Source organism: Mesoplodon mirus, assembly GCF_964341445.2.
Source record: "Mesoplodon mirus genome assembly, chromosome: 4".
NCBI classification, from domain to species: Eukaryota; Metazoa; Chordata; class Mammalia; order Artiodactyla; family Ziphiidae; genus Mesoplodon; species Mesoplodon mirus.
In genome coordinates this window covers 20,172,848-20,461,205 of record NC_138979.1, presented here as the reverse complement: position 1 = coordinate 20,461,205, position 288,358 = coordinate 20,172,848, and the positions used below count along the sequence as shown (strand labels likewise).

The window sequence follows — 288,358 nt, the reverse complement described above, 5'->3', positions numbered from 1 at the left end:
TTAGGAAGTAAAGAGGCAAAACCATTGCTACCACAGTGGCCTGAGTCCCAGTACCTGAACGGCCTGGGACATTATGACGTACAGCCCGGAAAATCTGGGGCGCCTTCTGGCATCTCTGTTTGGCCCCCAAAGAGAGGGGCCAAAAGGCTGGCCTTAGCCTGACACCCAGCTCCAGGTCCGAGTAGGGATGTCAACTGAAAGACCAAACATAGCCAGAAACCCAGGCTCCATCCCCCGCCCCCCAGCAAACTTGCCTTAAAATTCACCCCAGACCACAGGGTGATTACCTGGTCCCACAGTCATGGCCTGGTCTGGGGAGCCAGGATGGGTGGAGCGGAGGCTACTTGGCCCCAAATGAAGAAGTCCTTTCATAAATGGAGCTGGCATGACCGGACATGAGGGAACAGAGGCCCCGCTGGCGCTGGGAGCGAGGAGGGAACATCTGTGCTCCAGGCGCCCCCCGTCCAGCCGTCTGAGGGGCCACCTCTCTACCCGGCGTCCCCACCCCTGCCCCTCAGAGCAGCGCTGGCCCAGCGCCAGAGACCGGTAGGGGCCAAAGGAAAAGGCTTCCCAGGGCCTTGACCTAAGCACCTCCACAGCAGACATGCCCTCTCTCCTTTTTGACACAGAAGAGGCATTGGGCTTCCCTGGTGGCACAGTGGTTGAGCGTCCGCCTGCTGATGCAGGGGGCGCGGGTTCATGCCCCGGTCCTGGAAGATCCCACATGCCGCAGAGCGGCTGGGCCCGTGAGCCATGGCCGCTGAGCCTGCGCGTCCGGAGCCTGTGCTCCACAACGGGAGAGGCCACAACGGTGAGAGGCCCGCGTACCGCAAAAAAAAAAAAAAAAAAAAAGAAGAGGCATCAAGGCCTCCGCCTGACACAGCACATCCAACCTCAGAGAGAGAGCGCGCAAGGAGGTGGGAAAGGATGGCCAGATAAGAGAAAGAATGCTAAGAAGAGCTTTCGTTTTCTCCCACTGGCTGGGAAAGGGGTGGTTGGAACCAACAAATGGTGACTGGGGGGCAACGCTAATAGGTTGAGAGGTTGTTTTACAGGAATTACTGCTTATCCTTTGGTTGGAATGTGTGGTGATTTTGTTGCTGCTGTATTTGTGAGTTGTTTATTCTTAGTAGGGTAGGATGTGGGGAAAGGAGAGGCTGTGAAAGCCACCAGGTTGTCCAAGATTGAAGACTCAGAAGGGGCTGGGTTTGGGCCACTGTGTCCCCTTGGTGGCCACTGGGCAAGACCCTGGCCCCCCATGAGTAAGGGGTGGGCATGCTCACTGCCCATCACCCTGGAAGCAGCCCAGAAGGAGGGAGGGAGAGCTGGAGAAACAGCTTCCTCCTTCGGGTCCCTTGAAGGAGAAAGCTGGGCCCAGACCAGGGGCTCAGGATTGGTTCAAGGGTAGGTTGGATTCTGCCTCACAGGCTGTGAGCATAATTCATTTATTCCACCAATATCTACTCAGCGCCCTGTGCCTGTCACCATCCCGATATTACTCTCTGTGTTATACTCTCTTAAAAATAGAGTCTTGCCGAGGGACTTCCGGGTAAGATGGCGGAAGAGTAAGACGCGGAGATCACCTTCCTCCCCACGGATACACCAGAAATACAGCTACACGTGGAACAACTCCTACAGAACACCTACTGAACGCTGGCAGAAGACCCCAGACCTCCCAAAAGGCAAGAAACTCCCCACATACCTGGGAAGGGCAAAGCGGAGAGATTCCCGCACAGAGGATCGGTGCCGAGCGGCACTCACCAGCCCGAGAGGCTTGTCTGCTCGCCCGCCGGGGCACGCAGTGCTGGAAGCTGAGGCTCGGGCTTCGGTCAGAGCGCAGGGAGAGGACTGGGGCTGGTGGCGAGAACTCAGCCTGAAGGGGGCTAATGTGCCACAGCTAGCCGGGAGGGAGTCCGGGAAAACTCTAGAGCTGCCGAAGAGGCAAGAGACTTTTTCTTCCCTCTTGGTTTCCTGGTGCGCGAGGAGAGGGGATTAAGAGCGCTGCTTAAAGGGGCTCCACGGACGGGCGCGAGTCGCGACTGAAAGCGCGGAGCCCAGTGACAGGCGTGGGACGCTGGGGCTGCTGCTGCCGCCGCCAAGAAGCCTGTGTGCGAGCGCAGGTCACTGCCCACACCGCCCTTCCGGGAGCCTGTGCAGCCCGCCACTGCCGGAGTCCCGGGATCCAGGGGCGGCTTCCCTGGGAGAACGCACGGCGCGCCTCGGGCTGGTGCAACGTCACGCCGACCTCTGCCGCTGCAGGCTCGCCCCGCACTCCGTGCCCCTCCCTCCCTCCTGGCCTGAGTGAGCCAGAGTCCCCGAAGAGGCTGCTCCTTTAACCCTGTCCTATCTGAGCGAAGAACAGACGCCCTCCGGCGACCTACACGCAGAGGCGGGGCCAAATCCAAAGCTGAGACCTAGGAGCTGTGAGAACAAAGAAGAGAAAGGGAAACCTCTCCCAGCAGCCTCAGAAGCAGCGGATTAAAGCTCCACAATCAACTTGATGTACCCTGCATCTGCGGAATACATGAATAGACAATACATCATCCCAAATTGAGGAGCCCGGAGTCAGTGCTGTGCCTCTGAGGTGGGAGAGCCAACTTCAGGACACTGGTCCACAAGAGACCTCCCAGCTCCACATAATATCAAACGGCGAAAATCTTCCAGAGATCTCCATCTCAACACCAGCACCCAGCTTCACTCAACGACCAGCAGGCTACAGTGCTGGACACCCTAAGTCAAACAACTAGCAAGACAGGAACACAACGCCACCCATTAGCAGAGAGGTGGCCTAAAATCATAAAAAGTCCACAGACACCCCAAAACACACCACCAGACGTGGACCTGCCCACCAGAAAGACAAGATCCAGCCTCATCCACCAGAACACAGGCACTAGTCCCCTCCACCAGGAAGCCTACACAACCCACTAAACCAACCTTAGCCACTGGGGACAGACACCAAAAACAACAGGAACTACGAACCTGCAGCCTGCAAAAAGGAGACCCCAAACACAGTAACATAAGCAAAATGAGAAGACAGAAAAACACACAGCAGGAGAAGGAGCAAGATAAAAACCCACCAGACCTAACAAATGAAGAGGTAATAGGCACTCTACCTGAAAAAGAATTCAGAATAATGATGGTAAAGATGATCCAAGATTCTATTTCCCAGATCCAAAATCTTGGAAATAGAATAGACAAAATGCAAGAAACAGTTAACAAGGACCTAGAAGAACTAAAGATGAATCAAGCATCGATTAAAAACACAATACATGAAATAAAAAATACTCTAGATGGGATCAATAGCAGAATAACTGAGGCAGAAGAACGGATAAGTGAGGTGGAAGATAAAATAGTGGAAATAACTGCTGCAGAGCAAAATAAAGAAAAAAGAATGAAAAGAACAGAGGACAGTCTCAGAGACCTCTGGGACAACATTAAACGCACCAACATTCGAATTATAGGGGTTCCAGAAGAAGAAGAGAAAAAGAAAGGGACTGAGAAAATATTTGAAGAGATTATAGTTGAAAACTTCCCTAATATGGGAAAGGAAATAGTTAATCAAGTCCAGGAGGCACAGAGAGTCCCATACAGAATAAATCCAAGGAGAAATACGCCAAGACACATATTAATCAAACTGTCAAAAATTAAACACAAAGAAATCATATTAAAAGCAGCAAGGCAAAAACAACAAATAACACACAAGGGAATCCCCATCAGGATAACAGCTGATCTCTCAGCAGAAACTCTACAAGCCAGAAGGGAGTGGCAGGACATACTTAAAGTGATGAAAGAGAAAAACCTGCAACCAAGATTACTCTACCCAGCAAGGATCTCATTCAGATTTGATGGAGAAATTAAAACGTTTACAGACAAGCAAAAGCTGAGAGAGTTCAGCACCACCAAACCAGCTTTACAACAAATGCTAAAGGAACTTCTCTAGGCAAGAAACACAACAGAAGGAAAAGACCTACAATAATGAACCCAAAACAATTAAGAAAATGGGAATAGGAACATACATATCGATAATTACCTTAAATGTAAATGGACTAAATGCTCCCACCAAAAGACACAGAGTAGCTGAATGGATACAAAAACAAGACCCATCTATATGCTGTCTACAAGAGACCCACTTCAGACCTAGAGACACATACAGACTGAAAGTAAGGGGATGGAAAAAGATATTCCATGCAAATGGAAACCAAAAGAAAGCTGGAGTAGCAATTCTCATATCAGACAAAATAGACTTTAAAATAAAGACTACTAGAAGAGATAAAGAAGGACACTACATAATGATCAAGGGATCGATCCAAGAAGAAGATATAACAATTGTAAATATTTATGCACCCAACATAGGAGCACCTCAATACATAAGGCAAATACTAACAGCCATAAAAGGAGAAATCGACAGTAACACACTCATAGTAGGGGACTTTAACACCCCACTTTCACCAATGGACAGATCATCCAAAATGAAAATAAATAAGGAAACACAAGCTTTAAATGATACATTACACAAGATGGACTTAATTGATATTTATAGGACATTCCATCCAAAAACAACAGAATACACATTTTTCTCAAGTGCTCATGGAACATTCTCCAGGATAGATCATATCTTGGGTCACAAATCAAGCCTTGGTAAATTTAAGAAAATTGAAATTGTATCAAGTATCTTTTCCGACCACAATGCTATGAGACTAGATATCAATTACAGGAAAAGAGCTGTAAAAAATACAAACACATGGAGGCTAAACAATACACTACTTAATAACGAAGTGATCACTGAAGAAATCAAAGAGAAAATTAAAAAATACCTAGAAACAAATGACAATGGAGACACGACGACCCAAAACCTATGGGATGCAGCAAAAGCAGTGCTAAGAGGGAAGTTTATAGCAATACAATCCTACCTTAAGAAACAAGAAACAATTCAAATAAACAACCTAACCTTACACCTAAAGCAATTAGAGAAAGAAGAACAAAAACATCCCAAAGTTAGCAGAAGGAAAGAAATCATAAAGATCAGATCAGAAATAAAAAGAAATGAAGGAAACGATAGCAAAGATCAATAAAACTAAAAGCTGGTTCTTTGAGAAGATAAACAAAATTGATAAACCATTAGCCAGACTCATCAAGAAAAAAAGGGAGAAGACTCAAATCAATAGAATTAGAAATGAAAAAGGAGAAGTAACAACTGACACTACAGAAATACAAAAGATCATGAGAGATTACTATAAGCAACTCTATGCCAATAAAATGGACAACCTGGAAGAAATGGACAAATTCTTAGAAATGCACAACCTGCCGAGACTGAATCAGGAAGAAATAGAAAATATGAACAGACCAATCACAAGCACTGAAATTGAAACTGTGATAAAAAATCTTCCAACAAACAAAAGCCCAGGACCAGATGGCTTCATAGGCGAATTCTATCAAGCATTTAGAGAAGAGCTAACACCTGTCCTTCTGAAACTCTTCCAAAATATAGCAGAGGGAGGAACACTCCCAAACTCATTCTACGAGGCCACCATCACCTTGATACCAAAACCAGGCAAGGATGTCACAAAGAAAGAAAACTACAGGCCAATATCACTGATGAACATAGATGCAAAAATCCTCAACAAAATCCTAGCAAACAGAATCCAACAGCACATTAAAAGGATCATACACCATGATCAAGTGGGGTTTATTCCAGGAATGCAAGGATTCTTCAATATACGCAAATCAATCAACGTGATACACCATATTAACAAACTGAAGGAGAAAAACCATATGATCATCTCAATAGATGCAGAGAAAGCTTTCGACAAAATTCAACACCCATTTATGATAAAAACCCTGCAGAAAGTAGGCATAGAGGGAACTTTCCTCAACATAATAAAGGCCATATATGACAAACCCACAGCCAGCATCGTCCTCAATGGTGAAAAACTGAAACCATTTCCACTAAGATCAGGAACTAGACAAGGTTGCCCACTTTCACCACTCTTATTCAACCTAGTTTTGGAAGTTTTAGCCACAGCAATCAGAGAAGAAAAGGAAATAAAAGGAATCCAAATTGGAAAAGAAGAAGTAAAGCTGTCACTGTTTGCAGATGACATGATACTATACATAGAGAATCCTAAAGATGCTACCAGAAAACTACTAGAGTTAATCAATGAATTTGGTAAAGTTGCAGGATACAAAATTAATGCACAGAAATCTCTGGCATTCCTATATACTGATGATGAAAAATCTGAAAGAGAAATCAAGGAAACACTCCCATTTACCATTGCAACAAAAAGAATAAAATATCTAGGAATAAACCTACCTAAGGAGACAAAAGACCTGTATGCAGAAAATTATAAGACACTGATGAAAGAAATTAAAGATGATACAAATAGATGGAGAGATGTACCATGTTCTTGGATTGGAAGAATCAACATTGTGAAAATGACTCTACTACCCAAAGCAATCTACAGGTTCAATGCAATCCCTATCAAACTACCACTGGCATTTTTCACAGAACTAGAACAAAAAATTTCACAATTTGTATGGAAACACAAAAGACCCCGAATAGCCAAAGCAATCTTGAGAACGAAAAATGGAGCTGGAGGAATCAGGCTCCCTGACTTCAGACTATACTACAAAGCTACAGTAATCAAGACAGTATGGTACTGGCACAAAAACAGAAAGATAGATCAATGGAACAGGATAGAAAGCCCAGAGTTAAACCCACGGACATATGGTCACCTTATCTTTGATAAAGGAGGCAGGAATGTACAGTGGAGAAAGGACAGTCTCTTCAATAAGTGGTGCTGGGAAAACTGGATAGGGACATGTAAAACTATGAGATTAGATCATTCCCTAACACCATACACAAAAATAAGCTCAAAATGGATTAAAGACCTAAATGTAAGGCCAGACACTATCAAACTCTTAGAGGAAAACATAGGCAGAACACTCTATGACATAAATCACAGCAAGATCCTTTTTGACCCACCTCCTAGAGAAATGGAAATAAAGACAAAAATAAACACATGGGACCTAATGAAACTTAAAAGCTTTTGCACAGCAAAGGAAACCATAAACAAGACCAAAAGACAACCCTCAGAATGGGAGAAAATATTTGCCAATGAAGCAACTGACAAAGGATTAATCTCCAAAATTTATAAGCAGCTCATGCAGCTCAATAACAAAAAAACAAACAACCCAATCCAAAAATGGGCAGAAGACCTAAATAGACATTTCTCCACAGAAGATATACAGACTGCCAACAAACACATGAAAGGATGCTCAACATCTTTACTCATTAGAGAAATGCAAATCAAAACTACAATGAGATATCATCTCACACCAGTCAGAATGGCCATCATCAAAAAATCTAGAAACAATAAATGCTGGAGAGGGTGTGGAAAAAAGGGAACACTCTTGCACTGCTGGTGGGAATGTGAATTGGTACAGCCGCTATGGAGAACGGTATGGAGGTTCCTTAAAAAACTACAAATAGAACTACCATATGACCCAGCAATCCCACTACTGGGCATATACCCTGAGAAAACCATAATTCAAAAAGAGACATGTTCCAAAATGTTCATAGCAGCCCTATTTACAATAGCCCGGAGATGGAAACAACCTAAGTGTCCATCATCGGATGAATGGATAAAGAAGATGTGGCACATATATACAATGGAATATTACTCAGCCATAAAAAGAAATGAAATTGAGCTATTTGTAATGAGGTGGATAGACCTAGAGTCTGTCATACAGAGTGAAGTAAGTCAGAAAGAGAAAGACAAATACTGTATGCTAACACATATATATGGAATTTAAGAAAAAAAAATGTCATGAAGAACATAGGGGTAAGACAGGAATAAAGACACAGACCTACTAGAGAATGGACTTGAGGATATGGGGAGGGGGAAGGGTAAGCTGTGACAAAGTGAAAGAGCGGCATGGACATATATACACTACCAAACGTGAGGTAAATAGCTAGTGGGAAGCAGCCGCATAGCACAGGGAGATCAGCTTGGTACTTTGTGACCGCCTGGAGGGGTGGGATAGGGAGGGTGGGAGGGAGACGCAAAAGGGAGGGGATATGGAAACATATGTATATGTATAACTGATTAAATTTGTTATAAAGCAAAAAAAAAAAAAAAAAAAAAAAAAACTTTTTTGAAACTAGTCATGTTACATATAAATCAGCTAATTAAATGACACAAATAACTTGGATTCATTTTTGTACTATTATTTTCTGTACTACTGTACAATAAATTTATATTTTCTATGTTAGAATTAAAAAAAAAAAAAAAAAAAAAAATAGAGTCTTGCCAAAGTGACAACCTGACTTGAGCTGTCACTTTGGCGGAGGGGGGCAAGGGAAGAGTTTGTGCCCACCTTGGGTGGAAGCCGGAGGGAATTCCTTGTTCTAGAAACCCACACAGGAAGAGGAGGCAACCGTGGTGGCAGTGGCTGGGACCCACCTCAGAGTCCTGAACGAGGTCCGGGGAGGTGGGCAAGCCAGCACAGATCCAAGGACATGTCAGTGTCTGGAAAGGCCCAGAAATGCTCAGGGGGAAACCCTAGGAAAGAAGTTCTTCTAGAAAAGCAAGATAAAAGCACAGCCATACTGCTGTATAAGCATGAATGTGTATGAGGCTGACCCTTTGGTGACGTTTGGGGCATACCGGTTGCAATAAAACATTCAAACGTAATCTTTAAAAAATGTGCTACACTCTGACAAAAGTTCACGAAATCTAAAACTTTCTATCAGGATCAATCACACACAGTAACAACTCTTGGACCCTGTAAAATAGGAAAGGGTTCTGTACCCATGGGTGACTCAAATGATAACTCACATTGGGCCCCTTTTTACCAGTCACCTCTACTGAGGAAGTTCGTCTGGGTAAGACCACACGAAGGAAAGGATGTGACAGATACCATTACAGTCAAGGCCAGATGGCTGAGAGCTCTGGGGCAAATCCAGCCACAGTCCTATTTTTTCCTGGCATATGTTCTGTTTTGTTCTGGATTGTGTGTTTTAGGATCATGACCTCAAATGTGGAAGGATGTGCTTTCTATATGTTTCTATAACATCATTTCTATAACATCATTTCTGTCTTCATAGTGGAAATTGATCTAGTCAATTCCAGGCAACCTGAGTCAATTCAATGACTTCCCAGTCACTCTGAGTCAGTCACATCGGGGTTTTCCTTCTCCTGCTTCTCTCCACAGGGGAGGTCCTTAGGCCAGAAGATGTAGGGGGATAGAGAAGGGGCCACCTTCTGTCCTATGAGCCTCTGCAGAGATGTCACTTGCTTTAGTAAAGGTGACTTCTCTCCAAGGCTTGTAGCCTCCTTGGGCTTTTCTAGAAAATCAAGACACAAGCCCTTTCTGACTGAGATCTTCCCAAACTTATCTTGGTTTTTTTTTTATCACATATGTTGAATTTTTTCTTAAGTTGTGCTGAAATACATGTAACATAAAACTGACTATCTTAAACCATTTCTAAGTGTGCAGTCCAGTGGCATTAAGTACCATCATATTGTTGTGACACCATCACCACCATCCATCTCCAGAACTCTTTTCATCTTGCAAAATTGAAACTTGACACCCTTTAAACAACAACTTTCCATTCACCCCCCCTTCCCCAAGCCCTTGGTAACCCTCATTCTACTTTCTGTCTCTATGAATTTGACTATTCTTGGTACCTCATGTAAGTGGAATTGTGCAGTATCTGTCTTCTAGGCACTGGCTTATTTCACTTTGCATAATGTCCTCAAAGTTCATCCATATTGTACCATGTGTCAGGATTTTTGTTCCTTTTTAAGTCTGAATAATATTACACCATGTGTATACATCACATTTTGCTTATCCATTCATCTGTCAATGGACACTTGGTTTGTTACCACCTTTTGGCTATTGTGAATAATGCTGCTATGAACATGGTGTACAAATATCTCTTCAAGACTCTGCTCATAATTCTTTTGGCTGTATTCCCAGAAGTCCAATTGCTGAATCACAGGGTAGTTCTATTTTTAACTTTTTGAGGAACCGCCATACTGTTTTCCACACTGACTGCACCATTTTACATTCCCACCAACAGTCCACAAGGGTTCCAATTTCTCCACAACCTCATCAACACTTGTTATTTTATGTTTTTTTTTTTAGTAGCCACCTGAATGGGTGTGAGGTGGTGCCCCCAACTCCCCACCTCCCTGTGGTCCTATCCTGAATTTTAAAAAATTTACTTCCAGTCCCCTCAAGACTCCCCCAGGGAAAGCCCTGTTCAGGGTATCCACATCAGAGTCTCACTCTATTCTTTGCTGTCTAGATGTTATTTTTATGTCTTTTTTTTAAATGGGAAATGTCACCGTCACATCACTGTGATTGTCCCCAACTCTTGTTTATCTGGCAGAGCTTCCTGATGGTGGGCTGTAACCAGGATGGGTGTGTTGACTGAGAGAAAAATGTGCAATGTAAAAGTGGTGAGTTAAGTTTTGTTTGGGGACCTTAAACTGAGGACTATAGCCCTGGGGACAGCCTCTCAGACAGCTCTGAGGAGCTGCTTTGAGGAGGTAGAGGAGGAGCCAGGACATGTACACATTTTTTTGGCTGGAAATACATATAGTCAAACATACATCTTGGTAAAAGGTTCCTGCTAATCACACACAAAAAACCCCAGATACCTCAAGTTAATGATTTTAGTGCTTTTCTATATTCAGGAAGACACAACAATCCAAGGGCATCAAAAATTTTCCTTAGATATGCATCTTAACTATCTAGGGGCCATGTCACCAAAGCACAGAATGCTTCCTGGGTTTCTCCATCCTGAAATCCTCCCAGGGCGCATTGCAGTAGCTAATGGCTTGATCCTTGTAGAACTGGAATGGCAGGCAACATTCTTTTCTTTACAGGTGGGACACATGTTGATCCCTTCTGCCTCTCGGTGGCCAGGTGGAGCTCGAGGTGGACTGTCACCCTGAGTTGGCAGCCAGTTGCATTGCCCAGTGTACTCTACAAACATGGTATTATATAGTTTTCTATGTGTGCCACAAAATGGAAACATTTAGGAAGCTCTTATGGTATAACCCTTGTTCTTTGAGTTCTTTGGGCTTTGCCTCTTCATTAAAAGTTAAACTTTTGGAACTCTAGAATCCTTTCCCTTTAAAAACAAAACAAAACAAAAACTCAGCTCTTGCAAATGAAATGGGCCTGGGCTTTCAAGTCATGAATGATGATGATGAGTTTAAATGTTATTTGAGACTCAGTCAACAGCTAGGTTGTCTCCAGGTTATTCCATGATGTCCTTGTGCTGAAGCCCATGACTGTCCCCATGGCAATGAAAGATGAGGTCAGGGTGGGGCAACGTGGCCAAACCCCATTGACCGTCTCCTCCTTTTACTCAGCCACACAGGAGAGGTGTCATCGCTCTCCCAGAGCTCTAGAAGGTGCGTCTTTCAGCTCTGAGTCCCGCCTTTCAAGCCCAGAGGCTGCCTCCTTGGCCACTGTGGCCAAACTGTGATTGGCTGGTTTCCCAGTGGAAGAAAATAAAAAGAGAGAAGCACTCCAGGTTCCATCAAGAGAAAAGAGAAATGAGTCTCTCCACAGCAGGGTGGCATTTGGCAGGAAGGGAACTGGTTTGGGGAAGTGCCAGCCCTGATTCGCTCACCCTCCACCCCGAGAAACAATCCGTGCTATTTGAGGTCAGTTGTTCATCCCTTCTGTGTCCCAGTTTCCTCTTCTGCAGAACAGGCGCTAAATCATACTACAGCACACGCTGTGGAAATGGATGAATAATCAGGGCCTCCCGCAGAGGACGGATGCCCTAAAATGCAAGTCAGGAGCAGCAATGAACACTCATCCCTGGGAAGCGAGAGGGTTTCGGTGCTGGCTGTGTAAATGTGCTTCAGAAGGGTCTGTCCCTGATGCGTGTGACAGAAGGAAGGGGCACACTGAGCATCGTGAGTTTCTGTAATTCATAAAAAAGCCTCTCTCCCTTTCACGCAAAGTTCCCTGGGATGTCTGTTAGGAAGAAAAGTAAGTACTTAGCTTGCTGGAGGCTGACTCCAAATCCTCAAATGATGTGTCTGGAAGGGTCTTCACACATCTTCTAGTTTAATGCTCTTCATTCTACTGACTTAATTAAGGAACTGTGGCTAGAGCCCAGCATATCACACAGGTACGATTGGAACTGCGGGGCTGGATGAGAGGCTAGGGCTGTCTGCTCCGGCCTTCAGCTCCACCCTCTTGCAATCCACAGTCCCAAGGTCTCTCCTCAGAACCCCTGGGGCTTCTCAAGACAGTTTGAAAAAACATCCGGACAAAGACCTCTCCTTGCTCAAACTCTACCCAGGCTCCCCTGAGCTTTTCCAGGCTTCAACTTTAGGACATCCATCTTCATCTCTGCATTGTCCAGTTTTAGCAAGAATCCTGCTAATTTGGTTTAGCTAGAATCCCCCGCCCTCCATATCGGATCACCCTCAATATCTGACCAGGATCCTCATCCTTCACCACCCCCCAGGCAATATCTGATGACCCCGGCCTGCCCTTGGCAAGAATCCTGTTAGGGTGGGTTAGCCAGAATCCACACCCCCACCAAACCCTGATGTTTTTTCTTAGGAATCTTCCATCCACCAACCCACACCCACTCCTGGGCTGTAAATTCCCACTTGCTCACGCTGGACTTGGAATTGAGCCTGGTTCTGCACTCAGGTCTTTTTTCCCTGTTGCAATAGTCCTCAAAAAAATGTGGTTTTGCTGCTTTAACCACATTCAGTCTAGCTCTGGATTTTCTTTAACAATCTCAATTAGCTTCACGCTCCCGTTTGATAGATGAATAGACAAGTATCACTAGAACCTGGAGGTCTTGATTCCAGACTCAGTTCGTTTCCTTTTATCAATACACCGGGCTGAGAATGGTGAGAGCCATTGCTATTGGGGTGATGGCAGTGGTGACGGCAGGGAGTCATCACGGGGAAGCGGGAAGGACAGAATGCAACAGATGGGTGTGAGCAACGCTTTTACAAAAAAGAAAAAAAGCAAGGGGGCATATCTGACTGCAGGAGGTCAGAGGCATTTCCTTCGTATATAAAAGACAGTGCAGACAAAGGGAAAGAGACCCCTTTCCCATGAGTTGAGGACAGAGGAGAGGATGCTACGTGGGCAGGAGGACCACACGGCCTGTGTTCCAAAGGGGTGTAACTTACTGAGATTCCCTACTTACTGAAATAGGCATTTTGTAAACTTGTTTCTTAAATCAATGATAATCTAACCTCAAAGTTTTAACATTTGGGTCTTTCTCTGGAGTTTTTGCGAATCAACCTGTGAACTGTCTGGAATCATTAAACGATATAGTAAAGTTACAGTGATTCTAAGATCTCCCAGGCACCCTCTGCCTATCCCCATCTCAGCCACATTTCCCTTCGTTGTGATGAATGCAGAGGAGGTCTTTAAAATACCTGAAAAACTGTTCAACCCACGAGGCTGGATGTACCTGTACAAGGTAGGGCATCCAGTGGGTATTTTTATCTCTGCGGAGCAAATGAACTATATCAGTAGGTGATTACCAAGTCTGATCCTATAGGTCAAATACATTTTCTCTTTAAAAAACTTGAGACCAGGGCTTCCCTGGAGGCGCAGTGGTTGGGAGTCCGCCTGCCGATGCAGGGGACACGGGTTCGTGCCCCCGTCCAGGAGGATCCCACATGCCGCAGAGAGGCTGGGCCCATGAGCCATGGCCACTGAGCCTGCGCACCCGGAGCCTGTGCTCCACAATGGGAGAGGCCACAACAGTGAGAGGCCTGCATACCACACACACACAAAAAAAAGCAACTTGAGACCAGAAGAACCATGCTTCTGGAGGACCATTTTGCAACAAGTACCAGAGGCCATCAAATACATTCTTATCCTTTGATCCAGCAACTCTGCTTCTAGGAATTCATCCTAGAGAAACACCAGAGATGTGCAGAGAGATTTATGCAAAAGGTTGCTCACTGTGGTATTACTTTCATACTAAAAATTAGGAACAATTTAAATGTCTGTCAAGAGCGATTGGTTAAATAAGTTACAGTAAAGCGGTATTATAAAATAGCATGCTGCTATTCAAGTCATTTGTAGAATATTCAGTGTCATGGAAGTATTTATCATTTATTGGGGAAAAAGCAGGTTTTAAAATATTACACTGTATTATTCTAAGTTTATATTACATGTTATAAAATACATTCATTTAGAAAAGATCTGTGACTTAGCTATAAACTGGGCCCTCTTTACTTCTTAAGATCTAGTGATAATCTGTTCAGTACCCCCTCACCAACTCTATGCATGCGGAAGTTCAACGCGTTCCCTGAGGTTCCTGCCTTTTCCAAGGAGGAGGATGAGGAAGAAGACGCTTATGTTATCACAGCTACACTATGTTGACCCAGATGTGAAACTCAGCCCCATCTGTATGCAGAGTATGATTATACACAGACACCCACACATAGAGAGGCAGGACGGCCCATTTGGGAAGGTGGATGGAGCTGGGAGGAGGGCTGGAGGATGGAAGGGAGGAGTTTCTATTTCAGCTTGTAAACCACCTTGTTTGTTTGTTTGTTTGTTTGTTGGCCGCACCTCGCAGCATGCAGAACTTCCCCAACCAGGGATCGAACCCGTGTCCCCTGCATTAGAAGCGTGAAGTCTTAAATACTGGACCACCAGGGAAGTCCGTAAACCACCTTAATTTTAAATTGCACCTCTGAATTCTACCAATATATTCAGCTTATTCAAATTCAGTTTATCCAAATAAATAAACATGCAAATTAAAAAGTGTAAAGGCCTTACAGTAGCACAGGATAGTGAGGAGGGATAGGGAAAGCGATGGTTGGACACAGGTAAATCCAGGCATGCCAAAGTGTCCCAGGTAGCAATTTCTATGGCTATTGTTGTATAGACATCCCTGGATTAATTATAATTAATGCTTTGCACATTTAGACCAATAGTGAAAAACAAGTCAATTTAGCCCAGGCGACAGAGCTCTCGGAGCCCATTTCCCACATAATGTCCCAACATTAAGAATGGAAAGGATGACATTCAAAACTAGAACTAAAATTCTGGTCCAAACAAACTAATGAAAGAGATTTGCCACCAACACGCCCATTATGAAAGAAAAAGCTAACGGTGCTCCTTTATTACACGTATGATAGGTCTTCAAAACACCACGTATACTTTAAGAAAACAAAATCAGAAGATCTGATAGGGGATTGAAATCCCGTTGTTTATTCCTGATTTATGTTTCAGCATTTTCTTATCTAAATATCGATCTTTCCTTGACAGCAAAGAGGGTTTCAAAGGCAGCCCCTCCCATTCACACAGCCCATCTGAATCAGCTCGGGATGCCCAACAAAAGTCTAGAGACTGGGTGCTTTAAACAACAGAGACTTATTTTCTTACGGTTCTTGAGGCTGGAAGTTGGAGATCAGGGTGCCAGCATGGCCAGGGTTTGGGGGAGGGCCCTCTCCCTGGCTTGTAGACAGCCACCTTCTCACTGTGTCCAGACATGGCAGAGAGACAGCTGTGGTCTCTCTTCTTATAAGAACACTAATCCCACCATGGGCCCCCTCCCTCATGACCTCACGTAAACCTAAGCACCTCCAAAGTCCCCATTTCCAAATACCACCCCCATTGGGGGTTAGGGCTTCAACATATGAATTTTGAGAGGGCACAATTCGTTCCATGACACAGCCCCCGGCCTTTCTTTATTTGGAGGCCCATGATATCAATATTATATCCATAGTCTGTGATCACAGGGCCCCTCATTCAGAGAAAGCAGGCGTTGTGTTTCGCCTTGTCTCTCTGACCAGATGCAATCTTTGTTTTTAATTTATTAACTCTCTTGCTTTACCCGCTAAATCATCTCTTACATTTCTTTCCTGTCATCCACAGTTGGTCAATATGATGACCAGTGAGACAGAATTCAGAAGGGACCCCATCATCTTTAAAATAGTTTAGTGGGGAGGGTGGGAGGGAGGGAGATGCATGAGGGAAGGGATGTGGGAACAGATGTATATGTATGACTGATTCACTTTGTTATAAAGCAGAAACTAATAAAAAAAAATAAATAAATAAATAATAAAAATAAAAAAAAATTTAAAAAAAGATAAAAAAAATAAAATAAAATAGTTTAGAAATGCAGACTCATGGATATAGAGAACAGACTTGTGGTTATCAAGAGGTGGGGGGTGGGGGAGGGGTGGATTGGGAGTTTGGGATTAGCAGATGCGAACTATTATATACAGGATGGATAAATAAGGTCCTACTGTATAGCACAGGGAACTATATTCAATATCCTGTGATAAACCATAATGGAAAAGAATATTTTAAAAAAGAATGTATATACATATATGTATAACTGAATCACTTTGCTCTACAGCAGAAATTAACACAACCTTGTAAATCAACAATACTTAAATTTAAAAATAAATATTTAAAAATAAATATAAAATAGTTTAGAAACGAATCCACCTAGAGCAGTCCGTGTCGTTTCGCTTGGTTAGGGCACCTCCATGTGTCTCTAGAGGGAACTACCATTTAAGTGCTTTGAAACATCGTAATCACTTTGAATCAATAACCCGTGATAATTTTTTTTACCTCACTTACGCTGAAGCATCACCCGGCGACATATACAGAGGTGATGAGAACATGGATCGTGCCCTCAAGAAACTCGTGGTTTCGTAGAGAAAATCAGACACGCAGAAAGAAACGTGAAAAAAAGAGGTAAAACGTGACAAATGCCTTCAGTGGTTACAGAGAAAGTGCTATGAAGGCCAGAGAGCGGGCGAAATTAATTCCAGCTGGGGCTATCGTTTACGCTTCATGGCAGGTACGCCCCATTTGATACGGGCCTTGAAGACTGGGTATGATTTAGGACCAGTCCTTCATTCCTTCGTTTACGAAATATTTTAAGTAGTGGCATAATAAAACCTTCAAGGCAGAAAAGGGCAGGACCTGTGGGAAGAAGAGCAAGGAGTTTTGCATTCCTGGAGCACGGATGTGTGAAGAGTAAGGATGGGAATTAAGGTCCAACAAACTTGGACTTCCCTGGGTGATACAGTGGAGCCAGAGAAGGGACGCTCGTTTATTCCTTGATCTACTCAACGGTCTTGTTCAACAGCTATCAGCGTGCCTGTCTGTGCCTGGCACACGGCTTTGGGAAAAACACACACAGGCCCAGCTCTTACAGAGCTTATAGAGGGGAGAGGTGATAAAGAAGAATTCATACATATAAATACCTGATTAAAGGTGATGATAAGGCAGATGAAGAACAGGGTCCTATAAAGAATAATGAGGGGCTGGGGACTTCACTGAGTTTGGGGGTCAGAGACGTGCCCTTTGAGACAACGACCTTAGAACTGAAGGAGAGGTGGGTGACGGCCAGGTGAAGCTTCAGAAAATGAACCTTCCATGCTTGTGTGACGGCTCTAAAGAAAAAATGATTTTGCTGAGCTCAAGAGGCCAGACAAAAGGCTGATGTGGTTGAAAGACTGGGGCAAGGGAGGCGGGTGGCCAGAGATGGCATAGAGAGAATGGACACCCGTCCATGCTGGCCTTACAGGTCACGGCAGTGAGCCTGCACTTTAAGTGCCAAGGAGAGTTGGGGGGAATGTGACCACACATACAGCTGATAAACATCACTTGGGTCCAGTGTGAAGAGTGCACTAGGAGGGGGTATGGGCAGGTCAGAGACACCAGTTGCGAGGTTTCTGCAATTGCCAGGTGAGATAGTGGGGACAGCACTGAGGCAGGTGTCAGTGGGGATGGAGAGAAGGGCTCCAGGAAGCCTAATCTGCCTCCAGGATGGATTTCAAGGGGAAAGGCTAGAGGCCGGGAGGCCAGACTCAGAGGCCATTGCAATTGTCTTAATGGGGGTATAGGAGCGAACCACGAGAGGGAAAGGTGGTCAGGATGTAGTTTGGGGTGGGGCACCCTCAGTCTAGGGAGCAAGCAAGGAGGCACTCCAGGCCTTCAAGGAGACATGAAAGCTTTGAGTCTGCGTAGGAACAAAAGGAAGAAGTGTGATCGAGTGAGGGCAGAGCATGAGTTTGGACTGGGGCCTATCAGCTTTGGGAAGCAAGGGTGATACCCATTGGAAACGTCCAGGAAGGAGTGAGAAAGAGGCCAGAAGCTGTGGGTTTATGACAGACTGTGATTCTCTAACCTCTGACCAAGCTGTCTCACTTGGGGAATGGGAGAGATGGAGATGATGCCTTTATTTGGGGGTGGGGGGCAAGTCACATCCTGCCACTCACTCCCCTGCTTAAACCTCCTGTGGGTGGGGACCTTGCTCAGCGTGAAAAAGCCAAGAGCTTGCTGCCACCTAAATAAAAGGCCGGTATCCGCTGGCCCCGCCACCTCTCCTACCCACACTCTGCTCCTGCAGCCACCACCTGGAAGCCCTCCTGCCCCAGCACCCCGCTGGGCTTTCTCCACACTTCCAGTTCTCTGCTCCAACACCATCTTATCAAACATGCCCTGACCCCACCCCACCCTTACAACGGAATAACACCCCTCCCTCTGCTTTACCCTTCTCCAGGGTGTCCATCACCATCCGACACACTTCCCACGAATCAATTTGCCACTTCCCTCCCTAGAACCCAAGCCCTCTGTGAGTAAAGACATAGTTGTGAGCACTTCTGTCTCCCCAGTGTCTACAGCAATACCTGGCACGTGACGTGCTCAAGGAATGGATTATGCAAATTATTTAAATTATTCCCCCCATTTTACAGATGAGGGAACAAGGCTCAGAGGTCACTGGCTGAGGTCATCAATTAGTAATCTAGTAACTACAAGAGCTAAATCTTCCCCCTCCCTCCTTCCCAGCAACCAAGTAGGAAATCACCTCCCACTTCTGGTCAAGCAAACCCCCGTCGTTCCTTCCTCCCCTCCAACACTCCTTAACTCCCTGCTGCTGAGGCTATCTGGAATATTCCGGCAGTAGACCACATTGCATGGTGGAATGTTCCATTTGGCTGAAGGTTAACCTGTTCCATGCCAGGATGCCCATTGCTTTTCCTTTCTTTTTAAAGTACTGACCTCGTGACTTCCCTGGTGGCGCAGTGGTTAAGAATCTGCCTGCCAATGCAAGGGACACGGGTTCGAGCCCTGGTCTGGGAAGATCCCACATGCTGCGGAGCAACTAAGTCTGTGCGCCACAACTACTGAGCCTGTGCTCTAGAGCCTGTAGGCCACAACTGCTGAAGCCTGTGTGCCACAACTACTGAAGCCCGCATGCCTAGACCCCGTGCTCTGCAACAAGAGAAGCCACCGCAATGAGAAGCCCGCACACTGCAACAAAGAGTAGCCCCCTGGGCTTCCCTGGTGGCGCAGTGGTTGAGAGTCCGCCTGCCGATGCAGGGGATGTGGGTTCGTGCCCCGGTCCGGGAAGATCCCACGTGCCGCGGAGCGGCTGGGCCCGTGAGCCATGGCCGCTGGGCCTGCGCATCCAGAGCCTGTGCTCCTCAACGGGAGAGGCCACAACAGTGGGAGGCCCTCGTACCACAAAAAAGAAAAAAAGAGTAGCCCCCGTTCGCCACAGCTAGAGCCCGTGCGCAGCAACAAAGACCCAAAGCAGCCAAAAATAAGTAAATAAATGAATTTTAAAATAAATAAGTAAATAAATAAAGTACTGGCCTCCTCTTAACCTCCTCTGCTGTTGCAGGATTATAATCATGGTGAGGTGTGATGCAGCCGCAGGAGGTGGGAAAGACAGGAACCAGTGGGTTCCCGTCCCTGCGGTGCTCTGTTCAGAGACCATGGACAGCGTTGAGCTGCATGGCTGTCTTTGTCTTGCACCATTTAATGGGTCAAACATTCAACACGCCTCTCCTGAATGACCTCTTGCCCTCCAAAAGTCTATCAACTCCACTAACAGGACCCTTTAACTTTGCAAGCTCATTCAAAACATTGTCCATACACACCCCTAGTCATCTGTTTGTACCACTTTTCCATATCCTTTACCTGATGTTACTGAATTCATTGGGTTTAAGGCATATGAGCAAACTCAAGAATTTGTGCTAAGTGGGGATAAAGGAAGTTCATTTTATCCATGCACCCTGCTGCCCACCCCATTTCGTTTCTAAATTAATTTTCACCCACCTTGAGGCATGGGTCTTTCTGAAGAAGTTTTAGGTTCGCAAAAGGCATTTGGATAATGACTGGTGGATTATAAATAAAATACAAAATAAAACTGGGGCATTGAACAGCATCTGCAGCTGTGTAAAACAATGAACGTCTGAAACGTTCTGGTGTGTAGGCGCTGATCCTCCTATGACTTTTCTGGGGGTGGCGGTGGTGGGGAGAAGGGACAGACGTGGGGAGAATGAGGGTGGAAAGCTAGAACAGGACAATCAGCCGGATGCCAGAGGAATCTCTGCCGAAACTAAGCCCCCAGATCTTTCACATTGAACCGTGTCATTACGTGCCTGTCTTCGAAGGGCCCGAAATCAATAAAAAGAAGTTCAAAAACTGCTCCATGAGCAGCTGAAAATCTGTCCTTCGCTTTTCTTTCTCTGCACCCTGAGGAGTTCTAAAGCTTCCTTCATTCCAACATCAAGCCTGAGATGCCAGGCTCCCTAGAACTGTCTTTTATTCTGCATTATTTCTGCAACGTCCTGCCAAGCATCGGTGGGTCTTTAAAGAAACTGAGAAAAGGTAGCGAAGACACATCCATATGGCAAAGACATGAGGCCCAGGGAAGGCGCACATAAATCAAAGCCAGAGAGAAGCCTGCTAGCAACCTGGAAATCAAATTGTGTCGGGGCTTACGTGGAAAAAATAGATTAGAAGGGCACTGAACAAGAGAGAAGAAAGACAAGCAGCCTCTACCAAAATTAATGAGAGGCAGAGGAGGCCTGGAGAAACAGCCCGAATGAAAAGACTCTCGCACTGCTTAAGGATGGATGAGCGTTTCAGCAAGCGATATCAACTCCCGCCTGGATACCGCGATGGCTGTCCATCTCCACTTCCGTCCTTGTGTGTTTCTCCACTCTCAAACCAGGGCTAGAGGCACAGAAAGATATGAGGGGAGGAAGGAGACATGAAAGGGATGGGAGAGCAAGTGTAGGAATTTAGATGAGCATGGAAACTTCCATCGCAGCCCATCCTTCAGGTGACCCCCAGCGCCCAGTCCCAACTGTGTAACTGCTGTGCTGAGCGCGAGTGGAGTTGGCGAAGCCTCTCTGAACTAGGTCACTGGTACCTGTCTCACAAGTTATCCTGAGCTGGCATAAGTAATGCGCTAAGTGCAGGCACTGCCACAGAGTGGGGGTCTTCATAAAGAGCGACTGTTATTAAATTTTAAAAAAGTGTTTACAATTTTCAAAGTGCGTTTTTTAAAAATTGAAGTATAGTTGATTTACAGTGTTGTGTTAGTTTCCGGTGTATGGCCAAGTGATTCCATTATACACATAGGTACCTATTCTTTTTCAGATTCTTTTCCCTTTTAGGTTATTACAAAATACTGAGTATAGTTCCCTATTAAATAAAGCTTAGAAGCAGGGGGAAGTTGTCTCTGAAACCTTCCATTTTCATCTGTGACGTTCACGCACCGAGCGCCCTCCTCGTTCCTTCTCTCAAAACCCTCTACTGCAGCTTCTATGCTGGGAGGGAGCAGTCTCTATCTCTTCCCAGTCAAACCTCCCGTCCTGCCAATGACACTTCATCTTGGTAAGAAGGTGGAAAAGGTCCTCCAGTGGTGGACTTTGGCCACCGTCAATGATGGTGATCACTTTGGTCAGAGTTCTTGATCCTGCATGACTCACAGCCTCAGGGAACATGTCCTGTCTCTTCTGCAGCACTTGGCATGACTGGGGGGATGGACACAAATCCCAGTGTGCAAACTCTAGTGTTCTAAGGATTTAACTTCCTTTTATTTCTCAGCTTATTTCTATTTCAAATCTCCATTCTGCCTGGTGGCAGAAACTAAGCCAATTTGGAATTCTATTCCCGATCCCTGAGTAATAAGCATCTGTTCATTTATAACACCAAGGCTCTGTGCTTGGGCAGTTGAGGTCATCATTAAGCAATCATTGCTCAGAAAGACTTGCTTCTTCCAAACACATGGGAGGGCTGTACTTTCCTGCACATCTGAAGGTAAGTGTGGTGGTGTGACTTGCTTTGGCAAATGAATCATGAGACCAAGTGCCAGTTCATGCTTCTCCCATCCATTCCTTTTTTTTTTAAATTTTATAAATGTATTTATTTATTTATTTATTTTTGGCTGCATTGGGTCTTCGTTGCTGCGCGCAGGCTTTCTCTACTTGCGGCGAGCAGGGGCTACTCTTTGTTGTGGTGCGCGGGCTTCTCATTGCCGTGGCTTCTCTTGCTGTGGAGCACAGGCTCTAGGCACACAGGCTTCAGTAGTTGTGGCACATGGGCTTAGTTGCTCCATAGCATGTGGGATCTTCCCAGACCAGGGCTCAAACCCGTGTACCCTGCATTGGCAGGTGGATTCTTAACCACTGTGCCACCAAGGAAGTTCTCTCCCATCTTTTCTTTTTCCTCTGCCCCAGAGAGTTGCAACTTTCCATATAGAGGCTGCTCCATTGGGTCCCGAGGCAAAGACAGGGCTGACTCAGCACAGAGTTTTCAGCTGATCTGCAGTAGAACAGTAGTGTGAGTGAGAAATGAGGCTTGGTTGTTTGGGGCACATAGACTTGTTTTTGTTGTAGTTGTTTTTGTCACCTCAGCATATTCCAGTCTACCAGAAGGGTACAGGTGACAGCATCCACCCGAGATGTCCTCGTCCCCACCTTGCCTTCAACTTGTCAGTCCAGACCTGCTGAGTCATCTCTGTTCCCCACCTCAGGGCCTCCTCAAGTCCAGACCTCTCTCAGCTGTTTCCAATCCCCTCTCAGAGGACAGGGACAAGTTTGTTGACCATGGGAAATTCTATGAGGTGTTTAGGTCCATCTGCCCAGACATTCTGTGCCACCCAGAGTCTCAGGAGTGACCTGGAGTTCTACCAAGGAAAGGAGCAATCCTTCCCACTATTCCCACTACTCCCACTTCTCCTCCAGGAGGCTTTGGCACACCCTTTTTCCCGAATCCCACTCTCTTTTGGCTTTTCCTGTAGTCCTACTTGCCCTATCCTTGCCCTCAAACCTGGGGGACCTTAATCTGGCCTCAGGTTAGAGGCCTTGTTCCTATTCATCAGCTGCTCCCCAGATCTATTATGTCTGCATGGTGTTCTTTCCAATCCCAAGGCTGGGCTTTTACAGATTGAAAGCCAGGAATTGCCCCTGTGTGTCTCAGAGTTCTGCCTCAACTGCCTGAATGGAACAAGGACCAAGGAAATGGAGTGAGTGGTGGTGTTGGTAGAGATGCCAATTGATATTTCAAAATATTATTCTGTACATAAGTGATCTGTCCAATTATGAAGCTGAGAATTAAAGGGGGCCTCACTCAAAGGAATCCAGTGTGTGACTATTTTAAGCCACTGTGCCACCTCAACTGCCCCGCCTGTGGATGCCTTCGTATAATTGTTATCCTTGCAAAATTTCTCAGTGTCAAAGCCCGAGGAGGGTCCTGGGCATGGTGTCAACCCTACAGACTGGAAGATCCTTGAGGGCCCAGACCCTTCCTTCCAAGTATCCTGCAAGTCTCCAGACTTTAGGAAGTTAACGAATACAGGAAGCAGTTAACCAGCAAATGACAATGAGGATATTCTCATCACACTTCAGCTCTCAGCCGCAGGATGTGCCCTGTCTCGTGCCAGCCACTTAGATCCTGAAAAGGGCCTCCCTTTCCCTCCTTGGTGCATTGGGAAAACGCAAGATATAAACGTAGATCCCACGGGTTCTCGATAAGAGAAGACACAAAGCATTCAAAAGCCAATACCTGAGTGGGATACAGCTCAAGTAGTGATCTGGGATCACATGCGAGGCCTGGGATAGGATGGGAAGGATAAAGCAATTTGTAAAAAGGTGGCGTCCCTAGCTCACATCATTCGCTACCTGCCGACACTTCATTTTTCTCCTCATCTAGGCAAACCACTATGTTCTTGGTGTTGTAAAAAAAGGAGCAAGCTACACCGCTCCTCGCCTCCTTTAAACCCTTTCATCTGGCCTTGCAAGGGAAAAAACCCTCAGAGCGCGCCTGCAGGTTTAGAGTCGTTCACCCCAGAACCAAGCCCTCAACTCCTCCCAGGAAGGGCGCAAAGGACCCAATCCGCTGTGGCGGATCCCGGGGGCGGGGCGGCGCGGGGGGAGGGATCAGAGGCGGTGTAGGGATATCGGGGGCGGGGCTCAGGGTGGAGCAAGGGTGGGCGGGGCGCCAGGGGAGGGGTTACGGGGGGCGGAGCGTCGGGGCAGGGCCGGAAGACTGGGGGGCCCGGGCGGTGGGGCGGGGCGGCAGGGACCCGGGGACGGGGTGACGGGGGTGGGGCGGCGGGGGCTGGGTCCGGCCTGGGAGAAGAGTCCGGTCGAAGCCTGGGCCTGCGATCCCCGACTCGGTTTTGCCCGCTGCCCAGAGCAGTCGAAGCGCAGCGGCCCGGCTCGCCCCCGCGCCCCTCGGAGCGCCCACAGCCCGCGGTCCTTGGCATCCAGCTCAGCGGCGTCCGACCCCGGCGCGTCTCTGGCCGCCATGGCCGCCGCCGCGGGCCTGCAGGCCTTGGGGGCGAAGGGGTCGGGCTGGCTCCGGCGCGGCCCATGGCCTCCGCTCACCGCCGGCTTCCGCAGCGGGGGACCGGCCGGGGTCGGGCGGCCGGAGCCGGGGTCGCGACCCACCAGCACGCGGCAGCGGGACGGCATCAGGTCAGCGGCCCGCGGGCGTGCGGGGCTGTTCCCAGGGAGGGTGGCCGGCGGGACCCGGGAAGAGAGAGGGGCGGAGGAGGCCGGGCCGCCGGCCGCGCCACCCCACGCGGAGTACAGCGAGGCTCGGTCAGTGGTCAGCTCCGCCCGCCACGGAGCCCAGTTTATCCATCACAACGGATCGGTCCGGCGGAGAAGTCCGACGCGGAGGGAATCCGCGGATGCTGCGTTTACAGACGTCCCTTGCCTGGGCCCAGTGACCTTCGAGACCCTGCAGGACGCACACTTAGGATTTAAGTGGGGCTACCTGGGAGGGCTCCAGCATTGCCTCTAAACCCAGGCCAAGTCGACAGTGCAGTTGGGCTCAGCGTGGGCAGCCTTGTGGGAGGCTCCACCGCTGCTGTACCTTTGAGAAAGCCCTTCAGTAAGGCTTCTGTGCCTCACAAACTTGACCTGGCTCCGAGGCGAGGTCAGGCATAGCCGAGCTGCTCCTTGGCCGTCATCCAGAAGTGCCCACGTGAGGGCAGGCAAATAAATAGGCTGAAGGACACAGGGTACTGAGCTCTGCCCTTTGGCTCAAGAAGCCTAAAACCCTTTTACAAAAACATACCAGGGCACAAACTTGAAAGTGGACGGTGGCGTGATAAAGGCAGAAGGCCCCAGCCCCATCCAGGCCTCACTCTGACGTTTGCCTGGCCAAGGCAAGAGTGCAGAGGGAGGCCTAGGTGGCATGTCTGAGTATTCAGACCTTACAAATCAAGCTGGGAAATATGTTTTCTTCTCCTCCCCTCACAAGTAGGCCGTCATAAGACCTGGAAGGCTGTGTTGGAATTTACAATCCCCAGGCTCCTAGGAACTCCCCCAAAGCAGGGGAGAGCCTGCAGCTTTGTTCTTTTCTTCCCACCCTGTGCTGCCTGCCTGCCCCACCTCTCCACCGCTCCCTCCTGCTGCTTTGCCAGGGGCTTGGCACCCAGGTCTGCAGACATCCCGTGCAGCATGCCCACAATCTGTCTAATCCTTCACCCCCTACAGACAACTGCTCACAGCCACCCTCTGGGCCTAATGGTGCCCACTGCAGAGCCAGGGAATCCCAGGGTTTCAGGTGACTGGGGCGGGGTGTGGAAGAGGGTGGTGATTTCCAGGTGGGCACATCCCACCTTCCCAGTGGACTCCTTGCTCACCTGGAGGGGCACCGCTAGAAGAGGGCCCGGGCAGGGGCCCTTCTTGCGCATTTTCAAGGGCACTTCTGTTTTTGCAAATCTGGCCCATTTGGCACGTCAGCCAGGCAACAGAAGATCTCACTGATTCTCCAGAGTTAAATATGAATCAGAAGGGGGGATGGTGGGAACAATCTCTCATACATGCTGGGAACGGTTTAGTAGCAAGGAAGCCCGGAGGCCAGCGCTAAAGCAGAACAATGTCAGGCACTAAGTGGGTGATCTGGAGCAACTCACTCAAGTGTCCCTTTTCAAAGCTGCTTCTCTCAGTGACAGTACTGCCGTGTAGTGAGGGCCAGCTCAGAGTCGGGTCCTGTGCTCGGTGCTACACACTATTTATCGCAGCCCTTACTACAGCCCACTAGGTAGATAACGTTATCCCCACTTGACAGGGTTCAGAGAGGTAACAGCCTGTTGGAGCTCACGTGGCCAGGAGCTAGGGTTGCCAGGAGTCAGGGAAAGGCCCATCCGCCTCCAAACGCGCCCTCACTCTTGCTGTGCCATCTCAGGGTACTTGCCACTTAGTTTAAAAGAGATGCCAAAAACCTAGACGAGGTGAAAATCCACAGCAGTTGGTGGAACTGGCCGTGAAAAACAGAAATGCTCTTTTTGTTCATGAATTCAGTCAACAGATACATGTTGAGTGTCTCCCCTGTGTGGGACTCTGGCAGTGTCTTGCCTCCTGGACCTTCTGGTGGTTTACGCCGATAGGATGGCCTTCCGACAGCTCACTGCGGCATCTACAGGGACCATCTCTTGCCCCATGAATGGAAAGTTTACACTTTTTTAAAATAAATTTATTTTTTGGCTGCGTTGGGTCTTCGTTGCTGCGCATGGGCTTTCTCTAGTTGCGGCGAGTGGGGGCTACTCTTTGTTGTGGTGCGCGGGCTTCTCAATGCAGTGGCTTCTCTTGTTGCGGAGCACGGGCTGTAGGTGTGCAGGCTTCAGTAGTTGTGGCACTGAAGTTGTGGCTCAGTAGCTGTGGCTCGCGGGCTCTAGAGCACAGGCTCAGTAGTTGTGGTGCACGGGCTTTGTTGCTCCGCAGCATGTGGGATCTTCCCGGACCAGGGCTCGAATCCATGTCCCCTGCATTGGCAGGCAGATTCTTAACCACTGCGCCACCCGGGAAGCCCCGGAAAGTTTACACTTTTATCACCTGCCCTGGTGGTGACCTCACTCTTAAAGAGATCCTCTCTCAAGAGGGGTGGTGTTAAAGCTCCAGGTGCAAGACATCCCATGTTCTGAACCAAGGTAGCCACTGGGGGAATTCAGACGGATGAGATTCTGAGGAGGTATTATCCACTGGGTTTGATATCCTGTGGAATGAGGAACGGAGCCATTGGGCAATCCAGGATGGCTTTCTGAGATAAGCGAAGGGGGAGGAGCCGCTTAGGTTACTGGGGGAAGACGCCCAAGGGGCGCCTCGGTGGAGGAGTCCAAGAAGCGGGCCCGTGAACTTGTGGGTCTGGAGCTCAGAGAAAGGTTTGAAGTGGGGCAAAGACTGGGCGTGGTCAGCACAGAGGTGGTAGCTGATGCCAAGGCCACGGTGAAGTTGCCCGAGAGGAGTGTATGGAACAAGAAGAGGGCAAAAGAGGGGACTCTGAGGGTCGTGACATTTGGGGCTGAGAAGAAGGCTAGGAGCCCATCACAGAAGTAGAGAAGGAGCAGCAAGAGAAGCACCAGGAAAACGGGGGAGGAGGGACGTGTTTCCAGAAGGCAAGCAGGACCACAGCGGCCACTGGGTTTGGTTCTGGCAATCGGGAGAGTCTTGGCAGCAACAGCTTTAGTGGAGTGGCAGGCACAGAAGCCTGGTGACCCGGGGTTGAAGAGTGAACTTGCAATTCAGAGTCCTCTGACGGCACTTGGGCCAAAGGACACACGACAAATCAAGGGCATTTGAGGGCTGGCATCTTTTTACACAATTTTGCCTTAGGCCTTAGAATTTAATTTAAGCATATGTCACCGATGGGATGGCAGCTTTTTAGGTTTGTTAGAGCGAGCACACTCATTATTTTATTGGAAGACTTATCAGCAGTCTCTCTCCACCACCCCCAAAATATGGTTTCTGGGGCTATAAGCATATCAGCTACCAATCACTTTTGTACTTGGGAGAGAACATGTTTATGAGAAACCAAACAACAACTATCACAGCCACCTGAAGATGGCAGCAAAACTGAAGTGGCATTCCAAAGAAAATGGTTATTCTTAATAACGCAGTGAAATAAATTCAGTCATCAAAGTGGTTTCCCAAAAAACAATGGCACAGAGGCTATTTACTGAGGATCCAAGTTGACACACAGCAGTGGAAATATCAGATTCAAAAAAGAATGAGGGACTTCCCCGGTGGCACAGTGGTTAAGAATCTGCCTGCCAATGAAGGGGACACGGGTTCAAGCCCTGGTCGGGGAAGAACCCACATGCTGCGGAGTAACTAAGTGCGTGCGCCACAACTACTAAGCACATGTGCCACAACTACTGAAGCCCGTGCGCCTAGAGCCCGTGCCCTGCAACGAGAAGCCACCGCAGTGAGAAGCCCGCGCACTGCAATGAAGAGTAGCCCCTGCTCGCCGCAACTAGAGAAAGCCCGTGCACAGCAATGAAGACCCAACACAGTCAAAAATAAATAAATAAATAAATAGGGCTTCCCTGGTGGCGCAGTGGTTGACAGTCCGCCTGCCGATGCAGGGGACACGGGTTCGTGCCCTGGTCCGGGAGGATCCCACATGCTGCGGAGCAGCTGGGCCCGTGAGCCATGGCCGCTGAGCCTGCGCGTCCGGAGCCTGTGCTCTGCAACGGGAGAGGCCACAACAGTGAGAGGCCCGCGTACCACAAAAAAAAAAAAAAAAAAAGTAATAGATACTTCTTATAGAAAATTTGGAAAATCTAGAAGAACAAAAGGAAGAAAAATTACTGATACTACACCCATGATCATACCACCCAGAGAGAACTGTAATTAATATTTTGCTGTATTTCTTTTTCATCCTTTCCCATGTGTACCCATTTGTTTGAATGATCATACATGGGTGTGATTATACAGTATAATTGTATATAATATCATCGTAGCATTGAATGCTTACTATGTGCCAGGTGATATGTTGAGAACTTTAGACATGTTAATTTACATAATCTTCCTGTTCTGTAAGGTTGTTACTATAATTATACCCATTTTACAGATGTGAAGGCTGAGGGACAGGCAGAAAGTAAGTGATAGCTGGGGTGTCAGCCCCCAGCACCCTCACTGCAGACCACCATGCTGATATTTCTCTCAGAAAATTTCATTGTAATGAGAATGTAGCATTCCATTGCATTGGAATATATTTCAGTTTATATAGCCATTTACTTATTTTTGTATATTTATATTATTTATAGTTTTTACTATTATAAAATAATGATTTGGTGAACATCTTGGTCCAGAAAGCTTTTTGCCCTATTTCAGATTATTTCTTAGAATTCCTAGATCGAGGGTAGGATATTTTTAATGTTGGTGATCTACTGGATTGCCTAAGTATTTCCCACCAGCTTGTGTGGAATCTCAGCCCTTCCTAGACGACAGGCAGGAGACAGACTGTGCCACCCAAGTCACAGCCAACTGACTCTTCATACCTTCAGTTGATCAGGTGACGGATGACACTCAGAGCTGAAACAGTCTTTTCTGTCTCTGCAGCCAGACCTTAGACGCTCTTGTGCAGCCTGCTTGCTACTGTATCCACTGAGAAGCAGCACTGCCCCTCACCTTCCCCATCCTCACGTATGTGCACGAACCCCCTATACCCACCACAGTTCGGGGTGCTGGTACATATATGTGCATTCCTCTGGAGGAGGGTCATTAGCTACCAGATTCTCAAAAGGCGAACCCCCAAAGTCAGGAATATGATATCATATCCCTAAATATATAATTGGTCATTTTATATAATAAAGCTGACAAGTACCAAATGTTCATGAACACAAAAGGTAAGTTCCTTAGGCAAAACCTTGGAATCCGTGAAGGTCATTTTCCTTGGAGCGGCTGCGTGGGAAGCAAGGCCAGGTCCCCGCCTCCCCTCCCTCCTGCCGGGGTCGAAGGGCAAATATTTATACGCTGAAGTCACCATAGTAACACAATCTGTTTAGAGTGTCATGGAAAAAAATGGAGAAATTAGCCAAGTTACTTCATAAGCTGCAAAACTAAGTTAAAGTTCTGGAGATTTTGGTGGGGAGGGGTCTCACCTGAGCCAGTTTCCAGCTCCCCTCTCTGTGCCAATGCATTTTGGAATTTTGTTTATTTTATTTTATTTATTTATTTATTTTGCGGCACGCAGGCCTCTCACTGCTGTGGCCTCTCCCGTTGCGGAGCACAGGCTCCAGACGCGCAGGCTCAGCGGCCATGGCTCATGGGCCCAGCCGCTCCGCGGCATGTGGGATCCTCCCAGACCGGGGCACGAACCCGTGTCCCCTGCATCAGCAGGCAGACTCTCAACCACTGCGCCACCAGGGAAGTCCTGGAATTTTGTTCATTTTGATGACAGCGGGGTGTTCCCCACTATCTTAATAGAATTGAGAGAGTATCATGGTGGTAATTGGAGAAGTAATTACTAAGGAAATTACCTCCCAGGCCCTTTCCCACCTGTTTCAGACTTTTAACACAAGAGCTCCACGCAGGCACCTTTGGGACAGAACTGCTTGTTCCCTAGAGGTCAAAGTCAGCCCTCTTCTGCAGCGGGGTTGCTAGGGGAGCGGTTGAGGGGACAGCATCCTCACAGAAGTCATGCTTAGGGACAGACCAGGGGCCTGGAGTCAGACAGAGGCGGCTCAGACCCCATAGCCCCCCTCGCAGATCTGGTGGCCTTAGGGGGTTACTTCCCCCGTGAGCCTTGGTGTCCTGGTTCCTTCCTCCTGGATCTCAGGAAGACCAAATCACTCAGTCTGGCTCACCGTCAATATTTAATGAAAGTTATTCTCTTTGTGACTTCCCCTACCCTTTTGTCATAGACTCTGATACACTGATAGCATATGAAAAGGGCTCTGAAAACAGCAAAGTCACACAATATCCGAAGTGTTACTGTCGCACCTCACTGTTGGTTGGAAGCGAAGCAGGTGTGTTTGCTCTTCAGGTCATGATGCTGATCCAGACCCACCCGGTCCCCATCATCGCCATGGTGAACGGCCTGGCCACTGCCGCCGGGTGTCAGCTGGTTGCCAGCTGTGACACTGCTGTAGCGAGTGACAAGTCCTCCTTTGCCACGCCGGGCGTGAACATCGGGCTCTTCTGCTCAGCCCCGGGGTGGCCTTGGGGAGAGCGGTGCCGAGAAAGGTCACTGAACTCCCTGCACCCACTTGCTAGCTGTGATCCTCCAGTGCCTGTGAGGGTGAGTTCCAGAACTTTCCTGTTGCAAGTACCGTTTGATTCAGGACATTCTGCCCAAAGCAGAGCTGGCTGAATGTACTAATGTCTCGTGTTGGGAGGTTATCCCAGGGGTGGTCAGTTTGTAAATCACTGCTTTTCATTCTTGCCTACCCCTCAATACAGCTGGTTAGGTTTTTAGATACGCTTTGTTTTCATAAAGGTGAACATTTTTTGCACTCTTATTTGAAATGCAATTCAGACACAGTTTTGTTGCATGGAAAGGTTGCCCATGAGCTATAATAACATGGTGACATATGCCAGTATAAGAGGCTAGGACACTTTGTCGCTGGCTTCCTGTTTGCCAGCAATCTGTCTCCTTCCAGAACGGACTGAAAGTAGCTGATACACGGAGTGTGTCAGGTTTGCAGTGGTTGCAGGAATGTCCTGTACATGGTGTGTCGAATCTGCCCCAGAAGGAGCTGCAGTGCCAGAGTTGTTCTGTCGTTGCTAACCCGAGTGAAGTCTACTTTCTTCACAAAGCTTTCCTCCATCCTATAACGTCATAAAGAATGTTTACTGAACAGCTCTTAAGTGGAAACAGGTGGTTTCCTTGTTCTAGAAAAATACATCCTCATTCTCAACTGGAAATCTGTTTTTAAATGGGGTGCCAGAGTCATAGCAAGAAGGGAAACTAAATTGCTTTCTAGAATATATTAACCATTTTAGCATCAACTAGGAAAATTAGCAGTTGCTCATATGGCAGGGGCACAAAAGAAATGAGCCCCCGCAGGACCAAGAGGTTCAGGGGAGCACACCTGCCTTTCATGCACCTCCTCATTAGCTTTTACAGAAATGTGTGTTTGTGAGAAAATTCTGGTGACAGATACCTACAAACACACACACTTATGAAAACCAGCTGGACATGGGTTCCACATTGGAAAAGGTGACCCTCAGAACACAACAGCTTGCTCCAGTGTCCTTAGACTTAGGGGGGTGTCTGGATCCCACCAGGATACACATTTACCTTAAATGTTATATATTAATTCAATAAATACTTCTTAAGTCCCTGCTTGGTGCCAGCACATTAAATTAAAATGCATCACAAAGTTATCGTCAGAGCTTATGAACGAAGTATTTTATAATTGTGCAAATCAAATCTCCAGGCCTTTTGCACATTAAAGGTGATTGCTTGGCCAACCTGCTGCTGTTCAGGCCTACTTTCCAGATAAGAATCTATTCTTTCTCAAAACAAACTTTAGGACTTCCCTGGTGGCACAGTGGTTAAGAATCTGCCTGCCAATGCAGAGGAGTGCGTTCAAGCCCTGGTCAGGGAAGATCCCACATGCCACAGAGCAACTAAGCCCGTGCGCCATTACTACTGAGCCTGCGCTCTAAGAGCCCGTGCTCCGCAACAAGAGAAGCCGCCGTAAAGAGAAGCCCGAGCACCACAACGAAGGGTAGTCCCCGCTCGCCGCAACTAGAGAAAGCCCGCGCGCAGCAACAAAGACCCAACACAGACAAAAATTAAAAATAAATTCTCATTTAAAAAAATCTTAAAAACAAACTTTAAAAATCAAGGCTTATACTTGAGTCCCAGAAACTTAAAAATTGATCATATGTGTCAAATTTTAAATTCGTTTTTGAGAAGAAAGAAGGGAAAAAAATTTTGTCAAAAACAGGCCTTAAATTCCCAGGAAGCCCAGTTCTCAGAACCATGTTGCATAAATCTCACCTGCGTGGCCCCCCCAGGAGGAAAACTAGGGATTCACAAACATCTAAAACCGACCAAAACACACCTGCCTGTCGTCAGTGCTTGGCTGCACCCACAGGGACGCATCCATACACGGGCCGCCACCTGCGTGGGTGACAGGCCAGCGTCCCCTTGCACATCCGCCAGGAAACAAAACTAGCAGGTGCCTTTGCAAAGTGGCCGGGTCGGGAGGCTCCACCCCTTTAAACACGGCTGAGGCGGCAGGTGTGGGTCGCCAGTGCCCTCTGCTGGTCATCCTAGGGAACTGCCCAGCGTGCGGAGGACTCTGCCTTTTGTCCTGCAGAAACCGTGGCGAGGAGCCCTCGGGTTCCAGCCAGACTGAGCCTGGGCGTGAATCATTTACCACGTGTGCAAAGTGTCCCCCTCCCCCGGCTTGAGTTAAATATGCATCTTCGTTGCACGTATGGACGGCCTGCCTGGTGCAGCTGCTCCCTCCCCCAGTCAGAGCTGGTCTCGCCCAGCCCCTAAAGCAGTGGGTACCACGGGCAGGGGGAGCACGTGAAAGACCAGAGCCCCGGTTTCCAAACCAGTCAGGTCTCCGCGGGAGCAGTTGCTTCCCCCAGTTTACCCACAGTAACTCTGTGCATCTGCGGGACCTGAATTCCTAATTGTCTGGTTAGATCAGAGTAGAACTTGCAAGATGCAGAGGATGTTAAGTGAAAGCCTTGCTACCCAGCCCGCGTGCAGATCACCAGAGAGCCTGGGAGCCGGGGGTCTCAGGCCCGTCCCCCCAGACCCACCGCGTCAGAATCTGCATGTGAACGGTGACGCTGTGGCCACCACAGGCGTATGTTCAACAGCCCACCTCACGGAAGGACTGGGGTCTCAGTGACTCACCGGAGGTCTCCTGGCTGATGAAGTTAACCCGTGATCCCGTCAGGTCCTTCCCTTCCGGTCCTGCGGAATCGCAGCCCTAATGCTGACGCACCACCAGCTAGTTCTTCTCCTACACGTGCCTTGAGGAACCCCAGAGACCCCTCTGCTTTAAATAATCAGGGGCCTTGATACCTGAAGCCAACATTGGAGATTCATACAAATTTACAGGAGGAAGAAGCCTGTTAATAACAGGCACTGCATTTACTCGGGGCCTCCTGGGTGCCCTGCACTGTAGTATAAGTTTTACACAGCTTTCTCCAATCTTCACAATTCTGCAGGAGAATGGGAATCTTTACTCCCATTTTTTCAGAGGAGGAGACAGACTCAGAGGGTTAAACTGCCCCCTTAAGTTCGTGTGGTTGGTAAGTGGGATTGGAACTTGGGGACATCAGACACCAGGGGTCAGCCTTGAAGACCAGCCTTGGTTTCAAGCTCTTTCTGTTGCTTTTAATACAGATACTCTGGGAAGAGGAAGTATAAAATCACCACCTTGTTCGGGGGACCCTAACAAGGGTTGATTACAGAAAAGGGTGAGAGGAAGTATTTTCTTCTTTCATCTGAAGTTTCAGGGGAAACAGTAAGTAAAGATTATGCTAATTCGCCATAAAATAGGCTTTCTTTTTCTCAGGGAATGCCACTCTATTATCTAATCCGTGTGGGTACAACCCCTATAACTCAATGTGGTGCTAAATAGCGTTACCCCACCAGGCAGGTAAGGACACTGATGCCAGAGAGGGCCATGAACCAGGTAGGACCAGGTAGGAAGCTGAAGGCAGGTCAGGAACATGAGTGCCCGGGGCAGGGGGTGACTCTCATGTTCTCTTGCTCCTTCCCCAGGTCGGACCCCCTGGGTCCCTTCACTGGGACTCGCTGGGAGTCTTCAGAGGCGTCTTACTTAGCAGCCCTGGATCAGCAGCACCGGTTTTTAGCTCCACATTCAAACAGGCACTTCAAACGTGCTTTGCAGTGACAATGCTGTTCCTCTTCAACTATGAAAGAGTCTCTGTAGCTCCTGCTGCCTCCAACATGTCATCGTGAAATTTCCAAAATTGGACAACATTGGGATTTAGTCCTCTCCCCTAACTGCAGAGGAGAAAATGGGGCCAACATCGTCTCGTCCCTGGTGGCCAGTCCAGTCCACTGTGTGCTCCATCTGTACCTATGATGGCATCTGTACCCGCCTTCTGGCCTCTCCTCTTCCACCAAAGCCCAATCCCTCCATGATACCATCTAGTCTCATGATTCAAAAAACCACCTTAATCGGTGGTTCTAAACTGGGAGCAATATTGGCACCAGGGGCCATCTGGCAGTGCCTTGATTGTCACAAGTTGGGACAGGGGTACTACTGCCCGGTAGATAGAGGCCAGGGATGCCAGAAACATCCTACAATGCCCAAGACAGCCCCACACAACAATAAAATTATCTGGTCCAAAACATAAAATAGCCCTGAGGTTGAAAAACATGACCTAAGTGCTGATGATACCGCAAGCTAGTCCAATGATCTATAACAAACCACCCTCAACTCAGTGGCTCCAAACAATAGTAATTTGTTTAGCTCGTGAATCTGCAACTTGGACAGGGCTCAGAGAGGAAGGCTTATCTCTGCACCACAATGTCCGTGGCCTCAGCTGGGAAGATTTGAAAGGGGAGCATGACAGCTGGGGGCAGTGGTCTGAGGGCCCACCCGCTCCCACATCTGGCTGTTGAGGCTGCCTCTCAGCTGAGACCTCAGCTGGGCTGGTGAGGGGCACACACAGCACAGCCTCAGTGTGGCTTGGGCTTCCTCACGGCGTGGCAGCTGGGCTCCAAGGCTGAACAGCTGGAGAGAAAGAACCAGTGGAAGCCGTGTCACCTTCTGACCTGGCCTCTGCAGGACTGTGGCATCACCTCTCCTGTACTGTGTTTGCCTCCATCCATCCACTCCTTAAATCACTCACCAATAAATATCCTGAAGGCTGCCTACTATGTGCAAGGTACTCTTCTGGTGCTGGCAATACAGAAATAAACAGAACAGTAAAAAAAGAAAAAAAAAGTCTCTGACCCTAGTGAAGTTTATGTGCCAACAAAGGAGATAATACAATAAACAAAATTAATGTGTAACATATATAATAAATGGTGAAAGTGCAAAGGAAGACAATGCAGCCAGAAGGGGGGATGGTGCTGGGGTGTAAGCTGTGATTTCAATAGAGTGGTGACACGTGACCTGAAGGAAATGAGGAGTGTCCCCCCGTCTCCTGGGTGCTCATGGATCCCATCCCTGGCAGGAGTCTGGGGATGGAAGACCTCAGGGGTGATGGGGGACATGGTGTTTGAGGAGCAGGTAACTGGGCCAAGCGTCACGGTACAAACAGTCTCTGCAGAGTGAAGTGGGGCGGGTGGGGCCTGGGCGGCACTGGGTCGCAGGATGACCAGTGCCTAAGTAATGGCCCCTGTCCCCTCCCACAGGTGGCCTTGGAGGTGCTCTTCACCGGGGAGCCTGTTTCTACGCGGGAGGCCCTGTTCCACGGGCTGCTGAGCAGGGTGGTGCCGGAGGACGAGACCACGCGGATGGCGAGGAAGGTGGCCTCGCCGGGCCGGCCTGTGCTGTCGCTGGGCAAAGCCACCTTCTACAGGCAGCTGGCTCGGGACCTCAGGACCGCCTGCCACCTCACCTCCCAGACCATGGTGGACAACCTGGGCCTGCCGGATGGCCAGGAGGGGGTCAAGGCCTTCCTCCAGAAGAGGAAGCCCGTCTGGTCACACTGAGCGGCCTCATCAGAGGAACCGGGGGCCGTGAGCCCAGTGGGCAGCGCTCAGGGTCCCCCCTCCACCGGCCCCACCCGTGACCTTCCGACCCCTAGACAACACCGCTGCCTCGTGACTGTAGCAGAGCCAGCCTGCTTTTCCAGCATCAGTCACGTCTCAGTGCATGGGGTCTGGGTTACGAGTCGGCACTCCCTAGGGAAGGGGTGACCTGGAGAGTCGGGTGCTAACGTGAGCAGAAGGGCTGTGAGCACACAAGAAAGCCCATGTGTGACGCTCCTTCCCAGGACCTTAGGTGAGGGGATGCCCCCCACCACCCCATGGGAGAAGGTGAAGATAAAACTGAGGCGAGAAGGAAGGATTTCAGCCCGACTCTGTGACCGGAAAGGGCCCCCAAGGTGGAGGTGGTGCCAGGTGCCCACGACAGAAACATTGCAGATCTTCACAAGATGCTCTCCCCTCTGAAAATCTTCCTGATTCTATTGAGAAATAATCATGCCTCTGGCTTTGGGATAATCTTATGGGGTCTTTTAAAGATTACCTACTTAGAGAGACTGGTAATTTTAACTTCCCAACCAGACTGTAAGCTGGTTGAGAGAAGAAAATCAATGAACTCTGTCTTTGATGCCTGTGCTGATGGACGTCTAGTAGGTGCCTGGTGCTTCTGTAATGAAGGTCCCTGCCACCAGGATACTGGGAACACGGACCCTGGGCTAAACCTGAGGATGAAAGCATCAGGGAGAGAAAGGAGGGACACAGAACACACATTCTCCCCATGAAGGATCGCCTCCTCTGGAAGCATTTCCAAACTCTGCTCAGCTTCTGGTAAAGAATCCAGACTAGCCTCAAGCATTTGAGTTCCCCAAAGGTGGGTTAGGACCTAAACGTCTTACTTTCTGGCTTCTGGTCCAGTTAGGCCCCAGAAATGTCCCAGACCTCTCCTCCGCCAGCTCACACCCGGGGCTGATCATGTTTTTTAAGGCCAATGTTTTTTTTTTTTTACCTATGATTAGAGTGGCCGTAAATGTAATTAGTACCAAAGACAGAGACCTGTGAGGCTCTACCCGGTGGTTCTCATTCTAATCACGGGGGCAAGCAGCCCCTGGAAGGGAGGTCCCCTAGTGGGTTTCTATTGAGATTGGCCTTTTTTTTTTTCTTTGCCAGAGTTTAGAAAGGTGAAAAAGTGTCCCCTTGGAGGGCTTCCCTGGTGGTGCAGTGGTTAAGAATCCACCTGCCAGTGCAGGGGACACAGGTTTGAGCTCTGGTCGGGGAAGATCCCCACATGCCACAGAGCAACTAAGCCCGTGCACCATAACTGCTGAGCCTGTGCTCTAGAGCCTGCGAGCCACAACTACTGAAGCCCGTGCGCCTAGAGCCCATGCTCCACAACAAAGAGAAGGCACTGCAATAAGAAGCCCGCGCACTGCAATGAAGAGCAGCCCCTGCTCGCCGCAACTAGAAAAAGCCCGCACGCAGCAACGAAGACCCAATGCAGCCAAAAATAAATAAAATAAATGTAAAAAAGAATGTTTTCTTGGAAAGGAGGAGCTTGTTACTGAGAATGTTCCTCAGAAGAAGAAAGATCATCAGAGCCACCAGTCCCTGGAGCCCAGTACACACCAGCACCCCCTGTACATCCTCATTCAGTCACCACCAGAATCCAGCAGAGTGGGGCCACCATCACCTCCAGCTTACAGATGGGTGGTGGAGACCGGGGAGAGGGAGGGTCCCAGACTCTGCTGATAAAGCCGTGGATGCCCTCCTCCCAACCCCCCCGCCGGCTGCCCACCTTGTCGGGGAGCCTGGGCTGGAGGGAGGCCGGCCTGAAAACCTGACCCCTGCCCCTCAGCTTTCCGGAACCCAGGGCTGGACTAAGCGCGCCCCCTGGAGGACTTTGCCGGTGCACCGGGGACGTGGGATTTGACTATTGGCAAATCACCAGTGGAGTTTTACTACGAATCTGATAAACAACTGTCTGAAATTTCAACCCAGGCTGTGAAGGACTGGCCGTCATGATCTGCTCAAAAATAATCTGCCAGTGGGGCCCCTGCGGGTTGCCCCCCGTGGGAGTTGCTGTGTGGCTGTTGATAGATCCCACAGTGAGGAGAGGGTGTTATAAACTCCGGGCTTTGGAGAAAGTTAGCAAAGCCTTCTCACACGTTCCAAGGAAAACCAAGTTGCCTTTCCAGTTTCTGTATGAGCAGCACTATAGCCTCCAACCAGGAAATCCTCTGGCCTCTGGGCTGGCTTCCCAACCTGTGAGCTGAGGTGCCTCAGGGACTCGCTATAAATCTCAATAATCACCGGAGCAGAAAATAATCCAGAAGGAAAATCTGCTACCCAAACACCAGTGTCATATAATTCACCCCCAAGGCAAATACAAATTGGGGGTTAATTTGCATCTCTGCTTCCTTCCACATGAATGAAAACTTTCTGATCACCACCACAGATGACTGCTTTTGGAAAGCCTCGTGTGTTCATCTTTCCCTCTGTACCATTTACTGCTCAGGGAGCTTTGCTGAGCTCAGCCCAGAAGATCCCACACCAGCAGATTCAGGGGCTAGAAAGTCAGCGAAAGGGGCCTTTGATTCTGCATGGCCTGGGGGAGAGAGCATTCCCAAGGCCGGACTCAGCCCCCAAAAAAACAAACAGATGGCGCGAATAAATGACTAATTTTACACCAACAAATGGGGGGCCTGCCAGGAGATTTATTGAGCCGAAACTCTTGCCAGGCAGCCCTCAGAAGGAGCTCTCTCTGCTCCCCTGGTATGTGCAAGGCTCAGAGTAGTTAAGGCATTGGCCACAGTTGAGCCAGCATCTATATGACTCTGAATCCCATGCCTCTGACACCACACCGCAGTCCTCCCAGTGTACCAAAAAGATCACAGTTTCAACCTGGAGAGACGGGCAACCAATGCACTTAAAGGAAACCAATCAGAAATGGCAGAGCCAAGGCAACACAGCTTTGCTTACCGAGGGGATGCAGGAGAAGCACAGATTCAACCTCGAAGAACACCGAGTTCAAGTCCGAGGACTGCCACCATCTAGCTGTGTGACGGTGCAGGTGACGGAGCCTCTTTCAGCGCCCAGGTCCCCTTCTGGGACCCTCGTGTCCTCCCGGTTCTGACACTGCAGATTCTACAGCAACGGAAACTTGCTGTGAAACCTGAAACAGGTAGCTTTGCTCAGAGAAAATGCTCTTTTACAAAAGGAGATGGGCCTCTTTCCCTAGAAGTGATGAACAGTGAAAACACCTGATTACATTGGAGAACGAGAAATCCATTATGGAGCCTCAGAGCCTGGGGGCCACACCTGAACCTTTTTAAAATGTCCGGCTGGGAAGCACCTAGAGAGTGAAATCGGCAATCATCCTAATTTTGTCTAGGGGCCCCCCTTCCTCTCTCCGTCCTCTGAAAACCCACTGCACTAAGCTTTTAAATGGTTTTAAAATATTTGACCGATGAATGATTATGCTTTCCTGGCAGTCATCAAGAGGCCAGAGTTCAAATCAGCTTTATTGAAGCTCACCTGTTACTGTTAATAAACATGAAATTTCAGTCTTGCAAGGGTTTCTCTTTCATGTTCTGGAGGCCAGAATGTATTTTTCAGGTCCCAAACAGAGCCCCCCCCCACCCCGCCCCGAGAAGCTGGCAGGCCGTCCTGGGCCTGCAGGATGGGAGGACCCAGCCCCCTCTGGCTCCCTGGGGGAGGGGAGGCCGCTGTCCCACAGGAAAGGGGGAGGGAAGGCTGGGGGCCGGGTGAGTCCAGTGTTGTGGGGTTTATGCTCCTCTGACGTCCTCGCTGATTTTCACAACGATGTTTCCTTCCAAGCTGCCTTTCCTGCCCGGGAATGTCTCAGCTCTGACCCAATTTGCAAGTATTTGTTCACAGATTTAAGAAATCTTTCCCTTTTCTGTTGTATGTTTTCAATATTTACCTTACCTAACTCTGTATTGAGATGGTACTGGCCACGTTTAGAAATTTCTAGGAATCTAGAAACAGGAAAAAAAATGTGTTTATCAAAGTGGAGTGTGATTTAAAGCTTATCAATGCTTCGACTGATGTAGTGATTGCTCTGTGCCAGGCACTGTTTAAGCATTTTCTGGATGTTAATACATGAATCCTCATAAAGTCTCTATGCACTAGGCTTTATGAACCCCATTCTACAGAAAAGAAACTAAAACACAGATACTAAGTGACTTGCCTGTCATCACACAGCCGGTAGGGGGCAGGGCTAGGTCTGAAATCCAGGGGGTCGGGTTCTGAGCACGGACTCTACCCCAGGCCACCTTGCTGCCCCTCTTACTGGCTTTGAGGTGACGGCGACATTCCATCACTTTGTAGACACTTCTGTTGTGCAGGAAGCACACTGAATTATTCTTTTTTTTTTTTTGCGGTACACGGGCCTCTCACTGTTGTGGCCTCTCCCGCTGCGGAGCACACACTCTGGACGTGCAGGCTCAGCGGCCATGGCTCATGGGCCCAGCCGCTCCGCCGCATGTGGGATCTTCCCGGACCGGGGCACGAACCCGTGTCCCCTGCATCGGCAGGCGGACCCTCAACCACTGCGCCACCAGAGAAGCCCTGAATTATTCTTTTAAATCACAGTCTAGTGAATCACACTCCCTGCCCCCAAACAAGAGTGTGCATTCCTACCGGGCCACATCAGTCCTCTGTTGTTTATTTCTCAGCGCCTGGACACTGCCCGGCACAGCGTAGATCTCCCATGAGACCTTCCGGGTCCAGTTGAATGCAGCCAGGGTGCAGTTTCCCCACACACCCTCACCCCGTACAGGCCTGTGACACAGACATGAGAAATTTCTTAAAATTCTCAGACCACATTTTCTAAATCAGTTTTGCAAAGTTGAATAGCTCAGCAAAACGTGAATTAAATCCATGTTTTCTCTGTAGGTCCATGGAAGTTGATGGTGTCTCTGTGTAGGTCGGTATTCAGGAGTTACTTTGGATGAAATCAGATCCAGGGTTCCAAAAAGCCCATTTTCTTTCTTTAAAGCACAGCTGAAGCATGTTTTGGCCTCCAAATGCTTACACTTCTGGTGATAGAACAGAGAGAAAATATATGGTTGGTTGGCAAGGGGAGAAGACAGCTAATAGATTTGCTCTTGACGGACTCTACTGAAATGGTTAATATGCCTATTTAAACCAAAATTGGCTCATTTGGTACTGCTGTCAAAGTTATTATTCTGATCCTTTGATAATTATCCCTTAAGTTACCCAGTCAGTCTGTCTAGTTTTCACACATGAAGTTTCTTCAAGCCCCTAATCCCATATCAGCAACCCCGCCCGGTCCCTAAAGGAGGATGGACAGTTGCCAGGGTCACTCACTGTGCCCCTCACCCCACCCAGCCCCCCCACCCCAGGGACCCGTCACACCTGTCCTCCTGCCAGCCTAGTGGTGAACCCCCCACACACAAGTTACCATGTTCCCATGAAAGCAGATTTAATTTCCTTTATTTCAGTTGCATGGATTTTTTTTCCCCTGGGTCTATGTCCAAAAGAAACAGTTGAAAGGATTTTAAAACATCACTGCCATGTACTGATTGAGTCTAAACTGCAGAGCGCTGTGCGAGGCATCACGCGATGGTTTTTTTAAGACAATTCCGACCCTCCAGGAACTTAGTCTAGTAGATAAGTCATGACCACGTTAAAACTCAAATACAAAATAGCTGTCATGCATGGGAGTCAGGTAGTTGGGCTGCCTCTGTGCCCATGCCCTGTGACTTGCTGTGTGATGTGGGGGCTAGTCGTCTCACCTCTTCGAGCCTCAGGTTCCTCATGGTTAGAAGGGGGATGATAGTGATACCTGGCTCCTAAGTGGTTGGAGGATTAACGTAGATGAGACTTGATGACCGCCTCCCATGTCCCCGTGACCCACCTCCATACCACGTGCAGCTGTGGTGGGCACTTTCCACAGATAACAGCTTCCCCTGTTATGAAATGAGCTGTGTTCCCACAAAGTTCATATGTTGAACCACCCCTGTCCCCAATGGGACTGTATCTGGAACTAGGGCCTATAAGGAGGTAGTAAGGTTAAATGAGGTCATAAGGATGGATCCCTAATCTAGAAGGATTAGTGTCCTTATAAGCAGAAGGAGAGACACCAGGGATATTTATGCACAGAGGAAAGGCTGTCCACAAGCCAAGGAAAGAGGCCTCGGGAGAAACCAAACCTGCCCACACCTTGACCTTGGACTTCCAGCCTCCAGAGCTGGGAGAAAATACATTTGTTTTTAAGTCCTCCAGTCCTCCAGGTGTTCTGTTACAGCGAGCAGACTAAGACCCGCACCCAAGCACTTTGTCTCCGCCTCTGCGGTGGTGCTGGCCCTCCAGTAACGGGCTCAGCCTTCAACACAAACTTCAAAGTGGCAGGGAGGTAAGGCCTCCAGGGACACCCCTCAACACAGCAGGTGGGGTGTGTGGATAACCACCCCGGACCCTGGCCGTCAGAGGGAGAAGCTCTCAGGTGCGGGGCTGTGTCTTCTCAGGCAGGACCAGCAGGGCTGAGCCCACCACCCATAGCGCTGACCTGCTCGTTAACACAAACTTCGTCTGCTTTTCTCCTTCCTGCCTCACCTGGTCCCACGCCCTCACCTGTGCTTCCTAGGATGACCTTCCAGATAAACCGCCTTCACACGGGCCCTTGATTCGGGGTCCGCCTTTGGGGAACCCAAACTAAGTCAAGGGATAGATTCACATCAGTCACTCAGGGAACACCCCCCATCCCTCACAAAAAAGTGGAAACAAGATTTAGCCACGGAAGGCACGTTACAGTGGAACCACCTGACTGGTGGCTAAATGAACTCCACAGGAAATAAGTATTACAGGAACCAAGAGGAAAAATCAATTCTGGCTCATTCGTGAGCAGATGGAATCTTCTACGTGAAGCTTTAGCTTTTCAAGCCGGAAGGGATCTCAGGGCCCAGTTACCTTACAAACTGTGACATCACACAGACAAGGTCTAGATGACTAAAAAGATACAGACCTAGCCAGCCCTGGTATTCAACGCAGGATGTTCTGACCAGAAGCTGGGGTGCCCTTCCTGGTGACATCCCCTCGAGACTGTCAGGGTGAGCAGCCCCATAAACAATCCAAGCTTTCCGGAAGTTTCCTTAGCAACGTTCAGGAAAAAGGCTGAGCAAGTGCGTGGTCCCCTAACTCCCCTCCAGTAGCCCCTGGAGAAGGAATTTGTGAGTTGCTGCATCTCTAGTCCCTTCCTTGACATTTATTGGCTTTTTGATGAAGGTTAGAGCAATTTTTCTGTCAACAGCTTCTTATTAGGGGCCTGGTGATGTTCTTTGTGACCATTATTTTACTCGGCATCATGCCTGGTCACTGTGAGAAGAGGTTCCACTTAGAAAGCATCCGTCTTTGCAGCAGCAAAGAGCTCAGGTAATCCCACTGAAATATTCCTCCGTGCTGACAGCGCCCCGAGGCTTGTGTACTGAACTCAGACAACAAGGCAGCCTTGCGTGAACCGCTCAGCTTCTGGCGTGGTGCCTCCCCATCTCTTTTTAAAGACATATTTCAGGTTTAATTCTGTTTCTTTTAAAAATGAATTATGGAGAACTTGTTGGTGAAATAATCAGTAGGACTTACTTCTCAGAGACCACAGGTTCTCACCATGAATGACAAGTCTGCCTTGGAAAAGCCTGGAACCAGCAGGTGTTGGAGGAAGGTGTCCGGTTCCCCTGATGGACTGTTTATCTCACCCCTGAAATGCACTGTCTGCACACAGTGATGCTTTAAGAAAGCATCTGGAGACGTCTGAGGCTCCTGTCATTCATCCTTCATACACCCTCCTCTGCCTTCCCTACAACCATGAATCTAGCCTGGAATGGCTATTTTTCCAAAAAAAGGTTTTTTATTATGAACAATTTCAAACACAGGGAAAAGACGAGAGAATGTGGTAATAAACTACAATGTACTCGTGGCCCAGCTTTCACAATCAGTGGATAGTTTATCAATCTTGTGTCACCTGTCCCATTCCCACTCCCCTCCGGTCCCCACCCAGACTCTTCTGAAGTGGATCCCAGAGTCACCTCCTCAGAACAGAAAGACACTGCTCTCACCCAGGAAATTCCAAGGGATTTGGGAGCTCTGTGTAGGAAACCACGGTCAAGGAGCAAATATTAGGACAAAAGATGCTCCTGGTGTGCTTATCACTCAGGAAATGACAAGGGTCTCAGGAGCCCTGCGCCAGGACCTGGGGACAGAGACCAGCATATACATGTTCTCTTATCTCACAACAACCCCTTGGATGTCTTTCCCTCCTGTTCCCAGGGATCATTTTCCAAAATAACTACCTCCATGCAGACCTGGGGCTCAGGCTCTGCTTTCCAGGGGAAACCCAGGCTGAGATGCCAACCAGGGGAGGGGCCAAGGGAGTTCCAAGAATGCCAGCAAAGGGAGTCCCAGGGTGACCACCAGGCACCAGACCCTTGTTCAATTAGAATCTCTGGTTCTCAGCGCTTGAAGCTGCAGTTCCAAGCTTTTCCAGCAGAGGGCAGTAGTAGCTTAGCTCTAGATGGACATCTCCACGGCCTAACTGTTGCCAGGTTACCTGGACTGGAAAATCACATTTGCTTTTTAGTCCTGAGAATAAAAGAAACATATTTAGCAGAGTCAATACTAGTAAAGTTAGTTAGATGTCAGTTCATCTGAGGCAGTGGAGAGGAAGAAGCTCATAAATATAATTGTTTGCTTTTCTTTTTTTTTAAAATAATAGAGTCAGCTCACCTCATAAGTGTGCTATAAAGATTGCTCCCTGCATTTTTATTCCTGGGTGGTCATCAGAGAAAAGGCTCCATATCAGGGTTTCTCAAGCTCAGCACCGTGGACATTTGGGGCCAGACAATCCTTTGTTGTGGGGTTGTCCGGGCATTGCAGGATGTTTAGCAGCATCCCTGGCTTCTTTCTACCCATGAGATGCCAATATACCCTCCCCCCACCCCTTGTGACAACCAAAATTGTCTCCAGATTTTGCCAACTGTCCCCAGGGGGGTGGAGGGACAAAATCACCCCAGTTGAGAACCACTGCCCTGGATGATTATCTGGGCCAGTTAGTTTATCAGCGAAACAAAGTATTGATGCTGCAAAATGAGGCCAGAACCATGTTTTCAAGCCTGCCTTGGGCTGTTAATATCAAAGGGCAGCGTTTACTGAGAGCTTTTTGGGCCCTGGGCTAAGAGCTTCTGTTCTAGACCCAGGCCCACCTCGGAGCAGAACTCAGCAGCCCCCACTCTCCCCAAATAGATTCAACTCTCAGAAAGCATTAAAGGAAAATGGGGATATTCCTGAAGTGACCTGAGAAGACAAAGACAAGCCTCTTCCTAAGACTCTTCCTTTGATGTTTCGGTCCTTGACCCCAAAATTCCTCTGCCAGGCCTGGTGGGTAGAGGAAAATTCTTCTGTCTTCAGCTCCAGCTCACCCTGCACCCCCTCACAAAACCATTACTCCTCCAGCACACCCCATCCCAAGACTCTTGTCAAAGTATCCCCCCATCAAAGAAGTTTCTTGCTAACATGGAAGATTTTTCTCCATATTGTTACACCTTCATTCACCTCATTTTTATAGATGAGGATGCCGAGGGATTGCCCCCAAAATCATAGAGCCAAAAAGTGATGGAAGCAGGACTTGGACTCCAGACAGAGAAGGAACATCTGTCAGGGCGCATGATACTTTCATGGGCTCAGAAAAGTGTTTTCGTGTTCATTTCTTTTAAAATCAGAAGAATATCATTATAAAATATAATTTAAAATTTTTTCATGGAGGAAGGAGCGCATCAAGGCAAAAGTGCCTGGGGTCCCGTAATGTTATTCTGCACCCCGACATTGTGCTCCATTTTTGGTGAGGGTGTAGCTGACACACACCTGCTTGATACAGAGCCAGTCTTGGTCCAACATAAGACTGACCTCAATATTGGGGGAAAAATGTAAAAGTACAGGTCTTAGCTATTATGGGGTCAGTGGTATCATTTTCATAGATTCATTTATTCACTCAACAAACATTTCATATGGCCTGCTATAAATGAAAAAATTAAAATTTTAAATATTAGTGAACTTTTGCTTTAAATACTATTCAATACATTAGTTCTAAGTTATGAAAAATAGAGATTTTTTTTATTTGACACTAAATCCTGAGGGACCGTGATCTCATTGGATATTTTTCCAACACTAGACTTGGGGATGGGGGGAGTCATGATCTTTCACTCATTTGACTGCACCATCTCTGTGCCAGCTAGAGGTGGGGTGATGTCTTAGTTTGCTTGGGCAGCCATGGGCTGGGCAACTTAAACAACAGAAATTAATTTTCTTACAGTTCTGGAGGCTGGAAGTCCAAGACCATGCCAGTCAAGGTGCTGGCATGGTCCCGTCCTGGTGAGGGCTCTTCTTCCTAACTTGCAGATGGCTGCCTTATCAATGGGTCCTCACATGGCAGAGAGAGATCTCTGGTATGTCTTCCTCTTCTTATAAGGGCACCAGTCCCATCGGATCAGGGCGCCATCCTTCTGACCTCGGGTAACCTCAACCACCACCTTGAAGGCCCCCATCTCCAATTCAGTCACATGAGGGGGTTGGGACTTTGACATATGAATTTGGGAGTGACAGTCCAGTCCACAGCTGGTGAGTTGGTCAAACAATTTATAGCTGGTATATTTTTAGTATTTAATTGCAAGGCTGCTCTAAACAATCAAGGAGGAAGGGTGTAGTTCTTTGAGCATTCTTCCTCAAAACCTCACCTCTTCTCTGCTCCTTTGCTCCAATTAAAGCGGAATATAATGACATCATACCCTGATGGCAATCTCTTCTTTCATGGCTGGAGCTGGTGGGTAATAGGGGTTATTTCTGTTTGGGATGAGGTGGGATGTTTTGGGTTAGGTTTGGGTTTCTTCTTCTTTTCTACTCTGAGAATAAGAAAAGGCAGGATTCCTGCCTAGGAAGGGTGGCAAATTACTGTGGAAAGAAATTCTATCAGAATTGACCATTCCATTCAGCAGCTAACATTTTTCAGTAGTCTCTGTTTTCTGCTAAGCTCCACTTCTCCACAGTTGACTCTGATTCTGAATAGTCCATTTTAATGGATATACGAAAAAGAGAAATAAGATTTTTTGAAAATGTATTTAGTGGGGGCACAAAATTATACCATTAATTGCGTTTTGTTTGGTCTGATCTTACATTCCCTGAGCACATAGTCCTGCTTGGCTGAATGCCCCTCTTTCTATTTGCATAATAATTTCTTGACATTCAGATGATTCTCAGATGTTTAATCTTCCCTAACCACCCAATCTAGAGTCCTCTGGTCACGCTATCCACCACCTCCCTTTAATTCCCTTCTCAGTGCCTACAACTCTGATTTTCTTTCTTTTCTCTTTTCTTTTCCCTCCCTCTCTTGTTTATTTTTTTTGCACAAGAATATAAGCTGCATGAGGGCAGGGACCCTGACTGTCTTCTTCATCTCTGTACCTCTCATTTCAAGGACATGCCTGGCATAAATTAGGCACTCAACCATTATTTGTGGAATGCACAAATGAATGAGTGAATGAATGAATAAGATCTCAGCAAGGAGGAGAAGGCTTTTTATCTTGGTTCAGCAGTTTCTAGCTTTGCTTGGAGAGCTCTTTACAACCACTGAGAGGATTACAAAAGGAATCAAGGCCAAGGAGAAAGAATTCTTAACAGTGAAAGAGAGAGAATATAGAAGCAAAGAAGCAAGAATGAAGCATGGGAAATCAAGAATTCCCCTCAAAGGTGAAAAACCTGTACCATGAAAACTATAAGACACTGGTAAAAGAAACTGAAGATGGTACAAATAAATGGAAGGATATTCCATGCTCATGGATTAGAAGAATTAATATTGTTAATATGGCCATACTACCCAAAGCCACCTTGAGATTCAGTGCAATCCCTATCAAAATTCCAATGGCATTTTTCACAGAAATAGAACAAATAATCCTAAAATCTGTGTGGAACCACAAAAGACCCCGAATAGCCAAAGTAATCTTGAGAAAGAAGAACAAAGCTGGGGACATCATGCTTCTTAATTTCAAACTTTACTACAAGCTACAGCAATCAAAACAAGATGGTACTGGCATAAAAACAGACACTTAGATCAATGGAACAGAATAGAGAGCCCAGAAATAAATCCATGCATATATGGTCCATTTACAACAGAGGAGCCAACAATATACAATGGGGAGAAGACAGTCTCTTCAATAAATGGTGCTGGGAAAACTAGACTGCTATATGCAAAAGGTATTGGGTTACAATATGTTTAGAGCTGGCATTATATAACATAATGCCGTATAACAAAGATAATGTTTTTTTATTAGAGAACTACTATGCAGTCACCCAAAATTTTTGTAGAAAGAGGCACTGCAGGAAATAAAAAGAAGTATACACAAGGGTCCTACTTGTTCGAGTTTCCAAGAGTGGACTTAAAGCTATCTTCACTTTGGTAGCTCAGACGCAATTGTCAATGATTGATTGCCATAATTTCCTCCTAAGGCCATGCATGTTAGAACCACCTGGAATGTTTCATGCCAGACCTGTTGAAGCAGAATCTCTGGGTTTGGAAGAATGCAGGTATTTGCAATTTTAACAAGTTCCTCTGTTGATCCTTATACATTATATCAAGAGGAAGAGAGAAAGACCAAGTAGAAAATTTTCCTGTACAGAACACACAAGTTCACATTTAATAACCCTCCTCCACTCCTGTGTTTGTTTTGTCTAGTCCTAAAGTTGCTTTTATTAAGGGAGTTGAGATACTCGCCCATGAAGCTTATTTGTTTGTTTTTTAAATGCTGCTTTGATTTCTCAGTCGGGCTGGGTTTACCTTGCCCTTGGCATCCTCCCAGAGAATCTTAGGGCCATTGAGGAAATGAGTCTGCTGCCCCCTTTACTTATCCCTTCCACTTTTTGAGCATGATGTCGTAGGAGGTCCCCAACTTTAGACATTTGAAACTCAGAGTCGCGTATAGAGGCACGAGTGTGGACCCTGGCTAGACTTCAAGAGCAACAGAAAAAAAGCAAAAGGAAAACTCCAGGGAGAGTGGACCTTCCCCAAGGGCACTGAGGATGCTGGCAGGCTGCCAAAGTCAATTTCAATAACAGTGAAAAAATAGTTTTGTTGCAGTTGCGGTTTTTTCCAGATGATGTGTTGTATTAATGGCCATTACCTCCCTGCTTAAACTCCTGAACAGGCAGGGATTTGAAATGAGGATCTTGCAAGAAATGGACATACCTTGAAGATGAGGTCTATTCTTATAAGTTGTATAGAGCACCCCAAATAAGATACGTGTATAAAACCTCATTAATAACAACAGTAGGGACTTCCCTGGTGGTGCAGTGGTTAAGAATCCGCCTGCCGATGCAGGAGACACGGGTTCGATCCCTGGTCCCACATGCCTCGGAGCAACTAAGCCAGTGCGCCACAACTACTGAACCCACACGCTGCAACTACTGAGCCCGTGCTCCACAAGAGAAGCCACCGCAATGAGAAGTCCACACACTGCAATGAAGAGTAGCCCCGCTCACTGCAACTAGAGAAAGCCCGCATGCAGCAATGAAGACCCAATACAGCCTAAAATAAATAAATTTATTTTAAAAAATTAAATAAAAAGTAATAAATAAATAAAGGTCATAGCATTAAAAAAAAATAACAACAGTAGTTTAAGTTCTACTCAGTTCCAATGAGTTTTTGGTGTGTGTCAGAAGTTGTCAACCAATCAAGTACACAAGTGCCCACCTCCCCCCCAGAGGGAAAGTCAATAACAAGAGACACGCTGAGGGCCCACCTCCAACTCTGCCAGCGCCTTCTGACTACTCAGCACTGCCCAGCAGGTCCCAAAGCACCAAAGAAGCTCCACTCTCACCTGCTTGACACTGGGCTTCTGCACATGATTTCAACTAATAAAACCATCCTGCTCCTTTAAATTTTCTAGTAAATGTTTGAAAACGATTGTGTATCACACTCCCTAATGTAAAGAACTTGAGGTCAAAAAAGAGGAATTACCCACCCGAGAGTCAAGTAGCTCCATTAATGGCAGGTGTAGGATGTATTCATTTCTTCTCGCTGCTGTAACAAGCGACCACAAACTTAGAGGCTTAAAACAACTCAAATATATTACCTCACTGTTTTGCAGGTCAGAAGTCCAGAATGGCTTTCAGTGGACTAAGACCAGGGTGTCAGCAGGATCGCGTTGCTCCTGGAAGCTCTGGACAGAACCCGTTTCCTTGTCTTTCCCAGCTTCTACAGGCTGCCCACGTTCTCTGTCTCGTGACTCCCACCAGCGATCACATCACCCCAACCCCTACTCCTGGTCTTACATCTTCTCTGGCTCTGACCCACCCGCCTCCCTGTTTTTTTTTGTTGTTGTTGTTGTTTGTTTGTTTGTTTTTTGCGGTACACGGGCCTCTCACTGCTGTGGCCCCTCCCGTTGTGGAGCACAGGCTCCGGATGCGCAGGCTCAGCGGCCATGGCTCACGGGCCCAGCCACTCTGCGGCATATGGGATCTTCCCGGACCGGGGCACGAACCCGTGTCCCCTGCATCGGCAGGCATATTCTCAACCACTGCGCCACCAGGGAAGCCCCTGCCTCCCTGTTTTAAAGAGGCTTGTGATTATATTGGACCCACCTGATAGTCCAGGAATCTCTACCCACCTCACAATCCTTAACTTCATCACATATGCAAAGTCCCTTTTGCCACATAAGGTAACATATTCACTGGTTTAGGACACGGACATTTGGGGGACCATTATTCTGCCTGCTACAGAGGACCGGAACCCAGGTTCCTTGACTCCCAGCCCAGGTATCCCTATGGCTCTCAGGCCCTCACTACCCCTTGGGCTCCTCAGAGTTCAAGGTCATCTCTGAGGTTCAGAGACAGAAGCTGGGTTGCACAGCAGCAGAGGATTTCCTCTTACAGTGGCAGTTTACCATTGTGCACACCCCGTATACCCCTGCTACCCCATAACCACCGCTACATTACATCACTCCTCAGAAGGATGGGGCTGGCCCCTTAGGTTCAGGAAGCATCTTGGTGGCTCACTGAAAAGAGCTGGGGGTATAAAGATAGTGCTGCTGACTATCCTGGGGGTACCTCTCAGGAACCTGAGTGTGGTAGGATGAAGCACCCTGATATCTGCAAGGCCCTGGGAGCAACCTGAGGGCTGGTACAAATGCCCACCAGCCATGCTGATGAGAAGCCAGCAAAGAAGGGAATCAGGATGAGGAGAGTAGGGAAGAGAGAAGCAGGCTGAGCCGTGGTGTCAGTAGGTCTGTGTGAGGCCAGGACAAAGGAGCCTGTGCTCAGGGGAACGGCGAAGGGCTGGCCACCCAGCACTGCCAGCTGAGTCACCTCCACCAACCACTCAGAACCCCCTCAGCCAAGAAAGGTTGGCTGGAGAAGAAACAGAAGAGGACTCCGCCCGGAAAACATGCACCAGCAATCCTGCCAGCCTCAGTGCCATGGAAATGATAAAATTCCAAAGGTGTTCCCACTTTTCTACCACCACAGGCAGAGTCCGGGAAGGCTGGGGGCCTCAGAGAGGAGGAGCCGGGTGGGAGGAGAGTGACAGAGGGGTGTCAGCTATGACCAGGGAACCAAGCCCCATCCGCCTCCCCAGTGCTGAGCAGACTAACAGGAATACCTGGAGCCAGAGGCGGGTTTTCCTTTCTCGTGGGAAAGCCAGATGAGAATGCGTCCATGGTAACTAGGGATGAGGGATGGAGAGTCTGCAAGTGAAGACAAAGTATCAGCTGCTCATCTGGAGAGGGATAATAATTAACCAGGAGGGTCCCCTTCGGTCCAATGACCCCAGGAGACAAGTGGCAGGGTCAGAGGGTCGGCCTCACGTGTGTGTGACCTGGGCAGCCCCCCAGGGCCCCCACCCAGAAGGATCTCATGGTTGGGTTCAAGCTCGGCTGTCACCATCTTAAACTTATTCATCATCTTGAAACCGAACAGGACCCTGCGAGACTTTCCCCGGGGCAGACCCCTATGTCCCCCACCTCTTTTTTTTTTTTTTTTTTTTGTGGTACGTGGGCCTCTCCTGTTGTGGAGCACAGGCTCCAGACATTCAGGCTCAGCGGCCATGGCTCACAGGCCCAGCCGCTCCGCGGCATGTGGGATCTTCCCAGACCGGGTCACGAACCCGTGTCCCCTGCATCGGCAGGCAGACTCTCAACCACTGCACCACCAGGGAAGCCCCCCCACCTCTTTTTTGTAGAAAAGCTTTAGCTTCCTAGACCTTCCCCAAGTTCCAGAGAGCAAATTTTATCAGAAAAGTGAGAAAATGCAGAAACAAGGGAAAGCAGTCGAGCAAGACAAAATAATAATAGTTTAGCCATAAAACAAAGTCAAGCACCCTTAGCTCCTCCTCAGGAGCTACAGATAACATCCTGAGCCATGTCCTTGAGTTGTTTTGCAGATGCCAAAACTTCCACCAGGTGGAAACTGCTGACCAGGTAGACCCCAGACTGGTTGGAACCAGAAGGTTGATGATGTTAACTCCCGAAATACCACCCTGTTACGTCACCACCAACCAATCAGAAGGACATACACAAGCTGATCATGCACCTGGGGACCCTCTCCCTCACGTTGCCCTTAAAATCCCTTCCCCTAAAGCCATGGGGGAGTTCGGGCCTTTTGAGCATGAGCTGCCTGGACTCCCTGCTTGGAGCCTGAAATAAACGCTGCACTCTCCTTCCCCACAGCCCGGTGTCAGTGGGTTGGCTTTGCTGCGCGTCAGGCAAACGGATCCAAGTTTAGTTCAGCAACAATTTTTGAACAAGAGACCCCCTCATTTTCATTTTGCACTGGCCCCCTCAAACCATGTAGCTGGTGTCCGGGTGTATCATGTAGGATACGTTGTGTCTGTGTAGGACAAAGGGTGAAGAAGGAATAAAATGCTCAGCGTCTCATTTAAGAGGTAGATCTCTTATCTATTCATTCAGTCAGACAAAATTCAGCAGAAAATTCTCTCCCACCCTCCTCCCAACCCCCCCACAAAGGTACACACATGTACAACCCCAGGCTTACCCCTCACACAACTGACCACACCAAACTGCAGTCCCCTGATGTCCAGGTGGGATCAGGCCAGCGTTTAGGGATGCTGAAGGGTATTTCATTGCTTTTCAGGGAAATAATCTAATGCTCAGCTGATAGGCTCATATACATTTCTGCCAGGGCTCAGAGGATCCAAGAGAAGAGCTGAACGTCAAAACGAGTTTGAACATTTGGAATTTAAGTTTTTTCACAGATTCAACCACCACCATCAGAATAAGATTTTAAAAACAAAGATGAGGGCTTCCCTGGTGGCACAGTGGTTGAGAGTCTGCCTGCCGATGCAGGGGACACGGGTTCTTGTCCCGGTCCAGGAGGATCCCACATGCAGTGGAGCAGCTGGGCCCGTGAGCCATGGCCGCTGAGCTTGTGCGTCTGGAGCCTGTGCTCCACAATGGGAGAGGCCACAACAGTGAGAGGCCCACGTACAGCAAAAAAAAAAAAAAAAAAAAAAACAAAGATGAAAGGAAGGTAACACTATTTTCTAAAAGGTGAAGAATAGGGCTTCCCTAGTGGCGCAGTGGTTGAGAGTCCGCCTGCCGATACAAGGGACACGGGTTCGTGCCCTGGTCCGGGAGGATCCCACATGCCGTGGAGCGGCTGGGCCCGTGAGCCATGGCCGCTGAGCCTGCACGTCCGGAGCCTGTGCTCCGCAACGGGAGAGGCCATGACAGTGAGAGGCCCGCGTACCGCAAAAAAAAAAGGTGAAGAATAATTTCCTTATAAGATGGTTGCAAAATTTCATTAACTGCACCTAGGATATTGCCTGTGTATGTAGAGGCTAAATAAACAAATGTTAATTCCCTTATTCCCTTCAAAGCCCCTCTTTGTACACTCTTTCTTCTTTTCTTCCAATCTTGCTGAGTAAGTTACAGCCTCAAGCTGCCCCTGCCCCTGCCCCTGCCCCTCGGTTACCTAACATGATGGGCTGAATCATAACAAAACTCCTATGCTGCAGACCTACCCTCAGTACCTCGGAATGTGACTGTATTTGGCGTTGAGCCTTTAAGGAGGTGATTATGATAAAGTGAGGCTGTATAGGTGGGCCTTAATCCAACAGGACTGGCATCCTGACATAAGAGGAGATGAGGACACAGACAGGTACAGAGGGACGACCACGTGAGGACACAGGGAGGAGACGGCCGTCCACAAGCCAAGGAGAGAGGCCTCAGGAGAAGCCAACCCTGCCCACACCTTGATCTGGGACACTGAGTCTACACATGTGAGAAGATAAAAGTCCATTGTTTAAGCCACCCGGCCTGTGGTGCTTTGTTGTGGCAGCCTGAGCTGACTAATACACCTAACATCATCGGAGTTATGGTTCTTGGAAAGGAGCAAGCCTACACTGCCAAGAATGATGAAGACTCTCTTATCAGGCAACACCTTGAACAAGGGAGCCCTGCTCTTCAGGAATCTAGCTGGGTGCTTTCCACCAGACACCGCTGGGTGTCTCTTCTCCTGGGAGTTCATTGCCTCCTTGTAAATAGAAGCCACTGTCCCCTGAGGAGGGAAGTGGGGGGTGTATTTGGGGTCATCACTCACTCATGCCAGCCCAACGTACCCGAACGTTCACATACTCCTGGGCCCTGTTCCAACCTCAAGAGAATCCCTTTCCTGGTCTTACAAGCCCTGAGCAGCAAAGCACACATGGAGCCAGTCTTCTGCCCAAGGACCAGGCTGAATTAGCCCCCAAATTCTGAATAAACTTCTGGTCTAATGGGCTTTACTTGTGTTCCCTAAGGAAGTTACAGACCAAGAGTTGGAAATGGGGGCGGTGTCTTAACATTTGGGTCTTTTTTTTTTTTTTTTTTTTTTTTGCGGTACACAGCCCTCTCACTGTTGTGGCCTCTCCCGTTGCAGAGCACAGGCTTCGGACACGCAGGCTCAGCGACCATGGCTCACGGGCCCAGCTGCTCCGCGGCATGTGGGATCTTCCCGGACTGGGGCACAAACCCGTGTCCCCTGCATCGGCAGGCAGACTCTCAACCATTGCGCCACCAGGGAAGCCCAACATTTGGGTCTTTATCATTCCTGGCAAAATTATATGGAGCCATGAAATCTGGATCAAGGAGGAATGTCCAGAAGACCTTATTATAACATTCCTAAAAACAAACACTTCCCCTGAGTTTTCTCATTACCAACACTGTGTTAAGCACTTTACATACACTTTTTTCTCCTAAGCAAGATTTCAACACAAAGGAGCCAGCCTGCATTTAGAAAAGTACCAAGAGTCAGGCCTGTGTATTTAGGGTGTCAGGGAAAGAGCTTTTCCAGGGGAGCAAATGCTTTGTCCATTACCATGTCCATTGCTTTCCCCTGGATTTGCTCGCATGTATCTGGATTCTCAGGTATTTAATGGCTCCTTTCTCCTGAGCCCTCTCCCAACATATATTATTTAATAATAATATTAGTTTTTAATTAATGTGTTTACTTATACCCTGTCTTGTTCTGAAAAGCACTTAAGGCAACTCATAGACAGATATACCGCATGTGGCAGCTAGCATTCATCGATTCAACATAAACGGAGCACTTCCCATATTCCAGGCACTGTGCTAGGTCCTGGAGAAACAGCATTCACGTTCTCCCGGGCTCTCCTGGGTCTCTCCTGCACATGTGCATAGTTGCCCAGCCAGCAGGGATGTGTGGAGAGCCCATCTCAACCCTTTGGCTCCCCCATTCCAAGATTTTCTGTTAAATATGTAGTTGGTTCACCACTTACCCCAATCAGGAGCACATTCTCGAACTTGCAGAGATGTGAGTTTTCCCCATTTGTTTCCTGCCAAGTGCTCTGTTGCCGCCAGTGCTGTAGCTTTTCACCCTCTGCTCAAAATTGATTTGACCCCATTGGCAGTAAACTTGGTATTTCTTTCTGGTCAGCCCCTTGTTGATAGAACCGTGGACAAAACTGGGAAGAGGGCTGGGATGGAAACAGACCAGACAAAAAGGCTGCAGACCCAGTTCTTGCCTGAAGCTCTATCCACTTTTCTTGAGTAAATGCTTCTCAATTTGTTATCTGCCTTTGACCAATTTCCAAAGCACAGAAATGGTTGGTTCTGACAATATTGTCCAGTTTCATACTGTCTGGGGAGGAGAGGATTTACTGACCTTTTCATGTCACGATAGCTGGAAGTTTGCCCTCTGAAGTTTGTTTGTTTTTTTAATTTTTAATTTTGATGGGGCACGAATTTCCCAGTTTTCTGCTGTTTCCACTGTCCCTATGGCCCTACACTTGTTCTGCTTCATTACCTGCCACACCCTTGAAGGCACTGAGCTTAGGAATTATGATCCACAGTGGTGACACCTAGACAATGTCCTAAAAGTGCAATGGAATGTACAAATGGTGCTCGGGCCTGAGTGCTAGATTCTCTGGAATATAAAAGCATTCAAGAGAAGGTCCTTGTCTTCAAGGCCCCGAAAATCCCGGGGGAGATGGGGAGCATGGATACAAAGAGATAACTAACAATGCAATGGCTGGAGTCCACGACACGCACAGGGATGGACTTCCCTGGGGGTCCAGTGGTTAAGATTCTGCGCTTCCACTGCAGGGGGCGGGGTTTCCATCCCTGGTCGGGGAACTAAGATCCTGTATGCCACATGGTGTGGCCAAAAAAAAAAAAAAGCACAGGGATGTCCTCTGTAGGCTGGGAAGGACAAGAAATGATTTCTCCAGTTTATGACATACAGACCCTTTATAGGATTTGTCAGGTTTCTTGTCAATTACTAAATATTACTTTGGTACTTGGAATGAAATTGTTTTCATTGGAGGGAATAAACTAGTGTACCTTAATAAAGAGAGAAGAGTTTGGGAAGTGGAATACTAGGGAGTGCTAGATGTCACCTTGCTGCTGGTGGAACGTGGATAGTAAACAGAATACCACGTCCCAGCTCTGCCACTCCCGTGCTGTGAGATTGGAGAAATTCATTTCTGCATCTGTGCAGTGAAGTAGGGGTGGGGAAGTGGTAATCATTTTTGGTTCAAATGCCCTGTGTTTCTAAGAGAGGAGAGAACCTTTTTCCTACAATCTCTAGAAGATATGATTATGTTTGTTCCCATGTATCACAAGGATTAGTCACTAGATTTGCCCAAAGCAATGATCCCCAGAATGGTTAAGCAGGGTTTCTGAATGTTTTAAAATTTATTTTTGGGGCTTCCCTGGTGGCGCAGTGGTTCAGAATCTGCCTGCTAATGCAGGGGACACGGGTTCGAGCCCTGGTCTGGGAAGATCCCACATGTCGCGGAGCAACTAGGCCCGTGAGCCACAACTACTGAGCCTGCGCGTCTGGAGCCTGTACTCCACAACAAGAGAGGCCACGATAGTGAGAGGCCCGCGCACCACGATGAAGAGTGGCCCCCACTTGCCACAACTGGAGAAAGCCCTCGCACAGAAATGAAGAACCAACACAGCAAAAATAAATTAATTAATTAATTTAAAATGCAAACATTAAAAAAAAAAAAGAGTGCTACTCCAGAGAACACATGAATGATAAAGTGAAACAGCCTTAGGAAAAAAAAAATTTATTTTAGTAAGAATATTTTGAAAACCTGATGAAGTTATGACATCTTTTCTAGGCGAAATAAACCACATCTTTCTAAACATACAAAACGTTGCCTAGAATCACAGGGAACTGACACCCTCAGGTTAAGAACTCTTGAGAGAAAACAATGATAAAGAGACCATGATGAGCTTCGAAGCCCTGGATTCAGCTCTGGCTGTTGTAGGCTTCTCATTCTTTTTAAAATAGTCAAAGAAAAACCAAAGTGAAGGTCTGAATTAAAAACTAACCTAGAGGGGCTTCCCTGGTGGCGCAGTGGTTGAGAGTCCGCCTGCCGATGCAGGGGACACGGGTTCGTGCCCCGATCCCGGAGGATCCCACATGCCGCGGAGCGGCTGGGCCCGCGAGCCATGGCCGCGGAGCCTGTGTGTCCGGAGCCTGTGCTCCGCAACGGGAGAGGCCACAGCAGTGAGAGGCCCGCGTACAGCAAAAAAAAAAAAAAAAAAAAAAAAAAAAAAAACTAACCTAGGAAGATCTGTTGTAGAAAATGAAAATTGTTCATCGCTGAGAAAGGCAGCCTAAAGAACAAGAAAATCTCACTCTTCACAGAATCCCAGGCTGAAGGGAGGAATGAAAAATTAAAGGCATTAATATTTATCACAGCCAGAGAAGGAAAACCTGCAGGAAATGATGAGCAAGGCTGCAGCAGCAATTATAACCAAAGACAGGAAACTAAAACAGGGGGCTTATCTCATTAGTTAATTTCAATGCCACACTACAGGGGGGTATTTTGGCCGGATGCCTCAAAAGAGCCCTTAATCCTTCCACAGAAGGAGTATTCAGAGATCATCTGGAGAGTTATTCATGCCCTCTCAACCTCTTCTCTTTGCCCTCTCCCATTTGGAAAGTAGAGGAATCTAGCTAGGTTAAGCGAGCATTTTTTTTTTTGGCCATGCTGCGCAGCATGTGGGATCTTAGTTCCCCGACTAGGGATCAAACCCATGCCCTCCGCAGTGGAAGCTTAGAGTCCTAACCACTGGACCGCCAGGGAAGTCTCTAAGTGAGCGTTTTTAATTTTAACTCCTAGAACATTACGTTGTGTTCATTTTGAAATCATCTTACAGAGAACGAGCCCATGGGCTAAGGTATAGATGTGTCTGACAGAAGAGAAGAAGCAGAGTCCAGGGTTCCAGCAGGGCCATAGGTTTCAGACTCACTGCTGCTTCTGCTGCCCAGGGCTGCCTCCCAGGTCAGAGGTCAGAGGTTAGAGGTTATCAAACAGCCAGGGCAGGGACTCTCACGTTCTGCAAAGTCATAGGCACCACTGTCATCATCTGCTCCCAGTACTCCGGCTGTATTTACAGGCTCCCTAGTCACTCAGGGAGAACGGCATCCCGCAGAAGGACAGACCCCACAGTGCCGAAGGACTCTGGGGGCAAAAATAAAATGCAATAACTTGTGCGTTGTCTGCTTTCAGGTCAGTGCTTTTTTGCTATTTAGAACTCTGCTGAGAGACACCCCTGGCAGTCCAGTGGTTAGGACTCCCCGCTTCCACTCCAGGGGGCAGAGGTTCGATCCCTGGTCGGGGAACTAGTATCCCACAAGCCGCTCTGCACAGCCAAAAAAAAAAGAAATAGAAGTCTGCTGAAGCAAGCAACATCAAAGCACGCCATGTCCTTAGTCTCTACAGACTGTTCTCCGCACCCAACAGCGATTTTTTGAATACTGAGTCAGATCCTAATATGCCTTCAAAATCCTCCAGACAGACCCCACCTTTCTCTGAAGGTAATCAGAGTCCCTGACATTGTATATGAGGCTGTGCTCCTGGCTGTCTTTCTGACACCCACTCCCCCAGTCCCTGCACTCCAGACCACTGGCCTCCGTGCTATGTCCAGAGCGCTCCAAGCCCACTCATACCTCAGGACCTCTGCACACACTGTTCTGGAGAGCTCCTTCTGAATCCCTCAATATCTGCAAGGCTCACCCTCACTTCTTTCAGGTCTCTGCTCATATGTCACCTCATCAGAGAGGCTTCCCCGCCATGCTGCCTAAAATAACAGCCCTTGTTCACCCCTCCCTTAACCTTCTTCACTCTTCCCATAGCACACATCGTTACCTGGCATGCCTATAGATCCTCTGTGCTTTTCAACTGTATCCTTTTGAATGGGGATTTTTTTTCTTGTTCCCCAACTATATCCCTAAGACCCAGAATGTGTCTGACAAATAATAGACATTCAATAAATATTTTTGAATGAATGCTATTGGTTATTCTGCCTAGATGGGTGTATAATGGTATTAACTATTTTCATTTTTTTTTTTTTTTGCGGTACGCGGGCCTCTCACTATTGTGGCCTCTCCTGCCGCGGAACACTGGCTCCGGACGTGCAGGCTCAGCGGCCATGGCTCACGGGCCCAGCCGCTCCGTGGCATGTGGGATCCTCCCGGACCGGGGCACGAACCCGTGTCTCCTGCATTGGCAGGCGGACTCCCAACCACTGCGCCACCAGGGAAGCCCTATTTTCTTTTTAATAGTGAAATATCATAATACAACAGTGCATACAATGCGTATGTACGCTTTAAAGAATAAGTGCGCACCCATGTATTACCACAAAGTGTACCAATGATATATTCTGAGGTACCAAAATAGATCTTCTATCAAGTCCAAGTACTAAATTATTTCCCATTATCAGTCAGTTAGAACTCTCTTTGATGTAGATAGCAGAAAAGCTGACTCAAAGTGGCTTACACAATAAGGAAATTTATCATATAAAGTCTCATTTTAAAAATCCATAGGCAGATACATGCACCCCATGTTCATGGCAGCACTACTCACAATAGCCAAGACATGGATCAACCTAAATGTCCATCGACAGATGAATGGATAAAGAAGATGTGGTACATATATACAATGGAATACTACTCAGCCATAAAAAAAGAACGAAATAATGCCATTTGCAGCAACATGGATGGACCTAGAGATTATCATACTAAGTGAAGTAAGTCAGAAAGAGAAAGACAAATACCACACGATATCACTTATATGTGGAATCTAAAATAGACACAAATGAAGCTATCTACAAAGTAGAAACAAACAGACATAGAAAACAGACTTGTGGTTGCCAAAGGGCAGTGAGGTGGGGAGGGATGGACTGGGAGTTTGGGGTTAATAGATGCAAACTATTACATATAGAATGGATGGACAAAAAGGTTCTACTGCATAGGGCACAAGGAACTATATTCAATGTCCTGAGATAAACCATAATGGAAAAGAATATAAAAAAGAATATATATATGTAACTGAGTCACTTTGCTGTACAGCAGAAATTAACACAACACTGTAAATCAACTATACTTCAATTTAAAAACATTCGTAAGTAGAAGGAGCTTTAAGCAATGGTTGCTTCAGGGGTTAGGGGGTGTCACCAAAGTATTGTTTTGATTCTTCTCTCCATTCTGCCTTCCTTGGTATCAGCCTCGTGCTAAAGCTGACTCCCTAATGGTGGCAAGATGACGGCCCATAGATGCAGTCTGTATGCTTCGTCTTTCATGTCCAAGAAAGAGCATCATGAGCTAAAGATGATGAGAGCACTCCGATTAGACTTGCGTGGGTCCATTGCTCACCTCTGGGCCAACCACATGCCTAGGGGAATGAAATGTGCTCATTGGCTTAGCTGAGCTCAAGTGCTCCAACCTTGGATCCCCAGGTAGAAACACACGAATCCCTGAATAGAAACCAGGGACTGTCGGGCATAGAGAACAGACTCGTGGTTGCCAAGGGGGAGGGGGGTGAGGGAGGGATGGATTGGGAGTTTGGGATTAGCAGATGCAAACTATTATATACAGAATGGATAAACAACAAGGTCATACCATAATAGCACAGGGAACTATATTCAATATCCTGTGATAAACCATAATGGAAAAGAATATGAAAAAGAATATATATACGTACACTGAATCACTTTGCTATACAGTGAAAATTAACACAACATTGTAAATCAACTATACTTCAATAAAATAAGTTAAAAAAAAAAGAAATCAGGGACGATTGGAAAGGTGTAATGCAAGCTGGGATGGCATTCACAAATGTCCACTGTACCTTTTTTCACCAAAGAGTAGTTCAGAGCCGATTTTATGCAGCTATAGACATATTCTAGCAAGCTTTATATCTGCTCTCCCAGCCCACAGCAAGTGAATAGCACTCAAAGCAGATAGATTGACAAAAACAGGCAATGGCACCAAGTAGACACAAGATTCCTAAAAACATGATCATTCAGCCACAGGGCAAAAAGACCAACACAGCAGCTCGGTGATGACGCCCTCATTACACTTCAGTGTGACAGGAATGGTATGATGACCCTGAGGAATATAACCTTTAAGCTGTATCCAGTGGACAATGTTTAGGAAGATAAAAGGATGTTTAATGGATTTTGAAGAGATTCTATCAAAACGTTAACTATTACAATGAAGACACTCCAAGAAATGTTTCGGTTCTCCCAAATGATGCCAACTAAATGAATGGCTGTTAGCTATAATTACCAAAATTATAGTGAGAGGAGAAGCCATACTTTCCACAATTTGGGGGAATTTCTACCTGTTACAGACCTATTATTAAAAAGAAAATTATAACAATTTAATGAGCAAAATGAATGGGGTTTTTTTTTCATAAAAAGCAATAAGTAGTTCCCTCCAACCTCAAAAGTTAAAAAGGGGAACTTAAGTCTCAGGTCACTGTAGTTCCCACTTCTAGTAAGTATGTTGGAGCTGGCAATTTAACAAATACTTACTGAGAACCTGAATATTGTTTTCAACTTGAATGTTCCTGATGGTTTTTTGAGCAAGGAGGCAATGGCTAGCACAACCCCCAGTTTTGCACATGGAAAAGCAAGACTCTAAGTAGTGAAATAACTCACTTTTGGGGGAGCATTAAGTCCACTCAACAGGAGACCTTCCAATATTGTCCCTGTGTTGGGCCACTGATTGTATTAAGGTACTAAAAACAAAAACGAGAGGAATCAAGATCCGAGATTGAGTAAGACACAGGGCTCCGTCTGGGGACGCCACACTGAAGATTTTGTTCAATTTTTCAACTCAGTTTTGCATCCCACGGTCCATAATTTTTTCTTTTCAATCTTTTCCTCTTTAACCAGGGAAGCCTTAAGAGCAGAAATGGCCAGCAGTCCCCAAAGTGATATAATCTGAGTGGCAGCATTAGCCCAGATCTTTGATGGGGGCCACCCCTCCGGCTTTCTATTTCACGTTTCATTACCTGGGTTGCATACCTTTCAAAGAATGGCCTTTAGTCAGGGTTTGCAGCTCTTTGCCCCCCAGGCTGTAGGAATGGCATCATTCTGAGGCCCCTCATGAAAAGCAACTCCAGGTCTTTCAGCCCTTCCTTTCTGGGCTGTGTGACTCCACCTGATTCTGGAAAAGAGTCTCGCATCCCTGCATCCTGACCCCACGCCTCATCCCACCACCCTCGCTGCTGGGGTGGTCTCAGAGTCCAGAGAGCAGGAGGTAAGTTCTATACATAGTGACATCACTTTTTTTTTTTTTTCTTTTTTTATTTTTTTATTTTTATTTAAATTTTTCTTTATTTTTTATTTTTATTTTTTGCTTTATAACAAATTTAATCAGTTATACATATACATATGTTCCCATATCCCCTCCCTTTTGCGTCTCCCTCCCTCCCACCCTCCCTATCCCACCCCTCCAGGCGGTCACAAAGCACCGAGCTGATCTCCCTGTGCTATGAGGCTGCTTCCCACTAGCTATCTACCTTACATTTGGTAGTGTATATATGTCCATGCCACTTTCTTACTTTGTCACAGCTTAAACTTTATACAACTGAAAAACAAACCAAAAAAAAGGTTTTGTACTTCTATCATGTAGGTTCTAAATTGTCTACAACAACAGACAAACTTTCATGGACTTAATATTAGGACTCAAGGTATAGTTATAACTGGGGATCCTACTGCATTTAAACAAGGTACCCTCTACATGGAGATTTGACTAAATTTAAATAAAAGTCTCCCTGTACTCTTAGGGGAGTTACCAAATATAAAATAGAGGAAAATTAGGTATTCCTCATCTTAACCATCAGAACTATTGCCTTGCTTAAATTTCCCATGGTTATATAGCGTCCTTGTCCTAAAATATCTCCTAGTGGGCGTGGATACTCTGGCCCAATAAGTAATAAATTAAATTAAATTAAAGCTATGGCACTTGGCTTGCAAAAATAACCCCTCACACCTAGTTAAAATAGTTGATACAGCACTATATAAATTAGAATAGGGCTTTTAAGGATTGAAACCCATTATACAAGACCTATTTAAAAAAGGGATGATAATCTCCACTGTCTATCCATTTAAGCTCTTTGTCAGGCAATTTGCATATCTCCATTTCTTTGAGGTTTGTTACTGGAAAACTATGTTCCTTTGGTAGTGTCATGTTTTCTTGATTTTTTTTTTTTTTTTTTTTTTTTGGCGGTACGCGGGCCTCTCACTGTTGTGGCCTCTCCCACTGCGGAGCACAGGCTCCGGACGTGCAGGCTCAGCGGCCAGGAGCAGCATGTGGGATCCTCCCGGACCGGGGCACAAACCCATGTCCCCTGCACCAGCAGGCAGACTCTCAACCACTGCGCCACCAGGGAAGCCCATGTTTTCTTGATTTTAATGTTTCTCAAAGTCTCGTATTGCTTTCCCATATTAGGGAAGTTTTCAACTATAATCTCTTCAAATATTTTCTCAGTCCCTTTCTTTTTCTCTTCTTCTTCTGGAACCCCTATAATTCGAATGTTGGTGTGTTTAATGTTGTCCCAGAGGTCTCTGAGACTGTCCTCTGTTCTTTTCATTCTTTTTTCTTTATTTTGCTCTGCAGCAGTTATTTCCACTATTTTATCTTCCACCTCACTTATCCGTTCTTCTGCCTCAGTTATTCTGCTATTGATCCCATCTAGAGTATTTTTTATTTCATTTATTGTGTTTTTAATCGATGCTTGATTCATCTTTAGTTCTTCTAGGTCCTTGTTAACTGTTTCTTGCATTTTGTCTATTCTATTTCCAAGATTTTGGATCTGGGAAATAGAATCTTGGATCATCTTTACCATCATTATTCTGAATTCTTTTTCAGGTAGACTGCCTATCACCTCTTCATTTGTTAGGTCTGGTGGGTTTTTATCTTGCTCCTTCTCCTGCTGTGTGTTCTTCTGTCTTCTCATTTTGCTTATGTTACTGTGTTTGGGGTCTCCTTTTTGCAGGCTGCAGGTTCGTAGTTCCCGTTGTTTTTGGTGTCTGTCCCCAGTGGCTAAGGTTGGTTTAGTGGGTTGTGTAGGCTTCCTGGTGGAGGGGACTAGTGCCTGTGTTCTGGTGGGTGAGGCTGGATCTTGTCTTTCTGGTGGGCAGATCCACGTCTGGTGGTGTGTTTTGGGGTGTCTGCAGACTTTTTATGATTTTAGGCCACCTCTCTGCTAATGGGTGGCGTTGTGTTCCTATCTTGCTAGTTGTTTGGCATAGGGTGTCCAGCACTGTAGCTTGCTGGTCGTTGAGTGAAGGTGGGTGCTCGTGTTGAGATGGAGATCTCTGGAAGATTTTCGCCGTTTGATATTATGTGGAGCTGGGAGGTCTCTTGTGGACCAGTGTCCTGAAGTTGGCTCTCCCACCTCAGAGGCACAGCACTGACTCCTGGCTCCTCAATTTGGGATGATGTGTGTGACATCACTTCTATACGTAGTGACATCACTCAGTGGCTCCAGCAAACGGTAGTGTCCCCTCCACTTCCCAACTCCCGGAGCATCCAGGACCAGACAGCAGCCTGACACACCCTCCTTGAATCAGGACCTCACAAAACACTATCCAGGCAGCCTCGAGACGTTCACAGACACGGCCTCAGTGAACCCAGGAAAGAAAGCTTCCCGTGCTCTTTCCATTCCCTGCAAAAGAAGGGAGCGGAATCCCCTCTCCTGGGAATCCTTAAAAATAGGTGAGAGGTTCATCTGTTGTAGCTGGAGGATGCGTGAGGCCGAGTGGAATGTCTCCTGCGGCCTGGGGGATCCTCTGATCCAGAACCCAGCCGTGTGGTTTAAACAGCCCTGGTCACCTCCACAGGGAACCCCCGGGATGGACCATGAACCGTCTCCTCTGTCGTGATTGCCCTGGACGCTGTGATCTTTCCCCTCCTCAGCACCTGCACTCTTACCGTTCAGCTATTCCAAGAACACTGACCGTGCATTTTGTTTGTTATAGTGCATTCCCTGAAGGCGTGATGCTCTGAGAGGCTAGCGCTCTGGCCATTCCCCAAGCTCCTGTGAGCCCTCGTGAAGAGCAACACGCATCAGTGACACAGGACTTAGCCCGTCTCTCTCTGCAACCTCCCACTGCATGCTCTCCTCACACTGGGTCCATCACACTTGCTGACAAGCAGCACTCAACCCTGCTGCCCTCTGAGCAGTCATCTTATTGCTTCCTGCCTTTGGCCACCAACCTTCTGCCTCCGCCTCTTGACCCCTTGTCTCTTCCTTAACCCCCTTCAATTCGGTTTCCATCTACTCCAAATAAGTGTAATTTTCAAAATGGTGTGTTCCATGCACCAGGGGCTCAGGGGGAAGAAGGCATGGGCCTGGCTCCTAAGAGATCAAAGATCTTCCGACCCACTGGTGGATGCTCAGTTAGATGGGGGTAGAGACAACCACGCTACCAGGCAGAATGTTTCAAGTGCTATAGAAAGAGAAAGAAAGATGGAGCTTCCTTAAAAATACTAAAAATAGAGCTACCATATGATCCAGCAATCCCACTCCTGGGCAAATATCTAGAAAAGATGGAAATTCTAATTTGAAAAGATACATGCACCCCAATGTTCACAGTAGCATTATGTACAATAGCCAAAACATGGAAACCACCTGTGTCCACTGACAGGTGAATGGATAAAGAAGATGTGATATACATACACAATGGAATATTACTCAGCCATAAAAAAGAATGAAATAATGCATTTGCAGCAACATGGATGGACCCAGAGATTATCATACTAAGTGAAGTAAGTCAGACAAAGACAAATATCATATGATATGACTTACATATGGAATCTAAAATATGATACAAATGAACTTATTTACAACACAGAAACAGACTCACAGACATAGAAAATAAACTGATGGCTACCAAAGAGGAAAGGGGGGCGGGGGATAAATTAGGAGGTTGGGATTAACATACACACACTACTATATATAAAATAGGTAAACAAGGACCTATTGTATAGCACAGGGAACTATGTTCAATATCTTGTAATAACCTATAATGTAAAAGAATCTGAAAAATATGTATACGCACACACACACACACACATATATAAAACTGAATCAGTTTGCTGTACACCAGAAACTACCACAATATTGTAAATCAACTATACTTTGATTTAAAAAAAAAGAAATATATATTTACGGCAAAAAAAAAAGAGAGAGAAAGGAGTAGGTGGGGATTTCAGGGGGACGTGCAAGAAATCTCCATGAAGGAGCCACACTCAAGCTGAGCTTCAAGGACCAGCAAGATCTTTAAGGGTCCAGAATGAGAGCAACTCTGGCAGATTAGGGTGCAGGTTCAGGAAGCATTCAGGCCACAGAGGCAACAAGGGTCTGAGTGAGGAGGGAATTTGGGGGCCAAACAGAGGAATGCAGCGCTGAGGAGTCTGGGCTGAGCTTGGCGTGTGTGAGCAGGCCTCTGCTTGAGGGGCCTTTAGTGGGCAGCGTTCACACATCACAAACTGGGGCTTCGCTGCAACTTGTCCACTTATTAGCAACAAAGGAATTGAGTCATTATTACAATAGATCCCCAGGTTCTGTTATGCCACGCCTCATGGTCCTGTCCCACTTGTGAAAAAACAAAAGGAGAGAGTTCAATGGCCTAATAGTGAGTAATTGACTTCAGCATCTTAACAAGAGCAGGGTCAGAAGTCTCCATTCTGAGAGTGGGATTGACATATATACACTAATATGTATAAAATGGATAACTAGTAAGAACCTGCTGTATAAAAAAATAAATAAAATTTAAAAAAAAAGAAAAGAAGTCTCCATTCTGATCTCCCACGAAAGATGTACCGGCTTGTGCCCAAGTGAGCAAAGCCTGGGGAGAGGGGCGGGTCTCTGAAGCTCAGGGGCTGCTCCAGCAGGATTGGAGGAGCCCCGTGCCTTCCTACCTCCACCCGACATCCACGGTTTCCTCCCAGTTTGTCTCCTAAGAGAACTGGGTCATCACTTCACAATCTGGAAATGGCTGCCAAGAAGGCTCTGTCCCCAGAGGACAGTATTCACTGGTGAAATGGAAGGCCTTCAGAGAGCAGACAGTGCCCAGGAGATAGTGATCAGACCCCAGGGCGGTGGTCAGCCCACAGCTGGCACTGACATACCACACAGCCTTGGCTCCGCGGATGCTACAGTTCTTGTTACTAGATACTTTTTCACTTATTTAAAGATGTCCGGCCAATGCCACCCTACAGGTATGTCTTCGCTGGGCCAGAGGACAAAGGCTATATATTTTAAAAATATATTTAAATAGCTTTTTATTTCCCTAATCCAATGTTTATGGCTTTCTTCAATTGTCTGAAAACTATTTTGCTAAAAATTACAGTGTGTTATTCTATTACCACCTTATTGTAATAATACCCTCCTTTTATAACCACTCCACCTGTTGGGCAGTGTCCTTGAATTTGCAAAGGCCTTTTACTGAAGAAAGCCACAGATGGGGGAGCAAGAACCATGTCCTTCTTCAGGTTCTCTTGGAACCTCAGTTTCTCCTCCTGAAAATGGGATATATAATGTCATCTAGTTAATGAATTAGTATCTGAAAAATATTTTGACATTGAGGTGTGAAAACTGCTATAGGACCAGAGCTATAGATGTAGCTTTTAAGCCACAGAAGTGGTCTTGTGTGTAATCTGAATATTCTTAACGCACAAAAGGAGCTTACAACTTAAAGGCATCTTTTAGTAAATGCATTTATGAAATGAAAAATTATGTGGCCCTCTTAGAAATGGCTCCAACATTTGGAATTTCTTAACACAACATTTTAACGCAATGTTAAGTCAGGATGGCTTGTTATTCGTTCTGCCCTCTGCTGATTAGATCAGATGAATTTAGCTCTAGAGTCAGACCTCAATGGCTTCAACTATTCAATTTATGAATCTAAGCAGGCCTGTTCCTCTTCAGTGCTCATAAGCACTTCTTCCCAGGAGAGGAAGGGGAAGGGAAAGCCAATGAAAATTAATTAATTTTGCTATTTTTAGTAAATGTGGGAAATGGGCTGATGGGAGACAAAACTCAAAACCTATTATGGAGCTGTTTGGATATCAATTACCCCTATTCCCCTCAAATAGATGCTGGAAAATGGACATATTTAGATACCCTGTTGGGCGTAATTATTCTCCCACCATAATACAGGTTTTGCAGGGATGGGCCATCTGTCCTGCCCAGGAGAGTCAGCGTGAAGCAGACTGCGTCCCTTCCCCAGCCAGCTCTGCCCCTCACCTGCAGGGTCTTGAATCTATTTTTGTCACCTCTGTCAGCCTGGCTAAGGGGTTCCAAATAAAACCAAAGGAAGACGTGAAGATGGCCAAAAAAATGAAGTCTGGGCAGCATGAGCCTGTAGCCTTATCTTTTTGTAGCTTCTGTGGCCTTGCCTGAATGAAGGACTTTACTCTGTGTTGGAGGAGGTGATGCTTTAGGTAGGTTAGCCTTACTCGTGGAATTATTGTTTGGATTTCTTTGGTACGTGGAAGCACAGAATCTTTTCTCAAGTTAATAATAGTACTTTGCATTTGGCATTCTTTTTTTTTTTTTTTTTTTTTTTTGGCGATATGCGGCCCTCTCACTGCCGTGGCCTCTCCCATTGCGGAGCACAGGCTCCGGACGTGCAGGCTCAGCGGCCATGGTTCACGGGCCCAGCCGCTCCGCGGCATGTGGGATCTTCCCGGACCGGGGCACGAACCCGTATCCCCTGCATCGGCAGGCGGACTCTCAACCACTGCGCCACCAGGGAAGCCCCAGTAATTCTTTATGGAACACTTCGGGAAAATGTTGTGGCACGTTCCATCGAAATAATGGATTTTTATGTCGTTCTCAACCTTTAGCTGAGACACAGCTTCTATTTTGTTGTCATCCCTGTAGCCTTCCCTCTCAGTAACTCCTCAGCTGACTCCACTCAGATGAATATTTTATAAGACAAGATTTCCACATTTCTCGTGTTTATGACTATTCCTAAAACTCTCATAAAGTTTGTACTTTCCCCCAATACTAATTTAATAACCTTGAAAATAGTCAACAGTATGAGCACAAATTCCTTAATTGGCTTTACAGAGAGAAAATGCATGAAATAGTACTGCTACACCCGGTCAACACAGACACAGGAACGGCAGCTCTGGTCAAAAGCAGAGAGCAGTGGATTAGAACAACCACTTTGTCACTTACTACACAAGTGAGATTGAGCAAAGTCACTGAACACTTCTGAACCTCAGTTTCATCTGTAAAACGGGAATAATCACTGTCAAGAGGATTAAATGTGTGTGAATATGTTTTGTCAACCATGAAATGGTATAAAGATAAGGGTTGTTATTATTTATACCCCTGAAATGTGAGCAAGAGGGGCTCCAGGCCTTTTTTTTGGCCATGCCATGCAGCTTGCGGGATCTTAGTTCCCGGGCCCCTGGCAGTGGAAGCGTAGAGTCCTAACCACTGGAAATTCCCTCCAGGCCTTGAAAAGAGCTTAAGAAAGAAGGTCGGGATCTGAGAGAGAAGATTATGAGCCCAAAAGATGAGGGCCAAACACTTAACATGAAAAACACATGTCACTGGTCCCATAAGGATGTTAACATGTATGAAGAACAGGCACCTGGTGCCCCAGGTCAAGTCTTGTTCGTGAAGATTCTATAATCCAGGCAACTCCCTGGCCTCCAACTTCCTGAGGTCACTGTTTCAATTAATAACAAAATGAAATGCAGTCATTAACAGCTGAATCTAGAATACTCTCATCTACTTCTCTAACATATCCAAGAACACATGGGTTTGCCTTCTCATCCACACTGTCACCGATTTCCCTGCTTTCCTCTGACTCCAAACCATTACTCCCAGCCCCGCTTTAACTGTCCTTGCTTTCCTGAAATCATGGGATATGACCCTTTCCGTTCCCCCAAAGCACTGCCGGCGTTACATGGTTTGGGAGCAGCAGGGAGAATTACCACACGGTGTGCAAACACTTCAAATCCAACATCAGACATCGCTGCGCTCTCCAAGTCCCATCGCTTTCGACACAGAGAATGTTTTATATCCTCATCTCTCCACAGGCCCTGGTTTTCTTCCATGCTTCTAGCTAGCCCTCCCCACCCCCATTCCTCTAGACTCTTCCATTTCCTTCTTCAGGATCCCGACCCCCTTCTTGAGATACCCGTGGATTACTCCTGTTTCTGTATCATGCAGAATGGTTTAACTTTTTTGTGTGTGTGTCTATACTTCTCTCAACTCAAGCATCCTAAGCAGACAGCCTCACCTTTCACAACCCAATAGGGATGATGGATGGATGAATGAATTTAAATTTAATGAGATGCCCAGCAGACAATTCAAAACAAGGTTCCTGACCACAGTGAGGATAGGCACTCAGCTTGTTAAATGAAATGAACAATGCCCAGAGGTGAAGATTGTTCAGGTCATGGTCATAGAAGTCATATTTGAGAGCAGGGTGATGAATGTCTTTGCCCAAGGAGAGCAGAGTGAACTCTGCTAAAGACTCAACTTTGGGAATTAAATACTATTTAATGGACAGTCCAAGCTCCTAGATGCCTGTAAGCTGGGACGAGAACTCAGAGAAGACAGCTTCAAAAGAGTCGTGGGAGTAGAACCCGGACAGCCAGGGTTTAGGAAGTGAATGGAGGTGGAATGAAGAAGGCAGTAAATGTATTTAGGTTGCTGCGCTCTTACGTGAATCATTTTCAAAGCTAGTAAGCATTTTAAGAAAAAGAACTCTATTCCTGTAACTGGTTTACAGAGGATTCTCACCTTGCTGGGGATGTAAGCACGGGATGGTTTCATTGCTGTCAGCAGCTGCTCTCTGCTGAATCCCCATTTCCCACCAGCGATCAGACTGGCCAGATTTAATAATCTGCCTAAGATTTTGGGTTATTAGACCAGTCTCATTTTTGTATTTAAGATTCAATTCTAATCATTAAATGACGACAACAAAGAAAATAGCAAGTGTTGATGAAGATGTGGAGAAATTGGAACCCGCATACAGGTGTTGCAGGTGGGGTGCAGCCACTGTGGTAACAGTATGGTGGGTCCTCAAAAAGGTAAACATGGAATCACCATACGATTCAGCAATTCTACTGCTGGGTATGCACCCAAAATCCCTGAAAGCAGGGACTTGAACAGATTTTTGTGCACCCACATTCACTGCAGCATTATTCACAATAGCCAAAACATGGAAACAACATAAGGGTCCACCACAGAAGAATGGATTTAAAAAGCATGGTCTATACATAAAAAGGATTATTACTGAACTATAAAAACGATGGAAATTCTAATACATATTATGACATGGATGAACTTGAAAACATACTAAGTGAAAGACGTCGTCCCAAAAGGACAGATACTGTGTGATTCCGTTTATAGGAGGTCCATAGAGTCGTCGAAATCGTAGAGACAGAAAGCAGAACGGTGGCGCCAGGGGTGTGGGCTGGGGAAGGGAGTGAGGATTTAGTGGGGACAGAGGTTCAGTTTGGGATAATGGAAAAGTACTGCAGATGGATAATGCCGATGGTTGTACAGCACTGTGAATGCACTTAATAGCACTGAACCGTACACTTAAACATGGTTAAAATGGCACATTTTATGCTATGTACATTTTACCACAATTAACAAAAGGTTTTTTAAAGGCTCAGTCCTAGGCATTCCATCTCAAACTCAGTCGCCTGGCCCATCGGCCCCCCAGCAGCTTGCTGGTTCTGCCCTTGGGGTAATGTACGTTCCCGCACATAGAGCCCCAAGAACTGGAAGGTCCCCTTCCACACGCTTGGACGGACTTGGAGAGTGGGGTGGGTGGAGCTGCCCCATCTTCCCTCCAGGCTCACTGAGCTTGCAGCCCTTCAAGCCCGAGGGAAGGGACCGCTCTGAAATCTCCAGCCTGGCAGGTCACAAGCCTTTCAAGTCTGTCCCCAAACCTCAGTGGGAAGGACACACTGTGCCATGCTCCTTGGCCCCCAGAATGCTCACTGTGACCTTCTTACCCTGCTCAGCTCCTCGTGGCCTGGGGGTAACTACGAGGTCACCCTAGCAAGAGTCTAATTCCCCGTTTTGCTGAGCCCCAATCTTTATGAGTGATTGTCTTAGGACTCTCGCCCTGACTTGGCTGTGGGGATTAAAGGAACCCCTTCCCCTCTGTGGCAGGCAGAATTCTAAGCTGGTCCCCAAGATTCCAGCCCCCTAAGCGTGAGTGGAGCCTGAAGATATGATGGGATGTCACCTCTGTGATTATGTCACATTATGTGGCAAAAGGGATTCTGTAAATGTAAAGTCCCTAATCAGGGACTTTCCCAGTGGTCCAGCGGTTAAGATTCCACGCTCCCAGTGCAGGGGGCCCGGGTTTCGATCCCTGGTCAGGGAACTAGATCTCGCATGCCACAAGGAAGATCCCTCATGCCACAACTAAGACACGCTGCAGCCAAAATAAATAAATAAATAAATATATATATATATATATATATATTTTTTATTTTTTTTTTTTGCAGTACGCGGGCCTCTCACTGCTGTGGCCTCTCCCGTTGCGGAGCACAGGCTCCGGACGCGCAGGCTCAGCAGCCATGGCTCACGGGCCCAGCCGCTCCGCGGCATGTGGGATCTTCCCGGACCGGGGCACGAACCCGTGTCCCCTGCATCGGCAGGCGGACTCTCAACCACTGCACCACCAGGGAGGCCCAATAAATATTTTAAAACAATAAAATAAAGTCCCTAATCAGTTGACTTGGAGATGGTTAGAAAGGAGATTGTCCTGGGTGGATAGAAAGGGAACACAGCCCAGCTCCAGTCTCCTGTTACAGCCTCCCACCATGAATACTAACTGCATCTCCACAAAGCTTAGGACCTGCAAGCCTCTTCTTAGTTTGGAAATGGGACTGGGGCTGTAGCTGGCAGTAGAGCCAGCTCAGAAGTGTTGACCATCAGGAAGTCCTGAGAAGCTGGTTAGTTCCTGGTGACTTCCTGAATGGGGAATGTAAGAGGTAGGTATTTTGGTCCTCAGAGCAATTTTAGGACAAGAGGGAAAAAAAAATCCCACATTTTATTACTCCCAGTGAACGGTAACATTCGGTGTGATTTCCCTTTTCTTTTCCTATTGTGATTCTCTGTAGGAAGAGGGTTTTTTTTTAAATCCTATTTAACAATCTAGAAGTTGAAATAAAACATTTTAAGCTTATCAAAGAATTGCCGGTTTGATTTTCCCCATCCTTTCCTCCACCAGTATTGCAACTTGAAAATACAGTTGAGACCCACTGTCTGAGCAGCTGGTGGCATCCAGGTGGCACTGACGGGAACAGAGTTATTGAATCTGTAAGCTGGGGACAGACCTGGACTCCACCGTCCCACTAAGTGGTTAACGACCCTGCTCTGTGATTCCTCCATCTCTCTGACTGTAACACTAGGTACATTTTGCTCCCTCAAAATCAGGGAATTAACATCCTTAAGTTCAGGGTCACATCAAAGAAGAATTTATGTCTTGGGTCACAACAGAATTATATAAAAAAAAAGTCAGCCCTCAAATGTAGAAATCTGGCCTAACGAAATCTTTTAACTGAAATGGGTTTAGAAGAATTCAACTTAGCAGAAGGTAACACAAACTACAAATGTTAAGTATTCCAACACACTGTACTCATCTCTCCTTCCAAATGTCTGTGACACAAACAGGACTGGGTCTCATTGGGTCCTGGCTCTTACCTAAGACCCACCTGAGGCCAGTTTCAGCCCATATTCAAATCTCCTAAGAATAAGGTTCACTCCAAAAGCCCTCATGAGGAGTGGAGGCCTTAGTGAAGTTTGTGGGAAGATGGACAGGGTTAAAAGACACTTGCACAGGAAACTTCCCAAGGCTCTCCTGTCCCCGGCTCCCCAGACACTGCAGGTTTCTGGAGCCATTTCCAAGACCCTGTCGGCGTTGCATCCTCCATCTGTAAACCGAAAGCTAGCCAGAGAACAGCGAAAGCGAAGCAAGTTATCCTCAGCCAAATTTCAACCACCCCTGAGTCCTCAGGCTTATCTCTGGGGGGATACGGTTCACCTTACCATTGTTTTATTTACAGAATCACTTCTATTTCATCTGGGGATTAATAGATGGTTGGTGACTAACCAGTTTATCATTTGAGACTTGTCTGCATCCCACCAAGCCCTCCTGGACCATAAATTCCCTTTAGACAGGGAACTTATCCATACTGTTCACTGTTGCATCTCCTGGACCTTACCCCTAGTAACACCTGGCACAGAAGAAACCACAAACAATTTCTGGATGAAAAATGAATGGGTTCCATACATTCTCTCTTCCTGTTTGGACGTCAGTCACTTGGCATGTCCTAAAGCGTGAATGAAAAGCACTTCTTCACCAGGGATCTTTTTAGAACCTAGCTTCTCTTTCAGACTCAGATAAAATTATTTACCATTTTCTTCCACACTTGTTTCTTCCCCATGTATTTCTCCTTCAGAATATCGACCTGGAATACAGACAAGGTAGCATGTTATCTACTTTGCTTTCAGGAAGTATGGAACCACTTTATTATCATCTTTTAAAGTTTTTCTTGAAATTTGTCACCAAAAAACCTCCAGGTTGTAATTTCCTCATTTGTAGAATAATTATTTCTTTTTTAAAATCAAGAAATTTCACTAGCAAGTCATCCTTGAAGTGCATCAATCTCCTTCTCTTCCCTCCATTATCTACCAAATATTTATGGAATGTTTGATATAAGCCAGACTCTATGCTATGCACATTGGCATTTATTGTTTCAAAAAATTCGTATTAGTCTGTATTGATTTATAACAGTAAATATAGAACCACAACAGAAAATTTGGGACATATACAGTACTATAAATAAGAATCACATAATCACAGCCAGAAGGAGTAACTGTCATCCTTTTGATATATTTCCTTCTAGTTTTTGAATATATACATGCATTTTTCCATAGCTGAAACAATAGTTTACACACAATTTTGTAATGTTCTTTTTTCCCCTTTAACAATATATTTAGGTATTTTCTTGTGTTCATGCAAAATACCTCATTTTTAATAGCTGCATAATAGTTCACTTAAACTTCTCCCTAATTTTGGATTTTTTGGTTGTTTCTAATTTTCTGACATTATGAAAAAGGAGACAGTGCACAAATCTTTGTACTCATTTCTGATTATTTCTGTTGAATCCTTAGATATGGAATTGTAGGCCAAAGTATATAAACATTTTTAAGGGTCTTGACATATTTCACAAAATCACTTTCCAGTAAAGTTATATCAACTTATGCTCCCACTATAATATATAAAATTGCCCATTTCATTGCACTCCTGCCAGTACTGAATGTTAGAATTTTAAAATGTTTTTCTAATTTAATAGATGAAAATATTGCTTATTATTTTAATTTTTAATTTTTTCAATTACTGGGTAATCCAAACACTTTAAAATATAATTACATATACACACTAATCGTTTTTATTTTTTCTTTGAGGAAATTTTCTCATTGAGTTATTAGAGTTTTCTTGTCAATGTGTGTGTACTCTTGTATTGAGGATAAAATGAACTGTCAGGGCTTCCCTGGGGGCGCAGTGGTTAAGAATCCGCCTGCCAATGCAGGAGACATGGGTTCGAGCCCTGGTCTGGGAAGATCCCACATGCCGCAGAGCAACTATGCCCGTGCACCACAACTACTGAGCCTGCACTCTAGAGCCCGTAAGCTACAACTACTGAGTCCACGTGCCACAACTACTGAAGCCCGTGTGCCTAGAGCCCGTGCTCTGCAACAAGAGAAGCCACCGCAATGAAGCCTGCGTACCGCAACGAAGAGTAGTCCCCACTCGCCGCTACTAGAGAAAGCCCACGCACAGCAACAAAGACCCAACGCAGCCAAAAATAAACAAAGGAACAAAAAATGAACTGTCAGATTTGTTCTGTTTTCTATTTTGTTCACAATATTTTTAGTTGCCACAATTTTTAAATTCTTATGTAATCTAGTCTACTGGTCATTTCCTTTATGATTTTTCGATTTCTTTTCTTCCCCCATCTTGAGATTACATAAATATTTGCCTAAATTTTCTCCTAGTTTTAAAGTTCTTTAATGTAGCTGAAATTTCTTTTAGCACATAATGAAATGTATGAGCTCAACTTGATTTTTTTTTCAAATTACTAGCTTTCTCAAGTCCATTTATTGAGAATCTGTCCCTTTTTCATTTATTTTAGATGACTCCATCACATATTAAAATCTACAGTATATCAACACTGTCTTTTTCTGGGTTATCCTATTTTATTATCTATATCATTCAATATCTACTAATATTCTATTTTGATACTTTAAATTATTATTTTATACTGTTTAACTAACAGGGAAATTTCCCATCTGTTTCTTCGTTTTCATAATTTTCTTAACCCTTCTTATCTGCTACTTGTTCAAGTAAACTTTAAAATAATTTTGTTTTAGCCTCCCAAGGTAGGTGTTAATAGCTTCATTGTACAGTTGAGGAACTGAGTCTCAAAAAGAATAAATAGCTCAAGATTACACATATTCTAAGTGGAAGAGGCATAAAGCAAAATCATGTCTTTTGACATCTCCTCTTTCAGCTCTAAAATGCTGTAATTTTTAGTAAACTCAGGAAGCTTACTCGCTAACCATTCTTTCTCCTTTCCTGTCTACCTCCCTCTAGTGGTCATTATAAATATTGCAGATTCTCAAGCCAATTTTATTACACAGTAATTATTTTTATACAATAAAAATTATATGTTTAGCTTAAATTTTTAAAGTTTACTTTAAAATTTTTAACTTACACAGAGTTAATAAGAATAACTGTCTAATATTTTGAGCCATGTATCACCGGCATTTTCTTAGCAAAGACCAGCCACAGAAGAATTTAGTAAAAAGTCGAGTGAAAAGAAAGTAAAATTTTGTCAATTTCATGGATTTTTAAAGTAGTAACAACAGCAGGTCCAAAGACCCTCCAGATGTTTCTTCGTTCTTTTCTCTATTGACGTTATCTAAGTACTTTTAGGAATAACAATCTTTAAATTCCCCCTCTAGGCCGTTTCTTGTTTTCTTACCTCACTTTATGTCCTTTCTCACCTTCTAGTGCCTTTGGGTAGGTTCAGTTGGCACAGAGGTGCCTGGGCAGGGGTGCAGGGGGTACTGGAAGGCAGCCTGAGCTCAGGTACTCACGCTGCGCCCTGGCCAGGTCTGCATCGGCCCCGCGGAAGGGCCACCTGTTCGCAATTCCCACAAAGATCGGGTACAAAGCTAGCAGGGCTGGCTTCCTCTCCCTACCGCCTTGGTTGAAACCTCAGTCTCATTTTCTTCCTTGTTCATTTCCTGTCCGCCACACCCTCCCACCCTTTTTTTTTTTTACTTTTTGTGCCTTTTTCTTTTCCCTTTCTTCCTTCCTAATCCCATCATCCTTCAATTTCTTCCTCCCTATCTCCTCTTCACCTGGAAGAAAAGATACCGTGTAAAATTTAATTCGTACACACAAGATAATGTGTACATTAAAAATTTTAAAGCTAAAAAACTAAGCTACACATATGTTTATACATCATAAAAGCTTAACCGAGCGAAAAGAACACTACTAAAAAGGAAAAATAATTCTGGGAAGCACTTATAATGTCTTTTTTTCTTAATCTGAATTTGTGAAAAACAGGGGCTGCCTATGTTACCTCTCACCTGTGGCTATTTAATACTATTTAACTTTTACTAAGCCAATTCACGATACATGCATTAGTGTTTAACTACATGGAACAAAATTTAAGAGAAAAAAGAACATGAACAGAAAGCTTAGGTCCATTATTCAATGAGGATTAAGGACCGACAGAATTGATTCTCTCCTGGATTTGGTTCAGAAAGAGGGGGATAATAATACTTGCCTAATTAACTAGTAAGTGCAGTAGATTAAAGTGCTTTGTAAACATTAATTAAAGATGCAGGGAGTTAGATGAGGCCAATGTGTTATTAGTGAAAAAGTTTTCTTCCCTCTAATCAGGTATCTCCTCCTGGGGAGAGCAAAGAAATGATATAAGGACTAAGGAATTGGAACTCAGCCCCGAGTGCCACCAGTGACTCTGTCATCCTGTGCCACCAACCACTTCCTTAGTTTTCTGTAAAATGAGGATAAGTACCAACAGCACTTTGCAATACAGGTTTTATAATGTCTGCCATTTGAGTATATATCAAACACTATAATTAATAAAACCCTATAACTCTTGTTTTCTCCTTTCCTACAGAGTTGTCCCATCCATGGAAACACCAGTAACATTAACTTCCACCAACTTACAGAAGCCTTCCACAACTAGCTGTTAACCTCAATGGATATTTCCATGGTGATAAAGAAGAAATGGCAGCAAGGAATGGGGTCAAAACCTCTTGGACGAGTTTCTTCTCCTTTCTGAACCTCAGTTTTCCTCCTCTGTAAAATGGGGATAAGAAATTGGGGGTTGTTCTAAGGATTGAATGAAATAATGTGTGTGTGTTAAATGCCTTGTCCAAGGGTAATAAGAATTCGATACGTGGTAGTTATTATTGTCATTAAATGTAAAATAACCTCCCAAAACTGACCAAGGAGGGGAAAAAAATGTCCCGTCTTATTCAGAGCTTCAAATGCAAATCCCTATTTTTCCTCCGAGTGTTTAACTCAGATATGGGGCTGGAGTTTCCTCAGATCGTCCCCAGTTCAAACCTCGCACCAACACCGAGAGGCGGCTGCAGGGCAGCGCCGGCGCGAGGGCCTGTCCCTTTAAATGTCCCGGGCGCGCGCCGTGTGACTTTAGGGAGGGAGCAACCGAGACCCCGTCGGGAGCGCGCGCGGCGGGGCGGCCCGGGAAGGTCTGCGAGGCGCGCGCGGGCGGACAGGCGAACGGGCGGCGCTAGGGCTCGGCTCCCGCTTGCGGTCCGGGTGGGCGCCTGCGGGACTCCTGCGAGGTGAGTGCGGGCTTCTCGATCCCGGACAGGGTCGGAGGGCGGGAGGGCGTCCTGGCAGTCGATCCCCTCGTCCAGCACGTTGGTGAGCGGGGCGACGTTTGCAGCCGGTCGGGGGAGATCGGGGCTCTGGTGGGGTCCAGGGAGGGAAGGGCGATCCCCTTTCCTAGTGAGCCGGCTGCCTGCGCTTCCCGCGCGTCCCTGCGGGTGCCCTCCCGGAGGGGATCTCTTCTGCGCGCTCTCCCGCTCCTCCGCATCGCGTCCCTTGGAAGTTAGGAAGGGCTCTGGCGCCGTCCGAGGGGCCGTCGTCGACCCGGTGGCCTCCCACCCGGGAAACCCGGGGCCTCATTCGGGATTACGGGGGTCCGCGTGCGTCCGGCTCGGGGGCGGTGGGGAGGACGCGAGGCTTTCCGACTCCGAGGCTGTCCTGGCGGCGGGCGAAGGTGGTCCGTGGCACGGTTCTTGCTTTACGCGCAGAGAGGTCCGGGTTGTCCCAACACCCGTGCCCTGTCCCCACCGCCCTCCCCGGAGCCCCACTTGCCGCCGCAACCGTCGAATTCCCAGGGCGCTGTGTCCCATCCCCCGCGGAGAGGAGGGCGGGAGCCTCATATTGGCAGGAGGTGGCCGAAGCCACCTGTTAAACTTGGGCCCTGTGCAAAGTGACCAGTAGATTTTCGTCCCCACCCCCGCTCCCCAACCCCTGACCCCCAACAGGTAACTGAATCACGCGGGAACGTGTAGGATCAGCCGGTGAGCAGGGGCGGGAGGGATTAAAAAAAGAGAAGGCGATGTGGCCGATGTGATGCAAATAAAACAAACTCCAGAATTTCTCCAAAGCTTTGAAAGTTTCCCAGTATTGTTTTACGGAGTCTAAATTTAAGCACCTAGCCTTTTATTTTTTTATCTTTTTTTTTTTTTTCTTAAACCGCAGGAACTAACATCAGAAAACATTTAACTCTTTGCCAGGACCTACTTGGTGCAAAGCGAAAACTTAGAGGAAAGGAAAATGATTTTTGTGTCTTTTCCCCCTAAACACAGTAGAACATTCAGGTCTGTAGCTGGAGACTGTAGAAAGAAGGTTCCTCTGACTCCAATTTTCATGCAGAACAATTTTTTAAAAATCTATACTTCTGAAAGATATAGAAACACCAAATCAGATGTAAGTGTAAACGTGAGGAAAATGCTCACAGGAGAACCTAAGTTTATTAAATATGCTTTTCTACTTTTTGTTTTAAGCACTACATTCTTACTGCTCTAGCATGCACTGAAAAGTCTGCCCTCAAAGCTCAGTGTCTGAATGTTACAGATTGTTTTTCTAGGTGGAGGAGGTATTTTGGTTCATGAGGCCAATGTGGAAATACAAACAAATGCCCTGTTTACTTGGGATTGGGCGGGAAGGGTGGAAGTTGTCTAAAATCTCTCTTGCCAAACTTGACAGTGTATGTATGGAATCTTGTGTATTTTCTTGCTCAGACCAGTAATAGCCATTTTTAAGGGACTGGGTATATGCCTTGGTAACAGCACTTCAGAGATTTTTTTACATTTTGGGGGGGGGGAATGTTGGATGCTGATAATTTAAAAGTAACACATTTTCTCCATTACTAGAAATCAGAAAGCCAAAATCAGATAATTTAGAGAAGGCTGGAAAGAGGGGAGATGCTTTTAAGAAAACATGGCGGGTGTTTGACACCACGGTGGCTCCCTTTGTGGCGGAGGGCAGGATTTGCTTGTTTTCGTGCAGGCCCTGCGTGTTCATTAATTCATTCAGCAGTATTTTCAGGCCTGTTTGACCACCTACAATGTGCTGACTGCTGAACTAGTCATGGGACATACAGACACATCTAGATAACAGCCACACGGCTCAAACAGATTAAAACCAGATAGAGTAAGCCTTCATCAAGAGCTGAAGATACACCTGGCCCTGGTTCCAAAGTTCTCAGACACCTTAGGAGCCTGTGGTTGGCACCCTGTGTTGATTGTCAAGATCATCTCAAGTAACTACAGGAGAGAGAGCTGAGCCTTGAAGCCTGGGGGGAGAGAGGGGAAAGGCTTGGGTGGAGCAGAACTGAGAACAGGGCATCCTCTGGAACAAGAGTTCAAGTGCGTCTTATCCGCTTGGTTGTGGATGGCCGCCAGTAGTGCCGTGGCATCCTAGAAGCATCCCAGAACCTGAGCCGCTGCCATCACTGGTGGAGGGCGGCTTTTCGTTTCAGTTTCCACTGCCCTCTCTGGTGGCAGTGTTAGTGGATTCCCCGCTGCCTGTGTGTTCTCAGGAGGATGGGCTGGGCAGCTCTACCCCTTGGAACGTTGCAGCCTTCCCCTCTTGAATCTGAGTGGGTCCAGCTTCTGTTCACATTGACACAGTGGCGTCAGTACAGTGCAGTCACTGTAGCCACCTCTGTAGAGAACCACCCTGAAGCTGCACTTCTCAGTAACTCCGTTGTGCCCCTCCCAGACCCGCAGCATTAATCTTGAATCCTGTTTTGAGAAAGTAGGTGCTGGGTTTAAAATCCAGGTTTAAAATCCGTGCAGTCGGCATCTGTAGTAGAGGAATGTGTAAGGCAGAACATTCTGCCTTATTGGTTAGGGATGTGATTGCTCCTTATGAACTCGTATCTTCAGACTGGATATTTCCAAAGACCCTACCACTGGAAACACTTGGTTCTCTCTCTATTTTTTTTTCTTGTAGTAAAATACATATAACATTGAATTTATCATTTTAGAGTGTACAAATCAGTGGCATTAAGTATATTCACATTATATGTGTTTGAGAAGAATGTGTTTTCTTTCATTTTGTTCTGTAGAGGTCTACAGATATCCGTTAAATGAACCTTATTAATTGCATCATTCCTCACTAACTTTGTGTCTGCTCAACATGTCAGTAATTGAGGGAGGTATATGAAAGATCCCACTAGAATGGGATCTTTGTCGATATCTCCTTGTATTTGAGGTAAAAAATATTCTGAGACTATTTGTATAAACAGCTTTCTAGTTTAATGTCTAACAGTATGCATTTGTAAATTTATATTGTTAGACATGCAGTGTCTAATAGGAATTGAATTTTTATCATAACATAGTTACTTTTATCACTAGTGAGGATTTTTGCCCTAAAGTCTATTTTGTCTGATGTAGTATAGCCAGAAGTGATCTTTTAATTGTTGCTGTTGTTAATATTTCCTTGATGTGTCTTTTCCCATTTAAAAAATTTTTCTTTCAAATATCTTTACTAAGGTATAATTGACATTCAATAAACTGCACATATTTAAAGCGTAAAAAAGTACATTCACAATGTTTTGCAACCATCACCATTATCCAGTTCCAGAGCTTTTTCATCACCCCAAAGGAAACTCCGTAACCAATAAACAGTCACTCCCTATTTCCCCCCTACTCCAGCCTTGGCAACCACTAATCTGCTTTCTGTCTCTATGGATTTGCCTTTCTGGATATTTCATGTTAATAGAATCATACAACATATGTCTGGCTTCTTTCACTTATGATGCTCTCAGGATTTATCCATGTTGTAGCATGAATCAGTACTTCATTCCTTTTCATGGCTGAGTAATATTCCATTATAGGAATGTATCACAGTTTGCTTATTCATTCATCAGCTCATGGACATTGGGTCATTTCCACCTTTTGGTTATTGTGAGTAGTGAAGTTATGAGGACCCACCGAACTGTTTTCCATGGTAGCTGCACCATTTAACATTCCCACTAGCAATGTTGGAGGTTTCCAGTTTCTCCACATCCTCACCAACACTTGTTATTTTCCATGTTTTTGTTTTTATTGCCACCCCAGTGGGCATGAAGTGGTGTCTCATTGTAGTGTTGATTTGCATTTCCCTAATGACTAATAATGATGAGCATCTTTTCATGGGCTTGTTGGCCACTTCCAGATTTTCTTTGGAGACAGGTCTATTCAAGGACTTGATTCTCTTTTGTATTAGCTTTTATATCATCAGCATCTTGCATGTAAGTATAGTTATTTTTATAGGACTTGGTTTGTATAGTATGTACCTTCTCCAACCCTCATTCTATTGTTTTGGTTTTGTTTCTTTCTTTTTCTCTTTCTCTTTCCGGCTTCTGCAGCTCCTTCCAGGAGACCGGTTGTCTGACTAGTGCTTTTTTTTTTTTTTTTCCGTACGCGGGCCTCTCACTGCTGTGGCCTCTCCCGTTGCGGAGCACAGGCTCCGGATGCGCAGGCTCAGCGGCCATGGCTCACGGGCCCAGCCGCTCCGCGGCATATGGGATCCTCCCAGACCGGGGCACGAACCCGTATCCCCTGCATCGGCAGGCGGACTCTCAACCACTGCGCCACCAGGGAGGCCCTAGTGCTTTTTTAATATTTAATATTCTACCTATTTTAGTTATTGGTCCGAAGGCCTGGGCCGTTCATCTCTTCATTCAGCAGTATTTGTAGGCTGTTGGGCCACCTGCCATGTGCTGATCACTGAGTCGTCATTGGAGATATAAACCTACTACTCCTCATATGCTTCTCTTTTGGATGTTTGCAGGTTATATTTTATTTTTTTTAATTAACTGATTCATAGAGCCTGGCATAGGGAAAAAGAGCAGTACTTAACTCTCTCCACCAGAGGCTTCAATACCAAATAGCTGTGTAACCATCGGGTTCACCACTTTACCTTTGTGGACCTCGGTTTCCTGGTCTGTAAAACTGGGGGCAGGACTAAATGACTTCTCAGGCCCCCTCAGACCTTGAAACTGGAGATTATACATTCATGATTCACCACAGCTCTCCCTTACAAATGAGTGTATGTAAAATAGTTTATTTTGTAAAACTTAAAGGAATTATCTTGTGTGGGGAAAAAAAAAAGATGCCTGTGCTCTTTTATATTAGACAGGTGAGTTTGGTCAGGTGCTGTTTTCCAAAATGGCACATTTGACATTTTCTGTGACGATTAAGGAGCTTTCGTGAACATTTAAGTTCCTTCCGTGCTGGGCACAACTGGGAATATAGAGGTCAATGAGTGTGGTCCCCGCCTTCGAGAATCTTGTGATCTAGTAACAAGAGATATAGGTGTCAAGTGGGAGTCTATCTCAGAGGCCCACAGGTCTTCAGGGAGCGGAGGACAGAGGTACCCTTTCTTTCAGTAGGATGTAACGGAACCGGGCCAAGAAGGGCAGGATAGTGGGATGTCAGAATGGTAGAACCGTGGCTTTGCTCATCATGCCAAAAAGTTTAGCCTTGAGTTTGGCGGCATGAACCACTGACGGGTCACGAGTGGCCTGTGTTCTGCTGTGGACGAGACGTTTGTACACTGAGGCAATAATCTGAGTTGAGCGGGGGGGTTAAGGGTTGAGGGTTGAGAAAGGCAGGATAGAAAGATGAAGGAGATAAGACAGTACAGACAAGGGGATGGCGCTGAAAATGTCCAGTGTTGAATAGAAGTTCTGGTGCAGAAAAAGTCCAAAAAAGCATTCTTCTGGAGTGGAAATCTGAAGCCTAAATCCAACTCTTTCTGACCTCAGTTTCCTCATATAACTTGTCCTCCACACATACTAGAGAACAATGAATTTGTGGTCTGGGCTCCTGCTGATACAGGCAGCTTCACTTCATCAGTCAGATTGTCTGTAAAGTGTGTGTGAGGTGAACCTGTTGTGTATTTTCCCCCCTATTCATTCCTTTGTGATTTCAGAGGTATCATCTGAGGGAAAGCATTTTAGTATCTATGTGTAATAAAGCCACACTGCAACCAAAATTGCATTTCAAGGAACACTTTGCTTTTTTACAATGTTAATTATCAATTCAGTTCCAAAACTGTTAGGTTAACCATAGAAAACTACCTATATTCAACTATTTTTGACCTACGCCGATGGCAGCTTCACACAATTCGATTTACTAACTGCCGGCCAGGGGTCTGACCCTTCCCTTCTCAACCGCTAGAAGAATGTTGCCGGGAACTTGAAAATTCACATAAAAATACAGTGTGTTGGGCTTCCCTGGTGGCGCAGTGGTTGAGAGTCTGCCTGCCGATGCAGGGGACAGGGGTTCGTGCCCCGGTCCGGGAAGATCCCACATGTCGCGGAGCGGCTGGGCCCGTGAGCCATGGCCGCTGAGCCTGCGCGTCCGGAGCCTGTGCTCCGCAATGGGAGAGGCCACAACAGTGAGAGGCCCGCGTACCGCAAAAAAAAAAAAAAAAAAAAAAAAATACAGTGTGTTAAATACTGTATTTCCTACCGAATTCTCATGTCAGTCTTGTTTTTCTTTTCCAAAGTGGTGAGGAGCCAGACAGCTTCAGTAGCCAAGGGGTGTTTGTCAAATTTTGAGTAATTTGAGTAATTATCAAATTCCACTGTTGATTCAATTAAGGTGCTGAGCTTTCTCTCAGAGAGGCTGATAGGCGGCCCTTGAAATGCTGACATCAGTATCATCTTAACTGTTGGTTAGAGTCATCCAGTTTTTTCAACAAACATTCGGTTGTCCACATTTCTTTTCTTTTTGTTTCCAGTTTTTTAAATTGAAATATAGTTGATTTACAAAGTTGTGTTAGTTTCAGGTGTACAGCAAAGTGATTCAGATATATATATATTTATGTATTTTTCAGATTCTTTTCCCTTATAGGTTATTATATAATACTGAGTAGAGATCCCTGTGCTATACAGCAGGTGCTTGTTGATTATCTGTTTTATACTGGTTGTCCCCATTTCTTTTTTTTTTTTTCTGGCCACGCCCCACACCTTGTGGGATCTTAGTTCCCTGACCCACACCCCCTGCATTGGAAGCATGGAGTCTTAACCACTGGACCGCCAGGGAAGTCCCCCATTTCTTGAAAAAGTTCTGAAAGCCCCTTGTCTCTTCCCCTCTATTAAAACTGGGGTAGGAGTTTGCACCCAAGGGCCTGGATTTGCAGGGAGGGAGTTGAGTGCTTTGTTCCTGGGTTGCAGGTGTCCAGGAAGAGGGAGGAGAGAGCCTCTGGAGATGCACGGCTGGCAAAGAGATTGGGGAAGACGGGGTTCAAAGTCTGATGCAGTGGACTGACCCAGCAGGAGGTCTTGCAGGAGCTTTGCCCCACTCAGGTTTGGATTTAAATCTGTTCAGCCTGAGATAAGAAATGTAAATCAGATCTTGGCTTCCAGTCTAACCAGGTGTTGTAAATACCAGCGCAGAATGAACATGCTCTCGGTCAGCTTTATTTTTGCTGTGAGGAGGAATGAAAAACTTAGCTAAGAATTTTTTTGAGCTCCTCAGAAGAAAGAAAAAGCATTATAAAACAATGAGGTATAATTGTTATGACAAGTAAGAAGGTCTACATTTTAGCTCCCCGGAGTAGGGCATAGTGCGTGCTCTGGTGATGTTTGCTGAATAAATAAAGAGAAAGCACACAAGCTTGTTTAACGAAACAAGAACAACTTAAGCTGGGATTTTGCCTTTGATTTTTTTTAATTTGTTAAACAATCCAGAAATGCAGTATGCATATAGAATGTAAATATTTTTAAATGAGCCAAAAATCAAAATTTGAAGTGTCAACCTTTGCAAACATTTCATCAGATGTAACTAGATTTTCCTCCTGTTGATGCTTTTCTGTTTGCTTCTTCCTGGGTCATTACTTTTTGTTATTAGTAACAAAACTCAAATCTGGGCAAGGTTTTTTCAGGTGAGGATTTACGTTGGGAAAATCTGATTTCCGAATCTTCTGTTCAGTGGTAGTACACTGGTGGTGGGAGGCTTCTTCCCTTGGGGCCTGTTAGTTAACCAGCCTACCTGGCTGAGGCCTCTGCTGTGAAAGTGTTTGCTTATGAGTAGGCGAATCAGTTACTTTCACGTGGCATACCACCTTAAGTAAATTAATTACTGCCTCCTATTAACAGTTGAAACTATTCACAATTGAGAAGATCTGAAACCAACCTTGTTTTTTACATTGTTCAGTAAGAGCTTCCTCCCCCCCGCCCCCCCCCAAAAAAAACTTCTAAATGAAAGCATGCTAATTCTTCTGGAGAAGTAAAACTACCAGCCTTTGAAGTGTTTGTCTTTAATACCCTTGAGTGCCAGTTAAGAGTTTAAGGTCCTAAGTTCTTACAGCAGACATCTTCAGAAGTAAGGGAAAAAACCATTCAGAGAAAAAAGCGAAGGAAAAGGAATGCTAAACCATTGACCATGTCAACCGTTGAAAACGCCAGACAAAATTAAGCCTCTGCCCCCAGCTCTCCCAGCAACAACGAGCCTCTACCTGAAAAAGATTTCCCTTTGATGTTCTGTGCTGGGATCCAGTTCTAGTTTGCTAGTTTGCTTAGTGAGTATTTTTTGGAAGCATTCTTTTCTTTCCAAGGCTTTTGTTTTCTGGACATGGAGAAAGAGCCCATACTAAAGAATAGTTACTACTTATTTATTTTACTTCAGCTGTTTATTTGTGTAGAGGCCCATTTTAGAAGTTAATTTTGGTCATGGTTACACCTGTTGATGTATACGTGTGTGCATTCATCCTGATACTTATCACATGTTAATATCGGGAAGCATTACTGGCTTAGTGTGTCCGATGTTATTGGTGCCAAGTTTTTAACAGATCATTATTTGTGTTTAAAGTTACTCCCTCCTGCTCCACATTTGCCCTTGATTGGAATATAAAGGTTGACTGAGAGTAATTTCTCATAAATTTCAAGGCTTTGGTCTCTGAATATGATAGACGGTAAAGGGCAGTTACTGCAACAAGGTTAACGTGTCTGAAACAACTCCTACCTGTTCAAACTTTTCTTCTACATCAAAGGTCTGTTTTAAGGATACTCTCATGGTTTTAGAGTTTTAAAATATAAATTTTGTGTTCATAGCAGCACTATTTACAACAGCCAAGACATGGAAGCAGCCCAAGTGCCCATCAACAGATGACTGGATTAAAAAACCATGGTATAAATGCAATGGAATATTACCCAGCCATAAGAAAGAGTGAAATACTGCCATTTGACGTAGTGTGGATGGACATAGAGAGTATTTGCTTAGTGAAATAAGACAGAGAAAAACTAATACTATATATCACTTATACATGGAATCTAAAAAATAATACAAATGCATGTATATACAAAACAGAAACAGACTCACAGACATAGAAAACAAACATGATCACCAAAGGGGAGAGGGGGGAAGGCAGGGACAAGTTAGAGGTATGGGATAAACAGATACAAACTACTATATATAAAATAGATAAGCAACTAGGATATACTGTATAGCACAGGGAATTATAGCCATTATCTTCCAATAACCTATAATGGAATACAATCTGCAAAAAATACTGAATCACTATGCTGTACACCTGAAGCTAACACAATATTGTAAAGCAACTGTACTTCCATACAAATATTTTCAAAAATAAATAAAACATAAATTTTGGTTAAGTAACAAATACTAAGTCAATATTTTGGGATGAATATTTTCCAAAATCCTGTGGCTATAGTTTTAAAAAAAAGAGAGAGAGAGCTTTGCCTGCAAGTCTAGTCTAACTGAGGAAAAGGAATTACGAGCATAATGAAATCTGACATGATGAGTTGTATCAGAGGGACAAAGGTGGCATCATGTGGTTAAAAAGTGGTGGAAAGTAAGCAGTAGGTACTGGAGGAGCCAGGCGATGGGCAGCCTCCCAAAGGAAGGCTGGATGGGGTTTACCATCGTTCAGGAGCCAGGCTTTGAGGATGGAGAGGAGAGGGACGGGGAAGCAGTCCAAACGTGGCTCACACCCGAGCAGAGCATGGAGACCCGGCTGGATAAAAGGGTTCCTATTGTGGGAATAAGTGTGAAGAGACAAGGTTAGGCCAGATTCCAGACACACTTTAAAGCCCTATGTTCTTACAGCTCCTTGGCAGGATTGGTTAGGAAAACGAAAACGGTGCCCACTTTGATAGGCCTGTGGTCCCAAAAGGAATCCAGGATTTCAGAAAGGTTAATTAGGTCTTTGCAATTCACTGGTGAATGTTGCACTGAATCTTTTTTTTTAATTATTATTATTTTTAAATTTTTTATTTATTTATTTTTTGCTGCGTTGGGTCTTCGTTGCTGTGTGCGGGCTTTCTCTAGTTGCGGCGAGCGGGGGCTACTCTTCATTGCAGTGCGTGGGCTTCTCATTGAGGTGGCTTCTCTCGTTGTGGAGCACGGGCTCTAGGCGCGAGGGCTTCAGTAGTTATGGCACGCGGGCTCAGTAGTTGTGGCTCGCGGGCTCTAGAGTGCAGCCTCAGCAGTTGTGGTGCACGAGCTTAGTTGCTCCGCAGCATATAGGATCTTCCCCGGCCAGGGCTCGAACCCCTACATTGGCAGCAGGCAGATTCTTAACCACTGTGCCACCAGGGAAGCCCTGTTTTATTTTTAACAAAGTTTTTGAGGGCAGAAAACTTGGAAGAAAATGAACTACAGGACCCCAAATGACTTTTACCTGCCTACCAGGTCAGTTCTGTACATTTGTGTCTAAATGTGCATCTTTGGTACTGAGAGGGATGGGAGGGGCCAGAGACTGTCCTTTATGTGTGAAATGGGCGGTGGGACTGAGAGTTGTGTTGCATTATCAGATGTGTTGTCATAACTAGAGCACAATCATTTCTATGGAGTTCACCTATAAATTATGTTTAGGGGGAGAAATGAAATGATTAGTCTAAGAATTTTATTCAAGCCATAATTAAGTTGAATAGTAGAAAAGAAAGAATATCAGGACTCCGTTTCCTTTTAACTTATGGATTAGGTTAATAAAACAGTATAAAAGAGTCTTGGCATCGATTACAGCTTCATCTTCTAGGTAATTTCTCATTATAAAACTCATTTTTGTTAATGCACATCACTCCCATAAAAACAGGAATGAGCAGAGAACCAGACAGGAAACTATAGAAGCTATAGAAAACTCTAAAAGTAGGACCCCTGTCTTCTTTGTTTGTGTAAATCAGAGCAAAGTACATCAGTACATGTTCAGACAAACAAAGGTTGTCAGGAGCTGGCAGCATTAAGGCCAACAATGGCTATTTTGTGTTTTCTGATTATTTCATCTAAGAGTGTGTACATTCCATGAAAAATGGCTCTTTCTTTACTTTCGCCCACTGCTTAACCATAGGGAAAGCCCATGAGTGGTAATGAGCTGTGATGACTCAGAAACAGTTCCCACCGGGAAGCTCCTTCATTTTTTTTTAATGTCCTTGAAGGTCAAGAAGAACATATCTTTTTGAAAGCGGCTTGGCCATTAAATCATCATATTGGGATTTCTCAGGATATAGTCTTCAAGGTAATTTCTGTCCTAAGATTCTTTTTCTAGGTTTGGGAACAAATCTTCCCAACGTTCCTATTAATGGAGAATGAGATGATGAAAGAGTGGGATGTAGGTTTGCACATGGGTCTGGCCCTTGTGGATGGCCCAATTTGGGAAGGGGGTGTTTTTAAAAAGCTCATTTCTCCTCCTTTCCCAGCTAAGCTGTGCTTCTGCTGACTGTGCGGTAGCTGTGGTGGTTCATAGTGGTGTCTAGACAGGAGTCGGGGTCTCTAAGCCTGGATCATAGCCCACGGGGTTCAGAACCCTAAGACCCAACCTTTCTTTTCTTTTGTGAAGCGTTTGCCTTGGCTGTGAGTTGGAGCACGTTCTCTTTTTAAAGTGTAACACAGACATGCTAAGCAAAATTAGTTCCACATCACTTGGTTAAGGAGGATCATTTTCCCCTTCATGTTCAGAACTGCAAAGACAATAATCACCCTTGTGATTTTGTTTAGCATGTCTGCAGGGAATCTAAGTCTCAGAAGACGCGATTCCCTTCCCCCCACCAAGTGGGACAAAGCTTAGTAGTTGAATGTAAGGGAACTTATCTATTTGTTCCAGTTTAGATTCTTAGGTAAATTGGATCTGGTCAACCTTTCCCTGGCTAATTTTGAGCTAAACTATGATCCAAGAAAAGTTTAAATTCAAGGTTTCTCCTTCCTAGTTAAGCCAGACTGCCTTCAGCGTCTCCCTCCTAAATTGCCCCAGGGTTCCTAGATTATGGGTGTCTTCTCTGCTTCTCTCTTTAAATCCAAACTCATATGTCCCGTGTCATCTCCTGAGATCTGGACTTTTCACAGTTTCCCAGGTGATAAAATGATCTGATAAATCATTATTATTCAAACCTGCAGGAAATCTTCCTTATTGTTTTTCGGGCAGTAAGAGGTGTGTAAGAAAACAGTGTGGTGGAGCAGACCAGGTGTAGACTATAGTACAGTCGATGTGTGCCCCGCCCCCCATCCACCCATCCGCACCACTGGGATGTGTCCCTGGTTATGGATGTAAAATACAGGGCTGTGTGTGCTTTAAATGTATACACATGGATTGTGCTGACTCTAATTATAACTTTTCACTCCATACATTTCAAGATCCATCCATGCCATCGTCCAATTGATTGCTTCTGACTGATGAACGGTATTCCATTGTAAAAGGTTTACCTTGTTTTTGCTTAGTCTTGGAGTTCATCTTTTGTTAAATCTTTTCCCAAGTAATATAATGTATATATACATATATGCATCTTTATTTTATGCTATTTTTAATTAATTAATTAATTAATTATGACTGCGTTGGGTCTTCGTTGCTGCACGTGGGCTTTCTCTAGTTACGGTGAGCAGGGGCTACTCTTTGTTGCCGTGCGTGGGCTTCTCATTGCGGCGGCTTCTCTTGCTGCTGAGCACGGGCTTTAGGCACGCGGGCTTCAGTAGTTGTGGCACGTGGGCTCAGTAGTTGTGGCTCCCGGGCTGTAGAGCGCAGGCTCGGTAGTTGTGGCGCACAGGCTTAGTTGCTCTGCGGCATGTGGGATCTTCCTGGACCAGGGATCAAACCTGCGTCCCCTGCATTGGCAGGCAGATTCTTAACCACTGCGCCAACATGGAAGTACAATTTTATGCTATTTTTAATGGTATCTTTTTTAGTTGTTGTTTGTGGCTAGTATATAGAAATTAATTTTTTTTATATTGGCTTATCCCCAGTGACTTTGTTAAACTCTTACTGATTCTAATAATTTGACAGAATTTTGGAGTTTTCTACAATGACTGTAATTATATGTGAATAATAACATCTTCCTTTTAAATCCTTATACATTTTTTTCTTGCCTTATATGTGGGTTATGACTTAATATACAATATAGAATAGAGGATGGGATGGTGGTAATGGGAGTGGTTTTAATATTTTGCCATCAAATATGATGTTTGCTATAATTTTTATGGATATCTTTTATTGGGTTAAAAAGTTCTCTCTTCATAATTTGTGGTTTATTTTTAAATTATGCATAATATTAAATTCGTCTGATGCTTTTTGTCATCTACTGAAATGACTGTATGACATTTCTCCTTTAATCAATTAATGTTGTACTGTATGTTGGAAAATCAACGTTATTCCAACCTTGCATTCTTGGGATTAAGTCATCTTGGTCATTATTTGCTTTCTAGATCCAGCTTACTAATGATTTTGTTTAGGACTTTTTGTATCTGTGTTCATGAATGGCAGCAGCCTGTAATTTTTTCTTCTTTGTACATTCTTGGGTTTTGGCATCAAGGTTTTAATAGCCTCAAAAGGAAATGTTTGTTTCTACTTTTTCTCTTCTCTGCAGAAGTTTGTGTAAACTTAGAGTTATTTGTTTCTTGAATGTTTCATAAAGCTCTGTAGTAAACCTTTCTGGATGTGCTGTTTTCTTTGTTGTAAGATTTTTATATAATGATTCATTTTGTTTAATGATTATATTACTATTCAGATTTTTTCTTTTATTCTTGGTGTTAGTTTTAAGGAGATCTTCTCTTAGGAATTTGTCCATTTCATCTATCTTTTCAAACTTACTGGCATAAAATTGTTTATAATACCCCCCTTTCAATACCTGTGGCATCTGTAGTTATGTTTCCCTTTTCATTCTGATATTGTTTGTCTATTTTTTCTTGATTAGTTCTGCCAAAAGTTTGTCAATTTTATTAGCATTTTCAAAACAATAAATTTTGGGGGCTTCCCTGGTGGCGCAGTGGTTGAGAATCTGCCTGCCAATGCAGGGGACAGGGGTTTGAGCCCTGGTCTGGGAAGATCCCACATGCCGCGGAGCAACTAGCCCCGTGAGCCACAAATACTGAGCCTGCGCGTCTGGAGCCTGTGCTCCGCAACGAGAGGCCGCGATAGTGAGAGGCCCGTGCACCGCGATGAGGAGTGGCCCCCACTTGCCACAACTAGAGAAAGCCCTCACACAGAAACGAAGAGCCAACACAGCCATAAATAAATGAATAAATAAATAAATAATAAATAAATAAATAAAATTTGAAATTTAGTTCTCTATTATATGTTTTTCTATTTATCTAATTTCACATTCTTTTTTTTCCCCTGTCTATTCTGTGTTTATTCTTTTGGTTTTTTTCTAATTTACATGTTACTTGCTTGGTTCATTAAATTCCAGCCTTCTTTTCTAACACTGTAAGCATTTAAGTGATGTTTTAGCTACATCCCACAGGTTTTGATGTGCAGTATTTTTATTATCATGTAGTTCTAAATACTTTCTAATACTATTTCTAAGAGTTACTTAGAAATATAAATTCCTAATGACATGGATTCTTCTGATTATCTTTAGGTCACTGATTTCTAATTTAATTGCCTTGTAGTAAAATAATGTGTTTTCCAATACCACCAGTCTTCTGAAATTTGCTGAGACTTGATTTCTGGCCCAGGATGCCATCAGTTTCCATAAGTATTCTATGTGAACATGAAAAAATATGTATTAAGAAGTTGCTTGGGGCTTCCCTGGTGGCGCAGTGGTTAAGAGTCTGCCTGCTGATGCAGGGGACACGGGTTCGTGCCCCGTTCCGGGAAGATCCCACATGCCGCGGAGTGGCTGGGCCCGTGAGCCATGGCCGCTGAGCCTGTGCGTCCGGAGCCTGTGCTCCGCAACGGGAGAGGCCACAACAGTGAGAGGCCCTCGTATCGCAAAATAAATAAATAAATAAATAAATACGGTGCTTCACTTAGTATGTTGTAAATGTCGCTCAGATCAAACTTGTTAATTGTGTTGTTTAAATCTTCTTTATTCCCAGTCTGCTGGATTTATCTATTGTTAAGAGTGGTGTGCAGAAATCTCCCACTATAATGGTGGGTTTATTAACTCATGTTATTTATATTTGAGGTACATGCAGGTAAATCGAAATTTTTATCATTTTGAAGTAATCCTCTTTGTTTCTAGTATTCACTTTTGCCTTCGTTTCCTTTGTCTGCTCTTACTGTAATGATGCCAGCTACTTCCTATTCATCCATTTCTCCCTCCCCACAGGCAGGCTTTGTTGGAATTTTTCTCGTGTATCCTTCCAGAAAGATTCTATGCACAGCACAGCATAAACACAGATATTTTTCATTTCTTTCCCTATACACGTGGCAGTATACTAGACTCTGTTCTGTCCTTTAGCTCTTTCCACACTCCAGACTGTGTCCCGGAGGGCACTGAGCGGCCTCCTCCTCCTTGTACCTCGCTTGTCCTGATTGCTTTCAGGTTCCCCCTCTGGTGCCGTCACCCCCCAGCTGCTGCCAGCGTCACCGTTCTAACCTATAAATGTGATGCTGCCCCTCCCCAGGGCCCCCCACCACCTGTGGGTGAAGTTCAAGAGTCAAGTCCCTCTTCGCTCGGGTCCACTTCTCCGTGTGCCTCTATTTGCCCTTTCTCCCTTTTCCAGCTCATTCTGTGTTGTGCTTTAGCTCATTTCAGGGCTTCACCCCAGCCACTCACGACGTTTCAAATAGGCCATGTGTTGCTTACTCTCTTTCTGTGTTTGGAATGCCCAGCACGGTTTGTTTAAACCTGAAATCTCAAACCTCTCTTATTGCCGGCCTTTCTGAAAGTCTCTGAGTCCTCCCGGGGAGTATGGGCACCTTCCCCCTGCTCCCAGGTGCCCTATCTTGGCGCTGAACACGGTGATGCGTCCGTCCTCCATTAGAGTTGGTGCCATGTGGCAGAATTACTTGTGGAACTTGATAAAAATGCACATGCTCAGCTGTTACCCCCACAGATGTATTCAGTAGATCTGGTTCTGACCCATTGCTGGATTCAGTTCCTCTGGGAAGGAGATGCCTCTTACCCATCGGTCTTTCTCTAGTACCTGGAATCTGCCCCATATGAAGTAGGAGAACAGTAAACATCAGAAGAACGTGCTAAGACTAGAAAGGAATATAGGGTTCTAAGTGAAGCAAGGATGGATTGATAGGACGAACTTTGATTCTGCAGCCTGTGGGGAGTGGGTTGAGGGTGATTGCTTTTAGGAGAGTGGTGACATCACAGTGGTGTTTCAAGATTAATCCAGCAGAAAAATACAGCAAAAGGATGGCCAAGAGTGGAAAAAGCAAGAACAGTCAGATGTGGTAAAAATGGTCCTGAACTTGGGAGGGGGACCAGAAAGGAAGTGGATCCAACTGACATTGGGCAGGAAAAATCAACAGGGCTGGGCAGCTGGTTGGTTGTGAGTGGCAGGGACAGGGAGGTGTCAAAGATGTCCCCAAAGCTGTTTGTGTGACGAGGCTGAAAGCCACTGTGCCTGAGGACGGGTCTTTGACAAGATGACTCATCTCCGGGGTTTGGTGAATAGTGGAAGGACCTAGCTCCTTGGGCTGCTCTGCAGACCTGACTGTGGCCGTCTGGAACTGTGACGGAGTGGGGTGATAGTGGGAGGAGGGCTGGATGCCTTCCATCCAGGCCATTCCAGGTCTTTCTGGAATGTACAGGGGAGGACGAAGAGGAGGAGCTGCCTTCCTCTCTGGCTCCAGTGCACTCACTTTGGAGGTTCACCGCCCCACCAGCCCCACCAGTTCCACGCCTGACCGGCCACGTTCGGCAGACAGAGGTTTACCAAGACTGTAGAGCACTTGTGACCTTCAACCTTAGCAGAAAAGGGTGTTCCTAGTAAGTACCGAGCAACAAACACAGGAAGCCCAAGAGAATCAACAGAAACACGCACAGGCGGCTCTAGTTTCCCCTCGTGGCGCTAGCTTGTGGCGCCCCCGTAGCGAGCCTGCCCTGCGCCCTCTGGGGGAAGTCGGTTTCTTCATCTATGGAGCCCTCTGAGTCTGACCCTGGCCTCCCTTTTCTAAAGTGCACTGTTAGCAAACACAAAAAGTGAGCCCTTGTTTGGGCAAGGAGACTAGATGCTGTGAGGTGGTCATGACCTCACAGACTCACGGCTCTGGCCGCTCTGTCAGACGGATCTGCTCCTGCTTCTTTACCTCACGCTCTCCCCTTTCCGGTGCAGACCTTGCCCCCACGCTCAGAAATCCACGCCCCACAGTGGCTCACCCATGGAATTCTATATTTTTGGCTCCTGGAGAACTAGGACCAGGGAGCCCCTGGTTCTCAATTCCTTAAGAGATGAAAGAAGATGGACGGCTTGAGCCTGTGAAGGATATTGAACCAAGGTTTCCACTTTCTCCCCAACAGACTCTGCCTTCTGGAGAATTCTGATTAGCTTCCTCACCTTCTTTCAAGGGAATAATTTGTGGAAGTCTAAACACTACAGTTTTACAGCATCAGAATAGCTTTTAAAACGCTAGTAGCACGGGAGAAAGGCGTGCTCTCGGATGGTGTAGTCAGTTACCACCCTCCGCCCCACGGAGGGACCCATGTGCTGTCTCATTGCACAGATCCGGAGCCAAGTTCCAGGTCCTGTCCCACCGAGCACACGGTCCCCTAGGTCCCTCACTGGAGGTGAATCAGTACCTCGCTTCCCGTCTTTCCTCTCACTGTTGTCAGGGGAAGACTCACTGCCCGCCCCCACCCCACCAGATGGCACCTATGGTGGTTTTAGCTCACGTGCCCCTCGGGATTCTTTAGGGGCTCGTAAGGCCACCTGGTGGTGCTTTCAGTCTAGGGAGGGGTGAGCATCTATTTCCTCACTTGCCGTAACATCAGGTCATATGTAATGGACAGGAGGCGTATTCCCTTATTCCCTACTAGCCTTCTTTGGTCTTCTGGAAGGTTTTGTTGAACTCAGTTGTCTGTTGTTCAGGGGCTGAGCTGAATTTCCTGCTGGAACAGTCAGAGGACTGTATGAGACTAGGGCTCGGGGGGGCAGTTTCAGTGTCCTTGTTCCTGAAAGTGGGAACATGAACTTCCCGACGGTATTAACTGATGGGACCTTAACATTTTATGTAGAAACTGCAGTAGTATCATGGCCTCCAAAGAGTCTGGAATTTCGGAGATGTCAACCAAACTTCCATTAGTAATTTGTTAGCTCTTGTCACTTTACCTCAACTCTGAACTGTAACGAGGCTGGAAAAGGAACCATAATGTTGTGGTGTCTGAGGCAGAAAAGAATAGAATTTATAAGGAGTACAGGGAAAGCCTGAGTCTGAGTGTGACGGAGCGTGAAAGCACAGACCCAAAGAGCAGAGGACGGCGCCAGAACATTATTTCATCAAATTTTCAGCACGAAAGAAATTTTTAGTACACCCATCTTTCCTTAAAAATAATTCTTACTACTACTCAACCATAAAAAAGAATGAAATAATGCCAGCAACATGGATGGACCTAGAAATTATCATACAGTCAGACAAAGACAAATATCATATGATATCACCTATATGTGGAATCTAATATATGAACTTATCTGCGAAACAGAAATAGACTCACAGACATAGAGAACAGACTTGTGGTTGCCAAGGAGGAGAAGGGTGGGGGAGGGATGGATTGGGAGCTTGGGGTTAGCAGATGGAAACTATTATATATAGGAGGGATAAACAATAAGGTCCTACTGTACAGCACAGGGAAATATTGATATATTCAATATCCTGTGATAAACCATAATGGAAACGAATATAAAAAGAAATATATGGGCTTCCCTTGTGGCGCAGTGGTTGAGAGTCCGCCTGCCGATGCAGGGGACACGGGTTCGTGCCCCGGTCCAGGTAGATCCCACTTGCCGCGGAGCGGCTGAGCCCGTAAGCCATGGCCACTGAGCCTGCGCGTCCGGAGCCTGTGCTCCGCAACGGGAGAGGCCACAACAGTGAGAGGCCCGCGTACCGCAAAAAAAAAAAAAAAAGAAATATATATGTATGTATAACTGAATCACTTTGCTTGTACAGCAGAACTTAACACAACATTGTAAATCAACTCTACTTCAATAAAAAATAAAATAAAAATAATTCGTACGTCTTCATAATGGAGAAGGAGATAAAGGAGAAATGGAAATGAGCATCACCAAACAAGTTGACTTTGGGGGTCCTAATTATTAGTCCTAACGGTCGAGGCTGTGGACCAGCTGACTGTATCTCGTGACGCCTGCTCGTCCTGGGGGAATGAGGCCTTCGCTGTCTGAGCTCACTAACCCTTGTCACCTTGTGCTTACTCCTCCAGAGGTGACCCACTACTTGGGCATGGGACACCGGCCCCTTCCCCACTTCCTGTGATTGAGCCAGCGGCCGGGGTTACTGTGGAGATGCCTGTCCATCACCAGAAGTCAGACTCTTGGGAGATGGACCCTGACTTGTTGCCCGGCTGCAAGCTTGGTGGCCTGAGCAGAGGGGGCAGTCTGGAGAGTCGGGCCAGCAGCTCTCGTTCCAGAAGTCTCACTCGGGTGAGTCCCTGTTTCTCTGGTGCTGTGTGCTTGAATGTTGGCTGATTTCGCCCCCCTATCAGGAGTATCTTACAACATCCTTTTGGGGTAACTAGCTTGACGTCTTGGAATACTCGCTCTCTGAAGCAGCATTTCAGTGTGAATCGTATTATGTTTTGCACAAAATCTAGAACAGTGATAACTTGGCTGCTAAGACCCAGAGCACGCCGTGCCTGAAGGTGGTCATCAGCCCAGGCCAGGGCACCTGCCTTTCAGATCCAATGACTGGAAGAAGGGAAACACCTCACAGGACAACATCAAATTCACTTTAAAACAGATGTTTAAGTCCTTTACAAATATAAATGCTTTCCTATCCCTTTCTCTCAGCATCCAGACCTTTACATAAGTGTCAACAAGCTTTGGGAACTTTCACAAAAAGTCTGTAAAGTTAAGAGATGATCTTTTGGCCCTCCCCACCCCTCAGGGTATTCACCTTTCAGGATGGAGACCTTCATATTCATAGAGGGAAGGACAGGAGAGAGTCTACCTTGGATCTCAATAAAAATGGTCCATTGTTCATCTCAGCCCATCTTCAATGGGAGCACAAATTTTCTAAAGATACACCAATCCCTAAAATTAACCCCAGCTATGCTGAACATAAGAAAGAAGTGTACAGAGGGCAGTTAATAGTAAAAATATAATTTTATAGGCTCCTACTTGCATATCTTCTTTTTTTCAATCACCATGGTAAGTATGTAATAAATATTATTTGATTCGCCAAAGGAAAAATATATACAAATTACTCTCTGAATATCTGAGAATCTATAAATCCTTAAGAATAGAGAATTTGGGACTAATTTTTTAATTTAAAAACTGTATTTAAAGAATATGTTAAAAGAATAGGTAGAAAGACATACAGATTAATACTCCAGTCATTAGTGGAGTCTGTTCTCCAAAGCACAGTTAGGAAGCAGCTCTGCTGTGACGTAGAGGGTATTTCTAAAACATGGCGTGGATAACTTAGGAACCATAGTCTAAAGGGCTGCCCTGTGTGCGTGGGGAGGGAATAAAGTCGAGAATGGTCGTCAGATGACCTCGGTCTCTGAGGAAATGGGTATAGTGCGTTATGAGTCAGTGCTCGAATTATTTTCTTGCCTTTCGCGTTCATTTTCTTATTGAACTTGAGGCAAATCTCTTAACATCCTTTGCACCATGGCCTCTTTTGATAGAAAGCTGAAGCAGTACCTGTTCTCTGTCTCTTCCTGGGATAGTCCATAACCCCAAGTGTGTCACGTGCGCTGAATTTGGGGCAGGAAATTCGCTACTTTTCTATCTCCACTGTAGTCATACAGGGTCCGTTCTTCACATGCACCAGCTCATACCACCCTCACCACATCCTCTGCAGTGGGTCAAACTCATATACTCCAAAGACAGAAAGGACTTGATTGAGCTCTGCAAACCCGTCCATGGAGGACTGCCTTCCATCTGTTCTATGTAGGTGATTTATCCCTTTGCTCAAATACTGAAGCACTGTTCTCAGAGGTGAGGACAGAGGCGGAGCTTGCAGTCTAGTGGCTGTGGTTCACCCTGACAGAATAGGCTGCAGATTCGCTTCCCCAGGCAGCAGACTCTGAGATGGACAACGTTACAGCACAGGAGGCTTATTAGGGCTGTTCCTGGGCTCAACATCTGGAAGGAAGAGGAAGCAGGGTTTGGGCAGAGAGATAAGCTGGGCTGTGAGGCAGACCCAACACAGGCCTTAGCTGTTCCTCAGGAGGGCCTGGAGCTGCGGGGCCGAGAGTGGAGCCTGGATACCCACTCCGCCATCAGCCCTGGGATGAGGACATCCCTGGGGGGAGGCACGACCTTGACAAGACAGTTCCTTTCAGTTGGAGACAGTCCCCAAAGGGGACTGACAGCTGAGGGCCACCTGCCAGCAGCATTCCCAACAGATGGGGGACGAGGTCCTTCATCCCCAGGGTGACCTGGGGGGCACATCACACTCCCTACCAAGAAGGTGTAGGAGAAAAGAAACAGAGCCTTTTAGAGGGACTGAAGGCACCAGAGCAGCTATAAGGTGTCTGAACTAGAAGAAGCAAGACTGTGAAATGAATTCGGGGAGTTTACAAGAGACCACCATATAAATACAGCTCTTCACAGAGTGTCTGTCTAGGCAGTGGGGTGTTCATTCCATCACCTGGCAGATTTGGAGAATATGCATCGTTTTGACTCTTTGTCAGGACGTCAGACCCAGGAATTCACCTTCAGAGGCAAAAGCTCTTCTTTGAAAGGAGGTCTACTAAGTTTCAGCTCCGGAGTCACAAGGAGAAATGGTTTATTATAAAACTTTTTATCATGGACGTATTTTTTGGTAAGATATGAGAATTATCTTTAGGTTCAAAGACAGAAAAGACCATAAATCTCTTACATTTGTAAATCTCAGGAGGTCAAGATGGGCGAGGTGAGCAGTGTTGTGCCTATGAGCCGCCTGTGCTGGAAGGGCTTTGTGAGCCTTAGTGCCGGGCTAAGTAGGTTCCACAGTGGAGCCGAGTACAGATCAGAAGGATGTTCCTCAAGATATAATTTCTCTTAAGTCCTCCCAGAAATCCGTATGCATTTTTCAAGTTGCTTTCTTTACTGATACTAATCAGTATCCTGAAAATCGGCTCAGAATAGTAATAAACACAGGATACTGGAGACATGCCCGGGTTCAAATTCAAATGTGCCTCCCTCTGGAACCTGGGAAAAGTAACTTAATCACTTTCTTCATTAGTTATTTTCTTCATTAGTTTAAAAGGGGGGGGGGGAGTGGGATAATAATTCTTTCTCAAGGGTTACCCATAGAGATGAAATGCCCAGCATCTAATCAGTGCTTCCTAATTACTGGTACAAGCTCCTGTGCGTGCCCTGTTAGCCCCAGGTGGAGAATAACTCCACTTCATCCTGCCCCGTCATCCTGTTTGGATCTGTGCTTTCCCATCTACCCATCTCTTATCAGTAGCCTTCTGAATTTCTTTCTTTGACCAGTAAAGATGGGATGGTAAAAGGGAGTCTAAATTTGGGGAGGGTCTATATGTTTCTATTCTAAATCCTCAGCCTTTTTATGACTTGTCTCTTTAGAACGACAGTCAACTGTAGTAGTTTCCCCACTCCCTGTTCTTTATTCCCTGACCTCATAAAAGGTTTGTCAGTAACAGTGTTTTTAGGCCTCCAGATTGTATGGGATTAAATAAATGCACCCCTTGGAGGGCTCTTTAAGTAAAAGATAGTTCCAATTTATAGAAGTGTGTATTTCTTTTAAGCAATGGTTATTTTTAAAAAGAAGATAAAACATTAATGCCTAAAGTTAAATGAGAGTATTGTAAAGTTTTTAAACACTAGTTGAAGTGTGGCCTGGAAGATGACAGATCTTTGCTCTTTAGAAACCTTTCTCCTGAGCCAGTACAAGTTAAAAATTAAAATAGCTGCTTAGGTAGGATTGTTGTGGCTATCCACATGGCTGCCATCATGACCCAGGCTGTTCTAGGAGGGTGAAGTATGTGAACTTTTTATCGCTCAAGAGGCTAGTTGTGGTTGTGTACATGTATTGTTTTTCTTGTAAGGAATTCTTCCTCTGAACATTTTCTAGCAAAATGTATAGCTAGAACTAGAACAAACTGGCCAGGACTTCTCTGGTGGTGTAGTGGTTAAGAATCCACCTGCCAATGTAGGGGACACGGGTTCGATCCCTGGTCCGGGAAGATCCACATGCCTCAGAGCAACTAAGCCTGTGTGCCACAACTACTGAGCCTGTGCTCTAGAGCCCATGAGCCACACCTACTGAGCCCACACACCACACACATGCCGCAACTACTGAGCCCACGTGCCTAGAGCCCATGCTCCGCAACAAGAGATGCCACCACAATGAGAAGCCTGTGTGCCGCGATGAAAAGTAGCCCCCGCTCACTGCAACTAGAGAAAGCCCACACGCAGCAATGAAGACCCAACACAGCCATAAATAAATAAATAAATAAAATTTTTAAAAAAGCGCAAACTGGCCAAATCCTTGTATACTTGACTAAGAGGGTCTCTTTTTCCTTTGAACTGCAAGAAGGACATCGTCAGTACGGTACAGTTGGTAGTGTAGCTCTGGAACTTACCACCTCGAGAGGTGATGGGGATTCAAAATAGAAGGTTCAGGAAGGGTTTAGAGACATTCATAAATGATAGCTCTTTAAGGTGACAAAGGAAGCTCTGGGTATAAGGTGACATATTCTTAAGCTCTTAAGGCCAATATCTCAGACACACATCTCATCAAACATCCGGGGTGCACTGCCAGGGACCAGTACTGCCTCATGCCAGGATCCTTAGGTTCTTCTTCTGCACATGCTCTGAAGCCTGCTCTGCCCGGCAGGCACCCTGAAGCTTCCTCCAGAAAAGAATATGATTTAACTAGCTGAAAAGAGGGGATGCTCTTAATACCCATAGGAATTGAGGAATTTCATAATGTGTGTGCCACTTTGAGGGTGGATTGGAAACAGCCCAAGTCCCCAAGCGTACTTCCTATTCATTTTTGTCTCTAACTTGGGCAAAACCAATGATCCAAATTCATTGTTTTTGGAGATTTGATATTCAGTGAACTGTCTTGAAACCCTGCCTGGTCCCTTAGCAGACAAATCTTATAGCCCTCAAGCCACATAATAAGCCTGTGATCAGACAGCGGTCGTCAGCTCCTGATCACCCCTTCCTTCTCCAAAGCCTCTGAGGTCGTTTGGCCTCATCCGTCCATCGTGGAAGAAGAAGGTAAAGCAAGCGGGGGCGAAGCCGTCTCCATGGCTGGCTCCGCCTGAAGTCTAAGCAGGACACTAGGAATCTGACATGCTTGTCGCCAGACAGTTTCAAGGAGAAGACAAAGAACAGAGGCGTGGGAAGGAGAAGCAGACTGGTCAGTAGTAACCACATTGTCCTTTCAGCTCTGGCTCCTTCCCCAGATTGAACCCAAAACTTCCTGGACAGAGCAGCTATTTTAAAACAAAGCTAAACTGCTTTGAGGAGAGTTCAATTCAGTAAACATGCAGTAAATGCCTCCTACATACCAGATTGGATAGGTGATGGAATAAAACTCGGTTTTAATCTTTTCGGGAACTCACAGTTAAGTGACACGACAGCCACGCGGAGCTCTGGGACATGTGACAAGCTTATGTGGGGTCTCACGCATGACACCACGCGCTTAAGGCGTTTCCCTCTCAGTCGGGACCGCTTTATGACGTCAGTTCAGGGAAGTTTAAGGCGGCCAGGGAGCCCAGCGTTGTCCTCCCAAGCCATGATTCTTTCCATCTGTAATCAAAACTGCTCACATATCTCATCCCCCGCGGGCTTGTCTGTGTCTCTTTCCGGCCACAAGTAGAGGTTTACGTTAACCATAGTGAAAAATTACAACAGGGACTAGTTAGAAATAACCCTAATTAAGCCCTTGTAATGAAACCGTGGGAAAGGCCACATGCACTTATGGTCTTTCTTATGAGGTTGCCAAAGTAAAGCGTGGCATTCACAGGGGGGTCGGAAGCACAGAAGACGCTGATTCCTATTTTCTTCTCGCTGCCCCTACGTTGTGTTTCAGCTCCTGGGGGGCGTCTCTTATCACCTTGGGTTTTTAAGCCAATAAAGCCTTACTCAAGTGTCAGGGAGATCATTTCGGTGTTTGTAGAAAGAGAATGTGACCATCAACTCACCTTCTGCCCGAACAAATACCCAAGGCCACCTACCTGGGAGAGTTGGGGGTTAAGATATCTTGACTCATCTCAAGAAATTATTTTAGCCATCATAATCTTTCTTAAATTTTCTTTCTGGGCTTCCCTGGTGGCACAGTGGTTGAGAATCCACCTGCCAATGCAGGGGACACAGGTTCGAGCCCTGGTCCGGGAAGATCCCACATGCCGTGGGGCACCTAAGCCCCTGCATCACAGCTACTGAGCCTATGCTCTAGAGCCACGAGCCACAACTACTGAGCCTGTGTGCTGCAACTACTGAAGCCCGTGTGCCTGGAGCCCGTGCTCTGCAACAAGAAAAGCCACCACAATGAGAAGCCCGAAGAGTACTCTCTGCAACGAAGAGTAGCCCCTGCTTGCCACAATTAGAGAAAGCCCGTGAGCAGCAATGAAGACGCAACACAGCCAAAAATAAATAAATAAATAAAATAAATTTATTAAAAAAATTTTTTTTTCTTTCTTTTTTTTGGTTGAAGATACAGATAAGTTCTGCTGGTTCTTTTTTTTTTTTTTCCTCCTTCACAAGGAGTTACCACTGTTATCTTAATCTGCCATTAAATCCAATTTCTTTGTTTAAAAGAAAAGCAAAACAAAAGGAAAAAATGCCTAAGAACTGAATTAATTCAGTGGCTTTTTTAGGTGGGGGTTATTTTATTATGAGTGTTTTAAGCCTTCTCGACATTTTTGTTCAGCCAAACAAACAAAGGTTTTTTCCTCTCTGCCATTTGCCTAAAAACAAACCTCCTGTACCACATTTGTACTCCCATAGGTATGTCTAGGATCGCTGACTTTTATCACTGCTGGTCGCATTTGTCGTAAGAGTTGGTCATCCAGCCAGGACCATGTTCCTCTCAGAGCTCCACCGGGACTAGAGGGACAATTTTGCTGTCATCTTTGCAGGCGAGGATAGATGGCACCAGTCCGGGACTCTGTCCTCCTCCTCATGGGAGACTTGTTCAGCGTGCGTGCCAGTTACGGCAGTAGATTTGGCGTCTTGAATTTTCTGGTTTGAATACATTAGAAATTATTTCTTCACCATCATAATACATACATTAGGGTAGAAATGTATGTACTCCCAAGTTCTTGAAGCAAAAGTGTTTCCCTAAGAGGCTTGTAGACATCACCTGCAGTCAGCATGGTAGGTGGGGTAGCACAGGTGAGGGATGGTTTTCTAGACCGTTCTTTTAGCTTCAGGAGATTTGTAGCCTTAAAGAACTTCCCTTTATTCCACATCCCAAATTGGCACATTAAAAACTTCATTGATAGAAAGGAATTAAAAATTTTTTTTCTGCTGTCAGCCTACTACCTTCCAAATAATAGGGACAAGTGTTCGTTCTCTTCCATTCACCCCTTTCCAAGAAAGCTGCTATGTTTTCTTATCCTCATTTCCTCTCTACTTAGTTCTTTGGGAACTTAGTTAGCAAATCTCTCATCCAATAGCACCAGTGGTCAAGCAGGGACCACCCCGGCCAGGGCACCAGCTCTCTTCCCTCCTCACGTGGGGCCACTGGGCCACTGCCTTGCTTTTTTTTCTTAAATGTATTGTAACAGCTTTATGAGATGTAATTCACATACCCTGTGGCTCACCCATTACAGTATGCCATTCAGTGGTTTTTAGTAGATTCACAGAGATGTGCAACCATCATCACAACCAAATTTAGAATATCTTCATCACCCAAAAGAAACCCGTGCCCACTAGCAGTCACTCCCCGCTTCCCTCCAACTGCCCTAGGCCCTGGGCAACCTCTCATCTGCTTGCTGGCTCCATAGACGTGCCTGTGCTCGCTGCCTTGCCCTTCAGGCCCTGCCGCTTCCCCGAGGCCCACGTCTTCCTCTTTATCGTCCCTGCCTGAGAGAGGCAGCGGCAGCATCTCCTGGGAATAGAGGTGTAGACAGAACTCTCTCAGCCAAGGGCCACGTGCCCCTTTTCTGGCCCTGAATTCCTGGCTCACCAGCCCTTGGCACTGCAGCTTTTCTCTGTTTCTGCTTCCTTTTCTCTCCTAGGTACAGGCAGAGTCTGGGTTCATTTGGAGGGCAGCTTCTTGTTTGGGGAATTAGGCAACAGAGTCCACGGCGTGTTTAGCCCTGCCCCTTAGGTCAAGACTCAAGGCCAGGCTGATCACGAACAAGTCACCCAGCCTGTCCTCCAGCCTCTAACGCTCGAGAGACACCTTGGATAGTTGACGATGCAAGAATCTGAGTCTGCCAGGACCTGGGGCTCTGATCGCTGACCAGCCTGGTTAAAACTGATTTATGGGGGGCTTCCCTGGTGGCGCAGTGGTTGAGAGTCTGCCTACTGATGCAGGGGACACGGGTTCGTGCCCCAGTCCAGGAGGTTCCCACATGCCGCGGAGCGGCTGGGCCTGTGAGCCATGGCCGCTGAGCCTGCGCGTCTGGAGCCTGTGCTCCGCAACGGGAGAGGCCACAACAGTGAGAGGCCCACGTACCGCAAAAACAAAACAAAACAAAACTGATTTATGGGGACTTCCCTGGTGGAGCAGTGGTTAAGAATCCGTTGGCCAATGCAGAGGACATGGGTTCAAGCCCTGGCCTGGGAAGATCCCACATGCCGCAGAGCAACTAAGCCCATGCATCACAACTACTGAGCCCATGTGCCACAACTACTGAAGCCTGAGCGCCTAGAGCCCGTGCTCCACAACAAGAGGAGCCACCGCAATGAGAAGCCCACGCACCGCAACGAAGAGTAGAAGCCCCTGCTCACTGCAACTAGAGAAAGCCCATGCGCAGCAATGAAGACCCAATGCAGACAAAAATAAATAAATAAATTTATAAAAAGAAAGGGAAATAAGTAGAACAGAACAGAAAGCAAGCAGAGAACTGGTTCTGGCCTTGGCCGCTCTACAAAATAGTTGTGCGACCCTTGGAAAGTCATTACATTGCCTCTGCACCCGGTTTTCACACCTTCAGGTGAAGGAGCTGGACTGACTAATCTCCTCGTTGCATCTGTGAGCCCGTGAGTCCTGCAGTTTGTTGCACAACATAAAATGGTTGAATAGGAGCTTCCCTTTCTAAGCTTATTTTCCAAGTGAAATCTTATGTTGGGACTCCTTGCTTTGAGGTTGGATTGGACGTGCGGGGTTTATATACCCCATTCTCACTTTTGCCGCTCACTTAATTGGGAAATGGGAGTGTGTCTTAAGCTGACGGTGTGTTACAGGTCAGTTGCCTATTTAATTCTACTGTCTGTCTAACCAAAGAGAAATCATTATACCCAGCCAAAGTATCAACAGATTATCTAAAATCTTGGAAATACCCCTATTGAAACACTGAGTTGGGAATGTCAAAGTAGGAGGAAAAGGGTAGAGAGCATTAATTTATTTCCCCAAGACGTTTAATTCAACAAATAGTTGGGGCTAAGACTTTTTTGGTTCCGGTTGTTACCATTATCACGTCACCCTAACAACATTCGTGGTGGTTGTAATTATTAACTAGGGGGATCTTTGTCATGCTAAGAGCCCTACTCATTTTAGACTTGCAGGGTTTTTGTCGTGATGGTGGTTGAATCACCGAGCTGAACTTCTCTGCACAGAGAGAAGAAAAATGCGAAATGTCTTAGGGTGACTCTGGGAGGAGCAGGGTTGGTGTGGTGTGTGCTGAATGATGGGCGTGGGGTAATCTAGCAAGACTCAGGCTAGATTAAGAGGAAAGAGGAGGAGAGAGGAGGCAGGATGCTCTGCGCCACCCGCCAACCCGCAATAAGTCTAGAAAAATCACAAAACGAGTAGCATCGCTGGATTTTTTATGAAAGTTTCGTGTTCTGGTGGCCAGAGGGCCAAGACAGACCTACGTGGGGAGGAGGCAGCTGACACTGAGGTTACAGTGACTGCATCCTGGACATGAGACAAATTGTCAGCTCTGTGCAGAGTTCACAGATGCCTCAGACATGGCTCTTTCCTCTACATATAAAGTCCAGCAAAGGTGAAATGCATGAGTGATGAACAAGTACAGTAAAAAATAGAATTTTATACAAAGAGTCGATTCTTCCTGTTAAATAACCCTCAACTCCATCTGCTTCTCTCTGTTCCCATCACCATGGCTCTACTTTAGGTGACTTAACTTTTGTCTAAATTGTTTCCATATTCAGTTGTCCATACTGTTTCCTATTTTCCACACTATAGCCAATGTGATCTCTCCAAAATACATATCTAACTACCCCTGGTCCCTTTTTGTTTAACTCTCGCCCACTTCTTTCATACTATGTTTCATAGTATGTTTCATACTATGTTTCTCTAACTCGCCATAGTCACCTTGTCATAGCCATTTTGTCTACTTTCTTGTCTGAAGCCCTCATTAGATGGGCTAAACCAGACAGCAAGAACATTATTTACACCCTCGTATATACATTGCCCGATGCTTACTAGATGCTCAAATATTTGAATGCATGATTCAGTGGGTGCTATGGGGGTAGGCTGGAGGTGTGGTGACCAGGAAGGACAGGTGAGATGTGGCTGTGCAGTCATGGGCATTGCTGACAGAGAAACAGGTCTAGGAAATAGCAAGTGATTTGATTTGATTATAGGGCAAGAATTAGCAAACCCCACTCTGGACTAAATGTGGCCCCCCGCCTGATTTGTAAATAAAGTTTTATTGTAACAAAGCTAATAAGCTCATTCATTTATATATCACCTGTAACTTTCACACTGCGTTGACAGAGTTGAATAGTTGCCACCATTAAGACTGCAAAGCCCCAAATATTTACTATCTGGCCCTTTACAGAAAAAGTTTACCAGCCCTGCTATAGAGTATAAAGGGGAGAGGAGTAGGAGTGACATTTAAAAGGTAAGTAGGGTGGCCCCCGCTTGCCGCAACTAGAGAAAGCCTGTGCACAGCAACGAGGACCCAACACAGCCAAAAGTAAGTAAATAAATAAATAAATTTAAAAGGTAGGTAGGGCCAGTCCTGGAATTCTCAGAATAAAGTGTAAACGCATTAGTCATATATTCTGTAGACATGAAGGATTTACAAGATTTTAACCCTGGTTCTTTTGTTAAAACCTATTCCTCTCTTCTTTGGTTCAGTGCTCAATAAAAAGTATTAAATAAGGAACGCCTTGTGCCCATTTTCCCCTGTAGTATCCTGCTACTCTTCTAATGTGCCTTCACACGGATCCTCTTATTAGAGGGAAACATTGAAGTTCTTATGGGCTACACAAATGCTAGATACGTAAACTGATAAACTTACAGAGATCTAGTTAATACGAAACTGTTACAATTTGAACTGGAGAAAAATTTTCCTTAAAATCACTCTGTTCCCCCCGCCAGCCCCACCCAATCTCAAAAGAAGTGGAACAGAAAGATAGGCCATGAACTAAAATCTAAGGGCACACTGTTTCCTAAGTTCAAACTTAAAAAAGGAAATCCATACAAAATCTGATTATAATGAAAGGAAAATTATAATCTGTCTTGTGGATATATATGCAAAAATTCTAAACAAAATGTTAGCAAATCAGATTCAGTGTTGTATAAAAAGGCTAATAACATCACAACCAAGTTGGACTTATTCCAAGAATGCAAGGTTGGTTTAATAGTTGAAAATCAATCACCTTACTTCAGTACATTAACAGAATAAATGAGAAAATTGTGACAACTAAAATTGTCTCCAGACATTGTCAAATGCCCCAGGGAGGGTAAAATCATCCTCAGCTGAGAACCACTGCAATAAATGAAGAAAAAGCCTTTGACAGAGTTCAAAACCCATTCATTATTTTAAAGACAAACACACTTAGCAAACTAGGAATAGAAGAGAGCTTTCTTAATCTGATGAAGATCATCTTTTAAAAACCTATAGCAAACACTGTACTTAATGGTGGAATATTGAAAGCTTTCTCCCCAACATTGGGAACAAGATGAAGATGCCACTTCTGTTCAGCTAACTGGAGGACCCTGGTGGTACGATAAGGCAGAATGAAGAAAATGAAAGGCATGAGGAATGGAAAGGAGGAAATAAAAACCTCTCATTTATAGACACCACTGTTTATATAGAAGACTGAAAAGCACCTACAGATAAACTGTTAGTACTGTGCAGCAAATTTGTTAAAGTTGCTTATTTCAAGGTCAGTATATCTTTTTTTTTTTTTTTTTTGCTGTACGCGGGCCTCTCACTGCTGTGGCCTCTCCCGTTGCGGAGCACAGGCTCCGGACACACAGGCTCCGCGGCCATGGCTCGCGGGCCCAGCCGCTCCGCGGCATGTGGGATCTTCCGGGATCGGGGCACGAACCCGTGTCCCCTGCATCGGCAGGCGGACTCTCAACCACTGCGCCACCAGGGAAGCCCTCTTCTTTTTTTTTTTTTTTTTTTTGCAGTATGCGGGCCTCTCACTGTCGTGGCCTCTCCCGTTGCGGAGCACAGGCTCCGGATGCGCAGGCTCAGCGGCCATGGCTCACAGGCCCAGCCGCTCCGCGGCATATGGGACCCTCCCAGACCGGGGCACGAACCCGTATCCCCTGCATCGGCAGGCGGACTCTCAACCACTGCGCCACCAGGGAGGCCCAAGGTCAGTATATCTTGTATTTCTATAGACCGGAAACATTTAGAAAATGTTCAAAGTGATGCCATTTCTAATAGCACCACAAAACATCAAATACCTAAGAGGAGAGAGAACAAAATCTGTAAAAATCTCTACACTGGAAATTACAAGATATTATTGAGAGAAAATAAAGAACCGGATCAAGGCATATCAAACGTTAGTTAATCAGTATTACACAGAGGGTCTGTTGAAAGAGATCGAAGGCCCAACCCCTTAAGGTTTCTGATTCAGTAGATCTGAGGTGGGGCCCAGGGATTTGTATTTCTAACACGTTCGCGGGTGCTGCGGCCACTGCTGGGTGAAGGACCGCACTTTAAGAGCCACTAATCTAAATAAGTACACCATACGGATAGAAAAAATATTGTAAGGCATCAGTTCTACTCAATTTGAAGAACTTCCATGAAGTCCAATCAAAATCCCAGCATGGGGGCTTCCCTGGTGGCGCAGTGGTTGAGAATCTGCCTGCCAATGCAGGGGACACGGGTTCGAGCCCTGGTCTGGGAAGATCCCACATGCCACGGAGCAACTGGACCCGTAAGCCACAACTACTGAGCCTGTGCGTCTGGAGCCTGTGCTCCGCAACAGGAGAGGCCGCGATAGTGAGAGGCCCGCGAACCGTGATGAAGAGTGGCCCCTGCTCGCCGCAACTAGAGAAAGCCCTCGCAAAGAAACGAAGACCCAACACAGCCAAAAATAATAAATAAATAAATAAATAAATAATTAAAAAAAAAATCCCAGCATGGGTGTGTGTGTATATTTATGTGTATATGGAAACTGACCAGCTGATACTGGAAATAAAAAGGGCCAGCACAAACTTAAACAAGAACAGCAAAACAGGAGGGCTTCAAACTCGAGACAAACTATAATGTTATAATTAAAACAGTATTTTATCATTGTACAAACAGACAAGTAGACAAATGAACAGAAAAGAGAATCTAGAAACAGATGGACTCATGACCTGTCACCTGATTTACAACCAAGGGGACCTGCAGTGGGGAAACGATAGTCTTTTTTTTTTTTCTTTTTTTAATTTATTTGGCTGCATTGGGTCTTCATTGCTGCGCATGGGCTTTTCTCTAGTTGCGGTGAGCAGGAGCTACTCTTCATTGTGGTGTGCGGGCTTCTCATTGCGGTGGCTTCTCTTGTTGCAGAGCATGGGCTCTAGGCGTGTGGGCTTCAGTAGTTGTGGCACATGGACTCAGTAGTTGTGGTTCGTGGGCTCTAGAGCGCAGGCTCAGTAGTTGCGGCGCACAGGCTTAGTTGCTCCGAGGCATGTGGGATCTTCCTGGACCAGGGCTTGAACCTGTCTCCCCTGCATTAACAGGCAGATCCTTAACCACTGCGCCACCAGGGAAGTCCCGAAACAATAGTCTTTTCAAGCGGTTTTGCTGGAACAGTTGGGTATCGGTGTAGGAAACAGCGAATTGTGACCTCACACCATACACAAAAGTTCATTCCGATGAATTGTAGCACAAATATGGAAGTTTAAAAACAACCATGCTTTTAGAATAAATAAAAGCAGGTGAACGTCTTCATGACCATGGAGTAGGTAGTGGTGTCTTAAATAGGACACAAAAAGCTCTAAAGAAAAGACTGATACATTGTACTACACTAAAATTGAGGACTAGTCACCAGAAGACCCCCATTAACAGAGAGAGAAAGCAAGCCACTGGAGAGGAAAAAATATTTGCAATAAATACACCCACAAAGGATTTGTATCAAGTATGCATAAAAGAACTCCTACAAATTATTTCTTTAAAGACAACTTGATAGAAAAATAGGCAAAAGACTTGAACAGGCACTTCATAAGAGGATCTCCAAACAGCCAGTTAAGTATTATGAGGAAAAAAATCTCAACACTGCTGTCTTCTTGGGAATGTACTGAATATCAGAAGGAGATGCTACCACATGCAGGGCCATGCACCAACCAGTGTGTGTTGGTCCAGCCGCTTGGGAGAACTGTTAGGCTATGTCTACCAAAGCAGACACGTATCTTATGACCCAGCAGTTGTATATAGGTATATATTGCTTCTCTTCCCAGCAGTGTTCTGTTTTGCTACCTAAGTCATGCTGTAGGTATCTCTCCCCAGCAATATTCTGTTATTCCTGTTTACTGAACCCATGCCATGGACAGTCCCCTTTTCCTGAGTGGACTTCCTTTAGGATTCAGCTAACATGGCCAAGCTAGTTTGAGAAATTTGCATGTGTTCTTGTGCTAATCATCCCCCAAACAAGTATATACTGTGCCTGAAACTGAAGAAAAGTCTCTAAACCTCTGGACACTGCAGGCTCTGTGATGGGCCTGGATAGGTGGGCATTTGAAGACCTCTCAGATCACGGTATGAAGTGCATTATTCTATACCACATGGACCAACTCTTAGTCACCTTTGCTTCCACTATATTTTTTCCTGTCGTTTTATCAAAATTTATTTTCATCATAAAGACTCAAATACTTTTATAAGGTTTATAAAAAGCATTAGTCTTACTTGTACCCCTCCCCCCATTTCCAACTCACTGGAGGCAACAACTTTTAACTCATTCCTGTTTGTTATTTACCTTCATTTTCCCCCACTATTGACATTTTATCCTTTCAGTACTTTTTGTATTTGTGGATATATGAAGTATGCATATATTGATATTTAAATTGAGGCAATCTTGCTTATCTGCATTTTTTTTCACTTAACATTATATTCTTTTGAAAAAACCATTTAAAATGGCTGTATAATATTCCATCTGTGAATGTGCCCTGATTTGTTCAACCATACCTTTATTGTTGGACATTTTAGGTGGTTTCTCATTTTCTTGCTACCATAAATACTGGTATAATTAGTATACCTGTGGGTGTGTGTGTGTGTGTTGCTATAGAGGAACTGACTCACAGATACATGCTTTGTCTCATAACTTTAGTTTTTCCTGTGGTTGATAATTGCTTTGGTTTTATTTGCTTGCTTTGTTCATGTTCTGTGTGGCCCCATGACTTGCTCTGAACTAGGCTGGTTGTTCACTGCACAGCTGACATCATGGGGACAGCACTGTTATCCTGGGGTTCCCTCTGCTTTCTCTCATTCTCTCCTATATTCTGGCTCCCAGGTTTTTCTTCTTGGTTCCTCCCTTGTCTAGGGGAACAGCCCTACCTCCACCCCCCCTGCAGTAGCTTCCTGAGAAAGGCACGCATGGGAGATCTGCTGGTTAGACCTTGTGTGTCTTAAAAACACCATTATTGGGACTTCCCTGGTGGTGCAGTGGTTAAGAATCCACCTGCCAATGCAGGGGACACAAGTTCGAGCCCTGGTCCAGGAAGATCCCAATGCCACAGAGCAACTGAGCCCGTGCGCCACAACTACTGAAGCCCGCGCGCCTAGAGCCCGTGCTCTGCAACAAGAGAAACCACTGTAATGAGAAGACCACACACTGCGACGAAGAGTAGGCCCCACTCGCCACAACTAGAGAAAGCAGCAACGAGGACCCAACGCAGACAAAAATAAATAAATTAAATAAATAAAATTTAAAAAACACACACCATTATTCTACTCTAACTTTAACTTGATTATGTACAAATTCTAGTTCTGAATTCATCTGGAATTTTAAAGGAATCACAACATTGTCTTCTGGCTTCCAAAGCTGCTGCTGAGAAGTCTGTTGCTGTTCTGACTCCTGATGTTTTGTTATGTGACCCGTTTTCCACTCTGGGAAGCTTTTAGTATCTCGCCTCGTCTCCCATGGCTGAAATTTCAATTGATGGGCCCTGGCATAGGTCTGTTTTATTCCTGTTCATCAGGTTATTCTCACAACCCTTTGATCTGGAAGCTCACATCCTTCTGTTTAAGGACATTTCCTTGAATAATTTTACTTGTTTACTTTGATCATTTCTTCTCCTCTATTTTTCCTCATTCCTCTTTCTGGAACACATTATTCAGATGTTGGCCCTCCCACTCGTATTCTCTAGTTTTCTGCTTAAAAATATTTTTTGACTTTTTGTTGTACTTTTCCGGTTTCTCTACTTTATCTCTAGGCTTCTATTTCATTTTTTTTTTCTGTCATAGTTTTAATTTCTAAGAGCTCTTTTCTGTCTTCTAGTTTTTAAAAATAGCATCAGATTCTTGTTTATGGTTTCAGTCTCTCTGATCCCTCTGAGGATGTTCATGATCATCTTTTTGGAATTTTTACCATTCTGCATAGTTTGTTTCTTGTAAGTTGCCTTTTTTTCCTTCTTGTTTTGATGTGTCTTTCATGTTAAAGGTTTTTCTCAGCTGCTTGGTGATCATTAGCTATATGAACACACTTAAGAGTAGAATGTTAAGAAACTGATTAAGAATTCTGTGCTGGGGTTTGTTGACGGTGATTTCACTGGTAGAGTGATCTTGCTGAGCTGTTTCCCTGGGGAGCCCAAGGTGTCCACCTCTTGGCTCTTGGACCATTCACTTCCCCAGAGAAGACCCTTCCAATCCTCTGTCCAGAGGGTCAGTTTGATTCCCTGACTCCCAGTTTTCAGAACGGTTCTTTACCATGAACTTGGCTTGATGCCCCCCGGCTTTACCTTCTTTAAGAATAAACATCTAGGGCTTCCCTGGTGGCGCAGTGGTTGAGAATCTGCCTGCTAATGCAGGGGACACAGGTTCGAGCCCTGGTCTGGGAGGATCCCACATGCCACGGAGCAACTAAGCCCGTGAGCCACAACTACTGAGCCTGCGCGTCTGGAGCCTGTGCTCCGCAACAAGAGGCCGCGATAGTGAGAGGCCCGCGCACTGCGATGAAAAGTGGCCCCCACTTGCCACAACTAGAGAAAGCCCTCGCACAGAAATGAAGACCCAACACAGTCCAAAATAAATAAATAAATAAATAAATAAATTTAAAAAAAACACAAAAAACCACTACTCACCCTTAATATTAAAAAGAAAAAAAAAAAAAGAATAAACATCTAGTTTTCTGCCTGGGTGACCTGATTGCTTCTGAAAGAGACTCTCGTCCAGTTCTGCTCTTTTCAATGTCATCTTAGCCAGACTTCCAGAACTGCCCAGCACCTCCCCGACGCTGTGCTGAGCCTTGTGAGGGCTCTCCACGCCACAGCAGGTCGATTCCGGCCCCACCCCCAGCTGCTGACTAAGATTCACCGTTCTTGGATTCTCTGAGTCAGTCACCACCTGTCCTTCTGCTGTCTACCTTCCCAAATGCTGTTGCTATCACCTCATTTCCTAGGATATTTGTTTTTGTGACTTGTATCTTTAAAAACAGATAAAGCCCATTTTTGTTTTAGTGAGGTTTCTGGAGGGAGAGGAGATAAATACGTGAGTTCACTCCACTGTCTTTAACTAAAGATCCCCCCATTGCTATTATGGGGAAACCAAGCATATCTGTCAGCAGTAAGTTGAAAAGACCTCTTCCAAGGAGATACTGAAGAATTGCTTTCTTGTCATTGACTCACGAGGAACAAAAGTGTCTAAAGGGCCTCCCTGGTGGCGCAGTGGTTGAGAGTCCGCCTGCCGATGCAGGGGACACGGGTTCGTGCCCCGGTCTGGGAGGATCCCATATGCCACGGAGCGGCTGGGCCCGTGAGCCATGGCCGCTGGGCCTGTGCATCCGGAGCCTGTGCTCCGCAACGGGGGAGGCCACAACAGTGAGAGGCCCGCATACCACAAAAAGAAAAAAAAAAAAAAAAAGTGTCTAAGATCCGTAATCTGCTCCACCTTTTGGACAGACTTCTTTCTCATGCAAGTCGAACGGTGAGGGACACACAGGCAGAGGTGCGCCAGCAGGGTTGCCTGGATGGTGCACTCTCCCCAGACGGGAAATTGGATGGTGCCATGAATTCCACCCCAGGCTCTGTATTGATCCCTACATTGTTGTGGGGTGTTTTCCCTTCAGTGAAACCACTGTTGCTTTTATTCCTCATGTCCAAACCTTTTGTACAGGATGATGAAAGCCTGAAGTACCTCACACATGAGGAAAAGGATGTCCTCCTGTTTTTTGAAGAGACGATTGATTCCCTGGAAGACGACTTTGAGGAACAGGTGCTGTGTGATGGTGATGCTCAGTGCCACTCTCCACGGTCTCTGGAAGAGAGCACTTCTGGTCCCTCCGAGCCAGAGGACGTTGTGGACTTAGTGCAGCTGGGCCCTGGAGCCGGGGAACCCGAGAGCCTTCAGGATGTGACGGAGGCAGCAGGTGAGGACCAGAGAACAGGTCCCCCACCTCTGATGTGGCCTGTCATGTGGTACAAGACACTGAGGCCCTCCTTTCTGTCATGTTCTCTGTGTTTCCAGCCAGTATAGTAGCTCGTGGGGCTGATCAGATTGTTGTAGGGTAGAAGCATCCTCTTGGTAGTCTGATTGTCCAACCAAGTAGGTGCTTTCATGGCATATTAGGATGAAAACACATGGAAGGGAAATTTCAAAAGGGCGAGAATAAAGAATGAGACTAATTGGGCAGACAAACATTGCATACATGGATAAAAGAAAAAAGAAAACTGGAAATGGCTTCAGGAAACAATCCCATTCTACAAAGAAAATATACAAAGGACTTGTACTTTAGCCTTTGAGGTTCAATCTCAATTCTTGTGCAAGATTATACCCCTATTCCAAGGTGGGAGTGTTTGAACTGAAAAGTCAGCTGGTTCAGGAAAACAAAAATGATCAGAACAAAAATTCAGCTCAGCATCTGCTTTGTAAAGTTTGCTTGATTCAGGGTGGCATCAGAGGAGAGGTATGCTTTTTGCCCCTTGAGTTCTGTGATAGAACCAGAGGGACATGGACAAGGAGAAAATGTTCTTCCAATTTTTTTTTTCCTGGTTGGAAAAGATACTGGAAATGTGGACAAGAGGATAAGGATTGGAAAAGATGAGGGAAAAATAGGATGGAAAATATCTTTGCTCTGTTGACTACAAAATACTTCCATTTGTCACAAGCCTCTAGAAATATATCCCCACCCCTTTATTTTTTGTAAGCAAGGCTGTGTATTACACAGAATTTCATGTACTATTGGTTATATGTTCCAAATATGGGGCTGAGTTTGCAGCCATCTCTTCAAAGAAGATACTTAATATTAACTTCCCCTTTTTATCACTTCTTCTTTGAAGTTTAGTTCCTAAAATTAATTTGAACCACTGATCCCTTAAAAATGTCAGATCATATAATTGTGCCAAGGAAAACATTTTTTTGAAAGTAAGCCGCTTGCCCATCAATTCTCTAACATGATGTTTTCATAACAACTTTAAGTGCCCACTCTGTGGCAGGCATTGTGTGAGATTCTGAGAATACAAAGATAAATATAATACATAGCTCCCAATTTTGCAGCAGACACGGGTGTATAAATACTAGTGCAGAAAAGTGTTAGGTGATCTGTGATCATGTATGTTAGGATATAGTAAAGAATCATAGGTTGGTGTATTAAACTCTACTGGAGGCTGTCAGGAAACATTTCTGTTTCTAGAGGAAAGTGACACATCCAATTATCCTTCATCTAGAAAGACCTGAGGGAGAGTTGGTGGGTACCACAAACTTCCCAGCCTCCATTTCCCCTCTGTAAAATCCCCCGTAAGGTAAGCTGTTGTTTCCTCCTGTTACATGTCTCAGGATGATGGCTCCTTAGAAACTTGCTTTTACCATATACTTCCCAGGTACTGTTTCTGGCTTGCACATCTTTCACCACTGCTAATTCATTCTTTCTCGTCAGGTGATTATGAGAATCATATACTATGTTTTCTTTCACTAGTCCAGGGGATAGGGTAGAGGGAGTTTAGCTTACAAGAGGTACTGTTGAAATTGGTATTGAATCCCTTTGAGACCTTTGTAAATTCAGTGAAAAGGAAACATGACGCATTTATTTCTGCATATGGTGGTAGCTTATGAGGATCCTTGCTACTTTTCAGGGGCTGGCGCTGTTGGTAAGGAAGACACCCCTGTCCTCAGGAAAGAGGATGCTGAGAAGTCTCCCCCGCCAGACCCCCCAGGTCCTGAGGCCCTTCCCCTGCCGTCTCCCCACCCTGTCCCCGCAGCAGCCCCGGCCCACCCCGGGAGAGAGCCCCCTCCTCCTCCAGCAGAGCACCCCAAACTGGCCCGCTCGGTCCCCACTCCGCTCGTCATCGCCCAGAAGATGTCTGAGAAGCTGGCAGGGAACGAAGGGCTCTCGCCCACATCCCCGTCCAAAGAGGGCAGGCCTGCAGGATGGAGGACGCTGACTAACGTGGCCCCTCGACACGGAGACCACTCGCTGTGGCACAGACACGCCGCACAGCCGGCGCCCAAGATCCACCGCTTCCCGAGCAACATCAGCGTGACCAACAGCGCGGGGAAGGACTTCAATAAGACCATCTCCAAGGCCGCGGTCAACGTGCAGGAGCGCAAAGCCCAGGTCCTGGCCAACATCAATGGGGTCTCCTTCCTCTCCGTGGGGGAGATGGAGGACCGGGCCCAGAGGAGCGAGCCCGCCGAGCAGAGGAGAAGCGTCTCCCCGGAGCAGAGCCAGCCGGGCCCGGCCCGGGAGGCTGTTCCCGTGCGGGCAGGGGTGCACGGTGGTCAGCAGTCCAGAGGCGTGCAGACGGAACAGCCCCTGCCGATGGCCAATGGCTTCCAGAGCCTCCACGACATCCTCAAGAGCCATCCCGGGCCCTTTGTCTCTACAGGGAAGACGGTCACCTTCCGTCCGGACCCGGCCCTCCCCAGCAAACTTGCACCCCGACAGCCGGACTGCGGCCAGGACGCCAGGAAGCGGTCGGGCTCGCTCCCCCGGGCTGTGGGGTTCAGACCCCAGGGCATCACTGTCCAGTTCTCGGGCCGGGGCTCCACGGAGGAGGCCCGTCGGGAGGCCCTGCGGAAGCTCGGCCTCCTGAAGGAGAACTTGTGACGGACAGTGGGCGGCGCTGGGGGAGTTAGGGTGACCAGCTACCTGTGGCCGAACATGGATGTGCGCATGCGCACAGCACAGTAGCAAAGCCCGGACTGCGGGACCCCGTGGAGGACCAGCAATGGGGGCCCTGGAGTCAGCCGACTGTCTGCCCCGCTCTGGCCCGCATCCGAGCTGAAACATCCTTACAAACGAGAGCATCCCTCACCACATCTTCCCGTTTCCAAGAGCTCGGAGAATAACCTTGAACACCTACAGGTTTCAGTGATTTGTAAATGCCATATCATATGTTTTTTGGATCTAGGAGGAGGGGGATTGGGTCTGAATTTTCTGTTATTGCGTCTCTAATCTAACCATTTATCCGAAGTGCATGATACGAAAGCCAGTTTAGATCTCTCATACTCGTTTCTCTAAGAAAGGGACCATCCCCTCCTTTCCAAGAAAATAAAGAAGTGCTTGTTCAATTTTCATAGTGTCTTAAAATACTGTTTTGGTTTTTTGTTTGTTTTTGAAAGGTGAAAGACAGTATGTTAGCCTAAATATGCCTTTGTTTCTTGGTCTAATTTGGTTTTCCCAGGTTTTTTTTTAATTGAAAATTGAAGCCTTTAGAGTATGATTTACTGTAACGTTGAGTTACGGGAGTGGAATGGAAAGGTTGAGTTTGGAAAAGGTGGTAGTTTTAAGAAAGTAAGTCTCATCAGACTACAGAGTCTGTGTTACTGGGAGATACATATATGAGCGTGTACTGTGTATATACATGTACATAATATGTTTATAGGTACATATATGTTATATACAGATATAGATGGTTTGCACACACACATTCATTATTACATATATATAAACTTCTTAAAACCCTATTACATAACTACAGGATGCAAGCACTTCCTATTCTTTTGATACACAAGCCATCTCAGTATTGAGATAATGACATAGGAATTGTTACTTCCTAATAAGGAAGTCTTTTAAGGACACATCTCCATAACTTTTCGGTGAACCAAAGTGCTTTTTCCTGGACGTGTTCTGTTTCCAATTAAAGTAATAGTCCAAATAAGCTTCCAACTAAGCAAGAGAGTTCCTTTGTTAGTGAAGTATGCTTTTAAAGATGTCATTTATCACCTAATTTTCATTTATCACCTAATTTTAGTTTTGCATGTTCCAAGGTGGCTGGTAAACAGAAGGAAACAAAAGATTCTTAACATCCCCCATGTTCTGTGAGCAAGATCTCAGGATTAATTTAAAAGGGAAAAAACAGCGAACTAAGTTACACAGCATGAAAAGAACTGGTTTTGTCCCAGACAATGTCTTACATGCTGAGTTGTAGCCACAAGCATTATTATCAAAACTATTTCAGGCTGGAGTCTAAAACCTCTTAAAATAGACCCGGAAGGACCACACTTGAAAGTCACACCCTTTTGTTGTATGTCTCAGCCACTGTCACAGAATCTGTTTCTTTCCTGTTGAGTATTATTTAAACTCAAACTTCTAAATGTGCTGTGAAGGACGATTTTCATAGTATTAATTTGCCTTGTAAGTTACATAAAATGATTGTAATGTTTTCCTTAGAACGACAGTATTTAGTGTCTCGCCCAGGCCTTGTCCTCCTGAAATAATCTCATAGATTCTTTTTTTTTTTTTTTTTTTTTGTGGTACGTGGGCCTCTCACTGCTGTGGCCTCTCCCGTTGCGGAGCACAGGCTCCGGACGCGCAGGCCCAGCGGCCATGGCTCACGGGCCCAGCCGCTCCGCGGCACGCGGGATCCTCCCGGACTGGGGCACGAACCTGCGTCCCCCGCATCGGCAGGCGGACTCTCAACCACTGCGCCACCAGGGAAGCCCCTCTCATAGATTCTTGATGGTCTTAATTTAAATAGGTGCTTTGATTTTACAGGTTCTTAAAAATAGTCTTTATTTTACTCCTGTTTATGTTGGATTTGTTTAAAGGATTCTTGGGCCCTGTTATTTCCTTTTTATATAGCGAGATGCCATGTTACACAGTGTTTAAAAATAGAGGGTCGGGCTTTCCTGGTGGCGCAGTGGTTGAGAGTCCGTCTGCCGATGCAGGGGACATGGGTTCGTGCCCCGGTCCGGGAAAATCCCACATGCCGCGGAGTGGCTGGGCCCGTGAGCCATGGCCGCTGGGCCTGTGCGTCCAGAGCCTGTGCTCCGCAACGGGAGAGGCCACAGCGGTGGGAGGCCCGCGTACCGCAAAAAAAAAAAAAAAAAAAAAAAAAAAAAAAGAGGGTCTTGATATGGCTAACATTTTAAATATCCCTTATATTTGAGGATTCTTTCTTTTTTCCTTATCCTATGACTTCGTTGTGATTAAGGTGAACTTGACTATATGTTAGAATATCTGTTCTCATAATGGCATTTTTGAAAAATAAATCTAGAGATCTATCTTAAGTATAAGCAACTTTGTTTTTGCATTTTATACTTATTCTCAGGTATTTTCTTTTAAATGGTTATATCCTTCTGTTTATTCATAATCTTTTCTACCTACTGATTCATAATTATACTGACTGTTACTCTGGCCATTTCTTGTGCCCAAAACCCTAGTAATTAAAGCCATATATTTTGTACAAGGTTCAAATTATAGCTGCTAATGAACTAACCTATATTCGTATATATCACCTTAACAAAAACAATTCGTTTTCTGAGGGGCATTTGTTTCCTTGCAATAGCTCTGTGATAGGACGTTCTTAAAGGGTCATCTTCAAGGGAATCTTAAGGACCATATTTCAAAGCAAACTTGTAACGAAAAGGAAAGATGAATCTTAAATGCTCAGTTTGGTTTTTTTTTTTTCAAGTGATGCTTGTAAATCAGTCCATTTTAGTCTCCATTAAGATAAAGATGAAACTCTTTACCTTAATACTTAAAATCAGGAAAAAAAATTCTCCTCTGCTTTTAGGCAGGTATGTTCAAATGGCCAAACCACAGTCTCATCTGCAAAGGGTAATGCCCTGCAGTTACCAGGGTAACAGAGTCTGGTCCAGTGCCCTCCTCCTCCTCCTACTCTATTTGGCTAGCGTGCGTGCTTATCTTCACAAAATTGGTAGAAATGTTGATCTTCGCTTTTCTCTCCCCAGGGTCATTCTCCTCTTATAAGGCTTGTGGGGGAGAAAAGGCAGAGGTGCGGGTGTCCCTCCAGCGTCTCTGAGTCTCTCAAGAGTCTCTCAAGACACAGAGGGCTCCCCCAGAGCTGTGTTCTTGCTCTCTTCCCCCCACCCCCTGACTTCAAAAATACAGGATTCTTTACTCAGAGTTCCTGATGGGTAGCTCCCAGTGTAGGCTCCCCATCTGAAACAAGTTTTCGCGAAAAGCTTCATGGAGTTGATAAGTCAGGCCTTATGGAACCCTGAGGACTGACTGACCTTTTTATTTGTAAAAAAAAAAAAAAAAAAAAAAATCAGAACTGTATTCTCTGAAATAATGCCATTTGCAGCAACATGGATGGACCTAGAGATTATGATACTAAGTGAAGTAAGTCAGACAAAGACATATACCATATGATATCACTTATATGTGGAATCTAAAATATGAAACAAATGAATTCATCTATGAAATAGAAACAGACTCACAGACACAGAGAACAGATTTGTGGTTGCCCGGGGGGAGGTGGGGTAGGGGAGGGATGGATTGGGAGTTTGCAATTAGCAGATGCAAACTAGTATATACGGAATGGATAAACACCAAGATCCTACTGTACAGCACAGGGAACTATATTCAATATCCTGTAATAAACCATAATGGAAAAGAAAAATACAAAGAATGGTATTCTTTTTTTTACTGAATTCCCACAGCTCTGGCTGTGAGGAATTTGACCTTTCAGAGGATTTGATGGTTATGTTTTTTATGCAGATGATCTAAGAAATCAGTTCTTTCTGTTTATTCAAGAGGAATGAAGAGAGAAAAACAAGATAAATATGAAAACAATTTACTCTTATCAAGAAACTTTTTCTGAAACGTTTGTCACCAAGTCACCACGTCCTCTGAAGGAACAGAGGTAGTTTTTCGGCGTTTTCTTCCCCCCACCTGTGATCCAGGAGGAAGGGCAGGCGCGTGGGGAATGCTCACCTGTGAGAGGTTTGTGTTTTCATTGAAATGACAAGTCACCAAACAGGTTTTGTTTCTTCTCTTCACAACAAGGCTCTTTTTCCCTGCTTCAAAGTATGGGGAACAAGTTCCCATATCCTTTCCTAATCTACTCGCTGGACAGGCCCCACTTTCAATATCTGAGAAAAGAGAAGGCAGGGCTGTCAGCTGCCAAGGCCTGGGAAAGTCAGAGCCCTGCTTGGACCCTGCCAGGGAGCGCCCCGTGCCTCCTGCTTGTTGACCACGTCCTGTCCGGCGCCTGCTGGCCCTCCCCGGCCAGAAGCACCCTCTTCTCTAGAAGAAAAAAATGCTGTTGGGGAACAAATCCACCTGTTTGCATAAGAAAAGGCTGGGCGACAGGATGATGGCCAAAGGGCACCTCCCATCCCGCTCTTTTCAGCATAAAAACCTTTGTGAGTGATGGTTGCAGTCCTTCTAAAATGTCTCTTGACTCAAAAAAATATAATAAAACTCTTTGCTACACATTCCAAATTTGTAAGACTTCAGAAATGCCAGTCACTGCCATCACCAGCAGGCTCCCTCTCGCTCCTGCTTATTGTCCTTCTAGCGGGGACACGGATGACCCCCGGAGCCCAGTGAGGCTGCCCCACCAGGTATAAACCTGGCTCTTAATGATGTACTTCAGCCTCGTGTCTTATCCTCTAAACTGCATGAACGTCCTATTCAACAAGGTAAGAGAGGGGTAACGTGGTCGTTTCCAGAAATAACCTGAAGAGCCTGAACGCCAGACAAACCCAGTATTCTCTGACCTAGGTGGGGAGAACCATAAATCGCCCTAAGGAGCAGGGGGTGCCCAGGGAATCCTGCGATCCTGGGATGCCCTCTGCCTCCTGATTCCTTGGCAACCCCCTGGATCTGTCTGCCATAGGCCCCCACCAGCCCTCCTGCTTTGGGGGGCACACTAGGGTCTAGGAAGCCGCCCTGTCTCCTGGTTGAGTTCAGGGTAGGCGTTGCTGATTCTCACTGCTTCTTCAGGGTCCTTGAGGCCAGCTCTTTCCCCAGCTGAGCAGGACTTCTGAAGTTCAGGGAACGTTTTGTAAACCCATCCTCGTTTTGAGGAGCCCCCAGGTTTACTTTCTGGGTGTGGGAGCCCCTAGCTTGGTGGCTTAGGCTCAGGATTCTGTGATGCTCCCCCCACATCTGCCCCACTGCCCACCCCCAGTAAAGGCGGCCATTGTGATGGCCCGACCAGGGCCAGAGGTAAGAATTCACATTTGGAAGCTGAGGTTAATGGAACTTAGTCATTGATAAACAGGTCACATTTCGTAAACTTCAACCTCTGAGTATTTGTGCGTGAAGCAGAGCTGCCAAGGGCAGTAGTAACCTAAGTTCTGGAAATGCCTTCAAGGGGTGGGGCTGAGTCAACAGGGACTCCATGTGTCCAGGGAGCTGGCAGCTCTGAGCACATGTGTGCCCGAGGGCTTCTCAGTGGCTGGCTGGCTTCTGCCCTTGGCATACTCCGACGCTTTTGTGCGGCTAGGCTCCCTTTGAGTATTGGGACATGCCTAAGAGGCTTGCCCTTGTTACTAAAGATGCTTTCGGGCCTCTGTGACCTTTAAAGATATTACATAATTCCTCATGGAACCACATCCCTGACAAGTTGCCGTGATGGCTGTGCTACAAGCGTTTCTTCGGCTTCTAACTAGTTCTACTGTGCAACCGTTTCCTGGACCATTTATTCAGTGTCTAAGCATTTGAATTTGGGGGAAATAACCTGTCTTGTGAAGACAAGTTCAAACAGCAGGAAGGTGCAGGGAGGACTGTCCACGCAGGTAACGCGGTAGCAGCCGAGGTGCCTCACCTTCCCTGGGCTTGGTTTCCAAACCCAGAGCTCAGGCCACACGTGACTGTGCTCTTCCTAGCACACTGTCCATGTGTTTGTGAAACTCTGTAAAGCTCTTTGTTTTGTCAATGCCATCTTAATGGCCAAATGAACTGAATGAACGTGCTTATAAATGTGAAACGAGTTACCTGAAACTCGTTTTCTTTTTTTGTGAAGCTTAGGAGGTGTCCCAAGTGGTACTGAATGTGACAGACGCTGTGGGACGGGCTAAATATCATCACTTAGTCCTCGTGACCACGGGCCCCTCTCCCCTTCACAAGGGCCTCATGGGGGCCACGGGGGCCGCCCCAGTTGTGTGGGCTGCAAACCCCCTGCTTCCCGCACCTTCTGTGAAGCCACCCCAGCTGTGCCGGCCAACGCCGTCCACACGCCCAGCCCCCACCTTCCCTTCTCCGGAACACCGTCCTCTTTCGCTCCTTCAGCGCTTCTCCCCTCACTCCCTGGCCTGCCCTCGTGTGCCCGGCTCTCACGATGCTCATCCTGATTTGTACTCTCATTACGTTTCAGCCCATAGGGCCGGGGCTTGTCTCTGGGGATGAGAGGAGAGATAGGTAAAGCCTGTGTTGTTTGGAAGTCAGGCGTGGTGGAAAGAGCATGCCAGTGGGCTGCGCGGGACTGGAAGGAGGAAAGTAAGGCAGGTGGCGTCCCTGGGCCTCCCGGCCTCCCTGCCAGCCGGGCAGGGGTGCCTTGAATCACCACGTGTGACCTCTGCCTTGGGGGATCAAGTTCAAAGCTGGTCCTTCGGCTGCATCCATCCTCCTTCTCCCTCCCTCGGGACTTGGTTCTGGAGCCCAGAATTGCCAGGGGTGGTTTCCAACACCCCCGGGCGCAAGACTCCCACGCACGCGGCTGAGTGAGTTCACCGGTGAAACCGCCCATCTGCTCCCTGGCAGTCCTTTGAAGTCATGCTTGTTACTGGAAAGGCAACCAGGCTTCAGGGAGAGTCCAGGACCTGGCTCCACGGGGCTCTGGGCAGGGCGGCTGCCCACACCGGCCTTGGCCTCGCCCCCGCAAGAGGCCACCAGCTTGAGTGGGGAAGCCTCGGTGCCGCTGGGGTTGGACTATTTCACCACCGTAAATTCCCAGCCACACTGCAGTTGGGACACAGCTGCAGCGCGAACGGGTGGTCTCTCTCCAATCGTGTCATACGTTATGGCACTTCTGCCAATACTTGCAAATGGCATTCTTGAAGTTTTTGTCTACATTTTACTGGGATGTGCCTGCTCTCAGAGAATTGAGCGTCTCCTTGCCTTGGGAGGATCTACACTTCATCTAATAATGTTGCTATTGTTTATTTTTTTGTAAATTTTTTCTAGGAATGAATCCTTTCAGTGACAGTTTGGGCCAGATTTTATAATTGCTCAATTCGATCTTTTAAACCAAAAGTTTTTCTCATCTCAATCATCCACCTCACAGAGTCTTGATTCCTAAAGACCATTGGCTGTTTCTAGAAATCAGATCCACCTTCAAAGGTATATTTTGCTCTAAGTGTACCATTCAGATTCCACACTGACTCCGGCCATGTTTTACAAGGGGCAGAGACAGCTGACAGGGCTGAGTGTGTCAAACCCGCAAATAGAGGAGACTAGAGAGCCCGTGAGAGTGACCCCAGAAGCTAAGAGCTGTCACAGTAGATAGTTCTGTGTGGCCACAGAGATCACACCACGAGAGATTTCCACTCAACATAGGGAATTCATAGCATTAAGAGCCGACTGAAAACGGAAAGAGTGGTTGGTTCACAGAAGCATGAGCGCCCACCTCCGCGGAGGTGTGCAGACACGGGGCACGTGCCCTGCAGAGGAAAGCGACCAGAACTGCACTCAGCGGCACTCCTTTCAATTCTGAGATTTCATGACGGGTTCACATAGAGCAGGCTTTGTCATTATCCTGACCTGACCCAGCCCTGCAATTGCTGTAAGACTTAACCTCCCTCTCTGAGCCTCACTTTCTTCATCGGAGAAAATAGGGTGAACCGTAATCACCTCATAGGGTTGTTGTAAGGAGTGAATGAGACCACATATGTTAAGTACCACACACCACCATCATCACCATCACCATCACCATCATCATCATCATCACAATCATCACCATCACTATCACCATCACTATCGTCATCACCATCATCACTACCATCATCATCACCATCACTATCGCTATCATCATCATCACCATCACCATCACTATCATCATCATCATCATCATCACCATCATCACCATCACCATCATCATCATCATCACAATCATCACCATCACTATCACCATCACTATCGTCATCACCATCATCACTATCATCATCACCACCATCACCATCATCATCACTATCATCATCATCACCATCACTACCATCATCATCACCATCACTATCGCTATCATCATCATCACCATCACCATCACTATCATCATCATCATCATCATCACCATCATCACCATCAAAACCACCACGACAAAGGCAGAACGGGAATTCCTATAGAGCTTCCAGAATGGCTCTGATCAAGCCCAGCAGCATGGAGGGGTGAGCAGGTCCTGGCCTCACAGCCTGGTTCAGAATCTACCATTCACTATGGTCCCATTCCTACATGCAGTCCAGTGGTTACTTCAGTAAAAGAGCGAGTTTTAGATTTTAATTCCACTGCCTATTGAGAAACAGGGTTTTGCCACTTTCTAAAAATAGGTCTCCAGTTTATTTTCCTTCTCCAGGGCTGGGTAGGTCTGGCTTCCTGCTTAGATACACATGGGAGGACTCCCCATCCAAGTTCACACTTTTCCACGTCTTCTCTCCTCTCCCAGCAGAGCTCCTCTCAGAGCTGGACTCCCCGACCGCACCCCGGGGCCTCCTCCCAGAGGAGGAAGTGCCCAGCCCAGCCCAGCGTGCGAAAGGCTCCAGGGAATACTGGGGGATTGTGCTGCCAGGGCCCCTTGGCTGCCACAAGGCTGCCGAGGAGGAAGTGCTTTTTCTGAGTTGCTGGGCTGACTGGGCTCTCGGACTTTCCGACCTGCCCAGCACACTCCCAGCCAGTCTCCAAGGAGGGCAGTGGCTGCCTCGCCAGCCAGAGCTTCCAGAGAAGCCTCCACAAGGCAGGTGGAATGATCCAGGCCCCAATTAAACCTGCCTCAGGTCAGGAGGCTCCCAGGGTGGCCCCCCTTCCTCTGCAGCATCACCTCCACCCTCCTCCATGTTCTAGGTGGATGGACCCAGTAGCTCTTCCTCAAGCAGCTCTCAGCCCATATTGCTCCCAGTCAGTCTCCTTCCAGAATGGAATGGTAGACCCTCTCTCCCTCCCAGAAATGTCCTCCTGGGGCCTTCCCCTGCAAACTCAACCCCTGCTTCCTCCAGCCAGACCCATCACCACCTTCTCAGGACTCCTAAGGCGGTGGGGATCTTCGGATGCCACCTGGTACCTCTAAGTGAGGGCAGCGTTCCATAGGAAGACCTGGGCTTACGATTTGACTTCAGCTCTCACCAGCTGTATGCACTTAAGGTGCTCGGGTGAGAGATTTTGAAAGACTAAGTGAGATAATGGGTGTGCAAAACGTCCAAAAACTGTAAAAGCAGTATAGTCTAGGGCAGTGGTTCTAAAAGTGTGGTCCCCTGACTGGCAGAATCAACATCACCAGGAAATATGTTAGAAAGGCAAATTAGCAGAGTCACCTCAGATCTACTGAACGAGGAACTCTGGAGGTGGGACCCAGGAGTCCGGTTTGAACAAGGCTTCCATGTGATTCAGAGGCCTGGGCTAGTAAACAGAAAACAGGCTCCATCTTCTAAGGTGCACAGATGGGGGAGTGAGCAGAGATGCAGAAGAGGTGCTGGACTGTGATATCCTGGAGGGTAGGGACCATCCCCAGTGCCTAGTGTGGCATCTGGCACATGGTGGGTGTTCAGTTAACAGCTCTCACACTGAACAGGTTTTTGAACATTAAAAGACCGGAGGAGCTCTGAAGTCTTCCAATGAGTATATGTTACTTTTAAATTTTAGAAAGCAGGTAATCCTGTTTGAGGGAGAGAGACAGAGACAGAGAGAGACAGAAAGAATAGTAGACTTGGGTCACTCTCTTGGCCCTGCCCAGGGCGACCACGAGAGAGATGATCCACAGGAACCCTCACCTAGACAAGGGGCCGGGCCAGGCCACACTTCCTGCATCCTTGCCACGTGGCTTTGGGGTCTCCCTTGAGAGTATCAAGTAGTCACATGTTGGTCGTGATCACCATCCACTGATTCACCCTACGAGTATTTGAGCACCTACTACATGCTGTCCCAGGGGCTGAGGAGACAGCTGTGAGCAGGGCACACCTGGTGCCATCTTCCCCAGCTGGCAGTCCAGGGAGGAGACAGACAAGTAAGCAAGGTAACTGCAAGAAGGCAATGTTGTAAAGTGGAAATCCGGGGGCCAGGGACAGAGGAGAGGGCAGCGGTCAGGGAAGGTGGCCAAGCGGAGACTTGAAGGGCACGCAGGGCTCACGGGACTACAAGGGGAGCAGTGTTCTAGGCCCAGGGTACTGCCGGTGCAAAGACCCAGAGGCAACTTGGGACTAAAGCAGTTAGGCGGGGAGGGCACCGTGAGGGGCTGTGGGTCTCCATCCACAGTGACTGGGATGGAATGTCGTGTGAGGCGGGGCCTCAGAGCAGGGGAGGCAGTCCCTACCCATATGGCCTTGTGGTCTAGCAGTCATTCAACAAACACAGGGCACCGTTCCAGGCACTGGGGACACAACCGCACAGAAACAAAGCACAACACACACCCTGCTCCTGAGGAGACAGAAACCACACAAAGCCAAGGACGGTACTTGGGAGAGAGGTAAGCACAAGGCATGGGCGGAATGCCTAACAAGGAGGATGGGTAGGGCCGAGGAATGTGAAGGCGCTGTCATCACCAGGCAGGATCACTCTCAGCCCTCACATCATCCCAGCCACTCAGGGCTCTGTCTTCAACCAGATGGTTCCAGAATCCTGCTTTGCAATCAGAGAAAGAGGAAATTGCCAAGCCCTCACAGGAGGAACAAGACAAAAAGAGTACTATGCTCTGCTATGCTAATACTCTCCTCTAGAGCACGTATACTACTACACTATCTATACTATACTATACATAGGATGCTATGCCGTAATAATACCATACTAATACTAAACATATTCTATTATACTATAAATGTTATATTATACACACTCACTCTACTATCTAAATAGCCTAATGCCTGACACACAATCCACACTTAATAAATGTTTGTGCTCTTGCACTGCTGGTGGGAATGTGAATTGGTACAGCCACTATGGAGAACAGTATGGAGGTTCCTTAAAAAACTACAAATAGAACTACCATATGACCCAGCAATCCCACTACTGGGCATATACCCTGAGAAAACCATAATTCAAAAAGAGTCATGTACCAAAATGTTCATTGCAGCTCTATTTACAATAGCCTGGAGATGGAAACAACCTAAGTGTCCATCATTGGATGAATGGATAAAGAAGATGTGGCACATATATACAATGGAATATTGCTCAGCCATAAAAAGAAATGAAATTGAGCTATTTGTAATGAGATGGATGGACCTAGAGTCTGTCATACAGAGTGAAGTAAGTCAGAAAGAGAAAGACAAATACCGTACGCTAACACATATATATGGAATTTAAGAAAAAAAAATGTCATGAAGAACCTAGGGGTAAAACAGGAATAAAGATACAGACCTACTTGAGAATGGACTTGAGGATATGGGGAGGGGGAAGGGTAAGCTGGGACAAAGTGAGAGAGAGGCATGGACATATATACATTACCAAACGTAAAATAGATAGCTAGTGGGAAGCAGCCGCATAGCACAGGGAGATCAGATCGGTGCTTTGTTACCGCCTGGAGGGGTGGGATAGGGAGGGAGGGAGGGAGACGCAAGAGGGAAGGGATATGGGAACATATGTATATGTATAACTGATTCACTTTGTTATAAAGCAGAAACTAACACACCATTGTGAAGCAATTATACTCCAACAAAGTTGTATAAATAAATAAATAAATAAATGTTTGTGGAAGCTAACGCCTCTCCAGCTAACAACGGAGAGCCCTGTTTCTTCTGCTTGGCTTTCAGGGACTGTGAGATAAGAAGAAATATATATATTGGTTTCTGCCCCCAATTCCTGGCACAGAGTTCCTAAAACGCTTGGGATGTCCTGGGTGACGGCAGTGTCCTTTGTTCCAATGAGGTAGCTCTGGGTGGGTGCCTGGATGGGGCCGGTCACCAGAAGGACACAGCCATGATTAGAAGCTTGGAATTTCCAGCCCCGCCCTGCAACCCGCTACCCCCCATTCGCCAGGGAGCGGAGAGGGGCTGGAGTTAATAATCGATCATGCCTACGTGAGAAGCCTCCACAAAATCCCACTGGGCGGCTGGTGAGTTTCCAAGCAGATGAGCACAACCACATACTGGGAGGGTGACACACCCCAACTCCACAGGGACAGAAGCTCCTGCGCTCGGGACCCTCCCAGACCTCACCCTCCGTGTCTCCTTATCAGACTGTTCATCTGTATCCTTTATCATAAAATAAACTGGTAGAGTAAGTGTTCCCCTGAGTTCTGTGAGCTGTTCTAGCAAATAATCTAATCCAAGGGGGAAGAGGTCATGGGAATCTCCAGTTTGTAGCCAAATCAGACAGAAGTCGTGGGTAACCTGGGGACCTACTACTTCTGATTGGCATCTATAGAGGAGAGGGGCGTCTCATGGGACTGAGCCCTTACCCTGTGGGATCTGACAACCTCTCCAGGCAGACAGTGTCAGAATTGAGTTAAATTGCAGGACACCCAGCTGGTGTCACAGAGAACTGTCTGGTGGGGGAACCCCCCTGCCACATCTGGTTTCAGAAGTGCTGAGTGTGGTAGCAGTGTGCAAGTAAAGGGGGGAACATAGGACGAAAGAAATGAGGTTTTTCCCAATACAGGGCCCAAGTTCTATGCCCTGAGAAAGCCACTTTTAAAGCTGGTTCTCTCTCCATCCAAGTACCAGATCTGTCCAGATAATTCAGAGGGAAGTGGTAAATCACAGGCCGGGGACAGATGCTTCAGGTGAAACATCAGCCAGGCTAATGACAATGGAGACTGAAGCCCAGATACCAGCCATACAGGTTGATCCTCTAATGAACAAGCAGGCCTGGTGGGCATGCCTGTTGGGCTGGTGGCTGCCTCTGGGGGCCTCACTGTGAGTGGGTCCCAACCAGTCATCCTCTGAAACAGGACTTTGAACAAAACCCACCTCAGATTCACACTATTTCTGAAAAAGCGTTTGGGAGGGGAGAAATGCCTTGCAGGCGGTGGGAACAGTATGTATAGTGAAAATGAAAATGGCGCTTGGCCCAGCCCTGCCACTAACAGGCTACTCAACCCGGCCCGAGTCACCTCCCACGTCTCCATTTCCTCATTGTATTAGTCAGGATAGATCAGGCTGTGCTGTTGTAACAAATAAACCCCATGATCTCAGTGGCTTAACAAAAGTTTCTTTACTCAAAGTCACTTTGTGGGCCAGGCATCCCTCCTTGTCACATGGCTACAAAGTCAGGAACACTTGGTCTCCAGGGGCCCCGAGCAGGGAAGGAAGAGACATCTGGAGGGTCTTGTCTGAAAGTGGCTGACATCACTCCGCCACATCACCGACTGGACTCATCACGGGCCACACCCCACTGCAGAGGTCAGGAATGCAGCCCCTCCCAAGGAGGGGGAAGCACACAGAGGGTGCCTTCACTGCTCAACCATTAAATCCACGGATTCAGTCATCACATTTCGGGAGGGGCCCCTAATATGTGCCAGGCATTGCATCAAGTGTGGAGCTACAGAGATTTTCCTGTCCTTGTGAAGTTCAGAAGGCAAGACGCACAAAAGGATGCAGTGTTACAGTCCCACACACATTACTGTGGGGTAAGCAAAGAGGCACCTGGCCCAGCCTGGGCAAGGGGTGGGCGGCCAGTGCAGGCGAGGGTTCCAGGCCAACTCTGAAAAACCGTGTTTGCTGACATACACATATTTGTGTCTGTTACAAATTTAAGTGATGTAAAGGATGTATTAGCACATGATTTACAAATAATGCTTAAAATACACAATACAGGCTCACCTCGGAGATATCGTGGGTTCGGTTCCAGACCCCCAAAATAAAGCGCATGTGGCAATAAAGTGAGTCACACGATATTTTCGGTTTCCAAAAAATATAGCATATATAAAAGTTATGTTTACACTATACTGTAATCTATTAAGTGTGCAATAGTATTATGTCTTTTTTTTAATTTTTATTATTTTTTTTTGCTTTATAACAAATTTAATCAGTTATACATATGCATATATTCCCATATCCCCTCCCTTTTGCGTCTCCCTCCCACCCTCCCTATCCCACCCCTCCAGGCGGTCACAAAGCACCGAGCTGATCTCCCTGTGCTATGCGGCTGCTTCCCACTAGCTATCTACCTTACGTTTGGTAGTGTATATATGTCCATGCCGCTCTTTCACTTTGTCACAGCTTACCCTTCCCCCTCCCCATATCCTCAAGTCCATTCTCCAGTAGGTCTGTGTCTTTATTCCTGTCTTACCCCTATGTTCTTCATGACATTTTTTTTTCTTAAATTCCATATATATGTGTCAGCATACAGTATTTGTCTTTCTCTTTCTGACTTACTTCACTCTGTATGACAGACTCTAGGTCCATCCACCTCATTACAAATAGCTCAATTTCATTTCTTTTTATGGCTGAGTAATATTCCATTGTATATATGTGCCACATCTTCTTTACCCATTCATCCGATGATGGACACTTAGGTTGTTTCCATCTCCGGGCTATTGTAAATAGGGCTGCTATGAACATTTTGGTACATGTCTCTTTTTGAATTATGGTTTTCTCAGGGTATATGCCCAGTAGTGGGATTGCTGGGTCATATGGTAGTTCTATTTGTAGTTTTTTAAGGAACCTCCATACCGTTCTCCATAGCGGCTGTACCAATTCACATTCCCACCAGCAGTGCAAGAGTGTTCCCTTTTTTCCACACCCTCTCCAGCATTTATTGTTTCTAGATTTTTTGATGATGGCCATTCTGACTGGTGTGAGATGATATCTCATTGTAGTTTTGATTTGCATTTCTCTAATGAGTAAAGATGTTGAGCATCCTTTCATGTGTTTGTTGGCAGTCTGTATATCTTCTGTGGAGAAATGTCTATTTAGGTCTTCTGCCCATTTTTGGATTGGGTTGTTTGTTTTTTTGTTATTGAGCTGCATGAGCTGCTTATAAATTTTGGAGATTAATCCTTTGTCAGTTGCTTCATTGGCAAATATTTTCTCCCATTCTGAGGGTTGTCTTTTGGTCTTGTTTATGGTTTCCTTTGCTGTGCAAAAGCTTTTAAGTTTCATTAGGTCCCATGTGTTTATTTTTGTCTTTATTTCCATTTCTCTAGGAGGTGGGTCAAAAAGGATCTTGCTGTGATTTATGTCATAGAGTGTTCTGCCTATGTTTTCCTCTAAGAGTTTGATAGTGTCTGGCCTTACATTTAGGTCTTTAATCCATTTTGAGCTTATTTTTGTGTATGGTGTTAGGGAGTGATCTAATCTCATACTTTTACATGTCCCTATCCAGTTTTCCCAGCACCACTTATTGAAGAGACTGTCCTTTCTCCACTGTACATTCCTGCCTCCTTTATCAAAGATAAGGTGACCATATGTGCGTGGGTTTATCTCTGGGCTTTCTATCCTGTTCCATTGATCTATCTTTCTGTTTTTGTGCCAGTACCATACTGTCTTGATTACTGTAGCTTTGTAGTATAGTCTGAAGTCAGGGAGCCTGATGCCTCCAGCTCCATTTTTCGTTCTCAAGATTGCTTTGGCTTTGACTTCCCTAGTGGCGCAGTGGTTAAGAATCTGCCTGCATTGGCAGGGGACACAGGTTTGATCCCTGGTCCAGGAAGATCCCACATGCCGTGGAGCAACTAAGCCCGTGTGCCACAACTGAGCCTGTGCTCTAGAGCCCACGAGCCACAACTACCGAGCCCACGTGCCAAGACTATTGAAGCCCGCGCACGTAGAGCCTGTGCTCCACAACAAGAGAAGCCGCTGCAGTGAGAAGCCCGCGCACCACAATGAAGAGTAGCCCCCACTCGCTGCAACTAGAGAAAGCCTGTGCACAGCAACAAAGACCCAACGCAGCCATAAATTAATTAACTAATTAATTTTTTTTAAAAAAGGATGATGACAGGTGACCTGAAAAAATTCCTGAAAATCTAACAGTCAGTCCAGTCATCGAGGAGAAGCTGGCTGTGGCCCACAACCGGAGCAGGTCAGGGAAGACAGGAGGTCTGCCTGAGCTGAGTGAAAGCAAGTGTTGCTGGTATTCCAGGAGGAAAAGGAAGGAAGACCATGCAGGCCTGGGGAGGGCATCAGTTGGGTCAGGGTGGTATGAGGTGACAGCACTGGGGCAGGGTGACTCCACAGCCTCACCCACTGGAACCACACCCTTTTATTTTCAAAAGCATCTCGTGTGGGATGAAAATGATAACAGGTGAAGACCTGTAGCCCTTTCGGTCCCCACGTAACTGAGCAGGACCTTCTGGGGCCTTCCTGGGACAGACACCCCCCCCCACCTGCCACCATGCCTCTTGTTTGTAGAAAAACTTTAGCCTCCTAGGCCTTCCCCAAGTTCCAAAGAATAAATTTAATTAGAGAAGTGAGAAAATGCAGAAATAGAGGAAAAGAGTCAAGCAAGACAAAAAAATAATAGTTTAGCAAACGTCAAGGACTTTTAGTTCTTCCTCAAGGGCTATAGATAATATTCTGAGCCATATCCTTTGAGTAATTTTACAGATACTGAAACCTCCACCAGGTGGAAGAAGTTAAATATATGCTGCCCACAAGCACATAGACCTCAGACCAGATAGAACCAGAAGGCTGATGATGGTGGCTCCTGATAACCTCACCACCAACCACTCAGAAGAACGTCCATGAGCTGATCACACACCTGCAACCCTCTCGCTCACCCTGTCTTCAAAAACTGCTCCCCGAAAGCCATCAGGGAGTTCGGGCCTTTTGAACATTAGCTGCCTGGACTCCTTGCTTGGTGCCTGCAATAAACGCTGCACTCTCCTTCCCCACAACCCGGTGTCAGTAGGTTGGCTTTGCTGCGCATGGGTGACCGGACCCAAGTTTGGTTCAGTAGCACCCAGAACCTCGGTTTGGAGCAGGAGTCAGAAAGGAAGGGCTGGTGGGCAGAGAAGCCAGGCTGGAGAAGGAAGCAGGAGGGAAGGAGATGGTGGTGGGGAGAGTGGAGGGCATGTGCTGGGGGGCTAGTATGACAAGGATGACACTGGGCTGGCACCCAGAGACAGTTTCTGTTTGGGAGGGGCTGAGCCCTGAGGCCCCCGGGGCTGGGCAGGCTGGCCTCCCCCAGGGGAACCCGAGCCTGCGTGCCTGTTACTCACTCTTGGTCTCACCAAGCCGGCTGAGAAAGAAGAATGGTAAATGCAGGTGAAATTCAAGTGTTTGACCCCCAGCTTTCTGACAACAAGAGAGGGGTGGGCAGGACCAGGGGCAAAAGGGGTGAAATGCCCCACATGGTCGATCTCCCGTAGGCAGCTTGGAATTCCCAGGGCAGTGACTCTGAGGTTGCGTTTGCGGTTTTTTCCACAAGCCAGTTCATGTCCACCTCACTTTCTTCCCAGCCAGCAACCCTCCCAAGTGCTGAAAACACTAAGCCCTCCCAGGCCCTGCCGTGCTCTCATTTTCTTCTCCATGGAACAGGGGATGGCTGGCCCTTCCCTGAGGACACAGCCAGGAGGCAGCACAGAGCCCAGGCTGCAGCCTCCTGCTCCCCACCCCCTACTACCCGCCAGCAGTGAGCCCTGCGTGTGGCAGGATGAGGCCAAACTGCTCTCTGGGTGAGCAGTGCAGGACGGATGGTTCCAGAATCGAAATGCTCTGAAACCTTAAGAGTCTTTCAAACCTTCTCTAAATAAGGCAAAGAAGTTAGGGAACAATATTTGGCCTTGAAGCAACAGGGGAGGATCAAGGGCTCTTCAGGCTTTGGGACATGTGACTTGTGACTTTCATGGCAGCATTTTATAAAGAGAGCTTAATGGATGGATAATACATTGGAGTGCTGTTTGGGGACTCTCTCTGTGCCCCTCTCTGTGTAGATAGATGATAGAGTAGACAGATAGACAGATAGATAGATAGATAGATAGATAGTTGTGATGGATGTATGGGATGGATAGATAGAGTTCATAGATAGATAGATAGTTGTGATGGATGATGGACAGATAGATAGGCAGGCAGACAGAGTTCATAGACAGACAGATAGATAGATAGATAGATAGATAGATAGAGTTCATAGACAGATAGTTGTGATGGATGATGGATGGATGGGATGGATATATAGACAGAGTTCATAGATAGATAGGTAGATAGATAGTTGTGATGGATGATGGATGAATGCGATGGATAGATAGATAGAGTTCATAGACAGATAGATAGGTAGATAGATAGATAGATAGATAGGCAGACAGAGTTCATGTATATGGACGAACTTATTTAATCCTCACGTCAGCCCCGTGGGGTGAGGCAGGTACCACTGGAGCACGGCTAGGTAACTTCCGGAATCCCTCAGCTGGTAACTGTCAGAGCTGAGATTCGAGCCCAGGCAGGGTTGTTCTTCATGACACTGACTGCTTTCCCGCCCAGCGTCCTGCGCTGGTCTTTTCTCACCCCCTGGGACTCACAGAAGCTGGAAGTCGTGGTGCATGTGGCCTTGGACCCAGGGCGGGGCAGGTGGTGGGGCCCACAGCTTAGACAATCTGGGGGCCCCTCTTTAAGGCAAAGACTACGAAATGGTGATGACTAATCGCACAGGCTTTGGAAGCGGCCATGCCCGGGAGGGGCCCTGGGTTTTCGGCTCTGTTGGCCTCGTGTAAACGGACCTCTGCCCTGGTGACCTCTGGGGCTGTCAGTCTCTGATTATCTGTGCGAGGGATTCCGAGATTCTTTTTGTCACTGGAACATTGTGTGTCTCTCTTCTGGGAAAGAGAAATGATAGTCCAGGAGGGGGAACCACACGGGGGTCTGAGGGAAACTCCCCAATCACCCGGCACCCCCTCAGCCCACTGCTGAGAGGAGCGCTGGAATCCGGGACCCTGGGTGGGGCCCCGTGTGGGCCGCTCTGAGCCATGCAGGCCCGAAGCTGCTGGCACCGGCCCGCTTTCAAAAAGCATGAATAGCCAAGGGGAAGATGTGGAAAATTTCCTGCCAGACCTGAAGGTGGTGGGATCATTAAAATGTAACCCTCTCAAGGTCACGCGTGTGGCTTGAAGCCCAGAAGGAGGAGAGGACCAGGTTCTCTCCTGAAGGCAGTAAACGACTCTTCCTGTGAAGAGAAACAGACGGGGTCACAGGTGATCCAAGCCAGAAAGCCTCAGTCCCCAGGGAGTCCATGTGAGGGGACATCTTTGGTTTCTAAGTCTCAGAAATTGTCACCCCGGCTAGAATGTTCTGTGCTACCAAAGGCTCTCCCTTCCCTCACAATGTCATCCAAGAGCCACAGGGTGGGGCTGAGCAAGGCTAGGTGTCTGTGCAGGTAGGGGGCACAAAGCTGGCGAGGAGGAGGGCCGCTGTGGGGTAGGTGGTCCAGCACAGGGCCTCAGAGCCTGGGGGAGGTCGGGGAGGGGGTGGCAGCCTCAGGGGGGAGCAGTGTTATGATGAGAGGCTGGTCACATAACGAGAGTGACCGAGGAGGTCGCTATGTTAAGGACAGTGGGAGCCAGCTCTCTCCCCATCTGAGAAGGTGCTGAGAAAACTAGAAGGAATCCTTTGGTGTCAGGTCGGAATTGGAGATACTGGTGTGCCCTTGAGGTATTCAGGTGATGTCGACAGAAGCAGGAATAAACACAGATGTAACTGCTTGCAGATGCACGTGTGTTTACACACACATATGTTCCTGAGCTCAGTCCACGGACGCTGCAGTATCTGCGAGTCCACATGGCGCCCAGGCACCACTGGGAAAGAAAGAATGACTCATGACACTTAGAGATGGGAGGTGAGTCACTCGCTCCTACAGTGGGGGATGATCAGACTCAAGTCCACCTCCAACGAGGACCAGTGGGAGCTTATATCCCAGGAGCCGGGTGGGGGTCAGAGGACGGAACATCACTAAGGGGAAACGTCAGGGGTGTTCAGGCTACATCAGCTCAACACAACTCTTGCTGAAGCCAGGCTGGGTGATAGGAAACCAGGTTAGGGATGAGGAATTTGATCACAGAGTGAGGGTGGCCAGATACCAAGGGGGGCTATTTAGGTAAACTGACCTAGCACGGTTCTTGCTCCAACTGGATTCTCCAAGGACAAAGAGGGAAGCCCAAAGTCGAGCCCCGAGCAGAGGGCTCAGAGGAGCATGATGAAAGTTAGACCAAGGAGAGAGTCTTTGTCACCATTCATTCTTCACTAAAAAGTGTCAGGGCTCCTGGGACGAATGGCCGGTTCCAGAGCTTGGGACCGGAAACCACAAGATGCACCTAGAACATATGCTTGTGCCAGACAGTGAGGAAGTGAGTGCTCAAAGAACAATGGGGACATGTCAAAAAGACACAGAGGTCGGCTTGAATGGGCTCCCGTGGACCAGATCTGGGATGATTTGAGCATCAGGATAAATAATGATAATAATGAGTCATAACCCACTGGATGAAATAGGAAACCACAAGTCCACGTGTATGTTAATTGATTAATTACATTAATGAGTTATATTTACCTGTATATTTAGAATTAATTATTCACCATAATTATTTGATGAGTAACTGGTTAGGTTACATAGTTTTGAAGTATTTCCCCACAAAACACTTAACAATTAGAAACGAAAACTAACATCAGTGGAGAAGCTCGGCAGACAGACCTTAATCAGGGGTCGGTTCCATCAGTGATGGAACAAATGGAAAATCGTGCAGCGATGAGAACAGGTACCACTTCCGTTCCTACCAAGATTTAGACCCTGAATCTAAGCATGAGGCAACACCAGAAAACTCACACTGAGGGACATTCTATAAACAACTGAGTCTGTGATGCTCAAAAGCACTGAGATCATGTAAATCAATCAAAGACTGAGGAACGCTTCCCAGGCAAGGAAATCAAAGAGATGCGACCACTAAATGGGACACAGGATCCTGTACTGGACCCTTTTGCTACAGTGGACATTACTGGGAAGACTGAATGGTAGGAACGGGACAGACTGACTTCTTCATTTGAAGGTGGTGGTGGAGGAGAAGGTCCTTGTGTGTAGAAAATACACACCAAAGTATTCACGGGTATGGCCGCCATGTCAGCGGTTTATTCCCTGATGCTTCTGGAAAAATATCTATATCATACTTGTCACTCCTCTGTAAAAGTGTGAGGTTGTTTCTAATGAATCAGTCTTCACAGAACTGCAGGTCTCAGAGATGGCAGGGAACTCAAGAGATCAGACAGTATGGTCCCTTGCCCGGGGGCTGGAAGGGTTTCTTGCCCCCGTTTCGCAGACAAGATGGTTGCAACAGAGCAGGTAGTGTGATGGGCCTTTGGTCGCTCATTCCATGAGTGGGGCTGGAGGAAGAGAGAGTGGGGAGAACAGCGCGGGGCGGCCACCCCGCACCTTTCCATGGAGCCCCGCTTCCACTCTGACCCTGCATTGCACCCTGGAGTCCTTTTCTGACCAGGAAATTGCCACATGGAAAGCAGAAAAGAAAAAAATAATAGGAGCTAGGCGTGCACTTGATGGTCAGGGCTCAACCCAGACGGCTGGGGAAACTTCTGCCCATTTTCAAGGTCCTCCCAGCAAGAAAAGCTCCCGCTGCAGCCCATGGGGGAGGGCTCAGGGGAGAAGGAATCCCTCAGGAAAAGGCTGCTCCAGGAGACAGGTGGATATTACCTACGAAAGGACAATGAGACAAAGACGTTTATTTCAGGGGAGGCGTCTCTGGAAGAAGCAGGCATGGAGACAGGAGGAGACACACGTGCTGTCCGACGGAGGCTGCCCGCACCGCTCTGGCCCTTGACCATGAGAGACCGTCCTGTCTGTGCCTGGAGGGGTCAGGCCCCATGAGACTGACTTCCCCTCACTGCACCTGGCCCAGACGGAGCTGGACGCCAGAGTGCCGGGCTTGTCCTTCAGAAAGAGAAACAAGAAAAGCTGCTAAGGTCTCGTGGCTGGGATGTGAGAGCACAGGCGGGCTGGCTCCAGAAACACAGATGTGACACCCGGCTGGAGATACTTACAGCATTTTCCCCTAAAGTCAAACTACTTGAGACATCAAATCAGAGAGGGAAGTCATCTTTAGAAAAGACAATCTGCCTTAAGCTTGAATCGAGGTTTCCCAGGCAGATGCCTGGGGACAGCGGGGATACTGCCCTCAGAGGCCAGGCTGAGGGGACAGCTGCACACATGTCTGGCAGCTGCATCCCTGCCTTTGTTTTTTGGCTGAGCCACTTGGAGCATCCTTCTGTACGAGGGAGGCGCCGTGTGGCCTCAGACACTGGGCATTCAGGACCCCTTTGGCAGAGGCCAAAGACGTGGCAACTCGGAGTCCTGTGTTTAAAAGCCCTGTGGCCTGGAGGGCGGTACAGCACGGCGGTGAACTATACGGGCTCTGGAGTCAGGACTCCTAGACTCCAGTCCCGGCTCCAGCGTTTATGAGCTTGGGCCTGTGGTGGGGGGGTTACCTGGTGTCTCTATGTCTGGGTTTCCCATCTATAAAACGGAGATCACCATGCCTACGGGATGGGACGGGAGAGCCACAGTGGGCTGGTCCTTGTGAGCACCAGCCACCCCTATTCCTCCACCTCTCAGGGCCTCCGCTTCCTCATGCGTGTAGGTGAGGAAACCGTTCCCAAGCTGAGCAAGGGACATTGACGGTGAATGTCTTGCATCTCTAGAAGGTTCTGTGTGTATGCCTGTTCTCCTTCGTTTCTCTTCTCTGCTTTCCTGGGTCTGCCTTCTCTACATATAGGAGGGAGACAAACGATTATCCCCACTTGCCCCCCAGAGAATTCACACCAGCTCTCAATCCAGAGATGGGTCTGCGAGGGCCTTACTGGTCCGTGGGGCTTTCCTGCCCTTTATGCTGTGTTGTGGCCAATCGTGACCCACGTGACTGACAGAACGCAGCCAAGGACAGAGGGAGGTGGGAAGGGTGCCTGGTGCACGCTAGAATCAAAGGGTTTGGGTGGGGAGCAATAGCCCGGGGAGCCCTTCAGGCATCACGAGGAATGTCATCACCATCAGTCCTGGAGCCCACGGGTGCCGAAGGGCACTGAACGGAGGCTCGCTGGGACACCAGGGGATTTCAGGAGGAAAGAGGGGGAATTCCAAAGGGTGACGCCAGTGCCCCCAAGGGCGAGGTCCATCCTTGCCCGGGTTCCAGGAAGCAGTCCTTAACAAAACACTACTGTGTCTATTTCCTTATTCACCCATCTCACCATCAGGGTGATTCATCTCATTCCTCCAACATCCACTGACTGATTATAATATTGGGAATCTTCAGAGCAATCTCACTGCAGCAAAAGTCCTCAGAGAGCAAATATAAACTTTGGAAAACAGAAGCAGATTCTCTCAGAAGTCAGCTGCTGTGGCTTTGACTTTGAGAGAGCTGCACTCTAGGGAACTTTCCCCCTTTAGAGATGCGGGGCGTATGTGAGGCAGGTGGTAGAGGCGGGAGGACAGGGTCCGGGCGGCTGCAGAGCTGAGAGCCTTCACGCAGCCCCCCAGCTCTCCCTGTCCAGCTCATCTGTGTGACTTCCTGGTGGTGGCCCTCTTTCCCACTTTCCAAGCTTTCTCCTTTTTCTTTCATATTCTCAAGTCCACCTTCGTGCTCCTTGTACTTTTATTTTGTCCTTGTAGCCTGCGCTCTTCAAGGTTTCATGAACAGTTTTCACCTGTGATTGCTCAGAGCTTTACACCTGGTGCAGTCAGGTTTGTACTTCTTAAAACTTATAAACCTTTAAGTAAACACGTCCTCAGAAACACAGGGCAATCTGGTGGATGCCTTTAAAGCTCTGTGTAAGGGTAACATGGGTTTTACACTTATACGAAGTCTAAACTTCATCTCAAAAATATTCTTTAAATGTACAGAGAGGGCCTCCCTGGTGGCGCAGTGGTTGAGAGTCCGCCTGCCGACGCAGGGGATGCGGGTTCGTGCCCCGGTCTGGGGGGATCCCATGTGCCGCAGAGCGGCTGGGCCCGTGAGCCATGGCCGCTGGGCCTGCGCGTCCGGAGCCTGTGCTCCGCAACGGGAGAGGCCACAACAGTGAGAGGCCCGCATACCGCAAAAAGAAAAAAAAAAAAAAAAAAAAAATGTACAGAGAAACATGTAAGTCTTGTAGAGCAAGACTTATCAACCTGTCGACAAGATGGTAAATGACCGGGAGGGGCTGTCTTGTCATCACCGGATGTTCCCACAGTCCATGGCTAGAATAATCAGGTGGGAACTATGCTCCTCTGAGCATTGAGGAAACAAATTTAACTACTGCATATGGAGAGTAGACTCTGTTTTGTCTTTAAAATCCAGGCAAATTTTTCCTACTCTATAACACACCTATGTTTATTTTCATAGATAATTGTTTTCTCATTGTCGAATAAAATGGATGTTCCAGGGAGGTGCAGCGGGTTATCCTCTGGCTTTGTCTGCCCCCCTGGAACATCACCAGGTATCCCCAGGGATCCATGATCCCAGTTTCAGAAGCCCAAGACTGAGGCCATGTGGAGCTTGTTAAAAGGATAGAGAGAAAGGGGGGTGGCAGTCATTTACACTGTAGTCTAAATGCACTCCCCTTTCCAGAGGAGAAGTTGCAAGGTCAGGAAGGAGGAGAAAGGAAGAGAGGCTCAGGATGTGTAAGGGCAGCAGAAGGTACAAAGAGGAGGGAGGAAAGCTGGGATTAGCAAAGTCAGCCTTCACCTCTACGTCTGGCCCAGGGCCAGCCCTGATCCTCTGACATCAGTGAGCAAGCATTTGTAGCATCTGTCACACACCTGCTGGCCCCAGAACATTCCATTCTGAGGTCCTTGGTCAGGAGAGGGCTGCATGGAAGCCCCAGGGAGACCAAGACCTGCTGGGACCTGGCTGGGAGCTCAGGCCACAGTATTGATCAGCCCGGAAGATCCTTTCAATCTCCAGGCACCTCTGGCTCCACATTAATTCTCAGCTTCTGGGCTGCCCAGGGCCCTGCCCTTGGGGAGCAGGAGGCTCTGATACGGGGTGGCCAGACCCACCCAAAAGGTGACTTCCAGGCCAGGCCAGAAATGACATCATGCTCCCAGCGGTGAGAATTCACACTTAGGGCCCAGAGGACGGGTTGCCGGAATGTTCCCTGCGCTGTCTTCACTTCCGGCTGCTGTACTGGCTGCCAGTTACACACCCAGTTCTCGGGGGTCTCAGGAAGGGGCTCAAACTGAGATTAGAGCAACCTATCCCATGCATCGCCGGGACCCCAGAAGCCCTTTCAGCCGAGAATGACTTTGGGCCTGTTGGGAAGGGAGGGGGCCTCCCTGACACCCCTTGGCTGAGTTTGTGACGGGAGAGGGCACGGGGTCCACTTATTCGAGATGGGTTTATTGTTTAGGGCCAACAAGGATCCCTCGGAGGTAAGACTGTGCCGTAGAGTTTGAGCCTGGACCCCCTCACGTCCAAACGCAGACTCGCTGTCTTCACTGCCAAGTAAGCAGCGGGCATCTCGGCCTCGGGCGTAATTCCACCTCAGGTGGGCTGCGCTCTGACCAATACCCAGCAGGAGCTCCCATGCTAAAGTCTGGACGTGGGTCACCTTAATTCCTTCTTGTGACAAACTTGTGCAGTAGTTCCTTTATTATCTCTGCTGAAGGATGAGGAAGCTGAAGGTTAGAGAGGCCAAGGTCCAAGGTCACAGAGCCAGAAAGTGACCGGGCAACACTGGGCACAAAACCCATCTTCTGCCACCTGCTGCCCCCCACACCCAGTGCCCTGCAGGTGGGATGAGGATGCTCCGGGGACACACAGGCTGGTGAGGTTGCGTCCCCACGTCCGAGGTCAACTGGCCAGGTCAGGGGCACCATGCAAATGTCCTGTCCCCAGCTGGGTACATGTAGGTCCACAGTTTACAAGAGCTCATCAGAAGGGCTTACAGCCTCCATCCCAGCAGCCCTGAGATCTAAGTGACACACAGAACAGGACCTGAGGGCCGAGGCGAGGTCACACCCTGCTCGTAGAGGCACCCTGACCCCAGTTAAAGGAGAGCCCGAGGATGGGAACAGATTCTGCCGCTTCAGCAGGAAGCAGGGCCTTCCTCCATCCACAGAGGCCCCTCTGGTCTTAAATGCACTGATTTCTTTAGCAAACCAGGTGCCAGGGAATGAGGGCTATGTGCCCACTGACTGCTCTTCCCAGATCAACAGTCTCCACCCAGGGCTGCCTCCCAGGGCCGTGGGGCCGAGTGTTTGAAGTCGGAACTGAACCAAAACCTGGGTCCCGCCATCACTGGACGTGACACCCCTCCCTCATCCCCCTCCCCTGCCCACTAAGGGTGGGCACGGCCAAAATAAAGCCAGCCAACCCCACCAGGCCCGGCGGTTCCTCCACTGGCTGGCAGGTCCACAGAGGACGTGGCGGGGGGGTGGAGCATGGGGCGCCACAGAGCATGGCTTTCTCCCAGTGTAGTAACAGGTGCCAAGAGGTGTGCGTTCTAAAAGGCTTGGAACCTCTCTATAGAGAAGATGTGGTTTATGTTAGCTGTGGCTGCACAGGCTTGGGGGCGAGCGGGGACCTCAGCAGCAGACAGCAGCCCCCTCCTCCCCAAGTCCACCCCACCTGACTCTTCTTCTCCAGGGGGCTACGGCTTTACCACACGGAGCCACAAAACACTGCGCACAGGTCACAGCAAGGCTGTACTAAGAGCAGGCCTCTCCAGAGACCGTGTTCTCCCACCGCAAGTCGGGAGTGACAGTGCTCAGAGAGGCAAATGCTCTTTTTGTTACCCGACAGGGCAGGTCTCAGAGTTCCCTATTTTCCTAAAAATGGCACTTGTGGGCCTGAAAGGGATTGCCCATATTCATTTTTCAATGAAGACATCATTTTCTCAAAACAAAAAAAAAAGCCTTTTGGGTCTGGGTCAGTACAGAACGTTGTTGTCAGGGGTGGGTTGTGGAGAGATTAAGAGAGAGAGAGGGAACTGACACAGAGCAAGCAGGCCAGGAGAGCAGAGGGAGCACAGGGAGAGGATGATGGGCCGCTCGGCTGGGCTGCGGCCGCTCCGCCCCTCCCCCAGCCCCAGCCTCAGCCCCTGACCTCGAGCCCAGCTGGCTTCCCACAGCTCCTCGCTGCGCCGGCCTGACCTTGCCCCCCCAAATGCTGGCCCCATCTGCAAACACAAACAAGGCCACTTATCTGCATTGCCTAACCAAGGTAAACAGCCCTGCAAGGGCCCAGGCCCTGCCCTCACCCCCAAGGTCGGGCTGCTGGGCCAAAGGTATGCAGAGGGAGATTTTTTTCCGTGACTATTTCCTCCTGGCAAGACTTTCGGATTCAAGTGGTTCTGGTTGAGTAGTTCCCTAATTGTCATCAAAGAATCCTAAGTCTAGGAGGAGGTTGAAGCCGTTATAAGTCCATTCCCCTGCCCCTCTGCCCGCCTTTCTGCTACTTTCAGAGGAAGAAGCCCCATAACTGCCACTGGCCATACTTGGCAGTGACGCCCCACTTTTTCAAACAGGAAGCCTTTCTGAGGTCTGAGCTAAATCCTTCTGGTTTTGGGTGGGCCTATTCCTCTCTGCTCCTGTCTCACATAAACAGAGGGCTGGTACCGGAGGGCACGCCTCCGCAGGCCTCACCACACACCCTCAACAGCTAGAAGACACTGTCCCTTCCCCCACACATCTGCAAGATGATGGGCCTGACTTCCGGTTCTGGCTATGCTGCCAGCCAACTGTGTGACCTTGAGCAAACCACTTAACCTCTCTGAGCCTCAGTGTCCTCATCGGTTAAAATAAGGGGGCTGGACCAGAGGGTCTCTTAGGCTCTCTTACAAATGATTTATGTCCCCCTAAATTCATGTGTTGAAGCCCCAAATAACCCCCAATGTGACCTTATTTGAAGATAGGGCCTTGAAGGAGGTAACCAAGGTGAAATGAGGTTGTTAGTGTGGGGCCCTGATCCAACAGGGCTGGGATCCCTATAAGGAGAGGAAGAGACACTAGATCACCCTTTCTCACTCCCACAAATGCACACAGGAAAGTCCGTGAGGGTGGCTGACTGCAAGCCGAGGAGAGAGGCCTACCAGGGCCCGGCCCTGCCGACATCTTGACCCTAGACTTCCAGCCTCCAGAACTGTGAGAAATAAATGTCTGCGGGACCTGGTTATGGCAGCCCAGGCAGACAGGCCCTTCCCCTCTGCCATCCTGGAGTCAGTAAGATGGCTGGAACCCCAGTGGGAAACTCAGCAACTCCCAGTCCCTGCCTCTGGGGGTTACGGGGGCTCTGTCTTCGATGTCATCTCTGGCAGTGAGTTTCTGCTTCCACAGCGTTCTTTCAGGAGTAGATCTTTGCCATCTTTCACCTGCCCCCAGACACCACCCCAATCTCTTCACTAGTAAAGGCCTCCAGACCTCAGAGGGCTCCTCAGAGCCCATGAGGAGCTGAAGGGATGGGGTATCAGAGAGAGAGGGGGAGAGAGAGAGAGTGTGTGTGTGTGTCTGTGTAGGGGTGGTGACTCCGTTTGGCAGTGTCCCTCGCCTGGTGCCTTTTCTCTCCCTCATCCCCACCTCCAGGTCACCTCTATGCCGAGCACTATTGCCATGTCTGTTTGGTGAACTCCTTCCCAACCTTGCTGGTTGCGTCTTTTGGCCCAAAGAGGCAACCAAGGCCTTTGGCTAACAGACACCCATCCTCTGGTTACGATCTTAAGTAACACTCCCTTGGTCCACAGCCGGCCACAGTGCTCTAAAGCCAGGCCTCTGGCTCCCGCAGCCCTGAGACCTCTCTGTGAAACTGAGCAGGACCCTGTGGAGCCCTCCCAGGTACAAAAACCCCTCCATGTCCCCGTTTCTTGTTTGTAGAAAAAGGCTTTAGTCTCCTAGGCCTTCCCTGAGTTCCAAAGAGCAAACTCAAGCAGTTACTAATTAGGGAAGTGAGAGAATGCAGAAACAAAGGAAAAGCAGATAAGCAAGAAAAGTAATGACAAGAGTTCAGCTATGAAACAGTCCTAGTTCCTCCTCAAGGGATACACATAACAATCTGATGCACATCGTCAAGTTGTTCTGCAGAAACTAAGACACACCCAGCCACCCCCCCACCCAACACAAACATGCAGACCCCAGACTGGCTGGAACCAGAAGGTTGATGATTAAGATTCCTGAACCATCACTCTGTTACCCCACCGCCAACCAATCAGAAGAAAGTCCACGAGCCACAACCCTCACCCCAAACGTCACCTTTAAAACCCCTCCCCTGAAAGCCATCAGGGAGTTCGGGTCTTCTGAGCATGAGCTGCCTGTTCTCCGTGTTTGGAGTCTTGACATAAAGGCTGTACTTTCCTTCACCACAACCCAGTGGTGAAGACTGGCTCTGCTGCACCCCAGGCAAGTGGACTCAAGTTCGGTTTGGTGCCATCTGGAGCACCTCTCGCATCCCTGGAGCCCGAGCAGCCATAGCAGCATCTCCCCACCTCCTGCAGGCCCCATTTAGCACCCTCTCCTCCACATCCACAGGTTCTCCTCCAGCCCATCGCAGCAACACCCCCAGCACCCCCTCTTCTGCCTCCTGGTGGAGGTCGTGGTCAGCTCCCCACATCACCAGAGCCCCCGGGTGGTCCCCACTGGGCTGGCCCTTCCATTTCCCTCTCCTGCTCAGTGGGTTACAGCTCTGGGCTCTGGAGTGCAGCTGACTTGGCTTCATCCAGGCCCCATTAGCTGGGTGACCTCAGGCAAGCCACCAACCTCTTCAAGCCTTGTTTCCTTGTCCTTACAGAGGGGACCCCTCCCAGGGCTACTGGCCTGTGTAAAGAAAGCACTGAGCACGGTGCCTGGGCACATAAGCATCCACAGACTCCAGTCACGGTTACAGCCTCCGAGAGTGGGCCCTGTGCTGTGGCTGACCACACCCTACCCATTGGGAGACAATCCTCAGAGAGATGGGGAGACACAGCCTGACCTTGGGTACCTGCCTAACCCTAAGCTGGTTCTTCAACCTTCCGATCAATCCTGAGAGCCATCTCAGAACTAGTCCCATCATAACCAAAGCTAGTCCCTATCATTTGGTGGCCAGGGACCCCACTGCACCTCTGGAGCCTCCGCTGGCCGAACACCACACCCCATCAGCCCCAGGCTCACAGCCGTGAAACACAAGCACCACATGCTGCCCGCCTCCGGCTTTTGCGTGAGTGGTTCCCTCTAACCGGAGAGTCCAACTGGACTCTTCTTTACCCAAGTAACTCCCACTGCTCTCCAAAAGCTCTCAAGGGTCCCCTCCTCAGGAAGCCCCTCACCCACCCACTTCTGTGCTCCCACAGCACCTGCACACATAACACAGGTTCGTCAATCTCACTGGGCTCTGGGATCCCTGCAGGGGAAAACTAGGTCTTCTCCATTCCTCCCCAGGGTCTGGAGAATAATATGTATCTAACAAATGTAAGCAGATGGCAGACAGATGTCGGGTAGATGCATAGATGGGTGGATAGATGAACGGGTGGGTGGGTGGATGGATACATGGGTGTATGACAAATCACTGTCCCTCTAGTTGCCCGTGCTCCATCTCTCCACTGAGTAATTTCCGGGCTAATCTGCCTAACAGCCAGCTTGGTTCATTTCATGACCCAAATACCTTCAGAGGTTGTGCACTGCCTGCCAAATACAGTTCAAACTCCTCAGCCTGGAATCTGGCCCCCACCTACTTTTCCAGTTCTGCTCTCCTTCCCTCCCACTGTTCTCCAGCCATATCAGACATTCTCTACACTCTTGCGACTCAGGGTGACCCTCTGACCCGTGCATCAGCCTCACCTGAGAGCTTGTCAGAACTCTCAAGTCTTTTCCCAGACCCATGGAATCAGAATCGGAATTTTAACAAGACCTCAGGTGAGTCATGCGCATATGAGAGTTTTCAGCTCTAGGGTGTCCCCAAAGCTCCTGCCAGTCATCTGTCAAAATCCTTTACATCATTTAGGGCACACACACACACACACACACACACACACACACACACACCCCGTTTCCTTTCTCTGAAAGACCATAGCACTTGTTTATGCCTCTCTCATCCCAGGGATCACATTGTTTCTAAAGTATAAGCATTTGAGACTCATCCCTCTGTTGTAAATTGTCAGTATCTGGTGAATAAGGACCTTGTTCGTCTATTTCATCCCATGCCATGACTCAAAAGATGCCTTGCACCTAGCAGGTATCAGACAAATGCATTAAATAAGTGAATGGATTAATGAAAGTCAGGTTCCTAACATGGGAAGAAGGTCCGCAAGATCCCCACTGGTGGCAGCTGCCCCAAGCATCCTGGGGCAAGAGTTTCAGGTGCTTGGTCCTACCTTTCTTCCCTGGAACATTTGGGAGCCTCTCAGTTTGCCTGCCCCTGCCCGCCTGGAGTGACGGGGAGTGAGATGCAGCCTGTGAGGGCACAGGGCCCTTAGAGGCTGTCTGGCTGTCTCATCCACGGGTGTGGTGGGGAGGGAGAGCAGGTCAGCCTGGTCAGGGAAGCATAGCTAAGCCTGCAACAGCATCAGCAGTACTGAGCCCGTCCTCTTCAGCTGTCAGTTCCCGTACTGGAATGTTGGGACAGACTCACAGACTTCCTGAGCTCGGTGAGCTCATCTTCCTCCCAACCCATCTCCCTGGGAAGCAGATGTCCTCACCCACCCCCACCCCCACTTCTCAGGACCCCGGCACTTGGCTGGTATGTGGTGCTCTCTGTATTATATTATACGGTTAAAGACAGAATGCTTTCTCCTAAGATGAGGAGCAAGGCAAGGATGTCCGCTCCCACCACTTCTACTGGCTACTGTATCGGAGATTCTAGACAGTGCAATCAGGTGAGAAAAAGACAAGACATCCAGATCGGAAAGCAAGAAGTCAAACGGTATTTGCAGGTGACATGATCCTGTATAAGGAAAATCCTAAGGAATCCACTAAACAACTACTAGAACTAATTGGGCCAAACAACATCACAGGTACCAGACCAGTGTAAAAAAAATAGACTGTGTTTCTAGATGTTAGCAATAAACAATCTGAAAACGATATTACGAAAACAATTCTATTCACAGTCGCTCAGAAATAATAACGCCAATTCCTATGGAAATCCCAGCAAGATATTTTTGTAGACAGAGACAAGCTTATTCTAAACTTTATATGCAGAGGAACTAGATTAGCTAACAAGCTTGACAAAGAATAAAGTGGGCAGAAGTCACTCTACCTGATAGCAAGGCTTACCATAGAGCTCACCAAACAGTAATACAGTGTGGTATTAGTGAAGCAACAGACCCAGAGATCAATGGAACAGAACAGAGAACCCAGAAATAGACCCACACAGTAGGTTCTGTGGTTTTCTTGACAAAGGTGCAAAAGCTACCCAATAGAGAATGACAGCCTCTCCAACAAACGGCACTGGAGCAATTGATCATCCATAGGCTAAAAAAAATCCTAAACCTCACACCTTACACCAAAATTAACTCGAAATGGATCATGGACCTAATGTAAAACATACAACTATTAAACTTTTAGGAAAGAAGGACAGCATAAAATCTTTGATATCTAGGGCTAGACGAAGAGTAATCAGACATGATAACAAAAGAAACATTTATGGGGAAAAAAAGATAAGTTGGACTTCATCAAAATTTGAAACTTTTGCTGAGCAAAAGACCCCTTTAGAAGGATGGAAGGCATGCTACAGATTGGGAAAAATTATTTGGAAACCACATATCTGACTTATATCTAGAATCAATAAAAGAATTTAAAGAATTCTCAAAACTCGAAAGCACAAATGCAATAAATACACAAATGTTTGGCCCTGCTTCTAATTAAATTATTAGAAAGGCAGAAGACATGAACAGACATTTCACCAAAGAGGATATACGAATGGCAAACAAGCACATAAAAAGGTGCTTAACATCATTAGCCATTAGGGAAACGCAAATCATAACAAGGAGATACCAGTACACACTGATTATGGCAGGTAAAATAAGAAAAAAAAAACAGCGATAAGACCAAATGCTGGCAGCAGTGTGGAGCACCTGGATCTCCCCTACATTGCTGGTGGGAACGGACAATCGTATAGTCACTCCAGAAAATAGTTTGGCAGTTGTTTCTTAAGAAACTAAACATGCACTTACCACATGATCCAGCAAGTATACACTTAGGCATTTATCCCAGAGAAGTGAAAACTTACATCCATACACAAACCTGTACACATGCTAAATGATACACTTAAAAATGGTCACAGTGGTAAATTTTATGTGTATTTTACCAAAATTTTTTAAAAACTTGTACAGAAATATTCATAGAAGATTTATTCAGAATAGCCTCAAACTGGGAACAACCCAAATGTCCTTCAGTGGGTACTTGGTTAAACTCTGGGACATCCATACATCGGGGTACCATTCATCAATAAGAAGGAACCACATGCACCAACTTGGGTGGATCTCAAGGGCATCATAAATCCATCATTGATCCATACTGTGCAGTTTCATTTACATAACACTCTCAAAATGACAAAACTATACAGATGAAACCAGGTTAGTTATCTCCAGGTATGATGACTAATTTTATGTGTCAACTTGACTGGGCTAAGGGATGCCCAGGTTGTTGGTGAGACATTATTTCTGGGAGTGTCTGTGAGGGTGTCTCCAGAAGAGATGAACACTTGAATCAGTGGACTGAGTAAAGATCCTCCTCATGCATGTGGGTGGGCATCTGCCGGTCCACTGAGGGCGTGAAGAGAACAACAAGGTGGATGAAGGGGCGCCTGCTCTCTCTGCTCAAGCTGGGACGTCCATCTTCTCTTGACCCCAGACATGGGTGCTCCTGGTTCTCGCCTTCTGACTCAGAGTGGGTCTCAGGCCTTCAGACTTGGGATGAACTGAAGAACTGACTTTCCTGCTTCTCCAGTTTGCAGATGGCAGACCGTGAGATATCTTGGCCTCCATAATTACATGAGCCTACTCCTATTATAAAATATTCCCATATACATCTCTTTTTATCCTTTTGGTTCTGTTTCTCTGAAGAACACTAATACACCAGGGGTCAAGGAGTAGCACACAGGAAGGAGTTCCTTTGTGGTGCTGGAACATTTCTGTATCTTGATGGTGGTGGAGTTACACAAATCTACACATGGAATCCCATTCTGTAGAAACACACACACACACACGTGCATGTGTAAAAACTTGTGGAAACTGAATGAGGTCTATAGTCTAGTTACCAGTATTGAACCAATACTGGTTTCCTGGTTTTGATATTGTATTATCATCATATAAGATGTCACCCCTGGGGGAAGCTGGACCCAGGGTTTGCAGGGCTCGACTATTTTTGCAACCTCTGGTGAGTCTGTAATTATTTCTAGATAAAAAGTTTTTAAAAAGTAAAATGGGATTAGGGATTCTGTAGTTATTTTAGAATTCCTCTCCCTGTAACACCCAGGGTGGCCTGGCTTTCATGCACTGGCTCTCTGTGCTTGTTTGCAGGTTAGAGCAGCAGGAACGGAACACCGCGGGAGCTGGTGCAGAAACCCCAGTGGACCATGGAAGGGGCGGGACACCAAAGTCACACGTTGCTGGCTCTAGGGACCTAAATACACAGATCTTCTCTCCCACCCCCTGCTGCTCCCGAGGGAGTGACCAGATGGCTTCCTCCTGAGGGGGGCCGTGTGGGCCAATGGCACTTCCTAGTTCCTGCCGCAGCAGGCAGTGAAGAGGAGGGAAAGAGAGGCCCCAGGTGGGTGAGGTCAGCCTGGTGCTGAGGCTTCGGGAAGCTGGGGGCTTGCAGAAGGAGGCCCGGGCCTCTGGGAGGGCCAAGGGGAGGCTGCGGCGGGGCAGCCCCAGCCTGATCTGGGTGTGCAGCCACCAGCCCCGGTGCCTCGGGTCTCTCTCCAGAGTCTCTCAGAAACATTGCAAAGCAAACAAACAAAAGTCAGATTAAAAGGAAAGGAAAATCCAGGTCAGGCAGAATAGAGAGACATCCGTTTACAGTTGGCCCCGTCCCACCAGTGTGCACGGGGCCGGCGGGAGGGTCCCCTTGCTCCTCACCCGGCCCAGGCCCAGGGCCTGTGCTCCAAAAGCACAGCTGGACAGCACTCCTGGAGAAGAGGCCCCAGGGCCCCCGTCCACTTGCCCAGGGCAATGTCATGGCCTCAGCTCTCTGGCTGAGACCTTTGCCTGCCCACCTGCAGACGAGGTGGTCTCCAGAAACCAGGTCCATTTGGCAGTGGCCATTTTCCCTGGCAGCCTGTGAAAACATCATGCAAACCCTCGCTGGCAGCTCCCGCCCCGTGAATGACAGCCCCTGGGGACGGGCTGCACCCAACCCCTCCCTCCCTCCCTCCCAGCCGCCACCACAACCGTGTAGGCCAGGACATCCTACCCGCTCCCACACCTACCCATCATGCAGCCCTCTCCCCTCTACTTGGGAAATCTGCCCCCTCTTTCTGCCACCACCCCATCGTCTCTTGGCCAGGCCCTGGCCACACCCTGCTCTCAGGTCTCCCCAGTTCTACTTTAGCCCCTACAATCTGACCTCCACTCAGCAGCCAGATGATCCTGTAAAGTCAGAGCAAATCAATCGTATCACACCCAGAAGAAAACCCACGTGTCCCTCTGGCTTAAAAGTCCTCTCTGATACGGGCCCTGCCTCTCAAAGCTCTGCGTCCACCTCTCACTGGGTTTTCCTTCCGTTCCTCAAGCAGGCCATGCTCGTTCCTCCCTCTCTGACCTCTTGTCTGGAATGTGTATCTTCCAGGGGCTGATCCTTGCCATCTGGGGGGGTCAATCTCGAGGGGCCACCAGTCACGGCACCTCTCCCTGCACAGCACTTGGGCTGCAGTCCGGTCTCAGGAAAGCAGAGCCTGGGAAGGAGGTTAGAGCACGCAGTGGTCATCAGGGAGCACACCTGGGACCAACAGCCGTGGGGGGGAGCCGGCAAGACGGGCAGAGGGGCAAGACGGGCAGAGGGGCAAGGCGGCTGTGATGTGGGCTTAACGACAGCTGGACTGGACCTTGGGTTGTCCTGACTTGGGCCGAGGATGCCAGGCCTTCGTGCTCCTGCTGCATTAGCCTTTTCACGTGGGCTTCCGCAGGCCCCCTCCTACGCCTACAGCTAAGCTCATCCCAGAAAAGGGCCTTCGGCATTGCAGTATCCATCTCAGCTTCTCTCATTTTGATATTTTTCTTAGTTTTTCATTCCTATGTGTCTCTCCCTCCAAGAACGGAAACTCCATAGAAGCAGGATTTGCCTTATGTGTCACGGGGACGTCAGCCCAGCACGTGGTAGGTGTTGAGTGAATGCTTTACGTTCACGACCACCCTGGAAAATTCATCATTTGATTCTCATTGCACAAATGACATCAGTGAGGCTTCGGTTAAGAAACTTACCCAAGAAGTGACAGGAGCAGAACCCCGGGTCGCTCTGTGTGGCTCCCCCGCCAGCGCCCCCCACCTCACCAGAATCAAGGTGGGGCAGTGCCATGATGGCCCTGGGCCGACATGGGAGGCTGCACATTCTGTGCGTGGCTTAGATTAGAACAAGATTATACATTACTGGGGGATTTGGGCCATTCCTTACAATCCTTCCTAGACTCGGTGTTCAGTCAGTGGCCCCCATGCACACAGAAGTCATAGTGAACCAGCCCTACGTGCCCTTCTGCTACACACACAGGCAGGTGGTCAACCTGATTAAGCTGAGGACAACTCTGCTTTCTCTTTTCAAATCCGTTGCCTGTTCTGCTCTGTCTGCTTCTTCTCCATTGCCGATGCCCCCTCAAAGAAGCCTGGCAAAAAATCCCACCTTCGAGCACGGAAGTCCTGTTGCAGACATGGCAGGGGAGGTGTTTGGGAACGTGGCCACACACGCTTCCTAAGGTGGAGCAGATTCCCTGAGAATTCCCGTAGTTCGGGGGAAGCACGTGTTGAGCACCTCACAGGGCCCCCCAGTCCTAGGCTGGTACTCCTATCGAGGGGCTCTGCAGGCCTCTTGGAGAACAGTCACTGAGCACCACCCTCCAATTAACCTCATCCCCTTGCCAGGGGCAGGTGGGCAGGCAGAGGTCCCTTTGATGAAGCTCAAGGAAAGCGTCTAAATTAAATCAGGGATGAGGGGACAGCTAGGTTTCCTAGAGGAGGCGAAGCTTGAACTACATCTTGGAAGGCCAGTAGCACAGCCAGGCAGTAAGCAGAGGACATTTCTGGCAAAGGAAACGGCATATGCAAAGGTGTCACAGTAACACTAGCCACCATCAGATGGACCCTTCCTATATGCCATGTGATGAGCTAAGCACTTTACAGATACCATCACTTAATTTCACGGAATTTTTCACACTTCTTGTCTGTCTCCCCTACTAGAACATCAGTCCCATGGGGGCAGTGATTCTTTCCCCACCTCTGTATCCCCAGTGCCTGGTATACAGAATGGGGTCAATCAATCTTTCCCTTCTCATGGTCGCCAAGTATTCATCTAAATGTTTAAATCCATGAATCTAATCAGACTGACTATACAGTATCAATAGGAAACCAAAGACAGGGTAATAGCATGAGCACTTGTGCACATACATGCACACACTGAGCAGAATTTGAAATGCTTTCCCCAATAACTATAAAACTAGAACCGCTTCCAAGGAAACAAACACTTGAGTAATAATCCAACAATTTCCAAAGTTACTCCTCCAGGAAGAAGAATTTCTACTGAGATAACAGAAGATGGCTGACTGTCCCTTGTACTTTGTGCAAAGGTTTAAGAAAAAATTGCATTTAAATAAGAATGCCAAAAACATGGCTTTACTTATAGCATGCTAAATATTTTTAAATTGATTCCACCTCCATTCTGTTTTCACTCAAAACAAGTCTAGGGAAGAGCACTAGACAGAGCTGGGGCAGCTATAGGCTCGTGCCAGCCACAGAGAGTGAAAGATGTGTTAATGAGAGGTTGTACAGATAAAACATTTGGAGTTCTTTAAAATCCAAACTTTAGAAATAAATGTATAGCTATGTGGAAAACCTCATGTTTAAAAGCTGAGAACCCCAATTATGGATAACTGAGTGTAGGAAGTGCCCCCCCCCAGGTAATTCTTAAGGCTCCTGCTTGAGCGGCTATGGTTTCACAGAACCTGCCCCCTTGACCACAGATCCAAGGATGAACCAGCAGATCTGTGGGTATGCAGACTTGGCTGCACTGTCCATCAAGTTGTTTCTGTAGCTGCAAGATTTAAAACTCAGGAGCTGTTGGCAGCCAAGTTTACAATGAGTGTTATGGACTGAATTGTGTGCCCCCCTCAAAATTCATAGGTTGAAGGCCCAAGCCCCCATGTAACTGTATTTGAAGATGCAGCCTTTAAGGAGGTAACTAAGGTTAAATGGGGTCAGAAGGGTGGGGCCCTAATCCAATAGGACTGGTGTCCTTATGAGGAACAGACACCAGGGATGCAGAATAAAGGCCATATGAGGGTGCCGGCTACAAGCCAAAGAAGAGAAGCCTCACCAGAAGCAGTGCTTGGGCTTCCAGCCTCCAGAACTGTGAGGAGTAAGTGTGTGCTGTTTAGGCTGCTGTTCTGTGGTATTCTGTTGTGGCACACCTGAGCAGACTATAAGGGGCAGAAAGCACACACACTGGAGGATTCTGGTTGCACACAGCTATCTTTAAAGCCCAACAATACTCTCATGTTGGTTTCAAACTTTAGGATCCTTACAATAATCTCCTGTGAGTTTAAGTGAATTCAAATTGGGTCTCTTTCATTTGCAACTAAATGAAAGAGGCTTCTGGATAGCTGGAGGTTGACCCCCAACCCCCGTCCAAGCACACAAAATTTTAAAACCATTTTAGAAGGGAACCTGAGATACATTTCATCTCTGCCTTTTGTAAGAAGATATTTTGTCTTAAAAAAAATTATCCCAGGTTTTCCATTATGAGTATTCCAAAGATATTCTATGATATGGCTGGAGTTACTAGGAAATCTGAGGTCTACCCTTCTCTTTGCTGTTGGCCTCACCACTCTGGGCCTATTTCCTTTCTACAACAAGTTATTTCTGCTAATCACAAAAATCCTGATACCGCCAATGACTGATCTCATTACGCTGAAAGTTAAGTCACCGCACTGCTCAGGATGACTCCCCATCTGCAAACTGAGTGTTTCTTCCAGGACTAACATTCTACATGTTCCAGGATTACTACCCCACAAGGTCTCTCAGGGTCCTGTGCCATGCTCTCCCCTTTGGTATTGCCGTGTCCTGCTTATGTGGTTTGCCTTTTCTAGTCTGGCTCCTTGTTGGGCTCTTCCAGCTGCTGTGTGCTATCTGTCCAGCCCCCGGGTCTCACATGGGTCAGGTACTGTATGGGGTATGAGCTCACAGGGCCTGGGCGGCTCTCGTAGGCAAGTGCAGAGACTCACTGGGAGAGTGACCCTTGGGCTGCCCAGAGGCCTTCTCAGCTTATCTGTTCCCCCAAAGGCATCAAAGGATCAAAGGGAGAAGTCTGACAGCAAACATCAGGTTTGTTCACATCTTTGCTTACCTTTGGTGGATCACAAGGTAGGGGAAAGAGGCCAAAAGACTGACCACGTATGAGAATCAGTCTTCTCCAAAATCCAGCAGGCTTTCCCCCTTATTTATGTTTTTAAATATAAGCAAACTCCTTGGTGGTTAAAACAGAACCTATCTTACATGTCACTAATCTTTTGGTGACCAGTAACCTACCTCTGCTACAGAAATCTAATGGAATAAAGCACAGTGCTGCACACCATCTTATTTGGTCTACTTTCCTTATGGTTACACCTGCTAGTGACCTTATTTCTTCTAGATGAAAGATGAAAAGTGAATGAAGGTGAATTATCACAGCCGATTTTCAGATATTCTCTGCCTTGTGCATGATACACAACAGAATTACCCCTGGTTCCCTCTAACAATTTAAACTTGGAAACAATATAAACATGACAAAACTTGTAAACCATTCTCCTCAACACCGAATAGCAAGGAATAGTACACAGGTCAGCAAGGAAGATGGCGATGAGGGTTGGAAAATAGGGTTAAGAGAATTAAGTCGAGTTTTGAAACTTCCTTCACGCTTTCTGGATTGTCTCAGCCAGCCTTGGAATAAACACCTGGTAAGAAATTGAAAACGATGGTTCTCGCAATTCCCTTCTGAACCGCCTGCCTTACAGAGGCGTTTATCAGCCCTGTGGCACACACGTGGGTAAGATCATAAACACCACCCCAGGCTAGACTGTGCTGTGCCAGCATTTTCCATCATAACCAGCTTCAAGCCTGTTCTAAAAATGTTTATTCTATTGGACTCCACTGGCTACTTTTTGTACTGACCCCAAAGGTCAGCTAACTCAGGAAACAATGCAAATAACAGACGCTAAAGGGAGAGCAACAATACTAGTGAAATGCTAAAGAAATCGTCTCTGAGACTATTTTATAAAGAATAGTGATGACCGTGGAAGATACTGATTTACCCATTTAATAGGTTTCCAAAACCCAAACCAAATAAAACACAACCACACCAAATCTAAATTACAACACTTTATTGCAGCATCGGCAAAGGTCAGATTTCTGAAGCTGGTGAAGATCGGGCAGCATTTCCATGTGAAATGTTACAACTTTACAAGTTTTGTTTCTTATTTAATTCTACATGCAGAAACTGAAACATGGTAAAAGAAAAAATGCAAAATAGCTAGAAAAAAAGATGTAATCAAGTTGTAGCATACAGATGTGCTCTTCAACTAAATTTACTATGCCTACTGGAAAGCAAACGAAAGACAACTATCCTAATAAATTAACAGATTGCCAGAAACAGACTAAGAATGCTCATTTCTACTTAGTGGGGGGAAAACAAAACAAAACAAAACAAAAACAAAAGCAAAATAAAAGCTCTACTGTTTCCATACTTTGTTTAGAGACAGAGGCTGTAAACCCATGAAGGTCAACAAAATCTCCGGATCCCCTTCTCGCTGTCCTTCGTCCATCTTCTGTGGCATCTGCCTGGCACGCTGTCTGTTTTCAATGATACTTACAATGGGCTCAACTATCCCTGTTCTTAGGCTGGTGTCAGACTCCCCTAAGCCATCTGGGTACATGCTTTGTACACTAATCGTCTTCACATTTCCTTTTTACCCTAACAGGCAATGTTACATTACTGACTCCGATGGGTAAAACTGATTTTTCTCCCTCATCCCTTGTTCCTCTTGAAACAAACTCCTAAACAAAAGCCTTCCTGGTGGATTATCTGGTATTTGGATATCTTTCATCATTTTGTTGTCCTGCATGTAAGTTTTCACTAGAAGATTTTACTGCTTGCTCTATACTTTGCTACTATAGTCCTGGAGCCCCCAAATGTATCTTCTTCCAACTTGGGATGTTCAATTCAGAGACACTGTAACTCAAATCAAGTTTAAACTCAAGTTCATTTCCCCCATACCATTACCATTACAACCGTTTCTTCTTCGGCTTAATCATCTCACTGACGCTCTTCTTGGTGTAACTGCTCAGGAATCAAGTCAACCATCTCATTTCTTGACTGCATTCTCAAGAGAAGATGAACCCTCACGTGATTTCCATTACAAAAGGCCTTTTCTGCCTTATCTGGAAGCGTCGGCTTGTTCCGGTGTTGGCAGAGGCTGCTGTTTCTGCCTCATGGCCCCAGCCTGTCCCAGGTTTAGATTCGCAACTCTCTAGACCGACATGCTGAGCTGAGATGTGTCCACTGCTCTCATTCAATTGCTGGAGGACTCCACTATCCACAACATCAGATACAGGACCTAATGAAATGACACGTGCTGCTGGATCAACGTCTCCTAGAGGCACAAACAGGGCAATGTTAAAGAACCAGGACTGAGGACGACCCTCCAGCAAGAAAAGGCCCCTAAAAAAGGCCCCAGCCACTATTCACTGATGTCTGCAGACAAGTCAGTGCTTTTTAAAGAGAACACAAACTCCTACTGGATTAAGACACAACAGGAGGCGGAGGGGCACTAAAAAGAGCAATTCTGATGCTGATCAGAAGGGGGTGGTCCCAGTAGCTCTCCTGTAACTACTTTCTAAGATGCTGAGAATTCATGGTTTGTGTCATGGCTGAACGGTGTACCCTCCAAATTCACATGTTGAAGTCTAACTGCAGTACCTCAGAATGTGACCTTATTTGAAGACAGGATCACTGCAGATGTAATTTGTTAAGACGAGGCCAGACTGGAGTAGGATGGGCCCCTGATCCAGTGTGACTGTGTCCTCGTAACAGGAGGAAACCCAGACACAGACAAACACCCTGGGAGAACGCCACGTGAAGATGAAGGCATGGGTCAGATGGTGCTGTGGAAGCCAGGGGATGCCAAAGATTGCTGGCAAAGCACCAGAAGCCAGGAGGGAGCCTGGAGCGGATTCTCCTCTCAGCCTCAGAAGGAACCAACCCGGCCTTGACCTTGGATTTCGGCCTCCAGAAGTGTGAGGCAAACCGCTCTGTTGTTTAAGTCACAAAGTTTATCATGCTTTCTTTTGGCAGCTCTAGCAAACTCATACAGGTTGTCTCTCACAAGGCAAGTTGCATTAGCAAGAAACTTTCAAAGAATAAAATGCAAATACGGAAAAGTCTATCTTCAGCTGGATACATCCGTTAAGTCGTGCAGAACTGAACTGAATGGGAAAAGGTCAGTAGAAGAAGTATTCTCTGAGAGAAAGAAAGTCTCTCCCCTGATGTCAAGACAAAGCAATGGTCTAAAACAGAATACTTTATTTAGATAAACGCAATGAATGACAGGAGAAGCGTTCACAGTCTTTGATAAATAAGACACACATTATAACCCCTTGCTACTCAGAGTGTGGTCCACACTCCAGCAGCTTTGACATCTGGGAGCTTGTTAGAAACTAATCAGAACCAGCAGTTTAACAAGAGTCAGAATGGTTAAAATAGGTATTTTAAAGTTTGAGGAGCGCTGGTATAACCCACACAGGTTTATAGCATATAAACCGTGTTAGTATTAACACTTGCCAAAGACGCTGAGTTTCACAGTTCCTTCAGCACTCACAGGGTAGAAAGCACCCCTGTCCTGCACACAGAACACTTCGGTAACTGTGTTACTGAGAGTGCTGCTGTCATTTAAACTCATTATAAGCAAGTGCTTACTCCTTGGTACAGCATTCCTGCCCAGGGAGAAGGACTGACATTTTAACTTACAGCCCTATTTCAATCCTGAGTATAAAATATAAAAATCATTATAATTAATGTCTGGGAGCCTTATCAAAATCTACGGGTAATAAAAACTTAAAACTGCTTTAATAACCAGTTTCCAAGTAAATTTCCCTTTATCTGACATATAATGTCAACAATTTAATAACTTTTTTAAAAAAGTACTAGCCAAGTTAAGAGTCAAATTGAAAACAGTTTCCCAGACCTCACTCACAGAACCTCCCTCTGCCTCTTTCTACAGGACTTCAGCACGCAGACACCCGAGGACCACGGCTCTAGATGCACAGGTTTCTACTGAGTCTGGCCCAGCGTTAAAAATAGAAGAAAATAAAGAGGAGCCAAACTACCAAAAGACACCACCCATCACCTAACGTTCTTCCACCTGACTACATTTCTTCACTTAAGTTTAAAAAATAGCAAAGAACATTTGGTACTTGAAGGGCTTCAAAAACTCACTTTTACACATTTGCTTGTTCCTCTACAATGTTCATCTGAACTGGCATTTTAAGAGCACTGGCTTTGAGAAGACTATAAAACCATAAGACTTTACAGAGGGCCATTTTCAAGAGTGTTGGACAAGTTAGGATTTTTTTTTCCAAGTCATTATTTTAGGAAGAGATTTAAAATAGGTAAAGCCAAGTAGCTCAAGAGTCTCACAAAATCAGGAAAACAAAAGGGAACGAGGGTGCTAGGGAGCATAACACAGGGAGAAAGTTTGTTAAATCACTAAGCATAGATTTTCTTGAAGTCCCTCTGTCCAGTCAACAAATATTTACTGGGCATCTACTATGTGCCAGGCACCAAGACCTATGGAGGAGATAAAACGGAAAGCAAGACAAGGCCTCATGTCCGCCCTGAGTCTTCAATCTCCTGGGGGATGGAGACAAGCTAGCAGGTGACGAAGCACAACAAGGTCTGGGGAAGCACAGTGAGCCAGGGCAGCAAGGTCAGGCTCCCGAGTTTCAAGGGGAGACCTGACGGAGGAGCAGGAGTTATCCGGGGAAGAGCCCGAAAGGGTTCCAAACAGAGGGAGGCAAAAAGGGCATAACTAGAAGAGCTAAAAGGCCAGCTGGATGGAAGTAGGGGAAAAAATAGCAAGAGGTAAAGCCAGTAAGGGGAGTGCACCCCCATCACACAGGGTCGTGTTAACCAAGTGAGGAGTTGGGACTTTATCCCACAAGCCACGAGGAGCCACTGAAGGGTTTAAGCACAAGAGCTCACTGCTGGTCAGACGGCAGGTTTCCACTTGAGAAAGAACACTGTGGGGAGAGCAGAGAGGATGCATTGGAAGGGGTTGAAATTGGAGACTGAGAAGCATATCTGGAGGCTGCAGGCAATAATCCAGATGAGAGGTGACAGTAGCCTGATCTAGGATCTCCGTGCGGAGGTGGAATAAGCAGGGCCAGTGTGAGAAAGCCATTTACCAGTAGAATCAGAGGATTTGTTAATTAACTACACAGAGAGACATGCAGAGGGAAGAGTCAAAAACAAAACCTCCTTTTCTAGTTTGGACAACTGCAACGGCAGAGCTTCCGTTCACTGGGCTAGAGAACAGAGGAGGGGAGAGGATGGGGCGGGGATTCGCTGAAGTCGAAGTTCCCAGGAGACGTCTAGGTGGTTGTTCAGAAGACAGCAGGTGCACGGTCAGAAACCAGAGTGGAGGCTTGGGCTGGAGACCCGGCTGGTAACGGAGCCACGGGAGGGGACACCTCCTGCAAGACCGCTCGGCGTAAGCAAGGAGGGCCAAGGACCAGACTGAGGGGCACGGGTGTTTCCAGGAGGAGGCAAGGCCACCCCGGAGTCAGGAGACAAGCAGAGGAGGCAGGGAGGGAAGAAGAATACCAGAAAGGACAGCAGAGCCGCAGAGGTCACGGGAAGAGAGTGTGCCGACAGAAGAGGGGGCCCACGTGCAGAGCGCTCCGAGACAGCCACCCAGATGGCTGAACGGAGCACTGAGGCGGCCCGGGCCAAGGCCAAGGTGTCAGGGAAGGGGCGGGGAGGCAGATGCACAGTGAGTGCGAGGTGAGAGAGAGCCAGCGTGGCCAGTTCCAAGTCTGGCTGCCTGCAGGGCTAGAGGGAGGGAAGGAAATCAGAAAGGTAACAAAGAACTTTGAAAAACGACCGAGTAACTGGTAGCAAACTAAGAAAGGCACATCTCTGTGTTCATATACACAACTACAGCAGCATGTTTAAGCTGATACATCTGCTTTCCCATATTTTTATTCCACACTCCTTGAGAAATGCTTGGAGCTTAGACTCTCCATCAGTGATTTTTTAAATAAATACATGACTAGGGCAGAATTAGCTGTCAAGTACCTGGACCTGGTTTCTCAACTGGACTATAAGCCTCGGAGTAAAGACTGTCTTCTACTTCGGAATTTTCTATAGTGCAGGACTGAATCCATGGAAGGTGCTGGATGGAATGTAAGCCGAGGGGAGCAAATCCTACTGCAAATAGTAATTATGTAGCAAATGTCACAGTTATTGATTCTGTAAAGTCACCCAAACATTGAAAAATTAGGAAATGATGCCTACTGTTACAATATCTAAACTGAGAAAGGATTAGGGATTAATAGACACAATGCTGTTCAGAGATGTTAGGCTGCAATATGGCTGGTGAAGTTGATGAAAAACGTCAAGATAAGAAAGAGGGAGCAGACATTACCAAGAACACAATGGTATATATTTAAAGCTACTCTAAGAAAGTGTAAAAGGAGAAAACTAAAATTTCCACGGCCTTTCTTAACCTAGCCGGTTCCACGTCTTAGCACAATAAAAGGTATTATTAAAGGACTTTAATGAAGGTCGGGTAATTTAAAATAATCTAATATCTTATGCCTATTGTACATCATTTGTAACGTGGATTTCTAAACAAAAAAAATTACACTCAATAGCTGTTACAAAACAGATCCCTAAACTGTCAATGACAAACCAGTTTCCTAAATTGCAATTTGATTAGAGTTGTCTGAGCATATAGTTCAAAGAAAAATGTTACCAGGAACACGAATATACTTAGTGAGTAAAGACACAGGCTGGAACATCTGCGTTTTCTCCAATGCTACTACTCTCCTCAGTGGACCATTTCTCTACCCCAGCATTCTTTTCTACACCTGCTCGCCTGTCTCCAACAACAAGGTGACAACATTTGAGGGCTGCTGTAGAACCTCAGTCTAAATACCCCAAGGAAGACCAGTAAAAGCACAAAGCCTACGTCACTTTTGAAAATAACCCAAACACAAGACAGAAAACCAAGTTGATAGGTACCGGTCTTTAGATCAGATCCCAGCAAAACTTTCAACAACTTTAAAAAAAAGATGAGTGAGGTCTTAGGCAGTATCTAAGAAGATATGAGGCAATATCTTCTATATGAAATACCTTACAGAGTTTTAATAATTTCACATTAAGCAACTCAAGGTTAAGAAGAAATGGCATAGATCCCAGCAGGATATTTTATAATTTAAAAACAAACAAACAAAATACCTCAAAACACACTCAATCTGCATGACTGAAAGTCTAGTAACAGGTTTTGGGTTTTTGTAAACACTATGATTACATAACACTGGCTTGAGAGATTCTGACAAAAAGCCTGTGACGTCTCTCGAACTAATCTGTAACTAGTCCTCAAAAGAGGAAACTAAAAAATCCAAATAAGTCCACTCAGAAAAAGTGGAAGCCAAGATTGGTGTGGCTGAAATTAAGATTAAAAAACAAACAAACAATTTTATAAGTAGGTTTTCTTTACTCAAATATCTACAACTCAAAGACTTTTCTATTTTGCTAATCATTGGGCCTTGATCATTAGGTATAATCCAGAACTATCTAATTTGCTCACATGGACACCATGAAAAATAGCTAAGGCAGAAATAAGAGAGACCGTCCTACCTCCCACCAGTCTTAAAGATTAGATCTGCATTAGGCGCTCCCTTTGGATGTTGGTAACGAGGCCGCCGCTCCCGATTGGTGTTTGCTGGAGCCGGGCGCTGGGCAAGAGACTGCAGCATTTCTGGAATTAGGAGCAAAACAGAAAAGGCATTTAACGTTGGTAAATGTACTCCCAAGAAGCAAATAAAACCCTACGGAGATCAAGTTTATTAGTCCTGTCAGGTAGCTGACTAAAGAAAAATAACCATTATATGGACTAAAATGATTAAGAGGTACAAGAAGAGCAATCAAGAGAGGAGACATGCTCTTGAGTATCATTTAACATCCAACACTCCCTTTACAGTCAATGTGGCCACAACAGTAAGTGTCGTGAGGCAGTGAAACAGCGTAAGAAGCAGTTTAGTACAACAGCTATCGGCACGGCGTTTGGAGCCAGATAATATTAGCTCAAATCCCAGCTCTGCCACATACTAGCTATGTGACTTTTGGTTCAGTTTCCCTAAATGTAAAATGGGAATAATAATAAGCACTTATCTCTCAGAATTGTTGTGAGGATTAAGTGATTTGATAAAGTACATAAGTGTCCTGCCATAGTAAGCAATTACACTGAGTGTTACCTACCATTATTTATTATTAAGAACATTGGGTATCAACTGAACTGGAAGAGAAGATTCTAGAAATGGGATTTAAAGACAGAATCCTGGGACTTCCCTGGCGGTCCAGTGGTTAAGACTCCACGCTTCCACTGTAGGAGGCACGGGTTTGATCCCTGGTCAGGGAACTAAGACCCCACATGTCACGAAGCGTGGCCAAAAAAAAAAAAATTAATTAACAACAAAAGAAAGATAGAAAACCAACTATTTATTTATACAACCATCTCTTGCACAAAAAGCAGTCGGTGAGTACAGCACTATATAGACAGCCATGTTATGGCTCTAAAATCTGGATGCCAGGGGAATGACAAAAGGCTGACTTATGAAGTGTCAGTGGACTCTATATGTAAAGTTCCAGTCAATCCAAGTGTGCTGGGTATGTCTGCATAAAACTGGAATCCTAACTTGATGCCCGCAAATCTGAAGGGACAGAGGGTCCTTGAGACCAGGCTTCTCAAGTAGACAAAAGAAATGACATCTGTTGAATAATAATTTGCTCACAGTTGACTGGCAGCATGAGGCAATTAAAACTTGGTATTATATCACTTGCAAACATAGCCCTAACAGTATAGAACCTAACTGAATTACGGGGGAAGCAAAACATGACAAAAATTACATTAGTGTTACTTTACAAAGTAAGTGAGAGAAAAATGAAGACAGAATGGAATGTAAAAACAATCAACTTCTCAGGCTAAATATATACAAACATGACATGAAAAGGTGCAGAATAAAAGCTGTGATGTTCTGTACTTTAAAAGCCCAGATTTCCACTTCCATCCTGAAAAAGATTTGATACCTTGATAATCTTCTTGTTCTTGCCGTTCATTGATATCTAGTGTGAGCTTTTTCATTCTCATCCTCTCTTCCTGTTCTGCCTGTTGCTGGTTCCAATGATTTGCAGCAAGTTGGGAAGACATGGGTACATTAAGGATCTTAAACTGAGAAAAAAAAAAATAATAAAGAAATCACAAATGGCTTGAGAAAATCAAAGAAAAAAAAGATTTCAAATAAATTAGTAAGTAGAATTAAATGAGCTTAGAAAAATAATAATCTTTCCTTCCTTAATAAGTCAATAAAGACAGCATCATCTAAGAACGTAAACAGACAACAGTGTTACTCTGCTAGAGACAAACCCATTAGGACTGGATGGGAAGTTGAAGGCCATCAAGTTCAACCTCCATCAAGTTCAACCTTTTCTGCACCCTGTTTGGGAGCACACATCTAAGCAACAGGGGATCATTTTCCACTGTACAGACCCTATTACATATGGCTAACTATAAGAAAGGGTTTTATACAGCAAGCTGTAATCTGCACCTTTTTCATTTCTACCCTCTGGAATCAGTTCTGCCCTCCTGAACTATGCAGTCTAGTCCGCCTTCAGGCTTAACAGACCCTCCTCATATTCCAAAGACAGCTGTGACACTGGAAAAGAGAAAGAGTTAAGCAACTGACTGATGAGATCTATATCTCTATTATGGGGGAGAGTTCTTATCTATGGAATGGTTTGTTTTTAGCAGGATGTCCCTGTTTCAGGACTGTTAACAAGTATTAAACTATAATAAATATATTGTGCATTTGTTTAAAACAATCAAAAAGTTCTTTAAAACATTACATAATGGCTCTATTACATTAAAACTTTTGCTTTAATGATCAAAACATTTTATTTCAATTCATTATTCTAATTCACAGACATTTAGATACAGAAAGAAACTATCAACAGTATTATCCTTTCTTTTCAACTACTTACTTCATCGGTGCAAATTTTTCTTTTCCTACTGACTACAGAAGAAAGTTATTTCTGGGCACAAATCTGGTGCACAAAGAGATCTTTCACTTAAAAACTAAAGATTCCTATAAGGCTACACATTTCACATTTCTAAAAAAACCATTGCACCAGAAGGGCCAACACCCAAAAGTCAAATAAAGAAATAAAAATCAGAACAAAATATACTTTCTTCTTCAGACCACAAAATAACAGTGATGTTTCTTCAAATAATGTTCCTAAAATTGAACATTTTCCAAAATTCCAAATAATGTTTATGAGTTGAAAATTTACTTAATAACCAAGTACTCTGAGCTCTCATTTCATGTTTGCTAACATTTTAAAAATAAAGTTCAATAAAAATGTTTCCTTAAACAAAATTTCACATTTTAAGAAACAGGGACTTCACTCCTCATTCTGAAGCTATATAGATTATACACTATATAATCTATCCACTTTGAACCAAAAATATTTCTTCTAAAACACAGACATATGGTCCTATGTTGACCCATACAATTTAGAATTCAGGACAGCTTGAAATGAATTTACTTTTCAAAGCTCCAAAGTTTCTGAAGGTAGGTTTTAATTTTATGCCTACATGTTCTGAAAAGATCAAATGGGGTGTGCAAATTCACAGGTATACTGAATTTTCATGTGTGCCTCAGAAAAGGGAGACACGAATGAAGAAAACTGATTATTTACTATTGTATAATTTGATCTTCACAGAAAGATATTCCTAAGCCTCCTTTTAAATAAGAAAAATCAAGGCTCAGGAAGTGTGCCAATGTAGTACAAATGTTCAGGAGCTGTACGGGAATAGGAACCAAGGCCTACCGAACTGACGTTGCCACGTACTGCCCTTCACAATGAAAAAAACAACAAACTTCCTTTTTGTGCCAAGAAATCTGGTGATGAGGGGAGAGCGAGGGAGTGGAAAGGGGAAGCTGAGAGCTTTTAAAGAAAAAGAAAATGAATCAGACCTAAAATGTGATGACTGAAATAGAAGAGTCTACTCAGAGGACTAAGTCATCCCTAGAAAAGAAAAGAAAAGAAAAGCAAAAACTCTGGGCTTTGAGAATCCTGGTAACCATGGTGAACTAGCAGTTCCAAGTGCTGAGAAGAGCAATTTTACAAAGATCTCACTCCAACACCAAGTTTAGGGTCTTGATCAAAAACAAACCCTTATTTTTCTAGGGACTGGGTGGAGGATGAGGGAAAGGGGAAATGTGAGGGCTCATCTCTGGCCTGAGGGTGAGAAAGGGGGGGAACTTTCCTAAAAACTTGATAAACCTAGAAACTGCGACGGAGGAAAGTCCTATTGACTAGAAAGGAATTAGGAAGACAGTGTCTGGAAAAGATACAGCAGTGCTCGGAATCGAAGTCAAAGTTAACTATTTAAACATGACTCATGATGGAAACCCTGTTCCCAGCCCTCCATTCCGTGATCCTAACTGGTATTCAGTTTTCATATCTCAAGATTTATTTGCACTATAGCAAAATAATGGTATACTGTACAACTTTGATCTTCTGAGTAACAAGAAATTACCTGACCAAAGCAGAGATAAAAAATTAAGGTAGGCATCATCTCCTGGAGGCTGTGCTGGGAGGGAGGAAACAGAACATCCCTGCCCTCACAGAGAACACCTCATTCCCGGTCTTCTCCGGTCACCCCCGCAGCAGCTGTCTCCCTCGCATCGCCTCCTCCCCACCCGGTCTCTTCTATCCTCTTATCTTGCTTTATCTTCCAACACAGCACTGTCTCCAACCTGACATTATTTCTTTATTGTTGCCTCTCAATACTAGAATGAAAGCTCCCAAAAGAGGAGGGACTTGGTTGACTCCTGCATTTCTGCACATGGAACAGTACCTGGTATGTGGCAAGTCAACAATAAGTATCTGTTAAATGACTATTTAAATAAATGTGGGAGCCAGGTGCTGAACTTGTCTGTGATAAGCTGTGGTAGCCACTGTATTTCATAGACACTTCCATTAGTTATAAGATGCACTATTATTTTACATACCACTAAAACAGAAAAAAATGCTGTCAATTATCCCAAGAGTCCACCAACTCTAAGAGGTGGCTTGATTTCAGAAATATTAAAGTGTGGAATTTTTTTTTACAGAACTGGTAATATATGATGTATCCTAGAGTTGTGTCTGAGAGCCAGGCTCTGTTTTCTTCAGGGCACTTTTCACTATCTGCAAATATATTATGCTGTCTCTCTCCCTCATCTGGGTTGTGCATTCACGAGGCCAGGGGCTGCATCTTGTTCATCACTGTAGCCTCACACTTAGGATGGTATTTGGCACACAGTAGACAATTAATATTTGATGAGTGAATGCATGAATCAAAGTGATAGCTTAGTAGTCGGGGAAATGATTTTGAGAGCCATCTGTGAGATAAGGGAAAGAAGGAAGAGGTAATTTAAGGAGAATGGAGGAGAAGGATTAGGGGTCAGAAAACAATGATTTTTGGTTTTTTCCCAAGAGAAATCTTGGCAAGTGAGCATTTTCTTGAGATTATCTGCCCTCACCCTCCTTCCCTTTCCCATCCTGAGCTTACATATGAAACCCTTCTACTGAAAGTCAAGGTATTTATATCTTCTAACAAATACATATGATTTAAATTTTATTTTAATTTATTTATTTATCTGGCTGCATCGGGTCTTCGTTGCGGCACGCAGGATCTTCGTTGAGGCATGCAGGATCTTTCGTTGTGGCACACGGGCGTCTCTCTAGTCGTGGCATACGGATTTTTTCTCTTCTCTAGTTGTGGCGCGCGGGCTCCAGAGCACATGGGCTCTGTAGTTTGCAGCACGCAGGCTCTCTAGTTGAGGCGCTTGGGCTTAGTTGCTCCGCAGCATGTGGGATCTTAGTTCCCCGACCAGGGATCGAACATGCGTCCCCTGCACTGCAAGGCAGATTCTTTACCTCTGGACCACCAGGGAAGTCCCTATCACTGAATACTTTAAACGTTTCCAGTCTTTCCCCTTGTAAGCAAAAGATAATTTAGAACCTATAAAACAAAGTTACTGCTTACACTTGATAACTAACAACCAACTGTGAATACACGGCGGACAGATTCTTACCTGCTGTTTATTGCCTTTTCTGGTTAACATGACAAACGGCATCGTATCTGCAGACTCTGCCTCTCCCTCCCCACCACCGAGTGGGGGCCCTTTCCTCAGCTGGCTTTTGAGATGCAAGGGAATGGCAACATCAAGTTGGTGCACTTTAACAGATTCGCCGCTTCGTTGCTTAAAGACAGAAATGAAAAAATGTAAATAACCCAATACATTGCAAACAATTCCTTCAGTGCTATGTTTGTTAGAGCAAACACTAGAGCCAAGTCGTCTTTCTGAAACCACAGAGTCATCCCCCACCTCCAAACCCTTACACACGCCTAGGAGGAACCATATGATTTGGCTCCTACTGATGGCTCCAGCCTCTCCCAAGCTCAAACAAACAATGCTGTAGGTTCTACTGTTTCCCTGTTCCTTGAGTGCACTTCTCCTCTCATTCACACTCACGGCACACATCTTCCTTTGTAGTTATCACAGGCCATAACTGCCTGCTTATCCATGAGACGTCCCACCTGACTGATGGCGTTCATCACTGAACCCTTTCCCTGGCATTCGGTGGTGGTGCTTTACACACAGCAGGTGCCCAATTAATATTTAAGAGTGAAGAGAATCTACTAATGTTCAGATTAACTTCCTGCTTATTAATATCAATTATTTTTAGCATTCACACTGGATTTATCAACCAATTATTTAAACAAACCTTCACCAATGACTTACTACATGTTAGGCTTGGAGATACTAATATTAAAAAGATAGTCTCAGGCTTCCCTGGTGGCGCAGTGGTTAGGAGTCCGCCTGCCGATGCAGGGGACACGGGTTCGTGCCCCGGTCCGGGAGGATCCCACATGCCGCGGAGCGGCTGGGCCCGTGAGCCGTGGCTGCTGGGCCTGCGCGTCCAGAGCCTGTGCGTCCAGAGCCTGTTTTCCGCAACGGGAGAGGCCGCAACAGTGAGAGGCCCGCATATCGCAAAAAAAAATAATAATTAAAAAAAAAATAAAAAGATAGTCTCGATCCTCAAAGAGCTCATAAACTTGTTAAGTAAGAGAGAGAAATAAATTAATTACGATTCACTTGGGTTGCGTATAACGTGTGTTGGGGATGGAGTGACCACACAGGCCTAGCTGAGAGTGGGTGGGTGCTGAGATTTCACAAAAGGTTGAATGAAAATGGGACATTTGAGAACATTAAGACTTCACATGACTTCTTCCAAGCAGATGGTAAAAGAGCAGTTTGGGGGATATGGAGGGAATTTAGGCTGGGGAAGAATAGGTGCAAAAGCAAGGATGTGAAACAGCAGGTGCATTTAGGGAACTGCAAATAATTTCTAAGTCTGATGAATGGAGCACGAATGAGAAAAGAGCGGAACATGACTCTTCAAAGCTAAGAAGGTAATGTCGAAAGGCCATGAAGGTGTTAAAACTGCTTAACTGCTATTTAAATAGTCTTTTGATATAGGTGCCATATATGCAAGAGTTGGTTTTTTTTGGGTTTTATTTTTTTGGTTTTTTTTTTTTGCAGTATGCGGGCCTCTCACTGTTGTGGCCTCTCCCATTGTGGAGCACACACAGGCTCTGGACGCGCAGGCTCAGCGGCCATGGCTCACGGGTCCAGCCGCTCTGCGGCATGTGGGATCTTCCCGGACCAGGGCACGAACCCCTGTCCCCTGCATCAGCAGGCGGACTCTCAACCACTGCGCCACCAGGGAAGCCCGGTTTTATTTTTTGATTTCTAAGTTCCAATTTCTTAGAATTTGCTTAAAGTTCTCCCAGGTTCATAAGATTTATCAAGACTTTTTATCAGTATTTAAAATTTGAAAGAATCATGTTAGATGAATCTTGATTTGTAAATTATCTTTCTTTCCTGATAACAAAATTAACATACTCTTTTTGTAAACTATTTCAATACAAAAATATATTACTGGGCTTCCCTGGTGGTGCAATGGTTAAGAATCCACCTGCCAGGCAGGGGAAAATGGGTTCGAGCCCTGGTCTGGGAAGATCACACATGCTGCAGAGCAACTAAGCCTGTGCACCACAACTACTGAGCCTGCGCTCAGGAGCCCACAAGCCACAGCTACTGAGCCCGCGTGCCGAGACTACTGAAGCCCGCGCGCCTACAGCCAGTGCTCCACAACAAGAGAAGCCACCGCAATGAGAAGCCCACGCACCGCAATGAAGAGTAGCCCCACTCACTGCAACTAAAGAAAGCCTGCGCACAGCAAAGACCCAACGCAGCCAAAAATAAAATTAATTAATTTAAAAAAATATATATATATATATATTACCAATGCGTCCATACCAATCCCTCCAGGTACCTCCCTCAGCCCGACTCCAAGATGCAACAACTATTAACAATGGGTCATGTCCTTCCAGATTTTTTCTTGCATATATATACATATATAAACATATACTATATACACATATAAACAGGAGCAACCATGATGTGTATTATTCTATACTAAACATACATGTTCTTCTTCTTTTTGATTCAATATCTTGGGCATCTAGTTGAATATATACAGAGCTAATTATAGGGGTGTGTCTTATTTATTTTATTGGTCCTCTACTGATAGACAGCTTAGACTTTTTTTTCTATTACAATGTCACATCTTTGTGACATTATATTTAACTTCATGCACTTGAGAGACTATTATTAAGGGTACATTTTTAGATCAAATGGCATGCCCATCTGACAGGTTTACCAAATTTTCTCTAAAAAACAATGGACTCATTTACACTTACCAAATATAGATGTTTGCCCACACTTAACCACAATAGATACTGTCACTTTTTAAATCTTAATATCTGATGACCTGATAAAAAGGCCCTTCTTAGTTCGCTTATCTTTTGATTGTCAGTGAGCTTTAGCACGATTTTGCATATTCTTTCCAACAACAACAAAATGAGTCATTCATCTTTTCTCATTACTTTGTATGATCTCTTTGGTATAGTAGAGATATTGACTCGTGTTGTGTTGGCTATAGACTTTTTCCCCCCGGTCTGTTATTTCTTAAAGGTTTTTATGGCATTCTGTGCTGGAAAGTAATGCAACAAATGGTTGATAAGAGACTACACCACTCACTACCCTTTCACCTTAAGCAAGTTTTTTTGTCTTTCCAAGCCTATTTCTTTAAGTGAAACATGGGAATATAAACAGCATCCAACAGCACTGTATGAAGAATAAATGTAAAGTCTTAATGCAGTGCTCAACAGTCTTCACAATTATTAAGATTTTTTGAGAGATTTGCAATTAATTCTGGTGTGGAAATAAAACAGAAATCCAGCTTTATTTTTATTGACCATTTGTTGAATACACCATTTTCCCTCAACTGATCTGAAGTGTTAACTTCATCATGATTAAACTGCCATGTTCTGAGGTCTATTCTGGACTCTCCTCTGTTTGATTAATCTGTCTATTCCTGCAACAACCTATTACTGTATGTATATCTTGTATCTCAACTCACCCTCCATTTTCTACAAGTCTCCTAGCTATTCTGTTTCTTCTTACAGATGCTTTTAGGAATAATTTTGTTAAGTTCACCCTGCATTCATGTCCCTGTTCTTCTCTCCCCCCACCCCCACCCCATCCCCAAATGCCCCCCGTGGGACAGAATTAGGACTGCATGAAATTTAAGGACCTGATTCATGAAGAGTCAATGTCTTCATGATACTGTATCTTCCTATGATTTTTAGCAAAAGGAAGACGTCTGTACAACTGTTCGTTTGGAGTATTTGATAATGATTTAAAATCAGTGCCTAACAGAGGATGAAGTTTTCTCCAGTACATAAACACAAATGCAAAAATGTGAATTCAAAGTTTCCTCCTCTCTGATCACATCCTCCCATCCTTCCAGATCACTTCTTCAAGAGTACTCAATAAGTAACGATCACTGGACCACATCAAAAGCTCCCATTCCTCTGACTTCCTCAGCTTTTCTACCTTATTTCTAAATGTTGGGCTCCTCAGGGCTCAACCCTGAACCTGCTCCTCTTCTGTCTCCACACCCTACATCTGGGTGAGTCAGTTATTGCCATGGCTTTAAATATGCTCTAACAACCGCTCCATTTGTGTTTCTCTTCTGATCTCCAGACACTTCCACTGACACCTCACAGGCTCCTCAAACTTAACAAGTGGAACTTGGGCTCACTCTCCCGTTTCCAGTCAGAGACCAGCCAGTGGCCCAAAAGCTAAAAGACTTGAGTGTCGTCTTTGACTCCTTGGGCCCCACACACCGCTATCTAATCAAGCACAAAATAAATCCAGTTCATTCTACCTCCTAAACAGCTTTCAAATCCAGACTTCTGTCCATGTGCCCTGCCACTCCCCTAGACAGATGACCATCATCTCTCACCTGGGTTACCACCACAGCCTTCTAACCACCCCCTGGTTAGTCTCCCCACTTTTAGTCCTATCCCAGTCTGAACCAGCTCCTTAAAGGACCGGGCCACTCCCAATTACCTGTTCTCATGCTGTGACCCACCCACAGACCGTGTTCTATTAATACTGGCCTTTTTTAAGTTTTTCAAACACAAGTTCTTTTCTGCTTCAGTACCTCTGACACACTTTCACGTTACCCTAATTTTTCACCCAGATGACTCCTCTGTACCTGTCTTGTCTAAAAGTCATGCTCTCAGAGATGCCTTCTCTGATCATCTTATCTAAAGAAGGCCCTTCTCCTTTACTCTCTACCAAAGCGTTCTTTTAGTTCCTTAGCACTTATAAGTTGAAATTACATATTTGTGGTTAAATATCTACCTCCCCCATAAAAGTACATTCTCTGAGAGCAGGAACCAGGTCTGTTTTTATTTACTATTTTATACTAAGCCTGAACAGTGCTAGTCACACAGTAGGCCCAATAAATACTTGCTAGACAAATGAATGAATGAGTAAATAGCTACTGACTCATGTAAGATACGAAAAACTTCTTTAAGGAGTAAACTGTTTATTACCTCATCAAAGGGATTATAATGATTATGTTTTATATGATGATGTGTGCTCCTAAATGACATGAATATAAGGTTTCATAAAGTAAGAGTTTTCTAGATGTATGAAGAAATTTTAATATACGTAGGAAGAAGCAAATTGGCCTGTACCACTAATTTATACATGATCATAGCTTCTGACCTTATCAGCATCTTCTACATTTATGAAAGTAAAATCCAGTATTTCTTCTCTAAAGGATTATTCCATCGGCATCTACTCCATAACTAAAAATAACCCTCCTCTTTTAACTCTGACCTTCTCTAGCTACATCCCCATTTCTTTTCCCTTTCTAGAAAATGTCTCAAGTCAGCTCTACCTGTATCCAGTATTTTCACTTCCTCCTTCTCCATTTCCCACTGAGCCCACACTCCATGGGGCTTTCACCTACCATTCCAACAAAAGCCCCCTTCTCAAGTCACCAAAGGTTAAAACAATAGCTATATATAGGGCTGAAGTAAACAGTCCATGGGATTTTCCCTCTAACTACAGAAAAACATAATTACCTAAATCACTGGGAAGATGGAGCTTTTTATAAAATCTAGTATCTTAATATCATGATTAAACAATTAACATTTCTTTAAATATCAAATGACCAATTTCCTCTAGATATTTATATATGTTATTCAAATTATAAATCAAACTTAAGAATTTACTAAATTAAATTTCCCCAAATATTTATCTTCCGCAGTTTGACTCCTAAACAAACTGCAAGTGAAGGGTTTTAGAAATAGAGATATGACTTCAGAGAGAAAAGGTGGAGGGTGATACAATGAAGTCACTCTGTTCCAAGTCTTATTACATTTTTTCCATCTATTTTCAAAGAAATGTGGCAAATTAGGATGTGGGGTGCCAGAAGTATTGGCAGCTTCAAACTGTCTAACTTAGAAAAAGCTGCTGCAGAGGTAAATGTTTAGGTAGGAAACACAATCAAATGTGCTGCAGTATTTTGTATTGAATACTTTGGATTAGAGCAACAGTTAATACCTGCAGATTTTCTAGCATCATTTTATCCAGAGCTTGAATGAAGTCCTCATCTTCTACACAAGGTACATGTTTGAGTCCACCTCCTTTAATCATTACCTCCTTATAAAAACAGAATAGAAACAAGAATTCAGACCAGAAATTCTAACTGTAATGTTTTGTATGGCAGAACCTTTTGTACTGATAACTTTTCCAACATAACTCAAGGAATGAGTGGGCAATATAACATTATTATATAGTCAAAGAACTTGTTAATAAAGAAAAGTATTTAGATAGGAAAACAAATTAAAAATGAATTTCCAAAGAAACATTATTTCAATTATCACAAAAACTAAAACTTCAGTGGCTAAAATTGAAATACTATGAAAATAGTGCACAATTTCAAAAAGCGAATTTTCAGCCATACGTACAGTATTTTCTTCGTCAGTTTCATTCTCCTTATTTGAATCCGTGAGGTAATCTGTATTCTCTTCCTCTTCTTCCTCCCCTTCATCGTCATCATTATCAGAACCCTCCTGAAATTGTTTAACATTTGTAGAAGATTAAGACATTTTGAAAAACATTACTACTTTTACATGCCTTAAAAAGATGTTAAATTTTCTGTATAATTGTTTATTATTCTCTGGTTTCAGCCTTTTATGCAGTCTGCCTAGACTGGTAGGGCGAAGTCAGCTGGCAACATGTACTACATACCAGTAGCTGAAAACCCATTTCACATTTTCCACTGATCTAGTAATACAAAGATCCTTTGTAGAAACTCTTCCTTGAATTCCACAAGGAACGAGTTTCCTGAACCTTTTGTTATTTTTCTCCTCCCTAACTTGAGACTGATTTTCTCATAGTAGTTCTTTAATATCCATCTAACTCTGCAATGAAAACTGACAATTCAAATTTAACATTGTTACCATTTGAAAGCAACGACACTACATTTTATAAAGCACCTCACTGTATAAAGCACCTCAGTTTAGAAAGTGCTCTCACAGCATTTTGTTTGCTCTACCTAATTCTGAAGAAGGATGGATAAGCTTTATGGTCCTCATTTTTATATGTGAAAAAACTAAGGCTCAGAAAAGTTAAGTGACTTGCCCAAGGACATGTGCTTTATTAAGCAGAGGAGATAGGCATTCTGACTCCCCTTGCTGGTGGCTTTCAAGTACTACATCTCTCCATCCTCTCCTGTCAGTCCCCCCAGCATCCTCTTCTCTCAGCCAAAATTCCTTTTCAAACGGAAGATTGGGCAGAACTCCAGTGAATTTTCAAAGAGGCACAAAAAAACCAAAACTATAACCATAACCAAAACCAAAAAAAACCCCAACCACACAGGGGCAGCATTCCATCTGAGTATCCTTCTAACACAATTCACTCCCACTCTGTTCCATAAAAGTTTTTTTTAAAAAGACTACACTAAACCCAGCTGTTTCTCATTGCGCCAAGAGAAATAAAGTGAATGAGAAATAATTCCTAAGAGAAAACAAATGATTTAAATTTGTTATAACACTTCTAGTATACACAGAAATTGATTCTAAAAATCCAAACAGTGCATTATTACTTACTATAGAGACATCTGAAAACTTTTAGAATTTCTGAAGTGGAAATAGTTGAGGAAAATACAGGAAGGCATTAACTTTTTTTTCAAATGCATTAACCTTTTTTGACATAATTCTATAATTCAAATTTAAATTTGCAATAGAAATGCTCTTAAATTGGCCCTTGGAAAACATTAATCATTTCTTAACACTTGAAAGATGCTTCCTATTCAAAAACTAAGCTAAAACACATTAACCCTTTCCTTTCACCATTTTTTATATTGCTCAGGCAAACTAAAACGGATTGACTTTTGAAATTAAAACGCTGAACAAGAATCTCCCTGTCCTAATCCCATGGTCATAATAACCTATGAGGTAAGGAAGTCAACAGACCACATGAGCTGGTTAGGAAAGCAGGTGGTCAGCACAGCAGAAGTCAAACTGTCCAAGTTCAAATGCTGGCTTGCTAGGACCTGGGGCAAATTATTAACGTATCTGTGCCTTATTTATCACCTAACTCATAGGGTGCCAAGAGAAATGGTAATATGAACACAGTGACCATGCTCAATAAATATTATTGCTATTACAATAATAAATCTTGTACTTTCTCTAAAATGCTGCAGAAAATTAGAATTTTAGCAGAAGAATATTTATTTCATCTTTAAAGTTCCTTTTAATTTACCCAGCTGATACTAAGAAGAAAATATTCTGGTTGTTATGTGCTAAGAATAACTTCAAAAGGCCATATGGAGCTTGGAAGAGTTGTGGACCAAGATGGAAAAGAAGAGTACAACTTTTCTGAAGAGTTCCACTCCAGCCCTGTTCTTTCTCGGTTGAGGCAAATATTTATAGAATATCCTACATTGTTCTTACTACTTTATAATCAACCCATCTTCTCTCTTTAAAAATGTTCTCCTCCCTATGTTTGGAGGGTACTGGTGGGAAAGGATGGTCTCGGGTGGGAGAGCAAACAATTCCAACTCCATTTCCTTAAAGTAAACCAAGCATTCCTTTCAATTCTCCTCCCAGACAAGGCTCATGAGTCATCCTATCGAACATTTTGTTTTTCCACTTAGCAAACACACATATATTATGTATAATATCCACTTTGCAACTGGAAAAGAAATAGTTAAAAATGATACAATTTTAAAAATTATAAAGTTCACTTTTGAAAAGGAGAAAATGCGTTTAGAGGAGAAAATATAGTACAACTATTCAAATGAGAAATTTATAGGAAAATGAGTCACTCTTTAATGTCACATTTACTGAGGATGTTTAATTTATTAGATTCTTTATCTAATTAGTGCGGTAGCAAAATCCAAAGACAGCCATAAGATTAGTCTAAAAATACAAAATGGAAATACTCTCTCATTTCCTTTTGTTGTTATAAAGTACTTAATAAGCCAATTTAAATTATATAATTGAATGTTTCTACGACAAACTCATTTTTTAGAAAAGCAATATAGGGACTTCCCTGGTGGCACAGTGGTTAAGAATCTGCCTGCCAGTGCAGGGACACAGGTTCGAGCCCTGGTCTGGGAGGATCCCACGTGCCGCAGAGCAACTAAGCACATGTGCCACAACTACTGAGCCCGTGTGCCACAACTACTGAAGCCCACACACCTACAGCCCATGCTCCGCAACAAGAGAAGCCACTGTAATGAGAAGCCCACACACTGCCACAAAGAGTAGCCCCCGCTCACCACAACTAGAGAAAGCCCGCGTGCAGCAACGAAAACGCAACAAGGCCAAGAATTAATTAATTATTTTCCTTCTTTAAAAAAAAAAAAAGCAATATAGCAATGTCCATCTCTTATATAGAAATCAATTATAGAAACATATTCCAGTTCTAAATTTTTATCAATTTATTTATATCTACTTTAGGGGAGTGGTCAGGTTGGAAAGAGAAAGTGCTGGCAATACTGTATTGTATATTTGAAATTTGCTAAGAGTAAATCTTAAAAGTTCTCATCACACACACACAAAAAAACATTACTAACTATGTGAGGTGATGGATGTTAACTAAACTTATTATGGTAATCATTTCTCTCTCTCTCTCTCTCTCTCTCTCTCTCTCTATATATATATATATATATATATATATATAAAATGTTATATATACACCTTAAACTAATACAATGTTATATCAATTATATCTCAATAAAACTGGGGGGAAAAAGTGGTAGCAAAATACCAACACAAAGGTGCATTTCTACTGCCTATAAATGCTAACCAATTATAAAAACCATACATTATTATTTATGCTGCCTTTTATACAATAATTCATTTTTAACTAACAGCAAAGCTATTTGCGATGTAGTCAAATCATACGAAATGTTCATTAATAGCTACAGACCTTCAGGGCTAAAAAAAAAATAAGACTTAGGGATTTCTACTTCTAACTGTAGAAAGTCTTAATTACCTTAAATTACTGGTCATTTAAAAAATTAATTAATTAATATTTATTTTTGGCTGTGTTGGGTCTTCGTGGCTGCGCGTGGACTTTCACTAGTTGCAGTGAGCATTGTGGTGCACAAGCTTCTCACTGCAGTGGCGTCTCTTGTTGCAGAGCACGGGCTCTAGGCACATGGGCTTCAGTAGCTGTGGCACGCGGGCTCAGCAGTTCTGGCTCGCGGGCTCTAGAGCACAGGCTCAGTAGTTGGGGTGCATGGGCTTAGTTGCTCCTCGACATGTGGGATCTTCCCGGACCAGGGCTCAAACCCGTGTCCCCTGCACTGGCAGGTGGACTCTCGACCACTGTGCCACCAGGGAAGTCCCTATGGGTCATTTTTCTTTCGCACTAAATGAAGCTTTTTAAAAATCCAGTTTATGAATCTCTTTTATGAATGCCTTAAATAATTTACATTCCTTTATACATGAAACAACCCATATCCTCTAAACATTTGTATTCTATTTACTCAAGTAAATCAAAACTTAAAATTTTAATAAATTCAATTTCCATAAAACATTTAAATATTGATTATAAATTTAAACTTTTTCAATATTTAATTAAAATCACACTTCTAAATTATCACACTCTCCTAAATGCTTTTAGCACCCAAGGGACACAAAGAAACCATATACATGATATCATAATTATAAGCTTACAAAGTGAAAAAGTGCTAATTCCATGATTTAAATTTTATATTCATCAGTATTTTATTGTTATTCTTATTTATCCTGCTTTTCATTTTCTTAACTTTCTCATTTAAATATATATTAATGTAGACAGAATAGCATAAGGAACCCTTACCCATTACACAACTGAACAATTATTAGCTAATGGTCAGGTTATAGTTTCTTGTATATCCCTAACTCATTGCCCAGTCTACTTCCAGGTTATGAAGCAAACCCCAGATACTCTATTATTTTAGGTGGAATTTTTAAAACTTAAGCAGCTTTAGAAGAAAAAAGGAACGAATTAAAACTATTAGGTTGAATCATATGTGAAAATGACATTTTGATAGGTCCTAAATGGTAGAACAGTCATTTCATTCATGAACAGTCATTCATGTTAGTTTGGCCTAACAGAGTCGTAAAAACAAAAGGGCACACTGATGATTATGGTACATGATGATTTTCAGGTTTCCTATACTATCAGATCTGGGAAAAAGCAAAGTTATTAACATCTAGTCCATAATTTTTTCATAAAATCTACAGGTTAAAAAGTCCACACTCAAAAGTGAGATTAAGGGTACTTCCTGGTGACCCAGTGGTTAAGACTCTGTCCTCCCACCACAGGGGGCACAAGTTCAATCCCTGGTTGGGGAATTTAGATCTCACATGCCGCACGGTGTGGCCAAAAAAAACAAAAGTGAGATTAAGATGCATAGCTGATCGGGACTTTCCCGGTGGCACAGTGGTTAAGAATCTGCCTGCCAATGCAGGGGACAAGGGTTTGAGCCCTGGTCCAGGAAGATCCCACATGCCGCGGAGCAACTAAGCCCGTGTGCCACAACTACTGGGCCTGCACCTTAGAGCCCGCAAGCCACAACTGCTGAAGCCCGCATGCCTAGAGCCCATGCTCCACAACAAGAGAAGCCACCGCAATGAGAAGCCCGTGCACCGCAACAAAGAGTAGCCCCCGCTCGCCATAACTAGAGAAAGCCTGTGCACAGCAACAAAGACCCAACGCAGCCATAATTAAATAAATAAATTAAATTTTAAAAAAAGAAAACACATACTTAGCAGATCAAACAATTTTTTGTCTTCAAATTGCTTATTAAATAAAAATCCTAACCATAATGATGGATACATGTCATTATACTTTTACCTAAACCTATACAAAGTACAACACCAAGAGTCAACTGTAACGTAAATGATGGACTTAGGGTGATCACGATGTGTTGCTATAGGTTCATCAGTTGTAACAAATGTACCACTTTGGTGGGGGATGTTGATAATGGGGGAAGGTTGTGTGAGTAGGTATGAGCAGGTAACATATGGGAAATCTCTGTATCTTCCCCTTAAGTTTGCTGTGAACCTAAAACTGCTCTAAAAAAATGGTCTTAATAATAGCAATTTTTAAAAATCCTATGATCAGTATTTTCTTACTTGTAAAAAAAAAAAACCTCAATTAATCCAGCAGTTTTATAATAGACATATACTACTAGTTACATGTACTCTAATAAAACTAAAGAGGAGATCTTATTTTATACATTAAAGAAAATCTTGGCTCATATAATCAAAATACTCTTTTACAAATGTACCTATTTTGCTATAAATAAAAGTCATCACCTCTTCCTCTGGCTCATTCACTTCACTTTCATTTCCAGATTGTTCCTCTGTTTCAGCTCCTCCTTCTTCTTCTTCTTCATCCTCTTCAAGATTTTCTCCTTCTGTCATAGAATCTTTTGAGTCTTTGTCATTTACTAGGCCTTGAAGTGAGGAGAAAGTAGAAAAAGACATAAAAAAAAGATAAAGGCAAGTTTTCGACAGTATTACACCACTTAAAGTATGTATTAAGATAATTCAACAGCCATGTTCTCAGAATAAAATAAGAACAGAATTTAAAACTATTTTGAGAACCATTTAAAAAACTTAATTAGATCTTTATTTCAACAAAGGAGCACTGATACATTTCTTAACCACTAGCCAAAAAAAAAAAAATTTTTTTTCCCTTTCTCAGAGCTTCAAACTGTTTATCTCAGTGTCAGATGAACAAAGGCAAACAGGAGCAGCACATAAGGTGCAGCTTCAGCCACGTACAATGCAACCTTGGTCATACTTTTTATCAAATGATATTTCAAGAATCTCTAAACACTCAAGGATATAATAAAATTATATCGCTTTAATGGAGAAGTCGCGTTTGACTATCAATTTGAATGTCTGCAAATTAAGACTGAGGGAAGGAGGCAAAGCTAGATGGTGACACATCTAACAGCTGTGTCACCAAAGAGCTTGTTTTTTTCTTCAGTAACAGCGTGTTCCTCCAAAGGGAATTCCCTGGCTTGAATCTCTTTCCTCCTCCTCATGTTCATCCACATTTTGCTGCCTAGTCAATTCTTCTTTATTATCATTTGAGTTCCAAACTACTCTCTACTTTCAAGATGCACATACCATGGTCTCATCTGATCCGACTTTTCCCCACGCTCCCTAGTCCTAATCCAGCCTTTTCCTGTAGTTGGGGTAGACTCTTCTGTGTCACAAAGTATACTAACCTTGCATTCGTGATCATCAAATTGCTTCTCCATAGAGAATATCGTTCAATATGCACTTTCAAATACTATACATTCTTCAAATTTAGTCTAAGTTTCACTTCCTGCATAAACTCACTGAGTACTACTTTTCCTCCTACTTACTCTAAAGCACTTGCAGAATTGATCACAGCACTTTACACTTAAAGATACACCATGTAATGGTTTTTCTAATGATTTCAATACATGTTACATCAGATTATAAGAGCCTTGAGAACAAAAAACTTTTTTTATATATTCAAAACTCATTAGAGGCCATATATTGATAAATACACAGTAGGTGTTTAGTAAATACTTGTTTACTCACAGAATCTTAGACAATTAGAGCAGACAGAAACTTTAGTGACGATGTGATTTAACCCTTTCATTTTATGAGGCATACTGAAGCCCAGAAGGTTTGAATAACTAACACAACCAACAAAAACAAAAAATTACTCCAGTGTCTTAAGTCTAACCAATTAAGAATTGACAAAAACACAGATGTACAGAGTGATGAAAGTAGGTACATTCAAGTTTGGAAATTAAAAAAAAAAAAATTGAGAAAAGATGGATAAAGCTCAGAGAGATCTGTTTTAAAAGAAAAATAATACTGAGGGAAAAAACTGCTATCTCAGATTGAGATACCATTAACTTACTATTTTATTTATTTATTTATTTGGAATTTCAGAAGCAATATATTGCTTTAATGTTATCAAAGGCAAAAAATTAAAAGTCAGGACTATATAAATCTAAGCACTCTCAATAAAAAATATCACAGTGCTGATAAACTCACATGGCCTAATATACCATTATACCTTTTTTATAGCCACTTTAAAATACGTGTCACAGGAAGAACTCTAATGGATAAGTAGCTTTGTTTTGATAGCTGTACATCTAATTTGTAAGGAAAATACTACTATTTCTAACACATTTTCATTTGCATTGCAAGTTAGTTTCAAAAGCAGTTTATAAATATATTTTGCATTTGCTAAGCTGTATAATAAACAGTTCAGTTGTTGACCTCTAGGACACTGTCAATCTAAAATAAACAATGCAGATAAAAATGTACAAAGGACATACGGTTAATAAAACGTAAAATCTAGACAGTACAATATTTAAAATGTGGGTCAGAATTAAGTGTACTTGGGGACCAAAATAATCAAATACTGTTCTCTTGAATTTGAGCTGCTTGGTGCCTCAGTTTTCCTGCTCATAACAGAGTAATAATTGTGATACTCCCTTTCAAATGGTTTTCATTTATATTTCTCTGCTCACTAGACATGCTAACCATTTTCCCCACATACTTACTATGTCAGAAAGAGCACAGTCTTTGAATTCTGGCTCGATTGTTAACCTAGTATTTTGATTTGGGCTTTACATAACTCACTTGTCAAATATGAACATTACCTTCCACTTTAATTTTGGCAAACTGGAAGTACTCAATAAAAATACCAACTCTTGGGCTTCCCTGGTGGTGCAGTGGTTGAGAGTCCGCCTGCCGATGCAGGGGACACGGGTTCGTGCCCCAGTCTGGGAAGATCCCACATGCTGCGGAGCGGCTGGACCCGTGAGCCATGGCCGCTGAGCCTGCGCGTCTGGAGCCTGTGCTCCGCAACGGGAGAGGCCACAGCAGTGAGAGGCCCGCGTACTGCAAAAAAAAAAAAAAAAAAAAAAAAATACCAACTCTTCCCTGCCCTCCCTCATTTGATTATGTTATGTTCATCTATCTATTGTGTATCAATTTGCCTGTGTTCTTTATGTAAGTGATAATAACCTGGCACAGAAACTATTTTCACTTCAATCTTAGTTATTTCTTTCATTGTACAAAAGTTTTAAGCACCCAAATCTGCCAACATATGTGTGCTTTCTTGCATCATTTTAAAATTTAGGAAAATTACCACCTCTCCAAATATCTGATGATCAGATCTATTTTTAACTTTTAAAAAATAAATATTTAACTCCTCAATCCATCTGGAGTTTGATGACATAAGATGTGGCTCTATATCAATTTTCCCCCTAAATGCTCACCTTGTTGTTCTTATCCTATTTTTAAGATTCCTATTTCGTCATACAATAAATTGTTTTGTATTTAATTGGGGCAACTTCTGGGCTTTTATTTTATTCTACTGATTTTATTTTTAATTTATGAAATACACTCTTCTGTTTTATAGGTAATTTATTCATATGACTTTTCTTTTTTCACTTTTATTCTTCCCATTTCTGTTCCTTTTATAATATAATAATATAATCTAGAACTTCCAAACCAGAATTAAATTACATTGCCTATTACCATTTTGGTTTTGTTCTTAAAGTGTGTCTTACTAGAGAATGGACTTGAGGAAATGGGGAGGGGGAAGGGTAAGCTGTGACAAAGTGAGAGAGTGGCATGGACATATATACACTACCAAATGTAAAATAGATAGCTAGTGGGAAGCAGCCGCATAGCACAGGGAGATCAGCTCGGTGCTTTGTGACCACCTAGAGGTGTGGGATAGGGAGGGTGGGAGGGAGGGAGATGCAAGAGGGAAGAGATATGGGAACATATGTATATGTATAACTGGTTCACTTTGTTATAAAGCAGAAACTAACACACCATTGGAAAGCAATTATACTCCAATAAAGATGTTAAAAAAAAAAGTGTGTCTTAGAGCCAGTAATTCTCTCTATCCTGAGAAAACCAAGATACACACAAAAGTAACATAATAATGTTATTTATAGGGGTGCAAAATTAGAAATAACGTGTCAAACAACAGAATTAACACATTCGTACAAAGAAAAATAGCCAGTTTTGTAAAAAATTAAATATTTAGAAAAGTATTTCATGTCAGGAAGAAATTTCATAATATATTAGGTAGAAAAAAATCCAGTTATAAAACTGCAAACACGTGAAGAAATTTTTTTAAAATAGAAGAACATATATCAAAATGTTAACACATGATTCTCCGTGCATATGAAATATCAGTGATTTCTGTCTTCTTGGCATTTTTCCAAATTTCTGCCATGAACACTTCATTACTTTTAATAACATTAAAATGGTTTTAAAAATATGAGAAAATGCTAACTATTAAGTTAGCATTGGATAGCTATAAGATTGAAATGATAATGAATTTGCAAGTGCTTGAAAACAAAAAACTACCAAAAGCAAAATGCTATATTATCTTATGGTTTACCAACAGGAAACAGATTCAATATAGGTTTATTCATGTATACCTTGTCTATGATATTTAGATTCTAAAACAGAAGGAAAATGGGACGACTTGGGAGCATATTGATTCTAGTTGCCACCATCCTTAGAGTTGCATTGGCAAATGGTGACTGGTGACCTATTTTTTTCCTTTCCATATTCTAAACAAGGACAGACTCCTCAAAAGAAGCCCGAAGTCCTTTAATTTAACTCTTTGCTCGATAAAGGATAAAGCATACTGCTCTCTTTACTGCTACCAAACTGGGTATCCAACTAGTATTTCCTCATGCCCACTATACAGAGAGAGCCATTCATGGAAGTCTTTGGAAAACAAGGCTAAGACTATTTCAAAGCATATAAAGTAAATGAAATAAGTATGTAGATAAATAAACACTCTACTTGAAACGATCATTTTATACAATTAGAAATCTGAAAAGGAAAAGAAAGTAGATAACTTGGGACAAAGTTCAAAGAACAAAAAGAATCACATATGCGTTTATGGGTTGAGAATTAGGAAAAGTGAATAGTTGCATAATCAGTAGCACCTTTCAAATAACGCTCAAATAGATAACAGTAATCGAATTCTCCAAAACAGGATTTACCTTGGAGAAAGAAACCCTATTAATATGCTGGATGTAATATGAAAAAATAATTTTAGAGGAAAAGGATCACCAATGCCTTTGCCATGAAAAGTGGTTTTTCAGATATGCAACATAGTAAATTTATACAATTAGTATAACTGGTCAAGGTAAGGGTCTCCTAATAAATAATCTCCTAATAAAATACTAGCTTCATAGGCTGAAACCATGTGTCACTTTGAAATGACTACAATACAACATGCTAAGAACTATCAGCAAGCAAGCCAGACTGGTAAGGCCCCACCCTGTTCCAGTTATTTCCACTGGCAAGGCTAGTCGGCTCCTACAGTCCTTTAGGGGAGCCATTCAAATGCTACCTCTTCTTCCAGAACAATCGCAGAAGGATACTGAGAAAGTAAAGTGACCAATCCTCCTGTAGCACATTTCTCACATGTTCTCTAGTCTTTAGAAACAGAGACAACTCCCCCAGTGACTAGGAACTAAAATTTGGTGGGATAGTTTCAAACTTCTAACTGGCACCCCCTTATATAGTGTCAAGCCTGCACTGTCTTAGGAAATAGTGTTATTGAAAATATATACTGTATATGAGATGCTTTAATCAAAAGTAGGTTTTAAATTAGCAACCAAAAATTCTAAAATTAAGAGAGGCTGACAGGATTATATTTTTTCCATCATTATCATTTGCTTCAAGTTTTACATGACTGTTTTCCTCCAATTTGGGATTATTTAATGAAATCAAGAAGTCAGTCACCCAGGTCTTACCTAACACTATTATGTAACACTCAACATCAAAAAACAGAAAGTATACAAAAGTAAACGCTAACTGAAGACATTATAAAGCAAATTCTAGAAACGATCTGTCAAATACCATCTTTATTTTCTCTCTGTAATTAATTGCTTACCTAGTTTTATTAAGAATTCTCGTTCCAAGTCGTGTACCTGCCTGATGGATTCTTCCAGAGAATTACAGAGTTTGATCTTTGGTCTTAGCAGTTCTAGTGTGTCACTGATCATGTAATCTATGTCAATAGGAAATGGATGGTCTTTTGTCCAAACCTCCAAACTTTTCTTCCACCAAACATAACGCTGATAACAAATGAAAAATAAATTTAGCTATAAGAAATTAATAACAAAATATTTAAAATAATCTGTATTGTGACATCACCTAATTATAACAACTAAAGAGTTGTACAAGACACCTACCATGTTTATTAATGGTCAACAGCAGTGATCCTAGCACGTTTATTTCCCTCCATCTATATGTTCCTAAGCCATCTGGTGACTTTAATTTAAATATATTTTTTATTGTAACTGTCATAATCTTTGTTTAAAGGCAAGGAAAAATTATAAATAAATAAAACAGCAAATAAGTTTTCAGGTACTGAAACCAGGCAGAAACTCCACTCCCAAATCCCAAATAGGGCTTAAATATTTAATTTTACAAAAACAACCAAATTCAAGGCAACGGTTTTGATAAATTATAATTATTTTCTCTATACTACCTGCTTTGATTTTTTTAAAGAGTCAAAGCATCTGAAGATAGGGTTTTTGAATATATAAAAATCAGTAATCAACAAGCATTTATTGAACATCTACTGTGTATATGGCACCATTTAGATATTTTCCCTCGTCTCCTAGCTTGGCTCCTTCATTCTATTTTGTACTTGTAATTCTCAAGTTTAACTAAAAAGCACAACCCATGAATTTACTTGTATATAAACAGGTGTTCCTCTGGGTGTTTAATCTTCCTGTCCAGTTTCTTCTAGGTCTTTGCTACTCAAAGTGTGAGAACTCAGAGCTTATTAGACATACAGAATCTGAGACGTCCCCTACCCTAGGCCAACTGAATCACAGTGTGCATCTTAACAATATAGCCAGGTGATGTGTGTACACACTGAAGTTTAGAAGCACTGCCGCAGGTGAGCCTTTCTATCTGCCTTCCAATATGTAACTGGACACTGTGTTACAGGCAGCACACACTGACTGCATCTCCCAGGCCTCACTCACTTCTTACTCCCGTGCCCTAAGTATATCCCTGCTACACATTCCTGCTATTAATCAATGTGGAAAATACTTTTGTCTCTTTCTACTCCTGAATATTTCTGAGTGGCTCTTTTCTCTCTGCCAGTGATGTTAGAGTGAGTACAAATAAGAACACTCTTCTGAAAGGGATCCTGCTTTGGACGCTGATAATGATAACTGATATTCTGCAGCAAAACTTTGGTTTTAAATACAGGCAGTCTCCAACTTAAGGCATTTCTTACATGGAACAGAGAATCTGAGTCTCAAATCTTCAACACACCTTCCCCATTTTTGGCTCATCAATTCAGAAAACAAGAGAGTAACAAGTTACCCTCTAACGCAAAGATAAAGTAATAGGAGAAAGTTACAAACAGCTCTTCCCCAAGAGTAGTTACCCCCACTTAACACCAGCTACTACGTGGATGTATTTTTGACACCTCAAAGTTGTAGTTTTAAATTTATTTTCTTTGTCAGTGGGTAAACAAAAACAACATAACAGATTAGATAGAAAGGAATGATCAAATAGAACTGAATGGTACCACTGGTACTTTATTTCAGTAACATCTGGAGAATTTGATAGTGAGCTATTCCCCCTAATAGTACTTATAACATTGTGTTTGATGGGAAATAATGATTAGGTTCCAGACAACCAAGCTACAGCTAACTTTTGGAACATGAACTGTATAGAAGCTGTAGAACTGTCTCTGTATTTGTATCTGAATTTAATTTATACTGTACTTGCTCTAAATCACCAGTTTACATAAGTAACTTAAGATATGGAAAGCACAACCCAAGAGTTTAGCAATGAATGAACAAATACTTCTTTCAGTGTTAATGATGGGTCTTTTTTTAAAATTTAGAAACAAGAATTTTAGATATAAAACCAGAACACAAATGAGTGAGAATGTTATCAAATGCATAAATATTACAAGTAATCTGATTCATGAATTACATACCAAATACAAAATAATCCATACTATACCAAATTTATAAACTGCACCAAAATAATTCCCAAAATTAATGATCATCAATTATAAAACTTAAAATGTAATCAGAATGTTTATGATAGAATTCATCATACATATATTTTTTAACTTTTTCTTTCTTTTTTTTGGCCATGCCGTGTGGCATACAGGATCTTAGTTCCCTGACCAGGGATCGAACCTGTGCCCCCTGCAGGAAGCACAGAGTCTTAACCACTGGACTGCCAGGGAAGTCCCCATCATATATTTTAAAACCTCTAAAGCTAAGTATACTTGCAAGAATAAATCTTACCTAACTATGAATATATCTTATACATAATATATGAATGCTACAGGGTTTCTTCTCTAATATTTTTGTAACACAAGCAATGCATTAAATGATGCCAACTGCTTATTTCAATTTATATACCTGAAAATACACAAGGAAGCAATCCAGTTTTCGTTTACTAGAACCTCTGTCAAAGTACTGGCCACAGGTATCCAAAATAGTGCACACTAGTCTAATCCTGAAAAGGTGCTCGGGAGGGTCCAGTGAACTTGGAGAGCCATCAGGGTTAACACCAAATGAAGTAAAAGAATAAAGAGTTCTAAAAATAACAGCCGATTCCACCATTCGGTAATTATAAAGTTCCCCTAAGAACTTGGCACTGCTGATACGTCTCTGATTAAATTTAGGTTGATTAACCTAAAGGGGGAAGAAAAAAAAAAAGCAGATTTCCATTAAAGAATAGCAATGTGTTTGAGAAGAGGTAAAATTCTCCTATGTCACTTGACAACATCACTCACTGAACAGAGAAAAAATAATGGGTTCTTTTCTTATATTCTAAGAGGTAGTCACTTCTGGGTATCCTTTTTCTCTAAGAAATGTCTACCTTTAAAATGTTTTAATAAAAAGAACATGTTAAGTATTAAATTTAATATTAAGCTATTGTTAAATGAATTAAGTTTATAAAACAGTTAAAATGTAATTCTCCCTATCAGCCCTCTGTAACTTATTTTCTCTGAAATCCATGAATTAAGGAAACAACAAGCATATAGAAAGAGGGAAATTCTTACAGAAATTCTTATCAAATGATTACCAATTCTCCTAATTAATAAATTTATGAATTCCTATAACGTGAATGCCAATAGTAACCAGGAAATAATAAAAATTTACTATACTCTTCTAAAATAAGCTTAACTGAGCTTGAAGAAAAGGCAAAAAATACTTCAGCATTAGCCTGAGAGAAGACTAGGAAATCTGACACAACAGGGTTTATTAAGAAATCATTATCTTCAAAAAAGTAATAGTAAATGACACCATATGGGGAAAAGAGGGTTTTCAAATCCTTATTTTTCAATAATAGGACTTAAAGGCTCTCTAAATTGTCCACAGATTCCAATTTGCTGCAGGTCTTCGTTACCTCCATTCCTAATCGAATATCTTCTAAAACTCCATCCACAACATGGATTCCAACATCCTCCTGGTAGAGCACTAGTCCTGCTAAGAGGTTGGCTACACAATGAATGCTGTTGTATTTCACATTCCAGATGTTTATCATACAACAAATCACATAGTCTTTCACTTCTTGGTCCTGCCAAGGCAACTTTCGCATCTGTCTCAAAACCTAAATGAAGAGAATTTTGTTTAAATTACTAAGATAAGCACTAAGTAGTCCAAAATACCCTATAATACAAATATTTTATTACGATTGTACAGTCACAGAACTTTTGAAATGGAAAATACTTTATAGATTCTCTACCAGCCTCTTCACTTTAGAGACAGGAAAAATAAGATTTTTCTAATTATTGGTAAAATTTATTCACATTTTCCCTTTATCTTTCCATAACGCCCTTAAATTTCCTAGAGTTTCCAGGACTTCAATCAAGCTAACAGTATACACTCATACTCAGGTCACTGAAAGAAATACCCAAGATTTAACAAAAATAATGTTTTCTTTTGTGCATCATTTGATGTAAATAACCTCAGACACTTCTTTTTATAAATGAAAAATTTCCAATAACGAAATAAACCCAAGGTCATCTGGTTAAAAGATCCCTTAAGATGGAGGACACAGGACTTCCCTGGTGGTCCAGTGGTTAAGACTTTGCCTTCCAGTGCATGGGGTACAGGTTCGATCACTGGACAGGGAGCTAAGATCCCACATGCCTCGAGGCCAAAAAACCAAAACATAAAACAGAAGCAATATTGTAACAAATTCAATAAAGACTTAAAAAAAAATGGTCCACATCAAAAAAATCTTAAAAAAAAGAAGATGGAGGACACAACATCAAGACTGACATCACACAGTTTCCTTGCATGTAAAGGGGGGATGATAGGCACTTACTCCATAAGTCTGGTCTAAGGGTTAGACAAGTTAAAGTGCATGAAGTACGTAGGAATGTGTCTGGCACATTACAAGCACCCCATAAAAGTTAGCTATTACTTTCAAAATCTCTACTGGTAATGAGATAATCAGCAGAGCTCTAGTCATCATCAAGTTCTTTCCATTTTTATTCTGAAAGAAAATGGATACTGTTGGCAGAATGTAAAGTAGTCCTTTCATCTCTATTCTATACCCACAATCCACCTTTCAAGCACTAAATATGTTCTCATATCAGCTTCAACGGAAACGTTAACATCATCTCAAATGCATAAGCATTCCATACTCTTCAAACTTTTAGCCAATTCTAAAACAGCTTTCAAATCCTGTTGTCTTAAACAACTACTGTCTCTGGATCCCTGAAGGTGGCTTCAATTTTTAAAGTTGTCCTCATTCGTCATCACCTTCTACCCCGCCCACCCATGACACATGTATTATTCCATGACTCTTATCCTCCCCATAGGTTTCCTCTGTCCAGAAGTTAATTTGCTTCAATTTTTTTTTCCTGAAAAGAAAAAAGTTCCATACCATGTTGTTTCAACTTGTAGAGGTGACCAAAAAATGTTTACTCAACACGTCTCACTTAAAAGTGAAGGTTCTAACAAGGTAACTACAATAATTAAGGTAACAGGTCGGTGGTTCTTAACCTTTTCTGGAAATTGACCCCTGCTGAGAATCTAAAGAAAGCTACAGACCCTCTTCCGGAAAAATACAGACAGGCCCAGAGATTCAATATCATTAAGTTCCAGAGGATCACGGGCCTCTTAAAGCCTACTTAAGGTTAAGAACCCCTGTACTGAAAGCAAAATATTTAAAGGCAAATTCATTACAGAACATCAGAGACAAAGTAATAGTTTCAAATGTACACACAGCAGCAACATCAAATTTAGAAGAATTACCATTTTAATTAGAATAAGAAGTTACTATCATAAAAGGAAAATAAAACATATGTCCCATACATTATGTATCATCGTATGAATTCCTTCTTGTGATGACTTGTATGGAATCAATCATAATGGAACTTGGGATCTAATCCTACCTCTCCTAAACTCCACTGCTGGGACTTTAACAATTCTGCTTTAATTTCTCCATTCAAAAAATGTGAATAATGCAAACTACTTACATTTCCTGTCTATACTTTGTGGGGCACTGAAGCAACTGATAAACAAGCTGATCTAGGAAAACTGAAATATATGTCCTTGACCTCAAACAATTTGGTGCAGGGCTAGAAGGCAAGTGCACTGCAGTCGGTTCCATTATCATCAGGATGAAAAAGAATTAATTTGGTTGAATGTTATATAAGCTTAGCACTACCACAAATCTCAAGTTGACTACTGTTCTATGATTTCATTAAGATTTACCTTCTCAGTGGTAACCTTGGAGAGATCCTTGTACAAAAGTTTCCGGACATATTCCTGGAGAGGAGGACGTTTCTTTTTCACTGTTTTTTCAGCTGGAGGTGGGTTGCAGTAGTAATATGCATTCTCCACCATTGTGACATATCTTGCATCGAGATGCATCGCTTGTTTCTTTCTCATCATTTGTTCCTAAAATAAAAAGTCTAGTCAAAATACTTTCATTCTGGGACTTCCCTGGCAGTCCAGTGGTTAAGACTCCGCGCTTCCAATGCAGGGGGCATGAGTTTGATCCCTGGTCGGGGAACTAAGATCTCACATGCCGCGTGGTGCGGCCAAAAAAAAAGAAAAATACTTTCATTCTAAGGTTTCTTTCTTCCTAACTAAAGTTCTACTCTCAGTGATAAGATTTCAAGACAAAGGGCTAGAAAAGGGAAAAAACAATTACTAGGTATTTCTAAGAGTATGCAAGCATACTAATTGTTGTATCACTAATCATGTTTTTAGAACAAATTAGTCCATAACTGCTTGGTCTTAGGCCTTGTCCAATAAAATACTCAGAGAACTCTGCTACAAACATAACTTGACTTATAACTCTGCCAAACTATATGAACTCTACGTAAAATAAGGCTTATATACGAGTGACTGAAATTAAGGACCAACAATATAAATAAAGGGGTGAATGCCTCTGGCTGTTCCACACACAACAGCTGAGAATAACCTTATTCTGAGAGCTTGTGCCATCCAATATTGTACCAGGTAAATCTGACGTGTCTCTATAGACAAGAAAACTAAAAGCCCCCAGTGTCACAACTTGTCCAGAGCCCTCAGCATCAGCTCCAGGAGATGATTAAAAGCAGTCAATCATCATCTACTTCAGGATCCTCAACCTCAGCACTAACAGACGTTTGGGACTGGATAGTTCTTTGTCGGGGTGTGTCGGGGGAGGGTGTTCTGTGCACTGTAGGATGTTTTGCAGCAACGTTCACCTGTACCCACCAGATGCCAGTTGAGAACCACAGACTGATACTGTTTAAGGTCTTCAAACAGTACTCCTAGTTCTTAAAAGAGCACCACACTAAGTATTAAGATTACTGAATTTATTCAGCCATTTAACATTTTACTTGGCACTTACTATGTGCCAGGCACTACGCTAGGTACTGGAAGTCACCAGTGAACAAGGCGGACATGGCTCCTACCTTCATGAAGCCTAAGAGTCTGGCGCAGGAAGACAGAATAAACAAGCCAACAAATAAACTAACAACCTTTTAAATACTAATTGTGAATAGTGTTATGAAGGAAAATAACAAGACCCTAAGATGGAGAGTAATGAGAGCCCACTCTAGTCGGGGTGGGTTAGGGACGGCCTCTCTGCAAAAGTGACATTTGAGGTGTGCTCTGAAGGACAAAAGGTTGAGAAGAGACACAGAGAGAGCACCTGAGGCAAAAGCAACAGCAAGACGAGAGGCAATGAGGAGAGAAGGATCTGTTACAGGAACTACATGAAGGCCAGCGTGGTGCCAGCATGGAATGGCGTGAGATCAGTTCTAAGGAGTGAGGAGAGGCTCGGTGAGACCAGATTCTGCAGACCATAGTAACAATGCTGGATTTGAAGCCTGTAGAGGGAAAGCACTGAAGAGCTTCAAGCAGGTGTCTGGACCGGGGTGGCAGGTGGTGGCGGGTGGAGGCAAGACTTCAAGCTTTGGAAAGAAGGCTGTGTCTGCAAGCTCAGGGAGGGCAGGGGCTGCAGCATGTTCACTGATGTAAACCCAGCACCTAAAACAGTGCCTGGCCTAGCACATGGGAGGCTTGGAATTAATGTTTACTAATATACAAAGTAATGAATGAATTTTTTAAAACACATTCAAATCTTTCCCATGGTCTGCCTTTCTATACATGTAAAACCATTGTATACTGGGGGAAATTCTGCTCTTTCATAAGTTCAATTATGGGTATACCAAGTTTCACAATTGTTTCTCTTGTCTATGAATCTGCTAAAGTATACAGGTTGTAGCCTAGCTCCTCTCCTGACCTCTATTTTATAATTTGTGAATGCTTATTAAATGTTGACTCTTCCAGGGCTTCCCTGGTGGCACAGTGGTTGAGAGTCCGCCTGCCGATGCAGGGGACACGGGTTTGTGCCCGGGTCCGGGAAGATCCCACATGCCGCGGAGCGGCTGGGCCCATGAGCCATGGCTGCTAAGCCTGTGAGTCTGGAGCCTGTGCTCCACAATGGGAGGGGCCCCAACAGTGAGAGGCCCGCGTACCGCAAAAAAAAAAAAAAAAAAAAAAAATGTTGACTCTTCCAAACAGAGAGAACAGTTCCATGATTAACAGGGCTAGAGATAATGACCTCACCCTGTAAGTTCTTTGAACAAAACATGATGCAACACTTAACTTTTCATTTGTACATACATAACAGTTTTAAATCAAGACTAGTTTCAACCTGTTTGTTATGTAGACCACTTTAGAACCTTCTCCCCCAACACACACACCAAACTACTTTCTTTTTTCTTTTTTGATGTGGACCAATTTTAAAGTCTTTATTGAATTTGTTATAATATTGCTTCTGTTTTATGTTTTGGTTGTTTTTGGCCTCGAGGCATGTGGGATCTTAGCTCCCCCACCAGGGATGGAACCCACACCCCCTGCATTGGAAGGAGAAGTCTTAAGCACTGGACCGCCCGGGAAGTCCCCACACCAAACTACTTTTAACATCAGCCAAGAATAATTTTAAATGCAAACCAGTTAAAAGGTTATGTGTGTTCCCAAACGAATATGGGTACATTTTAGATCATCCCACAAGCATTCGCGCTTCAAACCAAACTCTCCTCCTCCTCCCTCATCTCTGTGACTGGCACCATCACCCACTCAGATGCTCATGCTGGAATCCGGGGTCTTATCTTAGGGCCCTTTCCCTTCCTCGCCCCTGGTATCTCACCATCACATCTCATCAGTTCTGCTTCCTAAAATTCTTCATACAGCCAGTTTTTATTCCCCACCCCCCCCATCCTTACCATTTCTTCATTGTTTTCCCCATAGGTTTTGAAAACAGCCATTTCACAGTTCTGTCTACCTCTGGCCTCAGCCACCTCAGTTATCTCCTCCACACCGACCTTTCTAAAACCATAAATCTGATCATACCTATCCTACCTGCTTAACATCCTTCAATAGCTACTCTCTACCACTGGGGGAAATCCCTCGTTCCTTAGCACAGTGCTCACACTCGGGGCTGTGCCTACGTCTCCAGTGTTACCTGCAGTCTCTTGACTCAGTGTATCTCTCTTCTCTGCCTTTGAGACTCAGGTGAGTCTCTAAAATAAACGCCATTTTTTCCAGGAAACCTTTCCTGACATACCAAGACTAGATTAAGCACCTCTTCTATCTATACACATAATACCCTATGCTGACCCACAGTATTATATTGCATCCCCCTCCCTGTGTTCCAACTGTCCATCTGTCTGAGTTATTAGACTGCAAATTCCATGAGGGCAGGAACTATCTTTTTCACTTTTATATCCCAAGGGTCTGACAGAAGAGTCAGACTCAATAAACACTCAATAAACACTGGGAAGTTGTTAGGGAAGATCTCTCCTGACTCATTCAGTCTGGCTTAAGTACTCCCTCCATGAGCCCATAAAATCCTCTGCATACCTCTCTCTGTTAAAGCACTTAAAACACTACACTGGAATTAGCACTAGATATGGACCACTTTGAGGATGGCAACTATGTTTCATTTCTTTGTACTAACTACCCCCAACCAGCCATAACATCCCTGCAGAGCTGAGCTCAGTGCCTAACACATAGGAGAAGCCCCAAAAGCGTTATATGATAAACAAGGCTCCTAACCAGAAAGCAAGACAATCAATGATAAAAGGCTAGCTGCTTTCGCTACAAGAGGGGGAAAGATCCACTGAGTGAAGAAAACCAGTCGGGCAGGAAGAACTCTGGTTTCCAGCAGTGGGATAAGTATCCACACCACCACAACTAGTAAACTTTCCCTAGCAAAAAGTAAACATAGAGGGTTCAATATTACAGATAAAATATAGACATTTTTAAAACCTAAGCTTTCTTGGCATCTCTATTACATTTTCATGTGCAGTGTCTCATTTAACCCTACCAGCTTGAGCCAAAGAGGAGGAAGAATTTTTTCTGTGTTACAATAAAAATTTGAACTTGGAATGACTATTATATGAATAAGCCTAGAGAGAATGTGGAAATAAAGTCCATGTGATGGCCTTCACATTAATATTTTTGTTTACTAGAAATAAATTCCCATGTTTTTTTCATTTTAAATATTGCCAGAGAAGTATTCAAGCTTACAATTAGATTCTAAAAAATAACACACCTAGAGAAAAAGACACAATCAACACGTCTGTAAAAGCAACACTGATGTAATGACAGTCTATTCCCGGGGAGTCCTAAACCAGGGCTAACACTGACACCCTCCCCCACCATACTCTCTCCCCTGCAAAGGCTGCAATCGAATGCATGGGTATTACCAATAAGCATACTAACTTAATTGCTTAATAAACTTGATGGCCATGCTGGCATCCTAATTAGCTTAAGAAATATCTTCTCCCCCAAGTTAATTTTTCAAGCTTATGTTTTATGTTTTCCAATTTAAAAAATTTAAGCTTTATAATTTATGGCACAGTAAAGATGTACCAAGAACATCCACGAAGAGGGCTCTAACACAAGAGTATTTAGAGTACCTGCTCCTCTGCATCGTTTGTAAAAAGTTACCTGGGGCTGAATTTAATCCCCCTTCACAATAGTGTGAACTCACTGGCAGTCAAATGAGAAAAATTCCTACAGCTCTCCAGGAACGGCTGGAGTTCTAGTTCAGGTAGAAGTGTTCAAATGGCAGAGCAAGATAAAAGGAACTCGTCAAAAATTTTAACCCCTGGAGTAAATCAAGAACCTCAACCTCTTGCTAGGATCCTCAAGCCCTTACCAAAAGTACACTGGTCCTCAGGTGAGATTCTGGAGATCTGAAAAGAAATCTTCCACATGTTTCTAGTAGGGTACATGCCATTTCAATATGGTGATGGGAAAAGTCTGATAGAAGCATCTGTAAAAATAATAATGATGAAAAACCACAAAGACAACATTTCAATCCTATTAGAGAAAGAAAACATTATATACCTAATGTGTGCAACAAGTTTTAAAATGTCACTGTAAAAAGAAGAAAAGCTAAACACAACATTGTAAATCAACTATAATTCAATTAAAAACAAAAAAACCTAGTCTACTTTAGATGCCAAGCTTCATCACTGGGTATCTTTGTGTTAGGCCATAAAATTTTATCTAAAAACTTCAGGATATTTAATGTCATTCCTTTTAGATAGATATATGAAAACTAATTTATCAAAGCCCATTTTATATTTATCAGGAGATGCTATGTATTTAAGCAAATGCCACATACATAGCTAACATTTTCTAAATAGCTTTTTGGTTTTGGTTTATATGACATTTACCTTTAAACTTCTGACAACAAAAGCCTTACTGTATGAAATTTACAAACACATTGCCACATTTTACTATTTATCCCTCCAATATTTTTCTGTGCACATTTTCTAAGCCAAAAAAGATTTACACATATCATTTAATAATTTGGTTTCTTTGGGCTAACATGAGTATTTTTCCACATCTTTATTATCCTTCTATGGCATGATTTAAAGGGTGCATAGTACTTATAATATGAACTATACTAAAACTTAACTGATTTTTATTTATGGGACATCCAAATTGTTTACAATTTTTTGCTACTGTAAACAGTGGTGTGACAAACACTCTTGCATATAAATTTGTGCACGTTTATGATTATTTCCTTAAAACAAATGTACAGAAATGAACCTGTGTCAAATAAATGTATATTCTTCCTATATATATCAGTAATTAATACAAAGAAATATACTAATATGTCTAAGTTGGTCATGGCATGATTCCTTTCAATGACAGCGCTGAAAAAACCTTCACAACCTCTCTTAAAATGCTGTCCAAAGTTCCCCTAATGTACTTTGTAGTCTCCTGAGATGCTCCAAGTAGGTTTAGGAGACTTAACCCCTTGAATATTTACAATGATTATTAATATTTTAAATACTCTTAAGAAATCATGCAGTAAAGAAACTTGTTAACTCAGGGTTTTCCAAATGTATTTGAACCCATGAGACCCATTTTGTGTGACATACCTAGTGATATCTCAAAGAAATCAACTTGATAAAAAATGTGTTATTGTTAAGTAATGACCAATTCCAAATGCAGAAGAATTATTTCATCTATGCTGCATCAGCTTTACCACACATAACTAGTTAGTTACTAATGAATTTCTACCTTAAATCTATTGCGGACAAAAAAACATAACCTGAATAATTTCAATTTTTTTGAACTTGCTGATACTTTCTTTTTGGCTGATTTTGGTAAATCATCCATGTGCATTTGAAGAGATTATAAATTCTGATCCTGTTGGGTATAGTGTCAATTAGATTAAGGTTGTTCAATCCTGAATATACTTACTAATGTTGTCTGCCTATGCTTTCAGCTACTAAAAGGTGTTTTCAAGTCTCTCACTGTAATTGTGGATTTATTTCTCTTTCCTTGTCGATTTTTTGCTTTATGTATTCTAAAAATACAGTACTGGATGCATACTGATTCAGGAAGGTAACACACTTTCCTATTAAAAGGACCTCATCATCATTATGAACTATGCTTCTTTATTTCTAATAATGCTTCGTGCCTTAAAGCCTACTTTGTCTGATAATAATAAAACCAGGTGCTTTTACTTATTCATTATTTTTTAGTGCTTCCACGGTATATTTCCCCCATCTTTTTATTTTAGGCTTCCTGGTGTTAGTATTTAAGGGTATCTTCCTTGTAGTCAGCATATAATGTTGTTGTTTTAATCATGTCATATTCTTAAGGCTTTTACTTAATGTATTTTGTCCTTCTAAATTTCATGTAATTACTGTTATAGGTATTTGTATCTACCATCTTATTATTTGTTCTATTTTGCTCATCTGTTTATTGTTCCTTTTTACTCCTCTTTTGTCTTCCTGTAGATTAATCAAATATTTCTTAATTACATCATTTCCCAGCACTTACAAACTGAAGCATTAAAACTTTAGATGTGTCTATTAAAAAATATTTCAAATGATTCACCACTAACCTTCAAACAATGCAGTGTATCATTTTTTGTGAACATCTTAAACTTAGTGAGTTCTCCAATAAAACGAACAGTTTTGTTCTTTGTTTCAATATTGATCTGGTCCTTTTTTCGTACCTACAAATTTAGAGAAGAGACACTGCTTAAATAATTAACATTTTGAAATCTGTGATAAGAATTGTTATTTTAATAAGACTGAATTCACTCTAGATATTTTAAATAAATTTGGGTATAATTTCTTGCTATATTCAAATTATCTTAAGTTAAAGCAAAATAAGCTCTGTAGAACACCAGTGCCAGGACATGCTTTGCAAAACTGTTTCATGGTCAAATAATTTGAGGAAACAATGCATTTCATCAGCCTTAAGAGGCTCTCAAATAAAGAAACCTGTTTAACTTAATTCAATGTTTCTCAAATTTATTTGGCAATTTATTTTGAAATGGTAACAACGACTAGTTTGTTAAATTAATATTATAAGGAATACACTTTAGGAAATGCTGCTTTAAAAATAATAAACACCAAGAGCTCACTTAAGCAAAAATATTAAGGCTCAGTTAGTATAATTATGAACTATATACATTTTTATTGTAAATTCATTAGTACAATGAAATTTCCAATACAATCACTATTTTTTATCAACAGTCACAGTCGTATATCAAAGTTCAAATCCTTTGCAAATATAAGCCCTCTACTTAGGCACATATTTCAAGCAATACTGAACATAACAAAATCCTATTACAACAGTACCATGTGAACAGACACATCACGATAAATGTAATTGGATTTAACCTCAGAATTACAATTTCACCAGAAAACCAAACCTGTAGTCTAGAAGCCTTTTCTATGAACAACAACAGTAATATGGTAGTGCTTTGAACTAGTTTAGTGTTCCTTATTTTTTCAGAGTACTATCCTATCTTATTTGTTCCACATAACAACACTATAAGGAGCAAAAGCTGTATAATTCTGATTTAATAGTTAAAACAACAGCAGAACACAAAGCTGTCAAATGACCTGACCAAGGATCAGTACCAAAACTCCAGACTCTAAACTCATACTTGAGAATTCCATTGCTCTATCATGTGCTGGGATTCAAAACAAGTCCAAACCTCACCCGCATCTGGACAATTAGTAACAATCTTTTACGTAAGTATTAAACTTCTACATAGACAGCTGACACTTAATGGAATTTATCATCTTCCTTTTTAAGGACCTACTTTCTGTAGCAAAAAGAGGTAGGTGTTCACTTTTTAGATCTTCAGTGCTAATTTTTGAACAAAACCATGTTTACTCACTTAAAAAAATCAGAGGAAATTAGAAACTCACTATAACTATATTTAATCTAAGGCATCAATAAAACTGCAACTAAAAATAAAATCACAAAAACTCAACTTACAGAACTTTAATCATGTCATTCAAGCATACAAAATAGCTTTGAGATTAGAGACAAACAGAAAAAACTAGAACTAGATTCTAGTTTAATTAGTCTATTAAACAAACTAATATTGAATAAATTTGACTATTTATTCTAGCCTTGCAATTTAGCCTTCATAAAGGTGTTTTCACAAATAGGTGTTTGATAAGTACTGCATACTGAAAGCTCCTCTTGGGACTTCCCTGGTGGCGCAGTGGTTAAGAATCCGCCTGCCAATGCAGGGGACACGGGTTCGAGCCCTGGTCAGTGAAGATCCCACATGCCGCATAGCAGCTAAGCCCGTGTGCCACAACTACTGAGCCTGTACTCTAGAGCTTGCGAGGCACAACTACTGAAGCCCGCATGCCTAGAGCCCGTGCTCCACAACAAGAGAAGCCACCGCAATGAGAAGCCCGCACACCACAATGAAGAGTAGACCCTGCTCTCTGCAACCAGAGAAAGCCCGCGTGCAGCAACAAAGATCCAAGGCAGCCAAAAATAAATAAATAAATTTATATATTAAAAAAAAGCTCCTCTTATTAATTTATCTTATTTTGTGAACTCCGAGGCAAGTTTAATCTACACTCTAGATTAAGAGGGTAGACTCTGGACCAGATCTGCTAGGTTTAATTCCCAGCTTTATCACTTACTGTTACTTAAACTCTGTGCCTCAATTTCCTCATCTGTAAAATGGAACTAATGAAAGTAACTTATATCATACGGTTGTGAGTCTTAATTAAGTGAACTGATACATACAAAGCACAATCAATAGTGACTGGGACCACGAAGAGTTCACTAAGTATTAGCCATTATTAATACTATCCACATTTGTACACTGTATCGCTAATACACTGACACAAAATCAATATTCACTGAGTGAATAAATTAATGAAAATGCTTAATGTTTATATACATATTGCAGTGACGTGAAAGAGTAAAAGATCTAGTCACAACACCTGAGGTCCTGTGGTCATTTCATGCCATTTGGGGTGGGGGTAGGGGTATATAATCTTGGACAATTCATATAAAACTCCCTGAACCTACTGGCTCACTTGGTAAAATAAGGATAAAAATAAGGATGATGTTGATGGGGCAGTAACGATGATAACTATACTTCACTTGATACTAAGCAATTAATGTCTAGGACAAAAGAGTATACAAACTTTAAAATGATGCTTGAGAAGTGTTTTAAATGATGCTGTAAAATACTTCTGAGTGAGAAATAAAAGTGGGAAATTGTACATAAAATATAAAAGCATCCATAAAAAACTACAGAAGAAAAAAAGTAAAGAAAATATACTAAAATATTAACAAGGTTTCCTTTAAGTGATGAAATTATGAGGTTCCCCCTCCTTTCTTTCTTCTTTATATATTTTCTAAATCACCCACACTGAGCATGTGTTTCTTTTACAGTTAAAGAAATGTAGAAATAGAAAAAGGATAAAGACGCATTTCAAAAGTGATATACTGAAGCTGAATCTTCAGAGGGAGTAGGGCTGGGAAATACATATACATGTTTTTAAAAGTCTCCCTGGGTGATTCTGGATGCGCAAGCTCTTAACAACTGTGCTGTGGAGTTCATACAATTTAAGTATTACAGAGCATCACAATTTACAAAAACATATAACATAGTGTATCATTCACAATTATTCCTAAATATTATTGAGGTTAAGGAGGTACAATCTAACTAACATGACAAGATTATAGAATTTTTAAATGAAGTATTAGAAATCAATTATCTCACTCCCTCATTTTCAGATGAAAAAACTGAAGGCTTTTCAAAAGACTGTGGCATAAAAACAGACTAACTTATTCTGACTCCTCATTTAATATTTTCCAATCTCATTTGTTGACTCTTTATGATCAAATGGTATGTCAAACATTTCTGCAAAAGTAAATACAGATGAATTAACAATGTAAAATTTTCTATATATTTTTAGTTCAATAATGTCTCAGATTTTACTTACATAATCAAATTTAGCAAAAATACTGCTTACAACTCATTTATTAATAACAGCTGGAATTGAGATTACTCAAATAACTAAATTCATATACATTAATAAAAACTCTTCAGATATGTCAAGATACAAAAGTAAGAATTTCCAAGGCCTCTCATTCATTATCCCCCTGGAGGAAGAACCCTTTGTCCCAAACCGGCCCCTCTATAATGTCACCCAAATATTATATTTTCTGTCCTCCATAATTTGCTCATTTTGTTTTACATAAACATTCAATCATTCAACTAATTTTTTGGAAAATCCACTATACTCTAAACACTAAGTAGGCACTGGGTTTATAAACAAGTAAATTTGCCTTCAAAGAAACTTATTTACTTTATTCTAGGGACCACTGATCTCCAAAGTAGGGAGGGCAAGACTCTTGATCTACTGGGGTGTGGGGAAAAAGAAATGTTGAAACATCTATTTATGTTTTTGTTTTTTATCTCATACTTTTAAAGTTATTTTTGTATGTTTTATGATATACATAAAATATCTGGTAGAATTACAAATGCATATAATTTATAAATAAATATGCCTATACTGGGGTATGTGGTCAACTTATTTTACCAACAGAGAGGCTTGATCAAAAAAGTTAGAAGGGGGGCGGGCTTCCCTGGTGGCGCAGTGGTTGAGAGTCCGCCTGCCGATGCAGGGGACACGGGTTCGTGCCCCGGTCTGGGAGGATTCCACATGCGGCGGAGCGGCTGGGCCCATGAGCCATGGTCGCTGAGCCTGCGCGTCCGGAGCCTGTGCTCCACAATGGGAGAGGCCACAAGAGCGAGAGGCCCACGTACCACAAAAAAAAAAAAAAAAAAAAAAAAAAGTTAGAAGGGCTTCCCTGGTGGCGCAGTGGTTGAGAGTCCGCCTGCCAATGCAGGGGACACGAGTTTGTGCCCCGGTCTGGGAAGATCCCACATGCCACGGAGCGGCTAGGCCCGTGAGCCATGGCCGCTGAGCCTGCACATCCGGAGCCTGTGCTCCGCAACAGGAGAGGCCACACAGCGACAGGCCCGTGTACCGCAAAAAAAAAAAAAAAAAAGTTAGAAGACCACTGATTTCAAAAATGTCCATCAGTGAGGGTGATATGGCTACATTTAAATAAAAGTTGTCTTCTCCATTATTAAAGTAGGCCTTGCTAAAAATGTGGAGGACACAGAAAACTAGAAAGGAAAAAAATTTCCCATAACCCCACTATCCAAAGACAGCCACTGGTAGCATACTGATATACAATTTTTTCTAGTCTTTACTTGCCAAGAATTTTAACATAACTATAAATTTATTATGTGTAAGATTTTAGAGCTTGCTTTTTTTCCCCTTAAAAACAGCACTTTCGTAGAGAATGGACTTGAGGACACGGGGAGGGGGAAGGGTAAGCTGGGACGAAGTGAGAGAGTGGCATGGATATATATACACTGCCAAATGTAAAACAGATACCTAGTGGGAAGCAGCTGCATAGCACAGGGAGATCAGCTCAGTGCTTTCTGACCACCTACAAGGGTAGGATAGGAAGGATGGGGGGGAGACGCAAGAGGGAGGAGATATGGGGATATATGTGTATGTGTAGCTGATTCTCTTTGTTATACAGTAGAAACTAACATACCATTGTAAAGCAATTATATCCAATAAAGATGTTAAAAAAAAAGCACTTTATGATTTGAAAACTTTTTGGTAAGTAAGACTTTCTAATGGTTCTATATCATTTCAGCATTGTGATTATATGACCATTTTCTTAATCCATTGTTGCACTTCTAGATTATTTTCCTTTTTTTCCCTATTACAATTCATGATGTGAATAAAGCTTTTGGGGGTACTTAGGATTGTTTACTTGGGACAGATTCCCAGAGTTGTCCACTGTATGAATGCCTCTAAGGATCTTGAAACATACTGCCAAATTCCTTCTCCAAATTCCAATCTCAAGTATATGTGATGGTTTCTCATTGTTATTACCTTCACTAACCTGTTAGTCAAATTGCTTTTTTTTAAATTTTTTCGGGCCTCTCACTGCTGTGGCCTCCCCCACCGTGGAGCACAGGCTCCGGACACGCAGGCCCAGCGGCCATGGCCCACGGGCCCAGCTGCCCCGCGGCATGCGGGATCCTCCCGGACCAGAGCACGAACCCACGTCCCCCGCATCGGCAGGCGGACTCTCAACCGCTGCGCCACCAGGGAAGCCCCAGTCAAATTGCTTTAACTAGAATCTCTTTTGACTACCAGGTGAGATTTCATACTGTTTTGCTAACCAGCGTTATTTCTCAGGTGAGGTTCTTAAGCATGGGACAAATAGGATCAATTGTGACAATATGTTGGAGCTGGATAGAAGCCAGAGATGGGAAACCTGGTGAAACAGCTATTCTCCTAATTCAAGCTACAGAGAGTGAAAGACAGTGGCACTGGGAATGAAGGAGAGACGCTAGCCTTGAGGAGGTGTTTTAGCAGATATATCAATAGAATTTGACAAATTTGGCTCCCGAATGTCAGAAGGGCGAAAGTAGATGTATTTCCCTCAGTGACTAGATAAAATATATTGCAAATTTATAGGGAGAATATAGAAGCCGGTATAAGAAAGTGAAGGATAAAGACATTTTTGAGAAGAAAATGAGTTTTATGGATGTATTTAGCTAAAAGTACATGAGAACTTATTAAGCACCAGGAGAGAGGTTCTGGCAAGAGATATATACGTGAGACTGCTGGGAAATAGATGCCACCTGAACCCCAGGTAAACTGTGTTCCATCATAAAGGAGGGTGAAGGAAGAAAGTCTGGGGAAGCAACACCAACACATAAACTCAGCTGGAAAACAGAGGAAAGGATATTGAGGAGAGTAGTCATAAGTGAGAAGCAGGAGAGAGTGGTGGTAGAGAATAGGTAATTATTATTATAATGGCATCTGTGTGATGAGCTTTATATGAATTATCTCATTTAATCAGTAAGAACATACAAATTGGGGCTTCCCTGGTGGCGCAGTCAAGAAGAAGAATCCACCTGCCAAAGCAGGGGACACGGGTTCGAGCCCTGGTCCGGGAAAATCCCACATGCCACAGAGCAACTAAGCCCGTGTGCCACAACTACTGAGCCTGCACTCTAGAGCCCGCAAGCCACAACTACTGAGCCCACGTGCCACAACTACTAAAGCCCTCGCGCCTAGAGCCCATGCTCCGCAACAAGAGAAGCCACCGCAATGAGAAGCCCGCGCACCGCAATGAAGAGTAGCCCCCGCTTGCCACAACTAGGGAAAGCCCATGTGCAGCTACGAAGACCCAACGCAGCCAAAAATAAATAAATAAATAAATTTATTAAAATACAAATTATCCCACTTAACAAGCAAGGAAATCGAGGTATGGAGCACTTAAGTAACTTGGCCAAAGTTACAATGCTAGTATGTGGTAGAGTCAGAATGAGTTTCCTAAAAGGCAGGAGAGTCCAGCAATTTAGAATCTGCAGGGACATCAACTAGGATGAGGCGATTAGGAGGACACTGGTGGTTTCTGCCAGGGCGCTATGATGGTAAAACAAAGGGTAAACGTCAGAAGTGCAAGAGACACGTATACTCTACAACATCAAACAAGAAGGAAATGAAAGAGGATGAGGGGAGAGGTGCAGTTGAGGAAAGTTTTCCTGTTTTTATTTTAAGGATGGGAGAGTGTTGAGCACATTTATTGCCTGATAAAAAGTCAATGGCAAAGTCTGCAGATTTGAGGGTGGGAAAGGCTAGACCCTGGAGGAAGCAGAGGTGATCGATGACATCAAGTGCCCTCTCTTCTCTCCCCTGAGAACAGCAGTTCCCAAATATACTCTGGAATCCTGATACTCTTCTAGTTGTAATGAAACCTTACAACAATAACAAAAATGCCAATTCCCTCAACTCTCACCCCAATTTTCAAAGATGGGATGGGAAGTACACATGAACAGAATTTTCTTAATTTTAGGTTTCTCACCAAAAGCACTAATTATGCTTGGTCCAGCAACTCATGTTTTGCTTGACTGTGGCTTTGGTGGAGGGGTGTACGCATGTAACTCATACAATGCAGTCATACTGCCTGCTAGTAAAACAGTGTCTTGTCTGTATCTGTATGATGGGATTAAAATACCAACAATATGACTTCAGACGCATCTGCCCCCGAGCTAGCAGCTTGTCTTGTGAGTGACTGTATATTCAGCCCCTTCCAGAAGGCTCACAGTGTTCATTACCCTATTAAAGCTTTGAGAATTCTTACCATAAAACAAAAGCAAAACAGTTTAACTTTCTGGATCTCAGTGTTTCCAAACTTCTCTAGACATAGAAACCTGTCCTTGATTAATATTATCTATGAAAGTCTGAAACACACTTCAGCAAAAAAGCTGGCCCAGAAAAATCTTACCCACAAATCTCATACTAACAAATTAACACCCATGGCAAGAAGCCTTTAGAGACCACTCCACCCCTCACACAGACTTTTGCTTCCTCTGGACTCAAGGCACTGACTCTCCAACAATTCATTTGGCAATTAAGCATGTACTTCCTTATAATATCAAATTTATTTAGGGTTTAAATTTTTATTTCACTCTTGCTTTTATGAGTATTTATGCCTTATCTTCCCAATTACATCATGAGATTCCTAACCTCAGGAATTATGTCTGTTCTGGTGCTCAGCCATACTACCGATTTATGTATAGCTAGTGCAATGAAATGCATATTGAGCAGAGCAAACATTTATTTGCATTCCAAGCAACTTGCTATATAAAGCTAAATTTTACAAACACAATTTTTCCATGGGCATACATGAACACTTGCATTTCATGTCTTTTCAAATTCTACCAATGTTCACTTTCAGTCACCGCTAAGGTATCCTTTTACTCCTTTCAAGCCTGTATCCACAAGATGGTGGGGTAACATGGGTTTGGGAGAACCACTCATAGGCATTCTATTAAGAATCTTTCTTCAAGCTAAGGATTCTTAAGGCAAGAATCAATAAAAACATGGTCTATGACAGCATTCAGTGAGATCAGAGCATTTACGCAACTTCGTGTGCCCCAAACGTTGGACCCCCAACACCTAAGCAGGCATCCTACAGGCACTGTGTGCCCTGACTTGTCATGGCCAATCCTATGTTTCTTCGGGGAACACCAATGAGGCCTACTGGCTCTCTTGACCTTGGAGAATGTTTTTACTTTACAAAAGCAAGAAGTGCAGAACCTACAATGGGAAAACAAGGTAGCAGCAACAGCTCCTCTCCAAATTGGAATAGCATTTATCAATTTCAAGCTTTGTTGAGTAGATTTACATTTTAAATATTTAGAAGTCCATACATTCTGAACTGTTATACCACTATCAAGTTTCAAAATGTGCTTACCAATAAAATAATCATATTTTTAAACTAAAGAATCCTCACTCGTAAGTGTGTATATATATAGAGATATATATAACAAAATAAATGCTTAAATACATACATGAAATCTGAAATCCCCCCTCAGCATGGAACAAAGATCCTCTGCTACATCAGACATGCAGGGATGCAATGTAGCAACCAATCTTGCATAAAATGGTAGCAAATCCAACCTGCAAAAGTTACATGTGATATGTGTAAAAGGAAAGGCATACCAGAAAAAACTCATTTTAAAATTTAAACTTTCTCAGATATATTCACACATTAAATGATTATAAAAACTAATATAATAATCATACAGACATGCCTATGTACTGCCATCATAATGAAGTATTTGGAAATTCAATTTGCCTTGTGAAAGTTTATTAATAATCTGGTATTTTCCATTTAGTACATGTTACTGCACATCTGCAATTTTCATCGAGTACTCAATTTTAATAAAATATGAAATACCAAGCAAAGAAAACATGGCTTAAAAGTTTTAATCACATAATTACTGAGTAAATAAACAAAGATAACTTAAACAGTATAAAACAACCCTTTTAAATCATTTCCTTCATTTATCCATGGATAAGTTATTTCAAAACTTCAATGTAAAGTAAAAGGGTAACCAATAACCAAAAGGGTATCTAAGAAGTCAAAAAAAAATAATAATCACAAAACCCACACACTACCTTATCCTACCCATTATAGAACCCACTCAGATTCTCACACAGGGCTTCTCGAATCTTACTCAGGACAATAAACGCAAATCTGCATTTCCTCATGCTGCTGTCCCCTTTCATCATCAGAGCACGTTCGCATCAAATTTGGATGCAACTCCAAATTCCAGCACTCCAGGCAGCCACTACTAATCAGAATCAACATACAAGCTAAAAATTTAGTTTCCATTCCTGCCACAGACATTATTTTATAAAACTCGATTATCCAATGATTCAACACTCAGCAGACCAGACTCTGAAGATGAGAAGCTGTGAGGAACTAATAAAAGCAGCTGCACTGACAGCAGCAAGTAAAGGGAGCTGACAGGGAGGAAGAAGCAAAAAACTAGAAAAATTCAAAGAGCTCAAAAACTACGACAACCCACAGCCATTTAGAACAGACAAATACTTTTACAAGTCTTACATACCCCTGAATATATCACTATACTACTGAACATGAAGATGGTGTGATCATCAGAGAAAACTCTGCATACCATAAAAGGCTGAGAATTAGACCTGGAAAACTCAGAAGGGACATAGTGAAGGAAGGAAGAATGGACAGAAATTTGAAAGGTGGAGTCAAGGAGAGGAAAGTGCTCAAATTCATGCCTAAGAGCCTCAAAAACTTTGTATTCCTCTTTGACCATTATAATTTCCTTTAAAACTTATCACGTATTTTTCTTACCAAGGTGCCAGGCCCTGTCCTAGGCATCCAATCTCCATTATTTATCTTGTTGATACTGATAACCACCCCATCAGGTAGACATTATAATCACCATTTCAGAAGTAAGACTACAGAGGTTGAGAGAAGTCAAGAATATGGTGGCTCTGGGCTTCCCTGGTGGCACAGTGGTTGGGAGTCCGCCTGCCGATGCAGGGGACACAGGTTCGTGCCCCGGTCAGGGAAGGTCCCACATGCCGCAGAGCGGTTGGGCCCGTGAGCCATGGCCGCTGAGCCTGCGAGTCCGGAGCCTGTGCTCCGCAACGGGAGAGGCCACAACAGTGAGAGGCCTGTGTACCTCACACACACACAAAAAGAATATGGTGGCTCTGTAAAAGTACCTCAAAAATTTTTAAATGCATTATACCCTTCTTTAAAGAAATGAGAAGTACAGTCCGTTATGTAAAGAGCTGAATCAAAACATTTAATGTTAAGCTTTATTTTAAATGTTTCTTTAAATTATTTTAAAAGTTTTATCAATTGAAGGTTAAGTTCCTGTCACACAGAAAATGCACACATGTGGGTCACATTACTCCTTGTTGATGTTACAAAAAAGAGGTATCCTGTAAGACACTCTCACAAATATGTAATAATTTTCTTAACGTCTGCTAGTGTGGGGGGAAAAAAAAAAGCCTAGGGCAACTGCACACGTAATTTTTATGCATAATAGATGGATTCATGCTAATACCAAATTTACTTTCTAAATTTTCAAACTTTAGTTAGAATATTATATTTTAATATATTATTATATTTTAGTTGGAACATTAGCTTTTTCATATCCACTTTAGCAACAAATACTTTTTTTCTCAGTTCATGATCAATTACAAATATAGGACTTTAAACCTATGCCCCAGGTTCTACCCCTCCCAACTGCCACAACTACAGGTCAGAAAAGTAAGACTCAAGAGTTGAGGTCATGGGATAACAAGGAGTAATGCACTGGGAGTCAGGAGGCTCAGGTTCTAATTCTCTCAAACAGCACTTCTGTGACCTCATGAATTGTCCTGACCTCATCTCCTACTATTCTGTCCAGTCTCACCGGACCCCCAGTAATCCTCAGGGCCTCAGCACTGGCTCTTCTCAGTAGCTGGAGTCCGCTTTCCCCAGATATCTCCGCCACTTACTCCCTCACAAAGGTCAAGTCTTAGTTCCAATGACACCCCCTCCATGAGACCCATTCTGAATACACCATTGAAACTGCAAATCAATCCCACCCCCCCAGCCCCTTACCCTGCACTATTATTTTTTAAATAGAGTTTATCACCTTCTAACATATATAATTTACTTACTTGTTCACAGGTGCTTGATAGATATTTCTTACTGTCAGCTTTTATTCTAAAATATTCTTCATAATGAAGTATCATCCAATTTTTATAAGATTATTAAATTTGATCAAGTTTTATATTTTATCAAACAAGCACTAGTTTATCAAATATCTTTATTTATTTATTTATTTATTTATTTATTTTTGGCCAAGTTGGGTCTTTGTTTCTGCGCGTGGGGGGCGCAGTGAGCGGGGGCTCCTCTTTGTTGTGGTGCACTGGCTCTAGGCACACAGGTTTCAGTAGTTGTGGCACGTGGGCTCAGTAGTTGTGGCTGGCAGGCTCTAGAGCGCAGGCTCAGTAGTTGTGGCACACGGGCTTAGCTGCTGCTCAGCATGTGGGATCTTCCAGGACCAGGGCTCGAATCCGTGTCCCTTGCATTGGCAGGCAGATTCTTAACCACTGCGCCACCAGGGAAGCTCTATCAAATATCTTTTATGCAGTCAATGGGATAATCATATAGTTTATTTTCCCTACTGCTGTTACATATATTAATAAGTTTCCTGTTTAAAGTAGCTTTTCATTCCTAAAATCAATCCTCTTTGATCATGCTGGATGTTTGTTTTTAATATACTATTAAATACAATTTGTTAGTGGTTTACTTAGAATTTTTATGTCGACATTAAAAAGTGAGACTGGTCCACACTTTTAACATCTTCGCTCTTTTTTTTGTTAAGATTTTGCCTATTTCTTCATATTATGAAATGGGAAGTTATGCTCTGGAAAAAATGATACAGCAAAGAAATTACTCTGATGACTTTTTACATTTTCTTCCATAATCACTGGTCTATTTAATTTTGTCTTGATTGAATCAAGTTTGAAAATGTGTATTTTTTTCCAAAAAAAATTACTTGTTTCACTGAGGTTTTCAAGTGGTTTTTTTTTTTTTTTTTCAGTACGCGGGCCTTTCACCGCTGTGGCCTCTCCCGTTCCAGAGCACAGGCTCCGGACGCGCAGGCTCAGAGGCCATGGCTCAGGGACCCAGCCGCTCCGTGACATGTGGGATCCTCCCGGTCCGGGGCACGAACCCGTGTCCCCTGCATCGGCAGGAGGACTCTCAACCACTGCGCCACCAGGGAAGCCCTTCAAGTGGTTTTTTTAAACTTCTAGTATATCATCTGGCTTATTCTTAAACTTTTTAATGTTTTCTTTGTATTTTCTAAATGGTTCTCTACCTGGATTTTTTTTTTAAGAATTAGCTCCTGAGTTTACAAAATTAATATTAATCTTGATTGTCTTTTTCAATGTATTTTTCAATAAAATTTGAGATTATAACACGTAGAAGCAAAAAATTTTAACCAAACTATGTCATTTCCTTTTTTCTTCTTTTCCTGGGCAAGTCACCTATACTTCGCTTCATTTTTTTTATTCTTCCAATTGGCTCAACCTATTGATACTTCAAAGCTTTTTCCCAGCCCCAAAAGAAAGGTGGATAGAGCCACCCATTTTAAAGTAAAGCAGCCTGTGCTATCCATCCAGAGTAACATCAGTAAACTAAGAACACAGGTCAGCACTTTCAGCTTCAACAGGAATTTAAAAATTAGTTTAAGGATCCTCTAGAAGATCTTAACTCTTTAAATTAAGCCTTTCTAAGTAGTTAGTAATCCTAGTTTTTGTTTCTTTCAGAATTGGTCATATGGAAGTAAAGCCAGATATTCCGTCTTCTCAGAATCCTCTACTAATAAACTCACCAAATCCTTCTCAAACTAAGAAATTCCTAAAATTCCTTTTTCCACTATACTTTTTACAATTAAATGGATAGTTGATACTAAATGTCATCCTGCCCCACTTAAATCTTCCAAGTTCTGTGAATGTTCATTCCTTACTTCACAAAATAAGATCCCCTATGATGCAAATAATATAAGAAATTATATATTTTTTCAATGTTAGCCCTATTTAAGTATGTTTTTCTGTCTTTTCCACCTTCCTACAAATGCAAGCCCAAAGGGAATGGAGTGCTAAATGCTACATCAATCACATGAAAGTTATAAAACACTTTAATCAACATAAAAAGCAAATTTCTGTGTTAAATTTTAAGCTAGATATATATTTTATTTTATTTGACTTTTCTAAAAGTGAACTAGAAAATAAACTTAGACCCTTCCTTTGAAAACTGAATTTTATAATCTTCTGAGAGTGATAATTATTTTTACAAACAATTAATGAGTGAACCATTTAAAAAGAATGTTTTTTTCTTAAATAATAATAAAACCTTGCTTATACTTTCAAGGTCTCCTAAATCACACATTTAAGTATCCTACAAGCAGTTAATGATCATCAAGTAAGTAAACATCCAGTTACTAACTACAAGTAAGAACAGGAAAGCAGGATAACATACTTTTTTTTTGTTCCTCAGGGGGGAAAAAAAGGAATCTTAAAGGCTTTTATTTCATAATCAATCAGCTTTCAAAAAAAAAAGTCCAGCTTTTTTCTGTCTCTTTAAAATCTAAAGAATTTAACTGTTGAAAGCTATTAATTATATCTGTGCTCAAAAATGTCTAGAAAAAAATTAATGTGAAAGAACACTGTTACTGTTCAATTAAAGAATACAAAGGTTTTTCTTCATAGGAAACACCAAAGCAGATGATGATTCAAAAAAGAGAAAATATAATAAACAAAAGATTGGGATCATTTACTCTGAAATTGACAACCAAATGCTCCGATGACTTTTTCCACAACATTCACGTTCCCAATTCAACAGTGCCATCAAGTGGTGCAACATGCTAACAGATTTCCCAAAACTCAGTTTCTCATTTTTTAGCAAGGGGAGGTCCAATTATAAAGTCTCTCACAAAAACTCCAGCAAATGCTCCTAAAAGCTGGATCAGGAAAAGCTGTCCAAGACTTAAGTGAAGCACTTCACCTCTGAAGAATATTCTGTTTATATTAATGTAAAGAGATTCTGAACATACATCCATCTGCTAAAACACGGCAAAATCCATATGGCTTCAAAGTCACTAAAACCAATACCAGGTCCGTCTATATTCAAAACAAGGAACTAAGAGATGCTTAGGTACGTTCCCTGATTCTGGCTGACTTTACACCTGAAAGGTTGCTTAGGTGAGGGAACCTCTGGAGCGGCTAGGAATGTTCTCTATCTTGATCTAGGTGTGGATATACACATATACTTAAGATGTAAGCACTTTATGTCATATGATCCAGCAATCCCACTGCTGGGCATACACCCAGACAAAGCTATAATTTGAAAAGATACATGCATCCCTATGTTCACAGCAGCTTGTACAATAGCCAAGACATGGAAACAACCTAAATGTCCATGGACAGATGAATGGATAAAGAAGATGTGGTACATATATACAGTGGAATACTACTCGGCCATTTGTAGCAACATGGATAGACCTAGAGATTATCATACTAAGCGAAGTAAGTCAGACAGAGAAAGACAAATACCATATGATATCATATGTGGAATCTAAAATACAACACAAATGAATACATCTATGAAACAAAACACAAACAGGCTCACAGATGTAGAGAACAGACCTGTGGTTGCCAAAGGTGAGGTCAGGTGGGGGAGGGAAGGGTTAGGAACTTGGGATTAGCAGATGCAAACTAGTATATATGGGATGGATAAACAACAAGGCCCTACTGTACAGCACAGGGAAATATCAATATCCTGTGATAAACCAGAATGGAAAACATGAAAAAGAATATATACATGTATAACTGAGTCACTTTGCTGTACAGTAGAAATTAACATTGTAAATCAACTATACTTCAATAAAATTTTTTTTAAAAGATGTAAGAACTTTATATGAAATTTCAATTATATGTGTGGACAATTATACTACAAATTAACTGTAGGATGATATATAAATACATAATTAAGGAGGTTTCTAGTAGATTTCATTTCTGTGGATTCCTTCAAATTAACAGGCTAAGAGATATAATGCCAGCCTTTTATGATCTTTTTTTAACCACTATTTATTTAATGAAGGAAGAACACAACCGAAAGTTAAAACAGTGCTTCACATCAGACATTTAAGAACTGTAAAGATGGAATAAATCAATTTTTAGAACTTTTGTGCTGCAAATGATACCAAGAAAGTGAAAGACAACTCACAGAATGAAAGAAACCATCTGCAAATTATATCTGATAAGAGACGTGTACAAAGTATATATAAAGAACTCATACAACAATAATAAAAAGACAAATAATACAACTTAAAAGGAGGTAAAGGATTTGAACAGAACATTTTCCAAAGAAGACATACAAATGGCCAATGATCACATGAAAAAATGCTCAAAATAATTAGCCATTAGAGAAATGCAAATCAAAACCACAATGAGGTAAGATTCCACTACACACTAAGATGGTTATAATCAAAACGGGGACCATAACAAGTGTTGCTAAGGATATGGAGAAACTGGAACCTTCATACATTGCTGTTGGGAATGTAAAATGCAGCCACTGTGAAAAACAGTTTAGTGGTTACTAAAAATGTTAAACATAGTTACCCTAAAACACAGCAATTCCACTCATAGGTATATACCCAAGAGAACTGAAAACATAGACCACACAAAAACTTGTACACAAAGAGTCACAATGGCATATTCATAATAGCTAAAAAGTGGAAACAACTCAAATGTCCATCAACTGACAAATGGGTAAACAAAATGTGGTATATATCTATACAATAAAATATTATTCAGCCTTAAAAAAGAAGGAAATTTTAATACATGCTATGATATGGATCAATCTTGAAAACCTACTAAGCGAAAGAAGTCAGGCACAAAAGGCCACATATTTTATGATTTCATTTATAGGAAATACCCAGAATAGGTAAATCCATAGAGACTGAAAGTAGATTAGTGGTTTCTTAGGATAGGGGAGAGAGTGGGCAGGGAGGGAATGGAACTGCCTGCTAATAGATATAAGGTTTCTTTTAGGGGGACAAAAATGTTTTAAAATTTTATTGTTGTGATAGTTGAATATACTTAAAACACTGAACTGTATACTTCAAATGGGTGAACTGTATGGTTATGTGAATTATATTCCAATAAAGCTTGTTTTTTTTGTTTTTTGCTTTTTTTAAAGAAAAGAACTGTAAAAACCTTAAGAGTTATTGAGTTTAGTGCTTCCTAAACCAAACTATACAAACTAGATAAGATAGCTTAAATTCTCTACCACATACACACACATATAAAACCTTCGGGTCCTCACAGTCATAGGCACTCAAGTAACTATTAAATGATTCATTCTGGTTTTTATAGTCGGCTCAGGGTGGAGGGGCTAAATGGATAAAGGAGGGAATCCTGGCCATAGAGAAGAATAAAGACATTCACTAGGATCCATGTCCTTTGGGGGGAGGGGAGGGAGATGCCACACAAAGAGAGAGGTGCCCCTTTTTCCAAAAATGTTTGTGGAATGTTCATGAGAACTGACTATATAATAGGCCACAAGAAAATTTCAAAAAATTCCATAAAGCACAAGTAACACAGTATTCTCTAATCACAGTGCAATAAAAATATGAATTATTAACCAAGCCAGAAAACAAAACAAAAAAGTCCCACTACCTGGAAGTTTCAACTCTCTCAAATATCTCCTTAGGTAACAATGTAAAAACAAACTGAAATTGGAGAATTTCCAGAAAACATAAAAATAGAAATCACCACATGTCAGAACTAAGAGATACAGCTAAAACCAGGGTCAGAGGACAGCAATATATAATATAAATGCCAAAAAAGGAACAAAATGAATTAAAGAAACCAAAAAAGAAGAAAATAAAGATAAAATTCAAAAATAATGAGTAAGAAAACAATAAAACAGTAGAATAAATACATAGATAATCTAGAGGCTGGGTTGTGTGTGTGTGTGTGTGTGTGTGTGTGTGTGAAGAACTAAAATGAATAAACCACTAGCTAACATAATGAAGAGGAGGAAGAAGAAAGGAAAGGTATTATACAAATACAGGGTTGTTTGTAATGGCAAAGACTGGAAGTCCAAAGTGGTTAAATACAGTACATTCATAAAAAGAAACACTGCAGCTTTAAAAAGAACAAGAGAAATCTTTATGTATAGACATGAAAAGATTTCCAAGATATACTGTTAAGTGAAAACAGTAAAGTTCAGTACAATAGGTATAAGAAGTTGCCCTTGTGTAAAAAAGCAGTAAATATAAGAATGTTTGCATGTTCTTGCACATGCAAAAGAAACTTTGGAAGGATTCAAGAATCAAGACAGTGGTTTCCTACTGGGAGGAGTAGGAATTGGGTAGATGGGGAGACAAGGATAGGAAAGATACTTTTCAGCACAATGTTTTATACTTCAGTGTTCTGAGTCTTGTGAGTGCATTACTTATTTTTTAAATAAAATTTTAAATTTGCATATGACCAATATTAATTCATCAAATATTTTCAAGCCCTTACTGTGTATCAGACACTACACTTGATGTTGTAGATGTTCAAAATGAAAAGATCTAGTCCTCTTTTAAAGGGCCCATATTTTTACAGTTTCATAGGGGTACAGGCGCAAACCAACACTGACCCAATATGCCTAATGTAATGTGCTGAATTCTTTGTATGTATGAAGACATTAAGTCGAAAGTCTATTAAAGAGCACCTATATATACGTAAGGGAAATAAAGATGGTTGTTCAGAGAAGATAATGCTTACGCTAAGAGTTCAAGACTGGAGATTTTTCAGTGGAAAAATACAGGATATCCCAGATAGAGTAGAAAGCAGAGGCTTGGAAGCAGAGAACAAAGGGTATTCAAGAAATCATTACAGATCAGGATTTTCCAAGAAGAGTGGCTAGAATGACGACTGAAGAAGTTGAAAAGGGGCTAGATGAGAAAGGGCATTGTAAATACCAGGTTACATAATTTTATCACCTTCTGTCTGTGAGGCATTGTGCTCAGTGCTGAGGATAAAGAAGTAACGTGGCCTCCCTGCTGCAGCTTAGTCTAGAAAACAATGTCCAGGGAAACCAAGAAACAGGTTTTTTCAGCAGTTTGATGCATGACCTTTCCTGTCTCTGGTTCTGTTGCCTGTATCAGAAATGCTTTCTACGTTCCCTCTCCTCATCCATCCCTCACGTAGCTCATTCCTTTCTCAGGTCTTGGCTGCTCCAGGCAGCCTTCTCTTACTGCCGAGACTAAGTCAATCAGTTCCCCGTGTTATATACTTCAAAGCATGCTGGGATTCTTCCTGTCAACTGCACTTAGAATTCTCTTTGAACCTGTCTTGTTCACCACTGTATCTCCAGCACTAATCACAGTATAGAGTAGACCCTTAGTTAATGAATAAATTTTAGAACATAATTTAACCTTTCCTGACCACTCAGGCTGAATATAAGAAACCTAAATTATTATATTTATATATTTCAGGTATATAATAAGACTATGTGGTCTCTTCCTCATAGCTCCAAAAGGATATACATTTTAAGTACTTGTATCTTTATTTTTTTCTCTCCTCTCAAACCATAATTGTCACTTCCTACTACTTTCAAGTCTGTTTCTAGCAGATTCCAACTACTTCTAATTTGCAGCTAACCGCTGAGCTAAGCAGATAAATCCAGTTATAAAGGATGTAACTGGCACAAAACCAAGTAATAGTATATAGTTTTTCAGGAGTTTTCTCTGGGGTGGGGGAGTGGGAAGGAATGGGGATAAAGGGAGACAAGATGCTCTCTTATAAGTAAACTATTTAATATTACTGCATATTTTCTTTTGTTAACAAAGCCTTTTATTTTTGCTAAATTTGGATCATTCTATGCTAGAAGTACAGATAACTGTTACTACGTTTCTTCATTCAAATAAACAGATGAAAAGAAAACTATGAAAGTAAACACTCCACTGTACAGGTAAAGAAAAGAATCAATTTTAAAAACTGGTCCAAAATATTAAGGAAAAAAATATTTGAGTTTGAAATTTTGAGTTTGAAAGTAGAATGTGTCTCACAATCAAAGGCTTAAAAGTACCTGGCAATATTCTTTTCTTTCTTAGTTGTACATGAAATAATCATGCACCTCATAACTGATGGCACCTCAGATTTGATGAAATGCAGTATATAATTTACATAATAAAAATAATTCATCTATGATTTTCTCAATTAGATAATTCTGAATTATCTACTCACTATATTAGCACATTCCATCTCCCTTGTCCCACTAAAATGAAAAAACAAATGCTCATTAATGCTGCTGACAGGAGATAAAAACCAATATAAAGGAAAAAAGTAGTGATTTGGTTTCACTGCGAAATGTTACCATTTAAGAGACCAATGAATGAACCAAATTAAAATTGTGCTTAAGAAATCTTTAGTGAAATCCCTCAGAATCCGTATCTTCTGGGGAAAGTATTTATCTTAGCTATGATGTATGTAATCATGATAATAGTTAACAAAATCCTTTAATTATTCACTGTTGAATAAACAGAAATGGATCTCCTCCAGGTTCCTAAGGTCAACAATCTATGACCTGTTGTGGCCCTAAAATATGCGGGTGAAGTAGGGGTTTTAATTTAGTGTAAGTTAGAGCATTAGAATTCTCTACCAGCATTATTCATAATTTCTTGAATTACCAGCAACATAATCACTAATGTGACTTCCAAGTCCAAACTAGCATAATTACAAAAAAAAAACTTGAAATTTTTCATTTAAACACAACTCTTAAAAATTAGATACAATCAATTTAGTCCGAGCTTTCCACAAAATAAAAACTCTCCAAAAAAAGATATACCATTTATTATTTTTTCTCCTCAGAGGCAAAAGTGTAAACAAGTTGCTTCTAGCAATGATTAAGTTATTTAAGTTCCTATAATTCTTAAATTTTTTCTCTCAAAATAACAGGAAAGCATCCCACTAGAGCTCATGAACAAAAATCAATGAGAAGTTCTAGAAAATATGCTAACAACAATGATAAAAAGTTCTGTTGACAAGGGATATTTTCTAAGAGATAAATAAACAAGAACTTAGACCTTACAATCATCATTGCAGGGTAAAAACACTAAGAAATTACTTTTTTTTTTTTTTTTTTTTTACCTACCTTTGTCTGGGAACTATAAAGAGTGCCCGGACCAGCTTCTTCCTATTTGCTTTTGTGTTCATGTTCATGCAAAAATCCATTGCTGCCTATAGGAGAAAAAGCAAACTTTTTTCTTTAAAAAATCTCCATTTAGCTACTGAAAGCAGAAACCCTGCATGCTACAATGGATTTCTAATAGTTCCTAAACATTTCACAATGGTTTTAAGACATTACTATTATAAGCATATCCCAAACTTTAAAGATCACTAAGCTTAAACTCCTCTCTCCTTATATATCTCAAAATATATGTTTCATAAACTTTTTAATTGCAACCTAGTGTTAGAAACAGAACTTCAAGTGAGTAGATTGAAGACCCACCATGACATGTTTGGCCAATAACTATATGAAATGTGCAATCCATGCTTTTGATCTCATAAATCAATGTTAATATCAGGAAAGTTTTCTGGTAAAATGTACAAAGTAACAAGAAGCCAGGAACCAAGAAAATTACTAATGCTAATAAGGATAACCAAAAAAGAATAAAGATCAACTACATATGAGACAAAGACACAGATTATCCCCAGAAACATGTAAAAGTGCTTCAACACTGAGTAAAAATGTTTATTGTCAACAATCAGATCTGATAACAAACTAAAGAAACCACATCATAGGACTACAATAAATAGCCATAATTATTATTTAGTACAGCAATCCACTATTCTATATTTTAATAATGAAAATGTGTTCAATATTTCATCAATATGTCTAACATCTAATATAAGTGTAGAAGAAAAGCTATGAGAAGTGTATGTTCTGGGAAGCCATTAGAAAAAAAAACTATGAGTAGTTGGTATTTTTTAAATACAGGTATATATATTTTTTAAACATTATCAAAGATTTTCAATATACATGGTTTAAGAAAATAACAAGTTTAAGTTATACTTTACAAAGAAAAAAACTATTATCAAATATCCTTTTGGGTATCTCAAGTATTTTCCTTCCATAGGTTCACATGATTATTTTAATCATTAATCCCAATCTTTAGGTAGATTTGAGGATCAGGTAACAAAGATCCTCAGATTTCCCTACAAAGGGGTTCAACTCTTCAACAATACACTCACTGAAACACCTCCCATTTGATTAAAACTTTTGCTGAAAAAAAATGACACAACTAATGGTGATTAGATTCAAACCCAGGAAACTAACTCACATTGAAAGTATTCACCAAGATTGAAACTGTCACTATTAGTCAAAAGTAAAACCAATGTAAATTTTTTCTTCTGCTTGTAAAGGGAGTATAATAAATTTTATTAAAGTTTATATTTTATAACATTAAAGCTTCTTACAGCTAATTAGAATAACAAAGAGAAAAGCTGAAGATATACTAAAGTTCCTTCAAGTAATTCACCCATATGAAACACTGAAAAATTCTAGACCAGTATAATAAAAATCCCAAAGGTCATGTACTCAGAAAAGAAAATTGGTCAACACTGGAAAACTTCACACACACACACATACCCCTCAAATCAACATTTTTTGAAAAATATAAAGAAAAAATTTTAATGGCTAATAATGGCCTATGTTTCAACATAAATTAGGAAACAAAAAATAAGATGTACTTCAATAACTATTTTAGAACATTATCCTTTAAAGGGCAATAAACACTTTTCCTACCACAATAATCAAAGGCCAGTTAGATGGAAGAAAACTACAATGCTCAAAACTCTGCAAAGATTAGGAGTTCGTAAAACATGTAAATGCCTGGTACACATAGTGGTGGCTCAATAAATATGTAGAATAAATGAATAAAAGTCTACATGAAAACTGCCAGAATTAATAAATTTGAGGAAATTAAAAAGAAAAAAAAAGCTTCACATGTATATTAATTCTTAGATTTAACCAGCCCTGCCCTTTGGGGAGAAATGAAAGCAAAGGAATCACTGGGGTGGTGTCTGTCTGCCCGGGTTACAAGTGCTGCCTGACAACTCAACAAGCAGTTTTTGAAAACTTGTTTCAAAACGTTGTTAAGTAAATGAAAGACAGTTCAACAATCATTTTTTATTTTTTTAAGTAAAAATAAACTCTTCTGATCATCAAATGCATGCAGAAATAAGCATCACCATGAATGACATTACCTGCAGAAGTCACCTAAAAGAAATCTTCACTTCGGGTTATATATTGTTACATAAGTATTGAATTCAAAAGAATTCTTAGATTTTTCTATTTCCCAACTATGTTTCCCTCTTAACCCATTTGGACTTCTGCCAATATAGATGGAAAAAATTCCTTTCATGAGGAAGCTGACTCCCAGGAGGAACCCACTGGGGTGCAACAGGGCAGGGTAACCTCCTATTTTCCATCTGAACCTCCAAGAGCTAACCCAGAATTTGACATATGGTCATTACTGAGCTGGGCACTGCAGGATACTTTCCAATACAGATTCACATGAGATCTTCCCACTCAACTTTCAGGATAGCACTCAAAATGGCTGCAAGTGTGTGGCAGGCATGTCAAGGTATGTCTCATCCTGCTGATATCCAGTGAATATATGAAAATTTAGCAGGGGAAAAATTCAATCATATCCCAAACTTAGGAAAATAAGCAGTTGTTTAAAAGGTAGTCTCCGCTATATTCTACAAATGAAAGAAAAAAAGAGACTATCTCTTCAGAAAACAGACATAAATGTTGTAATTACTAAGTTTTTGAAAACTGTACATTGATCTAATTACTCCAAGAGGTGATTAGCCAATTTGGAATTTTTTTCAAGCCTATTTGATTATAGGAATAGTTACTGAAACACATCTAAATTATTTGTAGAAGAGCTAAACAAGCTGAAAGTCAAAAAACAACTTGATGTCTGTAGTACTCTATAGGGAACCCTCAGTGCATTATGGGGAGAAAAAAGGATAAAAGATTACATTACACCTTGACTTAAAAATGATTTAAAGCAATGATTTTCAAACTTTGGGTCTCAAGAGTCTTCTACACTCTTAAAAATTATTAAGGACCTGAAAGAACTTTGTTTTTGTGGGTTAATATGTTTATCAGCAGTTACTGTTTTAGAAGTTAAAACTGAGAAATTTTCAAAATATTAATTCACATAAAAATACCAATAAATCTATTAGTTAACATTTTTTGGAAATTTTTTTTAATGAAAAAAAATTTAGTGACAGAAGAGTGGTGTTCTTCTAGAAGATACCTTGGATTCTCATATCTATAGATTCTCGTATCTATTTATGCACTTAATCTGTTGTGACATGTTGTTTTGGATGAAGTATATGAAGAAACTCCAGGGACTTCTCTGGTGGTGCAGTGGTTAAGAATTCGCCTGCCAATGCAGGGGACACGGGTTCAAGCCCTGGTCCGGGAGGATCCCACATGCGGTGGAGCAGTTAAGCCCGTGCACCACAACTACTGAGCCCACATGCTGCAACTACTGAAGCCTGAGCACCTGGAGCCTGTGCTCTGCAACAAGCCCACGTGCTGCAACTAGTGAAAGCCTGCACGCAGCAACAAAGACCCAACACAGCCAAAAATAAATAAATAAGTTTATTAAAAAAGAAAAAAGAAACTCCAGTTTCACACATATATGTAGCTGGAAAGGGAGGCATATTTTAATATTGTTTTCAGTAATTATAGATATTCTTTGATACTTCACCAAAACTTGACAAGTGGTAGTTTCTTAACCGTCAGTTGCAATGTGAAATCTGAAACTGTATCTATCAATCAACTTCTCATGCTCTGCTAGATTAAAATCCATTGGTCTATCTTGCACTGAGTGAATTTTTAATATCCAATCAAGATTTTGTTGACCTTATGTACTGGTAATTCAGAACAGTGGTTCACTGAGCTACGCAGATCTTCCGAACACTTACACAGTGTTTTTAAATTACATTATTTAACATCACCACTCATCTTATCAGGAAAGTTTCACCAATAAAGCCTCTTCAGAAAAGAACTGGGAAGATGTCAAGCTTATGGTGGTGAACATAAGTTTTCCAAAATTCTAATTTTTGCTGGAAACCCAAATTTGTCCACTGGCAATAAATACTTTTAACTGTTTCCCTTGAAGTGAGAGGCTCACCTGTTCATGTTAGAAAAATGTCTGCTAAACACCCACGTCTGAATAACCACAATTCGTCCATCAGTTCTTTCAAGTAAAAACGGTATTCTATGTAAAAAGCAACTAGTTTAGCTTGCAACTCAATCACACAAATGATTGAGGCAACCTTTTCTCGAGGCAACCTTGAGACAGTATATGTGCTTTACACATCCTTCTTATTTTATCAAGTTAAAAGGAAGTGTATTCGAAGACTGAAATGAAACAAAATTACTCCAATTTTTATGGATTCATCAAAGAGATTCTTAAGTGAAAGTAGCATTGTTCTTTTAATTGATAATGCACAGCAGTGGCTACTAGTACAGTCTGCTACCCATGCGGCTTGATTCGTGTTAAAATGCCAGCAGCTTTACCCATCACTTTTGCAAATGTCAAAAACAGTGAAAAAGTGGGGGAAAAAAGATCCTAGTATTAGTATGGAAAGAGTTTTGACCTTACAGACGCCCTGAAAGTGCCTCAGAAGACACCAGGAATCTACAGAGCATACTTTAAGAACTTCTGGTCTAACACAGTATTTCCCACACTGAGGAATCCCTATGTGAAGGGGAGAGGTATCAAGCTAACAGGATTCTAGAGACAGTTCCACCCCCAAACACAGCATCTACAAATTGGCTACCACTGTATGTGTTTATTTTGAATTCCCATATTAGATTCCATTTGAAGAAATGGTTCATTCTACAGCCACAACAGTCCAAAAACCATAGACGTTCCTAATTCGAGCTATCCTACAAGGTCTACGTGCTTGAGTAAAGTCACACAGAGGCAATCATACCTTGTCTATCAGATCACGGTTGACACAGTTGGGCAATTGCTGGAGAAAAGCATCTACTATGAGCTTGAGATGAGATCCAGTGCTGGCTTCTTCATCCTCTTGTTCTAATATGAAATTCATTTTTAAACAGGTTTAAAAATATATATACATAGACAATATAAGAATAAAAACATCGAGTAAGAAGTTATCTGGGGCATAGATAATCTAGAGCACTTTTCTTACTCATGAAAAAATGAAGCATTTTTTGAGATATTACCCTAGAAAGTGTGGGTATCTTTAGAATCATAACCCTAAATCACTACTGTCTTTCAGATATCAACTGTAAAAAGGCAAACTTTTACATGAAAAGTCATTTACATGATACGTAATAAGTTGCATGTAGTTTTATAGTAGATCTTCTATTTTTATCTGTCATGCATCCCTTCTCCCATGTCTTCAATTAACAGTACGATCATCGCTTGCCCTCGAAGGCAATCCATGGGATTCTGATGGGGAAGGGTGCTGTCCAAGCACAGACACCACCACTCCTCTCGGCCACAGGACTAGCCAAGTCCTTCCATGAGGCTTATACACAGACAGTGGGAGACAAGCCCTCTTTTCTTCTGGCCTCTTTTGAGCCAAGGGTAGCCTCCAGCCATGCCTCCCTCCCTTCATGACATGGATAAACAGAATCTGCAGTAGGAAACAATGAAGCCCATAGAGAGACAGGCAATACTGACAGAAGGTATCTTTCTAATGAAGAATCCTAACTAATAAAGAAACTTGATGGGAAATATTCAGGAAGTAATTAACAATGTGCTATTTTTATTACTAAATATAAAACATTACTCAATTATAAAGATAAAATTACCACAGATGAACTGATATACTAATTGTCTTTTTATCTCTCAACTTTCAAATACACTTATGTTAAGACTAAAGATTATATCAGAATTAGAATACATTAAGGACAATGCTAGCAAGTAGAGAAGTGTAAGAAATATCTATTAAGATTCAGATTATCATTAAAGTTTGTAGTCACATAATATAGGACATGTAGTATTTCTGTTTCAAATCAAATTCCAAAAAAGTGATGGCCTAGAAACAACAGGAAAACAAGGAATAAAAGAGTAAAGACCCATATACTCAGGCAAGGGCTTTGTGTAGAAACACTAATCAAAACTTGGGAATTCCCCGGCGGTCCAGTGTTTAGGACTCCGTGCTCTCACTGCCGAGGGCCCGGGTTCAATCGCTGGTCAGGGAACTAACATCCCACAAGTTGCACAGTGTGGCCAAAAATAAGTAAAATAAAAAAGACGTTTAAAAAACAAAAAAACAACTAGTCAAAAATTAAAATTTTTGGCAATATTGTTTACCTTGCTCATCAAGAAGTTTCTTTGTAAGATCTTCAGCTTCATCTCCACCCTCTAGCTCCAAAGTGTCATCATTAATCTCTAGGTTCTCCAACTCAAGCTCCAAATCATCAGGACTTGATACCTCCTTATTATCCTTAGGTTCCTTTGCCTCTGTTTGAAATCAAAGAATCAGTACCTCTGAATTAAAAGTCATATTGAAAACCTGCTGCAAAAAACACAAAGACTTGGGCTTCCCTGGTGGCGCAGTGGTTGAGAGTCCGCCTGCCGATGCAGGGGACACGGGTTCATGCCCCGGTCCGGGAAGATCCCACATGCCACGGAGTGGCTGAGCCATGGCCGCTGAGCCTGTGCATCCGGAGCCTGTGCTCCACAACGGGAGAGGCCACAACAGTGAGAGGCCCGTGTACCGCAAAAAAAAAAAAAAAAAAAAAAGACTCACAAAATCTGCATCGTTTGTCTTAGAATCTACATTTATACCTGGCAAGAAATTTGATATATTCAGATTTTTTTTAATACATTATGCTCATTGAGAACAAAGACCATAACTTCTTTGATTCTGTATGCCATCTGTTCACTGAAGAAATGAACATATGGATGGATTGATGGATTGATGAATTGATGGATGGAGACATACATGGCATGAGGATCTGTGGTAAAGATGAGGGGAAGATAAAGCTGATGAGATAAAGTGGACTCAAATTAATTAAGATGTCCATATTATTCTGTCATTCATTTAATCCAGTGACTCAATGTTTGTATTACAAAACTAGTAAATAAAAAAAATTTTTACAAATATTATTTTGAAACTAATCTTTATAGCACTTTAATATAAAAAAATTTGTCCTCCACCATTTACCTTTGTAATCATCCTTGTTGGACTCTTTATTCTGACAACTTTTTTCATTATCTTTAAACAAGATGGCTGGAACAAAAGCTTTCAAATCAATGAGGTTCTCATAAAAATTCCGAGCATCTTCGTCTTCCCATATACCACCTTCCAAGTCATATTCTCCAGGTTTACCAGGTGTAAATATATCAATTCCAGGCCCATGCTCTACAATAAAATAAATCACAAGGAATTAAAACCAATAAACCTTGAATGTTTTGATTAACAGACGCTTCTTCAATCCACAAGCACTCTGGACTGTTCATGTAACCATCTTTACCAGAAAATCACAAACTGTGTTTTAAGTAAAGCTCTAAACCAGGACAGACAAGAGGAAAGCGTAGGATAAAGATGCTTTTCTCTTAAATGTTTTAAGCAACTGATATGAGATTAAGTAGCCATTTGATATATTAGGCCCACCTTCATAAAACTTAAAACCAATATAAGAAATACGTAAGCCTGGTCATTCCTAAACATCCAGCTTAAAGTCCCACCTCCCCTATGAAGCATTTTTTTAAGACTCGCAACCCTCTGTACCATTTATATCATAATTATCATCACAAGTTTATGGTTTATCTGACCATGAACCCTTAAGAAGCAACACTCCTTTTGGTATCTTACCATAAACCCTTAAGAAGCAACCCTCCTTTTGGTATTTACTTGGTATAAGACAGATTGCCATAAATGGTCAATTGATAAATAACTGGAAAGGAAGGGAAGGAATGATGAGGAAATACATAGATATTTCAGTAGAGAGTGGAAAACCATGTATAACACACACAAACACACACACACACAGAGTCTACCTTACATACAACTACACTTTCTTAAACTCAGAACCTTAAAAGTAACTAATTTCCTACTTCATGATCATGAGACCATTCATGATTTTATCTATCCTCACTGTACATCTCTCCAAACTAGAAAATGATCCTGCAGATTAAAATTCACCCTGAGGGGTTCCCTGGTGGTGCAGGGGTTAAGAATCCTCCTGCCAATGCAAGAGACAAGAGTTCGAGCCCTGGTCCGGGAAGATCCCACATGCCGCAGAGCAACTAAGTCCGTGCGCCACAACTACTGAGCATGCGTCTAAAGCCCATATGCCACAACTACTGAAACCCGTGCACCTAGAGCCCATGCTCTGTAACAAGAGAAGCCACCGCAATGAGAAGCCCGCGCACCGCAAGGAAGAGTAGTCCCCACTCACTGCAACTAGAGAAAAGCCCACGAGCAGCAACGAAGACCCAATGCAGCCAAAAATTAATCAATTAATTAATTAATTTTTAAAAAAAGAATCTAACAGAGCAGAAACCAGAATTAAAAACAAAACAAAACAAAACAAAACAAAAAATCCTGAAAGGGACGTCCCTGGTGGCGCAGTGGTTAAGAATCCACCTGCCAATGCAGGAGGCATGGGTTCGAGCCCTGGTCCAGGAAGATCCCACATGCTGCGGAGCAACTAAGCCTGTGTGCCACAACTACTAAGCCTGCGCTCTGGAGCCTGCGAGCCACAACTACTGAGCCCACGTGCCACAACTACTGAAGCCCACGTGCCTAGAGTCTGTGCTCCGCAACAAGAGAAGCCAGCACAACGAGAAACCCGTGCACCGCAACTAAAAGTAGCTCCCGCTGCCCGCAACCAGAAAGCCCGCGTGTAGCAACAAAGACCCAACGCAGCCAAAAATGAATAAATAAATAAATAAGTAAATTTATTTTAAATAAAAAATAAAACTGATGGCAGAACTTTGTCAACTTTGTTACACAGCATTTACATTTACATTGTATTAGGTATTATAAGTAATCTACATGATGATTTAAAGTATATGGAAGGATGTGTGCAGGTTATATGCAAATACTAAGCCATTTTATATGAGGGACTTGAGCATCGTTGGAGGTCCTGGAACCAATCCCCTGCATATACCAAGGAAGGACCATAGATGTATTCACAGTATACAATGGGTATTTTCTTATTGAGGATGTAAAATACAAAATACCTTCTTGTATTATAAAAGGACACTTTACAAATATTTCACTCTTAAGATTTTTAAGTAAATAGGATCTTCAGACAGTTTTAAGATTAATAATGTATTAACATTTATCTACCGAAAGTAATTTTTCAAGTAGTTGTTGTGATATGTTAGAATAGTATATTAGTAGCCTTACCAAAAAGGAAGTTTAAAACACCTTCAAAATAATATGGAAAGTAACTCATCTTACAAAATGATAAACAATTTATCTTATATAACTGCAAAGTAGGCTTTAGTTCTAAGTAACAATTTAAGATAATATACCATTCAAAACAACTAAATTAGCTTAGTTGTTTGGCCTGAGGCAACCCAACACTGAAGCCTACCTGGGCTCTTTGGTGGGGCTAATGGCAGACTCTGGGATGGCTCACGCCAACGAGTACCTCCCAGAACTTCTGCTGCCAGTGTCCTAGTCCCCACGGTGAGCCACAGCCACACCCCACCTCTGCAGGAGACCCTCCAACACTAGCAGGCTTGTGGATGAAAGGCTCTTGGTGCTGCAACCAGGAGTCAGTGCTGTGCCTCTGACGTGGGAGAGCCAACTTCAGGACACTGGTCCACAAGAGACCTCCCAGCGCCATGTAATATCAAATGGCGAAAATCTCCCAGAGATCTCCATCTCAACACCAACACCCAGCTTCACTCAATGACCAGCAAGCTACAGTGCTGCACACCCTATGCCAAACAACTAGCAAGACAGGAACACAACCCCACCCATTAGCAGAGAGGCTGCCTAAAATCGTAAGGCCACAGACACCTCAAAACACATCACCAGACGTGGACCTGCCCACCAAAAGACAAGATCCAGCCTCATCCACCAGAACACAGGCACTAGTCCCCTCCACCAGGAAGCCTACACAACCCACTGAACCAACCTTAGCCACTGGGGGCAGACACCAAAAACAACGGGAACTAAGAACATGCAGCCTGCAAAAAGGAGACCCCAAACACAGTAAGATAAGCAAAATGAGAAGACATAAAAACACACAGTAGATGAATGAGCAAGATAAAAACCCACCAGACCTAACAAATGAAGAGGAAATAGGCAGTCTACCTGAAAAAGGATTCAGAATAATGATAGTAAAGATGATGCAAAATCTTGGAAATAGAATAGACAAAATGCAAGAAACACTTAACAAGGACCTAGAAGAACTAAAGATGAAACAAGCAATGATGAACAACACAATAAATGAAATTAAAAATACTCTAGATGGGATCAATAGCAGAATAACTGAGGCAGAAGAACGGATAAGTGACGTAGAAGATAAAATAGTGGAAATAACTACTGCAGAGCAGAATAAAGAAAAAAGAATGAAAAGAATTGAGGACAGACTCAGAGACCTCTGGGAAAACATTAAATGCACCAACATTCGAATTATACAGGTCCCAGAAGAAGAAGAGAAAAAGAAAGGGACTGAGAAAATATTTGAAGAGATTATAGTTGAAAACTTCCCTAATATGGGAAAGGAAATAGTTAATCAAGTCCAGGAAGCACAGAGAGTCCCATACAGGATAAATCCAAGGAGAAACACGCCAAGACACATATTAACCAAACTATCAAAAATTAAATATAAAGAAAACATATTAAAAGCAGCAAGGGAAAAACAACAAATAACACACAAGGGAATCCCCATAAGGTTAACAGCTGATCTTTCAGCAGAAACTCTGCAAGCCAGAAGGGAGTGGCAGGACATATTTTAAAGTGATGAAAGAGAAAACCCTACAACCAAGATTACTCTACCCAGCAAGGATCTCATTCGGATTTGATGGAGAAATTAAAACCTTTACAGACAAGGAAAAGCTGAGAGAGTTCAGCACCACCAAACCAGCTTTACAACAAATGGTAAAGGAACTTCTCTAGGCAAGAAACACAAGAGAAGGAAAAGACCTAATAACAAACCCAAAACAATTAAGAAAATGGGAATAGGAACATACATATCAATAATTACCTTAAATGTAAATGGATTAAATGCTTCCACCAAAAGACACAGACTGGCGGAACAGATACAAAAACAAGACCCATATATAGGCTGTCTAAAAGAGACCCACTTCAAACCTAGGGACACATACAGACTGAAAGTGAAGGGACGGAAAAAGATATTCCATGCAAATGGAAATCAAAAGAAAGCTGGAGTAGCAATTCTCATATAAGACAAAACAGACTTTAAAATAAAGACTATTACAAGAGACAAAGAAGGACACTACATAATGATCAAGGGATCGATCCAAGAAGAAGATATAACAATTGTAAATATTTATGCACCCAATACAGGAGCACCTGAATATATAAGGCAAATACTAACAGCCATAAAACGGGAAATCGACAGTAACACATTCATAGTAGGGGACTTTAACACCCCACTTTCACCAATGGACAGATCATCCAAAATGAAAATAAATAAGGAAACAAGCTTTAAATGATACATTAAACAAGATGGACTTAATTGATATTTATAGGACATTCCATCCAAAAACAACAGAATACACATTTTTCTCAAGTGCTCATGGAACATTCTCCAGGACAGATCATATCTTGGGTCACAAATCAAGCCTCGGTAAATTTAAGAAAACTGAAATTGTATCAAGTATCTTTTCCGACCACAATGCTATGAGACTAGATGTCAATTACAGGAAGAGATCTGTAAACACATGGAGGCTAAACAATACACTACTTAATAACGAAGTGATCACTGAAGAAATCAAAAAATACCTAAAACTAAAAGCTGGTTCTTTGAGAAGATAAACAAAATTGATAAGCATTAGCCAGACTCATCAAGAAAAAAAAGGGAGAAGACTCAAATCAACAGAATTAGAAATGAAAAAGGAGAAGTAACAACTGACACTGCAGAAATACAAAAGATCATGAGAGATTACTACAAGCAACTCTATGCCAATAAAATGGACAACCTGGAAGAAATGGACAAATTCTTAGAAATGCACAACCTGCCAAGACTGAATCACGAAGAAATAGAAAATATGAACAGACCAATCACAAGCACTGAAATGGAAACTGTGATTAAAAAATCTTCTAACAAACAAAAGCCCAGGACCAGATGGCTTTACAGGCGAATTCTATCAAACACTTAGAGAAGAGCTAACACCTATCCTTCTCAAACTCTTCCAAAATATAGCAGAGGGAGGAACACTCCCAAACTCATTCTACGAGGCCACCATCACCCTGATACCAAAACCAGACAAAGATGTCACAAAGAAAGAAAACTACAGGCCAATATCACTGATGAACATAGATGCAAAAATCCTCAACAAAATACTAGCAAACAGAATCCAACAGCACATTAAAAGGATCATACACCATGATCAAAAGTGGGGTTTATTCCAGGAATGCAAGGATTCTTCAATATACGCAAATCAGTCAACGTGATACACCATGTTAACAAATTGAAGGAGAAAAACCATATGATCATCTCAATAGGTGCAGAGAAAGCTTTCGACAAAATTCAACACCCATTTATGATAAAAACCCTGCAGAAAGTAGGCATAGAGGGAACTTTCCTCAACATAATAAAGGCCATATATGACAAACCCACAGCCAACATCGTCCTCAATGGTGAAAAACTGAAAGCATTTCCACTAAGATCAGGAACAAGACAAGGTTGCCCACTCTCACCACTATTATTCAACATAGTTTTGGAAGTTTTAGCCACAGCAATCAGAGAAGAGAAGGAAATAAAAGGAATCCAAATGGGAAAAGAAGTAAAGCTGTCAGTGTTTGCAGATGACACGATACTCTACATAGAGAATCCTAAAGATGCTACCAGAAAACTACTAGAGCTAATCAATGAATTTGGTAAAGTAGCAGGATACAAAATTAATGCACAGAAATCTCTGGCATTCCTCTACACTAATGATGAAAAATCTGAAAGTGAAATTAAGAAAACACTCCCATTTACCATTGCAACAAAAAGAATAAAATACCTAGGAATAAACCTACCTAAGGAGACAAAAGACCTGTATGCAGAAAACTATAAGACACAGATGAAAGAAATTAAAGATGATACAAATAGATGGAGAGATATACCATGTTCTTGGATTGGAAGAATCAACATTGTGAAAATGACTCTACTACCCAAAGCAATCTACAGATTCAATGCAATCCCTATCAAACTACCACTGGCATTTTTCACAGAACTAGAACCAAAAATTTCACAATTTGTATGGAAACACAAAAGACCCCAAATAGCCAAAGCAATCTTGAGAAAGAAAAACGGAGCTGGAGGAATCAGGCTCCCCAGCTTCAGACTATACTACAAAGCTACAGTAATCAAGACAGTATGGTACTGGCACAAAAACAGAAATATAGATCAATGGAACAGGATAGAAAACCCAGAGATAAACCCATGCACATATGGTCACCTTATCTTTGATAAAGGAGGCAGGAATGTACAGTGGAGAAAGGACAGCCTCTTCAATAAGTGGTGCTGGGAAAACTGGACAGGGACATGTAAAAGTATGAGATTAGAACGCTCCCTAACACCATACACAAAAATAAGCTCAAAATGGATTAAAGAACCTAAATATAAGGCCAGAAACTATCAAACTCTTAGAGGAAAACATAGGTAGAACACTCTATGACATACATCACAGCAAGATCCTTTTTGACCCACCTCCTAGAGACATGGAAATAAAAACAAAAATAAACAAATGGGACCTAACGAAACTTAAAAGCTTTTGCACAGCAAAGGAAACCATAAACAAGACCAAAAGACAACCCTCAGAATGGGAGAAAATATTTGCCAATGAAGCAACTGACAAAGGATTAATCTCCAAAATTTACAAGCAGCTCATGCAGCTCAATAACAAAAAAACAAACAACCCAATCCAAAAATGGGCAGAAGACCTAAATAGACATTTCTCCAAAGAAGATATACAGATTGCCAACAAACACATGAAAGAATGCTCAACATCATTAATCATTAGAGAAAGGCAAATCAAAACTACAATGAGATATCATCTCACACCAGTCAGAATGGCCATGATCAAAATATCTAGAAACAATAAATGCTGGAGAGGGTGTGGAGAAAAGGGAACACTCTTGCACTGCTGGTGGGAATGTGAATTGGTACAGCCACTATGGAGAACGGTATGGAGGTTCCTTTAAAAACTACAAATAGGGGGTCCCCCAATGCAGGGGACTCAGGTTCGAGCCCTGGTCCAGGAAGATCCCACATGCTGCGGAGCAACTAAGCTCGTGCACCACAACTACTGAGCCTGTGCTCTAGAGCCTGTGAGCCACAACTACTGAGCCCATGTGCTGCAACTACTGTAGGCTGCGCACCTAGAGCCTGTGCTCCACAACAAGAGAAGCCAACACGATGAGGAGTCTACAGACCACAAAGAAGAGTAGCCCCTGCTCACTGCAACTAGAGAAAGCCCAAGCACAGCAACGAAGACTCAATTCAGCCAAAAATTAAATAAATAAGTAAATTTATTATTAAAAAAGAAAAGAACCTGAAGAAATTCATCGTATCATCATATGAGTTAATTACTATTCTCTAAGTGCAAAGCGTTTTCCATTCAGAGAAGCATTTCAAGCAGATTTTCAATGTTCTTATTAGGTCTTAATACTACTTCTTCATTTAAAAAATTTTAAAGACATTTCAAAACATCCATTTTCAATATTACACATCTGAGAAGACTAAAGATATAAGTGATTACTGCCTACTAAAAAAAAATCACAATGTTTGTTTTTAAGGATATCTTACCTTCTGGTGTTGGTTTGTCTTGAGGAAGATCTGGCATATTTTCATCCAAAAGGTCTGCTAAGGATTGAGAATTTGCCAGCAGCTTCTGATAAGACATAGCAAATTCCTCATACTGTTTATGTCTATCTTCGCTTAGCTCCCCTTTAGAATGTAGAATACGCCTATAAACAAATGATGAAATAATCTGATAATCTTATCAAAATAGATGGGATCATGTATTATTACATTGGGAATGTTCCAGAAAATTTGACTTTATCACACAAGCTTATTAACACAATCTTCTTTAACAACTTATTTTTAATACTTAACTTTCAAGACATATCTGAAATTAAAACTTGTACGTCAAATTCACCTAAACAATTAAAAATTTTTAAACAATTAAATTTTCACACTGGTTCTTCAGAAAACATGAAGTGTGATTAACACTTATGCTTGCAGAAATATAAAATTCAACAGTATGCCACTAATTTTTAGTATTTTGATACAGCCATATTCCCATCAGACATACAAGTTGGTTTTCAAAAATAGCACGTTATAGAAAGAACCAGTATCTTTAAACTCACACAATGATTTGATTCGAGATTATCTTGAAAAAGCCTACATCTTCCACGTAGTCAATTCTCAAGCTACTGTGCAAGCACTCGTTATTTATACATTTAACAAATATTAACTGAGCAAACCCACTTAATCAAGGCCAGGCCGCCCTGAGGAGCATTGGACACAAGTACTCCTGCACTCTGCAAACAGTTCACTAATAAGCCACCCATAATTAGAAATGTAAAACTAATGAAAATTTTCAAATTGCATAAAGTAAAAAATTTACTGTAGTAGTTTATAGATGGTTGAAATGTCTATAGCTGGACCCAATTTTTCTATAACTAAATATTTATGTAGTAGTGTAACATCTGAAATTTATAAACCTTAATACAAATACAATATGGATTTCAAAAAGTCAATTATAAATTGAAAATTAAGTCATTTTCAAAAGTAATATTTAAAAGTATTTTTTATTCCTTGTTTTGAGTTTCCTTATGAACAGTGAAGAAAATGAGTTAGAGAGTTTTTTGTGTGTTATCTCCTTAAAAGTTACAGAAAATGAAGTAGAAAATCCATCCCTACACTTATTTATCCCTGCTTATTTGGAACAATTTCCAAAGTTTCCCATCTTATCCCATTCTTATCCACAGGAACTTTTGTTTAAATGCTACAATATTCCAAATATCAACATTTTCTATTTTTAGGAAAAGCAGTTCCCATTTACAAGCACAAGATAGATCAATACAAAGATCAATTATTATTCATTAAATCCAATTCTTTTTTTCCCCAAATCTGGCCTATTAGGATCTAAAGTGAGAATTTTTCACTCACTTTCTTGTGATTTAAATACACATTAGACAATATCGTTCTACAAATAGATAAGTAAAATGCCAAGATAGTTTAACCATAATAATCCAGGCTAAAAAGTATTCCTCTAACAACACTGTCATTAAAGAAGTTTCTTTCTCTCTTCAAACATATATTTCAGACTAACTTTACAGGCAAAAAGAAAGTTTCTTTCAGTAAGTTTTATGAATGAATTTTTTTAATTAAAGCAAAAACCCAAGCACTTAAAAATATTCAAGCCATGAAAGAAATGACTGACGTTACTTTAAATGAGCTTGTTAGAACTTTTTTGTTGTTGTTGTTAGAACTTTTAATTAGAAGTCATGTCATTTTTGAAGTTAAAAAAGCCATTAAAATTAAATAATTTGAATAAATAATACTCAAAGGCAGTGGACATGTTCTACAATTATTAGGAAAAATGTAAATTAATAAAAACTTGAGTTTATTCAGAAACAAATTATGTTAAAAGGGATAATAGTTCCAAGGGATTTCAAAACCTCTAATGACAACTAAGATGCAAAGTTATTTCAGCTTGAAACGAAACTGGAAAATATCTCAAAATACCATGAACCTGGAACTTTATTTCTCTAACAAGTTGACATTCTGGTCATCTGAAGAACATACACCCAGTTTAGGTTATACAATATTTACTAAGGATTTATGACATACAAGCTGTAGCAAGGTGGTGACTATTTTATCAGAACAGAAAATGAACTCTTTTTTCCAGTATCAACTTCACTTTCAAACTTTTGCCTGGGACTTTGCATGGGTAAATTAAAAGTGACTGAATTCTATGAGGGGTCCCTTTGTATGCATTCAGTTCCTTTCCATTTCCCCTGGAACCATATAAAACTTTGAAGCTTCAGAGATATTCCTCGTCCTCCCAAAACCTCAATTCCACGATTAAACTTTTAACAGTACTAATTTACCTAACTACTTAATTTATATGTGTTTAGGTTATTGTCTAATGAGAATAGTTGGGGGGGTTAGATTTGGTTGACTGGTTTTCTAATTGAATCTTATACTACGCACTCAGAAAGCAGTACAGGATACCAATGAAATGGCATTAGAAGAGTTCTGTTATACACAAAACTTATATAGTCATATGTATTTTTTCCTCGACCACTTATTTAATATACATTTTCTAAACATCTGACAAATCCTATAGCATGTAATAAGACTACAGACTTCAAGCAAAGAAAGAACCCATAACAGGTACCTGAAAATTTAAAATCCCTAGTCATTTAGAGGTTCTAATGAAATTTAAATGAAACAGTTTCTAGCTAATGTACTATATGAGTCAGTTTTTATAAGTTTATGAAGTCCATATGGAAGTTTTTCAGTTTGATTAAATTTTAGACCTGTATGAGGGAACTAAATATACACAGCACCTTTGACCAGAGCACCTTTTCTGTACATCAGTATAAATCTCACCAAAATTTCTTATGTAAATTCCATGGGAATATATCACTAAGCAAAATCAAGCTACAGATATGATTCATCACATATCACTTTAATTACAATCTCTTCAGAAACACATCTATTACACAAAGCTGCTTTGAAGCCGTTATTCTGAGACCGTCATAAACCAGAGGTCAGCAAACTTTTTCTGCAAAGCGCCAGATAATAATTATTTTAAGCTTTGCAGACCATATGGTCTTTGTTGCGACTACTCAACTCTGCTGATATAGCACAAAAGCAGCCACAGACAATATGTAAACAAATGAGTGTGACTATGTTCCAATAAAACTTTATTTATGGACACTGAAGTCTGAACATCATATAGTTTTACTATTTCACAAAATGTTCTTTTGATTTTCTTGAACCATGTAAAAAGGTAAAGACCATTCTTAGCTCACCAGCTATACAAAAATGAGTGGTGGGCCTAATCTGGCCTGAAGGCCATAGTTTGCCAATCCCTGTCATAACTGGAGATAACTGAGTATCACTGTTAAATATATTATAAACAAGTTCATTCTCTCTCCTGGTATCACTGAACGATAGGGAGGAAATGGTACCATAAAGATATGAAAAGTAAGCAATGAAAACCAAACTAATTCCAAGTCTTAGTCACTGTAATAAAAAAACAAGAAAGTAGACCTCCTTCACCCAAAATATGAGATATCACTATCTGGGAGGACCCCCTAAGGTACATCGATCCTTGATTTTTGGAGTGTTTTTTATATTACATTTAATATTAATTTTTTTTTTTTTTTTTTTTTGCGGTACGCGGGCCTCTCACTGCTGTGGCCTCTCCCGTTGCGGAGCACAGGCTCCAGACACGCAGGCTCAACGGCCATGGCTCACGGGCCCAGCCGCTCCGCGGCATGTGGGATCTTCCCGGACCGGGGCACGAACCCATGTCCCCTGCATCGGCAGGCGGACTCTCAACCACTGCGCCACCAGGGAAGCCCCCTACATTTAATATTAATTTAACTTAATATTGTAAAACTGACAGAAAATTTCAAATAGTCCATTCTGGAATCTAGCATTATATCTCATAAATAAGAAAAGCCACAGATGCCTCAAAAAATTCTAGCATTGAGACATTCGGTTTTCTTTTTTTCCATTTTTTTCATTTTTATTGTTATTGCCTGACTTTCTTGCTATTTCTTTTATTTTGTATAGTGTTTATTCTGTTTTGTATTGTTTTTAAAAATGAATTTTTAAAATAACCCATGAAAGTTTAAGAAGTTTAACATACAAATTTTCACAATCATAAAAAGGCACAAAGAGAAATTCTCATTCAAAAACCTTTCTGAAGGATTGAGCAGGCAATATACCATTAATGGTGAACTAACATTTATTGAATACTTACAGTGTGCCAGATACTGTTATTAAATGCTTTTACACATATGAGTTCACTGCATTGTTGGCATGTACCTCAGAGGCAGAGTGCCATTGTTATCCCATTTTACAGAAGAGAAAACCAAAGCACAGAGATGTGAGATAACTTGCCCAAAGTTACAGAATGAGTAAATGACATCTAAAACTTGAACCCAAGCAGTCTGGCTCCAAAGTCCACTCTCCTAACTACTGGATTATACTGCCTCTCAAATAAAATTAAAATTATCCACTTGGTACCTTATTTTGAATTAGGATGTCTCTCAAATGCATATCAAAGGCAAGCCTTCCCACATTGAGGTTCTTGTTTTATATTCTCTTTTGGGTCCTTCTTTTGTTTGGATTTACTTTGTAAGTCCTGAGTAGCTAATGAGTTTACTAGACACCTTAAAAATAAGTACTAGGACTTCCCTGGTGGTGCAGTGGTTAAGAATCTGCCTGCCAATGCAAGGGACACAGGTTCGAGCCCTGGTCTGGGAAGATCCCACATGCCACAGAACGGCTAAGCCCGTGCGCCACAACTACTGAACCTGAGCTCTAGAGCCCACAAGCCACAACTACTGAGCCACGGGCCACAACTACTGAAGCCTGCGCACCTAGAGCTCGTGCTCCACAACAAGAGAAGCCACCACGATGAGAAGCCCGCGCACCACAACCGAGAGTAGCCCCCGCTCACTGCAACTAAAGAAAGCCCACGCACAGCAACGAAGACCCAACACAGCCAAAAAAAAACAAAACAAAACAAAAGAGTAGCCCCCACTTGCCACAACTAGAGAAAGCCCACGCACAGCAACAAAGACCCAATGCAGACAAAAATAAATGATTAATTTTAAAAATACATAACATTAAAAATAATAATAATAAAAAAATAAGCACTAAATGTAGATGAAAACGAGTACTATGGAAGATGTGAAAAATACAGAATGAAAAGGTAGGAAAGAACCTGATTCTATCATTTGCTATCCAAGTCACATTGGGCAAGCTCTTTAATCCCTAACTCAGATCTATCACCTTCAAAATACAGGTATTTCTTTCAAGGGTACTGTGAGGATCAATTGAAATCATACATCTGATGCACTATATCAATGTAAAACAGTATTTTTGTGAAAAAAAAAAATGCCAGAGCTCACTGTAGAAAAAGCAAGAACTTCAATGCCAAGTATTATTTTGATCTTCTATTAGCCAAGTTAAAAAAGAAAAAAATCTTGAAAAGACCACAGAAAATCCATTTTAGCCTTGTTCTTATGCAGTAATGCAAAACAACATAGAACACATGGCCAAATCTTGAAAAAATAACCATGAAGCAGACCCATGAAAAACTACTAGGTTTCACTTTTCATCTCCTTTAGCGCTCTATCAAATTCTCATGAGAACTTAAATTTTCTTGTGGTTTCATTTTAGAATTTAGTCACAAATGTTGTACAATCTTATATGAAAAGAGACTAGCGTAATAGTTAAGCATAACTGTACCCAAAAATTTATTAACCAACTATGTCAAAGTCATTGACTCAGAATTAGAAAATATCTGGAAGGAGGTAACAATTTCGAAGCACTTATAAAATTGTTAAAGCCTCTTTAAGTCTAAAGCACAGTGATATAACATTTTAATAGTGCTTAAATATTACTACACAATTTATTAAACAATCTCCCTGTAAAGGTAAGGTACAACTTATCTGGAAAGAATGTGAAAGGTAAAAGCAACACTATTTAATTTCAGGTTGATGTGTTTTCAGGTTTCAACACTGTTAAAGTAATGCCTCATGAATTTGCAATAATAAAAGAAATCTCTGGCGGGGGCGGGTGATGAATTGGGAGATTGGGATTGACATATATACATTAATATGTATAAAATGGATAACTAATAAGAACCTGCTGTATAAAAAAAAAAATAAAATTCAAAAAAAAAAAGAAAGAAAGAAAACCTCCTGGTTTTATTAACATGGGAAAAGCCTACATTCTACCTACATTTTTCTTCCTTACTAAACTTTAAATCATTTACTGCTGTTGGACTGAGCATGCAATCATGAAGGTCATAATTCACCAGTACTGAAAAGAGAAACATACCCCCACTCCCACCAATTAAGGAGAAAAAAAAGAAATTAAGACACTTGAGAATTATTCAAGCAAGAATTCTGACTTAATATCTGAATTCATGATTTCACTAATACTGCTAGAAATGAACTGTTACATAATTAACATTAAGTTACATCTAATAAAATTAAATCATTTATTCACCCAATTTTTATTAAATGCCAAAAAAATACTAGGTTATATTACCTGAATGAGAATAATATCTCAAAGTACAAAGCATTTCAAGTATAAAGAGCACTGAACATAAAAAACAAAACTTAGCAAGAAGTAAAGCTATTAATTCTAAATTGGCAAATATTACTAAATGATCTTTTAAATGTGTAAATATTAATTTTAATTCCCCAGATCAATCACTTAAGCAAATGCATTTTAAAAATAAGATTTTGTACTTAAAGTACGAAAAGCTTATAAATTCAATTTATTAGAATTCACCCAACGCTAGGGTCAATTGTACTGCTGGCTGACAACTGTAAATCGTAAATCCCTCAGGGGGCTAGAAACAGAAGTAGCTATCTAAAATCTATCAGCCGAGATACAGCTGAGACAGGTCTTATTCAGTCACCATCTTCACTCATTCATTACAGTGTTTTTAAGAAAACACAGAGATTTTATTACTCTATTTTTTTTAATTGGTTAAATAAAATTTTAAGACTTTAATGAGTACAGACTAACACTTCACAACCCCTAAGCACAGTGCCATCTCCCAAGTTAATTAAAATGACCAAGAGCATTTATAATCCATAGACTGAAAATATAGTCACTTTTTAAAAACCATCATTATTGAGATATGGAATAAAGGCTTAAAGTATTTCAACTATGTACAAGCATTAAATACTCACTAGCTTGGCACTTAGATTTCTAGCATTATCATGCTTAAGAGAAACCTTACTGGGAAAAAACAATTGCCTATGATTTATTCCTATGATACAGAAAAACTTCAAAACACCTACTGGATAATGCTTGGGAAGGAGAAACTTTTGGAAACTGGTCATTTTAACTGTAACGTACCCTCTTAGAAGTAAGGAGACTAACATTAGGCCAAGTAGGGACTCTGCACTAACCAATTCCTCATGTCTTCTTTGCTCTCAGTCAGGCATTTAAATCCTCACTACAGAGGCTGCTCAAGTTGAAGCTATCCTAAGGCATGAGTGACTTATTAAGCTATATGCCAATTATTTTCTACATTGTGATTAAGATTCTCACTTTCCCCCAAATTATTACATCTAATTGGACAGTCCCTGTGATAAAATAACTGCTACCATGCTAAGGTCAATTTACACTTAGTAAATAACCTCCTCTAAATAACCAACCATAGTTAATAGTTCTGTATTAAAATGAGTAAGTTTCTAGGAAAAGGCCACAAAGCTGTGCTCTCAACACGAGATCCTGTTCAAAATTTCTTGCGTGACTTTAATAACAACAAAAAAAAGGTCTGCTTATCTAATCTAAATGTGACCAATGCATAAGTACAATTAATAATATACACATCATTGGGACTTCCCTGGCGATCCAGTGGTTAGAACTCAGTGCTTTCACTGCCGTGGCCTGGGTCTGATACCTCGTCGGGGAACTAAGATCCCACAAGCCGTGCAGTGCAGCGCGCGCGTGCGCGCGCGCGCGCGCACACACACACACACACACACACACACACACACACACACCCATCGATTTTCATTAGGCTAACATAATATGCCAAAAGTATCTAAATAAAGTTTCAAAGAGGTAAGTCTGTATTAGGTATAAAAAAATTATTTCACTAGTTCAAGGTGAGGAACTGGCTGGGCAGCAGTTCCTCTGAGAAATTAGTCTTTAGGCGTAACAAAAAGTCAAGACTGACAAGGCAGCTACAAAAACTAATGGAATTGTAGGTCATAAGCAGATAAGAAGTCATCCAAAACAAACGTCCTAAGGATAGTGAAGTGTCTGGAAATCATGTAGCATACTGAGGGAACCAGAGGTATTTAGCCTGGAGAAGATGAAAGGGAAACATCTTGGCAGTCTGCAAATATTTGAGACATCCTGGTGTAAAAGAAGAGACATGTCACATGCCAGTGCTTTTCAAACTATCTGCCATAAAGGAATAATTTTCTTTCCAATCATAGCACAGCTATAAAACACAGTGACAATATCATGGCAATGGAGAATTGCTATCAAAATGTCTAAATGCTTAGTCTCAGTTTCTCAGCTTAATTCATTGTGAACAGGTAAACAGTTCATGGATCCCCACTTTGAGTAGCTTTATTCCGTCTGTATTAGAAAAAAGAAGTAAATCAAAGGGAACCATTATATGGGGCGTTAAACATCAGCTTGAATTCCTAGCAAATAGGTATGTCCAACAGTGGAATGGCTCAGACCACTAAGCTCGAGAAGTTTTCAGAAGGATAATTTATGTCAGATAATCTATAAAATGGATTCCATTTTGCATTGGAAGGATGACCGGATTAAATCATTACAGACTCCCTACCCTATAAGCTTCTGTGAGGACAATCAAAAACACACACACAGGGCTTCCCTGGTGGCGCAGTGGTTGAGAGTCCGCCTGCCGATGCAGGGGACGCAGGTTCGTGCCCCGGTCCAGGAAGATCCCACGTGCCGCAGTGTGGCTGGGCCCGTGAGCCATGGCTGCTGGGCCCGTGAGCCATGGCTGCTGGGCCTGTGCATCCGGAGCCTGTGCTCCACAACGGGAGAGGCCACAGTGGTGAGAGGCCCGCGTACCGCAAAAAAAAAAAAAAAAAAAAAAACACAAACACAAAACCCTTAAAGTAGCCAATAAGAAGTAATCAAAACATACTTTTAAAATCAGCTGTGATGTATTAGGTAGGACACACGGGAAATGGAAAAAGAGTAGAAAACTTGGGGAAAAAAGAAAGAAAAAAAAAAAAAAAAAAACTTTGGGGCTTCCCTGGTGGCGCAGTGGTTAAAATCCGCCTGCCAATGCAGGGGACAAAGGTTCGATCCCGGGTCCAATTATCCCATATGCCGCGGTGCAACTAAGCCCATGCTCCACAACTGCTGAACCCGCACTCTAGAGCCCGTGTGCCACAACTACTGAGCCCATCCGCCACAACTACTGTAGCCCACGTGCCTAGAGCCTGTGCTCCACAACAAGAGAAGCCACCGCAATGAGAAGACCGCGCACCGCAATGAAGAGTAGCTCCCGCTCGCCGCAACTAGAGAAAGCTGCAGCCAAAAATAAAATAAATAAAATAAATTTTAAAAAAGAAACGGGGCTTCCCTGGTGGCTCAGTGGTTGGGAATCTGCCTGCCAATGAAGGGGACACAGGTTCGAGCCCTGGCCCGGGAAAATCCCTCATGCCGCGGAGCAACGAAGCCCATGTGCCACAACTACTTAGCCTGAGCACTAGAGCCCGCAAGCCACAACTACTGAGCCCACGTGCCACAACTACTGAAGCCTGCATGCCTAGAGCCCGTGCTCTGCAACAAGAGAAGCCACCACAATGAGAAGCCCACACACCGCAATGAAGAGAAGCCCCGGCTCACCGCAACTAGAGAAAGCCCGCACATAGCAATGGAGACCCAACACAGCCAAAAACAAAAAATAAAATTAAAAAATAGTAATAAAATAAAAAAAGAGAAGCCACCACAATAAGAAGCCCACGCACTGCAACAAAGAGTAGCCCCTGCTCGCCGCAATTAGAGAAAGACCGTGCGCAGCAACGAAGACCCAACACAGCCATAAATTAATTAATTAATTAATTAATTAAAAATAAACAACAGTCCTTGCTATTCAAAAGCAAAAAACGAGGATGCTTTTTTTTTTTTTAAGAAACATTAAGGAGCACCACTGCCATCTTAAATTCTCACCTCTTAGTGATCTTCAGCCACCAAGGATTTATCCATATAAGGCTCGGCACCTATCTTACCCCTGACCTAACTGAAGTACCGGCATACACTATTGCAGTCTTTTCTGGTTGAGTCAATCACCTTCTAGTGGTAACTACTTAAACCAGTCAGTCCTCCCCAACTACAGGCTTATAGAAATAAGCGTTCTCCCCCCCACATGCACTTTAAATAGTTGCAGAGCATCCAACCAAAGGCTACTGCTGTTGCCTCCTTTCTGTACCCCTTCCGCCCTCCTCCAAATCCAACCCTCCATAAAGTTGACCTACTAATACCCACCAACTGCATCAACTTCTAGCTTGCTGATGCCTTCTAGGTGCAGATGCTACACAGTAGTCTACAGTATCTTGTAACTGTCAAAGGTGGCCTACATCAGGCACACACATTCCTCTAGAATTTTGAATGGATGTCCCCAGGAGAAAGACTCCCATAAATTCATAGTTGCACTTGAAGAATTTTTTCACAGCTACTTTGGTACACTATTTTCCAAATTTCTAATCTAAAATATCACTGATAATGAATGACTTTTTCTCTTAAAAAGCGAGTATCAACAGTGACATCAATAAACTAAGACACAAAACAATGAAAGCAAACCTGTTACAGAGAGGGAACAGCAAAACACACAGAAAAATAGCAGATAAGTTAAAGTGACAGAAAAAGAAAACTTATCCCTCAACATTAAGAAGTTTTTTAAATCACAGGAAGAAAACAGATCCACAAAGTAAAAATCACCACATACTTGCCAGATTTCTTTTAAAATCAGAAACAAAATCTATCGAAGACTCACATTTAAACATGAGTACTTAGATTGTTACACTGTGAAATTTTCCTGGAATGTTAAGAAATCACCTGCAATGAGCCCTTTTCCAAAAGTTCTTTCAGTGGCATGAAGACTTTAAAATTTTTAAGTATGAGCTCCAAAATAAATTCTCATTTCTGAGAAACATTTGAAAATCACCTGTTTTGTCTCTCAGTATTCTGTAGCTCCCTGTGGTCCCTTTTCAGGTGTTTGGTCAAAGACGTAAAGTATTCTTTTAAAAGATTCTGGAAAGGTTGCTGTTTCTCTGGACTAATTATCTCACTAGGAGGAAAACTCAAATTAAACTTCTCTGCAGCACTCTTTACTTTCCTTGGTACAAGTCCAGCAATATCATCTCCACAATGTCGACAAAAACTAATCACCACAGAAACATGGGTATGGGATTCCCGATCAGCATTAATAATATTTTTTAGCTGTTCATAGATTACGGAAAGACCTTCCTTGTCAGTGAAAATCCCAACTATTGTCAATTCTGCAATGAAACGCAAATCAGTTCTTAACTTGGTAATGTTAGGTGTTTTCTCTTCTTTCCTTGCTTCAAAATGTTTTTTCCAAACCTGAAGAAGTGATGGGGCAAAGTCGGCGTAACGCTGGTGAAAGAGAGAGCATAAGTGCACAGCACAATTCACATCAGATATTTTTAGCTTTGCTTCCACAATAGAAGCTACAGCCTCTGCAATGTACTTGCTTAAATTTAGGCCATTAAAATCATGGGACAAGGAGTCTCTCTGTTGTTCCGTAATAGTTTTTAGTTTCTTGACAAAAGCGGTATTTTTCTTCAAACTTGAGTCTAGTCGGCTAAAGAAATTTTCCTCTGGTCGGTTGTCTGGAGCATTTTGGTTTCTGCTACGAAGTTCCTTCCTTAACTGATGTCGTTCCCAAGCCTCCTGATGAAGCTGAAGGGATTCCTCTTTCTCTCTATATAAAAAACAAACAAACACGTAAGTAAAATACCCTGTATATTTTGAAGCATCACTGATGAATCCTATAAGAGTGAAAGCCAATGAAAAGGTGATCAGAAAAGCAACGGAATCCAAGAGGAAAAAAAGATGCAAGAGGCCCTTTCACTACTAAAGACATCTGATTAATGACTTAAGATAATGAGAACCCATTCTGATAACACCAAAAGTGGAAGAGCGGAGGATTCTGAATAACTAGATTAAAAATCATTCTGCCAACTGGCAAGCTAAATGGATAAAACACTTTTATTGGTCAACTCTAACTCAATAAAGCTGAAAAAAATAAATAAATGGATAAAACACATGATGCTTAATATGAAAAAACAAAGTAATATATTTGGGAAGGATAACCTAAAACAAATAAAAGCATTGGGAAAACAGAAAAACAAAAAATGTCCACAAAGAATATTTTAATTAAAGAATAAACATTATAAAAGAATGCATTAAAATGTTTTGAGATGTTAAGTACCATTTCTCCATACTTCAGCATTAAACGAACCTTTATTAATAAAAGTACTTGCTAGGTTTAGGTCTTAAAATTCAAGTGTAATTAAGAAAGCTTGTATAAGAACCAGAAGAACTATAGGATAAGAGCACTTTAATAAAAGGTTAACAGACTCAGTGTATCCTGAAAAGAATAATTAAAAACAAATCTACCTATGTTTCCACTAAAAAGATGGGACATGTTTAAACTGTAGAAGCAGTAAAATAACTTGGGCAGGAGTGGCAGAGTGGAGACAATCTGACTTTGAGGTTTCTGAGATACCGAAATATGTAGCTTTAAAATATAAATTTCTAATAAAATAGATTTTCATCTTTCTGAGCTACCCTATAATTCTATGATTTTTCCACTAACAGCCACAATATGTTAACAGAGAGTTGCATCTACCACTGGGAACAGGGACATGTGAGTATCTCTTGGAAGCCTCCCAGCCACACAGAAACACAAGATTAGCAGTGAGAGTACACGTTAAGAAAGCATAACTCATTACGTATATGCACTCAAGAACTCCATTATCATCTTTATTAGAAACACTTTGATATATAATGAATATATATATATACACATACACATACACACACACACACACACACACACACACACACACACACACTTAAGGTATTTATTTATATTTATAAATTTACAGGTAAAATAATGTGATGCTTTAAAATACTCCAAAGGAAAAAAATGCAAATTGTTGATGCTGCGTAGGTGGGGAGGGGTGGTAAATCATTTCATTCTACTTTTTGCATCCTTGAATTTTTCCCAGTAAGAAGTTGGGGTTTTGGTTGCTGTTGTTTTTTTAAGCTCTTTAATAGGAGGGGTGAGAGAACAAAACTTACAGTGAAATTAAATATCCTTGTGAATTGTTTTTTTAAAACTAAAATAGAAAATAAGCAAGAAACTCCCAAGAATCATGGTTCTGAATATTCCAAAACAGGTCACTACTACTGCTTTTCAGACCCAAGGCTCCAGCTCCTCATTAAAAATAGAGGTACAAAAGAACTTTGGTAAGAAAGTAGGTAGCTGAGCTGTTCTAGGGATTCATGAAAATTCATGTTTGCAAACAGCTTTTTAAATTATATATGTGAAGGGACGAGCTCATGCACTATTCAACAACTGTCATTTCTGCTACATCCTGGTAGTCTTCCCATGAGGACTACCTCATTTTTCACCAGTTCATTATATCACTTGCACAGATTTACATGGTTAAAAATAGATATAGATAAAGGTAAGAATGGGAGGCATTAGTGGAATTGTACTTAAGGACAAAAGTTTTAAAGTCAGCCCAGCATAGGTTCAAATCCCAGCTGTTCTACTACTTACTGTGACCTTAGGCAAGTCATTTAACCTCTTGAAGCTTCATTTTATTAATCCGTAAAATGAGGATCACAGAGCTTACTTCATTAGACTGCCTTGAAGACATGTACTGATACAATTGTAGTGCCTGACATATAATAAGAACTCAACAAATAGCAGCCATTTAGAACTAAAGATTTTCAGGAATTCCCTGGCATCCCAGTGGTTAGGGCTTGGCACTTTCACTGCCGGGGGCCGGGCTGGATCCCTGGTCAGGGAACTAAGATCCTGCAAGCCGCATGGCACGGCCAAAAAGAAAAAAAACAAACTAAAGATTTTCAACTTAGAAAGATGGCATAAGGTACCAGGGAAAAAAGCTTTTTTAAAAAACAAAAACAGCCCAGATTGCCCCACACCTCAAAAAATACTTATTAAAGATTACTATTGCAGCGACTGTGAAGTGGCGAAGGTCCCGGCTAGGAGAAGGACATTGGATCTCATTGTCCGCCCAGGTTTTCGACCCTCCCCCAAAGCCCCTCAATAAAATGGCTTGATACCCCCCCCGCAAAAAAAAATTACTATTATTTAATTTAAAGAATGAAAGCACTGTAAGCATGCCACTCGTCAGTAAAACTAACAGAACAAGTAAATTAAGATACTCCCAACTCTCAAGAAACTGCACGCTGGAAGTTTTATTTCAAATAATCACTGTTTTTCCAAAACATTCCAATCTTCCCATTCCTGCACATCAATAGTTAGAATAAACGTTCTTACTTCAACTGGGCAGCCTCTTCTTCCTGCTGACGTTTCGCCTGCTCTTCTTGCTTCTTTCTCTCTTCTTCATGCTTCTTTTTTTCTTCTTCCTCTTTTTTCTTTAATTCCTCCTCTGCCTTCACCTTTTCTTCTTCTTTTTTCTTGCGTTCCTTGTCTTCTTTTTTTCTCTTATCTTCTTCCAGTTTCTTCTTCTTATCTTCAGGGACCTTAATAACCTCCTTCTTGGCGGTAAGCTTGATCTCCTCTTTTGGTTTCTCCCTGCTGCTCACTGGCCGCCTTTCACTGCAGTCTTTTTCCTTGCTGTTTAGTAAAGATTCTTTTTCTTCCATACTTGCTGGCTTTTTACGCTCAGCTGGCATTATGTTACCGAGGACAATCTGTAAGAGTAAAAGAATGTCAGCATTGTAGATGCAGTGACGTTTTTTAGTGACGTGACACTATTTTGTTAAGCAGAACATATTAATGCAACTTGGCAATTGTGAAAGATTAAATAAAATGCATGCAAAACGAATACTATTTCAGTGATAAAATTCCATATCTATCATTATTAGTTATGCCTATGTCTAAGTATTTTTTTTCTTTTTACTTATTAGGGAAGTAATCAAACACAAACAGAAGTGGAGAGCACAACATAAGGAACTCCATGTAACCATTCCCTAGATTCAACCACTGTCAACTTCAAAACAACATATTTAATCATAAATACTTCGGTATGTAACTGAAAACATTCTGAATCAGTTTTACCCCCCCACCATTTCACAGCCATTAAGAAATGCTGGTGACACTACCTCATACAATATTCAATAGAAGTATATAAGTGGGAGCATAAACGAGCTCTTGCCTCCTAGGAAGACTCATAAATTTCACCTCATGGCTCTAACCTTATCGAACTTTCAAATACAAAAACTGTTAACTATCCCAAACTGGACTAGACCTTTCATCTCTTTATTAGTATTAGTCAAAATTAGTTTATAAATAAACATAATAATGATTATAAAAAACTGTATATTCTCTTTTATATCGGCCAATACAAGGGCCACCAGCCCAGGGTTTCTCAGCCTCAGGACATCTGGGGCAAGACAATTCTCTGGATGGGAGGAGGGGGACGCTATTCTGTGCACTGCACAGAGTTTAAACGCAGCATCCCTGCCTTCTATCCAGTAGATGCCAGTAGTATCTCCCCAGTTTTAAAAACCAAAAATTACTCTGGTCATCACCAAATGTCCCGGGGGGGGAAATCACCACCAGTTGAAAACCACTGCACTAGCCACATGTGGCTACTTACACTATAAATTAATTAAAATTAAACAGAATTTGAAATTCAGTTCTCCAGTCACTATCCATATTTCAAGTGCTCAATTCCACATGTGGCTAGTGGGTACGGACGGTGCAGATACAGAACATTTCATCATCACAGAAGATTCTTTTGGAGAGCACTGGTCTATAGTACAGGCTCCATACAGTTAACTGGAAATAAACTCTGGAACAAAAAATGTATTCCCCAGCAAAATTCATGATTTTCTTTTCTAAAACTACATCTCTACTTAGAACTTAATGTCCTCATATAATTTCTCTTATGGACAGTACTTCATGTTTTAATTCCTAAATCATCTGAAAGTTGTACCCAAGGTAATCAAAATACTTTCCATTTAAGAAGTATAGAATGACTTAACTACCTAGTTGGTTTTTTTTACAAGCTAAAGACAAACAGTACTCTTTAAGTATTTTCAAATATAGGTTTTAAATTACATCAATAAAAACTAGGTTAGCAAAGAAAACATTTGCAATAATATTTTATAGACACAAAGCATTTATTTCAGCCCTCTGATAAAATATTACCACAGAAAGACAACCTAAGCCAACAGAAGCACTTTCAGTCATTTCTGGAGGCACATGCCATAGTCTGTACCTTCCCTCAGCCACCTCTTCCTTTCCCTTTTTCTGTTTTTACTCTTGTTCTCCTCCACTTCCATGTGCTATGCATTTTTTTGGACAATGACACCCAAAGGCTTTAGTTAACACCACTGGTGGAACTTGAACAAAAAAAGGCTGTTAATCCTGTCTAAACAATCATTAAAATATATGAGCATAACTACATATTTACGTGGTAAGATACTGTTAATATTTATACTATCTGGGAAGTGTAGTTATCAATTTCTCATGCAGCTTCAATTAAATAGCCACCTTTGCCCCAAAGCAAGCACTTTCAAAAGAGAGAATACTAATAGCTACTACTCACTGGTACCACAGTAAACATCTTACATACATTATCTCATTTGATACTAAAATCTTTATGAGGTGGGTATTACTTTCCCTATTTTATAAATGAGTAAATGGAGACCTGACCAGGTAACTTGACCAAGGCCTCCACAGCTAGTGACAGAAGTGGAATCTGAACTCTTAACTAAAGTTATGAAGAACCTTTAGAATATGAAACTGTCAGCTGGAAAACTTGACAACAGATACTGACTACAACAAATCAGAACTACGTATCTCAAAGTAGAAAGAGTCCCTGATAATGGCTATGCAGTTTTCACATGATGTTTTAACTTCTGGCATATTCTATGCTAAAATATATGGGGACAGGTAATTCCTAGGTAACAAGATAATCTTACTTAGGAATATTTGTAATTCTATGCAAAAAAAAATAATAATGTTTATACAGAATTTGTATTTTGTTGTGAAGCAGCAACAAGCAACATTTCAGCTGATACGAGGAAGTGTAGTTCCCAGGATATAAAAAAGAATGGCATCAAATTTTATAATTAATATCTATGAAGATGAAATTAGATATTAAATTCTGTTAAAACATTAAGAAATTCACTTGGAATCTGACAAATTCATAAAGGAACATCATTTATTAGCACAAGAGTCTCCCAAACTTCTGTGACTCTCGACAGTACTCAATTATTCAACAGATTTTTAAGTGCCTTCTACATCAAACTGTAGTAGTCATTCATGAATAAAATTCTGCTCTAAAGCATGGCAAAACAGATTCTCAGTTAAGACACTTAAGTCTTGGGAGTGGTATCTCCTTTGAATCATTTCATCCTTGTATTACAAACATATACCCAAAGTACACTTGGAACTAAATTTCAGTGAACAAAAAATACGATGGAGGGCTTCCCTGGTGGCGCAGTGGTTGAGAGTCCGCCTGCCGATGCAGGGGACACGGGTTCGTGCCCCGGTCCGGGAAGATCCCACATGCCGCGGAGCGGCTGGGCCCGTGAGCCATGGCCGTTGAGCCTGCACGTCCGGAGCCTGTGCTCCGCAACGGGAGAGGCCACAACAGTGAGAGGCCCGCGTACGGCAAAAAAAAAAACCCAAAACAAACAAACAAACAAAAAAAAAATACGATGGAAATCTAAAGGTTCATGTAAAGGCATCAATGCAATATGTGAAAGTAGTATGAGCTTTAAAGTCAGTCAGACTTTTAAGTTTGCATCCCAACTCTGCAAACTGCTAGCTATGGAAACTGGGCAATGCAACATCTCTGAGTCTATTCATCAATGAAATGGAACTATTGCTACCTCTCTGGAATTACAGACTTGTTAAATTTCTAAACCAGTAGCAGCATGAGGGAGGCATTCAACAAATGTTTATTCTCTTTCACAGAGAACACTGAAAAGTGCATCCTAAAATGAGAGATTTTTCGCGTTAGGAGTACCAGATTTTACCTACTCCAATTCTCAATCTGTACGTTGAGTGACCTGCCCTAGATTACACAACTCGTTTAGCGGCTGGGTGGAAACTCTGTGACCAGTGCTCTTCTCCACTATACGCCCTGACTCTAAGATTTAGAAAGACAAAGCAAAGATACGAACAACATGATTCAGATCAGTATGCATTTGTACCACATCAAGTTTCAAAAACGGAACTGTGTTAAATTATATTTAATGAAACACTCAAATTTCTTTAATTATTTTAATAAACTCATGCTTTAATAAATATCTATTTTACCTAAAATGTTTCACAAGTTTTTCAAATAAAAACTAAAACTTTTAAATAGATTCTATCTCAAAATAAGGTAAAAATTAGTGACCTTTTAATTGGATATGATTAGCTCTTAACAAGCTATTTTACTGAGTATAATTACATTCACACAGTCCTTAAAAGGAAGCCATGCTTTAAAACCACCTTCCTAGCTCCCAAAATAGTGTCTTGGCCCTTGGGCTGTATATTTTGTTTGGTTTTCTAAATATACTCTGAACTTCCAGAAGAAAGTAAAAACTACTTTACTGGCAAAACAGGTACTAGCAATGGCGTGTACGGGGAGAGTGCAGAGGAAGGGGTGTTTCCCTTTCAAAGATATTCCTTCGCAAACTACCATATGGACGATGTATGAAATCACAAAGAGACTGCTCTGAAAATACTCCAGAGTAAAAGAATGCTGTTTTTTTCTTTTTATTCTCGGTTATTCATTCAAAATGTTCTAAGGGCAGAACCGCACAGGGGCATTACCTCCCAGTCTTGGACTTTAAAGAACGTCCTCAGTATAAAGGACTCTTTCAAAGCTTTTACAAATTTCACCAGAGTTCAAAAACGATTTTCTCGAGGAGTTGTACAGTCCTCATGAACACGCAACAACTCTGCTAAAGGAGCAAAGTGAGTAATAGTTTTCCTCAGGTCTGAGGCATCACTGCGTACAAGCCCAAGGGAGCAAGAGAACTGACGGTTCGGTCCCCTCAAGCCTGAAAGCTGGCTCTGCTTGGCCAACCTGGAGACCAAATACCCCGCGATCGTCCGGTTACTTCAACAGGGCCAACAAACAAGAGAAGACCAGGAGGCCCGGCATGAAGGCAAAGTGAGGAATCACCAGCCCACGGGACTAAAAAACAAAGTACACCCACTAATGCCTGCCCCAATACACCCAAACCCCTTCCCCTACACCCTCGTCTCCCACAACCCCCTGCTCTTGCTCCACACGCCTCTGCCCGACACGCTTACCCGCCACAGCTCCCCTTCCCACGCGGGTCCACGGTCACCTTCGCGCACCATCCCTGCCCCAACCCGAACTTCGCACCCCACACTCCCTCACCGACGGAGCCCGACACGCTCCGGCCGGTCTCCCCGCTCCACATCCTCCCACACACGCACCCTCCCCACTTCCTCGCCCTCGCTTCCCTCCCGGCTCCCCGAGAGCTTTCCCCAACCTCCCCTCGCTCTCCTCCACACCCCCAAACCGCTGCAGCCCGTCACGGCGGGCTCCCCGCCTCCGGCCCCGAGGCCCGGCCCGAGCATGTGAGGCAGGCACCCCCTCGACCGCCCCTCCGGCCTGCCTCGGACCAGGGGTTCCCGCGTTGATGGGAGCCTCCGGAGGAGAGGGGTGTGAGGAGGACGACGCCGGACCCGCGGTCCGGCTCCTGCTCGCCACCCCCGGAGCGCTGGGGTGCGGAGGCGCCTCTTGGGTCCCCCAGGGAGTACGAGTCCAGGCCGGTGCCCCCCAGCCCAGCTTCCTCCCGATCGTTGGAGCGGAGGGGGAGGAGGTTCCCCGAGACTCACCTCGAGCCTGTTGTCAACATTAGCCCCGGGTTTCCCAGCACCAACTCCAGCGCTCGGGCTCTCCCCTCCCCTCCCCCCACCTAGCTCGCAGCCGAGGGCCCGCCTTCCCTCAGCTCCCCCTCCTCCCTCCGCCCGCCGGCCCTCCCGCCCGCCACTCACCAGCGCGGCCGGGCTGCGAGTGGGGGCGGGGCGGAGGGAGGTGGAAAGGAAGCAGCTATCCGTGCGATTGCCAGATCGAAAACAGCCCGGGGCTTCCTTCCGCCGGCATCCCCACGCGCTTAGCTTAGCTCCGGGGTGGAGGATCGCGAGTAAATACTCAGATAGGTGCCACACACATAGCGACTGCTTCAAATTGCCCTCTCAATGAGAGGAGCGAATTTTTCAGACAGGCGATCCTCAGGGCAGCCACAAACAGCACCTCTAGCCAGGATCTCAAGGGAGGGGAGGAATGTTCCGAGGACCGGAGGCAGGAAGTGGATTGGTCGCCAGGAAAGGGAAAGCGCCTGAATTGGAGGTGCGCAAGCGCAGGCACTGAGGTGGGGGGGGAAGGGGAGGAAAGCGAGAAGGGGGCGGGGCGGAGCTAACAGGAGGTGAGGAAGGGTGGTGGCACAGTAGGCGAGTTACGGAGCGCCATTAAGGACAAACTTAGCCCGTGAGTCTCATGGGAGTTTCCTGGAGCTAACGTAAGGAAGAGGTCTAAGAAGGGAAAGTTTGATTGGACTAATTCTTGGGGTGAAGTTAAAGATTTAGGGCGTTGAAAACTGGAGAGGCTAAAGAATATGGCTGGTAAGGAAGGTACAAAGTGGTAAGGAACGGGTCTAGACTTAAGAAAGTCCCGTGGGGGAATTTCCAGAAGCAGTTTTAGGTGTTCGACCTAAAAGTACCCCAGGGTGAAGAAGAACCAGGGCTTTTTTTATACAGATCTTAGAAAGTACCCTGTTCTAGCAAGCAGCTTTTTAAAATTACACTGGAATGACCTCCTGGAATTATTGAATGAAATCACCAGGTTAAAATATTGGCCAGTCTTGCCATTTCTTCTGAAATGTGAGACCAAGTCAACTTAAAAAAATGGCTCAGCTTATCTAAACAACTTATTATCTAAACAACTTATTTTCTTTTAAATTGATGAACTCGTGCATCTGGCCTCCGATTTTTATCAAAACGGTGCTAGGGTTTGCCAACAGAATCTGACTGGGTGTTAAGTACAGGCCGGCTTTGACTGGTCAGGAGCCAAAGGAACAAAGGTGCAGAACTAGTCTTGATTCTTGCTTGATGTGCGGCGCCCCGCCCACAAAATAAGCTACTAGCAACCTCAAATCCTTGACGCAGGTCTAGGTTCACTTGTGTTCAGCTTTTGCCCTTTGCCTCTATTTACTGTTTTTTACTTACTATTCATTTTTTTTAATTGTTGAGGTATAGTTGATTTACAATGTTATATAAGATTCGGGTGTACAACATAGTGATTCACAATTTTTAAAGATTGTATTCCATTAATAATTATTACAAAATGTTGGCCGTATTCCCTGTGCTGTACAATATATCCTTGTAACTTATTTATTGTGCATAGAATTTATACCTCTTTTTTTGATGTTGGGGGTAGGAGTTTATTAATTAATTTATTTATTTTTGCTGTGTTGGGTCTTCGTTTCTGTGCGAGGGCTTTCTCTAGTTGGGGCAAGCGGGGGCCACTCTTCATCGCGGTGCGCGGGCCTCTCACTATCGCGGCCTCTCCTATTGCGGAGCACAGGCTCCAGACGCGCAGGCTCAGTACTTGTGGCTCACGGGCCTAGTCACTCCGCGGCATGTGGGATCCTCCCAGAGCAGGGCTCGAACCTGTGTCCCCTGCATTAGCAGGCAGACTCTCAACCACTGCACCACCAGGGAAGCCCGAATTTATACCTCTTAATCCTTTAGCCCTACCTTGCCCCTCCCCCTGGCCCCCCTTGCCCTAGTGGTAACCACTAGTTTGTTCTCTGTATCTGTGAGTCTGTTTCTCTTTTGTTATATTCACTAGTTTGTTTTCTTTTTTAGATTTCACATACAAGTTATAACCTACAGTATTTGTCCTTCTCTGTGTGACTTACTTCACTAAGCATAAAACCCTCCACGTCCATTGTGTTTTTGCAAATGGCAAAATTTCCTTCTTTTTTTATTGGCTGAGTAGTATTGCATTGTATGTATATACCACATCTTTCTCCATTCATCTGTTGGTGGCAACCAATTAGGTTGCTTCCACTTACCATTTATTCTTAGCACACAAGTTGTGCTTCCAAACTGAGTGTTGATGCCTCCTGTACTTAGAAAAAAAAAAACTACCAATAGGCCCATCATTTAAAGGGTAGTGAAAGAGAAAGACAACTACTGCTATTTTGTACCATTGATGAACAACTATGAGAGAAGTATCCTAAAACACCATACTAGCAATAGCCACCAAGTTCTCATCAAAATTTTCTTTTTCTCATTTTGTCTGATTACCTTAAGAAGATTCACCTATGCTGCTGATAAATAAATCCTTCTCCTCAATCCTTTGCCTTTCATTAGGTGTTAAAAAGAAATCAGGGGCTTCCCTGGTGGTGCAGTGGTTGAGCGTCCGCCTGCCGATGCAGGAGACACGGGTTCATGCCCCGGTCCGGGAAGATCCCGCATGCCGTGGAGCAGCTGGGCCCGTGAGCCATGGCCGCTGAGCCTGCGCGTCCGGAGCCTGTGCTCCGCAACGGGATAGGCCACGACAGTGAGAGGCCCGCGTACCGCAAAGGAAAAAAAAAAAAAATCAGGTGTTAAAAAAAAAGAAATCATGTGAATCAGGGATCAAAAAAGAAGAGCATTTTATCAAGCATTTGCTATTTTACATATGTTATTTTAATAATCACAATAATCCTGTAGGTAAGTATAGAAAATGAGTCACAGAAATATTAAGTAATTTATTCAAGATCACAAAACTAGTAAATATATTATCTACTATCATACTGAACACCAACGCCACTAGAGAAAGCCCACATGCAGCAATGAGGACCCAACGCAGCCAAAAGTAAATAAAATAAATAAATTTATTAAAAAAAATAAATAAACCTAAGTGTATTTAAGCAAATGTAAGTATAAAGTATATGGAACATGATACTAGTTAGCAAACCATATAGAAATTTCTCATGAAACTGTAAGGTTGAAAACCAGTTTACTAACACTGGCTTCTATTAATTTCACCAAAGTAAAAGTGAAGCAGTGTGAGGTTACTCTTTTTTTCTTTTAGCTTTTGATAAACATGGTCAGTCAAAAAAGCAAATTAGATCATAAGACTTATAAAGTGCTTAAAGTACTGCATAGCAAATAGTGAAAGTCAAATAAATGAAGTTATAATCAAATGCACAAGATAGACAGTAAACAAAAAACTTAAATAGAATAAATGCTATAAAGGAAATAACAGGGAAAGGGCTTCCCTGGTGGTCCAGTGGGTAAGACTCCATGCTCCCAGTGGAGGGGGCCTGGGTTCAATCCCTGGTCAGGGAACTAGATCACGCATGCAGGCCGCAACTAAGAGTTCGCATGCCGCAACGAAGCCCATATGCCACAACTAAAGATGCCCTGTGCTTCAACTAAGACCTGGCATGGCCAAGATAAATAATAAATCAATAAATATTTTTTAAAAAATAGAAATACAATGGTGAGGAACTGGAGAGAGAGAGTAAGGTGGCTTCTGTTACAGTGGTCAGGAAAGGCTTCTTTAATGATGCAAAGTTCAAGCTAAAACCTGAAGAATTAGATGATCTGAGTTATCCAAATACAGTTATCAAATGGGCAGTTGGAGCTCAGTGAAGTGTACTGGCACAGAGATGATAATTTGAGCACCATCAACATAGCTAATATTTAAAGTCATAAGAGAGGGGGAATCCCCTGGTGGTCCAGTGGTTAGGACTCCATGCCTCCACTGCAGGGGGCACAGGTTTCATCCCTGGTCAGGGAACAAAGATCCCACATGCCATGCGGTGTGGCCAGTAAATAAATAAAGTCAAGAAAGAACGAGATCAAAGAAAATGTTATAAGAGAAGAAGGTCCAGGACAAAGCCCTGAAAAACTTCCAGATATAGAGGTTAGGTCCCTAAAAAGGTGACTGGGTAAGGAGAGGGGAAAGCTGGAGGGTATAGTGTTGTAAAAGCCAAAAAAAGAGATGCTCCAGGAAAGGAAAAGTGGTTAACTGTCTCAAGTGTTACTGAGAGAACAGGTAACATCAAGACAGAAAAGAGCTCACTGGATCGACACCATGGGTCTCAATATTGACTTTGTCGGAGGCAGTTCAGTGAAGTAGGGGGGACGGATTGGAATAGTTCAAGACTAAGCTGGAGGTGGAAAAAGTGAAGACAGGTATTTGAGACATTGTGAAGAGCAATAGAAAACTAACTGTGGGAGAATGTGAAGTCAGGGAGGATTTTGTTTTGGTATCTTTTATATTGTTTTTGTATTTTTTAACGAAAGATATAGAGAATGTATACTAATGAGAATGATCCAGTAAGGAGGGAAATATTGGGGATGCAAGAGAGAGAAAGAAAAGATAACAAAGGAGCAAAATCTTTGTGATGGAAAGGAATGGTATCCAAAGTACAAGTGGAGGGATTTCCCTGGTGGTCCAGTGGTTAAGATTCCGCACTTCCACTGCAGGGGACACTGGTTTGATCCCTGGTCGGGGAACTAAGGTGTCACGTGGTGAGGCCAGAAATTTTTTAAAAAATAAAGTACAAGTAGAAAGAGTGCCTTTGATAGAAGCAGGGGCATTTCTGCATGATACTAAGAGAAGACAAAGACGATGGATATGTGTACAGATAGGCTTGTAGATTTAGGGGGTGGTCCATGAAGGACTTCCTCCTTGATCATCCCATTTTCTCAATGAAATTTGAGGCAAGTTCATCAGCTAAGGGTAGGTTGAGGGAGACATTGTGGGAGGTTTAAAAAGAGGAGAAAATAGTGGTTCAGACCCAAGTTCGTGTGCCTGACACACAGTGAGACCAAACAGAAACGTCAGGTTTGTAGCAGAGAAATTTTTATCGCAAGGGCTGAGCAAGGAGAACAGGATGCTCCTGCTAAAAAAGTTCAAACTCCCCAATGGTCTTTGGTATAGAGTTTTTTTGTTTGTTTTCTTTCTTTTTTTGGCCGCACAGAGCAGCTTGCAGAGATTTTAGTTCCCTGACCAGCGATGGAAGCCGGGCCCCCAGCAGTGGAAACATGGAGTCCTAACCACTGGACCACCAGGGAATTCCCTCAAGGAAGAGTTTTTATAGGCAAAATTTGGGGGGAGGGCTGCAGGGTGTGTGACGACCCTCTGACTGGTTGGTGGTGAGGTAACAGGGTGGCATTCCAGGAATCTGCCTTCTGGTTCCAACCAGCCTGGTATCCAAGCGTTTACACTCAGCCTGAAGTTACCATCCTCCAGCTGGTTGGGGGCCTTAGTTCCTGTAGAAGAACTCAGATATTTATATCAGGTTGTTGTGTATATCCCTTGAGGAGAAACCAGGCCTCTGCCCCTGTGGCTGCACTATCGTTTCTTGACTGCCTTTCCTTTGTTTCTGCATTCCCTTACTCCTCGAATTAGTAACTGTTTAAATCTGCCCTTTGGGACTCCGGGGAAGGTCTAAAAGCCTTTGGTACCTGGGAGGGCCCTACAAAGTGTGAAAGCAATGGAGATTGCCTGCAGAGCCAGTTGAGGTTTGTGGTCATGAATTTAAAGTAAAACCATCCAGCCTACATATGCCAATTTCTCCAGAAGAGATGGACAATTAGATTTCATCAGGGTTGTGGCTTTTTTTTTTCCATGAGAGTAATGAAAGAGAAAGAGACAACTACTGGAATTTGGGTGTTTGCAAAAGAATTATTATAAAGAGGGATCTTGGGATCTAAGCTGTGTGCAGAGGGCGGATAAGGGAGAGGAGGTGTGTGCGTGACTGTGGATGGGGTTAACGGATTGACAGGAGTACAGGTTGCAAAGAAAACAGTAACAAAAGAGCTTGACTTCGGTGAATTAATGGGGACAGACAAGGACATAAGAAAGTGGTTCTGAAGAATTGCGGTAGCAGGAGGCATAGACAGGAGAAGCAAGCCCAGAGGGGCCAAGGCTCTTGAAAGAACGGAAGAGAACTGGTTTGGAAACCACAAAGGGGAGCAAGAAACATGCATCTCTGAAGCCAGGCTACATGAGTCCAAATTCTAGGCCCAACATTTACTAGCTATTCGAAATTCACAGCTTTTTATTCTTGAAAATTGTGATAACAGTACTTTTTTCTAGGGTTTTGTGAACAGTAATTGAGGTGATTTAAATAAAAGCACTTAACACAGTGTTCATAGTTTATGCTCTATAAGTGTTAGCTATTACTAAATCATTTTGGAAACAATAAACACTATCATCTAAATGGCTTTGCAATTTGAGTAAATAGTGCTTCAATGGCCCTTTCTTTGCCCTCCCACTGGTGTGAAACCAGTGCACCTGGGAGTTTTTACTCCAGCATGATTTATCCTGCTAAGACAGTGAACTCTAAAATGAAGACTTAAAAGAAAGGGGAAAAGTCAAATCACCACGCTGCACATTTTACTTTTCTTACAATTTTGTCAATTATACCTCAGTAAAACTGAGAAAAAACAAAAAGGAGAAAAAAGGAATTGTGTTCTCAGCTATCATAACCAATAATGACAGGTTTATAAATATCACCTCTAATCCTGGTTTCACTTCTATTTGTCCAGCAGAATAACCATTTTTAGTATTCTTTAGGAGAGCTAATGGGTAAGTGGTGAGAAAGCTAACCCTATGTCATCTACTTGATCTCAGTTCTTTAATTCCTTATATTTCCAAGTCTTTGCAGTGGGATAACTGTGGTGAAATATACCACATATACTTCAAAACTAAAATGTCCAAAACTGAACTTAATATTGGCCTCTAATCCCATCTACTTCTTTTTCTATTTTTATTCTTTCAGTTAGTGGTGCTAAAGAGGATCAGACAGGCCACCCCGAAAATGTGTCTTCATCATAAGGATTCTTTTGAGCGGAAGGCAATTGAGAATCAACAGATGCAGGAAGAGTTCTCTGGGACTCCGTATCTGCCTAAATGCAAGACATGGATTTCCCTTTGTGAAAGTGTCCACCCCCAACCTCAACCCCAGCATCAAGAAGAAGAAAATGACTCTTATCACCGGAAATGTAGAGACAACATCCAGATGGGTTTGCATAAACAGATCTTACTGAAATAATCCTTATCTTCCATTAGTTCCCCCATATATTTCCTGGTGACATCCCACAATTTGCCATCCCTTGAAACCCAAGCCCCCTTTCCTTTGTTAGGATGGTACCTAAGCCCCGAGTCTAACTGCTTCTTTGTGTTTCAGTTCTTTTCTGAGAACTCTTACGCACATAAATATAAGTGAAAATTGTATGCCTTTTCTCCTGTTAATCTGTCTTTCCTTAGTTTAATCTGCACACGCCCAATTAAAGAACATAAGAGGATAGAGGAAAAGTTATTCCTCCCCAATCGTTTTTTTTTAAATTTTTTTGATGTGGATCATTATTTTAGTCTTTATTGAATTTGTTACAATATTGCTTCTGTTTTATGTTTTGTTTTTTTGACTGCGAGGCATGTGGGATCTAAGCTCCTCGACCAGGGATCAAACCTGCACCCCCTGCACTGGAAGGCAAAGTCTTAACAACTGGACCGCCAGGGAAGTCCCTGCAATAGTTTCTTAGTCCCAACTCACCGTCTCTTATCCAAATGCAATCAGTATGTCTTAAAAAGATCTTGCCTGGGTCCTCCTCTGTATCCCCACTGACATAGCCTTAGTTCAGGCCCACAGCAACTCAAACCTACACCATTGGCAACCATCTTTTCTTCTCCCTAATTGCTTCCAATCTTGCCCCCTCCTGACCTTAGCACTGTTTCAAACATAAATCTAATTGTTTAACTCCCGTGCAAAACACCCTTTAATGGCAATAATCTCCAAACTTCTTTGGTCATACAACCCTATGGGGAAGGGAGGAGGGCATATACTCCCAACCCATGTCTATTTACTTAGATATAAACTGTGTATATATGTAATACTACACAAATTTATACATTATACTACATACCCCAAAGTAGAACAAATTTAAAAAAACAAGTTCTAATATTTTGGCCTAAATGGATCATCTTGCACACCCCCTAGTGCCAAGCCACTTTAGAAGCCACTCACTTACAAGGTAAAATTCAGCCTTAAGCAGGGCCTTTAATACAATAGCTCTTGCCTGTATATCTAGTCTCATTTCCTGCTGATTTCCCACAGGTCTGAGTTCTCACCATAGTTAATAAACTGCATGAACTGGACCCCCTCTTCCCTTGGTGCACATATTATGACTTTGCCTAGAATGCTCTTTCTCCCATGACTGTTTTCAGACTGGTCGTTCAAGCATTATTTCCTTGGGGAAGCCATTTCTTATCACCACCACCCCACATATATCAGATTATGTCTCTCTCCCTACCTGGGTTCCCATAGCAGCCTGTGAACAACTCAGTTGCAACACTAACGATATTATAATTGAAGTAATTTGTTTATATTTGTTTTCCTATTAAGACTGTGAGCTCCTTGAGGCTATGATTGGTAGCTTATTAGTCTGTGTCCTGGGACCACAACCACATTTTTTTTTTCACAAGCACATTTTGATAGAAGAATTAAAAGTGATGAATATGAAAGGGATTAGAATATACCACCTCAAAATATGCCACTTTGGCATATGGATTATTTTGAGCTGAAGGCAATTGGGAATCAACAGATGCAGAAAGAAAACTTCTTGGAGCTCTCTTTATCCGACTAAAAGCAGAAACTTCTGAGAAATGAGGACTGCCATAAATACCCTCCCTGGGAGATTTATGGATCTGAAGAAGATGGAAAGCCAACACCAAGATGAGTCTGCACAAACAAACTTTATTCAAATAACCCTTATATAGGTTATTTATATAGGTAATATGTCTTAAAGGGGTTCCATTGGTTATCCCATATATTTGCCTTCCTACAATTTTCTGCCCCTAGAAGTCCACACACACCCCCTTTTTTTTGTCTAGTCACCCTTTGTTAAAATGGTATATAAGCTTCTGAGTCTGTTTCATTAGGTTTTCACTTCTTTTCTGTGTAGCCCCATGCATGCAAAATTAAAAACATCAATTAAATTTATATACCTTTTCCCCCTGTTAATCTGTCTGTTGTCAGTTTAATTCACACACCCCAGGTATTAAATCTAAAAGGGTAGAGGGAAAAAATTTTCCTTTCTTACAAACACTTTCTTGGAAGAGAGTGAAAAACCTGTGTACTTAGGCAGGAATGTGTAGGATTAAACTAGAGTGAAAAGAACAGACTATTTTAGAGACTGGAATTTCATTTTTATTTACCAAGCAATATACCAACTCTTAACAGTTCAAATATAGGATTACATTGTCCCTTTTTGTGATTTCCATTAAAGGTAATTCAAGTTTTTAACACTGGGTGATTGAATGGATGAGTGGAGAGAAATAAACAGACACTTCTTTCTTTTTTTTTTTGCGGTACGCGGGCCTCTCACTGTTGTGGCCTCTCCCGCTGCGGAGCACAAGCTCCGGACGCGCAGGCTCAGCGGCCATGGCTCACGGGCCCAGCCGCTCCGCGGCATGTGGGATCTTCCCGGACCGGGGCACGAACCCGTGTCCCCTGCATCGGCAGGCGGACTCTCAACCACTGTGCCACCAGGGAAGCCCCACTTCTTTCTTAATGTGTATCAGGCATTAATCCATCCAATGATTCTTTTTGAGAGACACTGTTTTTCTTGTTTTTATAAATGGGGAAACCAGGGCTTAACATAGTTTAATAATGTGCCCAGGATGACACAGCTACTAAATAGAACCTCAATTCTGGACTATCTGATCCCAAAGTTCACAGTCTTATGTAATATTTCCTCTTATTCTAGGGTGCATTCTCCACCTTATACAACTGAATACCATACACATGTGAATACAAATGTCCCTTTTTACACAATCAGAATATAGAATAAGAAAAGACATAATTTCAGTCCTAACAAGACCAACCAATACATATAATGATAAAAAAAAAATCTCTGCCTGTGTCAGACATACCAATGAAAGTGCAAAAGGAGGAGAACTGGGTCGGGTCTTACAGCCCCACTAATGTCCATGGAATGCAGTGAACTAGGGCAAGTGGTTTGTAACCTGTCTGTGACTCAGATGCTTCATTTAAAAAATGAGTACATTAGAAGTTATGATCCCTAACTTCATTATTTTAATTTAATTTTGGCATCACACTTCGTCATGGCTTCCAAGTGTTTAAGTATTCAAAAGAAAAGTGGTTGCCTTCATAACCCAGGACAATATTGTCACATTGAGAAATATAGCTGGAGAGAATAAAGGTATTACTCAGAGAGTCCTCTGGCATCACCTCACTTCTTGTGTCAGTTGCTAAGGGAAGGGTAAAGCAGTGAGCGTCATTTCTAGCTTATTTGTCTTCTGGAATGTTCTACACTGCAGATGTGATACTATACACATTATACTTCCCTACCTTTTCCCCATGGAAGCTGTAGAAACAGCCGTTCCATTGTGTTTTACCCTTTTTCATCCAACTTAAGGAAAGACTCATTTAAACAGGGATGTCGGGGGTGGGGGGGGGATAAATTGGGAGATTGGGATTGACATATCCACACTACTGTATATAGAAATAGATACCTAATAAGAACCTACTGTAGAGCACAGGGAACTCTACTCAATATTCTATAATGACCTGTATGGGAATAGAATATAAAAAAGAGTGGATTTATGTGTGTGTATAAACTGACTCACTTTGCTGTACAGCAGAAACTAACACATCATTGTAAATCAGCTATACTCCAATAAAAAATTAATTAAAAAAATAAAATAAACAGAGATGTCACAGGAATTCCCTGGCAGTCCAGTGGTTAGGACTCTGTGCTTCCACTGCAGGGGACACAGGTTCAATCCCTGGTCAGAGAACTAAGATCCCGCAAGCTATGCGTAGACCAGCCAAAAAAAAGAAAAAACTGAAAAAAAATAAAATAAAATAAACAGGATGTCACTTTGTATTAATGGTCTCATACCCAACATTTAATATCAATTTAAGATGAATAATAAGCTAATAACCATAGTTGTAATCCTTTGGGCAGAGTGTCATAGCATCCCATGGAAGAGTTACATGAGAGAGTTCATGATTGATAGGCCAAGAGGATGAACACTGCATATACTTCAGTCAAATCTTTCTAGAAATGGTCATGTGGATATGGTAGGTGACCTCTAAAATGGTCCTCAAGGGCTTCCCTGGTGGCACAGTGGTTAAAAATCCGCCTGCTAACACAGGGGACACGGGTTCGAGCCCTGGTCTGGGAAGATCCCAAATACCGTGGAGCAACTAAGCCTGTGTGCCACAGGTACTGAGCCTGTGCTCTACAGCCCGTGAGCCACAACTACTGAGCCTGCATGCCGCAACTACTGAAGCCCGCTTGCCTAGAGCCCATGCTCCACAAAAGAAGCCACTGCAATGAGAAGCCCGTGCACTGCAACGAAGAGTAGGCCCCACTCTCCACAACTAGAGAAAAGCCCGTGCACAACAATGAAGACCCAAAGCAGCCAAAAATAAAATAAATAAAAATTTGAAAAAAAAAGAATTTCCTTCCTTAAAAAAAATTATTTATTAAATAAATAAATAAATAAAATGGTCCTCAGGGATCCCTTCCTCCTGGTATTTACGCCCTTGTGTAAAGCTCTCCCCTTGAGTGTAGGCTGGATTTAGTGACTAACTTCTAGTGAATATAATACAGCAGAGGTGATGGGGTGTTAATACCAATATTAGTTTACAGAAATACGGTGGTTCATCTCCCCATACCTCTCCCTGAGGACAATTGACTGCCATGTTGTAAGCTACGCTTAGAGAGGCCCACAGGGCAGAGAACTGAGGGAGGCTTCTGGCCAATGGCCAGTGAGGAACTCAGTCCTGCCAACAAACAAATGAATGGAATGAAAGTTGATTCTCCCTTGCTTGAGCTTTCAGATGAGATCATCATCTCAGCCTGCAGCCTGATTGCAACCTTGTGAGATGCCTTGAGCCTGAGGCCCTGAGCTAGGCTGTGTCTGGATTACTCACCTACAAAAACTGTGAGGTAATATATGTTTGTCACTTCAAGCCATTAAGTTGTGAGGTAATGTGTTATACAACAATAGATAACTAGAAGATGATAATCATTATTATAACATTACGTGTTGTTTTGGGGGTTTTTTTGGCTGCACCATATGCGGGATCTTAGTTCCCTGACCAGACACCAAACCCATGCCCCCTGCAGTGGAAGCGCAGAGTGCTAACCACTGCACAGCCAGGGAATTCCCTACATTACATGTTTTATACATATAGTTAAACAAATACATTTTATAAGTATGACATATTTCAGACTTTAAATCTGGTCTATAGTCTTCTTCTTCATAAACACTTTTTTTTAACCCCACTTGACTTCAACAGATTCCTGAATTAACCACAGTTTGTTTTCATGCATTCATTCATCCATGCATACACCTATTTAAAAAATATATTTATATATTTATTTATTTGGCTGCACCTGGTCTTAGTTGTGGCACATGGGATCTTTTAGCTGCGGCATGCAGGATCTAGTTCCCTGACTAAGGATCGAAACTGGGCCCCCTGCATTGGGAGTGCGGAGGCTTACCACTGGACCACTAGGGAAGTCCCACATCTAATTTTTTTGAGACTTTATTTTTTAGAGCAGTTTTAACTTCACAGCAAATTGAGAAGAAGATAAAAACTTTTCTCATATACTGCCTTCTTCCCACATATGCACAACCTCCCCCATTATCAACATCTCCACCAGGGTGGTGCATTTGTTATAGATGATTAACCTATGTTGATATGCCATCATCACCCAAAGTCCATGGTTTACATTAGGGCTCACTCTTGGTTCTGTACTCTCACACGTAACCATCTTTGTAGTAAATCATACAAAGTACTTTCCCTGCCTTAAAAATCCTCTGTGCTCTTCCTTTTCATCCCTCCCTCCCCTCAACCCTGGCAACCACTGATCTTTTTATTGTCTCCAGTTTGCCTTTTCCACAATGCCATATAGTTGGAATCATACATTATGTGACCCTTTCAGACTGGCTTCTTCCACTTTGTAATATGCATTTATGTTTCCTCCATGGCTTTTCATGGCTTGATAACTCACTCGTTTTAGTGCTGAATAATATTCCATTGTCTGGATGTACCACAGTTTATTTATCCATTCAGCTACTGAAGGACATCCGGATTGTATACAAGTTTAGCAGTTAGCAGTTATGAACAAAGCTGCTATAAACATCCATGTGCTGGTGTTTGAGTAGGCCTAAACTTTCAGCTCATTTGGGAAAATACCAAGGTGTGTGATTTCTGGATCATATGTAAGAGTATCTTTAGTTTTGTAAGAAACTGCCAAACTGACTTTCAAAGTGGTTGTACCATCTTGCGTCCCCACCAACAATGTATGAGAGTTCCTGATGCTCCAAATCCTTGCCAGCATTTGGTATTGTCAGTATTTTTTATGTTTTGGCCATTCTTATAGGTGTGTAGTGGTGTCTCATTTTTGCTTCTTACTATATCACTGGTTTGTTATTAAAGGATATAACTCAGGAACAGCTAGATGGAAGAGATGCCTAGGGCAGGGTACCGGTAAAGGACCAGGAGCTTCCGTGACCTCCATCCTCCCCACATCTCCATATGGTCACCAACCTCTCATTGTTGTTTTAATTTGTATTTCTCAAATGACATATGATATGGAGTATTTTTTCATATGCTTATTTTCCATCTGTATATCTTCTTTGGTGAGGTATCTGTTAGGGTCTTTGGCCCCTTTTACAAATCAGGTTGTTTGTTTTCATATTGTTAAGTTTAAGTGTTCTTTGTATATTTTGGATACCAATCCTTTATCAGATATGTCTCTTTTTTTGAAAGACAAATGCCATATGATATCACTTATATGTGGAATTTAAAATATGACACAAATGGGGGCTTCCCTGGTGGCACAGTGGTTGGGAGTCCGCCTGCCGATGCAGGGGACACGGGTTCGTGCCCCGGTCCGGGAAGATACCACATGCCGCGGAGCGGCTGGGCCCGTGAGCCACGGCCGCTGAGCCTGCACGTCCGGAGCCTGTGCTCCGCAGCGGGAGAGGCCACAACAGTGAGAGGCCCGCGTACCGCAAAAAAAAAAAAAAAAAAAAAGAAAAGAAAAGAAAATATGACACAAATGAATTTATCTACAAAACAGAAAGAGACTCACAGACAAAGAGAACAGACTTGTGGCTGCCAAGGGGCAGGGGTGGGGGAGGGATGGATTGGGAGTTTGAGATTAGCAGATGCAAACTATTATATACAGAATGGGTAAACAACAAGGTCCTACTGTCCAGCACAGGGAATTATATTCAATATCTTGTGATAAACTATAATGGAAAAGAATATGAAAAAGAATATATATATATATATAACTGAATCACTTTGCTGTACAGTAGAAATTAACACAACATTGTAAATCAACTTTACTTCAATAAAATAAATTTAAAAAAAGATATGTCTCTTTTTTAAGACTTTATATATTTTTAGAGCAGTTTAAAGTTCACAGCAAAATTGAGGGGAAGGTACAGGATTTCCTAATGTACTCCATGGCCCTACACACGCACAGCAGCCTCCCCCATTATCAACATCCCTCACCTGAGTTAGACATTTGCTGTGGCTGATGAACCTACATTGACACATCATAATCACCCAAAGTCCATAGTTTACATTAAAGTTAACCTGTGGTGCTGTACATTCTGTGGGTTTGAACAGATGTATAATGACATTTATCCATCATTATGGTCAGATACATCTTTTGCAAATATTTCCTTCCATCTGTGTCTTGTCATCTCATTCTCTGGACAGTGTCATGCATCCAATTTTGAAAGTGTTACTATGTATCAATCACTGTTTTGGAAATAAAGTAGAAAAATGAATAAAGCACTATTTCTGGCCTCAAGAAAGGCAGAAACTGATAATGACAAAATTTCATGAAAGCCCCACTATTATTCTAGGTCATTTCATTGTCCATGTAGAAGACTCTATCCTGTATCCTAACCTCATTGGACTTTAACTTTAGCTCTGACAATTTTAACTTCCACCTCACTTCAGCATTATATATAACTCTATCTTCTCAATCACTTTCTTACTCTCAGAATAATAATAGTGGTAGCTACCACTTATTGAGCATCTACTATGTTCTAGTCATGGACTTTATGTGTTTTACACAAATACTTAAATATTTTACAGGTAAGTATATGGATTAAGAGTTAAAGGAATCTGCCTAAGGCTTATGTAGTAAAGGGGATCAGGGCATGCCACCCCAAATATGCCACTTTGGCATATTAATTATTTTAAGCTGAAGGCAATTGAGAAACAAATTTCTCTTTGTAAAGATGACATAGAGTCCCATTTGTAAAGATGACATAAACTTCCTGACTCCCATACCAGTAAGAGGAGAATGATTCTTACCACCAGAGAGGAATTGAATCTGCATAACAAACCGTACCAAATAACCTTTATCTACCACATTTTTCGTAGTCACCTTTCACAATGTACCATTCCTAGAAGCACAAATCCCTTGTCCATAATATATCACTCTTTGTTAAAATGGTATATGAGGCCCCAAGTCTAGTCACTCTTCGGGTTTTCATTCTTTTCTGTGAAGCCCCCATGTACAAAAAGTATTAACACCAATAAAGAAATATATGCCTTTTCTCATGTTATTATATCTTTTCTCAGTTTAATTCACAGTCCCCCAGAAGCAGATCATGAGTAGATAGAGAATAAGTTTTCTCCTCTCCTACAGGAGTAAGTGGCAGGGCCTGGATTCAAATCCAGATCTCTCTGGCCCAGAGCTCGTATTTTTTTCTGCTAGGCCACACTGTTCTTTTTCCTTTGAAAACACATTCTGGCAGAAAAGCATTATACAATTTTATACTGGCACCCAAGTCTAAGGGTGAGTTATTGTCCTCAATTTAAGAACCGGTGAGTAGAAATTGAAGATTGTAATTGAAAATATGTTATTTTATTATAAGCTCTGTTAAGAATGAATATTTTAGAAGGACAGATCTCTAAAATGAATAGTGTTCTTTATAATACAACAAGTATCATAGCAATAAGGAAGAGAATGGATAGTATGAAACCTTAGGCCTGAAAAATTGGTTAGTATTAATCTCAGGCCTAACAAACAGGATTCAGGTCCTATCTCTGCTGCTTATTAGTTGTGTGTGCCTGGGGTCTGTCTGACCTCAACTCTGCAAAATAAAGATACTATCCACTATAAAGAGTTTTCTGAGTTCTATACACATATGTTTAATTATGTGTCAGATACCTGTACTCAGGAGTCTCATAAACATTCAATATTGGTATGTCCAAAATGGAATTAATCCTGCCTCACAGCCTTCTGCTTGTCCACTGCACCTTTATCTGTTAATGGCACCACCAACCGTACAGTGGCTCAACTCAGAAGCCAGAAGGTCTTCATCTCCCCACCTCCCCTTAGTTTTCATATCCAATCCCTTTATCCTATATTCTTCTTCTTTCATTAATTCATGTACTCAACATTTTTTACTCAGTACCTACTGTTAAATTACTGGGTGTTCAACAGTAAATTAGGTGCTGGGGATAGAACAATGCCGTAGACAGACATAATCCCACACTCTAGTCGTTTACAATTTAGTGGGAGGGCCACCCACAAAGGAGTCATATCATACTCACATTTCAGTTACACAAATTTAATCAATTATTTAATTATGCTTGGGAGGGTAGAGAAAGAGTCACTGAAATACTCTAAGGGGGCAAAAATTTAGATAACTATAATTATGACATACCTGGAACTCAGGAAACACTTAACAAAATTGTACTAATATAATAAGGAGTACTATGAGGGCATAGAGTAGAACTAAATTAGCCAAGGAGGCCAGGAACACCTTCTTTTTTTTTTTCAGGAAGTAATTCCAAGCCCAGTGGAGAAGGAGGGTAGGAATCATCCAGGTATATGTATTGTTGTGGGAGGGGAGGAGGAAGAGCCTTCCTGGAAGAGAGCATAGCTTGTGTGAAAATCCTGAAGTAGGAAACGTATGGATGTTTGAGGAACTGAAAATAGTATCACTGGTGCACATTGAGAACCACAGGAAGTGTGGTTCTAATTAAGGGTGGAAGAAGAGGCAGGCAGACAAATGACAGCAGACTAGGGGTTGCAAACACAAGTGGCTATAGGTCCCAGCAAGCAGACCACATAAAGGTAAGAGTGGTGGTGTCTGAAAACTGGCACCCATACGCCCCATCTAGAGAGGCCAGCCACCACTCAGCTCATGCTGATTCCTGCCATGGAGGACAGTGGGTGCAGTGTGGCCAGATCTTTCAGCTTTCTAAGAAAAACCACAAATCTGGACTTGAATATGCAATCTTCCATGTTTTTAATAAAAGCATCCAATTAAAAAAAATTAAGACACTCTGATGGCAAACAAAGCATATATGGGCCATTTATTTATTTTATTTTTGGCGGTGCCACACAACTTGTGTGATCTTATTTCCCCAACCAGGGACTGAACCCGCACCCTCGGCAGTGAAAGCACCGAGTCCTGACCACTGCACTGACAGGGAATTCCCCATATCAGCAGTTTAGATGGGACTTGTGGGTCACCAGTTTGCAAAATGATCATATTTTAATATATCATGGAGTTTAGTATATCATGAGTTCATAATGACACACAAGAGGGAAAATGTCGGGTAAGCAGTATTCCACATATGTGGATCCTGGGTCCAGAAGAGAGATTATGCTGGTGATTTGTATTTGGTGTCATTCCTTTTTTATTGCTAATTAAAGTCCTAAGTGTGAATGAGATTACAAAGGGAAAAGGGTTTGTGTGTGAAAGTCTGGCACATTGAACTTTCTGGCTGGAAAATGGGAAGATGAGAGTTTTAAAAAATGAGTCTAGGGACTTCTCTGGTGGTCCAGTGGGTAAGACTCGGTGCTCCCAATGCAGGGGGCCCAGGTTCTATCCCTGGTCCGGGGAACTAGATCCCACATGCCGTTATAACTAAAAGATCCTGCAGGCCACAACTAAGACCCAGCGCAGCCAAAATACATAAATAAATATTTTTAAAATAAATAAATGAATAAAAAATGAGTCAAGGTTGGTGATCTATAAAGAACTTTTTAGCCGTAATAAGACATTCAGACTTTATCCAAAGAAGAACAGAGGACTTCTCTGGTGGCACAGTGGTTAAGAACCCACCTGCCAATGGAGGGAACAAGGGTTCAATCCCTGGTCTGGGAAGATCCCACATGCCGTGGAGCAACTAAGCCCCTGAGCCACAACTACTGAGCCTGTGCTCTAGAGCCCGTGAGCCACAATTACTGAGCCCGTGCTCCACAACAGGAGAAGCCACCACAATGAGAAGCCCACGCACAACAACAAAGAGTAGCCCCTGCTCATGGTAACTAGAGAAAGTCTGCGCACAGCAACGAAGACCCAATGCAGCCAAAAATAAATAAATAAATTTATTAAAAAAAAAAAAAGAAACAGAGAAGAACAGAGAGTCATGAAAAGGTTTCAGGCAATAGTGATGTGAATCTGTTATTATAAAAATAACTCTGACTCAGTGTGAGAGGAGCACAGCAAAGCAAGGAAAGACCCAAGACAAGAAGACAATTTAGGAAGCTACTGTGGAACTCCTGGAGAGGGGTGCTGATGGCCCAGACAGGCAATGGATGGAGAGTGAACATATTTGAGAACAATTTTGGATGTATTTAAGATCCAAAGATGGGATCTGTATCATCTTTATTCCCAGTTGCTTCCTCCTTTTTTGCAAATTTCCCTGCTGATCTGAATCCATGCTTTAGGGATGTGCCACACCTGCCCCTTCTCGGCATCATCTGTCAACTTCCTAGTCACTTCTCGTAATTCACTGAAAACTTTAACCTACAACTAAGAGTCTTCCTCTACTCCAAGTCCTGCCATTTCCAAGGAGATATTAATGTCCTTATGGCAACTCATCTAAAAACCTGTTGTCTCAGTTCCTTGACCTTCTCACCTCTGATGACACTCTTCCCCACTCCACTTTAGCCAACAAGCTGGTCATTATCAAAATTTGCATCACTGCTACAATGATCACTTCAAACATTCTGTTTTCTGTCTACAACCTTCTGTTCCAGATGTGATTCTCAAGCACCCCCAGTTTACTTAGTCTTCAACCTCATTGGAACTGCCAACCCACTGGCCCCTTTCTTTTGTCAACAGCCCATTCTTATATTTGATAGCATTTAAAAAATGGTAGCCTAGAGCCCATGTTTTATTATTTCAATCATCCACTAACCAATATCTTAAATGTCTTTGCCTCTTGACCTTTCTATCACATCTGCCTGGAAAAACTTCAGCCCTGAATGAATCCAGTTATCATCCTTCTGAATTTCTCAGTACCAAGGCAGGAGAAAAATTACAAAACAGCAGAAATTGGTATCTCTCTATATTCATGGCCACCAACCTCAACCGGGTGAACTTCAAAACTTTTAAGACAATCTTCCACCTTCTGCTACTCTCCTTGGTAACAATTTCATACTGTCTCCACCTTCCTCAACTCTGACTCGTCTTCCCACTGCCCAGCACCTTTTCAGGTAAATCTTTTGGGGAAATTACCCAGACTCGTAGTTCACATAGAAGAAACTTCATCACCGGTCCACAAATCTGACTGCTCTTGCCCCATCTTCTCTTCCTTCCATCTGAATTGATGGAGAATGACTTTTCTCCTTTCTAGCACCACCTGCGTTCTGGATTCCATCCCCTCCCCCCTCTGCATGGACTTCATTCCGTGGGCTTATCCCTCTCTCCTGTATTTTCAACTTAATATTTTGTAACATCTTTCAAACATATTCTGGACTCTCGTTAAAAATGTAAAGAGGGAATTCCCTGGCGATCCAGTGGTTAGGACCCTGTGCTTCCACTGCCAGGGGCCTGGGTTCAATCCCTGGTCCCCTGGTTGCGGAACAGAGATCCAGCAAGCCACATGGTGAGGCTAAATAAATAAATACATAATGTAAAGAAACAAAAATACCTCACTCATCACATCAGCTATATAATTCACTCCACTCCCTTTCAGAGTGAAGTTTCTCAAAACAATTGTCTGCCCACACCATCTCCACTTCCTCACCTTCTATTCCCTTCTCCTCTCACTCTGGTCTGGTTTCTGCACCTACTACACAGCGAAAACTGCTTTTGGTAAAGTCACTTATGCTCTCGTATTGCAAAATTCAGTGGGCACTTTCATTCCTCCTCACACTTGTCCTGTGATCAGGTTTGATATGGTATCAGCCATTTCTCATTTTAGTGTAAAAACTGATATTTAGAGACCACAGTCTGGTTATTAGGAGAGCTTATTACCCCTGGACTGGCCACTGCTTGTTGACTTTAGGGGGGCAGAGCTAGAAAATATTTTTTTCTTTCATTTTTTTTTCTTCCTTTCCTCTTTTTTTCCTTCTTTCAGCAATACTTATTGAGTGCCTTCTGGATGAAAGGACTGCATTGAAAGTGTTGATATCCACAATTTTATTTATCTATTTCAATGTTGATACTTAAATTTTTTTTATTATATTGTAAATAAACAATATAATAAATATTTATTTATAATAAAGTTGTTATGAACATTCTTGTACATGTCTTTTGATGCCATTTCTCATGGGTGCTGCAGCTCAAAAAGAGACTGCAATAGTTTCCCTTTCAAAGGGAAGTATTGAAAATATTAAATCCTGGGTAGGAGATACAGTTTTGAAAAAAAATTAAATCGTGATTTTTTTTTTTTTTTTTTGCGGTACGCGGGCCTCTCACTGTTGCGGCCTCTCCCATTGCGGAGCACAGGCTCTGGACGCGCAGGCTCAGAGGCCATGGCTCACGGGCCCAGCCGCTCCGCAGCATGTGGGATCTTCCCAGACCGGGCACAAACCCGTGTCCCCTGCATCGGCAGGCGGACTCTCAACCACTGCGCCACCAGGGAAGCCCTAAATAGTGATTTTTAACTTATGTTTTGAAAAACACAAATGTCACAAAGTTCAAAAATTACAAAAGTGAGAAGTGAAACTTCTTCCGTCCCCATCCCCAGCCTAACAATTCCCCTCCTCCGAGGCAATAATTTCCAGCATCTTCTTCAAGAGATACTCTATGTGTAAAGAAATACATATTTATACACACACATATACGTCTGTATAGTTACCTTTACAAATTTTTTAAAAATTAATTAATTAATTAATTAATTTTTGGTTGCATTGGGTCTTCATTGCTGCACATGGGGTTTCTCTAGTTGCAGTGAGTGGGGCTACTGTTTGTTGCGGTGTGCGGGCTTCTTATTGCGGTGGCTTCTCTTTATTGCGGAGCACGGGTTCTCCGCGTGTGGGCTTCAGTAGTTGTGGTGGGCAGGCTCAGTAGTTGTGGCTCACGGGCTTATTTGCTCCATGGCATGTGGGATCTTCCTGGACCAGGGCTCAAACCCGTGTCTCCTGCACTGGCAGGCGGATTCTTAACCACTGCGCCACCAGGGAAGTCCCACAAATTTTTAAAGTCTATATATATATATATATATATATATATATATTTTTTTTTTTTTTTTTTGCTGTACGCGGGCCTCTCACTGTTGTGGCCTCTCCCGCCGCGGAGCACAGGCTCCGGACGCACAGGCCCAGCGGCCATGGCTCACGGGCCCAGCCGCTCCGCGGCACATGGGATCCTCCCAGACCGGGGCACGAACCCGTATCCCCTGCATCGGCAGGCGGACTCTCAACCACTGCGCCACCAGGGAGGCCCCTAAAGTCTATATATTTTAATGCTCTAATGTCGGCATTCTATGCATACTGCTCTCTGCTCTTGCTTTGTTCAGTTAAAAATATATCTTAGGAATTGTTCCAATTCAAGGCATAATGAGCTGCTTCATTCTTTTTTATGACTCTGTAGTAGTCTGCTGTAAGGAAGTAGTATAACGTATTTAATCTCTTATTTTTTGATATTTAGGATACAATCTTTTAAAATTTAAGTTATAGACAACACAACAGTGAATATTCTTGTACACACAAAATTGTGTTCGAGTGTGTGTATGAAAGTCTATCCTAGACTTTCAAATTCCTAGAAGCGGAATCATGGGGTTAAATGAAATGTGCATTTCTAATTTTGTAAGATATTGACAGTTTTCCCTCTATAGAGTTTGTACCATTTTACATTTCCACTAGCAATGTATAAGAGTGCCTATTTCTCATATATTTACCAAAACAGTGGGCCAGCAAACTTTTTGAAACATTATGAACTTTGCCAATCCACATCAAGAATTCTTATCCAAGGTCCACGGGCCTCAAGAAATTTATTCCAGAGACTTCCCTGGCAGTCCAGTGGTTAGGACTCTGTGCTTCCACTGCAGGGGGCACGTGTTGGATCCCTGGTAGGGGAACTAAGATCCTGCATGCTGCGAGGCCAAAAAAAAAAAAAAAGAGAGAAAAGAAAATAAATTGATTCCAATTTTTGCCTTCCACCCAAAGTCCCAACTTCAAATGTCAGTCAGTGAGACCACCAGTTCACCTACATGAGAATCCCCACTCCAGCTCTGCACTCTTTTACCCCTGGTACATTCAGTCCCCTGATCCAATCAACTTTTCAACATAAGCCTCCCTTCAACTTCTCCAGCCTGGACTGCATGGCTCAGTGTTATGAATTCTCCCTTGCCCCATCTCTCCATCATACCTGCCAGGCAAAAATCCATCCTTAGTTAAATACAACTCCTGCCTACCCTGCACCTGCAAAAGGAGCTGAACATATCTGGACAAAAACTCACAATCACTCTGTCTTGTCTGAGTCAAGTCCGTAACCACAAGCCTCAGTGGGCTCTTGGCATCCCCCAAATCATGACATTTCCGGGTCTGTTCACTTTCCCATCCCAGTGCTTCATACCTTTTTATCCCTTCCAGACGTCCTCCCATGTCTTTTCACTCCCACTTTCTGCTGTTCATCTTGCTTAATATTTCACCAAAAAAAATTGAAGCAGAAAAGAACTTCATCATCGTTCCTTGATTAAATCTATCAGCCTGTTGAAACAGATACGCTTATGCTCTGCCTTTCCTCCTTTTAAATTCTATGAAGTGCCCTTGCTCCTGTCCAAGGCTAACCTTGTCACTGTGGGAGATTGGAGATCCCCTTCTCTGGGATATAAAGGGACATTGATCTCGTAATTACTTCCTTCTTTTTTACTGAAAGCTCTTTTAATCATGCAGTTATCCTGTATCTTACCTTTCCACTCCCATCTCTCAGTACACACCCAATTCGCCGGCCTCTTGGAACCACTTGCAATGCCTTGCAGCCTCTCCCAGGCTTCTGTGCTCATGCTTGCCCCTCTCCTTGGTGTGCCCCTCGCCTTGCACATCTACCTCACTCCACATGAAATCTTCCACGTCCACTTTCACTTTCTCTTCACTCCTATTCTATCGCTTTCGTACAGGCTCCTTCTCCTCTCTTTTAGTCTTTCTCCCTCAATGTTTCTTACAAAAATGCAAATGGAGGGGGGATGTTGATTTTCTGGTTACTTTCTATGACCTTTCCTTCAAAACAAGTCCCTTCGTTTGAGTCCCAGCCACTTTTCATGCACCCTGTCGCTAATTTTTCCTTTCTGTAGGAGACTGCATCGTGTGTGTGAGGATGTGCTCTGGGGCTTCCAGGAGAGGGGTGGTGGGTGATCACTCCTGGTGGGAGACCGCAGCATATACAGGTATATCAAGGTTTATACCAGAAAGCCGGTAACGCTCTGCTCAACACTCCCCATTTTCCCAAATCCAGGGCTACCCTCAGCCTCTAGGACCGCGCGAGTCCCAGCGGATCCCGGGGCGCGGCTTCGCTTTGAAGGCCGCTGATCTAGATTGGCTCCGAGGGCCGGTCCTGGCCAATCAGAACTGGGGGCGTTGTCTCGAAGGCGGGGCTTCCCCTCGCCTACCCCCTCCCTCCTCTCGCCTCCCACGCGGTGGGTTCCAGGAGCTACCTCCCTGTGGACGCGACCCCTAGATCTCCCGCAGAAGTCTCTGGGCCCGGGGGGCCTGGCGGGACATGGCCTTGGCCACTGTGGCAGCAGCAAGACTGGGCCTCGGCCGGGCCCCTCCGCTCCTCCTCCGGCGCGGCTACCAGACAGAGAGGGGTGTCTACGGCTACCCGCCGAGGAAGCCCGAGAGCCGGGAGCCCCAGGGCGGCCTGGCGCGCCCCCCAGGTCAGGGATTGGGCCCGGGCGGTGGGCGTGGGGCCTGCAGAGGCAGGGGGCCTTCCTGCCTGTCCTGGGGTGGGGTGCTTTTGATAGTTGGGGCTTCTAGGGGCCTCAGTGTGCGAGTAGGAGTGTGGGGAGGAAGGTGAGGCGAGGGAGCAGAGGCGGACAGGCGTGCATATTGTCAGGGTCGGGGTCACAGAATGGTTTTGTGAGCTCTTGTCTTTTCCATTCCTTGGTCGTAAAACGTGTAAGAACTTAGCTCTTTGCGGAGTCGGGGCTGCAGGAAAAGAAAAGTTCTAAGATATCCCAGCTCCTGGAGTTCACCCAAGGATACATTTCCAGGGCCGTCTCCAAAGGTGGTGTGAGCCGGGATGTGTGGGGATCGCGACTGTGACTAGGGTGAAGAGGGCAGTTAGTAGATGGTCTTGGACCACAGCATGGTATTTATTATCCATTTGTCTCCTCTGTGTAGCCTCTTTAATTTCAGAGTTTAGAGCTCTTTGCTGAATTTAGAAACGTGTTACTCAGGTTTTAATGTATCTAGGAGACACGAATATCAGTTTTTGGAAGCTCTGTTGCATCCTCATATGCTAGAGACTAATTTGGAGTATTTGGTGTATGCTCCAAAGTTACTGTATCTTTATTCATCCTCACAGAATAGAAGATGAACACAGATCGATTATTAGAGGAAGGTCATTTGGCATCTTTGATCCAGTTATTGGATTAACAATTAGGAGCCCCTTCATCATCTAAGCACCTGACCTTTGAGCAGTACATCACACACTGGAACCTCGATATTTTGCTTTTGATCTCAGGGGACATTTAGAATAAAACTGATTCTCCTTCTTGAGTCTAGCGGGTTTCTTTAGGGACAGGATTTTGGCCAGCTAGATTGCTAATCCCTTGAGAGTAAGACTATAGGTATCTTATTTCACTTGGCAAATTGAGTGCCCAGAATTTTACATGCCAATTGTCCTCAAACTGAAGCGTGCATTCAGATCACTCTGCATGATGTTAAAATGCTAGCTCCCAGGCCAGCCTCCCTCTCCCCTCCCCCAAACCCCACCCTAGTTCTCATTCAGTGGCCTGAGATGAGGTTCAGGAATTTGTATTTTTATGTCACTCTAGGTGATTCTCTAGCAGGACGTCCGTGGCCACTGTGGCCAAACACTGTTATAGTCATAAGGGATGTATGTGTAAGATGTATTTGACAATCTCTTCTTCAATTAAGAACTTACTAGTGTGTGCTCAGTGTGCAATTATTGTGATCTTATTTGAGGTTTTCCCTCACTGCTGGGTCTCTGTTTGATTCCTTTTAACAGCCTGGCAGTCGAGAATTAATCTTTGCCTGGGAAAAGTCTGGGCTGGTGGTTCTCAATGGCAAGACTGTATCCAAATCATCTAGGGAGCTTTGGGCTGGTGTGGTTTGAAAAAATATCTCTGGAGTTGATTTTATCTGTATATAATCTTCTCTCTTCCCTCATCACCAACTTGTGCCTCCCCACCCCTCCTAGCAATGAACTTGCTGTATTGTGGGATCCTTGGTGAACTTTGAAAGTTCAGTATGGAGTTAGAACTGCAGGCTAAGGGTACAATATTGTGTTGTACTGAGAGGATAGAGTAAAATCAACACTGAGAACTAGTTGTTTGTTGCAGTTGTGGGATCTGACTTAAGGAATTTTTTCCTTATATCTTTTTTTAATACTCTGAATAAAACTTAAAGGCAAGTGGGCCATTTTGTAACTTTCTTCAAAATTATCATTCCATGTAGATCTGTGACAGTTCTTTCTTTTTTTCTGTTTCAGAACTTATCACATCATTTTGTAAAAACTTTTTTTTTTTTTTTTTTTTTTTTTGCTGTACGCGGGCCTCTCACTGCTGTGGCCTCTCCCGTCGCGGAGCACAGGCTCCGGACACACAGGCTCCGCGGCCACGGCTCGCGGGCCCAGCCGCTCCACGGCACGTGGGATCCTCCGGGATCGGGGCACGAACCCGCGTCCCCTGCATCGGCAGGCGGACTCTCAACCACTGCGCCACCAGGGAAGCCCTGTAAAAACTTTTTATAGATACTACTCCTACTAGGCTGTGTGGGAGAATGAGGAAGGAGATTGCATATAGCTCACGTCCACAGAGCTTGGTCACACGTCTATACATACCTGCAAGGGAGACTGGAAAGCATAGTCTTTACTCAGGGTGGCTACCTTCCAATTAAAAATTATTTTGAGAGAGAAGAGGAAAATAGATGTCGGAAAATAATTAGTAATCACCACGCTCGGCCCCTTGGCCATTCAAATATCCTAAGCTTTTCTTCCCACACATAGAATGTACTCACTTCCTCCCTCCTCCATTCAATTCCTTAATCCAGCTCAAAGTCCATTATCTCTGGAGAATGTGCAGTCCTCTCCAGCAGGTCTGGCTGTGGCTCCTTGGAGTCTGGAATTTTATGAACTGCCATCCATCCTGAATATATACACATTCGATGTACAAAGGCAACTCCCATCCACAAAAGGAAAGAATGAGGAATCTATAGCAGCCACTGGTTCAGACCAGTTATCAAGTCCTGTTGATAGGTATGATAGGTAGGAATGATAAAGCCCCTTGATGTGGCTGAGTGGTAAGTTCACTAGATTATCTGGCCCCTCAGCTCTGTCCCCGTCCCTTCCCCTGGTCTTGCCTTATGGGTTCTTCTTTAACCTGTATCTTCTGAGGGCATTGGGGAGTGTGCCCTCCTTGGGGGCTGCACACCTTTCATGGTCTACTTTATTTTGATAAAGTTAGGAGCCTGAGAGTTACTTTAGGTAGTCATCAATTACAGATTTTTTTTTTCTGGCCAGAGTTGGGATTTCTTTGGCAGTTCAGTTTTTTATTTTATTTATTTTTATTTTTTATTTTTTAAATTAATTTTTATTGGAGTGTGGTTGATTTACAATGTTGTGTTACTTTCTGCTGTACAGCAAAGTGAATCAGTTATACATACACATATATCCACTCTTTTTTAGATTCTTTTCCCATATAGGTCACTACAGAGTATTGAGTAGAGTTCCCTGTGCTGTATAGCAGGTTCTTATTAGTTATCTATTTTATATATAGTAGTGTATATATGTCAATTCCAATCTCCCAATTTATCCTGCCCCACCCCATTTCCCCCTTGGTAACCCTAGGTTTGTTTTCTACATCTGTGACTCTATTTCTGTTTTGTAAATAAGCTCATTTGTACCATTTTTTGAGATTTGGAGTTGGAATTTCTTTGGCAGTTCAGGTTTTTAAAATTTTTATTTATTTTATTTATTTATTTTTGGTTGCATTGGGTCTTCGTTGCTGCGCGTGGACCTTCTATAGTTGCGGTGAGCGGGGGCTACTCTTCGTTGTGGTACGTGGTCTTCTCATTGCGGTGGCTTCTCTTGTTGTGGAGCACGGGCTCTAGGTGCACGGGCTTCGGTAGTTGTGGCTCACGGGCTCTAGAGTGCAGGCTCAGTAGTTGTGGCGCATGGGCTTAGTTGCTCCACGGCATGTGGGATCTTCCCAGACCAGGGCTCGAACCCGTGTCCCCTGCATTGGCAGGCGGATTCTTAACCACTGCACCACCAGGGAAGCCCAGCAGTTCAGTTTCTTAAATAAAATTCCTAGGACTGCAGTCTTTTTGCTTTTGGCTTTTTGGCTTTTTGTTTCTAGTCATTCCACGAGCAAGTTGCCCACAGTCAAAAAGCTCATCCGGGCCTAGTTTTTAAGCCTGAAAACCCTGGTCTTTTATTTACTGCTTTTACCCACTCGACTCCCTAAATTTAATGGTGTTTATTTTGAGACCATCTCAACTAATATGCTGTAGTGGGAAGGCAAAACCCTTTGTGTGATATTGAAGGCTCAGCTGGCTTTCATCGTCTAACAGATAATGCTTACTAGAAGGTACTTAAAAAGGGGTTTCATCTTTTCTCCTATCTCTGGCTAAGACAGCCTCTTCAGAACTACCTTTACTAATTGCTTCTACTCTTCCAACCTTGGCTGAGTCTGCCCTCTAGGTACTGAGGCCACAGATGGAGAAAACCTCGCAGTAGT

The 288,358-nt window shown here is 43.3% G+C and overlaps 4 protein-coding genes and 1 long non-coding RNA gene across 7 annotated transcripts in view; 4 read left to right on the top strand and 1 right to left on the bottom strand.

The window, feature by feature from the left end:
* The first annotated feature begins 24,395 nt into the window (after nucleotides 1–24,395).
* Nucleotides 24,396–40,256, top strand: ECHDC3 (enoyl-CoA hydratase domain containing 3). Its single transcript, XM_082618721.1, is given in 4 exon segments — nucleotides 24,396–25,087; nucleotides 30,827–31,228; nucleotides 31,231–31,268; nucleotides 36,394–40,256. Coding segments are annotated over 4 exon segments (1,233 nt in total). The 5' UTR covers nucleotides 24,396–24,594; the 3' UTR covers nucleotides 36,694–40,256.
* Nucleotides 40,257–80,350: 40,094 nt separating this feature from the next.
* Nucleotides 80,351–121,527, top strand: PROSER2 (proline and serine rich 2). The gene is made up of 4 exons (XM_082617709.1): nucleotides 80,351–80,440; nucleotides 99,727–99,946; nucleotides 118,129–118,381; nucleotides 120,084–121,527. The coding sequence occupies exons 2-4, from the start codon at nucleotides 99,809–99,811 to the stop codon at nucleotides 121,055–121,057; spliced, it is 1,365 nt and encodes a 454-aa protein (XP_082473835.1). The 5' UTR covers nucleotides 80,351–80,440; nucleotides 99,727–99,808; the 3' UTR covers nucleotides 121,058–121,527.
* A 40,163-nt stretch (nucleotides 121,528–161,690) lies between these two features.
* Nucleotides 161,691–260,075, bottom strand: UPF2 (UPF2 regulator of nonsense mediated mRNA decay; the record flags this gene model as incomplete). Of its 2 annotated transcripts, XM_082619792.1 has the most annotated exons (22): nucleotides 260,001–260,075; nucleotides 254,499–254,875; nucleotides 251,103–251,882; nucleotides 239,966–240,126; nucleotides 232,186–232,383; nucleotides 231,330–231,479; nucleotides 229,975–230,078; nucleotides 225,104–225,189; nucleotides 213,417–213,525; nucleotides 204,579–204,692; nucleotides 202,368–202,484; nucleotides 197,417–197,602; nucleotides 195,096–195,299; nucleotides 194,102–194,377; nucleotides 191,590–191,773; nucleotides 185,967–186,106; nucleotides 180,114–180,218; nucleotides 179,707–179,805; nucleotides 173,746–173,913; nucleotides 169,691–169,832; nucleotides 168,242–168,362; nucleotides 161,691–162,974 (listed from the first exon to the last, which is right to left on the bottom strand). In XM_082619792.1, the coding sequence occupies exons 2-22, from the start codon at nucleotides 254,855–254,857 to the stop codon at nucleotides 162,965–162,967; spliced, it is 3,813 nt and encodes a 1,270-aa protein (XP_082475918.1). In that variant the 5' UTR covers nucleotides 254,858–254,875; nucleotides 260,001–260,075. The 2 variants fall into 2 exon arrangements, with proteins under 2 accessions (XP_082475918.1, XP_082475919.1); XM_082619793.1 differs by lacking the exon at nucleotides 161,691–162,974 and having other exon boundaries at nucleotides 168,238–168,362.
* A 523-nt stretch (nucleotides 260,076–260,598) lies between these two features.
* On the top strand, nucleotides 260,599–267,408 carry LOC309803496. The gene is made up of 2 exons (XR_014293959.1): nucleotides 260,599–260,683; nucleotides 266,954–267,408. It is a non-coding gene; the product is annotated as an uncharacterized lncRNA (long non-coding RNA).
* A 16,655-nt stretch (nucleotides 267,409–284,063) lies between these two features.
* DHTKD1 (dehydrogenase E1 and transketolase domain containing 1) overlaps nucleotides 284,064–288,358 on the top strand; it is a 52,854-nt gene continuing 48,559 nt past the window's right edge. For both annotated transcript variants that reach the window (XM_082619572.1, XM_082619571.1), the window contains exon 1: nucleotides 284,064–284,311. In XM_082619572.1, coding sequence (XP_082475698.1) covers nucleotides 284,155–284,311 — 157 coding nt within the window. In that variant the 5' untranslated portion in view covers nucleotides 284,064–284,154. The remainder of the gene's footprint in view (nucleotides 284,312–288,358) is intronic.

What these genes read in the sequence shown, in the direction of transcription:
- PROSER2 (XM_082617709.1), top strand. Translation starts at nt 99,809, where the DNA reads ATGCCTGTCCATCACCAGAAGTCAGACTCTTGGGAGATGGACCCTGAC. An exon ending in GTTCCAGAAGTCTCACTCGG is followed by an intron (nt 99,947 to 118,128) that starts GTGAGTCCCTGT and finishes CCTTTTGTACAG; the next exon opens with GATGATGAAAGCCTGAAGTA. An exon ending in GGATGTGACGGAGGCAGCAG is followed by an intron (nt 118,382 to 120,083) that starts GTGAGGACCAGA and finishes GCTACTTTTCAG; the next exon opens with GGGCTGGCGCTGTTGGTAAG.